This window comes from Cryptomeria japonica, chromosome 9, assembly GCF_030272615.1.
Source record: "Cryptomeria japonica chromosome 9, Sugi_1.0, whole genome shotgun sequence".
NCBI classification, from domain to species: Eukaryota; Viridiplantae; Streptophyta; class Pinopsida; order Cupressales; family Cupressaceae; genus Cryptomeria; species Cryptomeria japonica.
In genome coordinates this window covers 109,487,251-109,775,608 of record NC_081413.1, presented here as the reverse complement: position 1 = coordinate 109,775,608, position 288,358 = coordinate 109,487,251, and the positions used below count along the sequence as shown (strand labels likewise).

Sequence of the window (288,358 nt, the reverse complement as noted above, 5' to 3'; positions counted from 1 at the left end):
ATAAGTGTAAAGATAGTAGGTACTATGTAGAAGGTTTGAACCCCTCTGGTCCAGTTTTGTTAGGCTTTGGAATAGAGGATGGAATGCAAAATGTAGTCTTGTGGTGGTTTTTGGTAGGGGTTCATAGTATTACAGAAGTAAATCTATGGCTATGTTTTCAATCACTAGCATGGGGTATAACCTGCATTTAGACACCCCCTGATATGTAAGCAATCCTTCTATATTAATATATAGGTGTTGGCCTATCCAGCTATTTATCGATCAAGAAAAAATAATGATTATATAATTGTGATAGTTTTAAATATTAATTTTAATTTAATGACTACAAATCATTATACATGGATCTTTAATTCTAATCCGACACACTTTTGTACTTACTAAGTGTGAAAAATCTATTGCAGTTACTGATTATTAACCTCCTATATTTAATAGATTATTTGATCAACAAATATTGGAAAATAACACAACTACAACTTCACAAATAAAAATAGGCGGAAAGAAATATGTAACACAATGACACGATATTTCTGGACAATTGTCCCTAGAAAAACCCCGAAGGGAAAACTAGTACTGCAGATGAGGAATATATATTAACTACAGCAAATCAAGAGATACAAATACTGCTTGCCTGTTACTGGCAGAGCTTCGATGACCTCCCAATTTCTCCTATTGAGATTCCAGCCCACTACTATCCCAACGCTATCACTGTGCCCTTGCTAACACTGCAAGACTACTTGCTAACATTGCAAGTTCTTCACACAATTCATTCATTCATTGTTTTCCAAATGCCCCCTGACCCCCTTATATACTACTCTCGTTGGAAAACCAACGGCCGAGATTAATTCTCAATCAACGGCTGAGATTAAAAACAACTAAACAACTCTAACCAAATTGGTTGCTAGAAGTTTCTAAAAAGAGTCAAATAATTAATAAGAATTGTTTGAACTCTAACTACATTTGTTAGCAAATAATTATTTACTAATTATTTAGCAAATGGACAAACAGTTGTCCAAGCTAACAAACTAACACTCCCTCTTAGTGAGGAAGTTGTTCTGCATGACACCCAACTTCTCTCTAAAAAAGATGAATTTCGCCTTCCCCAATGCCTTTGTCAGAATGTCTGCTACCTGCTAATCTGTAGGTATAAACTGTAGTTGAACAACTCCACGTTGTACACAATCTCTGACGAAGTGATACCTAATGTCTATATGTTTCAACCTATCATGAAACATTGGATTCTCAGTCAACTTAATGCAACTCTGATTGTCGCAGTGTATCACTGTAGTCTCCACCTTCTAACCAAACAAGGCTACTAGCAACTTCCAAAGCCATATAGCTTCACATGTCGCCATGCTAGCTACTATGTATTCCAACTTTGCAGAACTCGGAGCCATAGACTTCTGCTTCCTATTGAACCAAGAGACAACTCCTGATCCCAGACTAAAACAACACCTTGAAGTGCTCCTCTTGTCTGTTGTACTGCCTGCCCAATCTGCGTCAATATAGCCCATCAACCTGATTCCTTCACCTCAAGCATATCTAATCCCATACTCGACTGTACCTCGCAAATAATGCAGCACATGCTTTGTCGTTGTCCAATGCACTCCCTTTGGTTCAACCATGAACTGACTAAGAGAGTTAACTGCAAAAGCTATATCTGACCTAGTGTTGACCAAATACATGAGAGAACCAATCAACTACCTGAATAATGTGGGATCTACATCCTTCTCCCTGGATGTATCTACCTTCCTCCAATTCGTGATCATAGGTGTAGACATGGCTTTGCAATCTTCCATCCTGAACCTTTTCAAGATTTCAATGCAATATTTCCCTTGTTCAAGGAAAATCTCTCCATCTGTCTGCCATACCTCCATGCCTAGAAAGTAGTGCATAAGTCCCAAATCCTTCATCTCGAACTCTGTTGCAAGGTCCCTCTTGCACTCTTCTATGAGCCCTAGTGAACCTGTTAGAAACAAGTCATCCACATATAGAACAAGAATGAGAATCTCACCCCCAACCACCAAGTAGTAGAGATTAGCATCCGCCTCACTCTTCACAAATCCCATTTCCTGCAAGTAACTATCAATGCGTTCATACCACGCTCTGGGAGCCTGCTTGAGTCCGTACAAAGCCCTCTTTAATCTACACACGTGGGTCTCTTTGTTGTGTGCTACAAAGCCTTCGGGTTGTTCTATGTATACCTCCTCTTTCAACTCACCATTGAGGAACATTGTCTTGACATCCATTTGATGGATCTACCATCCCATTTGTGCTGAAATTGAGATTACAGCTCGTATAGAAGTATACCTGGCAATTGGAGAAAACGTCTCCTCATAGTCTATTCCCTCCTTCTGAGAGAACCCTTTTGCCACAAACCTTGCCTTGTATTTCTCGATGCTACCATCTGCACTGTGCTTGATCTTATAGATCCAACGTGATCCAACCACAGCTCTATCCATTGGTCTAGGCACTACCTCCGAAAGATCATTCTATATAATTGAAGTATACTCCTCAACCATAGCATCTTGCCATACTTGATGTTGTGCAGCCTCCTGATAGCTAGAAGGTTCACTATCTACCAACTGACTAACTAATGCTACATAGTCATCATACCTGGCTGGTTGTTTCCATTGTCTACTACTCCTCCTAGGAGTACCCACTAACTCCTGAGTATTTTTCTGTGTCGGTTGAACCTCATGATTCCTACTGCCAACTGTAGAGGATGAAACATCAACCTCCATGTCTTCTTGATGCATCTCCTGCTGCACCAGTTGCTCCATACTCTGAGAACTCTCACTACCTGAGCCTATGCTTGTACTAGTAACTGTACTTGAGCTTTGCTACCCTTGACTCGATTGAGCTATCCTTGGAGCTTCTGTCAGTTGCTCACTCTGATCATCTGCTAGCAAATCTCTGGACCTTCTAAATGCCTTGTCCTCCATGAACTTGACACCACGCCTTACTATAATCCTCCTGGTCCCTGGAATAAATATCTGATATGCCTTTGAGGTTTCACTGTACCCCACAAAGTACCCCTTTTCTGTAGTCTGATTTAACTTGGTACGTGTATCCTTAGGAATGTGGCAATATGCCAAACTCCCAAAGATCTTGAAGTGACTGAGATCTGGCTTCTTCCCAGTGAATGCTTTCTCTGGTGTCATCTTCTTTAGCACCTTATGTGGAACTCTGTTTTGTATGTATACTGTCGTACTACATGCTTCTGCCCATAAGTAACGGGGCAAGTCCTGACCATGTAGCATAGCCCTTGTTGCCTCCGATATGGACCGATTATTCCTCTCAGCAACCCCATTCTGTTGCGGGTTGTAAGGAACTGTCCACTCTCTCTTGATTCCTTCCCTGGTACAAAACTCTCAGAATTCATTCCCTTTGTACTCAGCTCCATTGTCTGACCAAAGAACCTTTTATCTTCCTTCCTATTGAGTTCTCCATAAGAGCCTTGAACTCTTGGAAGCGATTGAAAACCTCATCCTTGGTCTTCAAGAAGTATATCCGGGTCTTCCTGGAGAAATCGTCAATAAAAGTACTAAAGTACTCATACCCTCTGAGAGATTTTGTCGACATTGGTCCACATACATCTGAATGTACTAGATCAAGAACACCCTTGGATCTAGTGTCACTCCTTGGAAAAGTTGCTTTCACAAACTTCCCCAACACACATCCCTTACATACATCATCATGCTCTGTGCTCACCTCTAGAACACCTGTCACAGTCTCATGAAGCAATTTAAGTGCTCCATGATGTATATGGCCCATCCTCCTATGCTATAGCTCTCCAAGATCTCTAGGATTACTGCTGCCTATGAGTGCCTTAGGAGTATCAAACTGCAACCTATAAAGTCAACCACTCCTAACTCCAATAGATATGGGTGATTTCCAATCCTTATGCTTAATCAATACATGTGCCCCTCTAAAGAGTACATTGTACCCTTTGTCCTAAAGGATAGATACAGAAATCAAATTCATCCCTAAGCCTGAAACATGCAACACATCATGAAGAGGAATCATCTTACCATTCTCCCTCTGAAATTGAACAGTCCCTTTCCCAACTAAGTTGAGTTTGGACATGTTTCCCATAGAGATCTAGATTTTGGTGCTCTCCTCCTTATAACTGGAGAAGTATTCTCTAACTCCTATCATAGGAAATGACGCCCCACTATCTATGTACCAAACACTCTGTGAGGTTGAGCTAACCATACACGCTATGAGTGCAAACTCATCTTCCATTCTATTCGAGAGCTCATCTGCACTTGTTGAAGCTGCAACTTGCTTCTTGCCTTTCTTGTCATTCTTCTTCCTTTCTGGGCAATCGCTGACATAGTGGCCAAACTCGTGACAACCGTAGCACTTGATCTTCAACAAGTCTTTCTTCTTCTTCTCACCTTGTGGATTTGATCCTTTGCTGGACCCCTTCTTTGCTTTTCCTTTACCCGCTAGGGCAACGTTCTCCTGTTCTGCCTCACTTTTATGACTCTTATTGTTGGCTCCATTGACAAGGCTTAGTCTAAGCTCCTCCTGAGTGAAGTCACTCCAAAGTCGATCCCAACTTGGTAAGGTGTCTCGTCCATTCACAACTTGAACAAAGACATCCCACTGCTTAGAAAACCCATTTAGGGCTATCCGTACTAGCTCATCATCACTTGGTTTATCTCCAACAGCCGCTAACTCATCCTTGACAAGTCTGAGTCTAGTGAGGTAACTCGTCACATCTTCTCCCTTATTCATTCGGGTATTCATCAACTTTTCTCTGAGAATCAGCTTTCGATTAGTGGTAGCATTCTGGTACAGATTCAGAATGGCATCCCACATCTTCTTTGCAGTATCTAACTTTGCAATATGTGGAACTATATGGTCCTTGACACCATTAAGGATTAGCCTCCTCGCCTTGGAATCATCCTTCTTGTATGTTGCAAGCTGTGTTGCATCTCTAGGTACAGTCACAACAGTGGTAACATATTCCTTGATACCATTCTCTTCTAGCAATAAAGAAATTATGGCTTTCCAGACACCAAAATTAGAGGCTCCATCCAATATGTCCTGATCTCTTGAACCAACTGAGGCCATCTCAAAGGTTAAAGCAAATAAAAATTCTAAAGAGGTTAAACTAGGTTTTATAAACCCTCAGTTTCCTTCGCCTAGGGTAAATCTCTTCTACCCTTAACTTAGCTCTGATACCATGTGAAAAATCTATTGCAGTTATTGATTATTAACCTCCTATCTTTAATAGATTATGTGATCAACAAATATTGGAAAATAACACAACTACAACTTCACAAATAAAAATAGGCGGAAAGAAATATGTAGCACAATGACACGATATTTCCGGACAATTGTCCCTGGAAAAACCCTAAAGGGAAAACCAGTACTGCAGATGAGGAATATATATTAACTACAGCAAATCAAGAGATACAAATATTGCTTGCCTGTTACTGGCAGAGCTTCGACGACCTCCCAATTTCTCCTACTGAGATTCCACCCCACTACTATCCCAACGCTATCACTGTGCCCTTCCTAACACTGCAAGACTACTTGCTAACATTGCAAGTTCTTCACACAATTCATTCATTCATTGTTTTCCAAATGCCCCTTGACCCCCTTATATACTACTCTCGTTGGAAAACTAACGGCCGAGATTAATTCTCAATCAACGGTTGAGATTAAAAACAACTAAACAACCCTAACCAAATTGGTTGCTAGAAGTTTCTAAAAAGAGTCAAATAATTAATAAGAATTGTTTAAACTCTAACTACATTTGTTAGCAAACAATTATTTACTAATTATTTAGCAAATGGACAAACAGTTGTCCAAGCTAACAAACTAACAAACTAACACTAAGGAAAGCCTTTTATGGTTTAACGATTAAATAAAGCTACTTCAAGGTTAAATTTTCCTCAATGGTACTTGTCAAAACACACACACATAAAAACTAGCATACCTATATTTTATAAATAAAATTTATGTAGACCCCGAACTTTACCTTTAGTATAGATTAATTAATTTTATATGGTTAATATTTATTAGAATTTAAACTTCTTTTAGAATATGAAATGATTTGCATGCAAAAAAAAAATAGAAGTTTCTTTTAAATCTAGATTTAAAAATATAATTTTTAGAGTATTATCTTAAAATAAGAAATGATTTGCATAAAAAAAAAGTTTATTTTCAATCTAGATTTGAAAAATAATTTTTTAAATTAGCAGTTTTTCTAAATCTAAATGTAAAAATACATATTTTTTTACATTTAATAATTAATAATAATAGAAAGTTGCTTTTTAATTTAGATTTTAAAAAAAAAAAATTGTATTTAATAAATAATAATATTAGAGAGTGGCTTTTTAATCTAGATGTTAGTCTTTAACTTAGTTTTTAACTATTTGTTGTCTAGTCATAATAAATAATAGAAAATAGAAAGTTACTTTTTAATTTAGATTTTAGTCTTTAATTTATTTTTAAATTATCCCCTATCTAATCATTAAAATTACATGGATAAAAAAGTTGTGTGGGTGCCATTGTAGTTTTACGTCTCTCGGTGTAAAAATTATTATTTTCAAGGCATTGTTTTCTTCTAAAATTCATGGTTTAGTTCATTTCACAAGATATAAGACTCGACATAAGAACTTTTTTTTGGATTTGATTTTTTTTCATTTTGTAGTTGCATTTTCTAATCATTTTACTCTCAAAATACATTATTCCAAAAAAAACATAAACCCGTATACCAATTAAATCATGTGGTTTATTTCATAAAAACTTGCAATTATCTCTTAATAAATAAACTCACTACGCATATGTGACATGGAAGGAAATCACAACATGACCTCATACATTGAGAATCTAATCATGTTTACTTTCATATAGTGTATTGTTAATCAACATCTTATCCTAGAAAAATATAATAAAATAAGTACAACTTATTATTTAGATCTATCAAAAATTTAATGTTATTACAAGAATTTACAAAAATTCGAATTTTAACACAAAAGCATTGTGGGAGGAACTTGACACAAATGTGTCTCTTGTTATAATTCTTATTAGTACTTGTCGTTAGGCTAGTACTATTGCAATCGATTGCTTTGTTTTTTGTTAACTCGTTATTATTCAATTGTTTCTCCACCAATTAGAACTATGTATTTTTTGTTTTGATCCATGTTTTTTAATTTTTATAAAGCTAAGATGCATGATTTTTAAGTTTCTAAATTATAAAAATTATTTTTCTCCTATCTAATTGGCTTGGAAAATTTACATCTTATTAGCGGATTTTCGGGATCCACTATCTGAATGAATTTTTTTAGGCAATTTTTTAGGTATGTTAAAATAATATTTAGCATGTTTATATTTTATTATCAAACTTATTTTACACATCCACCAAACAAATATTTAACAAATTCTAAATTTTTAAAAAATTATATTAAATTTAATTGATTTAAATTTAATCAAACTTTTTTCAAACTTTTTAAAAATCAATATATAATATACACAACATTAAAAAAATAAAACTTAGATTGGGGTAATCCTTATGTAATTTAGTAATATAGCTTTCTTAAACATAATGAATAATTTAATTAAATATTATATCATAATAATATAATACTAAAAAATATATTATAATAATTAAAATGCATAATATAATAATAGAACATTTAAGTGTAATTTTAATTGAGTTTTAACTTCTTATCTTTGTTTTCAATTGTAAATATCATGATAGTCTTAATGTTTATCCAAGAACATTGACATTAACCCTAACCTAACTTTAAATCTAACCCTATCTTTAATATAACCTTAACATAAGGCTAAATTGAAGATTTAAACAAAACCTAACCTAATGATAATTTTAAAAGTAATCATAACTTAACACTAATCCTAACTCTAATTGAATCATAAACTTAATTATCAATACATCATATTAATTTTGGGTATATTATTATTATATTAATTATATTTTATTAATATTATATTTCTATTATATTATAATGTATTATTATATTGCTGGCATATTAATATATAATTCTTATTTTAATTAGATATAATAACATGATGTAATATAAAATTATATATATGGACCCATTCATGGGTTTCCAAGGGTTAATCTTGTTTGTAAGAACTTTGGAAACGAGGAGGAGATTTGGTCAAAACCCGAACGAGGATGGGTTAAGATCAACTTTGACAAGGCTTCTAGGGGTAGCCCGAGTACTTCTGGAGCGGGATGTGTGGCTTGTGATGATGAAGGGAAGATTATTTTTAAAGGAGCAAAAAGGCTGCAAGATGGAACTAATAATGAGGCAGATGTGCAAGCGGCTTTGTTAGCAACTGATTTGGCAGTAAACATGAAGGTTTCAAAAGTCCATTTAGAGGGAGATTCTCAAGTTGTGGTTAACGCAATCATGAAAGGACTAACCCCGAGTTGGAGATTAAATAAGTTTGTCACAAATTAATCTGTTCAAAATTAAAATCTTTTCAAGATTTTTGCATCTCTCATGTAAGGAGAAGTGGAAATGTCAATGCTAACGGATTGTCCAATGTAGCATGTGATATAGCTAAGGGAGAGGTGAGGTGGTGGGATGGAAATGACAATACCATTCAATGGAGTTAAGATAATATGCTAAGTACAGTACCTTTTCATACTTGAAATGTGTGAAAAGTATTTCTTTTCTCTCTATTCATGTGCCTAGGCTGGCTCGAGTATTACGAGCAATTAATGCCAAATTCCTCTACATTGGCAGTGGGAGTTGGGAGAGCTTCATTTACTATTAGAATGGGAATTTTTGCTCATTCATTGTGGCAAACGAGCGATTTTGGTGGTGGTATTAGTGGTCCCTATGCAGAGTTATGCGGTTTTGTGGGGAGTGCAATATGGAAGCCAATTTCTCACTCAAAACAACTAAACTCGTGCCTTCTTTTTGGGGTTCGGTTCCTACAAAACGGCTACAAAACATGTTCATTCTGAAGGACCTCTGTTCTTGAGGGTTGTTCAACTGGTCCTTGGTGAGGACGTGGCTGTTATCGGACATAGATATAGAAAAAGGGTGGATATCTACACCTTAATTATGATGTGGGGACTCGAATTCGGTTATTCATGTGTGGAGGTGAGAAAAGTGATGACGGCGATAATGCCAAGAGATTATATGCTCAATGTGGAATCTTTGCTGGAGTGGGCGGTCTCGGGATGGGGGTCTAATGTTTCAGAAGGCATCTCATAGGAGCATGTTGAGCTTAGAGGCAAGCATTTGTGAATTCCTTTTCTAAGACGCTGCGAAGAAGTAAAAGCAAGATTTCGAGATGATGCGAGGAGAGGTTGGGAGGGCCTGATAATGTACATTCAAATCATGGAATTGGAGGAGATTATCAGGAAAGCAAAGGAGGAAGCTGGGGTGGTGGAGGAGGAACAAAGGGAGTGACCGATAACTAGGCGCCTATCTATGGAAATGGCCAAGCAGAATATGTCGCGGGCTAAAAGACCGACTAGTGAAGTGAACAAGGCTGGAGGTGTGGCAAGCTCATTGGATGCAAAGGTGGTGAAGATAGAGAGATAAAGATGTTGCAGGCTAGGGTACCTCTTGGTGCCATTTCTTTTTTCTGTTAAATTTTTGTTTTGAAAATTTGAACTTTCAGTTAGAACAGTTTGAATAGCTTATGCCAATTTTTGTCTAGCACTATCTATATGGCATTCTTGTACTATAGATGTGGGGTAGGGTTTGTGCATACTATTGGTTTATGGATGTTTTTTGATGGGTGGTTTGGAGTTTATTGTGGGGACTTTTTGGGTGGTTTGAGAAAATAATCCGGATGAAGATGTACAGTTTAATTTTATTCAATAAAATAAAAAAATATTACTGATCAAATATATATATATATATATATATATATATATTTTTAAAATATTAAAATAATATATATTTCTTAAAAATATTTATGAATATATATACTAATTGCCAATAATAATAATTTACGAATAAAACTTTTACTTGGGTACATTTTTTCAAGACGCGTTTCAATTTGCTTTCCACTATCTATGGGTTAATCCAAGAATGTGGCACAAACTTTTAACAATGTTGATGATTAATTCAGACTTTAATCCAAGAATGTGGCACAAACTTTTAACAATGTGGCACAAACTTTGTAGATGGTATGAATTAAATTTTAGTGCGAAGTACTCTAGGATTTTCATAACGTCACTTCACATGGGGCAAAACAGACTTAGGCCTCTCACACATCCTCTCGACTGCATTACGATCACAATTAATGCAAGAATCGCAAACATGATCCTAAAATCTGATCATTTATTGCACTTTGAGATGGTAATTTTTGTTTATAAATGGAACCAGGCTTTTTTATATACACAGTTCTCAGCCGAATTTTTGAAATCTTTTAAATTTTTGAAGTATCTCAGTGCTCTGCAATATGGAGAATGGCTCTTGCGTAGGGTGCAGGCAAATGCATTGGGAGTACATGCCATGGAACGACTGGGTTTCAGTACAAATTTCAGAACCTTCAGCAGCTTTTCATGGACACATCAATGACAGGGACCTCGACCAACTTTTTCTTCTGCACAATCCACAATTGAGAAGAGTTGTCAAAGACTTCATCGGTGAGGAGATTTTATCCCCTCAAGCCAAAAGGATTCTTTATCCCTATCAACTTCTCAATTCTTTTCTGTCAAATGCTCTGGATCTCTTGCAATCTATTCCTCTGCTTGAACTAGTGTTCTTTAAGTTGGTAAGATGAGATGTGCTTGCACCGGCCTCCTTCCATGAAGCCCTGGTAAAATATAATCTATGGCAAGGATCGGCTCTCCTTGGGGGCCTCTTTCCACATCACTTTATTCAATCCAGTCATGCTTCCATGGTACTTTATGACCGAATAAAATATGCCCTCAAACGGCAAAACTTCTGCCATGTGAAGAACGACCTGCATCAATTCGGTAGACAATTGGATGACCACATTGTGCACAGAGTCAAAATTAAAATTGGGGCTCTCATGGTGATCCTGGAAATAGAAAACATTGATCCCTGTTTGCCAATTTCGCAACCTGTGGAAAGGGGACGAGCTACAAATAGGGTGCCAGACCTCAATGCACAGGTGCAGGATGAAGCCATGGGATGGACTACCTCCTTTCGGCCCGCCTTCAATGCCCCTGTAATTCAGACCCAGGAGGACGTCATCATGGATGAGTAAAGTTATTTTGGCTTTGTTTTTTGCTACTTAGAATATGCTCCCTTTTTAGACGGGTGGAAAATCTGATGGCAACCGGTATGACCCAAAAAAATTTGTCTGCCTCTTGTTTACCAGTGTTGGTTTATGCATTTATTTCCATTGGTATATCAGAACTGGTAGCGGAGCCATCTTCTTGGCCTGTCGGCTAGCACCGGTAATGGAGGCTTTTCTTTTATGAACCGGTCACGAGGGCAACATATCGGTATCAAAGTTCCGGTACAACACAACCGGATACCGGTTGTGGCAGATTTTCAGTGTTCCGACAACCAAATTTCCACTTCCCAGTCTTCATTATAACCGGTTGTGGGGGTCGATTTTTTAAGGTTTCATCTAGTCTCATCTCGACCTGCTACTCTAAATTTGGCCTCCAAGAGGCTCTTTCTATGGGTAAGTCCTATCTATCTCTCTGGATCTTCGGGGGGCTTCTTCTCATAGCCTCTTCTCCTCTTTTTCATTGTATCTGAGCAAGGATATAGGGTTTTCTTCCTGATTCTTTCCCTATTGAGCTCTTGAATCAGTTTTCTTATTAATATATATATCAGTGGCTTGCCACTTTTGCCAAAAATAAATAAAAATGTTGATGATTAATTCGGATTAAAAATTTAATGGACCTTCGCAAACTTCTCAAGGAATAGATGCTTTATGCTTGAACACAAGAAAAAATGGTTTTGAATGTGGAAATCAAAGACTTCATTTTTCTCTTACCTGGTTAAATATTTTAATGGCTAAATGTTTGTGGATTTAATTTTTAAAATTATGATTAAAATTAAGTTGAAATATTTATAATTTTAATATATATAATTATATTATTATAATTTCATAATTATATAATTTTAAATTAGAACATAGTAATTATTATTTTAAAATTTAAAATAATTGTACAATATAAATTTTTGCAACAATTATGTTATAATTATGATGTTAATTAATAGTTATTTTAAATATCTAAATTAGATCATTATTAATTAAAATTAAGATTATAATTAGTAATTTTAAGGTTATAATTAAAATAAATGATTATAACTTAAGTTATAATTATTAATTATATTATAGCTCTAATATTAATTATTATAATTATAAAATCAATATAATTAAGGTCAGAGTTAGGCGTAGACTTAGATTAAGGACTTTGGATAGAAGTTAAATAAAATTAGAATTAGGGTTTTATTTAATGTTAAAATTAGGGGTTGTATTCAATGTTAGAATTAGGGGTTGTATTTAATGTTAAAATTAGGTTAAGAATTAGGGCTATAGTGAAAATTAATGTTAATGTTATAATTAGGGTTGTGGTTGCAACTAAAATTTGAACTAGGCTAGACATAAGATTAAAATTAATGTTAGGGTTAAACTTAGATCAAGGGTTAAGATTAGGGTAAGGATTAAAATTAGATCAAGAGTTAAGATTAGATTGATGGTTATTGTTAAGTTTATAATTAAACTTATAAATATTATTGTATTCTATAATTATATAATTTTAGAGTTGGAACATATTAATTGTTATTTTAAAAACTAGAATAATTATGCAATAACTATAAACGTTTAATCAATAAAACACCTTCAACTTTGAATTTCAATTTGTTCATTATATACTACAATTTTGGGTACTCTCTAATGCATAACTACAATACATATGCCTTGAAAGTATATTATCTCTAACTATTATTGAAACGTATGTCCAAATTGGTATTTTATAACTAATCTATTAACTAGACAATTTTTTCATTATTGCAATACTATAAAGACGACAAGTACTAGCCACTACGTGGCACTTGTTTAACAAGTAGGAATTATCAAGGCATAATTTTTCATAATGGTCTCTCAATTCTACTAAGAAGCATATGTAATTCATTGACTATGTTGTATTATGTCCTTTATTATTTTAGGTTCAAACTATTTTGTTTTGTTAGTGGAGACCTACCAAGTTCTTATTGCTTATTTTTTAATTAGTACGATGGAAGTGTCATGGTTAATGATTAGATTTTTTGACCACATAATAACACAATGCTAAAGATGATCATTTGGGCATAGTGATTCTAATGTGTGTTGAAATTTGAATAATATTGGTGGATGTTGACTTAGTTAATGGAACACTTGGTATTGTAAGGAATATAGTCTATCATCAAAGTTGTCATTAATTGTGGAATTCAATAATCATGTGGGTCTGACATATACCATCAATAAGTCAGGATTTGTCCCCATTCTATTTGTTAATAGGGATAATTATACTTAAACCCTGCGAGCATTAACCATACATAATTTACAAGAGAAAACACTAAAAAGGATTGCAAGAAGAGATTTGTGATGAAGCGAGGGTTGGTTAAATATTTGTTGCTATCAAATTGTCTTTGAGAATATGGACATCATTCTCATTTGAACAATACTCTATGATAAACACATGAAAAATGAAGAGCATTTGTTATGGTCTTTGTCTCTAAGTTAACCCTTAAGAAAAATATTTAATATATTTTTGTTTTGCTCATGATTGGTTACTATAAATCAACATGATGCTATTTTATAAGAATTTGTTAATCTTTGTACTTATGACAAAATATCTATTTTAATTCTCTACAAGTTTTTGCTATATTAAGCAACAAAACAAGGGTACTGACCCTATTATAACAGACAACCCATAAGTAACATAAACATGCTATTAACAAAAAATTAATAACACCCTAATATAGAACCCATATCAAAACATATAGTAATCTTATAGTGAATTGAGTTTAGAGTAGTATTAGAGTTTAAAAGACTACAATGAAACTGTATGCTGGAAAGTATGGAATCTGCAAAACAAGACACAAACAACACAAGCACACCAATGAAAAATTATGTTACAAATCAATGAAACATAAAACATAAGTAAATGAAACAAAAGCTCTAAGCATGTCTCATTGTTCTCTATCTCCAAGGATCCTTCAAATTAAGGTGGCTCTTAGCTTGGAAGAGCACTTGATTTCTAGGATGACTACCTAAAGAATGAGGGATATATCATAAAAGATCTAAATGCAAGTGCAACTAAGATCTTAGCATGATATGGATATGAAAAGCTATGATATGGTGCAAGATGATGAGATTAAAATGAAGATTATGCTAGTATGATATGCTATCCTAACATGATAATACTATGCTAATACTAAGTTATGATAAAGAAACTAACATGCTATGATAATGTTATTATACGATGCTAACATGATATGCTAACATGATAATTCTAATACTAGAATGCTCTTAAATGCTTAAGCTTGAAAAGAGAGTCAAATGAGACTCCTTTATAACCTGCACACAAGAAAATATCATAACCTGGATGGAAAAACCTAGGATCGTGATAATGAAGGAAATGAGATCTATTTATAGAAGAAATGGGGAGTTGGATGGTTAAGATTGAGTAATCTTAACAAGGGTTAGGATTGAATGATCTTCAATCCATGTGACACTTTCAACCCAAACCCATGTTGACAAGTGTCACCATGAGGAGGCTTGCGAGGAGAGATAAGGAGCATTAAATGCTTGAGGGGACATGATGGTTACCTAGAGGGTTGGGTTAGGGTTAGGTTAATGGATATTCCTTTTATCCAAGGGATAAATGAATGTGCAAGGGTTAAATGGTTACCTTAGTCAAAGAAATAAATTCTTTGAAGAGACCCATGAGTTAAAAGGATGGTTAAGCTAGAGGAAAGTCTCTAACCAAAGGTCAAAGGCGAGTTAACCATAAATGGTTATGTAAGAGCCTTTAATGGTTATTGAAGACTTTGGAGGTTTTTGAGAAGTGACTTCCTTTTATTTAGGAATTTGACAATGATTAGGATAGGATTAGGCTAAATTGGAAGTGATTAGAAGAATCTAGAAGGGGTTTAGGCATGCAAGTGGATTTTGTAGGAGAATGCAAGTGGGAGGAATTTTGGGATTTTCAATTAAAATAAAATCATTTATTTCAATTAAATTGTGCAATTTGCATTTGGATAGATATAAATATTAATTTATTTAAATTTGAATGTGAATTTTGGATTTTATTTAAATAAATCTTAATTTATTTAAATGAGAAAAAAGGGGGATAAAGCATTAAATGCTTGAAGACTTTGAGGGAAACCATTAAAGGCTTAAGAAGACTCTAAAAAGAAGTCATTAAAGGTTTGAAGACTTTAAGGGAAGCCATTAAGTTTGAAGACTTTAAGGGAAACCATTAAAGGCTTGAGAAGACTCTCAGAAGGAAGCCATTAAAGGATTGAGACTTTAAGGGAAGCCATTAAAGGTTTCAAGTGGGTGAGGATATATAGGATTTTAAATAAATAATTTATTTATTTAAAATAGTGGTGCAACTTGCATTTGTAGGAAAATGCAAGTGGATGGAGGATAAAAGTGATTTAGTTAATTTATTTAAATGTGAGAGATGGGATTTTGGGGGATTTAAATAAATATAAATCTGAGAGAAGATTTAATTAAACAAATATGATTTATTTAATTAATTCATGGTCTGAATTTGGTTAAGTGAATTAAATCAAATAAATTGAATAATTTATTTAATTAATAGGAGAAGAGGGTTGGGATGAATTAATTTAATTAATAGTTGAAAAGAGATGAAAGATTAATTAAATGTGAATTTAATTAATAGTTGAATGAATGGTAATTAAACAAATATAAAATTCATTTAATTAGGTGGACAGAAATAGGTGTGTACATTTTGCCCCTCTTTGAAATGATGTGTGTGCACACGTTGATTCAAAGAAAAATTGCCCAATATGTTGCCAAAATTTTTGATATGGTGTTGTTTGCCAAAAGTTTCGATATGATGCCCCGGATATTGATTTGGATATTGATATTGATTGTTGGATTTGATATGATAATGATGCGATGATGATGCCCCCTTGGGAGATGAATCGAGGAGTTATGAATTTTTGGGATTTGGACAATCGATTCATTTCTCGATTAAATACTTGATGCTGCTAATTAACTTGATATGATCTCCCAAGAAAATGTGAATTTCTTGAGTGCGTTGATACGTTCGCTTAGTTAGATGATTGATAAAATTGATTGGATTGAGTGGATTGAGTTCAAGTCTGGTTTCAGGAAGGATACATCCTATGTAAGTCAAAGATAGATGATTGCGTCTGGTTTCAGGAAAGATACATCCTATATAAGACAAAGATAGTTCAAAACGTCTTAACTCTAGGTTTTGAATTTTGTATGGCTTTGCCCCTAATAGGATAGTTTTGATGAACCTTCTAATTGATAAGAGTTATTGATTTAACTCCAAGTTTTATGATTGTATGGCTTTGCCCTTGATAGGATAGATGTGATAAGAATTTATGATCGAAACTCACGAATGATAGCGTGACTTATGTCACTGATAGGATAGGCTAAGATGATCCCTCCTAATTGATAAGAGTTTATGATTGAAACTCTCGAATGATAACATGACTTTTGTCACTAATAGGTGCTCAAAGAAATTGATTAAGATCTCATGTGAGCTGATAGGATAACTGATTGATTGATTTGATCGATTGATAGATAATTGACATTTTGTTGATATCACGTTGTAGGCATATTTAGATGTGTTGATTTTGGTACCTTTGGGGGAGCAACGGGGTGATTTGATGTGCTTATGTATGATGTTGTGTAACTAATATGCAATGTTGATGATGTGCATGTGCAGATGATATGTATAGTGAAATACATCTATGTATTGTTGATATGATGATGCTCTTTAACATGCTTTTGAATGCTTTAAATAATCTGATAATGCAACTTAATGCACTTTAAATGATATGATAATGCAACTAAATGCACTTTAAATGATATGATAATGCAACTAAATGCACTTTAAAATGATATGATAATGATATGAAGTGTACCTTCTAAGATGGTCATCCTTTTGATCAAATTTGTAGTGGTTCCTTTTTATCAGCATTGAGTCTTTGATAAGTTGGAAGTTAATACAAGCAGTGTGATATATTTGAGCCTTGATGACCTGAGTATAACTTACATGATTTTGATATTGCAAGATGACACAAGCGTCGAGGTATAATTGAACCAAGATGACCTGAGTGTTGCTCGCATAAAATAGACAAGAATTAACCTTAGTCCAATACAAATCCAAAATGTCTTCAGTGATATGTTACCTGATCACATTGCAAGACAAATTTGTATAGTAGAAGGCTTCACTCCCAAATAGTAGACAAAGAAAACATCACATTCCTCCCTTGCTTCTCTAGTCTTTGAGACATCCTTGAGTCGCTTAGGAGATATGATAAGCAAAAAGATCAACAACCATAACTAAATATGCATGCTATCTGAAATATATTCTTGTCAAAATAAAACATCTGGCAAATAAACCTTTTGTCCAGTTCAATTCCTTGATGTCTAGCCTCTTGCATTATTGTGGTCACTGCTGGTTGTTTTAATCTTTGTTGTCTTACTACGTGTTTGATCTAATGTCTAAAACCCTCAAGGCAAAATGCCCCTAGCGAGGTTAGGATTTTGCCCCTTGTTGTTGAAACTACTTCGATATGGATATTCACACTAATTACCAAGCCATGGTGGGATATGATCGAGATAACTGATTCTGATAATCAAGGGCAGTGACTATGCTAAGTATGTTCGGGATAATGTTGCATGTATAAGTGTTTTGCGGTGGCTATGGGCTTAGATCAGATTGAGCCAAAGATACGATACAAGTACTAATAGATACAGGAGCCGCTCTATCATAAATAGTGCCTGACGTCGAGTTTTCAATACTTGTTTTTATTGCACTTTTTAATTTGTTTTTCATTTTTTTTTTAACATTTTTCTCGATTTTTTTTTTTGTGTGTCACAAGGTGCTTGTTTGCCAGGTTTTTGCCCTAGTGACGATTTTTTATACTTTTTTTTTTTTTGCTTTTTTATTTGATTCGTGCATTGGACGACTCAAGTGTAGAATTTCTTTAGATGGATGTTGTTGGTTGGTTTGTCAAGCATGCCCCCTTCTGAAGTTGATAACTGATATGCTCTTGATCCATAGGTTGATATGATGACAAAGGGTCCTAACCAGTTAGGTTCAAATTTTCTTTTCTTTTCCCGATCTTGTTGATTTCGGGGATTTTCTTTTATGACTAGTGTAGACACCTAAAATTGTCATGTCTAATTAAATAAATATTTTTATTTATTTAATTATTTAAGCCTAATTCTTCTATTAATTAAATAAATCTTTATTTATTTAATTAATTCATTTATCCTCTTCTAGCCTTATTTCTCATTTAAATAAATACATTTATTTATTTAAATTATCCTTTTCCTAAATTAAATAAATATTTTATTTATTTAATTGAGTCCACTTCTTCTATTAATTAAATAAATCTTTATTTAATTAATTAATTCATTAACCTTTTCTACCTATGACACATGTCATTCATCTCTTAATTCCTACACCACCTACCCTCTCATTATTTTATTATTTTATTTACCTACCCTCTAATCCTAGCCGACCATTTATCTTTTACACCTCTCAATCTTATCCCTCCATTTCTTATAGTGTCTTCTATATAAGAGGATGTTTCTTTCATTATCAGACCCTAACTGGATAACTACTTGATGACTCAACTACACTACGCCTTTCATATGCGATCCTACTTGCAACCACATTTCCGTTCTTTGTTGAGCTCTTGTGCACATATAAAATCTGAGAGCAAATATATCAAGCAAGATCAATGGAGATAGGAAGAATGGAGATCCAAACCCTATTGGACATGTGATGGTATAATCTTTATGATTTCATTTGATTTGCATTGTTTTAGGTAATCTTCATATGTTATGGTGGATCTTTGTTGTTGTTAGGCTAGGGTTTTGTGGTTGAATTCATTTAGTCTTTCAACATTGTTATTGTTGTATCCATTTTCACCATATACATTTTGGCACACCCGGTGGGACTCTTGTCACTTTTGCATTTAACATCTTTTGTTGTAGATTTTGTTTTGAGGTTGCAGATCTGACATTTCTGACAACATTTTCATATTTCGCGTCTGCGCACTTTCGGATCGCGTTTTTGATTTTCTGTCGCGTCTGTGACATCTGGAACCGCGTCTGCGTATTCGACAATATTTTGTTTTTTTGCAGATTTCGGGAAACGTGTTTGTATTTCATAGTCGCATCTGTGTCAAATCTAGGCGCGTCTATGTGTTCTGGCAGCGTCTATGTCTGTGACAACTGCATTTGTGTTCGGTTGTTGCATTTTTTGTTTCATTGATTCAGTTTTTTATCATTTGGATTTCAGATCTGGTTTATTTTGAGCTAACATTTTCAGATCTAGCTAACAAAAGTGGTACAGCTTGTCTTGGAAGCAAAATCATTTTGTTGAAGGCCCCTATTTTCACAAAGTCTTTTGGATCTAAATTTTACCTAACTTGTGTGCTTGCAGGAAGGGGTGATTATTTCAAATTATCCAAACTATTAATAAATCTTTGTTGCAGGTCCTTGGTAAGGTTTTTTGGATTTTTATTGTGTGCCTTGTTTTCATAGACTAGCAAACACTTCAATTGGTGCACTAAAATTGAATCATCGTCTTTTGTGTCTTGAGCAATAGGCTCTTTTTGTTTAATCTTTAGAGGGTCTGTCTCCCCGTGTGGTCATTAGGACTACTAGTGAGGAGAGAACGACCCAAGTGATAGCAAAAGAAAAGCCATCTTCTTCCAAACCACTATAAATAACTGTATCCATGGTGAAAACTATGGATAACGTGTGCTGATTAGTTCATACCGACACTATGTCTCCCCATAAACCCGTTTGATCAAATTTATTTGATCATTTGTAGGGTGTAACCCCTACCAGCTGGGAGCCTTCTGTATTTATAGAGCTGAAAGTGTCGCTTGTATGGCCACACAAGCAGATGCCCTTACTAGCACCTTTTTGTTTTAGAAGCCAAAATCCTTCTAGTTGTTGGGGCAGGAGGTCAAACCTCTAGTAGCGGCCCACACACATACGGTTCTTAGTAGAGATACAAAGTTTGCCACAGGGAGTTTTCGTGGGGACTGATGTTTGGTTGCCCCAAGAAGTGAGTGCCGAGGGTGGAGCCAGTGGGGTCAAGCATCTAAGTATCCGCTCTGAATAGCGTAGCCTCGGGGGAAACTCTGTGTGGAATCAACAACTATTGTCCTGGCCAGCCATAAGAATTGTGTTTGACTTATTTTGAACATTCAAACATTCAAGACCAAACATCAAAACATTGTGTCTTTTGTGTCTTCAAGTGTATGCAAAACAATTTCACATCAAACAACACACTTGTCTTTGAGTCATTTTGGGAAGTCTAAACACTTGCAAACATTGAATCCTCATCAACACTGTGTCCTCTTTTCATGAAAAAACAGTCAAACATTCAGATTTGGTCACAATAAGCAACTTCACAGATTGGAAAAATTGCACAAATTTTGCAGAAACGGATCTGTGTCTGACAGAACCACGTCTATGTCATATAATCGCGTCTGTAAAGGGCAGAAACGCATATGTGTCTTTTGAGCAACATTGCAACATCTCAGAAACGCGTCTGTGTCTGATAGAACCACATCTGTGTCATTTAAGTGCATCTGTGTCTGACAGAATAGCGTCTGTGTCCTTTAAGTGCGTCTGTGTCTGACAGAATAGCGTTTGTGTCCTTTAAGCACGTCTGTGAAGTATATACGCACGTCTGTGTTCAGGATTGAAAACTTTCATAATTCAACAAACAAGAACAATCAGTTTCCGACTTATTGAGCTTCCTAGGTTATCTCTCTCAGGTTTTCATCTAGCATCTAACCTGTCCTTGGGTCTCACAAAGTCCATCATTGCTTTACATCTTACATTACATACACATTTGTCTAAACTTGAGTCAAAAGGTCACTTGCTTGTCCTCATCATACTTTGTCAACACACTACATACAACAACATTTTGCTAAGTGGTCCCTCATCAAGGTCTATCACCTTTGGGTCTCATTTGGTCTTACTTAGAGTCAAAGTCAACTTACCTCATCAAGAGAAACTATCATCTCTTTGGAAGCCACACCTACTCTACTACATACATACTTGGTCTTACACTTTGGACATTGCAAGTAAACCTCAAATTCATTTACATTCCATCCAACTCTTGGTCTTCCATACTTTTTCTATTTTTCATCTAGTCTCACACATCTTGGTCAATACCTAGTTCATGGTTGAAACCCGTTTACAAAAATCTAGGAGAGAAGCTAAAGAGGCTCAAGAGTCCGCAAACATGAGTTCTTATGAGTATGACAATGATATCTTTTTCAATTATGATCATACTACATTACCTAACATGGATGCCTATAGAAACATTCCAAATGTCGAGAACATGGACACTACAAACAACAATGATACACACAATGACAATATGGACAAATTCTCCATGCATTCAGCAGAAGTGGAAGACACCATTATGTATCCCCATTTCAATCGATTGGTTGAGGAAATAATGAGGAGAGATAGACAATATTTTTTACAAGTGATGGCACAAAGTGGAGCCAAGATCCCTCATGATTTTGACATGTCTCAAATAATGGAAAATTGACCTTTGCAACAACCTCACTCCAACATGGATCAAAGGAGGCCTAATAGTGGAGGCAATAGAGGACCACATATGGTGCCTGAATCACCATCATCTTTGTTTCAAAAACTAGAGGTCCCTTACACACATGGTCAAGCATATGATACTCACCTTCGCAGACCATTATGGAAGTCTAATGCAGAAAAATATGCTCAATCACATACCAATGCTAAGGATCAACCACCAAAGCAATTGGATATTCAAAGACATGCTCAAAATTTGGACACAAGGAAACCCCGCGTCAAATTTGGGGGCAACACACTAGAACAAACTCATAACATGCCTATAGAGTATGGTATACATGGACAAAGCAAATATTCCATTCCTCATCATGACTCTATACCAAGTGGTCCTTATATGCAGCATCATTATAGACCTCCTCCATATGAACATGTGTATGATCAATATCATCCATATATGCAACATGTTCCTCCTCCAATTGGTGCCTCAAGCATGGGGTATGGTCCAAGAAGTCGATCTCCACCTAAGAACAATTTGGAACAGAAAATTAAGAATTTACAAAAGAAAATGGAGGACATAAACACACCGAAGCCAACATACACAATGAGAGATAGATGTCCTTATCCATTTGACAAAAGCATTCCAATGCCTCCATTTCCTACACACTTTGTGATGCCTAAGTTTGATAAGTATAGAGGAAAAGGGGATCCTAAGGCACATATAAAATAGTTTTTCATAGCTTGCATTGAGGTAGCAGCAGAAGAGACATATTTGATGAGATTATTCCCACAAAGCTTAGGTGATCAAGCTATGGAATGGTTCTCCCAACTCCCACCTGGAATTAATTCATGGGGTGATCTAGCAGAGCCATTTATCCAACATTTCTCCTACAACATAGAGACAGACATATCAGTCACTACTTTGTGCAACACCAAGCAAAAAGATGGAGAATCTTTTTCATCATTTTTACAAAGATGGAGGAATCTAGCAGATGCTCTTGTGAAATTCCACAAAAACAAATGGTAGAAATGTTCACCCAGAATGTTAACAAAGACATTGGCTATGATCTAAGGAAAGCTTGTTTGTCCACCTTCAAGGACGTCATTGAAAAAGGCTTAGTGACAGAAAAGGTCCTAATTGAACAAGGAGTCATTAAGATATTCAAGGAAAATAAAGATGACTTTAAAGGAAAAGATAAGCCAAGATTTTGGAACAAAAACAAGAACACAGTCAATGATAGTTTTGTTGATGCCAATACAGTACGACCCAAAATCGGTTTTTCTGGATCAAGCTCTACAAACAATCAAGTGAATACTCAAACAACTTCCAGATCACAAAGGAAGTACACCCCATTGGGAGAACCACTTGAGTCAGTTTTTAAGAAGCTAGTGGCAAACAAAGTAATCACAGTTCTAGATTTTCATCCATATGAACCAAAGGTCAAACCAAATTGGTGGAATGATGATGAGTATTGTGAATTTCATAAGAGCAAAGGTCATAAGACAGGAAATTGTCATCAACTGAAGAACATTAGACAAGATCTCATTGATAGAGGTGACATTGAGATCGAGGGACACTCATCCAATCAAGAACATGAGATGTTTAAGGAACCATTCCCAAAGCAAGACAAGAGAAAAGATGCAGCCACAGATGACCAAACCAACTATACAAGAGCATCTTATAACTATGATTCAACTATCAATCACATTTCAATGGATAATTATGTCTCTACCATTATCATCAAGGACAAAACGCCTGAGAATTCTACCCAAAGACCCAAAATTATCCTAAAAGGCATTGGATCTTCTTCCGAACCTACCTCTGAATGTCATGTTACAACCTGTCGAGGTAAATTCACTTTGCAAAGTGCTCCAGCTAAAAACACCACTTCCGCATCAACCAAGCCTGAGTATGACCTTGTAGAATAGTTAGGGAAGACACCCGCACTTATCTCAATCCTTGAGCTCTTACACATATCCCCCGCACATAAAGCCATTCTTGACAAAATCTTGAGAGACACTTTCGTCCCTACTAATCTGAACGTGGACCAGTTTCAAGCCATGGTGGGATACCTTTCCATTCCACACTCCCTTACATTCACAGAAGCCAATGACGCCTCTGTAAGTCAGCCACATAATGCACCTTTACACATTGAAGCCTTCATACACAAACATCGAATAAAACGAGTCCTGATAGATGGAGGAGTAGGTCTGAACATTTGTACATTGAGCACTATTAAACAATTGGGATATTCTGATAAAGCTGTGAATTCTACAAACAAAATTACCATCAAGGCATATGATGATGAAGAGCGTTCATCCAAAGGCACAGTCACCTTGCCTCTCAGAGTTGGGCCAGTTACAAAGGATGTGGTTTGTCAAGTCCTAGACCTAGATCTCACATACAATATATTACTAGGACATCCTTGGATTCATGAAATGAGGGCAGTCCCATCTACATACCACCAATAAATTAAGTTTCCTCACAATGGAGTTGAAATAACAGTTAATGGTGATCCTAATCCATTCATATACTGCAATAACTTGAGACCAAAAACTGAGACCATCATTCCCAGTAATCGCGAAGCTGTTCCTTCTTCTGCATACATTTATCTTGAGTCATTAAAACCTTCGACCTCAAAACAAGGTGAGCTTAAAGGCAAATTCCAGGACAAGGGCATGGGTGAATACACTTTGAATCAAACCATGTACTTACGACAAGTCATGGGTTCACCAAAAGAATATGGAAGACCACATCTTAATAATCAGGTATCTATCATTATACTCAAATGGGACCCTACTATCTTTCAAAGGTGGGGTGAACTGGAAGAGGAAGACTTATACAAAATGCTTTACAAAGACCTTGAAAATGATACACAAGATCACATCAGTATACCATGTGAAAAGTATGGCAAAGGGTTCAAGATCCTACAAAAATTTGGGTATGATGGCAAAAGCCCTCTTGGCTTAAGAAAGGAAGGCATCATTGAACCTTTACAACCTGAATTGACAATCAAAAAGGAATGCTTGAAAGGACTTGGTTTCATGACTTACAAGGTAAACACTCAAAGAAAAAAGGAAGCATTACAAATAGAAGCTACCAAAATTCAACAAGAAAATCGCTATTCCACAGACTCCAATGAATGGGAATGGGGTTCAGACAAATCCGCCAGTGACTATGAACTCACCGAGACATTCAGAGAGCCAAATGAACCCAAAGAAGAAGAGGAATTTTATGAAAAATTCAAAGTTGGTCAAGAAACAACCCCGAAGGATCCCATACTGTCCTTGCATCTAAGTTCTAGGTCGAGATCACATAGAATGAGAACACCTATCCTAGAATGCGCTACTAGTGATGATAAATTGGAATCGTTCACGATCGAGACTGATGAGGAGAGTGCCAATGATGACCTTGATAACTACCTCGACATACCTGAATATAACTGCATCTTCACTCTTAGCCCTACTAACTTCAAAGACATCAAAGGCCTTCCCCTTGTTCACTGCCAACTTATTGACTGGGACCAGGAAGGACCTGCACAGTTTGATACATTCCAAAATGATGAAGCTTTTATTGACTATCTTGGCATATGAGATGATCTTCCCCCTGGGGACCATAAAGTGGGATACACTATAGAACTTAATAGCATGGCATATTTCGGTGAGGGTGTTGGGCCTTCTAGTCGCAAAAATATAAAAATAAAAACAAACCAAGGGTCTTATGGTGAAAACCACACTATGGCATTATCTGACTGCAAAAAAGTAAAAAGAAAGGACATATCTAAGGGCGAAAACCTCTCTGAGGCACCCGAAGATGGAAGTCTCAACATTCTCCCAGCATCATATGAGGAAAAGTCATCCATGTTAGTAGAGGAGACTATCAAAAAAAATATTGGTACAGAAGAAGTTCCACACAACATATTCCTGGTTCAATCTTTGACAGAGTCAGAAAGGTCAAAATTCATAAGTTTCTTCATGGAACGACAAATCAACTTTGCATGGTCATACGTTGATATGCATAGATTGGATCCGGATTTGGTAATGCACCATTTGACTATTAAACCGGGGGCAAAACCAGTGAAACAAAAATTAAGAAAGATGCATCCACAAGTGGCATTACTAGTCAAAGCAGAACTTGAGAAATTACCTTTTGGTTCCCTCATATGAAATCACTCCTACTAAGATGATATGTGTTGTTGGTCCTGAGTCCTAGTTATACGGTTCCATTTTTGCATACCTTCGTGACAATACCCTACCTCCTGATCTATCCAATAACCAATGTCGCACTTTCATTTGCCAATCTTCTCGATACGTCATTTTAGCCGATATCTTGTATCGTCGAGGTCTAGATGGCACTCTTCTTAGATGTTTAGAAAGCGACGAAGATTAGATTGTGTTACGTGAAGTACATGAAGGGATATGTGGTCCACATTCTAGTGGTCCTACCTTAGCCAAGAAACTCATCAGGACTGGATATTATTGGCCCAATATGGAAAAAGATTCATATCAGTTTGTCAAGAAATGTAAGCAGTGTCAACTTCATGGAGACCTCATCCATGCGCCAGCACAAGAACTTCAACCAATTGCGACTCCTTGGCCCTTTTATCAGTGGGGACTCGATCTCATAGGCAAGATTCACCCTCCATCTTCCAATAGTCATAAATTCATAATCACTGCCACAGAGTATTTCACAAAATGGATCGAAGTTATGCCTCTCACCCAAGTCATGGGAAAACAAATTGCTACCTTCATTCTCAACTATATCGTTTGTCGATACGGTATTCATGTTTCCATCATCACTGATAACGGGCGTCCCTTCAAAAATCAGGATGTTCGTGAACTCTGTGACCGCTTTCATATTACCCATCGTTTCTCCACACCATATTACCCCCAAGGTAACGGTCAAGCTGAGGCGTCTAATAAAACAATCCTTAAAATCTTGAAAAAGACAGTTGACGACGCTGGTCGTAATTGGCATATCCAACTTAATCCCGCACTTTGGGCTTACCGCACAAGCGTCCGTACACCTACAGGAGCTACACCCTATTCACTTGTCTACAACACTAAAGCTATCTTGTCTATTGAGGTTGAGTTACCCTCTTTACGAGTCTCTTTGCAAAACATTATCAGTGATGAAGACTACAGGGTCTCTCGCTTACAAGAACTTGAACTATTGGATGAACGAAGACAAACTACTTTTAATCATCTCAAGGCTTATCAACAACGAATGAGTCGTAGCTACAATCATAAAGTCAAGCCTTGCACATTTGAGGTAGGTGACCTGGTTCTCAGAGAAAATTCTAAAAATCAGCAAGACAGAGAGAAGAAGGGCAAGTTCGAACCAAACTGGCTTGGTCCTTACATCATCATAGCAGTATATGGATCTGGTGCATATCAACTCTCAACCACAGAGGGTGAATCCTTGAAGGATCCTATCAACAGCATGCACCTTCGCAGGTTTTACACATAGCTCTTTAGAGTATCTCAATTCAAAAATACAAAAAAATCATAAAACATAAAAATCGTTACTTGGTGAAAACCTAGCAAACAGGCGCCTTGTGACACAAAAAAAAAATTGAAAAAAAAAAATTGAAAAAAAAAAATAAAAAAATTTGTCCAACGGTGAAAACCACTTCGGTGGCGCCCTAGGCAAGTACCATGGTGAAAAATGGGCCACCAGCACCATGCATAGAGACACTACTCCTCCCTCCTTTAGGATTCCATTTCATCACTTCACTTCGCACACACTCACAGCCTATTCATCCACAATAAAACTTACACATTCCCATCATGGCCTGTTATTGATCTACCCAAGATTGGTTCGCCATTCATAATAAACCTTCATTTTCACTCCTTTCCATTCATAATAAATTAGGTCTTATCTGTGGCTAAGGCAAATCCTACGTCTCGTAATGGGTGTGGAACTGAGAGCATCACATGTTTCGAGGAGTACAGTTTCTTCCAACCTTCTTCAGTCTATCCGCACACAATCCGTAATAAAGCAACACTTGCATCGCCAATCCGCAATAAATTTTTGCTTTCTCCATAATAAAGTATCAGTTTCATGGATTCAGTCGGTTTCAGATGAGACACAGCAGCAACAACGGGCTTCAACAAATCAAGTCTTTCAACAAACTCAGATAGCACGAAACCATATGTTGTCTAAGTCTGTTGAAAGACTTGATTTTGTTGAAGTCCATTGTTGCTGCTGTCTCATCTGAAATTGACTAAATCCATGAAATTGATAATTTATTGCGGAGAAGATGAAACTTTATTGCGGATCTGTGATGCAAATGTTGCTTTACTGCGGATTGTGCGCAGATAGACTAAAGGAAGCTGGAAGAAACTGTACTCCTCGAAACATGTGATGTTCTCAGTTCCACACCCATCACCAGACGTAGGATTTGCCTTAGCCACAGATAGGATCTGATTTATTATGGATGGAAAGGGAGGTGAAAAGGGAGGTTTATTATGAATGGCTAACCAATCTTGGGTAGATCAATAACAAGCCATGATGGGAATGGGTAAGTTTATTATGAACGAATAGGTTGTGAGTGTGTGCAAAGTGAAAGGATGAAAGTGAATCCTGAAAGAGGGAGGAGCAATGTCTCTACGCATGGCGTTGGTGACCCAGTTTTCACCATGGTACGTGCCCAGGGCGCCACCGAAGTGGTTTTCACCATTGGACGAAATTATTTCTCTTTACTTTTTTTGATTTTTCAATGTTTTTTTTTTGTGTGTGTGTCACAAGGCGCCTATTTGTCAGGTTTTCACCAAGTAACGATTTTTTATGTTTTATGATTTTTTTTGTATTTTGAATTTTTATTTTTTTTTGTATTTTTTTGAATTAGGATACTCTGAAGAGATATGTGTAAAACCTGTGAAGGTGCATGTTGTTGATAGGATCCTCCAAAGGTTCACCCTCTATAGTTGAGAGCTGATATGCCCCAGATCCATATGCTGCTGTAATGATGTAAGGACCAAGCCAATTTGATTCGAACTTGCCCTTCTTCTCTCCATCTTGCTGATTTTTAAGATTTTCTTTGAGAACTAAGTCACCCACCTCAAATGTGTGAGGCTTAACCTTATGATTGTAATTGCAATGCTCCTTGACTGAATGATGTGTAGCTTCCTTGATTGTCTTCCTTGATAAAGGAACTGAGATAGAATTACTAGTGTGTGGACTACACAGGCCTGTATGCGTGTCACCTGAAGAAGTTTGGGCATCCCTGATAACAAAGTCCTTCAAGGAAGCTCCATTAAAGGTCCATGATGTATCGCCAGAAGAGAATGGATGTGTGGAACAAGTGGATGAGCTATGAAGGCTTATAATTGAGAAAAGAAGTGAAAGTAGGATAGCATGATGGAGACTTAGGATCAACAAGTGTTCTTTTTTACTTATAATTTTAGAACTTTTGCCCCCAGTTATTTTGATATTAGGGGAGATCATCTCTTTCTCTTTTTTCTTCATAGGATTTTTATCCTTGACTTTGATTTTTGTAGAGTCCAGTAGCTTTTTATTTTGATTTGGACTAAAGGACTTTTCTTTAGGTTTGATTTTTAGATTTTTCTTTTCAAAGCTTGATTATTCATCCCCAATGAGTAAGGGTTTTTGCAATTCTTGTTGATCCAAGTCTGGGAGAGAAGTGGAAATGGAATGAGTAGATGATATGGTAAATCTATGTGAGTTATCAAGAGGGCTAGCAATACGCTCAATAGATTCTTCGTTGGAACCACTCTTAGGATTATTGATATCAAGAGTTGCTTGCACCATTGGAGGAGATTTGCATTCAGACTTAGTAGCCACAACACTAGGTGGTTCACACCCAATTCCTTGCAAATTGTTTATAGATTGTTCATGTTGACTGAATACCTTAGGAGATAGTGGGAGTTGATCAACATGAAAGACATACTCACCACATCCCTGGTCTTTAACCTTGAATTTTTCTTTGAGCTCTGCTTGCTTTGACGTAGAAGCTTTCAAGGATTCTGGATCCACATATGTTGAAGAAGGAATAGCTTGTCGATTAAGTGGGATTGTTATTTCTGTTCTAGGTCATAGATTGTTACAATATATGAATGGATTTGGGTCAGCTTTGATAGTCACTTCGACTCCATTGTGAGGAAACTTGATACATCGATGATATGTAGATGGGACTGCGCCCATCTCATGAATCCATGGACATCCTAGCAAAATGTTGTATGTGAGCTCTAGATCAAGGACGTTACAAACCACATCTTTTGTAATTGGCCCAACTCTTAGAGGTAAGGTGACTATGCCTTTGGATGAACGCTCTTCATCATCATATGCTTTGATAGTAATTTTGTTTGTAGAATTCACAGCTTTGTCAGAATATCCCAATTGTTTAATAGTGCTCAATGTACAAATGTTTAGACCTGCTCCTCCATCTATCAGGACTCGTTTGATTCTATGTTTGTGTATGAAGGCTTCAATGTGTAACGGTGCATTATGTGGCTGACTTATGAAGGCGTCATCGGCTTCTGTGAATGTAAGGGAGTGTGGAATGGAAAGGTATCCCACCATGGCTTGAAACTGGTCCACGTTCAGATCAGTAGGAACGGTAGTTTCTCTCAAGATTTTGTTAAGAATGGCTTTATGTGTGGCGGATATGCATAAGAGCTCAAGGATTGAGATAAGCGTGGGTGTCTTCCCTAACTGTTCTACAAGGTCATACTCAGGTTTGGTTGATGCGAAAGTGGTGTTTTTAGCTGGAGCACCTTGCAAAGTGATTTTACCTCAACGGGTTGTAACATGACATTCAGAGGTAGGTTCGGAAGAAGATCCAACGCCTTTTAAGACAATCTTGGGTCTCTGGGTAGAATTTTCAGGGTTTTTGTCCTTGATGATAATGGTAGAGACGTAATTGTCCATCGAGATGTGATTGATAGTTGAATCATAGTTATAGGATGCTCTTGTATAGTTGGTTTGGTCATCTGTGGCTTTAGCTTTTCCTTTGTCATATTTTGGGAATGGTTCCTTAAACATCTCATGTTCTTGATTGGATGAGTGTCCTTCAATCTCAATGTCACCCCTATCAATGAGATCTTGTATGATGTTCTTCAGTCGATGGCAATTTCATGTCTTGTGGCCCTTGCTCTTATGAAATTCGCAATACTCATCATCATTCCACCAATTTGGTTTGACCTTTGGTTCATATGGAGGAAAATCTGGAACTATGATTACTTTGTTTGCCGCTAGCTTCTTGAAAACTGACTCAAGTGGTTCTCCCAATGGGGTGTACTTCCTTCGTGACTTTGAAGTAGTTTGAGTATTCACTTGATTGTTTGTAGAGCTTGATCTAGAAAAAATTATTTTGGGTCGCACCGTATTGGCATCAACAACACCATCATTGACTGTGTTCTTGTTTTTGTTCCAAAATCTTGGCTTATATTTTCTTTTATAGTCATCTTTGTTTTCCCTGAATATCTTAATGACTCCTTGTTCAATTAGGACCTTCTATGTTGCTAAGCCTTTTTCAATGACGTCCTTGAAGGTGGACAAACAAGCTTTCCTTAGATCATAGCCAATGTCTTTGTTAACATTTTGGGTGAACATCTCTACCATTTGTTTTTGTGGAATTTCACAAGAGCATCTGCTAGCTACATTCCTCCATCTTTGTAAAAATGATGAAAAAGACTCTCCATCTTTTTGCTTAGTGTTGCACAAAGTAGTGACAGATATGTCTGTCTCTATGTTGTAGGAGAAATGTTGAATAAATGTCTCTGCTAAGTCACCCCATGACTTAATACCAGGTGGAAGTTGAGAGAACCATCCCATAGCTTGATCACCTAGGCTTTGTGGGAATAATCTCATCAAATATGTCTCTTCTACTGCTACCTCAATGCAAGTTGTGAAAAACTGTCTTATGTGTGCCTTAGGATCCCCTTTTCCTCTATACTTATCAAATTTAGGTGTCAAAAAGTGTGTAGGAAAAGGAGGCATTGGAATGCTCTTGTCAAATGGATAAGGACATATGTCTCTCATTATGTATGTTGGCTTCGGTGTATTTATGTCCTCCATTTTCTTTTGTAAGTCCTTGATTTGTTGCTCCAAATTGCTCTTAGGTGGAGATCAACTTCTTAGACCATACCCCATTCTTGAGGCACCAATTGGAGGAGAAGCATGTTGCATATATGGATGATATTGATCATACACATGTTCATATGGAGGAGGTCTATAGTGATGCTGCATATATGGACCACTTGGTATAGATTCATGTTGAGGAACGAAATATCTATTTTGTCCATGTATACCATACTCTACAGGCATGTCATGTTCTAATGTGTTGCCTCCAAATTTGACATGGGGTTTCCTTGTGTCCAAATTTTGAGCATGCCTTTGAATATCTAATTGCTTTGGTGGTTGATCCTTAGCATTGATATGTGATTGAGCATATTTCTCTGCATAAGACTTCCATAATGGTCTACGAAGGTGAGTATCATATGCTTGACCATGTGTATGTGGGACCTCTGGTTTTTTAAACAAAGATGATGGTGATCCAGGCACAAGATGTGGTCTTCTATTGCCTCCACTATTAGGCCTCCTTTGATCCATGTTGGAGTGAGGTTGTTGCAAAGGTCGATTTTCCATTATTTGAGACATGTCAAAATCATGAGGTATCTTGGCTCCACTTTGTGCCATCATTTGTAAGAAGTATTGTCTATCCCTCCTCATTATTTCCTCAACCAATCGATTGAAACAGGGATCCATAATGGATTCTTCCACATCTGTTGAATGTACTGAAAAGTTGTCCATATCATCATTGAGTGTATCATTGTTGTTTGTAGTGTCCATGTTCTCAACATTTGGAATGTTTCTATAGGCATCCATGTCAGGTAATGTAGTATGATCAGAATTGAAAAAGATATCATTGTCATACTCATAAGAACTCATGTTTGCGGACTCTTGAGCCTTTTTAGTTTCTCTCCTAGATTTTTGGAAACGGGTTTCAACCATGAACTAGGTATTGACCAAGATGTGTGAGACTAGATGAAAAATGGAAAGAGTATGGAAGACCAAGGGTTGTATGGAATGTAAATGAATCTGAAGTGTACTTGCAATGTCCAAAGTGTAAGACCAAGTATGTATGTAGTAGAGTAGGTGTGACTTCCAAAGAGAGGATAGTTTCTCTCGATGAGGTAAGTTGACCTTGACTCTAAGTAACACCAAATGAGACCCAAAGGTGATAGACCTTGATGAGGGACCACTTAGCAAAATGTTGTTGTATGTAGTGTGTTGACAAAGTATGATGAGGACAAGCAAGTGACCTTTTGACTCAAGTCTAGACAAATGTAAATTTAATGCAAAATGTAAAGCAGTGATGGACTTTGTGAGACCCAAAGACAAGTTGAATGCTAGATGAAAACCTGGAGAAACAACCTAGGAAGCTCAAGAATTCTGAAACTGATTGCTCTTGTTTGCTGGACTGTAAAATTTTTCGAATTTGTGAAGTTGTTGGTTGTGACCAAATCTGAATGTTTGACTGTTTTTCGTGACAAGAGGACACAATGTTGATGAGGACTCAATGTTTGCAAGTGTTTAGACTCAAAATGACTCCAAGAAAAGTGTGTTGTTTGATGTAAAAAATGTTTTGCATACACTTGAAGACACAAAAGACACAATGTTTTGCTATTTGGTCTTGAATGTTTTGAATGTTTAAAATAAGTCAAGCAAAATTCTTATGGCTGGCCAAGACAATAGTTGTTGATCCCACATGAGGTTTTACCCCCGAGGCTACGCTATTCAGAGCAGATACTTAGATGTTTGACCTCACTAGCTCCACCCTTGGCACTCACTTCTCGAGTCAGCCAAGCATCAGTCCCCACGAAAACTCCCCGTGGCGAACTTTGTATATCTACTAAGAACTGTATGTGTGTGGGCCGCTACCAGAGGTCCAACCTCCTGCCTCAACAACTAGAAGGATTTTGGCTTCTAAAACAAAAAGGTGCTAGTAAGGGCATCTGCTTGTGTGGCCATACATGCGGCACTTTCAGCTCTGTAAATACAGAAGGCTCTCAGCCAGTAGGGGTTACGCCCTACAATTGATCAAATAAATTTGATCAAACGGGTTTATGGGGAGACATAGTGTCGGTATGAACTAATCAGCACACATTATCCATAGTTTTCACCATGAATACAGTTGTTTATAATGGTTCGGAAGAGGTGGGTTTTCCTCGCTACCACTTGGGTCATTCTCTTCTCACTAGTAGTCCTAATGACCACACGGGAAGACAGGCCCTCTAAAGATTAAACAAAAAGAGCCTATTGCTCAAGACACAAAAGACAATGATTCAATTTTAGTGCACCAATTGAATTGTTTGCCAGTCTATGAAAACAAGGCACACAATAAAAATCCAAAAACCCTTGCCAAGGACCTGCATTAAAGATTTATTAGTAGTTTGGATTGTTTGAAATAATCACCCCTTCCTACAAGCACACAAGTTAGGTAAATTTTAGATCGAAAAGACTTTGTGAAATAGGGGCCTTCAACAATGCATTTTGTTGACCAATTCAAAGATCTGATTCATCATAAAAAAAGACCACCTGTAAAATTTCAAGAGATTTTCAGAAATGTAAGAAAATCCAAAAAATTTGCTAATTTGCTCCAAAAATTAATTTTTTATGAAAAATCATAAAAAAATCATATAAAATGCAAAATCTATCCAAAAAATCTGAAGTTTTTACTGGAGAGTCTTGATGGTCTTCCAAACTTGCATAAAAAAAATTCTGCAACAAATCCAAGCAGTTTGTGAGATATGAGTAAAATAATGCAAAACCCTAATTTTCAAAGATCTGATTTTTGAGGAATGATTTTGCATCAAATTTAAAGTCGCAAAAAACAGATCCTGTGTATAATTCTAAGATATTTCTAAAAATGTAAGAAAATCTGAAAAAATCACTAATTTTCTCTCAAAATTAATTTTTTATGAAAAATCATAAAAAATTCATATAAATTGAATAAGTGATCCAAAAAATCTAAAATTTTTACTGAATCCTTTTGATACTTTTCCTAACTTGCACAAAAAAATTTATGCCAAAATTCAAAGCCATTTGTGAGATCTGATCAAAATAAGGAAAAAACCCTAATTTTTAAAGATCCAATTTTTAAGGAAATATTTTGCATCAAAATTAAAATCACAAAGAACAGATCCTGTGTATAATTCTGAGTGATTTCCAAAAATGTAACAAAATCTGAAAAATTCTCTCATTTGCTCTCAAAATTAATTTTTTATGAAAAATCATAAAAAATTCATAGAAAATGAAAATGTGCTCCAAAAATTCTGAATTTTGTATTGAGAGCTCCTGATACTTTCTTCAACCTGCAAAAAAAATTTGGTGCAAAATTTCCAAGCCGTTTGTGAGATATGATCAAATTGAGTTTGTGTCCAAAACCTTAGCTGCACAAGGTTATTCTCCAAATTGTTTTACAAAACAGTAATATAGGGTAAGAAAAATCTGCAAAAAACATAGATCTAACAAAAATCCATGTCTCACGGGGCGTGCCAAAATGTATATGGTGAAAATGGATAACAACAATATTGAAAGGCTAAATGAATTCAACCACAAAACCCTAGTCTAACAACAACAAAGATCCACCATAACATATGAAGATTACCTAAGACAATGCAAATCAAACGAAATCACAAAGATTATACCATCACATGTCCAATAGGGTTTAGATCTCCATTGATCTTTCTTGATATATTTTGTAATGCCCCGCCAGGAAACCCCGAAGGGATTAAGCCAAAACACAAGAATAGAATGCAATAATTTTTTTATTTTTTTTTTAAGTTACACCACAATAAGATACAACAAGATAACAAAGATTCAGATTACATAGCGGAAGACATCAACTAAAACCTAAAGAGTTTCCCAACGAGATTACTTAAATTTCACAATTCACTTAACACACACAATTAATCCAACAAGCTGAAATCTTAATAACGAGATAATTCTTAATCAGGATAATTTCTTTCACAAGATGGAAGCATTAATCACAAGCAAGATTCAACCATTAAGATCTATTCATAATCTTCATTCAAGCTTTTTATAAAAATACAAGCCATACCTCTAATATTCTAACACACTAGAATTGCATCATAAACATATGAGATCTTTTCAAGCGTACTTAATTTCCTTAACAACAACTGAATATATTATATTACTCTAAGTTACATTCTTTCATATTCCAATTTATTGCATTAGAAAAGATGATTGCATACATGCATCTACGATAAATCTCATCTAAACCACTTATGCATTCGATCAAAATGGCATTCAAGAAAGGACTGCATATAAGCATTTAAAGTTAATTCCATCTTATCCACTTATACATTCTAACATAAGTTATTCATACATGATAAAGTTGAATAAGGGAAACATAAGAGAATAACATCACATAACACCATAATGATCTCGGAGTTCACCCCTAAAGGGCTACATCTCCGGGTCTGCTCAACTGCAAGACCCCTCTGATAATTAATAAAGTTAAGAATACAAGAGGTTACACCATTACAATCCGGCCATCAAGGTGAAACATAATCAATATACAAACGACCACATCAGTCAATTAATACATAAACGATCCCTGAAAAGAACAGGATCCAGCTGAACATAATCAAAGCTAATACAAAGGTCCAGAAGAGCATCCACAAGACTGAGCCATCACCACCCAAGGTCTAACATGAAATCGATACTCACAAGGGCAGAGACAAAAAGATGACCCACAAAGGTACTCCTAACAGGACAAAACGACAACACACTAGCGAACGTAGGGACAAGTGTCATCACACAACCTGGTACGGTTACCATGGCAGGTCTTCATAGGTCCCGACCCCATACATTGGGTTACCCTAGCAACCTAATCCGAGCCTCCGGCCCATCCAAGCCTCATGTGGACCCACACATCCTCTCGTGAAGACAAGGGTGATGGTTTGCCATTTCAGGCCTTCTCACAGCATGTCAAGTCTATGTTAGCACTCGTCCCATGTGTGAGGCACATTTATCTTACTTAGAGATTACATCCTAATCTACTGTTAGGTTATCACTTATTAGACTCACTTTCGATGGGTTACCCACTAGCCACTTTGGGCACGACCCCCAATCGAAAGCCACTTTCCCATACGACACTAGACTATACTCAGACGAACTCAAAAACCAAGGAATACACATGGTCAGACGAACGGAGTTCAAGAAGGAGGAACAACCATCTGGTCAAACACGAATCATCATTCGACACCCACACAAAGGATATGACCAAATACGACACTACCACAAAACAACAGTCAACTCAGAACCGAGGACTGAAACAGGTACCCCAAGTCAATCCATACAACAGGGACCTATCAAACAAAACACGACTTGCCATTTCATAATCAAAAGCGAATACAGAAATTAAACTCGCAAAGGCAATAATCGGAAAAGACAATATTTTCTCATATTGATTTAAGCATTAACAGTTGATCCAATTTTCTGATTGATCTAAGTTTTCAAAATGCATTGACGGGAAATCACCGTTACCAGGTGAGTACAATACCACAATTAGCAATAGTACCATTGTCTATTTCTCAAACAAAGGAAAAATATAAATTAACCATTCTTTTTTACTACATGAGCATATTAGTAACTAAACAATTTCCCAAATGATACTAAATTAAATTCCCAAAAGCACATTGGTTAATTTCCTAATGTCCAATGGTTAAATATTCATTTCTAACATCTCCAGATGGCTTATAACATTAAAATCTCCAAACAATATATATTCGTGAATAAAGTATGTTTTAACTCAAAAAGATTCTCCAATATAACAATATTTCATCTTCCCAAAATATACACAATTAAAATTAAATCTTGCATAATAATCTAGCTAAAAATTCATCAGCATATATACATTTATGCCACATTACTCATAATTAAAAACTTAATTAAAAATTAACATTAAACAATATTAAAATATTGTATGTATTATTTTTTTTGAGTAAAAAAAAATACATTAAAAAAAAAACATTTATTAAAACTCATAACAAAAAAAAAGCAACGCTAAAAAGGGGGCGGCGAAGGTCGGGCCCACCTCCCAATGCGGGGGTTGGGTGGACCAAACCCCAGCCGCAGGATAACCCGCACGGGCGGCGCCACTACGGTGGACGCAAGTTCCGCGGCGCCCTGCGGCCACCACGGCCCCTGCGGCCACCGCAGTACGCCTGCAGCCACCGCGAACTGCGACCCGCGAGGAGGGAAGGAGAGGAGGAGGCGGGTAGAGCTCCGCTCCCCGCCCTCCAAACCCCAAGCACACATAATTTATATGCACGTTAAAAAAAAAAGAACATTTCGATATAAATTTCGAATTAACAAAATGAACGGTTGCAAATCCATAATTCGATCTAACAAAAGAAGGAATCGATTTTTCCTTTGATTAGAGATCTGGGTTTTTAATAATTCAATTATACACAGCAAAACCCTCCATTTTAAGGAACAGTCTCATATTGAGACTTACAAATCAATTTCCAATCCCAAACCATTACCAACAAAGACCCATATTGGGCCAAAAGGAGCCATTTAAACGAACGATTCAGCTATGCTAGCAAGAACACCAGGCATAGGCATAGATCTAAACCCACAAATCACAAAATTAAATCTAAAATCCATTTTAAAAGATTAGAAAAAAAAAAAAATTATTAAAACTAAATTGATACACAGATCCTACCTTATCTCGCATTCCTGGCAAGATCTACTGAAAAGTCCCAATCTCCAGCTCCAGGAATCTTTCCCCATCCAAAACCCCCAATTTTCATCCCCAAAAAATATTTTCCAACCACCATTTTTCCAAAAACATCCATCCTCCCAAATTCCCAAAAATTTAGGTTAAAAGGAAGAGTTGACCAAAATTCCCTTTTTTGGAATTAAAATTTTTATTTAAAATAATCTTCCCAAAAATAATTCTTTTCTAACTATAACAACAAATTGAATTGCTTTTCCCATTTAAAACTTGATTTTCTCATTTAATTCAATTTAGCCTTTCTAATTTAAAAAGCCAACAGAATGCAATTAAATCTATTGCACTTAAATACAAAACTTTCTTTTCAACAGCATATACAAAATGCATTTAATATTCAAAATCAACCATTAATTGAACTTACTCCCAATTTAAAATGAGCAATCCAATATCAACGAAAATCGCATAACGAAATCCCGATTAATCTAGTTCGTTAATCTTTAATGCACAAACACATATTTAATCAAATTAAATACTAAGGATTAATTAATCAATTTAACCAAGCACACCAAGCACGCAAACTGAGAAGGTCAACCAAACAGACGACTCGCAAACCCAAACAAAAAGGGATTACCGACGGCGACTGACGATGCTCACTTGACCACGACTAAGGTCAACTAGGGTCCTACGACCAACTAATCCAACTCTAAGGATTAAAGAGGTACACTCAAACCTGCACATCCAGGTGACGACAAACCTCGCGTTCATGCGGCGTTGTACCTGAAATCTCCTGCAACCAAGAGTCATACATGCATACATATATAAACTTAATGAAAGCGTTAGCCCGATATTAATACCACAAAATAGGAACACTAAACAACTTGCATACAACTAGTGTGAAAACCACATCAACAGCTATGCATTAAATCAAACATCTGACTATAACATTATATTAAGATAAACTAACCAAGATTAAACCCAGATTATAAATTGATTAGGGCAGGGGTATTACATATTTGCTCTCAGATTTTATGTGTGCACAAGAGCTCAACAAAGAACGAAAATGTGGTTGCAAGTAGGATCGCCTATATTCAAAAGCGTAGTGTAGTCAAGTAGTCAACGAGGGGTTTGATAATGAAGGAAGCATCTCCCTATATAGAAGACACTATATGAAATGGAGGGATAAGATTGAGAGGTGTAAAAGGAGGTCGGCTATGATTAGAGGGTAGGTAAAAGATATAATAAAATAATGAAAGGGGTAGGTAGTGTATGAATTAAGAGATGAATGACATGTGTCATGGGTAGAAAAGACTAATGAATTAATTAAATAAATAAAGATTCATTTAATTAATAGGAGTGAGATCAATTAAATAAATAAGATATTTATTTAATTTAGGAAAAAGATAATTTAAATAAATAAATGAATTTATTTAAATGAGAAATAAGGCTAGAAGAGGATAAATGAATTAATTAAATAAATAAAGATTTATTTAATTAATAGAAGAATTAAGCTTAGATAATTAAATAAATAAAATAATTAGACTGGACAATTTTGGGTGTCTACATTATCTATCCTAGTGGTACTCCCTATTCATCACAAAGTGGTACTCCCTGTTCATCACAAAGTACTACGTGTTTTTGCACTCCCTATTCATCACAAAGTGTTGCTCATATTTGCACTCCCTGTTCATCACAAAGTGTTGCTCATTTTGACACTCACTGTTCATCACAAAGTGTTTCTCATATTAGTACTCACTGTTCATCACAAAGTACTATGTCTTGGTACTCACTGTTCATCACAAAGTGTCTTGATCTATCCTAGTCTTCTCTAGAGGACCTGCTTAAGTGAATCCTCTTAGCAGCTTATCCAATCGACAGCGTATATTCATCACAAAACTGTCGATTTGACCTTGAAGACATAAACGCACTTACAGACTGCACAAACGCGCTTGCCTTACACATACCCGCCTAAAATACACAGACGTGCCTATGCTTTGCACAAACGTGTCTGTCCTGCACAGACGTACCCACATTTCACAAACGTGTCTACACAACACAAACGCGTTTGCATTTGGCATAGACATTGCTGAATTCATAGACGCGCCTGGCACAAATGCAGACGCGCCTAACCAACATAGACACGCCTGGCACCAACGCAAACGCACCTGCATGTTTTTGACATTTTTTGACATTATCCTAAAGCGCATTTATTGCACTACCTAGCATGCATTTATGACAACAATTAATGCGACAAAGTACGAGGAGGTTTTGCAGTACTCACCGGCTCTCTTGCGTCAGCTGGCCTTTGAAATCGGTGAACGCGATCGAATCTATGAACCAATGTCATCGCTGCTGACTACTGTTGCTCTATTTTCACTCTGCATTCTAATCTCTTGGATGTGTGGATGACAATGAGGATGTATTTCCCTCATGGTCTATTTTATAGACTGCCCGAGCCCTAGCCCTAGCCCTAGCCCTCATCTCCCGAGTCGGTCTTCATTTTCCAGTGACTCTGTCACTTTATCTTGTCATTCCTTTCTAGCCTTTCTTTCTTATCGAGAGATTGTCTGTGATCTTTTCACACATTTTCATCCAATCTCTCGAGGGGGCATATCATTCCCATCTTGGGGCAACTTTGTATCAATTCATATTGTTAGGGATCCCACAGATACTGAGAGGGGGGGGTGAATCAATATCTAACCGGTAATTAGTTTTTCTTGACTTAAAACATGCAGAACATAATATAACAGTGTACCGGTATGCAAGAAATAATGCAATAAACAGAATCAAGAACATCCACATGAAAAACACACCATAACACAAGATTTTAACGAGGAAACCCGGTGTGGGAAAAACCTCGGTGGGATTTGTGACCCACATTATTCACTCACTGGCCAATAAGAGAATATTACTTACAATAGGGGCCTGCACATGCAAGAAGGCCAACTGCCTAGAGCTCACTGCTCAATGGGAAGTCTCACTGACTTACAATAAGGATTATACTAATCCAATAACTTGTACTGCTTTACAATAGCATCTTCAATGCCAGATTCAATACCGGTTCCTGCTCTGTTCTTTACATATACCCCTTAACCTATATTTCGCACAATAGGTCTGCCTAATATTTTTCCTTAATGCTTCTACTCATTCATTACAAATGTCTACAATGATCTCTTTTATATATAAGAGTCATTTTACAATTTGCCAAGTCGGCTTACAATAATAAACAAAATATTATATAACAAAAATCTTGTCGGCCTCTGTGCCGGTATACTTCTTTTCTTCTGTGCCGATATACTTCTTTTTTTCTGTGCCGGTGCCGATGTCGGTGTCCTGAGTGCCGATGTATGTAAAGTGTGATCTGCTGATGCCGGTATAATGTCTTTGTCAATGCCATAGGATTGCAAGGTTGTCATCAATGACAAAACCTTCAATCACATACAATGTCTCATTGGAGTGTGCATATGCCAACACATATTACCTTCTTTGAAACAACACGACAAGCTACATTGTCTCAAAGAGGGGCAAAATGTAGACACCTAAAATTGTCATGTCTAATTAAATAAATATTTTTATTTATTTAACTATTTAAGCCTAATTCTTCTATTAATTAAATAAATCTTTATTTATTTAATTAATTCATTTATCCTCTTCTAGCCTTATTTCTCATTTAAATAAATACATTTATTTATTTAAATTATCCTTTTCCTAAATTAAATAAATATTTTATTTATTTAATTGATTCCACTTTTTCTATTAATTAAATAAATCTTTATTTATTTATTTAATTCATTAACCTTTTCTACCTATGACACATGTCATTCATCTCTTAATTCCTACACCACCTACCCTCTCATTATTTTATTATTTTCTTTACCTACCCTCTAATCCTAGCCGACCATTTATCTTTTACACCTCTCAATCTTATCCCTCCATTTCTTATAGTGTCTTCTATATAAGAGGATGCTTCCTTCATTATCAAACCCTAACTAGATAACTACTTGATGACTCAACTACACTACGCCTTTCATATGCGATCCTACTTGCAACCACATTTTCGTTCTTTGTTGAGCTCTTGTGCACATATAAAATCTGAGAGCAAATATATCAAGCAAGATCAATGGAGATAGGAAGAATGGAGATCCAAACCCTATTGGACATGTGATGGTATAATCTTTGTGATTTTATTTGATTTGCATTGTTTGAGGTAATCTTCATATGTTATGGTGGATCTTTGTTGTTGTTAGGCTAGGGTTTTGTGGTTGAATTCATTTAGTCTTTCAACATTGTTATTGTTGTATCCATTTTCACCATATACAACTAGATCACCAATTTTGAATGCCCTTAGTATGACCTTGTGATTGTAACTTCGACACATTCGTTGTTGATATGCCTTGAGATGGTTAGAGGAACTTTGTCAACGTTCATCTAGCAGCTCTAGCTCTTGCAGCTTGTTGACTTGATACTATTCATCTAGAATGAGGCCTTTCAATGATACCCTGAGTGATAAAATTTCTACCTCAATAGGTGGGATAGCTTCTGATCTATACACCAATGAATATGGTGTAGCTCATGTGGGTGTGCGGATACATGTTCTGTATGCCCAAAGTGCAGGGTTAAGTTGGACATGCCAATCTTTACCGACATCATTCACTGTCTTCTTGAGGATCTTCAGGATCGTTTTGTTTGAGCCCTTTGCTTGGTCATTCCCTTGTGGATAATATGATGTTGAAAAATGATGCTGGATATGGAATCTCTTAAAAATCTCTTGTACATCCTCATTCTTGAAAGGTCATCCATTATCTATGATAATAGAACTAGGGATGCCATACCGACAAATGAGGTAGTTCAAGATGAAGAACAACATCTGCTTGTCGGTAACTGTAGTCAATGGGACTACCTCAATCCACTTTGTGAAGTACTTGGTGAAGATGGTAAAATGGAATGAGAGGTCAAATGATCAAAATGACAATGAAATAAGCAAGAAAACCATAAAACATCAAAAGATCATTTATACCATTGCTATTTTACCTCTTCCTCGGATTGAACCTTCGCTGAAGTTGAATAGCGCCTCTCTTCAACTTGATTGGATGGGCTCCTTCTCGATGGATGTGGAATGCTCTCCAAATGCTCAACAAGGTAAGTGGATTGTTGGATTGGATTTGGATTGAAAGATTAAGGATGGATGGATTTGATAGAGGATTATGAAGAGAGAGGAGAAAAGAGCAGCATGACAATGCATAAGAAGTGGATGATTTGTGAGGAGAATAGGCTCCGATTTATAGATTGGAGAAAGCCAATGGAGGGTCAAGATTGATTTGATCATGGAGGGTTGAGATTAATTTTAGATAGAAGGCATGGATCAAGGATGCCTTGGGAAAATAAACAAGAATATAAAATTCCTTAGGAAAAGGGGGGAGAAATTTGAATTTCAAATATGAGGAATTAAAAATTTCAAAATAAGGATGCATTGAGGGATTCAAAGAAATTTGAATTTCTTTGAGAGACTCAATGTTGATGTGACATGAGTGGGAATTAAAAATTGAGCGATAATGATAAGCATGATTATGAGAGATTCAAGAAGGATTAATTAGGTTGAGTGGGAGATTAGGAAAAGTGATTTGTAGGAATCGCATGACTAGGTTAATTAATTAAAATTAATTAACTCGGTGGGTTTAGAAGAAATAATTATTGGAGGGGACTTTAGAAGAATAGGGGAATAATCAATTTATTTGATAAATTAATTATTGGACAATGGTGACATGAATAATTAAATTAGATTTAATTGATTCTAAGAGGAATAAGGATAACACAATTAAATTAATTAATTATGTTGATAGACTTAAATTAATTAAATATTAATTTTAGATGTCTACATTTTGCCCCTCTTTGATATAGTGTCGTGAAATGATGTTATATCAAAGAAGAATAAAACATAGTGGAAGAAAAGGATAAGGACTAGTAGCATGATGCCCCAGTCATGAGATGAGGAAGAATGAGGAGGAGGAAGGATGATGAGGAAGCAGTGGTATGCCCCCTCGAGAGGACATGTGAGTTTGAAGAACACGGGTGTGCTCTCGAAAGGAACTAGAAGAATAAGTGATGAAAGGATGAAGATAATGAAAGAGGGAAGTAGGATGAGTTGGAGTGTTGTGAATGAAATGAGACAAAGAAATGATAAATGGATTGGATTTCTTGTTGAGCAAGTATAGAGAGAAAACCTAGATTTGATATTGCCATGGATAGTCTACACCACTAATTATATGAATCGGGATGATATGAAGATCTGAGGCGTGGACTAACGCTCAATCAAACAAGAATGCCTTACACACAATCATGCAAATATTGATAAACACTAATGTAGGGTTGTCGGTTCATACAAAGAAGAGCTTCAAACACACCATGCCATGAAAACTATGCCCCATTATACACCAGCCAAGACATACCAAGATATAGGATGATCAAGGAAGTCCTGAACAAGTATACTCTTGGGACACAAGATCAAAATTAAAGAGAAAATCTCAAGCATGCAAGTAACATGCACATAACCAACTTACATCTCTTGCCAAGAGTAGGATACGAATTTGGATAAACTGCCAAACTAGGGAAGGATACATCCCAATGGGTAGGTGATGGATTGATTAATGGATGACAAAAGACAAGTTGGATGTGCAAGATCTACAGATGAGAGGATTGGCACTTGGATTTGATTAGCAAAGTCAGTGCGAGCTCAGGTAGATGGGGAAAGCTCAGTTTGATGGATTGGATGGGATTGGAAGAAGGATAAATGATTAGATAGGATGAAAAGGGGGATGGATGATTGAATAGGATTGGATTGGGGATGGGATTATTGATTAAATTGGAAGAGGTGGAGAATATGATTGGATGAGATAGGATTGGATTAGAAATTGGATAGGATGGGTTGGATTGGTGGATAGGATTTGATTGAATGGAACCAATGACAAGGGAGAACCAATGGGTTGGTAAGAGGATGGATGAAAGGAAGGAGGGAGACAAATGGATGGAGTGGATGGATATGTATAGGATATGGAGGACTGGAGGGTAGGGTGATGGAGACCCAAGGACTAGCTGCAAAGGAGTGCAATGCCCCACACTAGAGGTAGTGGAATTAAGGATGCAAGGATGGTGGATAAAGATGTATGAGGTGGAATGATAATGTGTAATGGATATGGATGGTAGAGGATTAAGGCTTGTGTTTTCCAAAGCATGCATGCATATACATTATTTTGCCTCTATATGATCATGAAGAAAGATAATAATGGAGAATTCATTTTAATAGGATGAGGGATGTGAGATGGAGGATATGGATAGGATAGTCAAGATCAAAGATAGGAAAGGAGAATGGACTTATATAGGATGCAGATGGATGGGAGGATTGCATGGATGAAGCTTGCCCCCAATTGTAGAGTGCCAGGGGATGAGGGGATTACACATGATTCTTGTTTGCCAAGTTTTCATCGTGGTACTTACCCAAGGCGCCACAAGAAGTGGTTTTCACCATTGGATGAAATGATTTTTCTTTACTTTTTTCTGATTTTTTTTTTGAATTTTTAGAATAGTTTGGATGGATAAAGATGAGGATGAGTGGATATGGAAGATAGTGGATGCGTGAAGGAGGAAGGGAGGACTCAAGCATCTAGTTCCATAGATGGTATCCCTTAGTATTTCTTTAAACTGGAGGTATGCTCATAGACGTTGGTAACAATAATTGGGGAGATGAAATAGATAGGGGATGGAAGATAAGGATTTGGAAAGAATTGGACTAATGGAATGGGATTGTGAAAAGTGGATGGTAGATAATGGATGGGGTTTTGAAGAATTTGTGGAAGATCAAAATTGGCACACACCTTGAAGGGTGGTGGAGTAGTGGAGGAGAGTGTTTTGAATTGGATGGGGGATAAAGTGTGGATTTTGGGAAATGACAACCAAAAATAGAAGAAGGAGTTGGGATGGTAGATTTCGGGACATAAGGACCCAAAATGGATTTTGAAGATGAAGGAGTGTTAGATGGGGGATTGGAGGACTTATGAATGGATGGAGCTTTAGCTTAGCAAGTTTGGATGCCAATTTTGATTTTACTTTGGGATGCATTGCTTCTTTGGGAATCCACATAGTTTTTGATTTTTTCTTTTGGGGCCTTTGTGGCCTTTTTAATTTTTCTTCTTTCAGATCATATTTTTGTTTTGAGCATGTTGTTTTGAGGGGACATGTTGATCCTTTGATTTTTGTGGATTTTGAGCTTTATGCTTTTTAGATTGGGCATCCAAATTGCTTCCAATAGCAATGGGATGGGTGCATGAGGATGAAGGATTGATGGATTTTATGGATGGGATGGTGGAAAGAGAATGTTGGGAGGCATCCAAGGATGTGTGCCTTTGTTGATCTTTCTTAGGGATTATTTGAGGTGATGGAGTGGTGGATGGAGGGATGTAAGGACCCAATATGGATGAAAGGGATGGAGGATTGAGCATCAGAACATAGGGGCCCAAAATGGATGCAAGGAATGAAGGGTTTAACTTTGGAACATAGGGTCCCAAAATGGATGCGGAAGATGAGGGATAATAGGATTTTGATTTGTATGAGGGAAATTTGGATTTAGGAGGAATAGAGGATGTACCAACATCTTGAGCATTATCTTGAGGACCCTTATTATTTCATAAACAAGATGCGAGTCCATTTTGAGGGGAATGAGATGTGAAAGGAAGATTAGGATCTTTAGATGGATTGGGATCATGACATGGAGATGAAGGAATACTTTAATCTTGACTAGGGAGGGTATCATGAGATGGAGTGGGAGGGGTGATAGGATCATGAGATGGAAGAGGATCATGTGATGATAGAGGAATCATATGATCATGAGAGGAAGTGGAGGGGATGGGATCATTAGATGGAGTGGAGGGAGATGCATCATGAGATGGAGAGGTTTCTATTCTAGCATGCTTTGGAACAAGCGTTTGGCATGTTTGGAGTTGTGGGGATTGTGTGATGGAGGAAGGTATGGAAGATTTGATGTGAGTAGATGGGGAAATGGGGGTATCATGAAGTGTGGGGGATTGGGATTTGTTTTGAGGTGGAGGTGATTGGGGTTGATGGAGGACTTGAGGAGACTTGGCCACTTTTCTTTGAGGTGAGGATTTTGTCTCCTTTGCTAGCATGTCTTGGATAAGATTATGGATGATGGATTTGGAGGACGTGGACAATATGGATTTTGGAGGATTAGGATTAGATGGAGAATTGGGATTAGATGGAGGATTGGGATTGGATGGAGGATTAGGATAATGGATTCGGGAATTAGGATTAATGATTAGAGGACTATGGAGTAAAGGATTTGGATGGGTTGTAGAGGTAATGAATGCATTGTAGAAGGATGGGGATTGGGATGTAGATGGGGGGAGATGGAGGTATACATATTGGATTAAAGGAGTATGTGGATGGGGAATAAGATGGAGATGTGGATGGGGAATAAGATGGATTTCCCTTGTCAAAGGTAGAGGAAGGATAAGAGATATGATATAGATTGGGATTGGGTGTAATGTGTTGAGATGGGATGGATGAAGGTATGATAGGCAAGTGGGAGATTATGGGATTAACTTGGTAGGCAGATTCGTGAACTTCCATGAGTATCTTCTCATACCAAGCTTTGAAATTTTGGGTAGTCATGTTGAGAGTGAAGGATTAGATTGGAATTGGATGAATATGTTTTGGAGGGGAAAGATTATGAAGATGATGTTAAATGAAGATGAGGATTAGGACTTGGCTTGGAATGATGATGGATTAGATTTGATTAGGTTTGGATTGGATTTTATTTGGATTGGAATTGGTTCGATTGGATTGGTCCTTGGATTAGGACTTGGCTTGATTGGATTGGACCTTAGATTAGGACTTGATTTGATTGGATTGGTTGATTGATTGAATGGATTGGATTGGATTGGATTGGATTGGATTGGATTGGATTGGATTGAATTGGATTGGATTTAATTTGATTTGATTTGATTGGATTTGATTGGATTGGATTGGATTGGATTGGATTGGATTAGTCCTTGGATTAGGACTTGGTTTGATTGGATTGGATTGGTCCTTGGATTAGGACTTGATTGGATTTGGATTAGATTATATTTGATTGGATTGGATTGGATTTGGATTAGATTAGATTGGATTGGATTGGATTGGATTGGATTAGTCCTTCGATTAGGACTTGGTTTGATTGGATTTGGATTGGTCCTTGGATTAGGACTTGATTAGATTGGATTAGATTGGATTGTATTTGATTGGTCCTTGAATTAGGACTTGATTGGATTTGATGATGAATTGGATTTGGTTGGATTAAAGGATTGGATGATTGCTTGATGGAAGATTGGCTAACCGAATTAGGAAGATGGATAGATTTGATTGATTGGAATTTTGGAGATTTTATTGATTGAAATTTTGGAGATTTGATTGGATTAGAGGGATAATGATTATGAAAGAATGGATAGATAATAGGAAACTTAAAGGGGGAGGCTACCCAAACTCAGATGAATGATTTGGACAAAAATATTGGTTGAGGAAGGATGATTGTTTGAATGGATGAAAGTGGATTAGGGATAGGATAAATTCTTGGATAGATAGAAATGGATTAAATATTTGATGATGACAAGATGTACTTTGGATAGAGGGAGGATTGATTAGTTGTGGGGGATGGTGATAAAGTTCACCTAGCCTACTCAACACTTCACTAAGTTGATGTTGCTCAATTTCACCAACTCACCAGGCCTAGTTGCTTTCTAGACCTACAAGTCCTTCTCAATCTCTTCTAGGGCTTTCTCTTACTCACTCCAAGGTGTTTTCTTCAAGTGTCCTTGCTATGAACCCTACCAATTTGTTATGTTTCCCATATGCTCAATGATGGCTTCTTGGCTCAAATTCATCAAACTGCCCTTCAATGGTCTTGAGATGTTGCAGAGGTGTAGAGGGTTCTTCTCTCATTTTTTTATATGGTCTCAAGGTCCATTTGTGGTTTTCAATCCAAAGGTTTCTTACTGATTTCAAAAATTGGTCTAGAAAAGGCTACAAGGGAAAGAGCCCCAATTAGGCCTCCTAGAACCGGTTTTTTAGGTCTTGGGCTAAAAGGATCCAAAGGACCCCAAAACTAAAATGGATTTTCTTCAAATATTCACTCAACCCCAAAGGATTTCAATGGTTTTAAGCTTCCAACCCTTCTTTGCATACACAAACCCCAAAATGAGCATTTCAAGGGCTTCTAGGCACTTGACTGGCAGCAACAAGTAAATATTGTCTTTGGACCTTCAAATGGAACTCTTGAGGCTTCCTCCTGCACAAGAAAACCTTTAATATCCTATTACAACTTCCCAAAAGCTTGGGACTTTCATTTACATTCACCTCTGCAATTTGTGCTAACTTTTCATCTTACCAACTCTAGCCAAGTTGCTCTTGGGCTCGCCTAGGGCAAGATGCTAAAAATATCAAATGACACTTTCAGACCTTATCCTTTCATATGTACACTTTAAAATGGGTTTCCTACCATGTCCCAAAAGGCCGTGATGAACACATGGTGGGATTTTATGGGGCACCCATTTTAGCAAAAACTGTTAATTACAAGCCAAAACTGGCTACTTGTGAATCAAATCACCTAAACAGTATTAAATATTAAATAAAAAGATTTAAAATAAAAATACTAACCTGAAACACACTAATAAACCTCAATCCATCATTGGATTCATGGATTCAATCCATTAAACCTTCAAAGAATGCAAAAATTGACAAAAACAATGAAAAGTGCAGTCCAAAATCTTGTATTTTGATTATTGCTTTCAAAATCCAAGTACACCAACCTTGGTAAACATGCAAGAGAGGGTTTATATAACATTCCTATGTGTGGAGTCCTTCCATGGTATTGAGAAAGCCCTAGCTTCAACGTTGAACCAATTTCAGGACAAAAATTGTCATGACAACAAAAGTTGTCATGACAACTTTTTGCAACTTTTTGTTTTTTACATTTTCAATCTCTCCAACCTAAGAAACCTATTCCCAGTCATCACATATGACATTTAAAACATTCCTAAGACCTATTTGACCCTCTCTAAGTCTTTTTCCAGCATTTGACACTTTTGGCCAACAAAAAGGCCAAAAAAATCTACTCAAACACACTATTTACAAAAAAATGCAAACCTAGGTAAAATGAACTCCACCTAGACCTACATTGACAAATTACAAACTCTTGGACCCTCCTAGATTCCTTATTCACTACTGACTTGGCTAGGGTTAGTACAAGCCAAAAATTGTAAAAACAAGAAAAATAGGACCTAGGTGCTCTTGCACCATTCTCCCTAACAAGAAGAGATCATGTCACCTCTTGAGGAATCAATGTTGGATCAATTCGAAGATTCTGGAACTCTGAATCCATCACCCATGTAGCCTCAGCATCATCCATACCCTGCCATTTAATGAGGTGCTCCCAATAGGCTTGATGCCTAGTCTTCTTGGCAATTCTTGAACTTAACACCTTCTCGGCCTTAGGATTAGGCTTGGCTGGTAACTGAAGGTTATGCACATCATCTGAAACCTTTGAGTGGCTTCATTCTGCACCTTGGACTGGCCCCTTGCATGCAACCAAGTCTGCTATGTTAAAAACCGGTGACAAACCAATGTCACTAGGTAGATCCACCTTGTATGCATTTTCACCATACTTAGCTAGAATGGCACATGGACCTAGCCTCCTCATCTACAACTTGTTTGGAACTCCTTGCTATAGCCTTGCTTTGTTCAAGTGCACCATTACAAGATCTCCCACTTGAAATTGTAGATTTCTCCTCTTTTCATCAACTTTTTGTTTGATTTTGCTTGTGTTCTCCTTCAAAGCTTGCCTAACTGATTCATGGACCTCCTTCATGGACTGAGCAAAGTCCTCTGCATATCCACTTCTGATTGTTGCACTTCCTAAATCCCTCAACTCAAAAATGCCTCTTGGGTGCACACCATAGACTACTTCAAAAGGGCTTTTACCGGTAGTCCTATTTATAGTGTCATTGTATGCATATTCAGATTGAGAAAGTATTTGATCCCATGTCTTCCCATACTCCTTGGTAAGGCACCTCAATAAGTTTCCCAAACTTCTATTCACCACCTCGGTTTGCCCATCTATTTGAGGATGGTAGGTTGATCCAAAAGAGAGGTTTGTGCCAAGCTTTTGCCATAATGTTTTCCAAAAATTACTCATAAATTTGGAGTCCCTATCTGAAACTATAATTAATGGTAAACCATGTATCCTTACTATTTCCTTAAAGAAAAACTGAGTTATGTGGCATGCATCATGAGTGGTCTTACAAGGCACAAAGTGAGTCATTTTGCTAAATCTGTCTAGAATGACATAAATGTTGTCATATCCTTGCTTTGTCTTTGGCAAACCTACCACAAAGTACATGCTAATGCATTCCCAAGGTCTACTTGGTATGGGAAGTGGTTGATACAAACCGACATTTGTTGAAGTACCCTTGGCTTTTTGACAAACTATGCAAGTCTCCACATACCTCTTCACATCTTGATTCATCCTTGGCCAATAATAGAATCTCTGAACCAACTCTTGAGTCTTATTGACCCCAAAATGACCACTAAGGTTGTCATTGTGTTTCTCGTGTATAATATTTTCCCTCATTGAGCCTTTAGGCACACAAATTTGTCCACCTTTGAACAACAGCCCACTTTGCAAAGTAAAATCTGAGTACTCACTATGGAAATGATTTTGATACTCCTTGCACACTTGGTAGGCACTTGAGAAGTCTTCATCCTCTACATACAAGTCTTTAAAACTGTCCACACCTATGCTTCTCATCTGAATTTCTTGGACTGTCAAGAGCCTCCTACTTAGTGCATCAGCTACCCGGTTTTGTTGCCCTTTCTTGTGCTTAATGGTGAATGTATAGGCCTGCATATACTCCACCCATTTCATGTGTTTGTGACTGAGTTTGTCTTGGGAATTCAGAAAACTCAATGCTTGGTTATCCGTGTACACCACAAATTCTTTGGGTAAGAGATAGTGTCTCCATTTTCTCAATGCTTGCACTAAAGCATACAACTCAAGGTCATAAGAGGAGTATTTCCTCTTGGCATCACTTATCTTCTCACTATGGAAGGCTACTAGTCTTCCTTCTTGGCTTAGGACAACACCTACTGCAACATTGCTTGCATCACACTCTACAATAAAAAGTTTCTCAAAACTAGGCAACACTAGTACCGGTTGGGTAGCTATCTTCTCCTTCAAGGTTTCAAAACCTTTGTTTGTTGCTTCACCCCACTGAAACTTTGCCTTTACTCCACCTCTAATGGTGTCTAACATGGGTGCACACATAGCACTAAATTGCCTAATGAACTTCCTGTAGTACTGAGCTAGTCCATGGAAGCTTCTCACCTCTATTGTTGTCTTAGGAGTAGGCCAATTTACAATGGCTTCCACCTTGCTTGGGTCCATCTTGAGGTTTCCTTGAGACAACACAAACCCAAGATAAACCAACTCCTGCTTGACAAACTCACACTTATCCAAATTCATGGTTAGCTTTTCATCATACAATCTTTGTAATACATCTTGCAAATGACTAATATGTGTTGCTCTATCCTTACTGAAAATGAGAATATCATCAAGATATACTACCACAAATTTACCTATGAAGTCCTTCATCACCTCATTCATGAGTCTCATGAAGGTGCTTGGAGCATTGGATAAGCCAAATGGCATTACAAGCCACTCATAAAGACCTTCAGTAGTCTTAAATGCGGTCTTCCATTCATCACCCTCCTTAATTCTAATTTGATGATAGCCACTCTTAAGGTCAATCTTGGTAAAGTACTTGGCTTCCCCCAAACAATCCATTAGGTCTTCTATTCTAGGAATAGGGAACCTATATCTGATGGTGATACTATTTATGGCTCTAGAATCAATACACAATCTCCAAGTACCACCTTTTTTTGGTGCCAACACAGTAGGGACAGCACAAGGGCTACTACTCTTCCTAATTAGGCCTTGGTCTAAGAGCTCTTGGATTTGCTTGGCAATTTCAACATTTTGTTGAGGAGTCATTTCATAGGCTACTTTATTAGGCAAGGATGCTCCAGGAATGAAGTCTATTTGATGGCTTATGGTTCTTTTAGGAGGTAAGGTGGCTGGTTGTCCTTCACTTACTATACCCTTGAATTTCTTCAACAATTCTTGCATACTAATGGTAAATCTTGTTGCTCTTTCTTGTCTTCTTCTTTGGGCTTCATCACAAGTGCAAACCCTATACCTTCACCTTCCTCAAGTGTCTTTAAGAACTATTTTTCACTCACCAAAAGAACATTAGGACCTGCAGCCCTTTTTTCACCTTCCTCAAAGATAGACTGAATCTTGAATGTGACTCCATCTTTCTTGAATGAGTATGCATTCTTGGCTCCATCATGGATAGCTTGTCTATCAAATTGCCATGGTCTTCCTAATAGAAGATGGCATGCATCCATGGGTAGGATATCACATGGTACCTTGTCCTTATACCTTCCAATGGTAAAATCCACCCATGCTTGCTCATTAACAAGAACATGTTGTCCTTTGTTCAACCAAGTGACTCTATAAGGGTTGTTGTGAGGTATTCTTTGCAATTTGAGCTTGCTCACTACCTCTTCTGACACAATGTTGTCTATAGACCCTGAATCAATGATCACTTTGCATACTTTATCCAAAATCTTGCATTTGATCCTAAACAAGGACCTTCTTTGGCTAGGCTCTTCTCTGACCGGTTCTTTGATCAAAGTTCTTCTTATCATTAAGTTGTCACCTACTTCTAACTCTAAGGAAACTTCTGAAGTCTTGTTGCTTGAAGACTCTTCTTGAAGATAGCTCACTCTTCTTTCACCACCATGTGATGATGATCCCTTATCTGGACACCTATATGTTGGGTGACCAAGTTGGTTACAATGATAACACTTCATTGTTGCAAAGTATGAGGAACCTCTACCTTGGCTGCTAGATCTTCCTCTAGAACCACTATTTGATCCCCTTCCTCTATTGAATCCTCCTCTACTGCTGCCACTATCTTGCTGCTCAGCGAGTTTAGACTCTCCTAATGTTCTTTGTTCAAAAATTCTTCCACCAAAGCCTCCTCTATGGCCTCTATTGTCTTTTCCTCTACCTCTACCTCTATTGTTGCTTGAGTCGTGTCTTCTTTTCAGTTTTTCCTCCACCTTAAGGGCAAGTCGAAAGGTTTGATGGACTGTTTTTGGGCTCATTAGACTGATTTCTTCTTGGATGTTCCACCGTAGACCATTAAGGTACCTAGCAACCTTGAGACTCTCCTCTTCTACCACATGAGATCTAAGGCTAAGTTTGTGAAACTCCTCCGTCTAGCTACTGACATCAAGATCTTTTTGCCTTAATTTTTGCCTCTTCCTATGAATTTGCACTTCATAGTCATCAGGGAGATAGACTTCTTTGATTTTGACTAACATCCCTTTCCAAGAAGAGATGGGTGCTTTGCCCATTTTCTTCCTCTCATCTTGTACAAATTGAAACCATGTGAGAGAAGCTCCTCTCATCCTGGACTTGGCTACCTTGACTCTCTGGCCTTCAGTTATGCCTTCATACTCAAATTGGTTCTCCATACCTTCTATCCATTCTAAGACCACTTTCGCTTCCATCTTGCCAATGAACAATGACAATCATTCCAGTGATTTGCCACTCAAGGCCTTCAATGCCTTCAAGAAAGGTTCTTTCTCTAGGACAGGGTTAGGTTCAGGTATCTTTTCTATCTCTGCCACTTCTTTACCCTTCCCTTCTGCTCCTTCCACCTTTACCAACACTTCATCAGCCTTGGTTTCAATTGCACCAAGCTTACTCTCCAAATCAATCAATTTCTCTTTCAGGAGTCTATTCTCTTCCTCCTGATCATCCACTTTCCTTGCTAATTCAGCATTGGTCACCATGTTGTCTCCAACTGACTCTCCTGACACGAAGGACATCAACTTTACCAGCCCAAATCTTGTTGGCTCTGATACCAATTTGATAGAGTTCACCTAGCCTGCTCAACAATTCACTAAGTTGATGTTGCTCAATTTCACCAACTCACCAGGCCTAGTTGCTTTCTAGACTTACAAGTCCTTCTCAATCTCTTCTAGGGCTTGCTCTTACTCACTCCAAGATGTTTGCTTCAAGTGTCCTTGCTAGGAACGCTACCAATTTGTTATGTTTCCCATATGTTCAATAATGGCTTCTTGGCTCAAATTCATCAAACTGCCCTCCAATGGTCTTGAGATGTTGCAGAGGTGTAGAGGGTTCTTCTCTCATGTTTTTAGATGGTTTCAAGGTCCATTTGTGGTTTGCAATCCAAAGGTTTCTTACCGATTTCAAAAATTGGTCTAGAAAAGGCTACAAGGGAAAGAGCCCCAATTAGGCCTCCTAGAACCGGTTTTTGAGGTCTTGGGCTAAAATGATCCAAAGGATCCCCAAACTAAAATGGATTTTATTCAAATATTCACTCAACCCCAAAGGATTTTAGTGGTTTTAAGTTTCCAACCCTTCTTTGCATACACAAACCCCAAAATGAGAATTTCAGGGCTTCTAGGCACTTGACTAGCAGCAACAAGTAAATCTTGTCTTTGGACCTTCAAATGGAACTCTTGAGGCTTCCTCCTACACAAGAAAACCTATACTATCCTATTACAACTTCCCAAAATCTTGGGACTTTCATTTACATTCACCTCTGCAATTTGTGCTAACTTTTCATCTTGCCAACTCTAGTCGAGTTACTCTTGGGCTTGCCTAGGGCAAGATGCTAAAAATATCAAATGACCCTTTCAGACCTTCTCCTTTCATATGTACACTATACAATGGGTTTCTTACCATGTCCCAAAAGGTTGTGATGAACACACGATGGGATTTTATGGGGCACCCATTTTAGCAAAAATTGCTAATTACAAGCCAAAATTGGCTACTTGTGAATGAAATCACCTAAATAGTAGTAAATGCTAAATACAAAGATTGAAAATGAAAATCCTACCTGCAACACACTACTAAACCTCAATCCATCATTGGATTCATGGATTCAATCCATTAAACCTTCAAAGAATGCAAAAATTGACAAAAACAATGAAAAGTGCAGTCTAAAATCTTGTATTTTGATTATTGCTTCTAGAATCCAAGTACACCAACCTTGGTAAATGTGAAAGAGAGGGTTTATATAACCTTCCCACATGTGGAGTCCTTCCATGGTGTTGAGAAAGCCCTAGCTTCAACGTTAAACCAATTTCAGGACAAAAATTGTCATGACAACAAAAGTTGTCATGACAACTTTTTGCAACTTTTTGTTTTTTACATTTTTTATCTCTCCAACCTAAGAGACTTATTCCCAGTCATCACATATGACATTTCAAACATGCCTAAAACCTATTTGACCCTCTCTAAGGCTTTTTCCAGCATTTGACACTTTTGACCAACAAAAAGGCCAAAAAAATCTACTCAAACACACTATTTCAACAAAAATGCAAACCTAGGTAATATGAACTCCACCTAGGCCTACATTGACAAATTACACACTCTTGGACCCTCTTGGAGTCCTTATTCACTACTAACTTGGCTAGGGTCAGTACAAGCCAAAATTTGTAAAAACAAGAAAACTAGAACCTAGGTGCTCCTGCACCAGATGGACTTGGCAAGAGATGTCAAGTAAAGAAAACACAATGGTAAAAAGAAGTTAGACTCAAAAGACACTCATGCTCCTTCACAACATATCATATGGGGAGTAAAGACAATATTCAATAGATCCCATTTGGTTTTCCAGCTACACTTACCCAGAGCCGGACACTTAGATGCTTGACCCCACTGGCTCCCCTCCACGACACTCACTTCTCCGGGGCAGCCAAGCATCAATTCCCATGAAAATTCCTCACGGCAAACTTTGTGTCTCTACTAAGGGCCGTAAAAATATGGGCGGCTTCGAAGGTCATGTTGTTCTCAAAATCTGATTCCCTTTAAAATCCTTATAGTGATATGATAAACTCTGTATGTAGAAGAGATATTAAAGAGAAGGAAACTTTCAAGACAACATATGACAAGGTTTTATTAACCTTCCACACTTCGAACGTATCCAAAGTTCAGGCAGGTATACCTTTGTGAACTGAATTCACACTTTTAAAAGATAAATCCACAGCAAACCAGTCCGAAAACCAGTGGATCTTATCACCTTAAAACCAACTGAAACAAAGAAATCAAACTTGTATTCATGTTCAGTATTGACCTACAAGATATGTAATAGACAACCTTGATCTTCACCAGTGCCTTATCCAAGGTCACAGAGTCATCTAAGTTCGAACAATACTTCCACAATCAAATATCTCCACACATCCTATCAGTTTGGCTTTTGTGGATCCCTATACATGCCTGACACACATAAGAATTTATTCATACCAAACTAAATTGTGTTCATCAAAATTCAAAGTATCCCACAAAGAATTTATTGGTAGAAATGATTCCTGCGTATTTAATTCCCCTCCTGAAGAGAAAAGCTAAAAAGCATATCTACTGAAAGTTGCCTTACAACCCATATTCAAAAGAAGTAACCCTAGATTACTCAGAATGAAACAGTAAACATTTGCAAACATACTTGAAGACAACACAAAGTTTAAACTCAAAACCAATGGTCTGTGTATTGATATTTCTTCTGAAAGTATTACAAAAACATTTGAATATTCTCCATCAAAACTCGAAAAAGGCTCAGATAAATTTCTGCAGCGTTTTCTTACAATTCCTTGCGATCCTTTTTTTACTAGTCCTGGTATCCATTTATAATAATATGGATGCATACAAAGCTTCAGACTTTCCTATAAGAGTTTGTTACAATCATTACTTCTTAAGAAGAAGTTACAAAACCTTTTCCAAATGCGGTTACAAGTCTCTTTCAACATCTGCGGCTTCTTCCACTTGTTGTTCAGTTGCAACATTTTCTAACTGCTCCACATTAAGCACTGCATATTTTCTTGTCCATTCCTGATACACCTCATCAGCAGGCCATGAGAAGTTAATTAGTTTTGCTTTTGTCTTGGCTAATCTTTTCTAAGAATTCCTCATTTTATTGACCTTTGAATTCAGAAAACCATAATAATATTTGATTTTCTCAATCTCCTCAATTGTTTTGATAAATATGGAGGCATCCTCTGAATTAACAATTCCTTTTATTCTAAGTGACAATTTGGCTTCCAATTCCTTAAGCCATATTTGTTTGTCCTTTAATTGGGTTGGGCTAACAAAACCTTCTGGGAGTAATTCAAAAACTTGATCAGTGTACTCTTTCTTGTACAAGTTGATCTTTCTATCTGCATTATCCACTCCTTCTGCCAACTTTACTAAATCCTTTGTCATATCATTGGTAGAATTAATAATGGGGTCATCCCCTGCCTCATCATAAGACACACAAATAAGTTCTATATCCTGCTCTTTGGGTCTCCATTTATCAAAAATAGGCATTAAAACAGCCTTGTCCCCATTTAACTCATTCCACATTTCCAAAATCTTACTCATGTTGTTATACATTAGTGAAGACCCTATAGTGTCAGCAAAACTTAAAATTGTAGCCCTTACTCTCTCTTCATATTTCTTTGCATATAGGGCATGAGCTTGTTTTAAATTCTCGAACTCATGGGGAGTGATCTCAATCAATTGAGAACTAGAAGGTGCTAGAGATGGTGGGAATTCAATAATGGGGTTGGTAGGTGGAGGTCTTGCAGGAGAAGAGGAGATCATCAATGTTGAGGACTCACCTTGATGGTATTGTCCTGCCAACTGGCTTTGTAGCTTGGTGATGATGCTATCTTTACCCCTTACCTCTTCCTTGGCACTATTGTAAGCTTTTAAAATTGTCTCCAACTTAACTTGGAGATCTGGCTTTTCCTTAGCCTCTCTTTCTGCTACTGCAACACTAAACTTTGCATTCTCTAGCACAGTGCTAGTAGCTTCCACTACCCCAGTGCTCTGCACTCTTTTCACTATCATTCCTCCAAGGTAACTTGACCCTGGGGTGTCCTTATTCGTTTTATTTTCATCTCTTTTAAGAGACCACATGACCAGTGCAACATTATCCTTGCTAAAAGTGACTCCCTCCATAGGTTTGGTCTCCTTTCTTACTGCCTCTAAAACCAAGGCATCTGCTATGTCCCATTTAGGGAGAATGAGTACCCCAGCCTGTGCTACCATGTCTCTTCCTTGCTCGAGAGTGATGGTCTTAAACTCATCAACCATTTCTTGCTTTATCTCTTCCTCCACCACAGCTGGATCCTTGTGGGGCAGCTCACCTTTCCTCTTTTCACACCTAGCATTAAATTTATCAATATTTTGCTTCCACACAAATTGCATGAAAGCTCTTGATGTGACAAAGTTATTATCAGCCAAGAAATCCTCACTAGCTTGCTTAATCTTAGGATCCCACTCCTGGCCTTTGAACTCATTAGTAGTAATGTTCATCTTAGCAGCAAGGGGCTCTTCTGGCATTCCCTCTTCCACTTCATCATATGTGTAGGCTATCTCTCCAAGACTGCCTAATTGTAATGGTTGCTCAGCTGCTACTTGTTCATCTCCTCTATGAATAGGGGATTGAGATGGGGAATACAAGGGTTCATCAGATTGTACTTCCTTTCCCACTCTTTGTTTCTTTGGGCTATCCTGAATGTCAATGACATCCTGTATCTTCCTCTTCCCTTTTGAGGTAGAAGGCTCCCCTGTTGTTGGCAACAACACATTGTAGTTGGACTTCTTATGTAACATGTAATCACTGGGAGGGATTGCTCTGGCAGATGTAGACCTATTTAGAACTAGTCTTGCTTTCTCAGGGTTGTTCTTAATTACAACCTCCCTCTATTCTTTCAATGTCTGCATCACGTCCTCAAAACAAAGAATTAAGAATTTTATCTTCTCTTCAAAGGGGTGAAAGCTAGACAAAGGGTCATAGACAGTGTCAAATTGGTGCACAAAGTCTAAAGCCTTCTTGTAGTCCACCCACTTTTCTTTCCTCAGCTCTTGCTCATCTAAATCAAACTCATTCCTAATGAGGTCTTCAGGAAACTGGAACTAGTGGGGTCTACCTCTGCATATTGCCCTCTTTCTGAACATGTCGTTGAAGAAATCTTCAGGGTCAGCACACCGGGATACTACAGTTGATAAATGTTACGGTTGAAGGAAATCTTCAAAATACTTCCAACCTCTTTTAATTATTACAAATTGATGTGCTATGGTAACTGTAGGGAAAATGGTCCCTTTACCTCTGCCTGTTAGCTCTGCCTCTTGCACACTACCAATCTGCCTGAGGATTTATACAATTCCCACTTTAAGAGGGACCTGATAGGGCAACAAAAATGGAGTGCCTTTGAAACCATATACTCTGAAAACTGTGGAGACAGGGTATAAGTAGATATCACCCCAATTGTGGACAATTTTAATATTCTCAGCAAACTCTTTTGGCCTAAAGAATTCCAAAAGAACCTTAGGGACTCTTGGATTCTCTGAACAGATAAGAGTCCTAATCCTAGATGCAAAACACTTATCAAACTTTAAGTAGCTAGCATCTTCTCTGTCCCATGACAGCATTGTACTCCATAACTGCACTGACATCTTCTCTCCATCTTTCTCTTTCACAATATCCATTCCGCTTGCAAAATAGTCACCACCCTTGAATAAAAATAAATGCACGAGGAGGGAGTACCATCCAAAAGGCCTATCCACTTTCCCATTTTTTATTCCTATCAAGCCTTCATGGATGGCATCAGTGATATAGGAAGCATAATCAAAGGTCACTGCCAAAGAAGGATTCAAAATTTGAGCAATCATTAACATGTAATGAGTTGGCATATTTGCCTTAGCATCTTCTCCTAAAATTTGGCAGAGTGACCAGTATAATCCTTTGGCCCTAAGGGTGAACAAATTTAAAGAGAAAGGCTCCTTAGTGTTGGGTCCTACAACTGTTAATCCGCCTATCTTCACAAAGAATTCTTTAAGAGGCCCATTTCTAAGGTGGTTCCTCTACACACTGTAAACCTGAGCTAGTGATTTAAAATTAATAGGCTCTAAAAAATTGGTAAATTCACTAAGCCCAAAAGCATTTATGAACTCCTCATTATTTATTTCAATGAGTGTTTTCCCACTTATATCCTTAACACACCTTGTGATTGGGTCATAGTTGTGTGCAATTTGAGTTAGAAGATCCACATCCATGAATACTCCAGGGACCACCAATTTGCCTACGTCCAACTCCTAGATACTGTTCATTGGGGCTGGGGATTTTCTCATACCAAATCCATCCTTAAATAATCCCAACCCAGACAACCCAATTTGAGGGTCTCTTAGCCAATTGCCCTTGTCATACAATCCTTCTCCTATTTTTAGGCGAGGAGCTCTTGGCACTAATTCCTTTACCTTTGCTGCCACATTAGTTGACATTGTCAACTGTTCTAGGAAATCATCACAGATAGCCCTCTCCTGGTAATTAACCTTTCCTGAGAATTCTCTTTTAGGTGCCATCTTAAAAAACTATGCAAGCAATTTAATTACTAGCCCCAACTGTTTTGTAACAAATCAAAACCCCAATTAAAACACACTGTCAAGTAATTGCCAAGCAAGAGTACAAGAGAACCTGTTTTTGGCTTGAAGAAATCCACTCTGCAACTGAAGAAATTTGATCTGCAACCGCTTCTTTGCAATAATTTTTCAAAATGATGCCTTCATTCAATTGATGCGAGATCATATACGGTAGTCGGGTTCTTAACTATGACATTGATACCGCATGCTTTGGCCATCCTTTCAGAATTGAATTCATAGAAGAATTCAAAAATTTCGCTCCAACGGGTCATAACATGCTTGTATATTTTCTTTTCGCTCTTTCACCATTTCACAGAGCATAACATCCTAGCAGTTTCGCCTAACGAAATCGCACCAACCGTCTGATCAGATGAGACTTGATCGGTCTTTACACTGTTTTAACCTCTTTGCCTTTGCATCAGGCCTTGCCTCGTTTTCGCCATTTCACAAGCTTTATCCCCCGAGCATTTTCCTTTCGCGAAGCTACGCCAAGCGTTAGATGAAACTCTAACCACCCCACCTTTAACTCCTACCGGGACCGTCAACCTTTTCACTAACCGCGCCTCATCTTGACGGCTAACAGTTTTTCGCTATTTCGCAGGGGTTAATCTGCTTCCATCTTCGGGCCACGAAACAACGAGAAGCGTTGGATCAATCTTGAGATGAACATCTTTTAAGTGAGACCTTTATCCAGACATTACTTACCCCACTTATTCACCAATTAACAAATGCCATGCGACATTCAACCATTAGCCCTGAAAAACTCTTCGGGTTTAGTTTAAAGTCAGCCACATGTCTTACTTCCCATATAACCATCGGTTACACCTTGGCGGGCCCTTAATCACCTTTTGAAACTACGTGTCAATCGACACATCACCATCAAGCTTTACAAGAAGTAGCAGTTGTCATTCCACGTCATACTGGACAAAACCTCTCTTTCCCTTTCACCATTTCACGGGCCTTAATCCTCGGTTGATTTGCAGCCACGAAGCAACGAGAACCCTTGGATCAAAACATAGTTGATCATCTTTTACCTTTATGCCTTGTCTGTTCTTCGGGCCCACTAGCTCTTTTGCCATTTCGCAGACCTTAAAACACTAGCATCTTACCTTCGTGAACTCACACAAACCGTTAGATCATATCAAACTTGCTTGATGCTTAACAACCTACTTGAATCTGGCAGACGTGGGTCTTCTGACTCAGCTTTATCCACTTGGTATCTAGTCATTCCTGAACTGACATGTCAACTTTTTATTCGCTGAAAGAAATCAGCGGGATCCACCTCATCCTTGCCACCTGTATCTGCCAAGTCACTTCTTATCCCGCAGGATGACCCATCTTCTTGGACCCACCCATTAGTCCTTACATCCAATTCGTTGACCACTTTGATTTTCGGCCACATGTCATTGTCTTACTTGCCATCTCAACCAGTTGGACTGCTTGCTTGGAAAGCCATGTCATTTCGTTGTTTCGCAAAAGCTATCTTTCAAGCATCTTTCTCCTGCAAAATTGCGCTAGCCGTTAGATCTTGAGGACCTGCGCATCTGTTATGCTTCTTATGAACCTCTTTTGCCCAGGCCCAAAACCTTTCGCTATTTCGCAGAGCATAACATGTGAGCATCTCTCAGTCGTGAAACAACGCGGGTCGTCGATTTCTTTTAAACTTGATCGCCTTTTAGCCGTGGAAAAGTCTTCACCGCTGGGTCCCGCCAAACCTTTTGACCATTTCGCGAAAGTTAATTTACTCGCTCATTTCGGCTGCGAATCAACGCCAATCGTTAGATTCAAAGCAAGATGGAGTCTCGTTAAACTAGATCCAATGCACACAGTCTAACATGCTTTTTCCTTTCGCTATTTCGCAGAGCATAACACACCCGCATCTTCGCCTAACGAAATAGCGAAAGTCGTAGATTCATCTGAAAGTTGCGCGACACTTACTGGACCTGACAATATTAGAAGGAAAAGGCATAAGGCGTAGATTTTTATAATTATTTAACGACCGCCTAGGCAAATAACAAGGGGGGGACATTTCACATGACCGCAAGACCCATCACCTAAGTGAATAAAGTAACGTAGGAATAGAAGCCAGAGGGTTTTGATCAGACATTTGAGCGATTAAAAACTAAAAACCCTTAACCCTAAAGACCTAAAATAGTTTTGAAGCAATTAATAGCATACCTGACTCAAAATTTCAAAAACTTAGCCTATCATGGGAAAAGAAAACCCATTTCTTAAATAGTGATAACAAGTCTGACCTCCTGCACCAATGAATAGAAGGTTTTTTGCCACTATAAACAAGGTGTTTAGTATGGCTTCCTGTTAGGAGCTACCCTTCGCAGTTGTGCAAGTGCAATTGAGGCCTATAGCCCAACGAAGCACCAAGAACTTAGTAGTCACGCAAGCATGATTGAGATCTCTAGGATCCTACTAAGCACCCATGTGAGAGTGAATTCTCATACAGCCCCAACCATTGACCCTTTCGTCATCAATGGCCTATTTATTACAGTGAGTTGGGAACCCTAGGTCCGGGTGTACTCACTTGGATCGTTCCCCTCTTACCTTCTCAAAGAGCGAGTTGGGAGGGCATGCCGGCTAAGGGTAAGCATGCAACAAACATAAAAAACTTGGAGGGTCTAGATTTCTGATCATCTAGCTAGACGAGAGCATACTCTCCTACCTTTACGCTTTTCACAAAACACAAAAGACTGGTTTATTTACCCTCTAATTAGATCTAGGTGCCTAGTTAAGAAAAAAGACACAATATTTGGTTGGAACTCCTAGGCAACCTGCAAAACAGTTGGATTAGTAGTTTGAAAATGAAGTCTTCGACAAGCGTCTTGCAAAAGACGAGAATGACAAAAAAAAAAAAAAAAAAATTTTTGGGAATGAATAGAAAAACAAGAATAAAAACTTTTCTACTAAAGACAAATGTGGATTTGGAGGAAACTTTGATGGGTAATTGGGGTTTGACTAGGTTTTTGACACTTTCTAAGTGATAGACAAGCATAAAATGGGGATTTTAAAGGCGAGGTGAAGATATGGAAAAATTTGTCCAAGAGACAAAGAAGAAAAAATTGGAGATAAACAATATGGAAAAAAATGGAGGTGATTGGATAAAAGTGGAAGAAGTTATGGCAAACCCTAAAAATAGAGAAATGCGGGATTTCAGGCTTCAAAAAGTGGAATTTGGGATAAGGTCCTCAGGGAAGGAAATGTACAAAATAAAATTGCAGGGGATATAGTGAAGTTTGGAGGAAAACAGAGCGAAGATAAAGAAGATATGGCAAAAAACAGAATAAATTTTACCTTTTTTTTCATTTTTTTATTTATTCCCGCGACCGCGCTGATTAGCAGACAATCGCGCTAATGCGCGAGCGGTCGTGCTAACAGACAGAATATTAATATTAAACAAAGCAGATAATAGAAGCCAAATAAAATTACAGTCGTGCTGATTAGCAGGTGCTCGCACTATAGCGCGGGCGCTCGTGTCAAAACAACTAGAGTTAGCGCCTGAAAATTTAAATTCAAAATTTTAACAAAACACTCACACTAATCATAGAGTAGTTGCACTGAAGCAACAACTGAAAAGAGATGTAAGTGAGAAGAACTGAAAGAATGAAGAGGAGATAGATGAATTTTTGGGGCAGTCGCGTCGAAGCATAGTGAGGCGCCAATTTTTTTTTTGAAATTTCATGCGGTCGCGCCGAAGCCGAGACGGTCGCACTGATCAATGGCTATGATGATAAACTTGTGTCCATTTGATGAGGAAGGATGAATCTTTCCTACTAGGTCGAGTCCCCATTGACAGAAAGGCCATGACATGGTGAATGGTTGCAACTCCTATGCTGGTGCATGTATGAGATTGCCATGAAATTGACACTTAGGGCATTTCCTAGCAAATTGATAGGACTCTTTCTCCATTGTCGGCCAATAATATCCCATCCTTAGAAGTTTCTTGGCAAGAGCAGGACCACTTGAATGTGTGCTACAAATACCTTCGTGAAGCTCATGTAAGGTAGAATCAGATTCGTTACGATCGAGGCATCGAAGAAGAGTACCACCAAGACCTTGGCAATAAAGTGTGTCAGCAGTTAAGGTATAGCGGGCGGCTTGTCGTATAAAGCTTCATTTTTTGTTATGAGATAGGTCTGGTGGGAGGTTATTGTCTTTGAGATAGGCACAGATCTTCTCATACAAGGGGGAATCAAAACCGTTCAGGGCACAGATGACTTGGGATCTTGAATTATGATAGGCCGAGAAAAATAATTGCTCCACCAGGAATTCATAACGATTCTATTTATCTAGAATTTGCAGGAGCGAGGCAATAGTGTTCATTGCATCAGAACCTCTATTGTCCAACCTTGGAATCTGCTCAAATGTAATGTGTACAGAGTACTTTTTAAAATCATCCACCATGTGTTTGTAAGGCATCAACTTATCATCTTTCGTCTAGTAGTCATCATTGATCTAATTGATAACTAATTGAGAGTCCCCATAGACTTTCAACTTTGTGACTCTCCATTCCACGACTACTTTGATACATGTCACTAGAGCTTCATACTCAGCAATGTTATTGATGCATGGGAACATCAACCTATAGGATCTCAGAATTGTGTGTCCTTCTGGATTAACAAATAGGATGCCGACACCTGATCCATGTTGTGTATAGGATCCATCAAAGTATAGGGTCCATTGCTTGGGTGTGATAGTGAGCACATCTGTATCTAGAAATTCCACCTGTAGTGGGTGTTGGTTTGGGAGTGGTGCTTTTGCCAGTTGATCTGCAATTGCTTGTCCTTTGATGGCCCTCCATTCTGTGTATTGAATGTCAAACTCACTTATGATCATAACCCATTTAACTAACCTCAATGTGAGAGAAGCTTTGTTGAGTAGATATTTGAGTGGGTCGATCTTTGCTACCAATTTGATCGTGTGGGCTATCATGTAGTAGCGAAACTTTTTAGAAGCAAACACTACTACTAAACAAGAATTTTAAATGAATGTATAGTTGAGTTCATATCCATTCAAAGTCTTGTTGATGTAATAGATAGCCCTTTCTTTGCTTGTTGGATCTTCTTGTGCTAGCAGTGCCCCCAATGACACTTCAGTTGCTAATATATAAAGGATGAGTGGATTTCCTGCTATTGGTGGTACCAAAACTGGTGGATTCATCAGATATTGTTTGAGTTGGTAGAATGATTATGCACATTTATCTTCCCATCTAAAAGGTACATTCTTATGAAGCAGATGGTTGAATGGGAGACATTTATTGGCTAATTGAGCAATGAATCGTCTGATGGATTGTAGCCTGCCTTGAATAGATCATAGTTGGCTAATGTTTTTAGGAGGTGGAATCTCCATGATAGCTTGAACTTTTGTGGGATCCACGTTGATGCCTTTTCTGAGACTATGTATCCCAAAAAAATTATGGATGTTACCCCGAAGACACACTTCTTAGGGTTTAATCTGACATTGAATTGTTCCAGTCTTTGAAAGATTTTATCCAGGATGTCTAGGTGTTCCGCTCTTGTGAATGATTTAGCTAGCAAATCATCCACATAATCTTCTATAAAAGTGTGCATCATGTCGTGGAAGATTGTTGTCATGACCCTCTGATAAGTTGCACTAGCATTTTTCATGCCAAAAGGCATGACGTTCTAGCAGTATGTACCCCACGGACATGTGAATGCAATTTTATCTTGATCTTCAGGAGCTATCTTAATTTTGTTGTAGCCGAAAAAACCATATATGAGGGATAACATAGCATGTCTTGTAGTTAGATCAACAATGGTGTCGATGCTTGGCAAAGGAAAGTCATCCTTCAGACAAGCTTTGTTGAGATCTCTAAAGTCTGTACAAATCATGATGCTTTTATCCGGTTTAGAAACTGGCACAATGTTAGAGATCCATTCCGCATAATCAATGGGTCGGATGAATCCTACATCAAGTAACTTCTTTAGCTCTTCTTTTACCAAGATGGCCACATGTGGGTTCATCTTCCTTAATTTATGTTTGATAGGTTTAGCTCCAGGAGCGATGGAAAAGTGATGCATGATGAGATTTCGATCTACCCCCGACATGTCTTCATAAGACCAAGCAAAGTTGATTTGCTTCTCCTTGAAGAATTTGCCAAAGTCTAGTTTTTCCTTTTTTGTTAGTGATTCTGCCAGATGTATGTTTCTTGTTGCTACTTCAGTGCCGATATTTATTGATTGAGTTGGCTCAATCAAGATTGGTGATCTCCCCAGGTAATGTTCAGGAAGAGTGTCAAGTCTCCCATCTTTAGGTGCCTCAAAGAGGTTTTCACCATTAGAAGCTTCCTTTCTTTTTATTTTTTTGCAATCTAATACTGCCATTAAATGGTTTTCACCATTAGATCGATTTTCGATTTTGTTCTTTTTGCGACTAAGAGACTGGGCACTCCCCTGATCACAGATATTGCTATGTCGTTCACTGGTGGAGTATGTTTCCAGGTTAACAAAGCAGAGGTATTGAACAATGGCCTCATCATTTTGGAATATTGGTATATTGTGCTTTGATTCTTCCCAATCTATGAGGTCATGATATATAAGCAATAGGGAGTCATTTGGTGAGTTAAGGTCTTCCACTGTGAGGGTCATGATATAGATATTGTCATAGTTGTATGTAGCATGGGTGAGGTCTATAACAGTCTCAAGGTTTTCGATGGCACTCTCGTCAATATTGCCTCTTTCATATTAACATTGCTCATTCTCACTAGCCTCATAGATATGTTGTGGTCCAAATTCAAATGATCTAGAGCTCGAGACTTGTCCCTCATAAGGAATGGGTGTGTATGCATGGATTGTATCCACCTCAATATCCTCAGTAATATCAGAACAAGTGTCCCATTCATACTCATTGGAATCTGTTTCAGAATCATTATCCCAAGTGACTCCGCTGAATCTCACACATATGTTATAGGGCAAGAAAAGGTCACTGATAATTGACACAAGTTTGGTAGCTTGTTCTGATTCAGGATCAATGTTTTCTTGTACTCTTTGGATTTGTTCATACACAGTCTCCCCTCTTTGAGTAGTAATCTCCTCAGGTTGTGGCTCACATTCGGTTTGATCAAGTGCTTGTACATGATGTACTTTTTTATAAGAAGCCCCCTCCCTTTGGATAGCGAGTTTTTCTTGTTCTCTCTCATTTTCTTCATGCTCTTGTTCTTTCTTTGTCTTTTCTATTGCATGGTGTAGCACCTCTTGCCAGGAGTCTTCGTTATGTGTCACCTTTTCTTTCCATTGGGATTTTTTATGGTGTTCTTTCTTTTGCACAGGTTGAATATTTTGGCCATATCCAAGTCTTGTTTTGTCTTTTGCCAGTTGTGAATGGGGTTGTATGGGTTCTAGGATGCCTTCTTGAAGCTTTCCAATAGGTCGTTTTCCTTTGTATCCTATGTGTTGCATGATTCTGAACCCATTGCCATACTGTTATGTGGGAACGACCACTTCAAGGGTAGCAACCCTGATTTTTTCCTCATCCTTGTTTAGCCAACTAAGAATGTCTTTGTCGTCTGATTCTTCTGCTGGTGTGCCCATTTGGATAAATTTACCATCAAACCTCTTGATGGGTTGTGTTGCCTGATGTCTTGATGTGGAAGGTTGTCCATGAGACCTTGGTGAAGTTGGTAACTTAGATAGACACATGGGTTAAAAAGAGTACTCCCCCATGCCTTGGTCCTTTATCTTCATCTTTTTCTCAAAGTTTATGGATAGGGACTTGAGTTTTTCTTGATGGTTGGATGATGAGGAAGCTTGGTGCTCCCTGTTATGTTGAACCAGGACATTTTGTGTTGCCCCCATAGCATTGTAGTACTGAAAGGGGTTAGTATTCGCTTATATTGAAATTTATTGTCTGTTGTAGGGGAACTTGAGACATTGATGGTATGTGGAAGGTATCGCTTGCATTTCATGGATCAAAGGACGACCCAAGAGTATGTTGTATGTCAAGTCTATATCTAAGACTTGGCACAATGTGTCTCTTTGTACATGTCCTACCTAAATGGGTAGTATCATTGTTCCTTCAAATGACCTTTCTTCATCATCATAGGCTTTGATAGTGATCTTGTTTTTAGGGTCAATAGCTTGCTTGGAGAAGCCCAATGCATGGATAAGCTTTAAGGTACATATATTGAGACCAACTCCTCCATCTATGAGTACTCTTTTCACCCGATGCTTATAGACTGGGACTTTGATATGGAGCGGGGTGTTGTGCAGATGACTCAAAGAGACATCATCATGTCCTGAGAAGGATAAGTTATGTGGCACTGTCATATGTGCCATCATGACTTGGAACAGATTGACATCCAGATTGTTTGGAACAATTGTTTCGACAAGAGCTTGCTCTAAGATATCCTTATGCTTTGGTGAAATTTTGAGCAACTCGAGTATTGATATCTGAGCGGGTGTCCTTTGTAGTTGATCAAACAAGTTATAATGAGTCTTGGGGATAGTTGTTGCTTTAGAAGTGCTCCCCTTCAAGACACATTTCTGAGCCCTTGTTGTATGGTGAAAAGTGGATAATGGAAACAACAATATTGAAAGACTAAATGAATTCAACCACAAAACCCTAGCATAACAACAACAAAGATCCACCATAACATATGAAGATTACTCTAGACAATGCAAATCAACAAAATAAAAAAGATTATACCATCACATGTCCACTAGGGTTTGAATCTTCATTCTTCCTATCTCCATTGTTCTTGCTTGATATATTTGCTCTCAAATTTTATGTGTGCACAAGAGCTCAACAAAGAACGGAAATATGGTTGATAGCTTGATCGCAAAAAGGCTTGATTGCATAAGATTGATTAGAATGCTCATTAGCTGAATAGAGATGATTAGAAAATTAGGGTTGATAACAAAGGAGAGTATCCTCTTATATAGAAGACACTGTAAGAAATGGAGGGATAAGATTAAGAGGTGTAAAGATAAATGGTCGGTTAGGATTAAAGGGTAGGTCGAAGAAATAATTAAATGATGAGAGGGTAGCTAAGAGAAGAATTAAGAGATGAATGACATGGGTAGAAAAGGATAATGAATTAATTAAATAAATAAATATTTATTTAATTAATAGAAGAAGTGAGATCAATTAAATAAATAAAATATTTATTTAATTAAGGAAAAGGATAATTTAAATAAATAAAAGTATTTATTTAAATGAGGAAAGGCTTAGAAGAGGATTAATGAATTAATTAAATAAATAAGAATTTATTTAATTAATAAAAAAATTAAGATAAAATAATTAAATAAATAATTTTTTTTATTTAATTAGACATGACAATTTTAGGTGTCTACATTTTGCCCCTCTTTGAGACAATGCAACTCGTCGCGTTGCCTCAAAGAAGATAAGATAAACTGATACATAGTTGCCCCATGATGGGAATGATATGCCCCCTCGAGAGATTGGATGAAAATGTTTGAAAATATTGCAGACAATCTCTCGATAAGAAAGAAAGGCTAGAAAGGACTGACCAGATAGGGTGACAAGGTCACGCAGGAAAAAGGTTGACTTGAGAGGAATCAACAAAATCATGTTTATGTCTTAAAAGACCAAAAATTGATAGTTTTGTGATGAACATACGCTATCAATTGGATAAGCTGCTGAGAGGATTCACTCAAATAGGTGCCCTATGGAAGACAAACTAAAAACAAGGCTAGAATTGACAATTTTGTGATAAACATACGTTGCCAATTAAATAAGTTGCTGAGAGGATTCACTCAATAGGCTCCCTAAAATAGGTAGGTTTACTAAGTTGAGTATAGGATAAGCCATCGAATTGATAAAATTCAGCGAGTGCTCTAGCAATATAGGATATAGTGCAATGTGATAAACATATACACTAGCATGTGGCGCCATGTGATAGACATAAACACTAGGATAGAGCCTGATGAGCAGCACCATGTGATAGACATAGGTACCACTAAGATATGATAGGATAAGATAAGCAACACTATGTGATAAACATGAGTACCACTAGGATTGACACGATTGATTTGATTGGATGCAGGAGTACTTACCCAGATTGAGTCTAGAGAGAGATTCCCCATGACACGACAATTACGAACAGATTTGACTTTCGAGGACCACGTCGAGATCAAGGTGATGGGATTGAGATACATTATGTATATGCCTGAGATTTGGGCAAAAACAAGACTATTAACTGCTTTCGTGAAAAGATGGTCCCAAAGGGTTTGCAAGAGGGGATAGACGAGATAATCCAGGTCGTATCAGTTTTTGTATGATGATGTAGACACCTTTGGGTGATTTTGTAGCCATATGATTTTGACATCCTTGTATCATGACACTTTATTATTATTTTGATATATGAGATGATTCATTCTTTACGGAAGCTATATGCATGTTTTCCTATGTGTTGCTTCTATATGTTGATGATGATTTTATCATGCTTATGATATGGATGCAAATATGTACATGATAAAATGTAATATGTTTTTGTTCTTTTATGTTTTTATATGTTTTATATGAGAATGCAAATACTAACCAATGATATATGCAATATGTGATGTAATTGTGATATCTATATGTATGTATGAAATGTGATATGCTAAAATGTGATGATGCAAGTGGAAACTACATGAAATGCATATATTTTTGGTGTGTCATTATACTTAGTCATGTGATAGCAGGCTACATGGACTCAAGGAAGGACGATGGAGGTCAATCAAGAAAGGGGGATGGAAGATACAAGATATGTAAGTGAAAGAGCTTCTTGTGCTATTATCATCAATGTGCTTTATTATGGCAAATAGGTTATGACAATTGAGGTATATGTTTGATCCAAAAAGTCATTGTACCCATTTACATGGAGATCAGACAATCGTAAACAAGGAATGCCCTAGTTCACACTAGACTCACAATGTCCTCATATCCTTGGACAAGTCATAGCATTAATAAGAGACAATCCACAAACAACAAAACAATAGGTGAACAAATCCCATCCTCGCCTTTCTAGTCAAAGACATCCTGGAGATAGAATCTCTAGTCAAAGACATCCCAGAAAAGCTAAAAGACATGTCACCAAAAATGTGAAATCAAAAGAAAACAAAGACTTGACACCAACACACAATGAAATCCACAAGTTATTTATGTCTCTTGTCACTTGTATAAGTCTATTTGATTGTGGTCACAATGTTTACTTTTAGAAAAAGGATAGATAGCACTGAACCATAATGTTCTCTGAGTCTATCGAAAGAGTTGATTTGTTGAAGACCATTGTTGTTGTTTAGATCTCATCTGAAATTGATTGAATCCATGATACTTTATTGTGACGAAGATGAAACTTTATTGCAGATCCGTGAGGTAAGTGTTGCTTTATTGTGGATTGTGCGCAAATAGACTAAAGAAAACTGGAAGAAATTGTACTCCTCGGAACGTGTGATGCTCTTAGTTCCACACCCATCACTAAATTTAGGATTTGCCTTAGCTGCATATAGGAGTCGATTTATTATGGATGGAGAGGGGTGAAAAGGGAGGATTATTATGAATGTCTAACCAATCTTAGGTAGATCAATAACAAGCCATGATGGGAACGAGTAACTTTATTATGGATGGATAGGTTGTGAGTGTGTGCAAGGTGAAAGCATGAGATTTAATATAAAAGGAGGGAGGAGCAATGTCTCTACACATGGCGCCAGTAACCCATTTTTCACCATGGTACTTGCCCAGGGCGCCACTGAAGTGGTTTTCACCGTTGGACGAATTTATTTCTCTTTACTTTTTTTTGATTTTTCAATTTTTTTGTGTCACAAGGCGCCTGTTTGCCAAGTTTTCATTAAGTAATGATTTTTAATATTTTTATGATTTTTTTGCATTTTTGATATATATATATATATATATATATATATATATATATATATATATATATATATATATATTTTGTATTTTTGAATTAGGATATTCTGAAGAGCTATGTGTAAAACTTGCGAAGGTACATGCTATTGATAGGGTCTTCCAAAGGTTCCCCATCTGGTGTCAAAAGTTGATATGCACCTAATCTGTAGACTGTTGTGATGACATAAGGACCAAGCCAATTTGGTTCGAACTTGCCCTTCTTCTCTCTATCTTGCCGATTTTTAGGATTTTCTTTAAGAACTAAGTCACCCACCTCAAATGTGCGAGGCTTTACCTTATGATTGTAGTTGCATTGTTCCTTGATTGAATGATGTGTAGCTCGAGTGACTGTCTTCATTGATAAAGGAACTGAAATAGAATTACTAGCGTGTGGACTACATAAGCCCATATGCGTGTCACCTAAAGAAGTTTGGGCACCTCTGATAACAAAGTCCTTCAAGGAAGTTCCATTAAAGGTCCATTGATGTGATGTATCGCCAAAAGGGAATGGATGTGTGGAACAAGTGGATGAGTTATGAAGGCTTGTGATTGCGAAAAGAAGTGAAAGTAGGATAGCATGATGGAGACTTAGAATCAACAAGTATTATTTTTGACTTGAAATTTTAGAAATTTTGCCCCCGGTTATTTTGATATTAGGGGAGATCATCTCTTGCTCTTTTTCTTTCGTAAGATTTTTATCCTTGACCTTAATTTTTGCAGAGTCCAGTAGCTTTTGATTTTGATTTGTACTAAAGGACTTTTCTTTATTTTTGACTTTTAGATTTTTCTTTTCAAATCTTGATTTTTGATCCCCAATTAGTAAGGGATTTTGTAATTCTTATTGATCCAAGTTTGGGAGAGGAGTGGAAATGGAATGAGCGGATGAAATGGTAAAGCTATGTGAGTTCTCAAGAGGGTTGGCGATACACACAATAGATTCTTTGTTGGAACCACTCTTAGGACTATTGATATCAAGAGCTGCTTGCACCACTGGAGGAGATTTGCATTCAGACTTAGTAGCCACAACACTAGGTGGTTCATACCCAATTCCTTGGCATTGTAGTTTGTTTGTAGGTTGTTCCTGTCAACTAAATGTCTTAGGAGATATACTCACCACATCCCATGTCTTTAATCTTGAATTTTTCTTTGAGCTCTACTTTCTTTGATGTAGAACCTTTCAAGGATTCTGGATCCACCTATGCTGAAGATGGAATAGCTTCTCGATTGACTGGGATTGTTATTTATAATCTACATCACATTTTATTGCAATATATGAACAGATTCGGATCGCCTTTGACGGTCACTTCAACTCTATTGTGTGGAAACTCAATACATTGATGATATGTTGAGGAAACAACTTTCATTCTGTGAATCCATGGACGTCCCAAGAGTATATTGCATGTGAGCTCTAAATCAAGGATTTGACAAACCACATCCTTCGTAACTGGCCCAACTCTGAGAGGTAAGGTGACTGTGCCCTTGGATGAGCTCTCTTCGTCATCATACGCTTTAATGGTGATTGTATGTGTAGAATCCACAACCTTTTCAGAATATCCCAATTGTTTGACAATGCTCAATGTATAAATGTTCAGACCTGCTCCTCCATCTATCAAGGCTCATTTGATGTGGTTTTTATAGATAAAGGCTTCAATATGTAGAGGTGCATTATGAGGTTGGGTTACGAAGGCATCATCAACTTCTGTAAATGTGAGGGTATGCAGAATAGAAAGGTATCCCACCATGGCTTGAAACTGGTCCACGTTCAAATCAATGGGTACAAAAGTTTCTCTCAAAGTCTTATCAAGGATGGCCTTATGTGTGGGGGATATGCGTAAAATCTCAAGGATGGAGATGAGGACAAATGTCTTCCCTAGCTTATCTACAAGGTCATACTCATTCTTTATGGATGAAGAGGCTATGGGCTTGGATGGAATGCCTTGCAAGGTGACTTTACCTCGACGGGTTGTGACATTACATTTAGAGGTTTCATTTTTAGAAGATGAGGAAGATGGTCCAATGCCTTTTAAAACAACTTTACTCCTTTGGGCAGGACCTTCGGGAGTTTTATCGTTGATGATGATGGTTGAAACATGGTTGTCCATTGAAATGTGATTAATGTTATAATCATAGTCATAGGGTATCTTGGTATAATTGGCTTGATTATCGGTGGTTTTTTCTTTTCCCTTGTCATGTTTAGGAAATGGCTCCTTAAACATCACATGCTCTTCATTGGAGGTATGTCCATCAACTTCTATGTCACCTCTGTCAATGCGATCCTGTATGATATTCTTCAATCTATGACAATTGCTAGTAAGATGTCCTTTGCTCTTATGATATTCACAATATTCATCATCATTCCACCAATTTGGTTTCACTTTTGGCTCGTATGGTGGATTATCTGGTAGTGTTATGAGCTTGTTTGCCACTAACTTCTTGAATGTTGTTTCAATTGGGTTTCCCAACGGGGTGTATTTTCTTCAAGGTTTTGATGACCTTTGATTGTTCACTTGATTATTTGAGTTATAAGAACTTGCACCGGGGAAAGTTATCTTAGGTTTCACAATATTTGCATCTACTACCTCGTCATTGACTGTATTCTTATTCTTGTTCCAAAAGTGGGGTTTGTCTTTCCCATTTGATTCCTCTTTGTTTTCTTTATATATCTTGATGATACCTTGTTCAATAAGGATTTTTTCTATCGCCATTCCTTTCTCAATGGCTTCTTTGAAGGTAGACAAACATGCTTTTCTTAGCTCATATCCGATATCCTCGTTGACGTTTTGTGTGAAAATTTTTACCATTTGTTTTTGTGGTATATCACAAGAGCATCAACTAGCAAGACCTCTCCATCGTTGTAAAAATGAAGAGAATGATTCCCCATGTTTCTGCTTAGTATTGCATAAGGTAGCTACTGACACATCTGTTTCAATGTTGTATGAAAGCCTCTGCTAGATCACCCCATGACTTAATTCCAGGTGGAAGTTGGGAGAACCATTCCATAGTTTGTTCACCTAAGCTTTGTGGAAACAATCTCATCAAGTATGTTTCTTTTGTTGCTACCTCAATGCAAGCTGTGAAAAATTGTATGTGTGCCTTAGGATCCCCTTTGCCTTTGTATTTATCAAACTTTGGTGTTACAAAATGTGGAGGGAATGGAGGCATTATAATGCTTCTATCAAATTGATAGGGACATATATCTCTCATTGTGTAAGCTGGTTTTGGTGTATTGATGTCCTCCATCTTCTTTTGTAAGTCCTTTATCTGCTGTTGTAAGTCATTCTTGGGTGGTGTCTTTTCTCTTTGAGCTAGTCCCATGCCTAAGCCACCAAACAAAGGATGAGGGATATAATGCATATATGGATGGTATTGATCATATATGTGTTCATATGGAGGAGGGACATAGTTATAGCTTGCATATGGACCACTTGGTATGGTATTATAATGAGGATCACCAGGTATAGGTTGATACATGTCATGACCATGGGGATAGGAGGTGTCATAAGGAGCAAACAATTTCTCTTTTAACCCATCTCTCTTTTAACCAAAGGAGCAAACAATTTCTTTTAGTCCCACCAAAAGATCATGATAATCTTTAATTTTCGCTTGCAATCAAAAGTGACATAACAAGTTCAATAATGACATTCATGTATTTTTCATGTTTGTACAATAAATATATTGTTTGCGATTGACTGGCATTTCCATATCATATATTTATATTAATTACAACAAATTATAATTTTGTATAATAACAAATTGTGATATTGAACATTTAAATAGACATACATGTTTCTATAAATCTCAAATATCTTTAATTGATCATCAATATTAACAAATATAATTTACTTAACTAAAAAAATATAAATATATACAATACTTAACTGTAAAATTCAAAATATTTATAAACAATAACAATAACCATTTAATAGGGGAAGAGCACCAATTACCATTCATGTTCCAATAAACATCCACTCCTTGCACACCCAAGCCTCAATTTCTAATTAAAAAAATAACAAAAAACAAAAAAACAAAAAGCCCATTAATAAATTTCACATGTACTAATAGTCACTAGTTTTTAGCATTTTTGGACCATAATTGACCCATTTGTGCACCTTTATTGGTACACATAGCACACGACTACAAGGGCATTTGTGCATAAGTATTGACAATTTTAAGTGCACGGTTATTGGGGCATCTTTATGCAAGTATCACACGACAGTTTGAAATGTGTACTTTTTGACCCTTGTGTGCATAACAGATCCCACAACGTGCATTGTTAGTGTCCAAAAGCCAAAACAATAACTATAAATAGTTAAGTCACATGCAAAAACAAAAAAAGATCATTAAAATTCAATATACAATTTAAAATCTGTAGATGAACTAAATTAGCTATAATGACTACTACAATACTTCCCCTAATACTTTTAATTACTATTACTAAATGATGCTCTGCAAAAAGGATTAGAAAATCTGTTTGATGGCAACACACACAAGAGCACAAGAAACAAACGTTAGTGTTAGCAACAAAAGATTATCCTAAACAGGCATATCAAGAGAGATATTAAGCATGAAATAGAAAGCATATAAACATAAAATGAAATAGCTAATCAAGATGCTCATAGTTGCTCCTCCCTTGTTCCTCTCCTCTCCAAGTCCCAAATGAGTGTAGCTCTCAGCTTTTAGCACTAGCCATGGATGCCATATGGAGATTCAAGATGGTTGAATATGATAAGCAAATACTATGCAAGAGTAGATAGTGATGCTATGAAAAAGCTCTATGCTAATGCCAGTATAACAACAATACTCTAAATGCTTCCCTTTTGCTTGAGGAGAAGGGTTCTATTTATAGAAGAAATAGGGAAATGAAGGGTTAAGATTGAGCAATCTTAACAAGGGTTAGGATTGAAAGTTGGGGATCCATGTGCACAATTGGCACCAATAAAATGGTGATAAGTTTCAACATAGGATTGGGTTGAGAGAAGAGGTTGGAGGCATTAAAGGCCTGAGAAGACCTCATGGTTATCTAGAAGGTAAGGGTCAAGTCTAAATTAAGATTACCCACTGGATTAAGAGTTAATCCAAGGATAAACCTTTGTGCAAATGTTTAAGAGATAATCATTGTCAAAGCATTAATGGCCTGATGAGACCTTTGGGTTGGGTAGAGGTTGAGTCAAAACAAATGTTTTAACCATGTGGGAGGGTTGAATTAACCATTAATGGTTATTGGAGACTTTGGGGATTAAGTGGTTGAAGGTTGGAAGCCTTCAATGGTTATCAAAGACTTTGAGCCATTTAGTTGTTGAAGGTTGAAAGCCTTTAATGGTTATCAAAGACTTTGAGCCATTTAGTGGTTGAAGGTTGAAAGCCTTCAATGGTTATCAAAGACTTTGAGGGTTAATTTGTTGAACACACAAAGCATTAATTGCTTTTCAAAGACTTTGGAGTCTTTGAGAAGTGACTCCAATTTGCTTAGGAATGTGACAATATTTAGGGGATGGATTAGGCTAATTAGGAAGGGTTTAGAAGAATCTAGAAGGGGTTTAGGCATACAAGTGGATTTTGTAGGAAAATGCAAGTGGGAGAAATTTTGGTATTTTCAATTAAAATAAAATCATTTATTTCAATTAAATGGTGTAAGTTGAATTTGGATAAATATTTAAATAAATATTAATTTATTTAAATGAGAAAATGAAGATAAAGCATTAAAATGCTTGAAGACTTTGAGGGAAACCATTAAAGGCTTGAAGACTTTAAGGAAAACCATTAAAGTCTTAAGAAGACTATAGAAGGAAGCCATCAAGTTTGAAGACTTTAAAGCCATCAAGTTTGAATACTTTAAGGGAAACCATTAAAGGTTTCAAGTGGGTGAGGATAAATAGGATTTTAAATAAATAATTTATTTAAAATAGTTGTGCAACTTGCTTTTGTAGGAAAATACAAGTGGGTGGAGGATAAAGGTGATTTAAATAAATTATTTATTTAAAATAATTGTGCAACTTGCATTTGTAGGAAAATGCAAGTGGGTGGAGGATAAAGGTGATTTAAATAAATGTTAATTTATTTAAATGTGAGAGGTGGGATTTTGGGGGATTTAAATAAATATTAATTTATTTAAATGTGAGAGAATATTTAATTAAATAAATATGATTTATTTATTTAATTAATGGTCTGAATTTGGTTAAGTGAATTAAATCAAATAAATTGAATAATTTATTTAATTAATAGGAGAAGAGGGTTAAGATGAATTAATTAAATATTAATTTAATTAATTATTAATTGATGGTTAAATAATCAAATAAATACTAAATATTCATTTAATTAAGTGGACAGATTTATGTGACTACATTTGCCCCTCTTTGAGACGGTGCAGTTTATCGCATCGTTTCAAAGAAAGAAAAATAGGTGTGAAGAAATGCCCCATAAAATGTAAATTTAATGGGTGGTATGCCCCCTCGAGAGATGGGCCGAATTTTGTTTTGAAAAATCGGGCGATCTCTCGAAAAAGAATGCAAAGTGGAGGGGAGGTAGAATAGAAGAAATTAGAACTAATGATGAAAGAATGGGAGAAAATGGAGTGAATATGAAGAAACAACAAGCCAACGAATACCCTGAGGTCATGCAAGAGATACATAGCAGATGTAGTGTGGGGTTTGGATTGATGCTATACAATTGATCAAAATTGGTTGGACAATCTGGTGCAATCGGTTTAATTGCCCCGGTCAAGTCAAAGCGTGACAGTTGATGTCAGTTGGTCGCTTGGACATGATAAAGTCTGAGTAAGTGAATCAAAGTGACCTGATGTGACTTAGACAATTGATGTAATTGCCCGATGAAGTCAAGGTATATGAAGCAAAATACTCGTTGAGACGTAGACAATTGATGTAATTGTCCGTTGGATTGTGTTTGATTGGTTGATCAATTGATAGTGTGTGCGTGTGATGGATGGTTGTGGGGAATCATGGCAGCCCCGTTGAGACTAGGTCATTATGATAAATGCCTGATGTAGTCTAGGATTACCATAATTGATTACCTGTTGAGACCCGAAGATACTTGATCAGAGTATCTGTTGATAGTCTAGGTGGGTGGGAGTCGATGTATCTGTGTAGATAGAGTAACTTTCTTGACTTATTGGATGACTTAGGATAGGAAACACAATCCCTCCTATTTAGAGATGGATGGTGATGAATGTGGCTTGATTAGGTTGATTGGGACATGATGTAGGGTATGTGATGGTGATTATCGAGATGGGGAGGGTGGGGGGGGGTTCAATGTTAGATAGAAGAAATGGAGGACCTATTACATTCCTATGGAAGAAGAGGAAAAATAGAGTATCCATTGTCATTACTATGTATGAATGATATGCAGCTATTTATGAATGTATGGATGGATGGAATGCAATGGAATGCAATATATACAAATGAGATGGAATGATGATCCATGGTGCATTATTTTTCATCATTGAGCTTTAAAATGTTGTAAGAAAATACAAGCAACTTGACATAAAGATTCAAGATGACCAGAGTCTTTCTTACATGGATTTTGATATAGCAAGTTAATACAAGCAACTTGATATAATGGATCAAGTTGACCTGAGTATTGCTTGCGGAACAGATAAGGATTATCTCCTTTCATGCATGACTTGGATCGTCCTCCTTGATCTTAGGCTGATCATATCCTGAGACAAGTGCATACCGTACTAAGAAATAAAAACCTTTATCCAAATTGGATGAGGAGGAACCAAAGAATGAGCATTGTACCTGTAAACAAACAATATATACATAAAGAATAAAGAATATGGATCCTTGGTAATGGTTCATGCTCATATGGTCGAGATATACGCTGTAGTCAGCAAGCCGTAGTGATCTATGACTGCATTTGGCATAAGATCACGTAGCTTGGTGAACTTCCCACGTAGACACCATTAGTACATGCCCCAGAACTTCATCGGAAGTAATGCGCAAATGATACAAAACAATGCTGCAAGATCCTGATACAGATAAACAAACGATTGTACTCACAAATCAACCAAGTATTTGATAGCTTAACATAATTTTCTTTGTCAAAGAAAATGTCACTTTTGTCTTTGTTTTGGTAAGGAATGATGCATCCTTGTTGAAGACAGTTTGATTGTTGATGTTGAGTGTGTATATCACATCCTTACCTGCCACGGCGGGATTCATAAGGTATGTAGTACCAAAGTCGAAGAAATATCAAGATGTGGGCTAAATTTATCACAACTGGCCACTTGACCTTAGGGATAAAAAGTGTTTGAAGTGTGTTCGTTTTACAGACCTAGTGCAAATTGAGCCGACTTCAGGCTTTGGAAATACACCTTAAAATAAATCTAAAGGAAGGGTCAAAAACAAGTCCAAGGATTGGGTTGATCTAGACCCATACTCATTTGTGCCTTTGAGGCTACAATTTTGTGTTTGTGTGCTTGCTTTGTTTTCTTGTCAAAGAAAAATCAGAAAATCAATCCCAAAAACAAAGTATTCATCCAACATTTCTCAAAAACAACCAAAAGTACCAAAAACAAAGTGCAAAACAACAAAGAGACAAATTTTATGACCATTCTTCACATCTTGCGAAAGAAGAAGTGTCATCAGAATATCACCTTGAAAAGGAGACCACTAAGCTCAAAGGCTTTGATCAAAAGGAGGAAATTCTTCTATCTCAATAGACAAATTTTTGTCTCACATAGAGTCTTTCTACATCGCATGCGTCTATACCTTCAAGAAAAAAAAAAAAAACGAGTTTGATTCAGAATCATTGAACCGCAGAGCTTTTATGCAATATAGGGCTCTGAGTTATCACAAAAATCAAGGAGGAAAGATTAATCCCAACTTCTTCCCAAAACGTCTGTATCACCTACAACACAGCTCGAGAAGTGCCACCAACGCCTGAAAGGGAAGAGGTAGAGTTTGTTCCATTTGTAACACAAAGTTTTTATTGAAGTTGAAAAACAAAACATCCATCATCTCATTCATACATCATTATTCCATCATCAATTCATCCCAAAACTCTCAAAACATTAAGAGGTTCTTGTCCCAAGTTCTCTTTTAGATATTGCTTGAAATCAAACACATCACATCACTTTTAGATTGTTTCTACATCTAGGATAAGCTCATCCTAAGAGACACATCTACGCAGGTTAAAACTAGTTCATGAGTGAATCCTCTCATTGCTAGGTAGTCAAAATCTGTAACACATCTCAGATTTCTCTACACCTTATCACATCCAAACTCCTCAAAACAAACAAGCAATTCAAAGAAGGAATTTTGGTTACATCTACCTTAAAGTGCTAGAGATCCCCATACAATACAAATCACCAATCATCAATCTTTCATCAATAACTCATCATCATCTTCAATCAACTTCAACACAAACTTACAAACAAAATGGCTCAAACCCGATCGCGATCAAGGCAACGAGAAATAGAAATTGAGGAAGAAGAAGACAACCTCAATGAATTTCAAGAAGCACTTGGAGGAACTGTAACTGGTGAAAACCCAAGTACTCCCACTCCTTCAACAATCGAAAGGGCTCAGCATAACCCTCACTTCAACAAATTATTTGATGAAATATTAAGGAGCAATGCGGATGCTCACTTCTTAAAACTCGCTCAAGAAGGAGCCAAACTCCCCTCGGACTTTGATCTTGCCCAATTAAGACAAGCATCAGAAAGACAAAGTCACCATGAGGAGGAAAGGGGTAGAAATCACATTAGATATAACATTCCTCGAGGTAACCCACCACCTCCTCCTCCAAATGAAATAGAGATGTTGCGGCAACAAGTCGAGAATCTCGCCCAACAACTTCATAGTGGTGTTAAGACCAATCAATTCTCACTTAACGACATTTGTCCCTATCCTTTTGATAGGAATCTTTATATGCCACCCTTTCCACGCGGGTTCGAAACACCCAAATTTGAAAAATATAGAGGAAAGGGGGATCCCCGTGATCATGTCCGAGAATTTCATTCCGCTTGTCTTGAAGTGGCTTATGAGGACACATACCTAATGCGCCTTTTTCCCCAAAGCTTGGGAGGAACCACCACATCATGGTTTTCCCGATTACCAGGTGGCATTAGAACATTTGAGGAACTCATCCAGAAGTTCCTATCTCATTACTCTCATAACATTGAACGCGACATCACCATGGCTGATCTATGCAACACCAAACAAAAACCAGGTGAATTATTCTCAGTATTCCTGCAACGATGGCGCCAAATGTCTAGCAGACGTTCTCTTCAGTTACCTGAACAAGAACTAGTGGAAATTTTCATTTCCAACTTAAACGAAGAAATGGAATTTCACCTGGATGTCAAAGACACAGACTCCTTTAACGATATGATCACCAAGGGTATAAAATGTGAAAGGGCACTCATCAAGAAAGGACTCATCAAAATCTTTAATGAACCAAAAGATGGTCCTCGCTCGCGCTTCAATAGTGATAAACCGAACTTCTGGAACAAGAATAAGAATATCGTCAACGATGGAGTTGTGGATGCTCGAACTATCCAAAATGCACAACCTGTGGTTCGATTTGCAGGACAAAATCCTCCACCTCAAAATAACACAAATGTTCCTCTTAATCAAGGTCGCATCACATCTCATGATGAACCAAGACCTCGTCCACAAAAACAAAAACGCACATACACTCCCTTAGGGGAACCCATTGAAACAGTGATGCGACAACTCATTTCTCAGAATTTGATCACTTTACCTAAGTTATCAAATTATGAGCCTCAAGTCAAACCGGCATGGTGGAGAGATACTGAACATTGTGAGTTCCATCAAGGAAGAGGACATAAGACAAGTAATTGTCATCGATTGAAAGATCTCATTCAGGATCTTATTGACCGAGAAGAAATTGAAATTGAAGGACATGACCCAAAAACAACCAATAATGATCATCAGATGTTCAAGAATCCACTTCCATCACAAGATCAAAGGGGTCCTTCCACTTCCAGACGAGGTCCTGATACCACTGATTATACGCAGGCTGCGTATAATTACACTGTCAATCACCTGTATGATGCCAGTGAACAAATTGCAACTATCACCTTCAAAAATCCCACCTCAAATTGCAATGTTGTTACGCGTCGCGGCAAAGTTACCATCAAGGCAGCTCCACAAGGCACCACCTCCATCCCAAAGCAGTACAATCTTGTGGAACAATTAGACAAAACCCCTGCGCTCATATCCATTTTAGAACTATTGCGCCTATCACCATCTCATAAAACTATCTTGGATCACGCACTCCAAGAGGCGTCAGTCCCTGCAAACCTAAACACGGACCAATTTCAAGCCATGGTTGGAACTCTAAAGTCATCACCTTGTCTCACTTTTTCTGAAAGTGACAACTCTTCGTTCCAACAACCTCATAACGCCTCACTCCACATTGAAGGCTTTGTCAACCAACACAGGATCAAGCGAGTCTTGATAGATAATGGAGCAGGCCTAAACATCTGTACACTACAGTTGGTCACAACATTGGGATATGCAATAGAATCAGTGGATCCTCGCAAGAAGATCACCATCAAGGCCTATGATGATGCAGAGCGTTCATCCAAAGGAGCTGTGGTACTACCCATCCGAGTGGGCCCTGTGGTAAAACACATAATTTGTCAGGTTCTGGACCTTCCTCTGCCATATAATCTATTATTAGGGAGACCTTGGATACATGCCATGCAAGCCGTTCCATCTACCTACCATCAATGTATCAAGTTCCCACATAACGGTGCAGAGATCACAATCCTGGGCGACGCAAATCCCTTTGCATTTTGCCATAATATCAGCCATCAACCAGAGATTACTGTTCCTAATAATAGGGAAGCCATTTCCTCCACATCATATGTAAATCCCGCCTCTCTTGCCAGTTCAAACACTCCTATACCCAAGCAAGAAAAGCTTAAGATGAAAGTCGCAGAGGAAGGTCCTGGAGAATACAACTTGAGTCAGCTCTTTTGTGTGGGACAAATGCCTACTTCTCCTAGAACACATGGTAAACCACAGCAGTTACTCCAGCAACCACTAAACATGCCTGCATGTGCCTTAACGCCTTTCATCCTTGGAAAGAGTCAAGAGGAAGAGACACAAGATAAGGACCTAGCGGAATGGATCTATAAAGATCCCATCACCACTGACAAACCGCGAGTTACACTTCCTACAGAACAGTATGGCAAAGGCCTCCTCATTATGCAAAGAATGGGATATGATGGTCAGAGTGCTTTGGGATACTGCAAACAAGGACGACATGAACCGCTGCTGCCAGAGTTCAAGCCCAAAGGTAATACAGGCCTAGGCTTTGAAAAAGAGATCCTTCCTAAACTCAGATTTAAAGGAAAACCTAGCAAACCATTTTGCCCACCTACTGTAAAGAGGACACCTTTCATAATCAAAGCACCATCAAGCAATATTGTCACTGCCCCATCGAGGCTCACAAACCCACCGCAACCATCATCAATATCACTCATCCCACCAATCGAACTAGTAATCCCATCCACAGCAGTCATCACATCAATAAAACCATTCATAGCAGCAACTATATTGGAACCCGTAGTAGCATCTATGGCACCAGCCGTTCCAATAGAAACCACTAAATCAACACTGCCGATACTTCCAGTGACAAATCCTTTAATCCCCATCACGGTTCCTGCAGCACCGATCACCACAAAGGTACATAAACCAATCACGCCTGCAGTATTCAACTCCAGCGACATCCCAGTATGGTATAGCAATCGGATGCTCGAAAGTGATTCAGAGACTGACTCACATGAGTGGGAATTTGATTCTGTACAGCTTAACACTTCAGATGAGGAAGACACGTCACCACCTCCGCCACGCAAAGACATTCCTGTTTACGGAGAAGCACAGATAAAGACCACTTGGGTACCTGAGCTGGAAACATCTTCCACAGACCCTACGTCTCATCCTACGTCGGATTCTGACAGGGAGAGTACCATCAACGACCTTCACCACACTGTCTTAACCCTCACTGATACATCTCCCGCACTTAACTTAATCGATGAGGTAATGCCCATTATCCACCCTGAACTCATCGAATGGAATCAACCAAATCCCCCATGTCTTGACCTCTTCCAAAACGATGAGGCTATCATTGACTTTTTGGAATTAAGGGATAATCTACCAAGCGGGGATCACAAAGCTGGATTCGCCATTGAACTTAATAGCGCAGCATACTTCGGGGCGGATGCCAAACCCTTCAGCTACAAAAATATAACATTAAAACATGGATCTTCCAGTGAAAACCACACTGTGGCACTGTTTGATCCAACAAAAGTAAAAAGAAAGAGCGTATCCAACGGTGAAAACCTCTCTGAGGCACTTGAGGATGAAGGGTTTGACATTCTCCCTGCTAGTACACAACAGGAACGATCGACGATTCTCATTGAGGAGACTAAAGAATACAATGTGGGGACTCTTGAAAACCCTCATATCATACATCTGGCATCTCTTCTCACTCCAGAGGAACAGCCTCAATTTATAGAGTTCTTCCAACAGCGTCAGATCAACTTTGCATGGTCATATGCAGACATGCCTGGGCTTGATCCTGATTTAGTCATGCATCATCTCACAGTAGCAAAAGGAGCCAAACCTGTCAAGCAGAAGCTTCGTAAGATGCATCCTCAGATTGCCGTGCTAGTCAAAACAGAACTCAAGAAACTCCTGGATGTTGGTTTCATTAGACCAATTGATTATGCAGAATGGATCTCCAACATTGTACCAGTTGGCAAACCAAAAGGGGGCATCCGCATTTGTACAGACTTCAGAGATCTGAATAAGGCATGTCCTAAGGATGACTTCCCTCTACCAAATATCGACATCATAGTAGATTTGACAGCAGGACATGCCATGCTTTCACTCATGGATGGCTTTTCAGGATACAATCAAATAAAGATCGCACCAGAGGACCAACATAAGACAGCCTTCACATGTCCATGGGGCACATACTGCTGGAATGTAATGCCTTTTGGTCTAAAGAATGCAGGAGCGACCTATCAAAGAGCAATGACCACCATCTTCCATGACATGATGCATACTATAATGGAAGATTATGTGGATGATTTACTAGCAAAATCACTTACTAGAGAAGGACATCTTCACATCTTAGATAAAATCTTTGATAGACTGGAACAATACCATGTTCGACTCAACCCAAAGAAATGTGTCTTCGGAGTGACCTCCGGGAAGCTTCTAGGATACATTGTCTCAAGCAAAGGCATTGAGGTCGATCCAGCAAAGGTTAAAGCAATCATGGACATGCCACCTCCAAAGAATATCAGTCAGCTAAGAACACTACAAGGACGACTTCAATCTATCCGCAGATTCATTGCACAATTGGCTGATAAGTGTCACCCATTCACACACCTGCTACACAAGAACATCCGCTTTCAGTGGGATGACAGATGCCAGCAAGCATTTCAGGCGCTTAAAGACTATCTCATAAATCCACCATTGCTGATGCCACCAGATCCAAGTAGACCGTTGTTACTTTATATCTCAGCGACAAGTACAACATTAGGTGTATTACTGGCACAACATAATGCAGAAGGAAAAGAGTGTGCTATTTACTACATCTCTCGCACACTGGTGGGCTGTGAACTCAATTACACACCTATTGAGCGAGCTTGCCTAGCAGTAATATTGGCAGCCACTAAACTGAGGCACTATCTGTTAACACACAAGGTGCAACTCATTGCAAAGATTGATCCACTCAAGTATTTACTCAGCAAAGCAGCATTGACAGGCCGCTTGGCCAAATGGGTGATGATTCTAAGTGAATTTGACATTGAGTATGTGGACCGTAAAGCTATCAAAGGTCAAGTTATTGCAGATCAGTTGGCCGATGCACCACTCATAGGCGATCATCCCCTCATTTCCAATTTTCCAGATGAAGAGATATTCATGCTCACAGAAGTACAACCATGGAAGCTATATTTTGATGGTTCATACACTAGGCACGGCTCGGGGGCAGGCATTCTGTTTATCACACCTCAAGGTGATAGCATCCCGAAGTCTTACAGGCTCACATTTCCATGCACAAACAACATAGCAGAGTATGAGGCCTTGATCACAAGACTCAGGTTAGCCGTACAATGGAAATTAAAAGAATTGCAAGTATATGGCGATTCCCAACTAGTCATTCGACAAGCAACCGATGAATATCAGACCAAGGATGATAAACTCATGCCATACAAGCAAATGGTGGACAATCTAAAGACATCATTTACTACTATCACTTTTGAGCAGATACCAAGAGATCAGAATCGAGCTGCTGACGCTATGGCTACCATCGCATCTCTACTAGATCTTCCACAGAATTCAACACGCTACGAGTTCTTGGTAGAACAGCTTTGGATTCCCGCTTATGATATCCCCGAATCCGAAATGATATGTCGCCTTGTCGATTCTGAATCCCCATGGTATGGTGAGTTCTACACTTATCTCCGTGATCACACCCTTCCTCCCAACCAATCAAATAATCAACGTAAAACCTTCATTCGCCAAACTGCTCGATATACCATTATTGCTGAAACCCTATACCGACGTAGTCTTGATGGTACTCTCCTTCGATGTCTGGAACAAGATGAGATAACAAAGGCTTTGGAAGAGGTACATGAAGGAATTTGCGGGACTCATTCAAGTGGTCCATCACTAGCCAAGAAGATCATGCGAGCTGGATACTATTGGCCATCTATGGAAAAGGATTCCTACTACTTTGTCAGGAAATGCAAGAAATGTCAAGTTCATGGCGACCTGATACATGCACCAGCACAGGAACTACAACCAATCACAACACCATGGCCTTTTTGTCAATGGGGCCTCGACCTTGTGGGTAAGATTCATCCATCTTCATCCAATGGCCATAAATTCATTATTACCGCCACCGAATATTTCACCAAGTGGATCGAAGCTGTTCCACTTACCCAAGTCACCGGCAAGCAGATCGCCTCATTCATCCTCAACTACATCATCTGTCGGTATGGTGTACCCATGTCCATTGTCACAGATAACGGTCTCCCTTTTAAAAATCAAGATGTCCGTGAACTTTGTGAGAAATTTCATATCCAACACCGCTTTTCCACTCCCTATTACCCACAAGGCAATGGTCAGGCCGAAGCATCCAATAAAAATATATTAAGAATCCTCAAAAAGACAGTCAATGATGCCGGTCGTGATTGGCATGTTCAATTAAATCCAGCGCTATGGGCATATCGAACTAGCATTCGAACCCCTACAGGTGCAACTCCTTATTCATTGGTCTATGGTGCTGAAGCTATCTTACCTATTGAGGTCGAGATACCATCCTTACGAGTTTCATTGCACAATCTCATCGATGATGAAGCATACAGAGTATCTCGTCTTCAGGACTTAGAGTTACTAGATGAGAAGCGACAAGCTGCATACAATCACCTCAAAGCCTATCAGCAGCGCATGAGTAGAAGTTACAATCACCGAGTTAGATCTCGTACATTTGAGGTAGGTGATCTTGTTCTTCGAGAAAATCCTCGCAACCAACCAAATAGAGAACATCAAGGCAAGTTTGAATCAAACTAGCTGGGCCCATATGTTGTCACTGCTGTATTCGGGTCCGGGGCATATCAGTTGGCTACTTCAGAAGGAGAACCGCTTGCAGATCCAATCAATAGCATGCACCTCAAAAGATTTTATACCTAAGGTGTACAGAGCATCAGGCTCCCCTACATATCAGAAAAATACCAAAAACATTCAGAAAATGTCTCGCAAAATACAAAAACATTCAAAAATGTCTCGCAAAATACAAAAACATTCAAAAATGTCTCGCAAAATCCAAAAACATTCAAAAATGACTCACAAAATCCAAAAACATTCAAAAACTATTACACAAAATCCAAAAACATCGAAAAACCCATCGAAAATCACACCAAAACATGGCAACACCTTGTACATATTCATTCAAGCAGATGCAAAACCAACATTAACACAGTACTCACACAATGACCATTTATCAATCGACCACACAATCCACATCCAACAAATCAGAAACTGTCTTTAAAAACAAGGATGCATCCTTCCTTACCAAAACAAAGACAAAAGTGACGTTTTCTTTGACAAGAAAATTATGTTAAGCTATCAAATGCTTGGTTGATTCATGAGTAATTCATTTGTTTATCTGTATCGGGATCTTTCAGCATTGTTTTGTATCGTTTGCGCATTATTTCCGATGAAGTTCTGGGACATGTACTAATGGTGTCTACGTGGGAAGTTCACCAAGCTACGTGATCTTATGCAAAATGCAGTCATAGATCACTACGGCTTGCTGACTACAGCGTATACCTCGACCATATGAGCATGAACCATTACCAAGGATCCATATTCTTTATTCTTTATGTATATATTGTTTGTTTGCAGGTACAATTCTCTTTCTTTGGTTCCTCCTACCTCATCCAAACTGGATAAAGGTTTTATCTCTTATTACGGTATGCACTTGTCTCAGGATATGATCAGCCTAAGATCAAGGAGGACGATCCAAGTCATGCATGAACGGTGATAATCCTTGTCTGTTCCGCAAGCAATACTCAGGTCAACTTGATCCATTATATCAAGTTGCTTGTATTAACTTGCTATATAAAAATCCATGTAAGAAATACTCTGGTCATCTTGAATCTTTATGTCAAGTTGCTTGTATTTTCTTACAACATTTTAAAGCTCAATGATGAAAAATAAAGCACCATGGATCGTCATTCCATCTCATTTGTATATATTGCATTTCGTTGCATTCCACCCATCCATACATTCATAATAGCTGCATATCATGCATACGTAGTCATAATAATGCATACTCTATTTTACTCATCTTCTTCCATAGGACTCGATCCTAGTCCTCCATATCTTCTATCTAACATCAAATCCCCCCTCACCCTCCCTATCTTGATCATCAACATCATCCTAATCCCTTCATCGCTTCCCATCCTCATTCATCCACACAATCCAGCAAGTTGCTCTGTCTACACAGATACATCGACTCCCACACACCTAGACTATCAACAGATACTCTGATCAAGTATCTTCGGGTCTCAACAGGTAATCGATTATGGTAATCCTAGACTACATCAGGCATTTATCATAATGACCTAGTCTCAACGGGACTGCCATGATTCCCCACAGCCATCCATCACATGCACACACTATCAATTGATCAACCAATCAAACACAATCCAACGGACAATTACATCAATTGTCTACGTCTCAACGAGTATTTTGCTTCATATACCTTGACTTCATCGGACAATTACATCAATTGTCTAAGTCACATCAGGTCACTTTGATTCACTTACTCAGACTTTATCATGTCCAAGCGACCAACTGACATCAACTGTCACGCTTTGACTTGACCGGGGCAATTAGTCACATAAATCTGTCCACTTAATTAAATGAATACTAAGTATTCATTTAATTAAGTGGACAGATTTATGTGACTACACTAATTTAAAAAACCAGTCCCCTCCTAAAGGTTAAAGTTATAGGTTAGGATATATCCCTCGATAACGACCCACCCTATTCCTTGTGGGGACAAAACCGGGTGGGCGGTTTGAAAAAATAAATTATTCGAACCATTTAACTTAAAAAAAAAAAGAAAAAAAGAGAAAAGAAAATAGAAGAGCAGATCTCTTGGCGCTATTTCTAAAGAAAGCATAAAGATCCCAAAAAACCCTCGCGTCAAGGAAGCGAGGTGATTGAATTAGAAATGGACATGCCGCGTATGTAAAGGTAAACGAATAACAGCGACCCGTGAGCGCCTAGTGCCTTCAATAATTTCCTCCAGTACAGGTTAGATTAGAATTTGGCAGGCCAGATTTTTGTACAAACATTCCGCTATTTTACAGCCGGAATTCTCCATTGTTTTGGAGCTTTCCAACCGTTCTAACAACTGCGCCTGCTGTCGAGACCTCGCCAACGCAATGTTTCAACCCTTCTGGTTCGATTTCTTAACTTTATTTTTACTTCAAATTTAGCAGAATATGTTCGAATGCAACGTGGATGGCTCGGATGAGTCGCGTTTGTATATTTTTCAGGCATTTTTTTGGTTCTTTGCTTAAGGATTGTAAATTTGGCTCCAACGACTTCGTTAGGGTTAATTACCTGCTTTTTAAAGGTTTTTGTTGTTTTGTGTATTGGAAAAACACATAATTCTGCAGATTTTAAGAGTCTTAGGTGACTGGACCACGAGAGTTAGTATACTATGGGAGCGGTATAGACTTGAGTAGCTTGAGGGGTTGTTGGAAGAACAGGTTTCACTTCAAATTATAGTTACAACGCTCGTGGGACTTGTGGGGCTTTTTTGGAAGAGCAAATTACACTCTAGTTTTAACTTAAGGCCGGAAAGAGACTAGTAATTCAGTTGTAGAGGATCAGGGAAGAATTGGAAGAACGATTTACACGTGTAGTTTTAATTTCAGGCCTTAAAGAGACTAGTAATTTAGTTGTAGAGGATCATGGAAGAATTGGAAGAACAATGAATGCTCCAGGCTGTATAGGCACTTATATTTTTTAGTAGTATACTAATTGCTCTCCAGGTCAATAAAAGAACTAGTAGCTCAGTTTTAGAGCATCTTGGAGGGCTTGGAAGATCAGTCTATGCTCTCTTCTGTTATGGCATGCAGCTTAATTTTAGAACACCCTGGACTTGGAGGAATTGAAAGAACAATGTATACTCCAGGCTACAGGGCATGTCGGAGGGATTAGAGGTACAATCTACACTCGGGGCTTTATAGGCACCGGTATCTTAATGGCAGAGTAATCTGCTCTCCTGGGGGTAAAGGAAATAACAGCTTAGTTGTAGAGAGCAACATCGGAGCAATTGAAACAACAATCTACACGCTGTGCTGTAGAACACCTAGTGGAATTAGAAGAACAATCTATATTCTGGGCAACAAACGTACCTGTATCTTAGTGGAAGAGCAATCTACACACCAGGACAGCAAAAAATGAGTAGATTAGTTGTCGATCACTCCAGAAATCTACATTCTGGGCCGTAAAAGGAAAAATAGCTTAGTGGAAGAGCATCCTAGCAGCAAACGGGGCGTTCTATGTTTTGGTCCTAGCTGTTAGACTGAAATTAATGCTGCCTTTTTTTTTCAACTTGTACATTTTATCTTTTAAGATGTTGCAGGGATCATGCTACTTGTCTCAAATTAAATTTCTTGCGTCACTGCTAAAGTTTGGTTTAAACTGCATGATTAGGGTTTTGTACCCTTTCATGTTGTTATTGCCGCCCTTCAAAGTGCTTGATTTTATAAATAAATATTGAAGGGGTCACTGTTTGAAGAATTATTTTTTAGTTTTACTAGGTATCTTAGAGTAACCCAATTTTTGTGTATTTTGTAGTAATCTGACCTCAAATATAGTTAAACTTTTGCTTGTTCAATGATATGTGGACATAATTTTCGCATGCTGATTTGTGTTCATTGTTTGGAAATATATTTTTTCCATTTGTCACAATCTGATCAAATTGCAGTATAATTGATGTAGACACACCTCTGCTCCTGCAGACTTTAACACCATAGCTAGTTCCCCTGATATCTGCAACTCATATTTGCAGATTGAAAACTAATTCTTACAGAATAGAACAAAGGTATCATTACTCAGAATTAAAGAAATTACATGCAATCTAATAGCTACCCGATAACTTAGTATTTAATTAGGAAAAGATCTATAGAAAATATGTTTACAATCAAACATACAGCTCTGAATATTAAGAATTGAAAACCAGCACCCAATTTCCAGCCAAGGTTGTTTCTATAAGAAAGGAAAATATGTACCAGTCGGCAAAATTCCCTTGGTTCTCTTGATATAGCAGGTAACAAGCTGCTCCCTTGGTTTCTTTGTAGATTTTTTTTTATAGCTGATTGATACAAGTGATGAAGTTGACGTTTTGCATGACTCTTTTACTTTCCATGGTTAGAAGAAATGTTTCATTCCTTTGTGTTGTATCTCATAAGTATTCTCTCTACCATGATGGATTACATTCCGGTCATATTGGTAGGGTTTACCTAATAGCAAATGATATGCATCCATTGACACCATGTCAATGACACTTCATCCACATAAGGGCCAATTTTGGAAGCAACAAGGCACTATTTTTTAGTATAGTATAATCTTTTGTCAACCAAAAGATCTTGTAAGGTTTAGACTTTTGAATGCGAGCAAGCTACAATTTGCTCACCATTTTTATACTCACTAGATTTTTCGTAGATCCATCATCAATGATCACTTGGCACATGTTGTTTCTACCTTGCATTTTGTTTTGAAGGTGCTCTTCCTCCTCCAATCACCTTTAGGGGTTTTGTTGTCCCCAAAATATCAAGGTTTTTCCTAGCATTAGCGTTTTTCTTGTCTCTATTTCAACTTGTTGTGTCAAGGGTTCTTCTTCTTTTGGGCCACTATCACTTTTGGGGTATAAAACATCTCAAGGGATTCCAATCTTTAGAAGATTGTTGTCTTTGCCCCTTACCTTTTAAGCCTCCCCTTTTTGGAAAGTTTGGCTTCACATTACCTAATAATTCTTCTTCTTTGGTAGGTTTGGAGAAAATTTCTCTTCTCGTGCTCTGGTTGCCATCACCCTTTTTACGTACCATTTTACTTTTTTTGGTTTGGTTTCTCATTTGATTTTTAAGAATATATATATGCTTTGCCCACATTAGGCACGTTCACCAAGGAAGCTAATTTTGAAGTTGAAACTCAAGACCATTGACATATCGAGTTGTAGGTTGCCTTTACCTTTCGTAGATAGGCCCTAGGGAAAGGCTAGATTAAATTTGGACGAGTCTAAAGAGGAATAAAAGAACTTGAGAAATGCTGCTAGGTTAGCAGGCCCTAGGGAAAGGCTTGTTGAAGTTATGATGTGGCAAGGCTCCAAAGTATAAAAGTTGATATATCAAACATTAAAGGCGAACACAAGCCACATTTAATTCTTGCTTGGGTTTAGGAGTTGGAGGAGTATTTCAAGATGGAAGACATTGATGAGGATAATCCTAAAAGAGTGAAGTTTTCAACCTTTAAATTGAAGTTGCATGCAGCTCGATGGTGGGAGAATGGGCAACTTTTGATAAGAAGACAAGTAAAGGAAAAAATTAGCCCATGGCCTAAGATGTTGAAACATCTGAGAGTTTGATTCTTGCCAAGTTTGATTACCAACATAAGTAATTTTATTTTTCTTAGAACTTAAAACAAAGAGATCAGCCAATGTAGGCATATGCAAGGCCAAGCTACAATCCAATATGCCAATGGCTTTAAGTTTCAACTTAAGGATGTGTTCGTCTTTGTGAAGGTGCATGTTATGGTTGAAGCATAGCTCCAAGACTCGCCAGGACTCTCTGAGTCCTGGCGAGTCTCTAGCCAAGTGGCCCTAGCCGAGTCTCAGGGGTTCGGGACTCTCCAAGAACTCCCTCTAGGCGAGACTCACTAGAAACTAGTTTTTTGTCGAGTCATGCCGGTTTTTTGCCGAGTCCCGAGTTGAGTCAGCCGTGCCGAGTCCGAGTCTCGTTTCTATGGGTTGAAGCATATGAATATATTTTAAATATAGAAGAGAAATTGAATTGAAAAAATAAAGATGCGAGTAAAAGGGGTGAAGGCAACTAGAATAGTGGAAGAGGAAACTTCTTCAAACCTGCCAAAGGAGAAGAACCAAAGGGTAATGTAAAGATGCACTTTCAAGGAATGGGAGGCTTTAGTCTTAGGGGACAAGGATGACCATATTTTTGGAGATAGAGATTGGATGCCCTTAAATTTTTTTATTTGTAATAAAGCCCATAAGGCTATAGATTGTTCTCAAAATTCCAAAAGGTGTTGGTGGCCCAAGAAGGAGAACACTTGACAAAAGGAGTTGAAATAGAGATGGGAGAGAATTTGATGCTAATAAGAAATGGAAACCTTGAAGTTAATTGGAGGAGGGAGAGTGTCTTTTGAATGAAATGCAAGTGCAAAGTCAAAGTGTGCTAGGTGATCATTGATGGTGGATCTACCTACAATTTGGTGAGTACAAAAATGGAGAGTAAATTGTAGTTTGCTTGCACTCCAAAATCTAACCATTGGTTGAAGAAGGATCAAAGTGTACCTGTAGATAAATCTTGTCTTGTTGCTTTCAAAATTGGTCCTTATGTGGATGGGTGTGTTGTGATGTGGTGCCGATGGAGGCATGTCATTTGCTATTAGGTAGACCTTGGCAATATGATTGGAATGTAATGCATCATGGTAGAGAATACTTTGAGGTACAAGATGAAGGAATGGAGTATCTCTTGAACCATGGAAATTAGAAGAAACATCCAAAATGTCAGCCTTGTCACTTGTATCAATGAACTATAAAAAGTTTTGTAAAGAAACCTAGGGAGCAGCTTGTTACCTGCTACGCCCACCCAAGAGAAATAAGAGAATTTTAGTGATTGCTAGGTATTTCCCTGTCTAATAGAAACCTAGTTTTGGTTGGATATTGGCTGCTATTTTTGAGTCTTAATATTCAAAACTTCACATTCTATTATAGACATATTTTCTCTTCATCTTTTTCTGATTCAATTCTGAGTTATCCAATGGTTATGAGGCTGTATCGAATCTTCTTTGTTTTGAAAAAAAAAGATTCTGAATAATGATCTTTTGTTCTAGTTTTCAATCTGAAAATATGAGTTGCAGGATCAGAGGACCCAGATAATGGTGTTAAAATCTGCAGAAACAGAGGTTCATATCCATTAATAATTTTCATTGACAAAGCAAACAGACTGGATTAAATTGCCTCAAATTCAATAAGGTTGACTCAGGTCCTATAAGACCTAGAGGTTTATGCAAAAGAACATCAGTATATCAAAATTTATATTCACTAAAACCATCCTTCAACTTAAGACTGAACACATGAATCATGTAGGCCATGGTGGGCTGGTATTTTGTTTGCCATTTATAGAATTTAGAAAATCTATTAACACACTATTTTTTCCCCTTTTCCTAAAATTTAAGCTGAAATTTTAGGTGTTTCAAGTGCATTCTTATGTCTATCCCATATGTCATATTGTTTTGTCGTCTAATATTTTTTCTGTTCACAGCAAAAGCTCAAGTATTTTGATTTCTTATATGTATGAATTAATAGATTCAGTCATTGCCTTACATTTTCTAGGTCATCTTGACGCTGATAGGTGTAACTCTAGTGGCAACGGGGGGGCAACCGGCTGATGTTGTGACCATGAAAGAAAAACTATTTAGAGCCAAAATCATTTTTTAAATATAAAAGCATCAAAATTTTAAAATACATATTAATGCCTACAAATGAAACTATTAAAAAGTAACATGGTACATAGTATTTACTACACTTTTCAAAGTAAAAACAAAACAAAAAAATTACTGAAATTATGAATAGTGGTTTTTTCAAAAATTAAATTAAAAGTTACATACAAAAGTAAAACAAGCGTGTTACCAAAGATTAACTTTTTAAATAAAAAATAAAGCAAAGAATGTAGGTAAAATAGAATAATTCTTCAATAAAAAGTAAATTTATGTGTCCATGTATGTATGTAGTAAATAAATAGCTTGAGATTAATATCGGCATTTTTTAGATAGATATACTAGTTTATTTATCTTTTATAGCTGTTTCTTGAATTGCAATTGAATTTTATGTCCTTGCATGCTCATTTTGATTTGTGTTTATTGAAAGTGTTTTTTGCAAGCAACAGTTTTCATTCTTTTTTTGAAGTTTAAATTTCTGGTAGGTTAGGAGGGACTTTGTTTTGGTTATGGAATGATACCGTTGGACAAAATTGTTATACAATTCTGTACAAACTATTGGAAGCTATTCTCAGAATCATCTTATTCCTTTTTGCAGCCTGATTTTAATATATTCAGGCTTTCCATTGACTTTATACTAAAGTGTATAGTTTGTTTTTGAACTAGTAATCATAAATTTCTGTTTTGAAACATGGATGTTGTTCACTGTATAGTTTGGATACATGATCTGCTTTGGCAATTCTATTTTTTCATTATTAAAGAGAATCAACATCTATTGTAAATTCGTGTTAATGTTGTGGAAAGATGGAAAGATTTCTCTATCATTGAATGATCTGAACTATATTAAGTGGCATTGTGTTTCAAACATGATTCTGTTGTAATTTTAGAAAGAAGGGAATGAAAAGCTATTTGTGAATAGATATTGTGGGAGACTTGGAATTGGTTATTGACATGAACATATGTTGAAATTCCTAAACCATATGCGAAATGATTTCAAGCGATTTTTCAACAGTTTGTATCTCCCAATAATTGTAGGTAGCCGAATTATACAACTAGAAATTCTGGGTAATAAATAGTGAAAATATGCGGAAATGCCACATGTATGCAATATCTATAAACACATCAGACTTAAGAGAAGTGCAGTCTGATCAGGTTGCTTGTTTGACTTGTGGGAAAAATTTACAGAGTCCGGGGCCAACTCAACTTTCAACTCATACACCAAATCATAGAATTCTCACCAAACATGAACTTGTATGACAAAGTATTTTGCTTCAAATGCCTTCTACAACACTGACCAAAAAAAGAGCTCGTTCAGACTAGTGAAAAACCAAAGAAAGCAATATTATCAAATGCACAGAAACTGCACTATTGTACCGGATACAACTTGCTTAATTTCACTAGGGGCAACATCTGTACCTTTGTGCCAAATAGAAACACCCACATTAAAAATGATAATACAACTAATTAACATCAAAATACATCATTATATTGTCTATGTGCATCCAAGATATATCTTGACTTTTAGTAATTATGTCATTGCTATGGTAATGAATTGTTGTACCAACTCTCAAGAATAATGCTTGTTAGCTGAACTAATGTGCCTCAAGGTGTGGCAATAAATTATGATTATGCTATTTGTGTTTTAGCAGAGTTGGATGGAAACAAATTGCTATTTGATATAGGTATGGAGTTAGATATGGATAAAGCGGAATTTCAAGATCCCCTGATAGAGAACACTTATAAAAATATATGTATATTCAATTATTTATACTTCTAAAGGCATATAACATAAGAATAATATTTATTGTTATCACATCAAGGTATAACTACATTGGCAGCTTGGGGGTTGTAATGGTGTGGGTGTGCTCACAAAAACCTCTTTGCTGCTGACATATCGAAATTTGAATATACATTGGGTGGCTAACAAAACTTATAAGTCAAAGCTTAAAAAAAATGATATCATAAATAGCTAATTATTCTTTGAAAATTATATTGTTAATAATTTATATATAATTATAGTACTCTGTAAGGTATTAAAATTTTACACGGCATAATAAAAAAGATATAATTCAAATATTTAAGTACTCTATATTTTTTTTTAAATGCTATAACTAGCATCGATATTCTAACTACATCTATCTAAAACATGCCAAGGCCTATATATAGAGTTTGACAAGTAGGTTAGATAGGCACGTCAAGATTGATATCTCTCAGGTGTCTTTTAGATAGATATATTTAAGATATTTATGCTAGCATATGATATTAATAATGTTACATGAAATTTTGGAACATTTTTGCCTCTGTGGTTTTGTTTGGAACAATTTGATGTTGATTTTATAAAGGATATATAGAATTGTAAGAAGGGTTACAATGTTGTTTTGACTCATGATTGAAACTATCCTCTTTCAGTAAGGAGTGGGCCATTGTATAAATCTGGAACATGAGACTGCACCCACATGATTATCTTACGAAGATATGCATATTTGCTACACTGTTAATCTTAATCTTGTGACAAGGATGGATTGGGATCTTTGTGAATCTGTTCATTGCAGGCAGTTATCAGATACTTCTCTTCCCCCTCCTAGATATATGTATCCTGTATCTGATACATATCTGGATTAGATAGTGACCTGAACAATGTTCAGACAGTATCCACATAGTGGTACAGGCTTGGAATGTTTGATGTATTGGATATGGTCTGTATAAGTTACTCTTTATATCCATGGAAAATTATAGAGCAGCCAAAAAAGTGGAAGTAAAACAGATGCCTATTACAAAGAGGAGAAAGCTTGAAAGCAACACTGTTTTTGATACCTACTATGCATCTGGATTTCATAGTTAGGTTTTTGTTTCTGCTTTGTGCTGCAGCACATTTTTGGTCACATTTCAAATGTGTTTAGGGCTGATTAATGACTAGAAATTATGTTTATTTATATTAAGTATTTCATGGAAACTTATGTAGTATCATATATGAATATGACAAATTGTCAAAACCTCTATATTGTTACTGCTGGGATATATAAAAACATTTATTTGTTTTTGAGTGACTGTTTCCTGTGTGCGAGTCTTCTGAATATGACATTGATAGAAACACACATATATTTGTTTCTGAGTAACTTTGTGGCATGCTACTGTGTGTGAATCTTATGGAATCAACACATATATACTTTATACACCAAAAAGTATAGAACATCAGTCCTTGTTTATATATATAAACCAAGGAAACAATAATCGTTTGGGGAATTAATCGGCAAAACAAAAGTACAAGATTTTTTCAAAAAATCGGGAAAAAATCGGGAAAAAATCGGATATACAAAAAAACGTAAAAAATTGCAGAAAAACAATCAAAAACTACTTTTTTTATATATTTTAGGGTATTTCCATAGCATAGAGATATTGTAGGCAAATAAAATAGACACTTGAAAACATGAATTGCAGGAAATAGATTTTTGTTGTTTATATTCATATCACTGATTACGTTCCACAAAATATACTACACCATAAATAATATCTAGATGGTGATAGATGTCAAAATGTCAATTACAATATAGTTTGTGACTTTGAATAAAGTCAACCTGTAAACTAAGTACAAAATTCCAAAATCTCAAATGTAGGCAATGACATGCTAGAGAGCAGGAGGCCCTGATGATGAAGCTCCTGGGTAAGAGCCTGTCCTAATTCCTTCAACCCATTCAGGACGAAAGTTGGCTTGCCTCATGATATCAAAATCTTCAGACACAAGCGGACGATCAGCAACAACATAATCATCATCAACATCATCATCATCATCATCATCATCATCAGCAGCAATCAACTCGCACTCTGGATATATCTCATCGAGGTCAATTGGCAAGCATTCCTCAATAGTTCCTGATTTTGCCCATGTAGAAATTAGTGTTTCCCTTACAAATGAAAAACCAATGAATAGTGAATAAAAGTCAAAAAACTGCAACTATATATTAATATTCTCACCTTGAGCTTTCCTTATCTTCAAGCGGAGGTTGTGATGAACAAATACCAAGTCATTTAGTCGTTGTTGTGATAGGCGGTTGCGTTTCTTAGAATGTATGTGTTCAAACACACTCCAATTACGCTCACAAGCTGATGAGCTACATGGTTGGCTCAAAATACGCACCGCCATCCACCTTAAATTTGGTATTTCATCTCCAAAAGAAGCCCACCATGCAGCTGAAAAACACATTATATGGAGATGATATTGTAAGACTAAGAGTATGTTATAATCTTAACAAACTTAATGGTTGGCAAAATAAAGAGATTGTCAAAAGTTTATAGAGTCTACCTGGTTGAATTGTCTTTCTGCTTTGTATAGCAGCCCTAGAAGAGAGAAAGCCCTTAGCATGCTTGTACATTTCCAGCTCTATCGTAGCCGCATCAAATTTTTCCAAGTCAGGAAACATTTTTTCCATGCACTTGAAGAAGCCTTGTTTGATCTCAGCATCAATTTCCAGGAAGTCAGTCTTATAGAATAACAGAGGATTGAGAAAATATCCTGCAGCATGGAGAGGAGTGTGCATTTGTCCATCCCATCTCCTATCAATTATGTCCCACAACGGCATATACTTATCTCTGTTATTTTCCATCTTACTCCTTATCACCTCCTTGGCCCTATCCATAGCCTCATACACATATCCCATGGGGGGTTTATCTCCATCCACTAGTCTCAAGACTTTTACTAAAGGCTCTGAAAATTCTACAATTTGTTCAATAGATTCCCAAAATGTGGTAGAATACATATACTCTGCCACTGCTATGCCATTTGCTTGACTTGTGAAACCAGACTCCATCCACTCAGCTGAAACAAACATTCGCCTCAAATTACCTTTTTGTTCACATAATGTTTGTAATGCAAGGAAATATGTTGCAAATCTTGTCACTCCTGGTCGAACTAGCTCCTTGCCTCCTGTGAAAGAGCGCATTATAGCCAAAACCCTTGTGTGATTATAAACAAATTTGGTAACCTTGTGAGTTTTCTGAAATGCAACCTTAACCCATTCAATTTTGCCAATGTCCTCTAGGGTTAGATCAAGGCAATGTGCTGCACATGGTGTAAAAAACATGGAAGGATATTTATCTGTCAGAAGTCTCCCTGCAGCAACACAAGCAGCAGCATTGTCTGTGATAAATTGAACCACATTTTGTGGCCCTACATCCGTAACTACCACGTCATACATCTCAAACAATGCATTTGTGGATTTCATCATATTAGATGCATCCACAGATTTCAAAAAAACAGTGCCAATCTCACAAGAGACAAGGAAGTTAATGAGAGTTCGGTTCCTTCTATCTGTCCAACCATCTGACATGATGCTGCAACCGGTTCTAGCCCACTGCAATCGATGTTGTTTAACAACATCTTGAACATCCTCTACTGCATCTTTCAGCATACCAACCCTCAATGATTCACAAGATGGGGCTTGAAACCCAGGACCTACAGCTGCAATAGCATCTACCATGGGTTGCCAATATGGATTTCTGGAAGCATGGAATGCTGTGTGAGAGGAGTACCAATAATTAGCAATTGCCTTCTTTGCTTGTTCAGTGACAGTTTTCCTCCATCCTGTACTCTCCAAAGTGGTTTGTGATCCTGGTGTGGTACGAGGTTGGAAGAAAGCATTAGTGTTTCCTCCACCTGTGTTTGGTCCACGTGCTATAGAATTATGTGTCGACCCAGATTCCCTGAAACTCCCATCTTCACCATCCTCACCCAAATCATGCATCCTAGGATTTGTAGAAGAAGAACCTAGTTCAACCCCAATTCTTGCCTTTTTGGCCTTATTCTCAGCAATCCCTTCAAGAGATTGCTTTGCCTGATACGAGACATCTGCAGGGCATTTTTTGCATATCTCGGTGTTATTTCCTCGTTCTTTTGACAAATGCCATTTGAAACGATAAATTCCACCACCGATCTCATCTTGACACCAATTGCACTTGACCTTCGTGCTACCAGGAATTGCTGTGCAATGTGTCCATGCAAAGTCTTTTTGGCGTGGCATGGTGATCAAGAATTAGTTCTGCAAAAACATTACACTCAGTTTTTAAATTTTTTGAAGCAGTATGCAAAAGACATTTTAATTCCAAGACCAGTGATACAAATAGGATCTAGTGAAGTTACAGACCATCATCATTGTAATGCTTTTCCTTATCATCTCAAATTAAAATAACAAATCTTGCAATCATATGGTGCTTGATGTCACTTGCTCCCTTGCTTGTTGGGAGACTGGCCCTTACCAAACTGGCCTTGCATTTGTCACTGTTTTGGCTGGCGATGTCATTGTATATGTGATTGCTCTCTTTATTGAAGATTGAGTCATGTAGAGTGAAGAGTGATGTGTTTGTTATAATTAAAAAAATTCCTGTCATGCTACTTAATGAATGAAATCAGTTGGCTAGAATTAAAAGGCAGCAATCAATAAAAATTGCTTCTATAAATGTAAAGTGAAATGCCAATTGGAAACCAAAAAGAAATTGGAGGTAACTTAAGCCATAATTAAAATGGTGAGAGATTTTGAAGGTCTAACATGCAGGAATCCTGCAGGTGAATGCTTTGCAAGGATTGTATTGGGGTCTCAACAGACTTTGGAAGCGCCTGGATAAGATATTGGGCAGCCTCTTAAAATGGAATATGTACATCTGTGGTAGAGGAAGGTCTTAGGACTTGAAGTAAATTTTTACCAAAAGAGATTCCATGAGTATTCAAATTCAGTTTGATAGTTGATATTCTTCTGTGTTCCCTTGTTTATTAGAATATTGATTGAGTAGGATGCAATATTTTGTCTGAGGGAATATTAAAAAATAAGTAGTTTTCAATCCAGGATTCACTGTCACCAAAGGACTAGCGTGAGTTGGAGAGGTTGGTGATACTATCTTGGAGATATTATGTTACCCTCAGCAAGATAATATTGGAACATGATTGAACATTCTAGAACCATGAAATATTGCCCCATATTCAGGTCATGCTTGGTACCATCGAGAATGCTAAAAAATCTGTTGTGCAGTATCAAACAGTTAACTCAATGAAGTCCCAAAACTGTAACTCAACTAAAGGGTCCCCAATTAACTGAGGCCAATATTCTCAGCATCTTGTGATTTTTGAATAAATGAATGTAGGATCAACTTATCTTTTTGGGGTTCCTTGAGTACTTGATTCAGAAACTTAAAATTTGTATTTCATTTTATAGTTTTTCTGAGTTAAACTGTGGATGCATATATTTGCTTATGTGCACCTATGCCTTTGTTTGTAGATTTGTCTAGTCATATTTGTAATTTCAATTTCTATATGTTTACTTCCTTGTTGTATTTATCTTTTTCCTTTATCTTCTCTCATCCACAACAGTTGCTTTTTTCTTATTTTTTACTCTTTGTGGTCTCCTGGTTTCTGCATCACCTCCCTTTCCCTCTACTTAGTTTGCGGGGGTCTGTAATTTACTATTGTTCATTCTCTTCTTGTGCTCGTTCTCAAAATCTTGATGATGGATAATGGAGTTTAATCTGAAATGTTTTTCTGATAAGAAAAATAATTACAGTTTAACCCAGAACAACTATCTACAATATCACAGAATGTATGTTGACCGTAAATACCTGGAAGTGTTGCAACACCAGCGAGGTGAAGAATGGCGGTGGGGAGAGGTAGCCCAGTTCGGTGAAGGAGCCGGAAAGAACTGGAGCGAACTAGCGTAGCAACACCAGCGAGGAGTTATCGCACTCTCAGCGTGCAAACCGTAAACCGCACTCTCAGCCTGCAAGTTATCGGGCGAGATATGGAAAACCCGAAGCGCGAAACTGTTATAAAGAAAAAAAGCAGACGGTTTTCGCGCGGTTTAGGGTTATTTTTTACGTGGCATTTTATTGGCGATTTTCGACGATTTTCGGCGCAATTTTTGCGCGATTTAATCGGTAAAAAATCGTTAAAAAATCGTTGAAAAAAGTCAACGATTTTTTTGCGCGATTTTGGGGTATTCATCGGCATTCCATCCGATCCGCGATTAATCGGGAAAAAACGCGTTTTTTTCCCGACTGTGGTTTCTATGATATAAACTATTGTTTGTATTTTTATTTTATAACAATTTTTTTGTTTGTTTAGTTTTTTTAGCTTTATATGTATTTTGTTTGCAACAAAATTACTCCTTTTTAATGTTTTATTTGTTTGACATAATTTGAATGGTTTCTTATAGTCCTAAACCAGATACAGACAGCTTGGTCCCGTAACAGGACATAGTGTATATGGCCCAGATGGGAGCTTATATTTAGACAAGTAGATAGCTGTGCCACATCATATTCAAATCCATATCTGATATGCACCTGTGTGTATCTGGGCAGGTTGGGGGGGATGAAGTGGTTATATTTAAATCAATGGTATTTAAATGTTTTACACTTGTAGTATTTTTTCATATGTTGTATACCAGCTGTATTGTATCTGGGGTTTTCTAAAAGATTGCTCTATCTATGTTCAATGTCCTACTCACATCTATGCCCATATCTGTACCCATGTAACATAGATATCAGGGGATTGAATAAGATGGCTGTATTGTATAACTATAAATATACCTTTTTACCCTGGTGCTTAATTTGCTTTGATTACTTGAAGGCTCTTGATGCATAGGAGGATGTCTATCTCATGAAGTTAAAGGTGTTTAAAGACAAGGCCATCCAGACTTGCCAATGTCAAGTCACCAATCATGATGTGATTGTCACTAGTCACATGCATGATTCTCTATGGTTTTTCTAGGAATATGTCTAATATTGCGTTCAAGTTCATTTTTGTTTTATCTAGTCATCTTTGCAGTTCTAAGTCTTAATTTGGCTTCTCTTCATTTTTATTAAACACAAATAAATTCTATCATAATGCTTTTGTAGTGTAAGAAGCATTTTTACTGTCAGATCCGGAATTCTTTTTGTCCCCCTTAAGCAACCTGAACTTTCATTTTTCTTTATCTTTAGGTTTTGACTATGTTTGTGTTTGTGATTTTCAGGGGAGCACAACACCCAACAGAACCAACTTTTCCAAACATCTCAGCTCAGTCATGGTATCAACCTTCTGTGTTATCTTCGTTGACAGAAACGTGTTACCCTCCATTACCAAATAATTTAATTCCAGCTGGGCCCAATTCATTCCAGAGAGCAGGTGATTGCACAAATACATGTCCTGCACCCCGACCTCAATCTCCATTTTATTCTGATCTATCTCCAGAAACAAGAGGACTCGTATTTTCTCTTCTGGCAGAAAAAAGGTGAGCTAAAAAAGCTAATTAAACATATTGAAGGGAATCATGAATGTACCACAGTGTTGTGGTCTGTGATAAGTTGGTCATGGCTGCTGCGTATTTTCGGTTTTCATTTTATTATTGTTTACTTTATAGTTAATACATAACAAATCTATCCATAATTGGCCTGGAATGTGTGTGATCTGGAATTTGCAAATAGCCTAAACTCTAAACAAGTCCAAACATTTTCTTTGTTTTCTCAGTTGTTTTATTGTTGTAAATTTGTAATGTTTAAAAATTAAGATGACGTCCTCTGCATGGCAGATCAGCACCACCATAAAGTAACTAGGGGCAGTGGGACTCTTCATTCCCTTTTAGAGTTATGCTTGTGATTTGGGCTGTCACTAAGAACATAGCGTGAGGAAAGGCATGGTGGTGCTGAAAGTGAATAGGATTAGAAATGCCGTGCAGAATGAAGGTGGTACGACTTGGAATCCCTATGAAAATTATCAACAAATATAGCTGCAGTGTATAGTCTAATTAAATTTTGTGGCCTTTTATATGTTATAATATCTCACTCCTTAGGAGTCAAAGCTCCCAACCTCAATACACTTTTACCTTAGTGAACCTTTGTTTTGAAATGCTTAGTTTCTCAACCATTGTCTCCTTCTGTTTAAATAAATTTTCTTACCTAATGACTATGCTATATATCAGCTAGTTGGAGGATTAACTGGGGTCTTTGCAAAATCTCTGGTGGAAACTATCTATAGGTAGATTCGGGATTCCCTTTTCCTAAGAGAAGACCATGCAACAATAAGAGTATTACAGGAAAACTAAAAAAGCTTAAAGAACCTAGCGTTCAAAGGCAAGAGCTAAAAAAATAATTTTAGATTTCTATTTTATTTGAGACTGGGAACCAAATTCTGTTTTACATCTAAGTTACCAGTTTTTGTACGGATCCTGGTTTGGGTTTGTGGATCCAGCTTGGTATTGTCTCACCACTGGATATAGAGTAGTTTAGTGTAAAAAAGTGTCCTTCAGACAAGTAAACTTCCATTAGATAATAATATTTCTCCTTTGATGCATTGAATAATGTGTTTGTAACATGATCTGCAAAGTGGATTGAGCATTGCAATTTCAAAAAGATCCAATTTGAATGGGTTTTCTTATTTTGATTCAATTATTTTCCAAGGTTTGCTGGTTTTTATTGTTGAAGAGGAAGTTGATCCAGATCATATGGTCCATTATTCATCTGTTGAAGAAAATAAGCTTTCCCTTTTTCCTTTTTTGATACAAGTGAAATTAGTTGTTGATTATAAACGATTGCATGTAGCAAAAATTTATATTAAAGAGGGAATCTGCACTTTACAGGGGAGGAACCCAAAAAGATGGTCGAAACAGAGTTACATATGAGTAATGATATTGTAATTAAGAAGCTACAATTATCTTTCAATGCTTTCTTTTCAGCGTATAAAGTCAATTAACATCGCCAACAACAGCATAAAAACAGCAATAAACAGAAGAGCATCCAAAAACAATATTAGGTGTAGTGATGAGCTAGCATGTTGTAGGCTGTATTGCCTCTCATCTGATTTATTGATTGGCAAAGGTTTCCATATGGTGGGTATCCCAACTGGATTACTTTGTATGAATTTTGAGTGGAATCGGCACTAAATTGCATTGCTTCTTACTGGCATTAAATAGGAATGACCAGTTGCCTTTTGAAGCTTCACTTCCTTGCTTAGATTTTTTGCTGTGTTACATCAGCAAGGCACTTTTTGGCCTTTAGAGATAAACTGTTCGATTGCTTTGCTTCTGTTTTTGAAGATAAAGATAATTTTGTCTTAACAAGTTTATGCAATCCAATTTGATGCTTGAGACAATTTTGATGGGTAACCTGGTTTTCATTCTGTTACTGGATGTGAGAGAGGAGTAACAGACACTTTTGAAATGGTGCCATACCAACTCTCATTTCGTCACCTTCTGAATTAGCCTTTGGATGGTACCATTGATGTTTGCAAGGGATATTTCATTGAGGAGTCAAAGCAGGCCAAGGAGATATTTAAGGGATTGGATTTGGAAATATGGAGGGCTGGACATTAACCAGTGCAGGAGGGCTGATCATATTGGTGCAAGGAAGAGAAGTAGGGGAAAAAAACTCAACAGGGTTGGTGATAGGACACCTCCATTTCTGTCCCCTATCTTCTATGGAAAAACTAGTCACAGGTTTTACCCAAACTCAAACAATATCATTTAGGGGCATGCAAGGGGTGTGCCTTAGGGAAAAACACAAAAGGGTCTTTCCAAAGTAGTTCTAGTAAAACAAATGATGTATTAGAATTAGTTTACTTAGATTTATGTGGACCTGTTGTGACCATTTCACACATCGCCCCATTAAAATGGGGACCCCCTCTTTTTTGCTTTTGTTTTGCCTGTTCTTCTCTCTGCTTTTAGGGTTTTGAGTAAGTGAGTGAGTCGTCTGGACTAGGGTTAAGCCTTAGGAGTTTCCTTTTGATATTTTCAAGCCGAATTCCAGTCAAATTTTGAAAGATTATTAAGCCTCCTCACGGAGATCGCAATTTAGAAATAAGGATGAGCCTGCTAGGAAGTTAGGAATGTCTCGGGATGGGTCCAGTCAGGATTTTGAGGGCAAATTCAAGTTAGGTCTAAGTGTTAGCATTTTAATGATTAAATTATACATTTTGTCTGGGCAAACTTTAACCAAATTTTTGGAAGCAAGGTAACCAATTCCTGGCCTTGAAGACGACCTAACCCTGCATGATGGAGTGCTCTGAAGACCTAAATTTTTGATATTTTGGCTTATAAGGGCAAAATCGCTCCTGTCCCTCTCTCAGGGACCAGGGCGAAAATGATATTTGGTGCATCTTGGTTATTGACTTGTTTTAATTGTTTTGTGCAGGGCCGCCAAGGGATGCAATTGGACGTAAATTGAAGATTTTGAAGATTTTGAAGACTCGAAAATGACAAGTTTTTGAAGTTTAAGACCAAATCGCTCCTGTCCTTCACTGAAGGACCAAGGCGAAATGGCTCACTTAGATCGTTTTGGGCCTCATTTGATCGAACTGAAGCATCAAGGACGCAATGAAGGATGAAATGAGCATAAAGGAGTATCCAGACTTAGTCGTTGGCAATGAAAGGTTGAACTCTTGGCTTAGCAAGACAAAATCGCTCCTGTCCCTCACCCAGGGACCAGAGCGATTTTCTTCAAACACACTTTCCTGGACATTTTTTGGATTTGGGCTCTTGTTCATAGCTTGCAAAATGATGGTATCTTCCCCAGCAAAGGAAATTCGAGATGAAAATTGTAAAGATTTGACCTTGAGGACAAAAGGCGCTCCTGTCCCTCACTGATGGACCGGAGCTTGATTTTCAAATTTGCACTGTCCTTGCAGGATCAAGACAATTTTATGATTGGAAGAGATCAAGGAGGGCATGTTTTGTCCATTGAATATAATTTGAGAGGTCGACAAGCAAGGAAATATACCAAGTTGCAAAAGGGCGCTCCTATCCCTTGCTGAAGGTCCAAAGCGATTTTCTAAAAGGTGCAATTTTCTTACAAGGACGAAGCAAGTTTTGTGATTGAAACGAATGAAAGAAGGCATTTTTAGCCCGTTGAAGATAGTTCGGAAGCCTAACAAAGGACAGATAAGCTTGGATTTACAAAGGGCGCTCCTGTCCCTCACTGAAGGACCGGAGCTTGAATTCTGAATTTGCATTATCCTCGCAAGATTTAAGTGATTTCGCGATTTGAAGAGGACAAGGAAAGTATGTTTTGCTCGTTGAATATAACTTGAATAGACCACAATGAAGAAAATCAACCTAAGTAACTAAAGCGCTCCTGTCCCTCTCCAAGGGACCAGAGCGATTTTTAAAGGAAGCTCCTGTCCCTCACCCAGGGACCAGAGCGATTTTCTTAAGAGACAAGTTTTGGCAAAGGAAAAGCAAGTTTTACGTTTGAGATGAGTAAAGGAAGGCATAATCGCTCCATTGAAGATAATTTTGAAAGATTGCAAAACACAAGTGGAGCCTATAATGGCTAAGGCGCTCCTGTCCCTCACCCAGGGACCAAGGCGAAAAATGCATTATCAAGTCTTCCCTTCCAAATGTGGTCGAATCCAGGCCAAGGCACATGACGGCGATGATATTTGGAATACTTCAAAGAAGAACGAAGTTGCAAAAAACCACAAAACTTGATGAAATTGGCTTAAGGCGCTCCTGTCCCTCACCAAGGGACCAGAGCGAAATCTTCAAATTTGCCTGATTGCCTAACATTTTGGAGTGCTACTTTTGTTTGCAAGACTCAAGATGGAATAAGGAACAATGTTTTACGCCTTGAAGATAATTGGATATTGATATGATTAAGGATTTGTGCCATGGACTAAAGATCGCTCCTGTCCTTCACTGGGGGACCAGGGCGATTTCTATAGAATCAATCATTCCTTTCCATAACCACGTCAAGGCGAGATTATGCAAAGTGAGAAATGTCTTTAGGAAGATAGTGAACAAGGAATTAATCTCAAGAATCGACAATTTTAAGCTCAAAAGCAAAAAATCGCTCGTGTCCTTCACTGAAGGACCAGGGCAAATATCCTTGGAAGAGCTCATTTTGTCTTGGAGAAACGAGTTAGGCGTGCATAGAACAAACAAGGAAGGTCATTGATTGCCTTGCAAAATGAATTGACGATTGGAAAAGACAAGGAGCAAGGACAAAAGGTGGGATTGCTCCTGTCCCTCACCAAGGACTAGGGCGAAAATGTTTTAAGATACACTCCTTCCAAAGATGGAATAAATCAAACTCAAGATTCCAAGCGAAAAGGCCATTTTGGACGTCCAAGATAAAACTTTGAACATGAAAAGCAAGAAATGCAAGGCCAAAGATAAAAGGGCGCTCCTGTCCCTCTCCCAGGGACCAGAGCGATGTTATTCATGTCCACTATATTCCCATGCTTGAGCACGTACTTGGAAAAACTCATATTAAATGCCAAATTCGCTAAAAAGCTTAAAATATTTTAATTAAATTGGCATTTAATAAGTTCGCATGGGCATTTAATAATTAATTTAAGCCTTTAAAAAATCGAAGTTTTTAATTGCAAAGGCATTTAAATTAATTATTATTAAATTAAATAAAAAGAGAGTGCTTGGGGTATTATTTTAATTTTTTTTGCAAAGTCGGCCTCTTCTCTTATTTAATTTTTATTTATTTTTGCCTATTTTCTAAGTCGGCCTATGGGCAATTGCAATAGTGAGTGCCTATATAAGGGAGGTATTTTGAAGCATTTTAAATCCATCATTCAATCATTTATTTAAGTGCGAATTTTGATCCAAGAAGAGGAGTGAAATCTCATCCAAGAAGGAGTGCGAATTTTGATCCAAGAAGGAGTGCGAATTTTGATCCAAGAAGGAGTGCGAACTTTGTTGGAGGTTAGAGGTGGAGCGAGTTTTCCTCAAGGCGTTGAAGACCCAAAGGGTGGTGAAGTTGATGAAGGAGGCGCATTTGCTAGAAGACTTCGATCCACATTTTGCCTAGCGAACTTGCTTCATTTTGCATTATTTCTTAGATTTAGTTCTCAAGTGGAGGTATGGCGAGACTTCCTTGGTTAATGTTCAAATTTTGAAATTTTGAATTTCCAATTGCGTAATTATATTTAGGAAATGATAATTCAAAGATTTATCATGAAGTTTCCTAAATTTAAAACTTAAATCCAGTCTATATTTCTACGTTCCAAGGTATATTGCTTATTATGAAATGTTGTGTAGGTATCAAGATGGCGACCCCGAAGACAAGAGCATCCACTAGTCGTCCAGCTCTCATGAAGGAAGATCAAAGGAATGAAGAATTGGAGACCAAGATCGTGTCAAAATGGAGCAACATTGGAGATACCAACTTGGGAAACTTCAGTGTGAAGAAGTTTCGAGAGGTCCCTTATATTGGAAAGCCATCACCTGTTGCAAGGAGAATAATTGAAAGTGGCATTATCAAGGCGGCCGGCTTCCCTCCAGCAATGCAGTGCCATGAGCTGATGATCGAGTGTGCCTGCCATTACGACCCACAGTCAAGATCGATCGTGTCCAAGGAAGGAAACACTTTGGCTTATCTTTCAGAGGAGGCTATCAGTGAAGCTCTTCATCTACCAGGACATAAAGATATGATTTACAAAAGCTTGGAAGGAGCTAGATCCATGTACGAAGATGATCCAGACACTTGCTTGAGCATCATCAACAAGAATTGGCTACTCAAAAGTCGTCCTCGCCTGAGCAAGATTCCCAACACACCACATAGGATCGACTTCCAGGAGGAGTACAGAGATTTGATAACCTTACTCAATCGAGTTATAGGGGCTTCTCAAGCCTTCTATTTTGAGAAGTGGATATTCTATTTCATCCAAGTAATAGTTCAAGGAAAAGGAACAATTCATTGGGCTAGAATTATTAGCCATTGCTTGGACGTGCAGTTGAGAAAACTGAAGGCTACTAAATCCTTCCACATGAGCTCGTACATCATGTATGCCTTGATCAGGAGTTTTGAATATGCAGGACTACCTCACAGAGGAGTGATTGGAAGAGGACCTGGGGAAGTCAGAGTTTGTGAATCTTATGTTCATTTGCATCATCCACCTGGAAGTAATTACAAGTTAGTCAATGATACCTTCACGATGAACATCACCAGGACATTGCAAGGTGGGATTCACAATCGGATATCTCAAGATGCACAAGAGCTTGTAAAGAGGTATGGTGCTTGGTTTATCCAATTCCAGAAGTTTACATATATTAGAGTTCATGGGTGTTCTTCACCTCCATATATGTTGCCAAGATATCCGACAGACAGAATAGTGTTACTTGAGGTGACTAGGCAGTTGGCAGCTTATGCGAAGGCATTCAGACATAGGCAAGGAAATGGAATTCCTGTACCTATCATACTAGGAAATTCAGTAGAGGTATGTCCTAATGCTCCAGCTTTAGATGATGCAGAAAGAGAGTTGGCCTTATATTCATTTTCATTCTTTTCATTGAGGGAGAATTTTGATCCTTATGGGTATATAGAAGAGACAGTTGGTAGAAAATACAAGCATGAATGTCAGGTAGAGGACTTTTGGATGAATCTCTCAGATGATTTAGAAGTGAAAAGAAAGATGCATTCCAGATTGCCTTTGGATTTCATCAGGAAATGCAAAGTTTACAGAGTGGCCGATCAAGCTTAGGACAGTGGCAGGCACCTCCAGTCATCCTATGATAGAGAGGACAAGGCAGTAAAGATAGATTGGAATGAACCTGAGGTTGTGGACTTAAAAGCTTTGATGGCCCCAGTTTTGTCCTGTACTCGCAGATGGGTTGATGTGCAACATCAAAAGTTAAGAGAGCAGAATATATCAATGACTTTTACTTTGGAGGAAAGGTCGGCAGAAGGAGGAACAAGCGCAAGTGAAGGTCATACTCATCCTAGAAGCACAAGCGAAGGCAATCCTCACCCCAGAAGCGTAAGTGAAGGCAATCCTCATCCTAGAGGTGCGAAGAGGAAGGAAAGACCTGAGAAAAGAGAATCTTCCAAAAAGAAGCAAGAGGCCAATCGAGATCGCTCATCCGGCACATCTTCTCGACAAGAGAAAAGGACACTTGAAGTGGAGGAATCTATGGAATCAATGGTTCAGAATGATAAACATGAAGAAGGACAGGCATCTCAATGTTCATCAAGTCAATCTCCCCAGGTCAATGAGCTACATGAAGACAAGAATGATGATGAAGCGACATCTCCTCTCCGGAAAGAAGAGCCATTACCTAAAGAAATACAAGTTAGAGAGACAAGGTCCGCCATTCCAGATTGGTTGAAGGAGAGACTAACAAGGGTGATTGTGATCGAAGACGAAGATAATGTGATTGATTTAGATAGCCTTGTTGGAAATTCTCAGGGAGTAACAGAAAAGAAGAAGGCCACCAAAATGTCCAAGATGATCAGAGATGAGACAGGGTCCAGGAAGTTGCAAATAGCTACACCAGTAGTGGACAAGTACGAAGGGGAAATCCTTGCAGAAGAATATGATGTAGAAACCGTTGAGCTTGGTCCACTCACCACCGAGCAGGCAATGGATGAGGCAACTGATTCATTTGAAGCACTTAAAGATAAACTTAAGGAAAAAATGGAAAAGAATAGAAAACTTGAGAGAGAGGTCGGTGCTTGGAGAGGCTACTTTAGCCACCTCAGTCAGCCTTTGGGACGTCAGGATCCAGCAGTATCTCCTGTGCAAGCACTTCCCCTAGAATCAGTTGGTGAGGCAGAGAGAGTTAAGAGCTTGGTCCAACTTATGAGCTCTTGGATTGACAAATCCCATACAGTTGCCGTTGAGTTTGCAACAAGAATGATGCAGACCATCCATCGAGCTATCCAGGTCCTTGAGATCATCCATAACCTAATGATAACAGTGGCTGCCTTTGCTCATACTAAAGATGTTATCATTCTTGTTCTTCAAGTAATCAGGCAAACGCCAAGGAAGATCTTAGCACAAGAAAAGGTAATGGATGGAGGAGCTCATAATTTACTCCAGTGGTCAACCTTACTCCAGATGAAGGAAGTACTTTTCGAGGACACCAGCACCAAATGCAATCAAGTTGAGGAGGTCATCCACCCAATCCAGGACAAGGTGTTTGGGGTTTTATGTACTATTCTTGGCAGAAGAATCGAAGTTGAGACAGATGTGGATCTTCAAGAGTTGGAAGAAAGGGTCAAGGTCATCTTTTGCAAAGATGAGAATGTTATTACAGATGAGCAAAGAGATCAAATGTTTGCTACTATGCTCCTGATTGAGAAAATCAAGGAACTCGAACCTGAATGGGACGCAGCTCTTCTCAAGGCCTTTGATCAGATTATTCACTTGGAGGAACGAATGAGGAATCTTCCCGAGATTCTTATTGCTGAGATTGAAGGAATTGTGTCCAGATTCATTGCATATGCTAAAAAGGAGCATTGGAAAGGGAATAAGATTCTAGAAGAGAGGTTGTTATAGATGACATGGCACCTTAATTATCATTGGTCTATGTTTCCTAGATTTTTGTGCCAAATTAAATATTTGGCTATGCATTTAATATTGTTCAGTAAAAGGGGAACTTTTGTAATAAAACCCTAATTAGGGTTTAGGTGTCAGAATCTCAGCCGTTGATCTTCTTTTGATCTGGGCCGTTCATTGTAATTGAGGATGCTATATATACCCTCACTCATTTTCATTTTGTCATTAGAATAGTTAGCAATAAGAAATAGTTAGAAGATTAGAGCTTTTGGAGAGAAAAAAGTTATTTTGTAGCAAGATTGAGTTTTGAAGAAAGAATTTCAAGCAATTGTTGTCTATTTTAGCTTTGGGATCAATAAAATATTGAAGTTATGGTGTTTTATTGCAATTCTTGTGGCTATCTTCATGGTTGTTTGTTTTCTTGAATCATTCTCAGTCGAAGTAGTATTTAAGTTTGAAGGACTAAGTGTTGGGCTTGATCTTTGGTGAGATTCACATTCCAAACCACTAGCTTCTTACTGATTGTAGGAACGCCTTGTGTGGTCAACTGGAGAGACTTGAATTACTTAAACCTTCAATCGTCATTGAGCTTTGGATATGTGCCTTTGTGGTAGTGTTTATGATCCTTGATGAATTGAAAAATCATTTGTTACCTTAGAAGATCGCATCAATTTCAGTTGGGTTGTTATTTCATGGCAATATTGAAATTGGTAGAATCTTACCAAGTCTAGCCTACATTGGGTCATTCTTAGGATTAGATTAGAATTTATCCCTTGCAAACCCTACCTTTTGATTTTTTTGGAGAACTTATTAGTTTAGGGAAATCTTGTTCCTACAGCTCGGAAGACGTAAGGCCCCTTGATGAAACAACATTCACAACGACCACTGGTGCTTATCCACACGTAGAGACCCTACATAAAAGAACATTGGAGTCACCCTGATTGATCCTTTTTTGCGACATCTTCAGCAATCAGAGGCTTTATTCAAGAGAGGATAAGGTACCCTTGGGTATTTTATTCTGTGTATGATTGTGTACAATATACACGTCAACAGGACCCATGTCTGTACCTTCTTTAGGGGGTTTCCTATATTATGTAATTTTTGTTGATGACTTCTCTAGAAAGACCTGGATCTATTTTTGCCGTAAGGAGAGTAATGTTATAATACCAAGAGACTGATAAGCCACCATATCCATGCACAAGTAAAGCCCATGTAGAAATAAGAACATAACATTACTGTTTATAAAGATTAAGCTCAAAGACCAACCTCTAAAGCTTCAAAGACATACGGGCCAAAACAACATAAAATGCACAAAACCCTGACACCTGTTGGTTATGGTTACTAAAACAATAAAGATCAAGAGTTTGTTTTAATTAAACATCAAAACAATTCCAAAATCGAAAATATCAACATTAAGGCATAAAGTAGCTTTGGCCAAATAACTTCTCAAAAAACTCTGATACAAAAACCAGCATTACACTCAACCACCTTCATTCCCTTCTCAGGTACCACTTATGGGAAATGACGAATGCTGACATAAAAACAAACATCATAACTATAGCATCTTCACAAAAATTAATACAAGTTTATTTTCATTAAAGCCATAAACTTGATTTAATAAAACATTTGAAACACAAAAAGCACGTGCATTCCATTTAAAAACATTATTCCAATATAACCCACAAACATATAATTTTGACCAAAATACCCATTAACCCATTACTAGAAAATTTCCATCATATAAATCACAAAAGTTCACATAACCATTTTATACCAAACATTTACATACAAAAATATCTTTTATATATATAAATAAATATATATATATTTGTACGTATATGTTTGGTATAAATGTTCATTTGAATTTCTGAGAATTAATATGATGGAAATTTTCAAGTATTGAGTTATTGAATATTTTTTGGTCAAAATTATCTGTTTGGAGGATTGTACTGGAATAATGTTTTTAAATGGGAATGTGCGTGCTATATGTGTTTTAAATGTGTTTATTAGGATAAGTTTATGGCTTCAATGAAAATAAACTGGTGTTAAATTTTATGAGGATGCTATAGTTATGGTGTTTGTTTTTATATCGGCACTCGTCATTTCCCATCCATAGTTACAGCTGCGGCGTGGCATACCTCCAAAATCTTCCCAAGTGCAATTGGGAGAGTTATCCCCGTTCTATGCTTTTCCTTTTGGATGAAATCAAATTCCAAAAGTTGTCTCACTACCTCAAGTATGATCATCCTGTTTATCAGATACCTAGGAAGTTTGTATGGTTGGATCTAAATCCTTGAATCCGTAGGTATGTGAAGGTAGGAAATTGGATATACCAAGATCCATATCTCTCAATAAGCCTTGTTGGCTCCTCAGACAACCTTTTGTGGATCCCACCTTGCAGTAGCCTTGTGATGTACATGGTGAAAGCATCGTTCACCCTTCTATAGTGTTCAATCTTGTGCAGATGGAGCTGTGGATAACATTAATAAACTTTGTCTTGTCTTGGCCCATTCCTGACTTCACCTTTGTATATTAGTCCTTTGTATACAACAAATCTAGCAAGCAAGTACACGAGGTAGGAAGTCATGCCGAATGTCCTTGTCTTTTCCACATTCCTCAACTGGAATTCAAGGTTGTCACTTATAATCTTGGCCCAATTAATCACTGTTCCTCTTGATATGTCCTAAATAAGATAGAATATCCAATTCTCAAACAAAGCCCCTTGAGGTGTTCCCATCACTCTATTGAGTATGAATACCATATCACTGTATTCATCTTTGAAGTCCGATGATAGAAGCCTCTTGGGTAACTTAGAGTGGTGACGCCTAGGTTCAATGATCCACTCTTTGTTGATAACTGTCATGCATGCATCCGCCTTCTTCAAAAATTTAGCTTCATATTCATCCTTAGTTTTCTCTTTCATGTCCACACTCCTGGGGATTCCAAACACTTCAACGATTGCATCCTCGGCTAAGTATGCAAGCACTGTCCCTTTGGGTGACTAGATCATTCTAGTTATTGGATGATAGTGTTTTGCACACTCAATTATAAGCTCATTGCATTGTACGGATGGTGGAAAGCCAGCCACCTGATATATTCCACTCTTCATGATGTTGGCGGAAAGGGTGGAGGGAAGATGATTCTTCAATCCAAACATCGTTTGCCGCATTTGCTCCATGTCCAAGAATTCCATGTTTGTGTCCGTGATCTTCCATCGGGACAATAGCAATGATTCCGGATAGAAACCCTCTTGTACTATCTTCAATTGTTCCTTTCTTGCAGCGATTCCCGCCTTAGACATGGTACCTGTATGAAGCACAAAGTCAAATTTATGGAAAAATAACTTAAATGACTTGTTTTCAGAATTTATTAAGTTCTGATTTTTTATAATTTTATCAAAATTAGGGGTCCTAAAATCAGAAATTTCACTAATTTAAAACTTAAATTCTTAGAACATAATAACATTTGATCAAATTGGGGTCTAAAGCCCTTCTAAAACCTCAAATTTCAGACTTATGTAAGGTCTGATCATTAAAAATAAATCTGAAGACATGCATGTATACTCAGAAAATAATGATTTTGAAGTTCAAAAAGTATACCGCAAGTCAGAATTCACAAGAAAATGAGGTGTATAAGTCTGATTTTCTGATTTGAAAGTCTGAATACACCTCCCAAAATCTGAAAATGGCCTCCAAAAGTCTGGATACACCCTGGAAATGATGGAAATCAGTGGCTGAAAGTGGTCACAGCCATGCCACATGCTTGCATTTGAATTATCTCACCCTTCCAAGCTCAAAAATGGCCAAGCTTGGGCATAACTATGTGGCTGGAAATGAAGTTTCAGTCTGAAGATAACTCTGAAAATGAAGCTTCAAACCTGCACGAGCAATGATGTCCACACAAAATGCCCCCAGACTCCTCAAAAGTGATGTCCAAACAAAATCGCTTTTCACCCACAATGGATGGAAATGTAATTTCAGATCTGAGAATGAAAGTTCCAGGCAATGACCAGCAATGGTGTCCAAAATGGTTTCACAAATATTTCAAGCTATGGCGCCAAACTCAGATTTTCCTCATACACCAGCAATGGCGCCTCATAATGCTTCAAAAATGCCCAACCACATACAAAATTGTGGCCTCTCCAACAATGGCGCGAAGAACAAAATCGCCCAAAAATGTGGCCCAATTAGCCACAAAAATCGCTGCAACTCCTCCTTTGATGGTGGTGCCTAAGTCTGATTGGGCAAAATTGCCCTCTCCAATCTACAAATCTCCAATAATAATGGTGTCAAAATGACACTTGGGCGGAAATTGCCCAGCTGTAGTCTTCAGTTTGCCTTCAATCAGCCACCCAACTATCACAGCAGCAACTTATAATATTATTTTGGCTGGGGCATACTTTATCATGTTTTCACCTTGAGATTTCACCACACAAGCAATGTGGGATAAAACTTGCCCTTTATACAGCCTGGGGAAAAATTGATTTGCCTTGGGATCACATATTTATCATTAAATAATTATTGCTGGGCATTAAATAATTCGTAATAAGGCCAAAACAATTAAATATGGGCACACTTGGCATTAAATCCTTTCACTTTCATTAAATTTGAGCCAATTGGGGAAAATCGATTCATATTGGGACAACACTTTGCATTAAATTTCATCACAACTCATCACAAATGGCCCTTGGGGAAAAACGACTTCCATCTGGACACATTAAATTGCCTTATTTCATTCACCTTGTCCCAAAATTCCACTTTGGGGAAAATTGACCCTCATGAGGACAAATTAAAATTCGTCATTTTACTTGCATTGTCTGAAAAAGATCATCTTGGGGAAAAACGTGGGTCATCTGGACACTTAAAACTCGTTCATTTATTCATTTTGTCCACACATCTGGCCTTTGGGGAAAAATGACCCCTATCTGGCCAATTAAAATCCGTGCATCTCTTCATTTTGTCCACACATTTATCCTTGGGGAAAAACGACCCCCATCTAGACATATCAATTTTGTCCATGCACATCTTCTTTGTTGCTTGTTTTTCTTGAGAGATACTTTCTCCTCAATTCTTTCACAAAATTGGCTGTTGCTTATGTGGATTTCAATATGAATGATATTCATGGATATCATGAGGTTTACTAATGATTAGTATGATATATGATTTTATGGCTTATGATTTAATGTCAATTTCTAGTGACTAACATTGTGTGCAAGACTTAGATCAGAATTTTCCTTATGGAAGGCATTTCAAATAGGTAAAGTTGTATTCTTAACTGTACAATAATTCTTATTTTAATTGAAATTGCGATTGTAGGGCAAAATACAATACTATCTTAAGAAGGGACATTACACAAGTGTTGTGTTGGTTCTTTACCCTTAGTCCATTTTTTGTGTTCTGATATATTGGAAATCCTATTTAATTCATTGGTAGGCGCACTTCTTTGTGTCTTTAGAGATTAAGAATTGCCATTTACTTGTGGCTTGGAACATTTCCTGTTTTGACCTGAAGCCTGTTGCTAGATGTAAAGAATTGGTCTGATTCATTTTCTTTCAGGATGACAAAGAGCGGAACAAAAGATAATGTAATCTGCAAATGATAACCTATGTTTGAGTTCCTCCATTTACAGCTGGCTGCCCATATATTTTTCTTTCCTGTTTACGAAAGTCTAGACTTCTTAGAAATGTTTTTCTTAATATAATAAGTAGTTAGGAATTGAGAGAACCTCGTTGTTGTTGTCGTGTGACTTTGTTTAGAGTGAAAGAAGAAATGATTTGAGATCCTTTTTTTGAGGAGATAAACACTGTCTTACTATTAAAAAAGAGTAGGTATCTCTTGAAAAATAGTTGTTTGGGTTTGGATTGTCTTGATGGAGTTGTTATTAACTTCTTAGTAATCAAGATTGTTGGAAAATAGTTTCTTGCATGATATTTTATGTGTTGAGCATTTGTGAGAATTTGACCATCATTAAGATTTAGTTTGGAGTGGACATTGGTGTGTTGCAAGTGTGGGATAGACTTATAAAAATATGCTGTATTTGCCTTTCCTTTGAGAACCTAATCGTCTTTTGCTCTTCGCTTTAAATAGGTACTTTTTCCTTTCTTGTGCTAAAGTGAGGTCTATTATGATTGACTGTTCTTGGGCTGCCAAGCGTTTTATCAACCCTTGATTCAGGATTTGGTTTTGAATTACTGATGGTTTTTCTTGAGCATTTCTTATTTGCTAAAAACAATGAAATTAATTCTTTATTGGTTTGATCATTCTGTTTAATTCCTAATTTTGTGATGCAGATGCTTTAAGTTTTTTATGAATCTATAAATTGCATGCGCTGTATTATGTGGTGCCAATTTCCACCATTGGACAAAGTTTCTCAAAAGTTTCTTGTGGGTTAACCACATTCTTTCACATCTAAACAATGTTTTACTGAGTTTCAAAGACAGGGACGACAGGGGATGACAGGACGTGGTTCTGGTACAGGGGTACTTATGGGCCATTTTTTAGGGGATGGCAGGGACGGCTGCTAAAAGAATAGGGAACTTTTAAAAAATATAGAGAAATTTCAAATATGCATATCATAACATTGATAAAGCTTTCATCATAGACATTGTAGAAGTTTAATATAGCATTAGACTTGAATTGAGATTTCACATGAGAATCAACAAACAAATTAACAAAATTTAAATGCTTTCATTGTCAATGTGCATACATATTATATTAGAATTATAACAAAAATGCCCAAATGCTCCAAGTTTCAACTATGAAATGGCATAAACAGTAAAACTAAACAATAAACATAGAACTAAGAAAATACAAGGCTGTCCATAATCAGCACATGGTATGTCAAAGAGTTTAAATCAAAATGAGAGCTCGAGTTTGGGTCACTGCAAGTATAAGGGGCTGCCTCAACCAATGGAACCCCAACCAATCCCTCAGGTGTCTACTTACTTGCATAGCATCTTTGGGATTGACATCCCAACGTAAGGCTACAGTTTGACGATATGCAGGGTATGGCGATCCTATAGCTGCAAAGCTCTGTGTACAACCACCAACTTCTTCGATCATCTAGAGGTATGGTGGTTCCTCTCGACTGATTGGATGAAGCTATATGTGGACCAATTTGTCTTTGCAGCAGAGGGACTGGCAACTTAAGAAGACGAATGACAAGTACTCTCAGCTTTGGTGCATCCCTGCCATGTTGTGTCTACCATCCAATAGGGTCAATTTGAGCTGATGTAGCTCTATCCGACCTCACCTCTGGCTTGCTGAAGGTTAGACCCCAAAGATTGGTAAATGCAAGCTACTGTGTGCGAAGTAGAGTAGTGTTGTGACGTTTTCACACATCGCCCCATTGCAAATGGGGACCCCTGCTTTTTTGCTTTTTAGGGTTTGTTTTCTAGGTCTTTTAGGGTTTTGTCCGTTAGCCTTTGCATTTTGAGTGTCGCCCAAGGGATCACATGGATAGCAAGTCCGGCTTGAGTGATGTCTTGATCCTGAAATTTTGGCTAAGTCTGAAAGTCCTGATCCTGAAAATTGGCTAAGTCTGGAATGTCCTGATCCTGAAATTTGACTAAGTCTGGAAACTGAAAAACCTCCAAAACTAGATTTTGCAATGTAACTCTTGGAGGTCTGAAACCACTCTCAAACATCCTGAAAGTATATATGGAATATAACTTAAAGTATAAGAAAGAAGAAACATAGAAGAAAATGTCACTTATACTTTTATATGCCATAAAAATTATCCTGATAGAGAGTTCAAAAAGTCAAATTTCGCTCCTGTCCTTCACTGAGGATCCAGAGCGAATTTCGCTCCTGTCCCTCACTCAGGGACCAGGGCGAAAATGTTATTTAATGCATATTTGTCACTGACTTTTCTATTTTGTTTTGTACAGGGTCTCCAGGAGAGATGAGTGGACGTAGTTATGATGCTTTTGAAGGTTTGAAGGCATGAAAATGATGGATTTTGAAGGTTGAAGAGAAAGGCGCTCCTGTCCCTCACCAAGGGTCTAGGGTGAAAAAGCTTATTTGAGTCATTCCTGACCTTGTTTGGTCAAATTGAGACATCAAAGGCATGGTGGAGGACGAAATGAACGTGATAGAGCATCCAGACTTGATCAAAGACGATGAAATGATGGAGTTTTTGTCTAGAAAGGTAAAAGCGCTCCTGTCCCTCTCTGAAGGACCAGAGCGATTTTCTTTATATACACATTTTTAAACCTTTCTTGGGCTTGAACTCTTATTCATGGCGTATAACAAGATGATATCTTCCTTAGCCAAGAATTTCGAGATGAAGGATGAAGCACTTTGGCCTAGAAGACAAAAAGCGCTCCTGTCCCTCACTGAAGGACCATGGCGTTTTTACAAGATTCTCCTCTTTGTTTGAGATTTTGAGGCAAAGCCTGACTTGGATAGGAGGGAGAAATGATGTTTTATACCTTAGAGGCAATTGAGGGTTTTAAAGAACAAAGAAGTATGCCAAGATGTAAAAAGGCGCTCCTGTCCCTCTCCAAGGGACCAGGGCGAAAAACATGTTATCTAGCCTTTCTCGCCAATTTTGGACAAATCTAGGCCAAGGCACAAGTTTGAAAGGATGTTTAAAAGCTTCGAGTAGGAATTGAGATGCAAGAGTTGCAAATTTTGATGACAATTGGCAAAAGCGCCCCTGTCCCTCACTGAAGGACCAGGGCGATTTTTACAAAACCAATAACTTCCCTCCAAAATTATGCTAGGGCAAATTTGAGCAAGATTGGAAAGGTCTTCTAAATCATGATGAACAAAGGTTTGACTCCAAAAACTTGATGATCCTAGGCCAAATGCAAAAGTCGCTCCTGTCCTTCACTAGAGGACCAGGGCGAAAATCTTGGGAGAGCCTATTTTGCCTTGTAGTAACAAGTTAAGCATGCATAGAATGAACGAAGGGGATCATCGCTTACCCCACAACGAGAATTGGCATTTAAAAGATGAAGGATTGAGGACAAAAGTGAAAAGGCGCTCCTGTCCCTCTCCAAGGGTCCAGGGCGAAAATGTCCTAATGCACTTCCCTCCTAGAGATCAAATGAAATCAAACTCAAAACTTCAATTAAAAATGCCATTTAAATGTCTAGATGAAGTTTTGGGCGAAAAAAAGGAGGTATGCAAGGTCTAGACTGAAAAGTCGCCCCTGACCTTCACCAAGGGTCCAGGGCGAAATTGGTGATATCCTTCATTTTGACATTGTTTGAGCGTTGATATTCTTAAAATTCGCCAAATTTGCTCACTTCGAAGCCTTTGGAAGATTAAATCAAATTCACATTAAATTAAAGACATTTCAATTTAATAAATTAATTTTGTACCTTGAAATAATCAAAATAAACATCTTAGAGGTATTAAAATTAATTTAAATAATTAAAAGATTAAAGATTGAGCGCACAAGGCATTATTTTGTCTTTATTTATCAAGTCGGCCTTCTTCTTGGTGGTTTTTTTAAATTTTATTTTTAGGCCTATTTTGACAGGTCGGCCTCAACAAGAATCAAGGTAAAGCGCTCTATATATTGGAGGTGTGTTTTTTTCATCATTCAAATCATTCAATCATCCTTTCAAGTGCGAATTTGGAGAGCTAATTGAAGGTGCGAAATCTAGCTGGAGTGGAGTGAATTTCTACTAAGTGTGGAGACTAAGGAGGGGGAAATTCATTTTGAAGGCTATTGGAGAGGCGATTTTCTTGCTAGATTGGAGGATAATTTCCAGATTTTTGAAGAGGCTAGTGGAGTTTATTCTTTTCCAAGCTAGAGGAGGCGCAATTTGTTCAAGAGAAGGCTTTGATCTACACTTTGCCTAGCGAAATCTATTTTTTACATCATTTCTTAGAGTTTAAAACTCAAAAGAGGAGGTATGAAGAATCATTTTTGAAGTTCTTACTCAAGACTTATTGTGATCCCATTGCAATTTTGAAGATCCAAATTCCTTCATGATTAATTTGAAAATGTATAATTCTTGATTTATCATGACTTTTTTCAAGTTAATATCTTAAGTTTTACCTTTGAAAGGTCTTAAATTTCATGCTTTGAGGTTTGATGCTCAAAAGACTAACTTTAATATTTTGTGTAGGTATCAAATGGAGATCCCGGAAGTTGGAAAATCAAGCCAGATCAAGGACGGTCTCCTCCAAGAAGATCAAGCAAGGATAAGGGCGACTCCCTCCAGTCTAGCATCGACCAGGACGACCTTCTTCGATCTAGCATCATCAGGATAAGGGTGACCTCTTCCAGTCCAGTATTCCAAGGCGAGGTACATCATCATCCTGCAAATCAAGGACACAAGAACTCAGAGCAAAGGGTTCGTTGAAGAAGCAGATAGTTCCAGAAGAATTAATTAAGGCTAACTTCTCAACGTTACCAAATTGAGTATCAACCAAGTGTCAAATGAGGTGGCATCCCAGTCATCACTCCTCTAGTCAGTGTGGTCCACCTCAGCATGTCCAGATTCAATGTACCTAACTCATGGAAGGTGGCACAAACTTCGATGTACCTACCCCAGCTATCCATTGGTTGAATTTTCCGGAGAAGACATGTGTCCTTAAAATGTAATTTTTTCATTGGTCGAGCATTAAATGTTATGTAATGGTTGTAACAAACCCTAATTAGGGTTTTCGTTATTGAATCTTGGCCATTGATCTCAAATTGATCTAAGCCATCAAATTGTATTATGGGCACTATATAAGCCCCGACTCTTCATTTTGTAAAGGCAGTTAGAAGCAATTAGAAAGAAGTTAGCGATTAGAGAGTAGTTAGAAGGTGATTAGCTAGTTGATAGAATAGCAATTAGAGTAGAGTAGAGAGAGAAGGCAAAGATTGTTGCCAAGATGTTGTTGTAAAAGACTTGTAAAACTTCATTGAAGAAATGGTGAAATTTATGGGTCGATTCAACAATTTGCATGGTCTCTATACTTCTCATATTTGATTTCATGTTATTAGATGAGTGGAAGAAATGTGCTTGATTGATGGTGAAATTCGTATATCCATACTACTAGCAGTTTGTTGATTGCAGACTTGCCTTGTGTAGTCAACTGGAATCATTCAGCTTAAGCTTAACTTCAATTGTCGCTTCTTCATTGATATGCATCAGACTGATGGTGTCTATGCCTGCAGTGATGATTTGAACATCATAAAGCTTTCCTTCGAAGATCGCACTAACCTTGTGGAGATGGTCCTGGGACGTCAAGACAAGACTTAGTTAGAATTTCATCAAAGATCATTCATTGCTCTTACATTCTTAGTGTTAGGATTAGATCCTTTCCTCGCCCTCATCTTTTTTCCCTTTTTTTTTCAAATCTAAGTCAGTGAAATCCTGTGTTCCAGCAATATTCAAAGCAAATCAGAAGTTCAGTCATCAAGTGTAAGTCCCCTTGTGATTCCAGCAAAATCACATCATACCACAGAGAGCTTATCCACACGTAGAGATCCTACAACAAAGAACCTTGAAGTCACCCTGATTGATCCTTTTCGCGATATCTTCAGCATTCAGAGGCTTTACTCAAGAGAGGATAAGGTACCCTTGGGTATTTTATTCTGTGTTTGATAGTGTACAAAATACACGTCAACAAGTAGTATCCTCTTCAGTATGCATTTTTGCAAGGGTCCTAAAGAAGCCTTCTTTCACTTCTTCATCACTAGATAGAGGCACTCTCCCATGTCTCCATGCATACAATTTGTGATTGAGAGCATAGGCCGCCATATGAAGCAGGGTGTTCATAATGTTCTATCGGTGGGGCGTAAGATGCTTCTCATAAAATCCCAATGTAGGGTCCCTGCTGTGAATTGCTTGCTTGATCTGTCCAGGCATGCTATCAAAGGTCTCATAAATCTCACCAAGGTCAATATATCTAATGACTTGCACAATAGGCTCAATGAAGGAGCAAACATATCTGCAAGTGCAAACAAGTTACAAAAATTGAAATCATAAAAAAGAATGGACATGTTTCACAAGTTAGAAACATATATGAAATTCAAATTACTAAATTAAATTAACATTTTAAATATTAAATAATAATTTCAGCAATGCCAATTTTCTTACCTCATTGTGGACCACCAGTTTTCATTAAGGATTTTTTATTTCAATTTTCTTCTCTCAGATGTGCTTGCCTAATGACATCTACCCCTCTCTGCATTGACCACCATTGATTGTAGAGCCTCTTGGACCTCAAGCATCCTCTCTATAAAATGAAGTAGCTGACATTTCTAGTCTCCATAGGCTGAATTCCTTCCTTGAAAATGTCCTATACAAAGCAAGTGAAGTGTGATGGTACAACGTTAGATGAATCACATGATTAGAAAGCAGTAATACTGGAAGAACGATCAGTTTCAGGGCCCCATTCTTTCATACACCATTCATATCCATACATTCGCATGATCATAAGGAAGTGAATCAGAAACAGTGATCAGATCATTACTAGGATCGGGTCCTCTATATTTCTCACATATCTAGCAAAATCTACAAACATTTCATTGTATAATTACCCTTCAGATCAGATCTCAGACGTATTCATATAAGGCATTTATACATTGCTACAATAATCCTTAGGAGCTTATGCTTGATTAATAGTACATAAGAAGTTGTTCACACATTCAAGAAGAATCATTGCTAAACTGAAGTTTAATGAATTATTCTTACTCCTATTGTTCCAATCAAGGTCCTGGTATAATAGCTACAATCGCCTCTTGATAGCATTACTTAACCAATCATTGACAAAAATTATTAGGAAGCCCACAAGGGACATTACACCATGCATTCTACAACTCTAAGAAAATAAGAGCCTGTTGTACTAGTGACAATAAGATTGATGAGTGGCTGATGTTTGATATCGGTCCACCCATCCGTGATTACGGAGCATCCATCCCTTATCCATGTTTGTATCATAACTTCCATCAAAACACTCACCTTGGAGTACTCTCTATCAAGAAGGGTGGTGCATAGCTTAGTTTCTCCAGGTGGAACAAATGAGAGACCAGCAGCTCGAATATCTTTGAACATTTGTTTAAAATATGGTTAACGTGAGACATGAAAGGGGGTATGGCATGAGCATAAAAAAACTTAGCAATATTCACCACATCTTTGGTTTGTACATTAAACAAATCTGCAACATTAGCTCTTCTCTTCTTTCCCCTAGTAGAAATTGTCGAACTCTCTGCCCCATGAGAAGCAACATCCATGGATTTTGTAGGCATTGACACACTAGGTTGCACACTCTCCAATGGTTTCCCTTTACTTGATGCATCCCTCTCCATATGCAATCTACTTGAGTTATTTTTTTGCATAAAACTTAGCAATATTCACCACATCTTTGGTTTGTACATTAAACAAATCTGCAACATTAGCTCTTCTCTTCTTTCCCCTAGTAGAAATTGTCGAACTCTCTGCCCCATGAGAAGCAACATCCATGGATTTTGTAGGCATTGACACACACTAGGTTGCACACTCTCCAATGGTTTCCCTTTACTTGATGCATCCCTCTCCATATGCAATCTACTTGAGTTATTTTTTTGCATAAAACTCTAGTATAGCTTCCCCTATATTGTTTGTGGCACAAATGACACTTCCATACTCTACTACCCCCCGAATTTATTTTCATAGCTTTGTCAACTCTTGTTGCAAATTGTAATAGAGGTTTTTTGGGGTTGAATGGGCCTTTTGCATAGGTTTTGAGGACTTGGGAAGGACAATCAAATGTATTTGAACTTGCTGGGTTTGAACTTGAAGACCCCCCAATGGCTGCCATACTACTAGGTCTATTTATTTCTTGCATTTAGACTTCAACATCCTCAGTATCACTACTCCCACTTCTGCTCATGATTTTGTTTTGGTAATAATTGCAAAAAGAGCTGCAAGTTTAAATTAAAAAAAACTCACTAGGCCCTCTCTATGTGTTGTAAACTTGAAAAAGAATTGAAAAAATGTAAAACAAATGCCAAAAACAAATGAAAGATGAATTACTTACCTCTAGTGTAGAATATTTGATTCCCTAGACCTCTCTTTTAACTACTGTTCAGTATTTCACCACCTGCTGCTCCTCTCTTGCTGCACTTCACTTTGTTTGCAAATGATAGAATGAATGAGTTTTTTGTCTTTTTGGTTGATATGAACGAAAGATTAGGTTTAGGTTTACTTTAGAGGAGCCCATCCCTTTTTGTGTTTTTTTAAAATGTGTTCAAATTTGGCATGGGCCATAGGGGATGGCTAGCTGCCCCCTACCTCCCTTGCAAAATTTCCAGCTGTATTGGGGATGTTTCTGAATTTTGATGGCGAAAGGGACTGGAAGGGGACATTTCCTACCCGTCCCAAAGTCCTTGAAATATTTTGGGGACAGGGATGGGGGTAAAAGCATAGGGGACATGTCCTTGTGGAACATAGAATCTAAATTGTGGCCACTGAATCCGGCTGTTTGGTATTATGGAGAGCATAACAGGTCTGTGATTTTAAAGAGTGGTGTCCAAACCTAGTGCTGAGCACAACTATTTGAATCAATCCATTTTTCGTAAATCAGTACTTTGTGTAATTTATCAGCAAAGCGTTAGCTATTTTTCCTTGTATTTGTCCATTTTTACAGCTCATCATTGTACTCCATATCTATCATGCATTCTTGAAAAGATCTATTAGGGCATCTGTTATTCAGAGGTTAAAACCCTTGTATACTTTTCCTCTCCAGGGTATTTTATAGGGTTGAATTTATCCATCAGAATTAGATGTTTTCTACAGAGAGATTCTCTCTAGTCCTTTAGACTTTCTAAGTAATTACTCCTCAAATTTTCTATTGGGGAGGGAGGAAGGGAGATTGATGTCCTGTTTTGTGGAACATAAAAAAGAATCTGAACCCCTTTTAAATTTTGAGTGCTTCCACTGCTTTTTCTTTTAATAGAAGTAGGTTTGCTTGCCTCTGTACTATGTATATGATCCTTAATAAATTTTTGAGCTTTTGTTATTTTCTGGAGGTGTATCAAATCAATCCTCTTTGAATGTTTTGTGTTTTAGAGCAGTTGTATGTTGGGGGCATCAATTCCACCAACATTCCAAGAGAAAAGATGAATGCATTGGCTTTAATAGGGTGTTCATCCTCTGCATAGATTTCCACTGATACGAACTTAAGGTAGATCTATTTTATTCTCTTGATGGTTTTGTCATCATGCATTGTAACTTATATCCAAAAATCGATTACCTTTTGTGGTTGGTTTTCTTTTTTCTACTGGGTTGTTTTGAATTATTTGAGTTCTCTGGTATGAATAATATTAGGAAGCCAAGGTCTTCACAAGCTTTGATAAATGATCCCTTGAGCCCTGGTGCAATTTGCAGTAGATTGTAGGCTTGAAAGGGTTGCTTGGATATGATGATTTTGAGGATGGATTTATAGGTTCATTTCAGGATGTACATATCCAAGTGTGAGTCTTCAATGGTTCTAGGCTTCTAGCAATGCACAGTATTACATTTACAAGTAGCACGTTTTTGTTAAAGAGAGCCAAAACCTGGTTGATATATGTTATTTTGCTAACGGGTGGAAAACAATGAGTTAGTTAGAGGGGGAGAAGGAATATTGGTTGACAGATAGTGTTGTTTATATGCTTGTACTGGATCAAATGCTATTCTTGTAGACTTGTGAAGTTAATATTTCTGAACCAAGTTTGGTTCTTCAGTATTAATTGACTGCATGAAGCATGTAATGTATGAAACAATGAGTTTAATTTTTGTTTATTGTTTGTGTGAAATTTTAATGAACGTGTGTTTGTACTGCTGAATTTGTCAATGCTGTTTCTTTGTTATTTTCTGTATTGAAGTCTCCGAGATAAGTATTTCCATGTTACTGACTGAATCACAGGCTAGATGTTCTCGTATCTGGAAATACCTAGTTCTTGGATTACCAAGTTCCCTTTTTGCATGCAGCAGAGATTTTTTGGCAATTTTCATTTTAAGTTACATGCAGCTTGTTTAGAATTGTTGATGACAATACAGCCTCAAAAGTTATGTCTGCAGTTGAGTAACAAGTTTGATTTCTTCTATGCATAGACAAAAACTTACCCCCATCTTAGCCTTATTCTTTTCCTAACCTAATCAGGGAGTTTGGGTTTTAAGGTGCAACGCTTACAGTGAGCATGTTGGATGGCTTTGAGATCCATGCTGACATGATAAAATTGTTGACTTTTCACTTATCTGATAACCAAAAGGAAATTTTCATTTAGAGTCTGGATTTATTTTCATCAAGATTATCTTGGCTTTTAATAGAAAAATATGCATTAAATAACAAAGTATTGAGTATGGCTTTATTCTTTAGAACATTTTCTAATATTTTTTTCTGTGTTATTCAGTGAGGATGAGTTAAGGACATATTTGACAGACAAAGATGCTTACAACAAAATTCTACACTCTATAGGCGAAGTGAAGCATATGGGCCATGTAATTTTTCTCAACCATATTTCTGTGATGTATTTAGAGATGTTCTATGCATAATGTATCGTGATCTGCATCTATATGTGGGGATGTATTGGGAATAATTGAAAACATATTTCCCACCTGTCAAGTTTTGTCAAGGAAAAATGATCGATTAATTCAACTGCAGTGCAAAAATGTAAACAACAATGTTTCAATAGGTATTGGGATTGCCCAATTCAAACAATGCATATAACATGCAATAATTTTTGTAATAGAGAAGTTTGATATGTGTGCTTTCTGCACAGATACTTGAATCTGCATACTGGCACAAGTACTCGCACAATATGACATGAATACCATGTAGGAGTGTATAGGTGTACTAGCCTGTATCAGTTACACCCAGATACAACTACTTGGTCGTCCAGAGATATATCTAGCCCAAAAAACTAAAAACAAAAATGAATTTTAAAGCAAAGAACTGGAACAGAGTGGATAAAACATGTAATATGTGTGCCCCCTCTTGCAACTCATTTACAGACATAAGAGTAGACTGAGAATTTGGATGTAAGAGAGAGTTAAGATGCTGGGTGTCCGATGGATGTGAAAGGAGTGGAGTGACCATTTGCAAGAGAATTTGTTGGATGTAAAGGAGTAGGATGCCATTTATATGAGTTTGTTGATAGGTGTTACACAATGAGAGGTATGGAGAGAACTTTTCTTGTTTTAGAACTCTAGGAGTCCAATGCATGAGTTGCTCAGCTATCCTCCCAGGTTTTAGTTAGATCACGTAGAAACTTAAATAAAAACCAAAAGGTAAGAACACTACAAAAATTTAAATTTAAATTAAAACCTGCTTATATTCAAGCTTTATATATTTTCATTTCTTATTACTGAAAATAAAATTATAAGAAAAGAAATGAGTGTTAAAGTATAAACTCAATTTATAATGAAGACTCCTTTGAAATTTCAGAAATCAATTCCTTAACTATGGTAACAATACTTTCTGGACTCACTGTTACTTATTTTATAACAAATAACAATTGCTTATCTATTTCCAAACAAGTAACAACACAAAAAAACAACTAATTCTAGAATTCTGAACAAATGGACAGCACAATTTCTAAGTTACCCAAAACAACTGAGAAACCAAAAGCATATCATGTTCCAAAGCTAAAATATCTCCAGCAATTGACTGAGTCTGGCATTAATTTCATACTATTAATGGGGAATGAAAAATTTAAATTAAATATAAAACTTTCCAGCCGGTTACAAGTATAACAACCATTTAATCTAACGGATTTCAGAAAATAACACTTCTACCTGCTTTGTAATCCTTACGAGTTGCAACTAGTCATTACATAACTGATCCCTGTGATCTTTGCGCCATTAACATTTGGCACTTTTCTATGTATAAATGAAAATCTATAGGCCAGATCAATTATGGAATGTCAATCCATCTTCTTGTCTACCATCTTCAGATCGGTCATTATGTCTTATATCTCCATATCAGCAAGCTTGGCTTTCATGCTAATTTTCTCAACCTGTTGTGCAGAGATCATTATCAACTCTTGTGCCATTTCTAAGTATTTATGCTATATCTCTCTTAGATGTATTATAAAAGACAGCATGAAGCACACAGTCAAGTTATAAAATCCTTTTGTGAAATTAACTTCCATTGCATGGTGGTGACTTGAGCAAATTCCACTGTAAAGTTAAATGCATCAACTTTATTATTGATTTCTGAAGTGCCCATAAGTGTTTATCCATCAAAACTTGTGTTTGTTCAATCTCAGCATTCACTAGTCATCTGTTTGGTTGTTAAGTTTACTACCTAGATTCTTACATCAGAGAGCACCAGAAAAGCCACTTTCACTGAAGCTTTGGTTCTGGCTATAATCTGTATTTCATTGTGTAATGTGTTTTCCCTCTGGAGAAGAACACATAACTGACCGTTTATAATGATGCCTTTTCTGAATACCATCAACTAAGGAACTTGAGAAGTTATCCTTTACTGCTGGGCCAGTGGCAGCTCTCCAACTACTTGTCAACTGCTACCTGGGCACAGGAACAGACAAATTATGAGTTTCATCACTACTGTGGGAGTTACATAGGCCTTGGATGTTAGGAGAGATTCTAAAGGGTGTGCCTTGCTTCCTCTTTGCATTGACATGCCTAGCCTCCCAACCTTCGGCACTCACCAATGAGCATAACTATATTGTGTATCAGTCCTTTCATAATGATCAATGATGGCACCAATGGTTCGTCCCTTCCAGTGGCTGACCGAGATATTTGATGAAACTTTAATCCCTTCTATTCATACAGTTTTCATCAGCCCTTGCTCTTTGTGGATATTGTACCCTTCCACATGGCTATTTTGTATTGGTCTCTCAACTACTTGTGTTGTTGCACTCTTTCATTCTGTTTTTAGCACTTTCATTTCTTTATTTTGTTTTATTAGGATGCTCTGTTCCTGGGTCTTTCTACCATGCACTTATGTTTTCTTGAGTCTCATTTATCAACTTTTTGTCACTCATGGACAAGAATATAGTAATATACTTATTTGACTCAAGGTTTTGAATTTCGTTGTTTATTCCTGCAATTTTTTTCTTCTGATTATTAAAGGTTTCCTTGGTGTACTTGCTCATGGAGTTTGGGACTGATCCAGGGTCCATTCATTGCCTCTTTCTTCTCTGTGATTCATCCAGAATATCTTCTTCAGTAGTTGTGATGAAAGGCTGGCCTCTCTTAACCCTCCTAGTATTCACTCGTTTCCATCTCTTATTTTTATTTATCCAGGGCTCTTCTATCGTTACCAGGAACTTGGGTATCCTTTGTCTGGGCAATTTCACACCTTCAAAGAATTGCTTAATAAAGTTCCAAGAAAATTCCTCTGGCAGATAAAATGCAGTTCTCAATCTCAACCATTGTAGTAGACAAATCTTCAGTGTGGTTGGTGACCTGAGGTGCAGGTAGAGATGGAATAGAGGAACCACCTTACTTGTCGTAGGAACTTGATAAATTCCCATTTTTCTTATGAAATTCACCCCTTATACTTCTTCTGCCCCAGATGATTGGTCTGCCAATACTTGTGCCTGCTTTACAGTTTCTTTTGGCACTTGTGAATAACCTCTTTCTTTCATTTTGCTTATAATTCCATGTTATACTCAGTATTCACATTACACACATACATGTCCTTAGGCATATGCATGTAGACCATACTATTCTGGGCATCCTGGGATTGTAGGTATCTACGAATATTCAATATTGCCATGTGGTTAACAGGACCTATAATCTTACTCTCTTAATTGTAAAGTTAAAATACTGTGAGCTCTGATCTTTATGGCTGGGTACCCGTTGAATTTATGCTGCCCTAGAATGATGGGTAATTTTGGATATATGCCCAGATATTTTGCCTCTAAAATCCCAGCTATTTCTTGGGCATACTGGTAATCGATTTCCATGATTATCAAATGCTTAGTAACATAGTAAGGATGATGATGGGGCTCAGTCAATGCCCCTTCCACCCAAACCAATGTAAAAGTTCCCCACAGAAACTGGCTCCCAACCCAATGTTGTTACTTAATGTCATAAGAATTCTAGGCATCTCAGTATCTGTAATGGCTCTATGTACCAAGGGCAGAAACTGGTTGCATATGAGGGTGTAATAGGGGGTGATACTAGTGGCTATAAACAAGTGCCATAAACTACATGCATGCCATCAATATCAGGTTTTCAGTAGAGTAAGAATTTTGTATAAAGATTCAGAAGAGTACTGCATAAAGCATCTATTAGGTAAGAGTACCTTTAAAACATCTTCCTCCTTGCAACAACATTGAATTGTTTTTCCAAGTTAAAAGCAGTAATTTCACTCCAGTTAGAAATTTCAAATTACATTTCCATTCAGCAAAATGTCTAGTAATGATACCCACTTGCTATAGACATGCTCTGTATTAGAGGCTTCATACAATTCATTTAGTAAAGTCACGGCTCTCTAGTTGTTGGGACAAAAGATCTAACTGGATAAGAGAAATCTGCTTTTCTCTTGAAGCTATCTGGATTCTCTGCCCATCCCCACAATACGTCTAAAATGACCGAGTCATCATCCTCAAGATGTTCTACCACCTTTTCAACGCTCTGTCGGTTGGAACAAAGTGTCGGGTCTGGCGATTTCAGCATCTAACCGAATGTGAAAACTGGAAATGTCTGCTACTGGCTTTCCCAAATTTGAAACTGAAACACCATTCTCTTTTCAACCTGTTAAACACTCATTCTAATGGTATCCATGCATGGGAAGTCATTTGGTTTTGCAGGCACATGATGCAAATATGACTTTCTGATACTCTCAGCATATTTGGCTTCCTCTTGAACTGATTGAGAGAGTCTAGAGGCAGCAAGTTGTATTCTTGAATTTGTGAAAGAGGGCATTGTAGCTTGCAGCCGTGGATATAGTGGTAGAAAATGTAGTATCTTGATGTTCTGGTGGAACTGAATTAACTTGCTAAGTAATTTGCTTCCGTTTTGGTGCCATTATTAATAGGTTTTGTAATGTAGTTGCCAATCTCAACAAGTACTTCTCTTCTCCTGTTGATTTCTGACTTTCTTAACACTTAGCTGATACTGCTTAGATTTCTCAGAGAAAACATCTTCCTCCTTGCAACAACATTGAATTGTTTTTCCAAGTTAAAAGCAGTAATTTTACACTCGTTATAAATTTCAAATTACATTTCCATTCAGCTTTCTTAACATTTATTCCTTTCGTTCTTTTTGAGAATGGCATTGGAGAATGATATTGTATAAAATGAAACTTAGATTAAATCTGCTTGCATCCCTGGATTTTTCAAATCTACTTTTGGCAGTGCTGGAAGCTAGCTTCAATAGCCTCATCATGCTTACCAATTTCTTACAATCTTGACAGCTGTCTTGCTGATTCAGACTAGTTTACAAACTTATTGCATTACTTTCACATATCAAGTCTTAAATGCAGGCATTGTCATCAGTACTCATTAAAGTCACTTTTCTGTGATGATATGAGATGTTAATAAGTGTCAGACATTCATTCACTTGGAGAATCACCACATTGTGCCCTGTCCTACTTAGATTCATTTCATCAAACATATCACCAATAGCCTGAGTAAAAGGAAACTAACCACATATTTCACAAGTGTCAAATTCACAATGGAAGTTTTTCAAGTGCTGGGGAATTAAAAAAGTGCAATCGTGTCTTGGTAATTTTCAATGAAACTGCAATTTTTTTGTGAGAACATCTTTTACCAGCTCAAAGGTTCTGAAACAAATTATTATTTAGTTCAATTTTTTGCTTTTTTGCCATTTGAGAAGATTAGAAATCAGATTTTAATATCGGGACTACAATGATATCAGATCAATTTTCTTACCAGCTTGTTGGAGTTCAATTTGATTAATGTTTCCCAGTGAAAAAGAAATCATATTTCTAAGGCTGGAGAAAAAGAAATCTTTAGTGGTAACCTCCAATTTAGAAGAGGAAATCATGTTTGAAGAAGGGGAAAACAAAAGGCAACAGATGAGGAAGAAAGAGACATTGTTTTTTTTTGCAATTGTAAATAAATTGGCAATTATTGTGGAGCAGATGTGGTTACAACAGAATAAAAAGAGTACAAAAGACAATGGAGTAGAAGGGAGCACCTCTGGAGGAAAGAAATCAGTACTCAACTCAAAGACAACCAAGGCAATTTTCCTACCTGATAATAAAGAAGAAGAAGCTGCCCCTATTATCTCAACTGAAAGATTTCCAGTTGCGGTAGCTGCAAAGTGGTATGAGGATTATGTTAAACAATATGATGCATTTACAGAAGTTTTTCCATTCAAAAAATTTATAGAGATTCATGAAAAGGATCAAATGAGAAGAGAACAAGATCAGAGTGGAAGAGAGCTCAAGAGCAAACTCAATAAAATTTTGCACCTACATTTGATGGAAGCAAAAAGATTTCACCTAGAGCATGGTTGCAGAAATTGCAAACTTATTTCACTCTCAATCTGATGAAGGAAAAAGATGCTATTCAGTTTGCAAGTCTACATCTTGAGGGCAATGCTTATGAATGGTGGTATCATGACACAATTATACAAGTCCTTGATTAGGTAAGTACTTTCGAAGATTTTAGTCAAAGGGTTCTTGAGAGATTTGAGCTTAGAGACGAGGAAGAGTATTTTAGGGGATCGTCCAAGATCAAGCAGAAAGTTACAATCAATGGTTCCAGAAGATTACCATTATGGTTCTTGACATATTAGAAAAGAGAATCATTTATCTTTTCCTTGAGGGGCTTGAGGAAACCTTAAAGGGTTTTGTCAAAGCTTTTGCACCATCCACTTTACTAGAGGCCATTAGAAGAAGTTTGCAGCTTGAATCCTCCATCCCCAAGAAAACTTTTGCACATCAACCCAAGGTTACTACTCCTTGGCAGCAAAAAGGTGGTTTCCAGAAGAAGACTTTCCATACTCTTGTATAAAAGAGTACATCACCGGTAGCAACTAATAGGCTGGATGATGAAGCAAAGAATGAGCTTAGAAGGAAAAAGCTCTATTTTATTTGCAAAGAGCCATGGGTTCCTGGCCGTAGGTGTCTTTGTAAGGGACAAGTTCACTTTATTGATGTTGTTTTAGAGTCTGATTCCAATGGGAACGAAGAATTTTATGATACACAAGATCCTATCCACGAGGAAGAAGAAAAATAAATCAGCAAAGAGAGTACTTTGGCAGCCTTGTTTGGGGTTCTTGGATACCACCCTTTCAGGGTTCGTGATGTCTTAGCTGGACAAAGGATGACTGTGCTAATTGATAGTGGGTCAACTCACAATTTTATTGATGAGGGGTTGGTGATGAAGAGAGGCTTGAAGATAGAAGAGTTTGAAGGATTTGATGTCACAGTTGCAGATGGATTCACTATGCTTTGCACTAAAGTGGTGCAACAACTCAATATTACTCTGGGTGAGTACAAGGTATGTGATGATTTTTATATGACTGGTATTGAAGAAACTGATGTGGTGTTGGGTGTTCAATGGCTGCATTCTATTGGAGGACACTACCAAAATTACTAGACTACGAAATTTAAGTTTCAATTGAGTGGAAAAAGAAGTTGTTCTGAGAGGTCTTTCAAATGGAGCTCCAAGAGTGGTGACAACAAAGAGAATGGAGAGGATTTTCCAGAGAGGACAAGTAGTTTGGTCAGAGTTTCTTATTTCATTTGGAAATTCAACTTTGATTGGATAAGCATAGTGTAGTTTTGAATGATTTGCCCCTAGGATTACCTCCAGGTAGAGGATTTCAACATGTGATTGAGTTAGAACAGGATGCCAAACCTGTTATAACTACTCCTTATAGACGTCCAAGAGGTTATAAGGAAGATATAGGACTTGTGACGTTTTCACACATTGCCCAATTGCAAATGGGGACCCCCTACTTTTTTGGCCCTCCCGGTCTTTTGGCTTGCATTTTTGGGGTCTTTTCGCAGCAGTCTCGTCAGTCTCTCTGCTTTGCAAGTGTTTGGGGGTCATATTGATCAAGTATGCCTTTCGTTTAAGCAAATTCGGCTAAGCCTAGGGCTTGTTTTGTCTCGTTTTTGGGTTTATGCCTTTTATCCTAGATTTTAGGGGTTTCTGTTAGGGTTTTGGGAAAACTGAACATACGACTGGAATCAGGACCCTTCAAGGGACCTCCCAGTAAAATTTGAGCCCAAACGGAGCAACTTTCTATTTTTAGAAAGTCCCTATGTTTAGATTTTTCCGAGTCCCGGAATGTCGCCATTTTGCCAAAAATCAAACTTACTATTTTTAGTAATTTCTATTTTTAGTAAGTTTCTATTTATAGTGAGTCATTCCCGCGTCCTGTTTTAGGCTCTAACTCTGACATTTTGGAAAGTTTCTATTTCGGAAAGTCTATTTGTGGCAGGATCAGGCTAGTAGATAGCGAAGAATCAACATGCACAATCACTTCTAAATCTGGAAAGTTGAAAGCAGACAGGCAGGGGTCTAAAATGGCTAAGTATGAAAATCATCCCTGAAGAGGAAGGCACAAAATTGTTCAGCATAGACAGTGGTCAAAATTTGGCTAAGTTTGGATCTCCTATTCCAGAAGAGGAAAGCAAGCATGATCATCCAAGTCCAGAAATTCACATCAATCCACCAATGTCATCCTGATCCGAAAACGGCCTGAAATTTGACCAAGTCTGGAAATTTGGAAGATCTTCCAAAATCCAGAATTTGCATTATGATTCCTATGGACCTGAAACCACTCTCAAACATCTTGACAATATATATGAAATATAACTTAAAACTTAAATGTTATATTTCATATATATATCTTGACGAAGAGCCTGAAATGATGGAAAAATCCATGAATCCATGAACGTGGTGAAAATGCACCCAAGACTGAGCTGGGGCGTTGAATTGAAGATGCCATTCACAAGTGCAATAATCCACCTCTCCATGGATAGAGCCAAAATGCGCCCAAGTCAAGGCTGGGGCGCTAAAACCAAGAATGAATTCACAAGTACAATAATCCACCTCTCCATGGACAGAGCCAAAATGCGCCCAAGTCAGGGCTGGGGCGCTAAAACCAAGAATGAATTCACAAGTGCAATAATCCACCTTTCCATGGACAGAGCCAAAATGCGCCCAGGTCTGGGTTGGGGCGTGTTGACGTGTATTTTGTACACAATCATACACAGAATAAAATACCCAAAGGCATCTTATCCTCTCTTGAATAAAGCCTCTGATTGCTGAAGATATCGCGAAAAAGGATCAATCAGGATGACTCCAAGGTTCTTTGATGTAGGGTCTCTACGTGTGGATAAGCTCCAGTGGTATGATGTGATTTGCTGGAATCACAAGGGGACTTACATTTGATGATTGAACTTCTGATCTGCTTTGCTGGAACACAGGCTCTTACTAGCTTAGATTTGAAAAAATGGAAAAAGGATGAGGGCGAAGAGAGGATCTAATCCTAATACTAAGAATGTAGGAGCAATGATTGATCTTTGATGAAACTCTAACTAGGTCTTGTTTTGACATCGCAGGACCATCTCCACAAGGCTAGTGCGATCTTCGAAGGGAAGCTTTATGATGTTCAAATCATCACTGCAGGCATAGACACCATCAGGTTGATGCATATCAATGAAGAAGCGACAATTGAAGTTAAGCTTAAGCTGAATGATTCCAGTTGACTACACAAGGCAAGTCTGCAATCAACAAACTGCTAGTAGTATGGATATGCGAATTTCACCATCAATCAAGCATATTTCTTCCACTCATCTAATAACATGAAATCAAATATGAGAAGTATAAAGACCATGCAAATTGTCGAATCGACCCATAAATTTCACCATTTCTTCAATGAAGTTACAAGTCTTTTACAACAACATCTTGGCAACAATCTTTGCCTTCTCTCTCTACTCTACTCTAATTGCTATTCTATCAACTATATTCTAACTCTTCCAACTAACCTCTTCTCTCTAATTCCGAATGCCCTTACAAAATGAAATGCCAGGGCTTATATAGTGCCCTCAATACAATTCGATGGCTTAGATCAATTCGAGATCAATGGCCAAGATTCAACAATGAAAACCCTAATTAGGGTTTGTTACAACCATTACATAACATTTAATGCTTGAACAATGATAAAATTGTATTGCTTGGACACATGTCCTCTCTAGAAAAATCGACCAATGGATAGCCGGGGTAGGTACATCGGAGTTTGTGCCACCTTCCATGAGTTAGGTACATTGAATCTGGACATGCTGAGGTGGACCACACTGACTGGAGAAGTGATGACTAGGATGCCACCTCGTCTGACACTTGTAACTTGGTAAATATTCAACATGATGTTGTTGAGAAGCTAGCTTTAATTAATTCTTCTGGAACTATCTGCTTCTTCAACGAACCCTTTGCTTTGACTTCTTGTGTCCTTGATTTGCAGGATGATGATGTACCTCGCCTTGAAACGCTGGATTGGAGGAGGCCGCCCTTGTCCTCGCTTGATCGTCCTTGAGGAGACCGTCCTTGATCTGGCTTGATTTTCCTTGAGGAGAACCTCCCGACTTGCAGATCCTTCGAGCTTGGAGTCGCCATCTTGATACCTACACAACATTTCAAAATTAGTAATATATTTTGCAACGTGGAAATATAGACTAGAAAGAGGATTTAAGTTTTAAATTAGGAAACCTCATGATAAATCTTTGAATTATCATTTCCTAAATTTACTAAGCCACTTGAGATTGAAAATTGAAAATTCAAAATTGAGACTAGGAGAATCTCGCCATACCTCCACTTGGGAATTAACTCTAAGAAAAGATGCAAAATTAAGCAAGTTTGCTAGGCAAAATGTGGATCAAAGTCTTCAAAATGTGCTTCTTCTATCAACTTCACCACTTCTAGCCTTCAACGTCTTGAGGAAAATTCGCTCCACCTCTAGCCTTCAACTCGCACTCCTTCTTGGACCAGATTTCGCACTCCTTTATTGCTCCTTCAAAATCGCACTTGGACAAATGATTGAAAGATGGATTAACATGCTCAACACACCCCTCTTATATAGGCGCTCATCTTGATAATTGCCCCTAGGCCGACTTGGAAAATAGGCCTAAAAAACAAATAAAATTTAATAAAAGAGGGAGCCGACCTTGCAAAATAATACCTCAAGTGCTCCCTTTTTTAAAATTTAATTTAATAATAATTAATTAAATGTCTTTGTAATTAAAAACCTCGATTTTTTAAAGGCTTTAAATTAATTATTGAATGTCCATGCGCTATTTTTAAATACCAATTTAATTAAATCTTTCACATTTTTATCGAATTTGGCATTTTAATGTAATTCGAAAATATTGGCGCCTAAGCATGGGAGGAATAAGGGACACTAACCATATCGCTCTGGTCCCTGGGAGAGGGACAGGAGCGCTCCTTCATTTTGGCCTTGTTTTTCTTGTTTTTCACGTTCAGAGTCGTCTTAGACGTCCAAAATAGCATTTTAATTGGGAATCTTGAGCTTAATTCGTCCCTTTTGTGGAAGGAGTGCGCTTTAAAGTACTTTCGCCCTGGTCCCTTGGTGAGGGACAGGAGCGAACCTTTGTTCCTTGTGCTCATCCTTGTTTATATCAACTTGCAACTGTCTTCACGGTGTAAAATGATGTTCCTTACTCCCTTTTGAACACTTGAAATGTGAGTGGCAACTTAAACTTGGACACACTTGAACATTTCGCTCTGGTCCCTTGGTGAGGGACAGGAGCGAATTTGGGCATTTCCATCACCTTTGCGGTCTTTGATACTTTACTTTCTCTCCGAGGCGTTCCAAACATCATTGCCCCTTTGTGTCTTAGCTTGGAGTGATTTAAGCTTGGAGGGAATATTAAATAACCTTGAGTTCGCCCTGGTCCCTGGCTGAGGGACAGGAGCGAACTTTCACTTGTAGGCTCAATCATGCTTTGCTCACTTTTAAAACCATCTTCAATGGATCCGCTATGCTTCCCTTCACTCATCCTTGACATGTAATTTGCTTCATCTTGGCGAGAGATTTGTCTAAGGAAGAAATCGCTCTGGTCCCTGGGAGAGGGACAGGAGCGCCTAGGACAATATGGGCTTCACTTGGCGTTTTTGCAATCTTCAAATTATCTTCAACGGACTCGTTACGCCTCCTTTGCTTGCCTCAAACTTAACACTTACTTGATCTTCGCCCAAAACCTGTCTTATAGGGAAAATCGCTTTGGTCCCTGAGAGAGGGACGGGAGCTATCACTTAAATTCGCCCTGGTCCCTGGCAGAGGGATAGGAGCGATTTTGCTTCTAGGGTCAATTTTCCTCATGATTGCGCTTTCAAGTTACATTCAACTGATAAAATGTATCTCCTTTGATCTTCTCAATTCGCGAAATTGTTCAAACCTTTCAAGGACAAGGCAATTTTGGATTTCAAGCTCCGGTCCTTCAGTGAGGGACAGGAGCGATTTTTGTCCTCCAGGCCCAAATGCTTCACTTTTCACCATGAAATGTCTTTGCTAGGGAAGATATCATCTTGCCTCATGCTATGAATAAAAGTTAATGTCCAAAAAAAGGTCTAAAATTGTGCATATAAAGAAAATCGCTCTGGTCCTTCAGTGAGGGACAGGAGCGAATTTGACCTTCTAGGCAAAAACTTCATCATTTCATTGCTTTTGATCAAGTCTGGATGCTCCATCATGCTCATTTTGCCCTTCACCATGCCTTTGATGTCTCAATTCGTCCAAACAAGGTCAGGAATGGCTCAAATAAGTATTATCGCCCTAGTCCCTTGGTGAGGGACAGGAGCGCTTCGCCTTGGTCCTCCGGGGAGGGACAGGAGCGAAATTCGCTCTGGATCCTCAGTGAAGGACAGGAGCGAAATTTGACTTTTCGAACTCTCTATCAGGATAACTTTTATGGAATATAACATTTAAGTATAAGGACTTATACTTTAAGTTATATTCCATATATACTTTCAGGATGTTTGAGAGTGGTTTCAGACCTCCAGGAGTTATATTCCAAAATCTAGCTTTTTGAGGTTTTTCAGTTTCCAGACTTAGTCAAATTTCAGGATCAGGACATTCCAGACTTAGCCAAATTTCAGGACTAGGGCATCACTTAAGTAGGACTTGCTACCCTATTGATCTCCCCGACAGCACTCAAAATGCAAAGGCTAACTAACAAAACCCTAAAAAACCTAAAGAACAAACCCTAAAAAGCAAAAAAAGCAAGGGTCCCCATTTGCAATGGGGCGATGTGTGAAAACGTCACAACAGGGCGCTGAATCCAAGAAGTCATTCATAGAGAGAAAATTCATGAATCCTTGGCATGGTAAAAAATTTCGTCCAAGCAAAGAATTTAAAATTTTGCCTAAGACACGAAATCCAAGGAGTAAAGGAGGAATAAAAAGAAGAATTCCCCTCGGGCGAATTTTCAATTATGCTATTTTTAGACATCAAATCCCGGCCAAATATGGAAATTTTTATAGATTCAGAATCGGGGTGAAATTCTTCATCTAATGAACCTGTCTCCTAAATTTTAGGAGGATCCCTAAAAATAGTGATGTTGAAAAGGAGACATGGACAACTCACAAAACAATGAATTCCTTCCTTCAGGATAGAATTCGAAGAAAGGTGAAAAATTGGCTAAGTAATGGAAATTCCTTCCTTCAGGACATAATTCCAGGAAAGGTGAAAAATTGACTAAGTGTTGGAAATTCCTTCCTTAATGACAGAGTTCCTGAAAAAGGTGAAAATTTGGCTAAGTGTTGGAAATTCCTTCCTTCACAACAAAATTCCAAGAAAGATGAAAATTTGGCTAAGTATTGGAAATTCCTTCCTTCGGGACAAAATTCCAAGCAAGGAAGAAATACACCCAAGGATGAATTGAACATAAAATTTCTAAGGCAAGGAAGGAATCAGGGATGAACTGAACAAGAAATTTCCCCTCCAGGGAAAAATTTGAAAAATCCATTCTCGGGCATCAAATCACATCCAAATTTCAAAAGTTTTACAGATTTGGATTCGTAGGAGAATTTTCTCTCTCCTGGACTGTGGAACCCTAATTTGGAAATTTTCCTAAAAAATAGGAAATGTGCAGAATTGATGAAAAACCTTCTTCAAGCAAGGAAAGTTGAGGAGACTTCAAGAAAATTCTTCCTGAATCGAATTTTCCCTCTCCAACAATTCCAGATGTGCAGGAGCGGATATACGACGGTAGAGTCCATTTGCATGGCGAAGATCTATTGAACGCATGGTAGTATGGTGGCGCATTCATTGCCCGAATATTTGACCAAATGGCAACCTGGTCATTGCATGTTGAATTTATGGCAGATTCCTTTTGCATGCAGCGGCCGCATGTGGAAATGATGGAGCATTTATGACATAATGGGGTGATTTTTGCATGGATGAATATTCAACGCATGTTGGGCGAATTTGAAGGAGGTGGTGCATTTAATGCGCAATGGATGCTATTTTGGGTACTTTTGAATTAATTGTATATGGGCATGATGGGTTATTAATTGGAGATTCCCACCTTTTGCATCTTGAGTGGAGAATCTTTTAGGGAAACCCTAATTAGGGTTTGCATGTAATCATGGCCTGAGGCCTATATAAAGGGATGACCCCCCTCATTTGTAAGGAGGAGGGAGCTTTGTATGAAATTGTTGCGATAAGTTTTTGAGAAAATAATAGTGAAACATTGTTCTCTGATGGTGTCCACTTGAGTTATTTTTTCAAAACTTGCATGGTTTCACCTTCCTCACTTACAGTAGAAGTAGTGTAGTGCTTTGATTTCAATGGAGAATGTAATGGTGTTTTGATGAATTTCCATGGTTCATACTTTTTGCATCTTGCTGATTGTAAGTTGCAGTGTAAAGTTACCTTGAACCCCCTAAATTGTGCTGAGTTTGATTGTGGACAGTCGTTTGGATTGCGCCGTTTTGGGTATTCAAATTTACTTTCTCGATTTGAAAATCCTCTAGCATCCCCAGAAGATTGCACCGGTTCTTGTGGAGTTGTAGTTGATCTTGGCGAAGCAGAGCTTGGTTTGTTTGGAATTTGTCCACCAAAGCATTAATCGTTGATATCATGGCCCTTAGGAATAGATTTAGATCCTTCTGAACCTTTTCCCTTTTACTTTCAGTTCATTTTAGTCCATTCGAAGCAATAGCATCGCAGAATTGTCATATCTGATGATGGAGTTCCAGCCACAGCAAAGAAGTGAAAGAAGGATGCACACGTAAGGCCCCTTGGATTACCAGCAATCACATCAGCCAACTGAGTCACATCCATGCATTGAAGGAACCTTGGAGTCGATTGTTTGAACTTCTTGCAATCTTAGCATACAATCGCACTTTGATCAAGAGAGAGTGAAGTGACCGTTAGGCAATTTTATTCTGTGTTAGACGCTGTCATAAAAAACACGTCAACAAGACTATCTGAGAGGGTTCGGACATGGGTTTCATTAGACCGAGCTCTAGCCTGTTTGCATCATATGTAGTACTTGTGAAGAAGAAGGATGGTACTTTGAGAATGTGTATAGATTATAGGGCACTAAACAAGAAAACTATAAAGAACATATATCCTATTCCTAGGATAGTTGAACTCATTGATAAGTTGCATGGAGCTGTGTACTCCAACGTTGATTTGATATCTAGATATTGCTGGATTCATATGAGGGAGAAGGATATTGAGAGGACATCTTTCCGGTGCCACCATTGACATTTTGAATTCTTGGTCATGCCCTTTGGCCTCACTAATGCTCCAGCAACGTTACAATCACACACAAACAAGGTATTCAGTAGAGAACTCAAAAAATTTGTCTTGGTCTAATTTATTGCAAAACTAAGAAGGAACATTTGGAGCATTTAAATATAGTTTTGGGAATTTTGGAGCAACAATTTTTTTATGCTAAATTGTCCAAACGTGAGTTTGGGTTGACTGAAATTTTGTACTTGGGCCATGTCATAAGTTCCAAGGTGGTTTAGGTTGATCAACAAAATATACAGGCAATTATAGATTGGCCACAACCAACCAGTCTAACATAGCTGAAAGGATTCTTTGGGCTATGTTGTTATTACAGTAGGTTTGCAAAAGGATTTTCTCAGCTTGCTATTCCATTAACTGATTTAAGGAGCCTTTGTATGGTTTGAGGAAGCTTAAAAAACTCTTGACGAGTTAAAGGTAGTGCTTGCAATCCCTGATTTTTCTCTACCTTTTGTAGTTGAGTGTGATGCATTAGGAGAAGGTGTGGTGGCTGTCCTAACTCAAAAAGGACATCCAATAGCTTTTGAGAGGAGGAAATTAAGCAAATTATAAAGAGGTTATTCAATTTATTATAAAGAGATGTTGGTGATTGTGCATGCTCTGGAAAAGTTTATGCAATATGTGAAGATTGATCACAATAGTTTGAAGTTCTTTATGAATCAATTGAATTTGAATGACCCCCATCAAAAGTGGGTAAGCAAGCTGTAAGCATATGATTTTGAAACTGAACACATGAAGGGTAAGAAAAATGTAATCGCTGATGCACTTTCTAGGAAGCCTACTTTACATTCTTTGCCCATTATTTCAGCTGATTGGAAGAACTCTATTATATTTGAGTATGCTAAGAACTCAATTGCTGCAAACATTCTAGGTGAGTTGAGGGAAGATGATAGTTACACAGTGATTGATGGGCTGATATATTATAGGAACATGATCTTTTTAGTGCCAAAATAAAAATCTAAGGAGAAGATATTGTCAGCTTTTCATGATACACCCTGGGCTGGTCACCAAGGGCTCAATAAGACTTACAGAAAGATATGAGAAAGATTTACATGGAAGGGGCTGAAAGAGGATGTGCTTAGACATATTAAGGAGTGCATTACTTGCCAACAAAACAAAGTTGAGAAAATATTTTCTGTTGGATTACTCCAACCACTACTAATACCTCAATTGATTTGGGAGAGCATCTTTATAGACTTCATGATATGATCACCCAAGGTTCAAGGTAAAATTTTTATTTATGTTGTGGTGGATAGATTCAAATTTTTATATCTTTTTCCTATCACATCTGAATTTAAGGCACTAGTAGAGTTATTTTTCGAGGAAGTTTTCAAATTGCATGGTCTACCTAGAAGTATTATTAGTGATAGGGATGTGTTGTGACCATTTCACACATCACCCCATTAGAATGGGGACCCCCTCTTTTTTTGCTTTGTTTTTTGCTTCTCTCTGCTTGTTCTTCTCTCTATTTTTAGGGTTTTGAGTGAGTGAGTTGTCTGTCTGGACTAGGGCTAAACCTTGGGGGTTCTTTTGGATGTCATTCAGGCTAAGTCTAGTCAAATTTTGGAGAATTGTTAAGTGTCCTCTCGAAGAATTGAGATGATTGAAATTAGGTAAATCTTTCAGGAGAGTCAAATAGGTCTCAGGTTAGGTCTAATAAGGGTTTTTTAGGGTAAAATCCGATTTTGACTAAGTGTTAGCATTTTTGAAGGTGAAATTGTGTGTTCTTGCCTAGGTGAGTTTTGATCAATTTTTTTGAAGCAAGATGATGCCTGAAACAAACAAATCGCTCCTGACCCTCAGAGAGGGCCCAGGGCGAAATTTATCCTGAGTGCAATTTCTTGTTTTTGATGGACTTACTAACTGGTTCCTGACCTTGAAAATGCCCTGACTTTGCCTTGTGAAGCAGTTTGAGACTTAAATTTGAAGCAGTTTGGCCAAAAAGGGTAAAATCGCTCCTGACCCTCAGAGAGGGCCTAGGGCGAAAATGTTTAAGTCATATTTGTCACTGACTTTTCTAAATTGCTTTGTGCAAGGTCTCCTGGAAGGATGATTGAACGTGACTTGATGCTTTGGACGGTTTGGAGACGTGAAAGATGGTGAATTTTGGAAACTAAGAGAAAAATCGCTCCTAACCCTTAGAGAGGGCCCACAGCGAGAAATCTTATAAGGGTCATTGCTAGCCTTATTTGGTCAATTTAAGATGTCAAAAGCATGGTGAAGGATAGAATGAGCATAATGAAGTATCCAGACTTGATCAAAGATGATAAGTTGAAGGAGTTTTGCCCAGGAAAGGTAAAATCGCTCCTGATCCTTAGAGAGGGTTTAGAGTGATTTTCTTTGTGTGCACATTTTTGGACCTTTCTTGGACATGAATTTTTATTCATAGCAAAGAACAAGATGACATCTTCCTTGGCAAAGTGATTTTTAGATGAAAAGTGAAGCATTTTGGTCCAGGTAGCAAAAATCGCTCCTGACCCTCAGTGAAGGTCCAGAGCGAGATTTTCAAAAATGCATTATTCTTGCAAGATCAAAGTATGTTTTATGATTGGAAGGGATGAAGGAAAGCATGTTCTATCCGTTGAATATAATTTGGAGGATCAACACAAGATGAAATCAACCCAAAATCAAAAAATCGCTCCTGACCCTCAAAGAGGGCCCATAGCGAGAAACCTAATATGGGAACTTTTCATCCAAGTTTGAGGAAAGTTAAGGTTAGGCATGGGTTTGAAACGATGTTTGAAAAGCCTTGAAGTGAAAAGAAATCGTTGAGAATCAAAATTTTGAAGGCAATTACAAAAATCGCTCCGGACCCTCAGAGAGGGCCCATAGCGATTTTCTAGGATTCTCTCCTTGGTTTGAAGAATTGAGATAAAATCTTGCTTGGATAGGAGGAGAACATGATGTGTTATGCCTTGGAGGTGATTTGAAGATTAAAAGATAAAGGAATTTGCCTAAAACCAAAAAGTCGCTCCTGACCCTCACTGAAGGTCTAGAGCGAGATTTTCAAAAAATGCATGTTTCCTTCAAAATGGTGCTAAGGCAAGGTTAGGATAAGGCGAAGAGACCTCCAAAAACATGATGAATATTGTTTTGCCTTTGAAACTTGATGATTTTGGTCAGAAAATGAAAAATCGCTCCTGACCCTCAGAGAGGGCCCACAACGAAAAATTGCTCCTGACCCTCAGAGAGGGCCCAGAGCGAAATTATTGAAAATCATCATTTTACCTTGCAACAACAAAGCAAGTTTGGATGAGATGGATGAAGGAAGAACATTGCCAAGTGATGAATGAAGTTTCAATGAAAAATGGTGGATAATCAACCTCAAAATCGAAAAATCGCTCTTGACCCTCAGGGAGGGCCCAGAGCGAAAAACACCAAAAACACACCTTTTCCCCAAAATTTGACAGAGTTAAGTTTGCAAGTCAGTGAGGAGGCCTAGTTGAAATGTCTTGAAGAGATTTTGGAGGTTGAAAAATGCTAAATTTGAGCAAAAAATGAAAAATCGCTCCCGACCCTCAGAGAGGGCCCACAGCAAGATTTTGATTTCCTTCACTTTGCAATGAAAAGAGACCAAGTTTTGATCATAAATGGAAAATAAAGGATTTTCTCCACCCACCTAAAGAGGTTTTGACTAGAAATGATGAAGGACTTTGTTGAAAACAGAAAAATCGCTCTTGACCATCAGAGAGGGTCCAGAGCGAAATTGCCTTCAAGGACATTATTTCCTTCAAAATTATTGATGAATTAACTTTATGGTGCAAGGAAATGGATTTTGGAAGTGACATTGTGAGTTTAACAAACAAGTTTAGGTGGATTCCAGCTAGAAAATGAAAAATCGCTCCTGACCCTTGCTGAGGGTCTAGGGCGAAATTTACATTTTCACCTATTGTTCCTCATAAAAAATGTCAGATTGGAAGTGCAACACGTTAACTAGATATCAATTTACCCTCCAGGAGATTTTCAAGTCAAAATGTGAAATATTCAAGGCTAAAATTCAAAAATCGCTCCTGACCCTCAGAGAGGGTCCAGGCCGAAATCCTCATGAAATCTCATTGAGCCTTGTTTTAAAAATTCATATTCTCCAAATTGCACTTGATCGCCAACACTGCTAATTTTGAGGCGTTTTGGAAAATTAAGATTAAATTGACATTAAATTAAAAACATTTTGGCATTTAATAAATTAATTTTAAGCCTTAAAAAAATCGAACTTCTATCTTGGAGGCATTTAAAATTAATTTTTATTAAATTAAAATTAAATATAAAGCGCTCAAGGCCTTATTTTGATTTATTTTGCCAAGTCGGCCCCCTTTCTTTTGGAATTTTATTTATTTTTTAACCTCTTTTTGCCAAGTCGGCCTAGAGGGAGCAAAAGGGTGAGCGCTCTATATATTGGAGGAGTTTTTTCACATTTCAAATCATTCAATCATTGCCTTAAGTGCGAATTTGGGAAGCTAGAAGGAGGTGCGAAATCTGGTGTGCTTGGAGCGAATTTCTTTCAAGTGTTGAAGACTAGAAGGGGTGGAGTTTTATCTTTTCAAAAGGTAGAGGAGGCGCAATTCATTCAAGAGAAGGCTTTGATCTACATTTTGCCTAGCGAAATTTATCTATTTTTGCATCATTTCTTAGAGTTTAATACTCAAGAGGAGGTATGGCGAAATCATCTTGACACCCTTATTGAAGATTTGATTTTTGAGCATTTGTTTTGGAAAAATCTAAGTATCGCATGGTTAATTAGGAAATGATAACTCAAGATTTATCATGAAGTTTCCTAATTAAAATCTTATATCTTCCTTTTAAGCTTAATTTCTACACTTCAAGATTTATTGCTAATTGTGAAATGTTGTGTAGGTGTCAAGATGGCGACTCCAAAGGCAGGAGCATCCACTAGTCATCCAGCTCTCATCAAAGAAGATCAGAAGAACGACGAATTGGAGACCAGGATCGTATCCAAATGGAGCAATATCGGAGATACCAACTTGGGAAACTTCAGTGTGAAGAAGTTTCGAGAGGTCCCCTACATTGGCAAGCCATCACCCGTCGCGAAGAAGATAATTGAAAGTGGCATCATCAAGGCGGCAGGTTTCCCTCCAGCAGTCTAGTGTCATGAGCTGATGATCGAGTGTGCTCGCCATTATGACTCACAATCAAGATCGATCGTATCCAAGGAAGGGAACACCTTAGCTTATCTTTCAGAAGAGGCTATAAGTGAGGCTCTCCATCTTCCAGAGCATAAAGATATGATTTACAAAAGTTTAGAAGGAGCCAAGTCAATGTATGAAGATGATCCTGACACGTGTTTGAACCTCATCAACAAGAATTGGTTGCTCAAAAGTCGTCCTCGTCTGAACAAGATTCCTAACACACCACATAGGATTGATTTCCAGGAGGAGTACAGAGATTTGATAACTTTGCTCAATCGAGTTACAGGGGCTACTCAAGCCTTCTACTTCGAAAAGTGGATGTTCTTCTTCATTCAAGTGATAGTCCAAGGAAAAGGAACGCTTCATTGGGCCAGAATTATTAGCAATAGCCTGGACGTGCAGTTGAGAAGACTAAGGCCTACCAAGTCATTCCACATGAGTTCATATGTCATATATGCCTTAATCAGGAGTTTCGAGTATGCAGGGCTACCTCACAGAGGAGTGATCGGAAGAGGACTCGGAGAAGTGAGAGTTTGTGACTCTTATGTTCATCTGCATCATCCACCTGGAAGTGACTACAAGTTAGTCAATGATACCTTCACGATGAACATCACTAGGATATTGCAAGGCGGGATTCACAATTGACTATCTCTGGATGCACAAGAGCTTGTGAAGAGGTATGGTGCATGGTTCATCCAGTTTCAAAAGTTTACATCCATTAGAGTTCAGGGATGTCCTTCACCTCCCTACATGTTGCTGAGATATCCGACAGACAGAATAGTGTTACTAGAGGTAACCAGACAATTGGTAGCTTATGCAAAGGTATCCAGACACAAGCATGGAAATGGAGTTCCCATACCTATCATATTGGGGAATTCAGTTGAGGTATGTCCTAATACTCAAGCTTCGGAGGATGCAGAGAAGGAATTAGCCTTGTATTCATTCACCTCCTTTGCCCCACGGGAGAATTTTGATCCTTATGGTTATATGGAGGAGACAGTTGCTAGGAAGTACGGACATGAGTTTCAGGTGGAAGACTTTTGGATGAATCTCTCAAATGATTTAGAAGTTAAAAGGAAGATGCATTCTAGATTGCCTTTAGATTTCATCAGAAAATGCAAGGTTTACAGAGTAGCCGATCAAGCCCAGGACAACGGCAGATACCTCCAGTCATCCTATGACAAAGAGGATAAGAGAGTGAAGATAGATTGGAACGAGCCTGAGATTTTGGACTTGAGAGCTTTGATGGCTCCAGTTTTATCATGTACTCGCAGATGGGTGGATGTACAACATCAGAAGTTAAGAGAGCAGAACATACCAATGACTTTTACTTTGGAGGAAAGACCAGAAGGAGGAGGAGCAAGCGTAAGTGAAGACACTTCTCATCCTAGAGGCGCAAAGAGGAAAGAGAGACCTAAGAAAAGAGAATCCTCCAAGAAGAAGCAAGAGGCCAATCGAGATCGCCCATCAGGCACATCTTCTCGACATGGAAAGAAGGCAAGTCAAGCTGAAGGTCAAGAGAAGATGGTACCTGAGATTGATGAATCTATGGAATCCATGGTACAGAATGATAAGCCAGAGAAGGGACAAACACCTCAACATTCATCAAGTCAACCTCTACAAATTGATGAGCTACAGGAAGATCAGGGAAATGATGATGAAGCGACATCTCCTCTCCGAGAAGATGAACCCTTGCTTAAAGAAATACAAGTTAGAGAGACAAGATCCACCATCCCAAATTGGCTGAAGGAGAGACTGACAAGGGTGATCGTGATTGAGGAGGAAGAGAATGTGATTGATTTGGAGAGCCTTATAGGAAATTCTCAAGAAGTAACGGAAAAGAAGAAGGCCACCATGATGTCCAAAGTGATCAGAGATGAGGCAGGATCCAGGAAATTGCAAATAGCTACACCAGTAGTGGACAAGTATGAAGACGAAATTCTTGCAGATGAGTATGATGTGGAAACATTTGAGCTTGGTCCACTCACTATTGAACAGGCAATGGATGAGGCAACCGATTCATTTGAGGCACTTAAGGACAAACTCACGGAAGAAGTGGAAAAGAATAAGAGGCTTGAGAGAGAGGTCGGTGCTTGGAGAGGCTACTTTAGTCATCTCAATCAGCCCTTGAGATGTTAGGATCCAGCAGTATCTCCTGTGCAAGCACTTCCTCTTGAATCAGTTGGAGAAGCAGAAAGGGTCAAAAGCTTGGTTCAGCTTATGAGTTCTTGGATTGATAAATCCCACATGGTAGTCGTCGAGTTTGTGACAAGGATGATGAAGACAAGCCACCGAGCTATCCAGGTCCTTGAGATTATTCATAATTTATTGATTACTGTAGCCACTTTTGCTCATACTAGAGATGTTATCATTCCTGTCCTGCAAGTAATAAGGCAAACACCAAGACGGATCCTGGCGCAGGAAAAGATAATGGATGGAGGATCTCATAACCTATTGCAGTGGTCAACTTTGCTCCAAATAAAAGAGGTCCTTTTTGAAGACATCAGCTCAAAATGCAGTCAAGTTGAAGGTGTCATCCATCCAATTCAGGATAAAGTGTTTGAAGTATTGTGTACCATCCTTGGCCGACGAATCGAGATTGAGACAGATGTGGACATTCAAGAGTTGGAGGATAGAATCAAGATCATCTTTTGCAAAGAGGAAAATGTCATCACAGATGAGCAACGGGACCTTATGTTCACTACCATGCTCCTGATTGAGAAGATCAAAGAACTCGAACCTAGATGGGAAGCAGCTCTCCTCACTGCCTTCGATCAGGTTATTCACCTGGAGGAACAAATGAAGAATCTTCCTGAGATTCCCATTGTTGAGATTGAAGGAATTGTGTCCAAATTCGTTGGATATGCTAAAGAAAGAGCACAGGAAAGGGAACAAGGTTCTAGAAGAAAGGTTGTTATAGGATGATGTGGCATCTTAATTATCATTGGTCTATGTTTCCTCGACTTTTGTGCCAATTAAATATTTGGCTATGCATTTAATAATGTTCATCTAAAAGGGGAACTTTTTGTAATAAACCCTAATTAGGGTTTAGGTGTCAGGATCTTAGCCATTGATCTTCTTTTGATTTGGGCCGTTCATTGTAATTGAGGATGCTATATATACCCTCACTCATTTTCATTTTATCATTAGAAATTAATTAGATGAGATTAGAGATTAGAAGAGCTTAGAGAGAAAGTTATTGTGTAGCAAGATTGAGTAGTGAAGAAAGAATTTTGAACAATTGTTGTCCATTTGGCTTTGAGATCAATAAAATATTGAAGTTATGGTGTTTTATTGCAATACTTGTGGCTATCTTCATGGTTGTTTATCTTTTTGAATCATTCTCTGTCGAAGTAGTATTTAAGTTTGAAGGACTAAGTGTTGTGCTTGATCTTTGGTGAGATCCATGTCCAAACCACTAGCCTCTTACTGATTGTAAGGACGCCTTGTGTGGTCAACTGGAAATATTGAGATTGCTTGAACATTCAATCATTATTGGAATATTGATATGTATCTTTATGATAGTATCTATAGTCTTTGATGATTTGAAAACCACTAATCACCTTAGAAGATCGCATCAATTTCAGTAGAGTTGTAATTCCTTGGCAATACTGAAATTGGTAGAATCTTACCAAGTCTAGCCTACATTGAGTCATTCTTAGGATTAGAGTAGAATTCATCTCTTGAAAACCCTATCTTTTGATCTTTTTTGAGAATTTGTTAGTATTAGGAAAAATCCTGTTCCTGCAGCCGAGTGAGAGCAACACGGACCAGCTTTCAAAGTGCGTAAGACCCCTTGAAGAAACAACATTCACAACGACCACTGGTGCTTATCCACACGTAGAGATCCTACAGCGAAGAACCTTGAAGTCACCCTGATTGATCCTTTTTTGCGATATCTTCAGCATTCAGAGGCTTTACTCAAGAGAGGATAAGGTACCCTTGGGTATTTTATTCTGTGTTTGATAGTGTACAAAATACACGTCAATAGGATGGTACATTCTGTTGTGACGTTTTCACACATCGCCCCATCGCAAATGGGGACCCCCTCTTTTTGCTCGTTTTCGCTTTGCTTTTTAGGGTTTTGGTTTGAATCCGGTCGGTTTTGGGAGCTTTTTGAATTTCCTTTTCTAGAATGCAAATTTTGAATGCAATGAATTCGCCAGAATGGTCTATTTTCAATTGGAATTTTGAACGCAGAGTCTAAATTTGTCTAAGTGTTGATGATGAAACATGAATTTTGTCCAATTGAGTAATTTTGACCAAATTTTGACTTTTTTGATATTTGATCCTGGGCATTGGAAATGATTTGTTTTTGCCTTGTGAAGTGATAAAATGTGTAAAATCATGATATTTTGGCCTGTATGAGCAAAATCGCTCCTGTCCCTCAGTGAAGGACGGGAGCTCGTTTTCAAATATTTTACTATTCCTGCAGGGTCAAGATGAATTACGAATTGGAAGTGATGGAGAAAGGCGAGATCTTTCCATTGAATATAAATTGAAGATTTTCATGAGCACAGAAATGCCTCCAGGGGAAAAATCGCCCCTGTCCCTCAGTGAAGGACCGGAGCTACAAATCCAATTTTGCTTTGTCCTTGCAAGATTTTAACGTCTTGACGATGTGAAAAGGTCCAAAGAGGTGCATTTTATCAAATGAATATAACTTGAAGCGCTGTCGGGGAGATCAATAGGGTGGCAAGTCCGGCTTGAGTGAGGTCCTGATCCTGAAATTTGGCTAAGTCTGGAATGTCCTGACCCTGAAATTTGACTAAGTCTGGAAACTGAAAAAACCTCCAAAAACTAGATTTTGCAATATAACTCCTGGAGGTCTGAAACCACTCTCAAACATCCTGAAAGTATATATGGAATATAACTTAAAGTATAAGAAAGAAGAAACATAGAAGGAAATGTCACTTATACTTAAATGTTATATTCCATTAAAATTGACCTGATCGAGAGTGCGAAAAGTCAAATTTCGCTCGTGTCCTTCTCCAAGGGTCCAGAGCGAAAAAGCGCTCCTGTCCCTCTCCAAGGGACCAAGGCGAATCGCTCGTGTCCCTCACCAAGGGACCAGAGCGAAAATGATTAGTTGAGCCATTCCTGACCTCGTTCGGACGAATCGAGACATCAAAGGCATGGTGAAGGACGAAATGAGCATGATAGAGCATCCAGACTTGATCAAAACAATAAAATGCTTAAGTTCGCTCCTGTCCCTCAGGAAGGGACCAGAGCGATTTTTGTTATAGATGATTTTCTCGCCAAGTTACGACCGATTCCAAGGCATGGATGAATGGAAGGACGCATTACGAACCCGTTGAATATAAATTTGGAAGCTAGCAAAGTGAAGTGAAGCATACAAAGCCAAGATCGCTCCTGTCCCTCTCCAAGGGACCAGGGCGATATGATGATTATATTGCCGTCCCTCCAAGATCAGGACACTCCAAGGCGAAGAACAAGGTACCAAGGACGTTTCGAAGCATCTCCATCAAGCACAAAGTTACAAGGATCGCCACATTGAGGGATTTGCTCTAAAATATCCTAATTCGCTCCTGTCCCTCAGGAAGGGACCAGAGCGAAATTTCCACAAAGACCAAGATTTTGAAAGTTTAACAAGTATCAAGCCACCAAGAGGAATCAAGGGACGTCATTTCACGCATTGAAGGTAATGGCAAGTTGAAGAACGCAAGGACAAGCTTAAAAACTTGAAGTTCGCTCCTGTCCCTCAGGAAGGGACCAGAGCGATATTGATTATATTGGCCAAGTCTCTCAAAATTTACGTCAAGCCAAGGTTTTGCAAGATGGTAAAAGGTCTAAGGCGTCTTTTGAAGGTGATATACCAAAGTGTTGAACGTTAAAATGCTACCAATTTGCACAAAGAGCCTATATCGCTCCTGTCCTTTGGACAAGGACCAAAGCGATTTTTTACTAAAACACTCATGTTCCGTCAAAACCAAGACAAGGCAAAGATAGGCATGGTCAAGGACGTCCTTTGGAAGACAATGAATGAAGAACAAAGATCAAAAGTTTGCAAATTTGAGCCAGGACACTAGGATCGCTCCTGTCCCTCAGGAAGGGACCAGGGCGATATTACATCCAAAGGCACTCATTCACACATGCAAGTCAATCTAACTCAAAGGACCCAGCTAAAATGGCGATTTGGACGTAAGGATGAAGACCTTGGACGTAAAAATTGCAAGAATCATGACCAAATTGATGGATCGCTCCTGTCCCTCAGTCAGGGACCAGGGCGATGAGGTACGTATCTTCTCACTTTTTCATTTTGGCGCTTAAAACACATTTTTTAAATTTATTTAAATGCTAAAAAAAAAATCGATATTTAATTAAAAGCATTTAAATAGCGCATGGTATGTATTTATTAATTATTTTTTGCCTTTGTAAAAAATCGAAATTTATTAATTAAAAATAAAGGCATTTAATAATTAATTATTAATTTAGTAAAAATCAAAAGGGAGCGCTTGGGTTTATTTTGTCAAGGTCGGCCTTTATTATTTATTTAAAAATCGTTTTAATTGCTATATTTTGCAAAAAGTCGGCCTAAGGTCAATATGAAGGTGAGCGCCTATAAAGGAAGGTGTTTATTTCATTTTCACATCATCATTTATCATCTCTCATATGCAACTTGGAGAAGGCAAAAGAGGAGCGAAATTATCATTCAAGAAGAGGAGCGAATTCAATCAAAGGTGGTGCGAAACTACTATCCAAAGGAGAGGCGAACTTGAAGTTTCAAGTTAGGCGAACTTGCCAAGACTTGAAGGGTGGCGAAGTTGATAAGAGGAACGTTCTTTTGAAGATCACATCAAGACTATCGAATTTCAAATTTTGCCTAGGCGAATTCCTTTATTTTGCATTTTAGAGTTAAGCTCTTAAGAGAGGTATGGCGATATGAATTTATTGTTTTGATTTTGAACGTTGATCGTCATAGCTTAAATTTTGAAATTTTGAAATTTTGTTTTTCCTTGGCTCAATCGTTTTTTTTTTAGGAAATGATTAATAAAGGACTTATCATTAAGTTTCCTAAAATTTTGCTCTCTAATTTATGTTATGTATTGCAAAATCATGGTACTAATTTTGAAATGTTGTGTAGGCATCAAATGGAGGTCTCTTCAAGGAAAATCAAGCCGGATCCAGGACGGTCTTCGCCGGGACGGTCTTAGCCAGGATAAGGGCGAACTCTTTCAATCCAGTGTTCCAAGGCGAGGTACATCATCTTCCTGCACATCAAGGACGCAAGGAGTTAGAACAAGGGCTCGTTGAAGAAGCAAAATAGTTCCAGATGAATTAATTAAAGCAAGCTTCTCAACAACATCAAGTTGAATATCTACCAAGTTCCAAGTGTCAAATGAGGTGGCGTCCTAGTCATCATTTCTCCAATCAGTGAAGTCCATCTCAGCATGTCCAGATTCAATGTACTTAACTCATGGAAGGTGGCACAAACTCCGATGTACCTACCCCGGCTATCCATTGGTCGATTTTTCTAAAAGGGACATGTGTCCAAGCAATACAATTTTATCATTGGTCAAACATTAAATGTTATGTAATGGTTGTAACAAACCCTAATTAGGGTTTTTCATTGTTGAATCTTGGCCATTGATCTTGAATTGATCTAAGCCATCAAATTGTATTGTGGGCACTATATAAGCCCAGACATTTCATTTTGTAAGATAATTGGAAATAAATTAGGGAGATAGGATAGAAATAGTTGAAAGTAGTTAGTAGATAGATAGTAGAATAGGAGGACAAGGCAAGAAATTGTTGCCATTGATTGTAAACAAACTCCATTTTCATTGAAGTAATGGTGAAATATGTCGTTTTCTTGCAATTTGCATGGTTTCTTGTTGAGTCTTCAATCTTAGATGGTAGATGATTAGATGAATGGAGGAAATGTGATTGATTAATGGTGGAATTCGTATATCCATACTACTAGCAGTTTGTTGATTGCAGACTTGCCTTGTGTAGTCCACTGGAATCGTTCAGCTCAAGCTCAATTTCAATTTGTCGCCTCTTCATTGATATGCATCAACTTGGATGGTATCTATGCCTGCGGTGATGATTTGGACATCATAAAGCTTCCCATAGAAGATCGCACTAGCCTTGTGTAGATGTTCCATTGATGTCAAAACAAGATCTAGTTAGAGTTTCATCAAAAATCAAGTCATTGCTCCTACATTCTTAGTATTAGGATTAGATCCTCTCTTCGCCCTTATCCTTTTTCCATTTCTTCAAATCTAAGTTAGTCAGAGCCTGTGTCCAGCAAAGCAGATCGGAAGTTCAATGTAAGTCCCCTTGTGATTCCAGCAAATCACATCATACCACTGGAGCTTGTCCACACGTAGAGACCCTACATCAAAGAACCTTGGAGTCTACCTAACTGATCCTTTACGCGAATCTTCAGCAGTTAGAGACTATTTTCTCAAGAGAGGATAAGATGCCTATTGGTATTTTATTCTGTGTATGATTGTGTATAAAATACACGTCAACACATTCCTTAGCTCTTTTTGTAAGGAGTTTTTACAAACAGGTATAGAGCTCACACCAAGCACCGACTACCATCCCCAAATAGATGGTTAGACAACTATGTTCCATCGAGTGATGGGGGCGATAGGACGTGTTTCCGGTATAGGGGTACTTTTGGGCCAGTTTTTAGCGATGACTGTTAAAAAAATAGGGGAATTTGTAAAAATATAGAGAAGTTTCAAATATCCTTATCATATCATTGATAAAGCATTCATCATAGACATTGTAGAAGATTAATACATAGCATTAGAGTTGAATTGAGATTTCACATGAGAATCGACAAACAGATTAACAAAATTCAAATGCTTGCATTGTCAATATGCATACAATTATATTAGAATTATAACAAAAATGCCCAAAGGCTCCATGTATCAACTATGAAATTGCACAAGTTGTAAACAATAAACATAGATGTTCATAATCAGCTGCCCATAATAATGAAATATATGTCTGTCCATAATCAGCACACTGTAGGTTTAAGAGTCTAAATCAAAATTAGAACTCGAGTTTGAGTTGCTGCTCCTCTTGCTATTCTTCCCCTTTGCAAATCTGAAAATGAATGTCTTTTTCTTCTTTTTGGTTATTTTATGCTTAGATTAGGTTTTGGTATTGTTTAATGTGGTTTGGGGGTCCTTGTGGGCCTAGCCAGCCCTTTTTCAAATTAAAAAATATGGTTTTTCTAATCTAGCCATCCAAAAGTGGCCTTGGATGTAGGGGATGGCCAGTGGACTTCCAAAAGTCCCTTGGCCGTCTCAGGGACTTCTGACCGCTACCTACGTCCCCGATCACTCCCAGAGGCGTCCCAAAAATGTTTTCGAAACTTTGCTCGGTTTGGGGACGGGTAGGGTACTTCTAAAAGCCATCCTTTGTGTCCTCTTACCGTCTCTAGTATGGGAACAGGGTACCAACACGGGGTACGTGTCCCCATGGAACATGGTGAGACAGAGATAGTTAACATGTGGATAGAGAGATTTTTGAGAAATTATGTTTCGAATCAGCAAAATACTTGGGTGAAATGGTTGCATCTAAGAGAGTATTGTTACAATAGCTCTCACCACATGTCTATTGGTATGTCTCCCTTTCGAGATCTCTATGCCTATGGTGCACTTAATTTTGCTCATTTATTGTTTTCGGATAGTATAGTTTCTGCTGCAATTGATCTTATCAATTAGAGTCAAGAAATCTTGAGTTCACTTAAGGATAACTTACAACATGCACGTAGACAATAGAAGGTATATGCTGATAAGAAAAGAACAAAGAGGAAATTTGAGGTGGGGGACTTGGTCTTTGTTAGATTTCAGCCATATAGACAGAGTACCTTGAGAAGAATGGAGCTTAAAAGTTCAAATCCAAGTATTATGGACCTTACATAGTGATCTAGAAGATTGGTTAAGTAGCCTATGCTTTGGAGCTTTCCTAGGGCAATAGAATTCGTAATATCTTTCATGTCTCATGTTTGAAGAAGGTTCTTGGACAGCAAGTTGTTTTATAGCAGATTTACCACCTCTAGATGATGAAGGGAAACTGATTTTGATTCCAGAAGAAGACTTAGACATCAGGGAAAAGAGATTGAGAAACATGAGAATTACAAAGTACTTGATCAAGTGGAAAAACTTACCGGTTGAGGATGCCACTTGGGAGGGGCCTGAAATACTTGAACACTCAAATATTCATTGTTTTACGACAAGTAATCTTGAGGAGGGGACTTGTCATGTCCCCTTTTCAAAAATAGCAAATTGTATTGATTAATTAACCCATTCTTGTTTCCCATGGGTTAATTGTGAACTTCAAGGGAAAATATGCAAATTTAATATTTCTTAATGTCTTTCTAATTTTTTATTTTATAGGACAATTAAATATCAAATATTCTTATTCTACTTGGGGCATTGGAATCTTCTGAAATTACCTGGCAGTTACTTGGCAATTTCGGGAGCAATTTCAGGTAGTGCTTTAATTACCCAATTTGGTGGTCGGTTACAAGGCAGGATTCATTGCACTTTTTAAATTTGTTTTCCCTCCCAAATTTGGGTGTCCGTGTGGGAATCATGGAGGCCCAATTTTGGTCATGGTTTATATAAAATGCAAAAAATCTTCATTTGGATTCATTCTGGCTTGTATAAATTTCATCTATAGAGCATTGGTGTTCTTCATACCTTTTGTGGACGGAAACCTGCTGGAGGTTGTAGTCAGTGGACAAAAAGAAAAACCCATTGATTGTTTGGATCAGAGGACAAAACCCCTTTGGTCTTGTAGGCATTCTCATATAGAGGTTGCAATTGGGTATAAAGAAATAATATTTGATAGGTTATGTTATTGGCATTTTGCAGGTTGTAGGAGAAGTGTTTGATGAAATGACTGCGAAGTGGATTTGGAGTTTGGACTTTGGAGTGTAATTTGCTGTGTGTTTTCTTTTTGGGATCTTTTCCAGTGAGTGTCCAATACCATTTTGGTGTTTCCCAGTGTGGGTGTCAATAGTTTGTAGATTGGGTTGTTTGTAGTGAAGTTTTCCTTCACTTTTTGGTGTGTTGGGTTGAAAGGAAATTCCCAGAATTTGTAGCTATTGTTTCTGTTATACACCGCTGCTGTAGCAGCTCATTTTATGCAATGACAACAGAAAAAATTCATAATGGAAGTGTTTCAAGTGTTGGATATTAAAATGGTGCAATCAGGTGTTTGCAATTTGCTTGTTAAAACATCTTTTCTCAGCTCAATGGTTCTGAAATAAATAATTATTTAGTTCACTTTGTTGATTTTTTGCTATGTGAAAATATCAGGAATCGGATTTTAATAACGGGAATATCACTGTAACTTAGAGATGCTTGCACACTTTGTGGGTCTCCATACTTTATGATTATTACCAATGTAAATGTTGTTCTTAAAATTACAAGTTTGTTCCCAAAAGAGTAACTTATCCAATCAGTTGAGGATTTTATTTTTCTGTAGTAGCTAACTATAAACTTGTACTCTTTGTAGTAAATTGGACTCAAGTGCATTGACATTTGCAATCATAAATTAGTACGTGAAACCTTAAGACATTAAAAAGATGTGTGGAGACAGTTATTTGTTTACTCGTGTGTTTGTTGGCAGTTATTTGATTTTCAAGCCTTATTTGCATTAATTCATTAGGTGCCAGCTGCAGTTTGCATAATAATCGGTAGTTGTTTAATTTTTTAATCTTTTTGACATTAATTTAATATGGGTGTGTTTCAGCTACGGGATGACCTTTGCATGAAGACAACACAATTAGCAAGTAAACTTTTTGAACTTTTCCCTTCTCAATTTTGATGCCCAGTAGAAAACTAGAGCTTAAAAGAAAGTACTGGATGGTTAAGCAAGTGGTAAGATGGTGACATGAAAGGGTGGTAGAAAGGTGTATGAGGGGAATATTAGAGACAAAATAACTATTACTTTGTTGCTAAGATCAATTTATGATATAGGGAGATGAAATGCAATCAACCATGCTTTTATCAAATGCTTGAGTTTGAATTGTCGTCCTCTGTATTTTATTCTAATTTGGAAGCTGTTTTTGCTCAAATTTCAGGAAAAAATATAGAAAATGCCACCCAAATTGCGGAGCTCAAAAATCAGGTTAGTTTTGACGACTGCAGAACTTTGTTTTGCATCACATGGCACCGGAAAAATCTTCTGTTCTTAAATGTAGGCTCGATATATATTAGGCAAAATAAGATACTTCATAAGATTACTGAACAGTTTCATCAACAGCTGTTTTTTTAGATGTGTCAGTTAATATAATTTTTTGTTCTTTTCTTTTCTCTTATCTTCATTTTTAAAATGCAGGAATCCTACTGTCAGCTTCATAGTTTAAAGTCTCGGAACACCTAAAATTTGACTTAGACTACGGAAAAACTTTTCTGAAACAAAAAATACACAAATCTTTAATATAAACATTAAAAAACAGACAAATTTGTAATTAATCTTTAGATACATGTATAAACCTGAATTTAAAGAAGTCATAAATAGTTCTTCTTCAATTTATAGACAAAAAAACCTGTTCAATGCACAACAAAGTAGAAATTACAAATCCACAGTAGTATATTTACAAGTTAAGGCCTTCAAGACCACATATGCATTCGGATTTGTGAGGTTTTGATTTTTTTGCCAATGTGTTAAAGGAGTGAGAGCTGAAGGAAGAAATTGTGAAAAATGACTTGCCGTTTTCCAACTATGAGCAAGTTTTTCCATGAATTTGCGAGTTTTGGTTGAGTAGCTTGCTGACAAGTTACTCCCTCGGGGGTTCACCTCACAATTACTTGTGAGTTGACAAGTTTTTGATCTGTGGTCAACATAATATAATTATTAAACGAAGTATATTTTCCTAAATATATTATAATTTGTTTTGTTTCCTTATTTTCATTGCGCTGCTGTTGCATCCTTGTCAATTGAATAGATTTCAGATTAAATTAAATAATAATAAATAACTTTTTTTGTATTATTAGCTTAGATTTGAACTCTTAAATGGGAATCTGTCATGCATGCCATGTTAATTTTGTCTTACATGATTATGCATTGAATTACTTTCTCCTAGCATTTTACTTCTCTCATCTATAGCTGGTGTTTCTCTTCGTACTTTTGTGCTTCTTGGGTGTCTGAAAAGAAGTATTATGGCCTTTGTTTCCTTATTGGCCTGGGAAGGGGATTCATGGTTGGTCTTCTATACATCCTTATACTTATTTTGTGAGGCAGCCCGTTTTCATTTTGTTAAATTCTATTGTGTTCGCACTATTTATTCTCATAGTCTGTCTGCATCAAGACACTAATTTCAAGTTTTTATTGCGTTTTTCTACCCTTCCTAATTTCTGTCATCAATCATCTGTTTCTGCATTGGCTTGCTTCCAAATGCTGATAGAAGACATTCAAGTGTCAATTGGTAGGAGAGGTCATTACTCAAGGGTGGCTTATACCAGTTATTTTGATTGGAAAGTTTGAGGATAAGAGAGTTGAACAGCATTTAATCATTCTATGCTAGACAATGAGGGTACATGAAATATGGAGACATTGGAATACCTATTTTTTTGGTCATGCAACTATCAATCACCTTGTCAACATTCAATTAAGATGAAAACAGAGGTGACGTTATGTTTTCATGTATCAATTTTGGAAAGAACATCCATCTGAAATAGAGGGAAAAAAAGAGAGAATTCTTTCTGGGCAAATGTTCTAAAGCATCGAGAATTAATTTCATATATAATTTTTGTTTCTGGATTAAGCTAAGGTAAAAAATGGAGGGTCAACATTGATCAACTCTATCTAAAAGGTTAAAATCTAGCCTTTAATATGCATAACCTAAGACAGAGAAACTGTGATTTCTTTTCAATTTGAAGATGTTTTTGTACCGTAGTATATATAGCGAGCTATATGCAAATACGTTTTTTGTGCTGAAACCTCCTCATTCTTTTTGCTTTATTATGTCACCCATTTCTAATTGTTGGCAACTAAACCTTGCACATCCCATTGATAATGCGGCTCTTTGCATTTGGAACACATGAATTTACTTTCATATTTAGTTCTCTAAAATAAACAATCATTCTTGGAGGCATCTTGGTGCATATTCTCAATCAAGTTCTAATATTATCATGCAGGTTTCCATCAGTGAAGATGGCAAAGCATTTTCTTCAGTCAATATTTGAATTTTTTATTATGATGTTCATCGATAACAATGTATTCATGTTAGATGTACAACCCCTTCATACAACTCGGCGAGCCATCTAGCAGTTTTTTTGGCAGTCCACTCTTTCTAGCAGCTTTATCAAATTTGGCCCTAAAACTGCTAAAGAATTTAGCAGAAGTTGCTACATTTGTTAGAATTTTTAGTGGTTCCCCTAATATGGTGGTCATCTAAATTTATCTGTCAGTCTGCTAACCTTGGCAATGTTTTTGGTGGAGCTGCTAAGTCTGGTAGAATTTTGCTAAATTTGTCCGAGTTTCTAAATTTAGTGAAATTGCTAAAATTGGCTTGTGGAGCAGGCTGATACGTTGGGCTTCAACGCTTCGCACCTGATTTTCAAATGGGGTTATCTGGAACATAGGAGACTTTTCCAATGCAATTTTTAAATGAAGGATGCGAAAAGGACTAGATAATTACTACAAATCGGCTCTAGAATTTGAGTAGATCTTCACGGTTTGCCCTTGTCAAGCTTCTTTGCAGGTGTCATAAAAGTGAACGAAGGCAACCATGTAACCATGCCTAGTTGTCTAAGCTGATGTAAGTAGTGGTAGTTCAAATGCCCAAATTGCTCATGACAGTTTACCTGATTGGAATGAGTGAGAAGTGCAGTTGAAGGAGACTTGGGAACAAAGTCAGAAGAAACATATAGTTGAGAGCGGTGATCTAATCTCCCAATTGTCATTGTTGAACTACTATGCATCTCTTGAATAAAAACCTATACTAACAGCCCCCTTAAGCACAATTTAGGCAGGTGAAAAGATGAGATCTGGCAAATGAAGCTTTATAAGGTATTGTTGTGACGTTTTCACACATCGCCCCATTGCAAATGGGGACCCATGTTTTTTGCTCGTTTTCGCTTTGCTTTTTAGGGTTTTGGTTTGAATCCAGTCGGTTTTGGGAGCTTTTTGAATTTCCTTTTCTAGAATGCAAATTTTGAATGAAATGAATTCGCCAGAATGGTCTAATTTTCAATTGGAATGTTGATGCAGAGCTTAAATTTGTCTAAGTGTTGAAGATGAAATGCGAATTTTTGTCCAATTGAATATTTTGATCAAATTTTGACATTTTTGATTTTTGATCCTAGGCATCTCAAATGATTTGTTTTCGCCTTGTGAAGTGTTAAAATGTCTAAAATCATGTTATTTTGGCCTGTAGGAGCAAAATCGCTCCTGTCCCTCAATGAAGGACCGGAGCTACAAATCCAATTTTGCTTTGTCCTTGCAAGATTTTAACGTCTTGACGATGTGAAAAGGTCCAAAGAGGTGCATTTTATCAAATGAATATAATTTGAAGCGCTGTCGGGGAGATCAACAGGGTGGCAAGTCCGGCTTTATATTCCATAAAAATTATCCTGATAGAGAGTGCGAAAAGTCAAATTTCGCTCGTGTCCTTCTCCAAGGGTCCAGAGCGAAAAGCGCTCCTGTCCCTCTCCAAGGGACCAAGGCGAGTCGCTCGTGTCCCTCACCAAGGGACCAGAGCGAAAATGCTTAGTTGAGCCATTCCTGACCTTGTTTGGACGAATCGAGACATCAAAGGCAAGGAAAGAGGCGAAATGAACGCATTTAAGACAAATTGAAGATTATGCAACGCCAACAAGGGACCAAAATGTCCTAGTTCGCTCCTGTCCCTCAGGAAGGGACCAGAGCGATTTTTGTTTTAGATGATTTTCTTGCCCAGTTTGGATGGATCCCATGGCATAGATGAATGGAATGGAACATTGCGAATCCGTTGAATATAATTTTCGAAGGTGATGAAGTGAAATGAGGCCCACAAGAGCAAAATCGCTCCTGTCCCTCTCCAAGGGACCAGGGCGATGATCTTCTAAACATCAAAGCGCCTTGTAAAATTCAAGTGAAATGAGAAAGGAATGAAGGAATAACGTTGTTTGTCCCCATAATGAAGATTGAAGTTCAAAGATGCAAGATCAAGGAGAAACAATGGAGATCGCTCCTGTCCCTCTCCAAGGGACCAGGGCGATATCATATCTAAAGGATATTCATTTGCAAGAACAAGTCAATTAAGCTCAAAGGACCTAGCGAAAATGGCAATTCCAACGTGGAAATAAGGACCTTGGACGTAAAAATTGCAAGAATCATGACCAAATTGATGGATCGCTCCTGTCCCTCAGTCAGGGACCAGGGCGATGAGGTACGTATCTTCTCACTTTTTCATTTTGGCGCTTAAAACACATTTTTTTTAATTTATTTAAATGCTAACAAAATCGATATTTTATTAAAAATAGCATTTAAATATTGCGCTTAATGTTAATTAATTATTTTGCCTTGTAAAAATCGAATTTGTCAATTTAAATGATAAAGGCATTTAATTAATTATTTATTAATTAATAAAAATCAAGAGGAGCGCTTGGTATTTTAGAGGTCGGCCTTTGTTATTTGTTTTAAAAATCATTTAAATTGCCTTATTTTTACACAAGTCGGCCTATATGGTGGTAAGAGGTATGAACGCTATAAAGGGAGGGTGAAAATCTTCATTTTCACATCATCATTTTCATCTCTTACATGCGATTTGAGGAAGACAAAGGAGAAATGCGATTTGGAGTATACAAAGGAAGTGCGAAATTATCTTCAAGGTGCGAGTCTTGTCAAGGAAGGCGCAAACATCATCAAGGGAGTGCGAGTGTGTTTGAAGGAGCGAATTTCATTTCAAAACAAAAGAAGGCACTAGTTTTATCCAAGGCGAAACATCTATCCAAAGGTGGTGCGAACTTAATCTCACTTGAGCGAACTTGCCAAGGACATATCAAAGGTGGCGAAGTTGATATTTTGAAGAAGGAGATCACGTTGAAGCCATCTAATTTTGATTTTGCCTAGGCAAATTCCTTCTTTTGCATTTTAGAGTTAGGCTCTCAAGAGAGGTATGGCGATTTGATTTTATTGCTTTTATTCATTCATCGTCATAGCTTAAATTTTGAATTTTGAAATTTTGTTTTTCCTTAGCTCAATCTTTTTTAGGAAATGATTAATAAAGGACTTATCATTAGGTTTCCTAAATTTTTCTCTCTAATTTATGTTATGTATTGCAAAATCATATTGCTAATTTTGAAATGTTGTGTAGGTATCAAATGAAGATCTCATCAAGAAAAATCAAGCCGGATCAAGGACGGTCTTCGCCAGGACGATCAAGCCAAGACATGGGCGACCTCTTTCAATCCAGTGTTCCAAGGCGAGGTACATCATCTTCCTGCACATCAAGGACACGTGGAGTTAGAACAAGGGCTCGTTGAAGAAGCAAAATAGTTCCAGATGAATTCATTAAAGCAAGCTTCTCAACAACATCAAGTTGAATATCTACCAAGTTACAGGTGTCAAGTGAGGTGGCGTCCTAGTCATCATTTCTCCAATCAGTGGAGTCCATCTCAGCATGTCCAGATTCAATGTATTTAACTTATGGAAGGTGGCACAAACTCCGATGTACCTACCCCGACTATCCATTGGTCGATTTTTCTAGAGGGGACATGTGTCCAAGCAATACAATTTTATCATTGGTCAAGCATTAAATGTTATGTAATGGTTGTAACAAACCCTAATTAGGGTTTTTATTGTTGAATCTTGGCCATTGATCTCGAATTGATCTAAGCCATCAAATTGTATTGTGGGCACTATATAAGCCCAGGCATTTCATTTGTAAAGGGCTAATTAGCAATTGTTGGAGATAGTATGTAAATAGTTGGAATAGTTAGAAGATAGAAATAGAATAGCAATTAGAGTAGAATAGGAGGACAAGGCAAGAAATTGTTGCCATTGATTGTAAACAAACTCTATTTTCATTGAAGTAATGGTGAAATATGTCGTTTTCTTGCAATTTGCATGGTTTCTTGTTGAGTCTTCAATCTTAGATGGTAGATGATTAGATGAATGGAGGAAATGTGATTGATTGATGGTGGAATTCGTATATCCATACTACTAGCAGTTTGTTGATTGCAGACTTGCCTTGTGTAGTCAACTGGAATCGTTCAGCTTAAGCTCAATTTCAATTTGTTGCCTCTTCATTGATATGCATCAACTTGGATGGTATCTATGCCTGCGGTGATGATTTGAACATCATAAAGCTCCCTTAGAAGATCGCACTAGCCTTGTGTAGATGTTCCATTGATGTCAAAACAAGACCTAGTTAGAGTTTCATCAAAAATCAAATCATTGCTCCTACATTCTTAGTATTAGGATTAGATCCTCTCTTCACCCCCATCCTTTTCCCTTTTTTTAATCTAAGTTAGTAAGAGCCGGTGTCCAGCAAAGCAGATCGGAAGTTCAATCACCAAATGTAAGTTCCCCTTGTGATTCCAGCAAATCACATCATACCACTGGAGCTTGTCCACACGTAGAGACCCTACATCAAAGAACCTTGGAGTCTACCTAACTGATCCTTTACGCGAATCTTCAGCAGTTAGAGACTATTTTCTCAAGAGAGGATAAGATGCCTTTAGGTATTTTATTCTGTGTATGATGGTGTACAAAATACACGTCAACAGGTATCCATGCACATAGAAAATCTTATCCATGGAGAAAAATACCAACCCCTTGATAGTGGACTAAGTTTCATGAAATCTGAATTGCACTCTATTTGTCCTAGGATATGACAGATGACCATTTGAATTGGATGCTAATCTTAGTGAGAATATGTTCAAGTGAAATGGTATCAATGGCAACATTTACAGTGGCTTGATACTTGACCTCAATGGAATCTAAAGTGATAACATGTTGCTTCTTGTTGGACCAACACACAAGACCTGAACCAGTTGAGAAGTTATAGCTTAAAGTTATAGCCAATGAATATATGAAATGTCGGTCCATGTGAGTCAAATATATGAGGCTGCCAACAATCTATCAATTCAAAATACCATCAACCAATAGTGAAGAGTAGTGTACCTTGAGATTGACCTCAATACCAACCCCTTGATAGTGGACTGAGTTTCATGAAATCTGAATTGCACTCTATTTGTCCTAGGATATGATAGATGACCATTTGAATTGGATGCTAATCTTAGTGAGAATATGTTCAAGTGAAACGGTATCAATGGCAACATTTACAGCGCCTTGATACTTGACCTCAATGGAATCTAAAGTAATAACATGTTGCTTCTTGTTGGACCAACACACAAGACCTGAACCAGTTGAGAAGTTATAGCTTAAAGTTATAGCCAATGAATATACGAAATGTTGGTCCATGTGAATCAAATATATGAGGCTGCCAACAATCTATTAATTCAAAATACCATCAACCAATAGTGAAGAGTAGTGTGCCTTGAGATTAACCCCAAAAAGAGACAGTTGGAACATGCTTGTAGTCGACTGTGAGAGCAAGTCAAGTGTATACTCAGATTGTACAATACTCATCGGATGTAGATTGAGATATCTCAATCCCAAGAAAATAATGCAACAAACCTAAGTTGGTCATAGAAAACTTGTCATGAAGGGTAGTTTTCACTACCACAATAGAGGATGAAGAGCTCCCTATGGATGGTAAGTTATCAACATACAAAACTAAAAGTAGGAGATAATTGCATTGCTGCAATTTGTAAATGTGTGGATCATAATGGCATTTGGAGATCACAAGTGTAAGAAGGAAGGAGTCCATATTGGTGTACCAAGCTTTAGGGGGCCTGTTTGAAGCCATAGATGGATTTCCTAAGTTTGCAAACCTTACAAGAATCTTGTAGAAAACTTTGTGGTTGCTCCATGCATATCTTGTTCTCAAGATTTTTATGACTTTTCATATCCTTTTGATAAACCCCCTACCAATGTGCTACAACAATAGCAAGTGTGAGTTAGAGAAAGTTTATCTTTGAACTAGTGCAAAGATCTAAGTAAAGTCAATAATAGGAACTTGTGAAAACCCCTTCATCACCAGCCATGCATTGACCCATACATTGCAAATGTTGTTTGATATATTCACTTACATCGGACAAGCTTTCTTTCCATAGGAAGTGGGACCAAATCCCAAGTATGGTTCTAATCAAGGAACTGTATTCATCCTACATAGTTGTATCCCACTTTGGAATGACATATGCCTTTTGAAGAGACAATAGATGGGAAGTAGAGGCAATGAAAAGATGTTGGATATCCTTGGAATTGTGATTTCATTCATCTAGTAGTTTGCATAGGGTGGAAAAAACACTTATGTGTTTGTCCCAAATGTATGTAGGAAAACCCAACACATATTTGGAAGGATATTTTTTGAGTGTTCCCTATGCCTGGTGTTGTATTGCATCTAGTGCTTGGTTCGCCTTAAATGGATCCATCATTCCTGGCCATCTTGCTTTGTTTGGTGTAGTTAGTTTGGCCCTCATTTTGTTTGGTTTATCATACAATCTCACACATGAAGAAATCCTTTTATGCCCTTCTGTAGCTTTCATATTTTGATACTGCTATGTAATGTTAATTAATAACATAAAATAATATTAACTTCACATAAAAAATACTAGGATATATATATGTATACACAAAAACACATATTATATTGCTTATTTTAGGCTGCAAATATGTACATATTTATCATGCCCTTCTCATGCTTTCATATTTTAATACTGAGTAATATAAATTAATAGTATAAAATAATATTAACTTCACATAAAAAATAGTAGGATATATATTGCTTTTTTTAGGCTGCAAATATGTACATATTTATCATGCCTTTCTCTTGCTTTCATATCTTAATACTGATGTAATGCTAATTAATTTACAAAATCTTAACATAAAAATTACTAGGAAATATATGTTTGTGTGGGGTGTGTATACAATATAATGCGCACACACACATGCACACATATTAAAATAATATTATATCTATTCTATAATGGTCATCTTAGTCATCTTTTTAGCTTGTTTAGTGTAACTACTACTTTTATTAAAAGGCGTAGTTAGCTTTTTAGTTTTAAGCGTTTTAGCTTTTTAGCTTCATGTTGAAGCTTCAGTTTATGCAATCATTCGATTATTGATTCAATTATTTTTCATGGTATTAGAGTGGGTTGATGGGATTTTTTAGGATTTGGAAAATTTTTTGGAAATAATTTCTAGAATTTTTTTTTTAAAGTTTTTTTTAATGTAATTTTTTATGCTGGTTTACTAGAGGGCAGTTTGTCGGTCAATGCTTGACTTAAATCGCGTTTTTGCAGATTGAAAACGCAGTTTGTAGGAAAAAAAAAACGAAAGGCCGTAAAATCGTGTGAAAATTGCGCCCTTTTTTTGCGACACTTTTGCAAATTGTGGCATGTGTTGTTGTTTTTGGAGCCACGACTGGTATTTTTTGTTGTGTCTGCGACCCGCGCCTTTATCTTATTGCGACCTCTCTGCCTACAATTTTTTTTGGATTCTGCGAGGGTTCTACACATTTGGTCACGACGGGTCAGTTGTTAGCAGTGAAAGCAACCACTAGTTTATTCTTGCATGACTGTTTTTCTTGCAACTTGTTCTTTTTTGCGTGACGTGGTTCTAGGTCGTCATTTTCGCGTTTTTTCGGCTCTGTGTTTTTTGCAACCCACAGATTTGGTGCTGTTTTTTCCCGAGCCTGCGTTTCATGACCTCGGTTTTTTTTGCGTCCTATGTTTGGCTTATTCACAGTTTGTTCTAGACCTGACATAGGGTTTCTTGCGAATTCACTGTGTTTTTTTTGGCGGCCAAACTTTCGTCGAAGGGTTTTTTTATAATTTTTTTTCACCTAAAAAAATTATTTCGGGTTTTTATGACTTTTCTCTAAAAAAAAATTATTTATGGGTTTTGATTTTTTTCCTAAAAATTAGTTATGGGTTTTTAATAATTTTTGTCCTTAAAAAATTATTCCATGTTTTTTTTATAATTTTTCAGCTCAAAAAAATTATTTCTTGGTTTTTTTTTTCCACAAATTATTTGTGTTTTTTCTGATTTTTCTCCACAAAAAATCATGGGAGGGTTTTGCTTGATTTTTTCCTCAAAAATCAAGGTTTTGCCACGTGATGTTTGGTGTTTTGTTGCGTGATGTTTACAAATTATCAACTGTAATTTGCGAAGTTTGCATGGGATTTTTTGGTTATTTGGGCTTTATCTTTTTTTTCCACTCAAACGATGATTTGTATCCTCAGATTTATTGGTATTTCAATTTTCACCTCAAAAATCGTGAATTCTCTTTTGGAGGGTTCCTGTTTTTATTAGAATAATATTCTTTATTATTTATTAATGGTCAGTTATGTAATATTATGTAAACATTGTAATTTTAGTTTCTTTCTATTAATGATTGTTTCTTATTTAGAAATATCGTTCTCTTGTAAATTATTTAATGATCGTTTTGATCATTTGTAAATATAAATTAAGTTTTTACCAATTACTTCTCAGTAATATGGTCTCAGAGCCGAAATAAAAATTTTAAAATTTTTAAAAGTTTTTTTCAAAGATTTTTTGGGTCTGTTCAAAATCCTTCTGCAAGTGCCATTTATTCTTTAGACCAAGGGCTAGGGTTTTTGATTTGATGTGATTTAAAAATTGCGACCATTTATTGTGCGCCCCGTGCGATCTTTGTTTTGAGATCGAAGTTTATTTTTTGGCGGTCTTTGAGATTTCTTCTACGACACAATTTTTTATGCTTTGTTTTGCGTTCTTTTGCCCTTCTTGCCCGACGGATTTTGTAGCTCGCGGATTTTTTCCGTCCTCTCTCTCTGCGATTGTGTCGTTTTATTTTTCGATGGGATTTTTGTGACGGGCCTTCAACCTACGGTTTTTTGCCCTCGGCCCTGCGCGACTATGTGCATTTAATTGTCGCGTCGTGATCACTTTGCAACGCGTGATGTGGTTTTTCTTCATCATACCCGTGAATTTTCACAACTTCTGTGACCTGCAATCAGTTAAGTTGCACTATGTTCCAATTGCAGATTAGACTGTAGACATTCTCACCAAGTCTCTCAGCCCATATAAGTTTGCTAAATTCCGGGGGCAGCTTGGTGTTGTTGACAGATTGACCATTAAGGGAGGGTATTAGAATAATATTCTTTATTATTTATTAATCATCAATTATGTAATATTATGTAAATATTGTAATTTTAGTTTCTTTCTATTAACGATTGTTTCTTATTTAGAAACATCGTTCTCTTGTAAATTATTTAATGATCGTTTTGATCATTTGTAAATATCAGTTAAGTTTTTACCAATTACTTCTCAGTAATAGTTTTAGGGTTTGACGGTTTTTTCCACAAAAATCGTGGTTTGTTGCAGCTTGTTTTTGGTCGCACCTGGTGTTGCTGGGGCAAACAAGTGTGGTATCTTGCAGTCTGTTTTGGAGTTGTTGAAGCAAACAATGCTTAGTACTCTTCTCCAAAAGTTTTTGTGGTTTTTGCTAAAATTGTGTTTGTTGCTCATTGGAGGGTTTGCCGATTTTTCCTCAAAATCGTGGTTTCAAGCTCAGTAATTCGAGTGTGACAGTTCTACAATTCACGTGCAAGGATTACATTAGGTTGGATGGCTTTCTGCTCTTGGTCATTAACACTTTGCAAATTCTGGGAGGGTTTCTGTAACAACGACGTGTTCTTTGCATTGCATTTGTAATCAAAAGACTTGTAGTGTCTTCTGCAGGGTATTGAGTACGATGACCATTAGGGAGGGTATTAAAATAATATTATATCTATTCTGTAATGGTCATCTTAGTTGTCGACTTAGTTGTCTTTTTAGTTCATTTAGTGAAACTACCGCTTCTTTTATTAGAAGGTGTAGTTAGCTTTTTAGTTTTTAACTTTTTTGCTTTTTTAAGTGTTTTAGCTTTTTAGCTTTGTGTTGAAGCTTCAGTTTAATGGTTCATTTTTTTTAGAACACCGTTCTCTTTATATACATTGTATGTTCGTGAATATAATCATTCAATTATTGATTCAATTATTCTTCAACACACGCACACACACCACTCAAATTTTACATTAAATCCAATACATGGTTGTACTTGTCAAGTTGGTCATTGCAAAGTTAATTTCCCCAACCTTTCCTCGGACCTTATCTATTGTTGATAATGCTATGGTGGATATGCTTGTAGATGTGAAAGCATAAACAAAGAGCATAAATTGTTTGATAGAATACCTCAATAGAGATATAGCATGTGAATAATTTTAGGCATACAAATGTCCATTGAAATATTAACAAAAGGAATTTTCGTCAGGCATCGCAGTTGCTATTGCCGTGATTAAAACACACACAAAATGTGATGGAATAGTGAAGGCACATGAACTGACAAAATGTCGTGAGAGATCTCATTTCATGGATGCCACAATTATAGGTTATGCACAAAATGAATTGTAGAAAAGGTTCAAAAGCTTTCAAACAAAGAAACTTATGATGCATGTATAATGTTTGACAAAATATGTCAAGGTTTGTGCCACATTTAAGAGCACTGGAATAGGGTATGGTCATCCATCAAATCATCAAGAGTAGAGGAATTTTACCTAATGTTATTGTTGCAAGTGCTCTTGTAGACAAGTGAGTGTGGAAGCTTGAACTTAGCATGTGGACTATTTTGCATAAGGTCTCGAAGTGATGTAGTCACACAAGGCATCATGATTTCAAGGCATATACAAAATTGTTTTATTGAATAGGCTTTAGAAGCTCTCAAACAAATGCAAAGTCTCAAGTGTAAATATGAATCCCACAACCTCTGCCAACCGTCTCCCTACTGTGCCCAAACGGAGGCTTTGTAAATAGGGTAAGGATATGCATCAAGTAATAATGGATTGTTGGAAATTCAAGCTGTGGAAATCAGTCAAAGCATATAAAACTGCGATTTGTAATCACTGCCGAAATGTGAAGGTATTAACAAAGACACTAATATGTTTGACAAAATGCCTCGATGAACCGTGGCACACACAAAATGTAGTTGGCAAGGGGGACTAGAAAAGACATTTGAATTGTTTGAGATAATGCCTTGATGAGAAGTTATCTTAGGTGATGAAATGTTCATGCACAACATGAATTTGTTGAAAAAGCTTTAGAAACCGTCAATCAAATGTGATTGACAGTGATATATGGTTGGAAATTCTCATGGAGACATGCACACAAAATGTATAATCATAAATTGTTTGTCAATATGCCTCAAAGGGATGTCATCTTAGGAAATGTCGTGCCTGTAAGATATGTTCAAAACAACTTTGTCAAAAAGGCTTCAAAAATGCTCAAGCAACAGTATTAATGTTTACTAGAATTAAAGGCTCGTAATAGGGAATGGACGTCCATCAAAGCATAAAAGGAATATTTTTGTGACACATTATAGTTGGAGTTGATTTAGTTGGTGTGCATGCATAATGTGGAAGCATAATTAAGGCATCGTACTGTTTGGAAAAATGCTTCAAATAAAAGCTATTTCATTATGTAGTGTCCTAAATTGTGGCTAGTGCATTTATGACACTTATGCATGGCGCCTGGTGCATTAATGACAAATTCATGATCAAAATCCCATCATTATGACATCATGGGCCTTCGAAGACAAAATGCCCCTATTTGCCTCGAAACCCCATTTGGGCCTATCTTTGGTAGGCTGGCAACACAACGCGCAAACGTCTGCGCACCGCGCTAATGTCTCGATAGAATCTCACATTTTGCAGTTAGTTAGGCGCCTTTTGACGCGTGTCCCTTGGCTTGCTTTCGGCTGTAATGGCTCTCCGCACCTCTTCCCAGCTTTAAAAGCTCTTCTTTGCTCATTTGAAAGGGTTCTTCTTCTTCTTGGCTACTTCTTGGCTCGCTCTTATCTTTCTTATCTCTCTGGATCTCATTGTGCTCTCTTGAACACTCTACAAGTGGTGTCAAGCTATCTCTATCCATAGTGCTCTTGCAATCATCTTGCAACAACAAGCACGTATCTTGAGCTTCATCATGCTCGTATCTAAAAAGGGGGGTTTGGCTACACGCCTTGTCTTCTCTTATCATTTATCTATCTTTTATCATTGCATTCAATTTATCTATCATATCTGTAAGTGTATCTATCATCTAGGTGCATCTAGCTTATCAATATATCATTTTTATCTATTTGCAATAGGGGTTTGCTTCCATTAAGTGGAGTATAGTTCCTATTTGCATTCTATCTTTTATCTTTTATCCAATCTATCTATCTAGCTGTCCGTGGAGGTGGGAACACCAAAGCAGGGGTCTGACTAATGCAGGCCCCTATACAGCCTCAACATTTTTCCCCGTCTCCATGTGTGTAGGTGATGAACAGGTTCTGCACAGTCTAGGAGTGTCGCTATTAGCTTTCTGTGGAATTCTGTGCTCTCTAGTTATATAGACGATAGCGTGTCGTGCAGACGTCCGTGCATCGTGCTGGCGTCCAAAACCCGAGACCTACCCAGTTCTCTGGTATAATCTACTCTTAATTCTGTACCGTGCTATTAGCTTAGATTTTTATATTTCATCATTTCTGTGCTTTAATCATTCAATTATTTGTTTATTAGTGTGACTATTTTGTTGTTATCCCCTGGCTCACCCTTAGCACCAGTATAAGTGAGGTAGTGGCAGATAGATTTATTCTCTAAGATTTGTCATCTCAGAGGTAACAAATCACCTCCTCTACAGATTCATGGCCTTAGCAACTTCAAAGCAAAGGCAATTGTCAATATGAAGTTGAACCCTATCAAGTGAAATCTTGTTTATAAGTTGTGAGAATTATGACAATTGTTATTTCACTTGAGAAGAATGTGCATGGTGATAAAAAGATATCAAGAGTAGATTATTCTTAGTGAAATATAAGTCTTTTTCAACTTTTAATGATGACACGATACAAATTGTATTCAAGACAATGTACTTCATGAAGATCATCACCAAAGATGCATGCATAGTGAATTATAAGTTCATGAGAGGAAATGATGTCTAGTAGGGTTGTTGGAATCCATATCTTCAAAAGCCACTTTGTTTATTAATAGGTGATAGATAGTTTGGAAGAAGACAAAGCAGGCACACATGGCAATGAAGGATTTGCCATAGAAGATGGATGAAACTAGAACATAGCAATGATAGAACACAACTTAGCAAAGCAAAATGGATGGACACAATCACTATCATCGTCGAGAAGAGTTTTCAATGCACCATGTTTTAAGAATGCCATGGAATTTCACAAAGATGGAGTTGGAGTAAGTTTCCTCAAAGACAAAGTTGTTCATGGATGCAAGAAAATACATTGCCACTTCGACAAAGCCGATATCTTATTCTCTTTTTGATGCTATGGGTTTCAAATTCTTTTTGTAAAAGTGACTTATGTCACTTGTTGTAACTTAAAGTTAGAATTTGGACTTGATTTTTGTAAAAGTTAGGTTGTGATGTCCCCATCTAAACAATCAAAACACGATGATAACCGCTTTAAAATAGAATTTAATAATAAATAATAATACAATTATATATATATATATATATATATATATATATATATATATATATATATAACCAAATAAATGAATAGAATGAACTAAATAAAATCTTAATGATAGTAACAAGATTTAATATATAATTTATATTTATTAAATATTATTATTAATTTAATATTTATCAAATAATAATATAAATTTTACAATATTATATTATTGACAAAATAACAAAGTAATTAGAAAACAAATATAATAATAAATAAATTTAGAAAAACCACTATTCAATAAAAAAACAATGTATAATAGAATAGTAATCATCCTAAACAATAAATAAAGTTAATTATTAAATTAAATATTAGTAAACTGCTGGTGTCAGAGATTGTCCCCTCACAATAGACAGCAATATATGGAAATATAAGTAATATTAGGAGTAACGTATTGTATGCTTAATATCAGCCACCATATAGAATTCATAATTTGTACCAGTATCACACAAATAAAGCAGCACCGAAGAATATTAAGTAATGACTACGATAGTCATCCATTAATCAATATCTTATGTGGAACTACGACATCAACTAAACAATAATTACGAGCCATGAATATGAATACCAGCGATTATCCTAATCAGATGAGCAATAATTATAAGAAAAGATGTAGCAGCGATTATGTCAACAACGATAAAGGAATCTATGTAAAGCTATCGTAATTAGCAAACAGAATATTTTAAGTATTCCAGCGATTATAAGACCAATTGTTATTCCTTAAGATAACAACGATTAAGAAGAGATTATGTTAAGGAAACTAATCAGGAGCCTTTGGATAACAAACCAATTGTTATAGAGAGACGTTGGGAGAGGATATGTGTTTCATCACTCATGAAGAGTTGCGAACCATTCAAGCTGCAAGATATATAAAGGCATGAACACAGAGAATCAATGTGGGGAGGAATAGAATCATCACAAGAAGATCATACAAAGAAGAAGATTATCTTATGCAGTTGGTATGAAAAGTAGTAAGATGCAGATTTGAATGAGAACTGCATCGGGTATGATTCCAAAGGCAGCCATTATGAGATCGTTCTTTGCACTGTAGCCTTATTAGTATAACATCAGAATGCTGCCAGATTATAATTCTCCATCTGAAATAGCAACCATATCTCTTTAAGCGATATTACCGTATTAGACATTGCACGTACTAAATTATAATATCTGAAACATCAATACTGTAGTGAGTGATGACAGTGTCATACCTTACATTTGATATATTAACTATTAAGGGATTGAATCAGAAATAACACTTCAGTCATAGCAAACCTAAATAAGTGTGTGGCATATTCCCCATTGTCTAATTCAAGATAAGTTCTATATCCCGAGCTATTCCTAGATTTATTTTTAGTTAAATATTATAATAGAATGTATTCAGTTTTTGATAAAATTATATTTATGAATATATTACAATTTTCATATTAAGTTGGAATGATTGTCTCAGGACTGAATACATCAAATCCCTAAAGGGGACATTACATAGGTAAATCCTAACTTGTTCCTAAAAAGGTAGTTTCTAGAAGTAGTAACTTAGGTAGTTATCCTAAGTGGGTACTATTGTAGTTATCCTAAGTGGGTACCTAAGGTGGTTATTCAAAGTGGTTATGGGTTGGTTATCAAGGTGAGCCTATAAATACAAGGCTTTTGCATTGTAAAAAGTGAGACTTTTGGCAAAGGGGAAAACTCTGGAGAATTCCTAGAGAGACTTTGAAGAACTATGTTCACACTATGTATAGAAAGGATTTTTGGAATTGTGTTATTTTGAAAGATAATGAGGAATGCATTCTAGTTCGTATGTTCTAAATGTGCTTCTACGTTATCATTTCCAATTTCTCATACGTTAAATTGGTAGCCTTTTTATGAATGTGTAAAACATTGATAATTTGTGCAACTGATGTAATGATACACAAGCAGGCTTTTGTATCTTAGTTTGAATGTGTTGAAGTAGCTGATCTCTTAGTATGTTGAGATTCATCATCCTTTGTTCATTGTCATTGTGCATCTAAACATATGTGCTCATAACCCCTTTGTAATTGTTATCAGTTATGGAAGCCTATTTGGTCTTCATATGTCTTCCAGTAGGGTTTTTGTTGTTAATCTTCCTTTAGTTTTGTCTTGCTTCCTTTTTGTACTTTCAGGTGAAAAGTACACAAAAACTACAAATACCCCCATCATACGAGGGAGCTGCCCCTCTCAAATGCAGAGGAAGATTGTGGCTTTATCCCAATCTCTCCAACTGTTGGCATGGTTGTCACTGCTCTTTGGGCAAACAGGGTCAGTTTTAGAGAAACAATCACAGTGACAAATCTGTTTACCAACGTATATGTATATATCTATCTATCTATCTATCTATCTACACACACACATATAGAGGAGATGAAATAGTTTGGTGTGCCTTTAAATATACGCGCACACACACGTGCACACACATACACACACACATATAGAGGAGATGAAATAGTTTGGTCTGCCTTTAAATATATGCACGCACACACACGTACACACACACATGCATGAATGTGGGTATGTTTGTATGTTTTCTACATATTTTTTGTATGGACGGCTGGGACTGGACAGTCTGCACCAATTGGTGCATAAATATAAAAAATGGTTAAAATCCCTAAATGGATTGAAGGTGGAGGATTGTCATTTCAAATTCAACACATCATATTTACCTTTCAATTTTTTTAACTTCTTTTAGTTTGTTTATATGTAATTTTAATAGCCATCCTCTTGCCTCCCCAATATTTAGGAAATTGTTTTCTGTTCCTGAAACTGTGTGCCTGCATCCTGCTGTCCCAGAAACTTGGAGAAACACATGCTAAAATATAATTATATCAATGGAACTTGTACCACGAAAAATAATAGTTTGCAATTGAAAATGGATAGCATATCAATAGTGTTCATGACCTAAACTATTTATATCAATAGCTTCAAAAAATAAAATAACATTTTTCTGTTCCCACATCTAAGAAATCCCTTGTGTGGACTAGCCATCTCTCTTTCTTTCCTTGTAAGGATAGCCCTATGGTAGTTATAGTTAGTTAACACCTCTTCCTCAGCATGCATCTCTAGTAACATCCAGCATAATGTAGTGATCAGGCATTGTCTTGTTTTTCTTGCCATTCACTATCTTGAGAAGTGGCAATTTCATTGCATAACCTATACAATATATATGTGAGCATTCCATATATAAAAGGTTGATCATCTGCTTAGACAATCTCACTTCATTTTGCATCTCCTCCACTTTCCTATCATAGGTGGCCTAATTGTGCACTAGTACACATTGCATAATTTGAAATGCTATATTTAAATTATACGATCCCTGTCCAGTTTGCATAGGGTTATACTAGTTCATAGCATGGAAGCAAAATATATGGTGCAGCTTTTGTGCAAAAGCAAATGGTGTGATGTTTTGAAGCTTGGCACTCAATTCAAAAGAAAATAAATTTCCCTCGCTTGACAGTTTTATAGGAAAGGAACACGAACAGATCCATACTTGCAATCTTGTTCTAATCACCACATGGGACAGAAAACAATTGTTTTGAAGATCTGAGTGCCCAGGCTTTCAAAATTTTATCGAGTAACACTTGGAACAATAAAACAGAACTTGACAATCCTTTTAACAAGACTAGTTATAAGTGTGGGTATAAAGCAAGGTCATTTTGGCTGGGCTAGCAGTGGATATAGGTGCATCAATGAATATCTGTGGATTGTAGAGCCTTAAGTTTTCCCTTCCATACATAAATTTTAAAGTGTGACAAAATAATAAGATCAGATTCTTTCTGGAAAGTAAGCTCAACAAAGTTCTCAAGGCTTTATGGGATCATTGGGAGATTGGGAAAGTATCTGTATGATATGAATAGATTTTAGGGTTTAAGTTTAAGTAACTCAAGGACCCCTATTGTCAACTTTTAATGGTCTGTTTGTAATTATTAATCTGATATTTAATATTTTCTTTGGCAAGGAGTCGATGATATCTTGTATTTGTATTGGAGTTCTTTATATAATGAACTCTTTTCTGCAATCCAATCACATCTTTCATCCAAGGAAGAAAGGTATCGAACGCTGATTGTACAGGATTTTATGCAAAGTTTATGTAACTTAATAAGAATGAATCTTGAATCTCAAAAGCTTGAAAGCTCAAAAGTTGTCACAGTATGTGGTAGCATGGCAAGGAATATTAAAGACCCTGTAGGAAAGGTATAAATTGGTGAACGAGAAGTGGCATGTTATGTAACTGCATAAGGATATGAAGAAACATGGAGGAGTGGTCTAAAACCAAAAGAAGAGTTTGACATAGACAAGCAGATCAAGATATGAAATATGGTGAAGTAGGTAAGGAAGGAGAAAACTAGTACATTACAATATAATGTTAGGCTCTAGGGGAACATGCAGCTACCAAAGAGTACCCAATTTCATCAAATTCAAGATGAATTACTCTAGTCTCCGTCCAACCACTAGCCATGAGTTCAAGGACTCTTATCAACATGGTCAACATTTCATCAGTGTAAGCATTATAACAGACAATGAAAGATTGTTGGCATTTCAATAAGGATATTGAGAAGGTTGTTGATGATTATGGATATAACTGATTAAGGATGTTTACTATCTTAATATTAATATTTTGTCATTGATGTCAAGAAATTGATTTTCTGATTCAATATGATGTTGCCATATCTTGAGAAGTATGATTTGAAGAATATAAAGTTGTCGGTAAAAGACACAGGAAAGAATATAATGAATAAGGGGATGAATAAGGTATTCAATGGGCAACTATTACCGAGTCAGACAATGATGAGATCATGATGGTTAGATTGTTTTAACATTATACATATGTTGTAAATTGTAAGGTTAATGCTATACTATGTTACCAAGCAAGGAACCTAGTCGGTAAATCCTAAGGAACCTAGTCGATAAACCCTAAGGTTATCGCTATTGGTTAATGAAGGCGGAATGTTTACCGAGTGAAGTTTAGTATTTACCGAGTTGTTATCGAGTTGTAACCGAACTATAACAGAATGCATTAAATGTTTACATACGTTATTTAATGAAGGAAGCTGATCAGCTGGAACTGATTAAGTGATTGGTGAGCCGTAAATATAGTTTGTTAATGAATCTATGGCAAAGGAAAGTCGGCATGAAGATCTACAGCTCAGATTGAACCGCAATACCCTAGCACAAGTTCCAAGAAATGTATGCAAGTTCCTAGGCGGGGTAAAACGTTTTCAGATCGAAAGATACATTGAACCTGGACAAGATTGAATATCTGATGGCTATGATTGATCATGGGAAATGTGATCAAGGAGATTAAGCGGTTAGCTAATTGTTTATAAATAGGAAACTGTTGATAAGCAATGTATGCGGGTAAGTGTATGCACAGGGATGCTACATAGTGATTATCGAGCACAGAAGCTTGAAGACCTAGTTTGAATAACAGAGTATAGAAGCCCAGCAGATGGACAAGATTAGTTCTATGTCTAGATTGTATTGAACAAATAGGAATCTGCTTTAGCATTTTAGATGTGAAGTTTCAGATAGATTTTTATTACTATTATTTTGTGAAAGTGACAGAAAATCTCTTAACCGAGTGGACTTAATAGTCTTATTTGTAAAACCCTCTAGCAAGGTGACATTCTGATTGAGTGTTTGAAATCCTTTAACAAGGTCACTTCTAACAAGCTGAAGATCCTAACAGATCTGAGGGAAATCCTTTAACCGGGTCACATCTAGCAATGTGTTTGTAATCTTTAACAAGATTTGCTTTTAATCGAGCATACTCTAGAAGAGTATATTTCTTAGTGGGTCCGAAATCCCACAATGGTTTTTCCCTATTTGGGTTTCCACGTTAAATCTGGTGTTATTAGGTTTATGATGTTTATATGCTTTTGAGTTTGCATGTTTAACAGTTTTGGTTATATTATTGAAGTATATGTTACCGAGGTTGAATCTAATGTTTTTACTGAGGATTAAGTTTGTATGATTCACCCCCCCCTCTCATCTTGTTGGCTATTGGATCTGCACTTACATTAAGTATCAGAACTATCATGTGGTAGCATGGCAAGGAATATTAAAGACCCTGTAGGAAAGGTATAATTGGTGAACGAGAAGTGGCATGTTATGTAACTGCATAAGGATATCAAGAAACATGGAGGAGTGGTCTAAAACCAAAAGAAGAGTTTGACATAGACAAGCAGACCAAGATATGAAATATGGTGAAGTAGGCAAGGAAGGAGAAAACTAGTACATTACAATATAATGTTAGGCTCTAGAGGAACATGCAGCTACCAAAGAGTACCCAATTTCATCAAATTCAAGATGAATTACTCTAGTCTCTGTCCAACCACTAGCCATGAGTTCAAGGACTCTTATCAACATAGTCAACATTTCATCAGTGTAATTGCTTTTTGAAGATCAGTTTGATTCAGTAATTGGCTACAGTTTTTGAATGCACAACAATCTCTTTCCCTAGTGGCACTAATTGAGATTCTACATACGCAAAAACTAGGGAACCTGGAAATGTTTAGAATTATGTTGAATGCCTTATTGTTTATGAAGGGTAGATATAGGAGGATGATTGAATAATTTTTCCAAGAACTACAATGGTAGAGAGGGAGTTGTAATGGCATTAGCATGTTCACAAAAAGCTCTTTGGCGGCTGACATGATTATTAAATCAAAATATTGTTAATATATCCTTAGTGTGTCCCAAAAAACTAATGTGTATTTTATATGGAAAGAGTGTGCATGGATGGAAGACAAAGTATTATCTTTAGAGGTACTTAAGATAATTTACATTTGATGGCATGATCTTCTTTTCAAAGTTCTATTAAGAGGTAATGTGTGGTTATTTGAATTGGGGCTTAGTTACTAATTAGTGGGTATTGTAAAAGTGTAAATCTTTATTTCTTTACATCATTAGTATTTGTAAAGGTAGGTTAGTATAGTAATTTAGCTACTTAAAATTTGAATTAATACGAATAATGAGGCAGTCAAAATCATTCTTAAAAATTTTCACAACACTTACAACAATTTTTTATAAATTAATTTTTTTCAGACACGAGTTCTTTAAAATTGTGTATTTTGTATAAATTTAAATAATATAAATTTGTTGTATAATAAATGTAATTATTTATTTTAACAAGCTACTTTATAAATCTAATATTTAGTTTTATTAAAAAATATTATTAATTTATATACTACAACAAAATTTATATTTGTTACTTTATATAAAAATGATTCATATTTGTTTGATTTAAGTTAATATTTTTAGTTTTCTATGGTAACATATTTAGCATATTATCGGTGGATTTTTTTATTTTTCGCAAGCATTGAAATTGAATATAATATATTGTTATAAGTTATAACATTAGTGAGTAATACCCCCATTTATAGGGTAAAAGTTTTAATAGTGTAAGGAAAAATATTCTTTGGAAATTGCCTTCTGTTGGCTTTTTAAAAAATAATTTTGATGGAATGTCTAGGGGAAACCTTGGTTTGGATGGGGGAATAGTACTTTGAGACTCCAAAGCTAAGTTGTCGGATTGTTTAGGTCTGAGCCATGGTGCTATTGAGTGCTCCGATGGCTGACAGTTGTAGATTTAAATAATAAATACAAAAACAATTTTTAAGTAATTTGCAACATTAGAACATGAAAAAACCCCTAAAAAGTGCCTCGAACCTATTTCACAAAAACCCATTCTTGTTTTTCTATTTTTGCATTTTGGAAGATGACCTATATTTTTCAAAGGAGAACAATTACAAACTGCTAGGGGGTGGAATCTAACTTCCACAAAGGGCAAAGTTAAATTTTTTCAAGATTAAGAAAAAAATCTCTTTTTGAAAAGAAAAACAAGTTTTAGGATTTTTCAATTTTTTTTTTCGATGTTTGTTTTGAACTTTTATTAATTTATACATATTGTAAGGTTGCATTTTTTCTCAAATTCAAAATTTTATAATTTCATATAATATTATAATAACAATCTATTTGGAATGGGGGTGTTGACCTTGCGAGTGCAAGTGTTGATATGGTTGCCTTGGTTCTAATCCTCAGGCTAGTTGCTTGGTGAAGACGGTTGATTGAAGACGAATGTTGACAAAGGGTGGACAACATGATGGAGGAAGCTGCAAGCCACATGATTGGGAGAAGTCGGTTAGCGTGGCAGGGAGGACTAGACAAATCGAAGGAGACAGATGTTGGAGGATGATGTTCGGAGAACAGGTGATGAACATTAGGTTAAAATGCATGTAGGAAGAGGTGTTAAGACCTCAGAACCTCAAGGTGGAGAAATGACGTGGCAAGTTGCGTGGAAGGGGATTCGCAACAAGTGAGAAGGTGAGGGGTGTGAAGGACGTGGAAGAAGTAACAAAAAACAAGAGAAAGAAGTGGAGAAGAGAAGGATGGAGAGAACGGGTGAAGGAGATGAGTGGAAAAATGGAGAGGAGGATGGAGAGTGGTGGATAGAGAGGAGGACGAAGGAGTGGAGGATAGAGAGAAGGACAAAGGAGTGGAGGACGAAGAGAACAGAGAGGAAGACAGAGGAGCGGAGGACGGAGAGGAAGATAGAGGATTGGAGGATAGAGAGGATTATAAAAAGATGATGGAGAGGTGTTAATGCCTCAAAAGATATGATGTACTCAGGGATGGGGCTCCTCGTTGTGGTCTCACTGGTTCATAGCTCCAGTCAAAAGCATTCACTGATAAAAAACAATCTATTTGGAATGGCTATTAGTTCAAGTTGAGTGGCCTTGCAACTAATAAACAATCTAAATATGATCAATCATCTGCTCTATGGAAATATGATACAATGCTTGAACAAATTCCAGAAATTGGGGCTTTTATTTGGAATTGTAATCGTTGTGGGATCCAATAGAAGAGTCCATATAGCCAAGTGAAAACTCACTTATGTGCTATGAGTGGATGTGAAATTAGAATATGTGAAGGGTGAAACAAAAAGGGGTTTGCAAAAGGACAAAATATGTCTTTCATTAGAGAACAAGAATCTAATGCTATGAGAGAAAAATTAAAGTTTCATCCTTTAGCAAAGAAAACATCATTGAAGACACTTACAATTCTTCTTTAATAATGGCTTCCCAACATCTTTTCTTGGAGACATTGTTTGTCCAAGAAGAAGATCCTTTTCCTTTTTGCAAAAGAGGCCCATTGGTTGAGGCATTTTAGAATGAAGCGAGAGACATCATACTCCTCCATCCGCACACTCTTTCATCCACACAGTAAAGTACAATCGACTAAACTAAAAAATATCATAGTGAAGGAATTGGAGCACATACTCCTTCATCCACATAGTAAAGTACAATTGACTAAACCTAAAAAGGGCAAAGGACCTGGTGTATGTGCATTCGAACTTGCAGCTCTTTACACACAAAGTAGCTACAAAAAGGGGGCACAAAGAAGTGGGATATCGAGCCAGAGCATATTGACTTGATTTCTTCCACTTCCCACTTTGCTGCAGTTGATGTTGACGATGACTATGAGCCAATTGGCGAGCATGAGAGTGCTAGTGCTAGTGCCAATGCCATTGCTTTTGTCATTATTTGTGGTTTTTCCAATTTAATACTATCTACATCATTAGTATGGATGGCAATGATGATATTTTTGAAGACCCATATGTTTTTTGATCGACGATGGTTGATTGTTATGCTTAACATTATTGTTTTTTAACTTCAATACATATTATTTTATTCAAGTTTGACTAATAATATGGTGGTTTTGTTTATTATATAATATAAGATGTTATGTGTGGTGTATTTCAAACTTAATTTATGCTGCAAATATGTATATATTTATGATTTTTTATATGTTTTTGTATGGACAAACCCAAAATGACCCAACCCCAAATTCGTTTTGACTGAACCTATGAATCAAACTCTTGAACCTGAACCCAAACCAATACCAAGATTGGTAACTTCAATTAATCCCCATCATTGTTCCATTTGGGTTGTGTTGGTGTTTTCTTTTTATGCAGGGGATTTTTATAGTTTGTCCTTTTGCATGTGTTGGCGAAAGAATTCCTGGCAGAATTATAGAAGTTTATGAAATTTTATACGTGGAGGTGCTTCTATATTCCACATTTTTCATTCAATAACTATTACATATTTATAGGGTTCTCATGTCCTATTTTATATGATACCTCCAATAATAACAATCTTTACATAGACAAGTTGTTCTAACTTCTATAAACACTCATGTAAACCTACACATTATACTCTACAATAATATTAATTTATTTTTCAACAACTTGATAGCTAACCCAAGCACCCATATGAGGGCCAACATAGTTTTTTAACACACCCCCTTGATGCGAACATGGGGAGAAAGTACATCACATGAACTGGAAACATAATTGTATGCCTATGCATACTTTTAGGGCTGCATACTGCTACTTGGGATCCTGCTTCACATGATCACCTACATACGGGAACTCATCTCGCTTCACTTCCAGTGAACTTATCACTGACCAGTCACACTTCCAAGAAGTCTAGTGGTTAGAGGATCTCTATAGCCATCTTCTCTCCTATACAATTGTTTACAACATCAATGATGTGCTTATTCTCCTTTTTTTCAAACTTTCAAAGTAGCCACTGTTGTTGACCATTGCCACTCGATCTCTAACAACATAGGGAATTGCGACTACCATTTGAAGTTACCCTTTACTTTAGTTGATTTGGTACAAATTATTTTGTCGCTAATATCATTTTTCAACCCCATCATTAGTGACTAGCAAGATATCGTTGAATGCCCTCAAACCTTCTATGCCTCCAACTTCCTATTGATTTGCTACATACTCAGAAAATTTGGATTTAAAGCTCAGTTATAGAATGTCCCCCTTCAATGTGAATTTCTTACGATGATTGAGGAGTGTTGGGTACTGTTGACGTGTATTTTGTACACTATCAAACACAGAATAAAATACCCAAGGGTACCTTATCCTCTCTTGAGTAAAGCCTCTGATTGCTGAAGATATCGCAAAAAGGATCAATCAGGATGACTTCAAGGTTCTTCGTTGTAGGGTCTCTACGTGTGGATAAGCACCAGTGGTCGTTGTGAATGCTGTTTCTTCAAGGGGCCTTACGTTTTCGATCTGCAGGAACAGGATTTTCCTAAAGCTAACAAGTTCTCAAAAAAGATCAAAAGATAGGGTTTGCAAGAGATGAATTCTAATCTAATCCTAAGAATGACTCAATGTAGGCTAGACTTGGTAAGATTCTACCAATTTCAGTATTGCCAAGGAATTACAACTCTATTGGAATTGATGCGATCTTCTAAGGTGATTAGTGATTTTTCAAATCATCAAGAATTATAGATACTACCATAAAGATACATATCAATAGTTCAATAATGACCGAAGGTTCAAGCAATCTAAATATCTCCAGTTGACCACGCAAGGCGTCCTCACAATCAGTAAGAAGCTAGTGGTTTGGAACGTGGATCTCACCAAAGATCAAGCACAACACTTAGTCCTTCAAACTTAAATACTACTTCGACTGAGAATGATTCAAGAAAATAAACAACCATGAAGATAGCCACAAGAATTGCAATAAAACACCATAACTTCAATATTTTATTGATCTCAAAGCTAAAATAGACAACAATTGTTTGAAATTCTTTCTTCAATACTCAATCTTGCAACAAAATAACTTTCTTCTCTCCAAAAGCTCTAACTATCTATCTCCTTAATATCTGATCTCTAATCTTCTAATTTCTAATTGACAAAATGAAAATGAGTGAGGGTATATATAGCATCCTCAATTACAATGAACGACCCAGATCAAAAGAAGATCAACGGCTGAGATTTTGACACCTAAACCCTAATTAGGGTTTGTTACACAAAGCCCCCTTTTAGTTGAACATTATTAAATGCATAGCCAAATATTTAATTGGCACAAAAATCGAGGGAACATAAACCAATGAAAATTAAGATGCCACATCATTTTATAACAACCTCTCTTCTAGAACCTTATTCCCCTTCCAATGTTCTTTCTTAGCATATGCAACGAATCTGGACACAATTCCTTCAATCTCAGCAATAGGAATCTCAGGAAGATTCCTCATTCGCTCCTCCAAGTGGATAACCTGATCAAAGGCCTTGAGAAGAGTAGCTTCCCATCCAGGTTCGAGCTCTTTGATCTTCTCAATCGGGAGCATAGTAGTGAACATTAGATCCCGTTGCTCATCTGTGATGACATTCTCATCTTTGCAAAAGATGACCTTGACTCTTTCTTCCAACTCTTGAAGGTCCACATCTGTCTCATCTTCGATCCTCCTGCCAAGAATGGTACACAACACTTCAAACACCTTATCCTGAATTGGATGGATGACACCCTCAACTTGATTGCATTTGGTGCTGATGTCCTCGAAAAGAACCTCTTTCATCTGGAGTAGAGTTGACCACTGAAGTAAATTATGAGCTCCTCCATCCATTATCTTTTCTTGTGCTAGGATCTTTCTTGGTGTTTGCCTGATTACTTGCAGAACATGAATGATAACATCTCTAGTGTGAGCGAAAGCGGCTACAGTTATCATTAGGTTGTGGACGATCTTAAGGACCTGGATAGCTCGATGGATTGTCTGCATCATTCTTGTTGTAAATTCAACGGCTACCGTGTGGGATTTGTCAATCCAAGAGCTCATAAGCTGAACCAAGCTCTTGACTCTTTCTGCCTCGCCAACTGATTCAAGGGGAAGTTCTTGCACATAAGACACTGCTGGATCCCGACGTCCCAGGGGCTGATTGAGATGGCTAAAGTAACCTCTCCAAGCACCAACTTCTCTCTCAAGCTTTCTATTCTTTTTCATTTCTTCCTTAAGCTTGTCTTTAAGTGTTTCAAATGAATCGGTTGCCTCATCCAGTGCCTGTTCAGCAGTGAGTGGACCAAGCTCAAATGTTTCTACATCATACTCTTCTGCAAGAATTTCACCTTCATACTTGTCCACTACTAGTGTAGCTATCTGCAACTTCCTAGATCCTGCCTCATCTGTGATCATCTTGGACATCTTGGTGGCCTTCTTCTTCTCCGTTACTTGAGAATTTCCTATAAGGCTCTCTAAGTCAATCACATCCTCTTCATCCTCAATTACGATCACCCTTGTTAATCTCTCTTTTAAGCAATCCGGAATGGCGGATCTTGTCTCTCTAACTTGTATTTCTTTAAGCAATGGTTCGTCTTCTCGGAGAGGAGATGTTACTTAATCATCATTCTTCTCTTCATGTAGCTCATCGACTTGGGGAGATTGACTTGATGAATGCTGAGGTGCCTGCCCCTTTTCAGGTTTATCATTCTGTACCATCGACTCCATAGATTCATCAACCTCAGGCATCGTCTTCTCTTGTCCTTCAACTTGGCTTGTCCTTTTTTCATGTCGAGAAGATGTGCCTGATGAGCGATCTCGATTGGCCTCTTGCTTCTTCTTGGAGGGTTCTCTTTTCTCAGGTCTTTCTTTCCTCTTCGCGCCTCTAGGATGAGAATTGCCTTCACTTGCGCTTGCTCCTCCTTCTTCTGGTCTTTCCTCCAAAGTAAAAGTCATTGGTATGTTCTGTTCTCTTAACTTTTGATGTTGCACATCCACCCATCTGCGAGTACATGACAAAACTGGAGCCATCAAAGCTCTCAAGTCCGAAATCTCAGGCTCGTTTCAATCTATCTTCACTGCTTTGTCTTCTCTGTCATAGGATGACTGGAGATGTCTGCCACTGTCCTGAGCTTGATCGGCTACTCTGTAAACTTTGCATTTCCTGATGAAATCTAAAGGTAATCTGGATTGCATCTTTCTTTTCACTTCTAAATCACTTGAGAGATTCATCCAAAAGTCCTCTACCTGAAATTCGTGCTTGTACTTCCTACCAGCTGTCTCTTCCATATAACCATGAGGATCAAAATTCTCCCTCGAGGCAAAGAACGTAAATGAATATAAAGCCAATTCCTTCTCTGCATCATCCAAGGTTTGAGTATTAGGACATACCTCAACTGAATTCCCCAATATGATGGGCACGGGAATTCCATTTCCATGCCTGTGTCTGAATGCCTTTGCATAAGCTGCCAACTGTCTAGTCACCTCAAGTAGCACTATCCTGTCTGTCGGATACCTTGGCAACATGTAGGGAGGTGAAGGACACCCATGAACTCTGATATATGTAAACTTTTGAAACTGGATGAACCAAGCACCATACCTCTTCACAAGCTCTTGTGCATCCAGAGATAGTCGATTGTGAATCCCACCTTGCAATATCCTAGTGACGTTTATTGTGAAGGTGTCATTGACCAACTTGTAGTCACCTCTAGGAGGATGATGCAAATGAAGATAAGAGTCACAAACTCTCACTTCCTCGGGTCCTCTTCCGATCACTCCTCTGTGAGGTAGCCCTGCATATTCGAAACTCCTGATCAAGGCATATATGACGTATGAGCTCATGTGGAATGATTTGGTAGGCTTTAGTCTTCTCAACTGCACATCCAGGCAATGGCTAATAATCCTAGCCCAATGAATTGTTCCTTTTCCTTGGACTATCACTTGGATGAAGTAGAACATCCACTTTTCGAAGTGGAAGGCCTGAGGAGCACCTGTAACTCGATTAAGCAAAGTTATCAAATCTCTGTACTCCTCCTAGAAGTCGATACTATGTGGTGTGTTGGGAATCTTGCTTAGGCGAGGACGACTTTTGAGTAACCAATTCTTATTGATGATATTCAAGCAAGTGTCGAGATCATCTTCATACATTGACCTGGCTCCTTCTAGGCTTTTGTAAATCATATCTTTATGCTCTGGAAGATGGAGAGCCTCACTTATAGCCTCCTTTGAAAGGTAAGCCAAAGTGTTCCCTTCCTTGGATACGATCGATCTCGATTGTGAGTCATAATGGCGGGCACACTCGATCACCAGCTCATGACACTGGACTGCTGGAGGGAAACCGGCCGCCTTGATGATGCCACTTTCAATTATTCTCTTTGCGATAGGTGATGGCTTGCCAATGTAAGGGACCTCGCGAAATTTCTTCACACTGAAGTTTCCCAAGTTGGTATCTCCAATATTGCTCCACTTGGACACGATCCTAGTCTCCAATTCTTCATTCCTCTGATCTTTCTTCATGAGAGCTGGACGACTAGTAGATGCTCCTGCCTTTGGAGTCGCCATCTTGACACCTACACAACATTTCATAATGAGTAATATATTTTGAAATGTAGAAAGGAAGATAAAAGATATTAATTAGGAAACTTCATGATAAATCTTGAGTTATCATTTCCTAATTAACAACGTCAAACTTAGAATTTTCAAAACAAAGCTCGAAATTCGAATCCTCAACCATGGTGCTAAGGTGATTACGCCATACCTCCACTTGAGTACTAACTCTAAGAAATGATGCAAAAATAGGTGAATTCTGCTAGGCAAAATGTAGATCAAAGCTCTCCCTTGAATAGAATGCGCCTCCTTTAGCCTTCACAAGAATCAACTCCACCACCTTCTAGCCTCCAACACTTGAGATAAATTCGCTCCAAATAGACCGGATTTCGCACCTTCTTCTTGCTCTCCAAATTCGCACTTGAAGTAGTGAGTGAATGATTTGGATAATGAAAAACACCTCCAATATATAGAGCGCTCACCACCTTGCTCCCCCTAGGCTGACTTGTCAAAATAGGCCTAAAAAATAAATAAAATTGCAAAAAGGAGAGGCCGACTTGATAAAATAATAAAAATAAGCCCTCAAGTGCTCCATTTTTAATTTTAATTTCACAAAAATTAATTTTAAACGCCTTTATAATAAAAATTCGATTTTTTTGAGGCTCAAAATTAATTTATTAAATGTCAATGTGTCTTTTATTAAATGCCAATTTAATTTAATTTTTTCAAATATTTCGAAGTTAGCAATTTAGCATCTAATGCAATTTTGGAGGATATCAACGCTCAAATATGGTAAAAATAAAAAATGCTACCAACTTCGCCCTGGACCCTTGGAGAGGGTCAGGAGCGAACTTTCAATTTAGGCCTTGCATTCCTCATTTTTCTTGCTCAAAATTTCATCTAGGCATTAAAATGGCACCTTTAATTGGAGTCTTGAGTTTAATTTCACTTGATCTCTAGGAGGGAAGTGCAGTAGGACCCTTTTCGCCTTGGACCCTTGGAGAGGGACAGGAGCGCCTTTTCACTTTTGCTCTCAATCCTTCATCCTTTAATTGCCAACTCTCAATGTGGGGTAAGTGATGATCTCTTTCATCCATTCCATACATGCTCAATTTGCTTTCGCAAGGCAAAATAGGTGTTCTAAAGATTTTCGCCTTGGGCCTCTAGTGAAGGACAAGAGCGATTTTAGCAATTTAGGCTATGATTATCAAATTTTGAAGTCGAATCTTTGTTCATCACGTTTTGGAGGACCTTTCTAACTTAGCACAACCTTGCCTTAGCGCGATCTTGAAGGGGAAGTTGTTGATTTTGAAAAAATCGCCCTGGACCTTCAGTAAGGGACAGGAGCGCTTTTGAGTCCTTTGTACAAATTCTTGATCACTTCAATCTCAAATTACCCTCAAGGCATAGAACATCATTCTCCACTCCCTTTTGAGTCTTGGAAACAAAAATATCATCTCGAAATGCCAGGAAAATGGGCACTCTTGGAAACTTCGCCCTGGACCCTTGGTGAGGGACAGGAGCGAATTTGCAAATTGTCATCAAAATTTGTAATCCTAGTATCTCAATTCCGCCTCAAGGCATTTTAAACATCATTTCAAACTTGCGCCTTGGCTTAGATTTGTCCAAACTTGGAGAGAAGGGCTGGATGTTAGGTTTTTTGCCCTGGGCCTTCAGTGAGGGACAGGAGCGATTTTGTAATTTCAAGCTTATCCATCCTTCGTTAGCTCTCCAAATTATCTTCAACGGGCAAAACACACCTTCCATTCATTTCAATCACAAAACTTGTTTTGTCCTTGTCAGAAAATTGCACTTTTAGAATCTAGCTCCGGGCCTTCAGTGAGGGTCAGGAGCGCCTTTTGTTTTTTGGGTTGATTTCCTCCTTTGTTGACCACTCAAATTATATTCAACGGATAGAACATGCTTTTCTTGATCTCTTCCAATCATAAAATCACCTTGATCCTGCAAGAACAATGCAAATTTGAAAATCAAGCTCCGGACCTTCAGTGAGGGTCAGGAGCGAACTCTGCCTTCTAGGCCAAAATGCTTCACCTTTCATCATGAAATGTCTTGGCTAGGGAAGATTTCATCTTGCTTCACGTTATGAATAAAAGTAATGTGTATATAAAGAATTTCGCTCTGGACCCTTGGTGAGGGACAGGAGCGAAATTACCCTTCTTGGGCAAAACTCCATCATTTCATTATCTTCAATCAAGTCTGGATGCTTTATCATGCTCATTTTGTCCTCCACCACGCCTTTGATATCTCAATTTGACCAAACAAGGTCAGGAATGTCTCAAATAAGTTTTTTCGCCTTGGATCCTTAGTGAGGGACAGGAGCGAATTTGATGATTCCAATAAGATTCTTCATCATCCCAAGCTAAAACACCTTCAGGCGGGTGGAGAAAGTCACTTGTTTTCCATTCATGCTCAACACTTGGCCTATTTTCACTGCAAGATGAGGGAAATCAAAATTTCGCCCTGGGCCCTCAGCAAGGGACAGGAGTGATTTTTCCTTTAACCTTCAAAATTCATCATTTCATGCCTTCAAATCTTCAAAAGCATCAAAAACCACGTCCAATCATCTCTCCTAGAGACCCTGCACAAAACAAATTAGAAAAGTCAGTGACAAATATGCCTTAAATAACATTTTCGCCCTGGAACCTCAGCAAGGGACAGGAGCGATTTTATCCTTTCTGGCTAATCCATCCAAAATTTAAATCTCCAATCACTTCACAAGGCAGAGTTAGGTCATTTTCAAGGCCAGGAACCAGTTAGCAAGCCTATCAAAAACAAGGAATTGCACTTAGAATGAATTTCGCCCTGGGCCCTCAGCAAGGGACAGGAGCGATTTCTCTGTTTCAGGCATCATCTTACCTCCAAAAATTTGATCAAAATTTACCTAGGCAAGAACACACAATTTCACCTTCAAAATGCTAACACTTAGACAAAATTTGGATTTTACCCCAAAAACCCTGAATCTAGACTTAACCAGAGACCTATTTGACTCTCCTGACAGGCTTACCTCACTTCAATCGTCTCAACTCTAGGAAGGACGCTTAACAACTTTCAAAATTTGACTGGACTCAGCTTGAAAAACACCCAGAAGAAACACCTAAGGTTTAGCCCTAGCCCAGACAGACCACTCACTCACTCAAAACCCTAAAAGCAGAGAGAAGAACAGGCAAAACAAAAGTGAAAAAGAGGGGGTCCCCATTCTAATGGGGCGATGTGTGAAATGGTCACAACAGGTACCACCAACCATGCACTACAATATTAATATGACATGAAAATACACATTAAAGACGCAACACTGTCTTTCATGCCTCCATATCTACTTTGCAACAAAATTTGATTATGAACACTGGTCTATAGTAATGCAATTCCATAATGGTGCAGCTACAACAATTCTCAAGCCCTGAAATGAAGCTGCCTTTGCAAACAATCAGCTATCTGCAAACTCACCTCCCTCATTTTCCATGCAAAATAGCTCTTTCAATTTGCAAAACATATTCAAAACATTCTTGGGTTTTATTCTCCTCTCCTTAAGCTTTCCAAAACGTTTTAAATTTTTGTTAAGTATTGAGAGAGAAATTACAATTTTACTGAACTGATAGTAAAAGGAATTTTTGGAGGCCCAACTCTGCTCTGATACTATGAAAGAATTTCTGGCAGAATAATATAAGTTTATAAGATTTTATAAATGGAAGTGCTTCTATATTCCATACACCTTTCATTCAATGAGCTATTACATATTTATAAGCTATCACATTTTATAAGATTCTCATATCCTATTTTATTGGAAACCTCCTATAATAACTCTCTTTTCATAGATGAGTTGTTCCAACTTCCAACAACTCAAATCCCTATGAACAGTTGTATATTAACCTACACATCATATTCTAACAATAATATTAAGTTGTTTTTGAACAACTTGATAGGTAACCTAAATAGCCATGTGAGGACTAACATAACTGATAATTTCCTAACAATTGGCACATGTTCTCCTGCTTCTTTCTATCATGGCAACACTTGCTTGTTTTGTGGTTCTCTGTTGGTTCTTCATGTCATCTTGTTGTCCTCTGAACTTTGGCTAAGGCTAGGTGGCATTTGTGTGTATGTACTTTTCTTTCTTATGCCAATTAGATGTTATTTTGGGGCTTCAAGGAACCCATCTTGGTGTGGGAAAGTTTCTGATCACCTATGAACCTCTATTTTTTTCTGCCCTAATTTCTTGTGGTTGACATGGAAGCTTCATTTCATAACTTTAATTTTGGCAGATTTTAAGTCAGAGTTAGAGGTTGTGGTGATATTAAAGTTGAAAAGGTGGGATTTCTAGTCTGGTGTTCCATTGGCCATCCTATGGATTTGGGTGCTTCTCAGTCTATTGTGGTTGGCTCTGGTGGATCCTAGTGGAGAGCGTCAAGGAGTTTCTGTTGGTGAATGAAGGTATGCCTAGTCTATGATCTGCTAAGGGTTCCCAAGCCTCATTGTTGGAGGTACAAGTTTAAGCTCTTCAGAATGAAATGCAGGCCAAGAATCAGGAGCTCCAGGTTCTTTCCTCCTTCTGTTATGGTCTATGAATTGTTGTGAAAATGTTGTTGGTGTCTCATAGAAACAGAACCCTGGGTGGCAGTTGCTTTTATACTGCTTTTTATATCCAGTGATGTGCTGGTTTATGGCAGGAAAAGACAGGGGGTCATCCATAGTGTATGCTTTGAATTCTACGCTAATTTTGGTGGTGGTGGTAATCCAGCTCCTAAACAAGTGGCAATGGTTGCACAAGGGTGGAATGTGATGTTCGGTGTATTGGCAGTTTTGGTGGATGTTGGTGGCGGGAGGCCAGGGGCTTCCCAAGTTTTAGCTTCTATGAATTGTTTGAAGATATAATTTTTTTTGTTTATGCTTTTCTGGTTGTCCTCTCCTGTATTGTTCAGGGTTTTTTATGCTTTACTTCTGCTGTTTCGGCCTACTGTATGCATTTTGTAGTTATGCTTGTCCTCTTCAGACTATTGTTTGAAGTAATTTGATATTTAAAAATTAGGGCCCTAATAGATCACTCTCTATTAGTATCAGAAAACATTTATTAATAAGTATTTATACTATATAACTAACACTGGCATAGATATTTATCAATAACTATAAATATTATATAATTTACACTGGCATGGATATTTTAAATACTTCGATATAAAAGATTTCAAGACATATCAATCTTGAGGCACATATATTGAATTCATTCACATAGTTTAGATGGGCATCTTCAGATTGATGTCTCTCTGCATCCTGTAGATATATGCATTTAAGATAACAATGCTAGTATAGTTGGAAAAGGTTTTTATATTTTGAATATCATGTTCAAGGTTATAATTTTCATGCTTCAAAGAGTTTCTATGTATGCAGCTCTTGATAATCTATACATATTCTTTATACAATTTAATCAAAATTTAGTGAGTCTCCATAAAACATTTGGCATTTGTTATACATGCTAACTGGAACTAGACTACATCTAGATAATTGTCACAAAGTGTAAATGCTATAGAATATTCTACTCACCAACTGGAAGTCAAAGAGGCACACCAAACAATTACATTAATTTTGTGGAATACTGCTGTGAATGCAGTGTGCGATTATAAGGACCACTGAGTTGGCAGTTGCCGAGGAAAAGTTCTCTGAGCTTGAGAAGCAAGGACAGGAGCTTGCTAGCCTTTCGCCTGTGGTTCTTCTAGAAAAGCTTGGAGGCAAGTTCTGATATAACCTTTTTAATCTTTTAGGTGGGATAACGTTATCACTGTCTTAGGACTGAAGTAAAAATTGTAGTCTCTGGCTTGCATTCTGACTTTAAAAATATTACTTTTGCAGATGCTGCTAATATAATTGATGAAGAATCAGAAAATCTTCAGCATCTCATCATGTCTGGTGAAATTGAATTATCTGATTTTATTCAGAACTACAAAAAGATGCGCAGAGTCTATCACACACGGACGTTACTTCGTTTAGCAGCTATGGCATCTATTTCTGCTTGATTAAGCTGTCACTGAACTGCAAAATGGCATAATGCTGATCCAGAAGTTGAGGGTGTATCCTTCCGCATATTATTGAAAGCATTTCCAGAGGAATTTCCTTTAACAATGCAAGCTGGAAGGATTGGTGTGCCCTGGTGCAGAAAATTCTTTCATATTTGAGTGGGTAAGGCTTATTTGTAAAAAAAATTGTGGTTATAATTTCTGAAGCAAGCATTGAAGTGGAGCTCTGGACTTGAATTGTTGCTCCAGGTGTTGTTCGCCATTATTCTGTATTCTGTACAATATGTTTAATTGATACAAATCTATCCTTCCTGCTGTACAGACTGCAGTTGCACATGAACATTTACAAATTTCAAGGCATTTTCTGTGATACAAATTGCAAGGCCTGAGTGGTTTTGGGGATATCTAACCTGACATAAGTTTTAAATGATGGTGATAGTTGTTGGCAAGCTTGTGTACATAATTGAATTTGTTTTCATAAAGGTTGGACACCGTTGCCAATTTAGAAGATGACTAACCAGTTCCAGTTTTCCTGGATCTGTGATTCGTCTCCTTTGCCCCTTTTGAGTAATGAACGTGTGAATTTAGCAGTCTGCTTTACTTATTCGCTAAGCAATGTTTGTCATGAAGTGTTGAGTATTGCATATTGAATGATTAAGAGTCATGGTGATTTTTCTACCAGTGGTGTTAACTGATTACAAGAAATTCAAATAAAAATGTCTCTAGGATATTTTGTTGAAATACACTTTTCAGTACATCATGTACATTGACTAGCTACATCCTTTCTTATTTTACACAATTTTCTGTCATTGTTGATCTCATTAGATTTTGTCTGCCAATAAATTCAGTGCTTGTGTAGGCTCCCTCGTAGAAGGATTTGAGGATTGGAGTAAAATGCTAATATGTAGCATGAATTTGATCACAGGGATGCTCCTGGTCAGCAAATAAAAGAGATCGAAAAGTTGGTTAGTTTTGTAAGTATAAATTAGTTATTGAAAATTTGTTTACCATGGATGCTGTAATGGTACTTTCCCCCTATGATTAATTAAGTATTTGCAGCGGATTAAATAAATCAAATATTAAGTTAAACCTAATGTAATTAACCTTTTACCTAATATACATAATTTAAAAGAAAGGTGTTTAATTTATTATTTACTATGAAGTGTTTACACAATATTTTAATAAAGTTTCATAAGTAATTATTCAAGGTAATGATAAACTAATCACTCAAAACATTTATAGAATAATTATACTACAGATGAACCTTTATAAACATGAATGTACATCAATAATCAGTAATAAAACATTGTGATAATAATTTGCAGCAGTGAAACATTAGGGCAATGATTATATGAAATTGATTAATACATATCTGTAAATCACGGAGACGATGCTTTTCTGCAGGCAAAGGATTAGTTATAGGTATAGGGTTTCTAGGCAAGGGAGCACTCCAAGAGGACAGGGTTCTTACACAGAACCCCACATGCCTTCACGACATGATATAAACATGGTTCTTACACAGAACCTCACATGCCTTCACGACATGAAATAAACATGGTTCTTACACAGAACCCCACATGCCTTCACGACATGAAATAAACACAACCCTGGCCAAGACACTCCCGGATGTACGCTGTACCTCGAGTTGGACACACACTGTATGCCCCTTTTCCAATGCCCAATGCCCAACCACCAGACCCTTAACTATCATCTCTCTTGTGCTCCTTTAAATTAATCCTTCTCTGTATTATTCTTCCTATATCCCCTCCATACCTCCAATCTCTATTAATTTAAATAATACCAATGGTGGTTACAAAAGTCACACCCTTTCATTATAATAATATTTTTTAATTACTTTGATTTATATATTCCTTTATTAAAAATTCTTTCACGGGAAAAAGTCTCATAACATTTTCTCCCCCTATAACTTAGCTATTGTCCTCAATAGCAAGAGATGCATCTGCATCACAACTCAAAGAAAAACACATAATTAATAATTGAAGAAATAGATATTGAACATATTTTTTTTTCATAATATTTCTAGTTTTTTCTTTTTAACTTCATCTATATATATTTTTCCTTCTTTAAATCCATAGATATTCTTCTATTCTAGCTAAATTAACAAGTAATTACAAGGGGGTCACTTTGCCAATCAAAATTATGACAATAACACACATATATCTCTTCTATCAAAATTTTATAGTTCAATGAATTGCTTTTATTCCATTTGTTTAAGGTCATATATTTCAACTTCATCAATTTTCTCTCATATGACTCATTCTTTTAACATATACATTTTAATAAATTTGTATGTAACATAGAATTTATAAACTTTAATGTCTTAACATAACATTTAACTAGTGAATGGCATGTGCATCCTATACTGTGTAATGGCTCATCATTGAATAACATATAATCTATATATTCAAAATGTAGTCAAAGTTGATAATCATGCATTCCGGTCTACATGAGTATCCTCTTTTACTATAAATCTAGTATAAATGTAAACTTTTCAAGTAATTCTCTTATAAAATACAGGACATGCACAATGTTATTGGGTTGATCAAGTCCAATAACATGGTACAATAGATAAAGATAGTATTAAATATATTACTAACATTTTAAAAGAAAACCCATGATACATTATGAACACTCGAATTTTGAACCCCACTTCACATTAAAATAAAAGAAAAACAAATTAATTTAAAGGCCATCTCTCTCCCTGTAAGGTAACATGTCCACATGTTTAAGGCTAAGAGGAACATTTTAGTTCCAAATCTTTTAAGTCATTGTATTATTTAAGTAACATATTCTAGTAGCTTAGTAATTTACCAATTTTAAAAATGATCTCAGGACCTATGGGTTATAGGCCCACAATGTAACATTATTTATACCTTATCTAAAATAAGAGGGTTCAATTCTCAATATATGGAGCATCTATTAAGAAAATGCAATTTCTAATTTCAAAGTGGCTAGGATGAATACTTACTTAGCTATTTATACTTTCATAACTTTTACCATGTGTGCTTTATCCATGTCTCCAAGTTCTTAAACACTTTATATACAAGAAAATTAGGGGGGGATATATATGCCATGAATATTCCTTTGATGGGTTATACTTTTGGAATGGTAGATTCCTATTCACTATTATACAAAAGGAAGTTAAATCAACTTTTTTGAATTGTAAGATCTTTTCATTGGCTGGACTCTCATTTCACATTTTCACTTAGTCAATTTTTTATCATCTATCTCTTTTACAAGTTTCGAATTAAACATTGTTGTTTTTATTTGTATTCTTAAATATTTTCCATATTCATAGGTATATCAATATGAAAGAAAAATATTACTGATAAAATTCTCACTTTGTTACAAGGGTTTTAGGGATTTTTGGAAGCTCCACGAATTACATTGTTCCAGTAAAGGTGGACGAGAATTTTGGAGTGACGTGATTAGTGTATCTTATAAATTTATGAATAAAATCCATTGTGTATTTTATTCAATCTTTCACATGCTTAATTCGCCAAGTTTCATAAAATTCAACACAACATGGTCAAGTAAGAAGTCAATTTCATTTATGTGATAATGATCTTTCTTCTCTATATAACTGATGTAAATACTTATATAGCAACAAATGATGATGCAATAATATTGGAGAAGATGGATTTAGAGAATCAAATTGGTAAACTGATGCTAGAGTTATCTTGTAACCATGATTATGAAATTGGCGATGCAAAAACTCGTGACTCATTCACAAATTCGTACAAGACTGATTCCATATAGTTTTTCCTACTTAGAACCTGACCGCTAGTACATGGTTGTTATCAGTAAGCACTAGATTATTTATTGTAACTATGACTGGTTGCAAAAAAAATAAAAAGTTATTGGGGTTGCTCCAAACCAGTAGTTGATGCACTATATCCCATGAATTTGTTATGGAAAACTTAGGATTGATCAGCATCATTTTAACGCTTTCTCACAATTTGACTACCAGCTATATATTTCATGACTTCTACATGCCAAACAAGAAAATTCCAAGCAACAGTAATATAGAAGTTGGTCTGAAATTCACCACCTATCAAATATCAATTTAGTGGATAGTTTAGTATTGAGTAATTGGTTATGTCAAATACTTATTATAGGATTTAGAGTAATAACCCTAATGTTGAAGTAAATTTATCCCTGATATAAAGTAGAAATTAAGCGATTGACTATTGTTTATACTAGGGATTTAAATTAGTCACAACAACGATTTCTTGCAAAATTAAATGTGCAAGGTCATATATTTTCTAAATCATTTGATTTATAAAGGCTTAGAAATCCTCTTATGAGAATTTAGGTAATGTAATCGTCAAATTGTTGTAAATTTATCACCAAGGTAATTATTTGATGTTCTCCTTAAATTTATAACAAAAGCGGAGAGTCAATTTACCATCCTAATAAAACCCTTCGAGATTCTAAATTTATTAGATGGTTATATAGGTAATTTTTTTGTTAAAGATATATTAACTCTATTATTTATGTTCTTACTTCCCTTTAGATTGATTTCCCCTATGATTAATTAAGTATTTGCAGCGGATTAAATAAATCAAATATTAAGTTAAACCTAATGTAATTAATCTTTTACCTAATATACATAATTTAAAAGAAAGGTGTTTAATTTATTATTTACTATGAAGTGTTTACACAATATTTTAATAAAGTTTCAGAAGTAATTATTCAAGGTAATGATAAACTAATCACTTATAAATATTATATTATTTTATATTAAATGAACCTTCAAAACATTTATAGAATAATTATACTAAAGATGAACCTTTATAAACATGAATGTACATCAATAATCAGTAATAAAACATTGTGATAATAATTTGCAGCAGTGAAACATTAGGGCAATGATTATATGAAATTGATTATTATGTATCTGTAAATCACGGAGACGATGTTTTCTTGCAGGCAAAGGATTAGTTATAGGTATAGGGTTTCTAGGCAAGGGAGCACTCCAGGAGGACACGGTTTTTACAAATAACCCCACATGCCTTCATGACATGAAATAAACACGGTTTTTACACAAAACCCCACATGCCTTCATGACATGAAATAAACACAGCCCTGGCCAGGACACTCCCGGGTGTACTCTGTACCCCGAGTTGGACACACACTGTATGCCCCTTCTCCAATGCCCAATGCCCAACCACCAGACCCTTAACTATCCTCTCTCTTGTGCTCCTTTAAATTAATCCTTCTCTGTATTATTCTTCCTGTATCCCCTCCATACCTCCAATCTCTATTAATTTAAATAATACCAACGATGGTTACAAAAGTCACACCCTTTCATTATAATAATATTTTTTAATTACTTTGATTTATATATTCCTTTATTAAAAATTCTTTCATGGAAAAAAGTCTCATAACAGATGCAAGAGGTGGAGGTTTATCCAAATAGTAACTTGCAGCAACAAATGATTAGTAGTTGATAATTACAACTAAACTTCAAGGCATTAATGTTCACTTGGTGCAGTTGTATTGGAGAATGGGAGTAATATGTTCAAATTATACACAGTAAATTCAAGTTGTCATTGACTGTTGGATTTGTATGTTCTAAATGCATTTGAATGTTAATATAAGAGAACAAAAATGATTGACATGGAATAATTACCAGTGAAATGCTTTAAAGATGAATTATTTATTATACTATAAGATCACTAAGGTTTGTTGTATTAACGTGCCAAAGCTTTATGGCTTTCACATGTTTTATAATATTCAGATATAATCATAGAAACGAGACTCGGACTCGGCGAAAAAAACTTGGCTCAGACTTGGTTGGACTCGGCAAAGTGAAAAACTCAAGAAATTTAGAGATTTTTAAAGATTTAAAACTTGTTTCATGCACCTTTATTAAATACACTTTAAAAACAATAACATCATCAAATAGAAGCTAATTTGATTACATACACAACTATACATCAATCACATAAGCATAAACGCAAATCGTAGCTGAAGGAAAAAATAACATAGATATATAAATATTGTCAAATTTATACAATATTATAAAACTCATGGAATAAAAAATCCATGTCATCATATGATCAAATGTTCCATACAAATATGTAAAGTAAAAACAACTACAAGCCTATGGCTCAGAGGAGCTGTATCCTTCTTACGAAGGTATCTAAGGTAGGTCTTGGATGATTCGGCAACCATAGCCTCTCCCTGTGACACCATGCCACCCTCACCAACATCAAGTGTATGAATATCTGTGTCATTGTTTGCCTCTGGTTCTGCTGTCTCTGCTCGTGCTCTCTACTCCTCTGCCATGGCTATAGCCTCAGCGTCTGTATCTACCCGGTCGACCCAATCAATGTCGTCATCACTAAAGATAGGTTTTGTAGCCTCAATGGTCCACTCGGCTTCAAGATCAACCTCCTCTAGAATGATAAGGGAGATGTCATTATGTGCACTCCATTTCTGTTTGAGGTGGAGGTTGTAGTGAACAAAGACAAGATCATTCATCTTCCACAGATAATTATTGTGTCTCTTAGAGTGTATATGCTCAAACATACTCCAATTGCACTGCATGGTTGGCTCAAAATGCAAATGGCCAACTTTTGAATATTTGGTGTTTCTGGGCAAAAAAAGTTCCAACAATAATCTAAATTTGAAATGAGAAAAATAAAAAAAACTAGTCTCACTCTCGATTCTCATTTAATAATATATAACAAAATTAAAATTATGCCTTAGAGTGTATTTTTACTTGGCATCATAGTTGTCCTACTTTCTTTGTAGATAGGATGAGAGAAGTTCTCCCCTTGAGCACTAGAAAACAACTGTATCTCTCGCATAATTTCGGTAGTAGTACAACCAACAGGTGCCATCCGCTCTATGATTGAGTAGAACCCACTAAGAACCTCCTCATCTGCCTTGAAATTAGGGCTGAAATGGAATGCTAGATTAAAATAATATCTTGCTGCATGTATGGACTCGTGAAGCTGGTTATGCCATCTCTTATCAATGATATCTCAAATGGGATGATACCTACTCTCATCTCTTCCATACACGAATTTGATGGCCTCCTTGGCCCTATCGATGCCCTCATATATGTAGCTCATTACAGGTTTCTTCCCATCCGCAACTCGTAGGAGAACCACCAAGGGCTTAACAAATTGCAAAATTGCAAATATTGTGTAATTTATAAAAATGAGCAAATAAGAGAAAATGATAAAAAAATTATAAAACAGAAACTTAAATTGTAAAATTTATAAAAAAATTACCTTCACAATCTCAACAGAAGGGGTCCGAAAGCCTCTCTCATAAAAAATGCAATTTACCATATCTATCCCTGCAACGGTATCGGTATAGGATGAGGAAGCCCACTCCTCACTTACAATCATATGTCCCAAAGCTACCTTACACCGAAGCATGGATTGTAATGTAATGAAGTTAGTGGCAAATCTGGTGATTCTAGGATGAGCTAACTCCCTCTGCTTCGTGTATTGCCTCATAAGAGCTAACACCCATGAATGGTTATATAGAAATTTCCAAACATTTCTTGCCCTTTCTACACATCTCCTAATCCATGGGAGTTTCCCAATATCCTCTAACATGAGGTCAATGCAATGGGTGACAGATGGAGTCCAAAATATAGATGGGTGCCTCTCCATCAAAAGTCTACATGTAGCAACATAATTTGCTACATTATCAATGACTACCTGCACCACAATCTCCCGACCCACGTCATGTATCACCTCTATTTTCTCGCATAGGAATGTGACATTTTTTTAGTGTGTGGAGGCATCAATGGACTTGATGAAAACAGTGCCGCCTGAAATTAAAAATAAAACAAGATCAATGATCATTCAATGAATCATTAAATAAAAAAAATACAAAAAATGACTAAAATAAATTAAAATTAATCAATCACCTACGAAAGAAACAAGAAAATTAACAAGAGTTCTATTTCTCCTATCTGTCCAACCATCAGTCATGATGATGCAACCTGTCCTACTCCATATCTGGTGTTGATCCTATAATTCACCCTTCACGTCACGCACTAAATCTGACAAAATTGGTCCCCTTAAATTAGATTCAGAAGGGGCTTTGAACCTTGCCCCACATATGGTAATGACATCAACCATTTCCTGCCAATAACGAGACATGTCACAAATAAACTAAATGAGATAAGTTATGTACTGCTACTATGGACAACAAAAAATCAAACAAAGAATCAAACTATACATATTAAAACAATCAAACAAAAAATATTCACCTGGCTGCCAATAACGAGACATGTCACAAATAAACTAAATGAGATAAGTTATGTACTGCTACTATGGACAACAAAAAATCAAACAAAGAATCAAACTATACATATTAAAACAATCAAACAAAAAATATTCACCTGGCTGCAAAGAATGGATCAGTGCAGTAGACCCAAAACCTGTCGACTGCCATTCTAGCGTCGTCATGGCCCTCCTTGTTCCAACCCATGCTCTCAAGCGACGATTGGGAGCCAGGACTAGTGCGAGGCTCAAAGTTGGAATCCAACCTAGATTTATGAATTCTAGGACCAATGCTAATACTCCCACTACCACTAGCAGTGCCAAGACCATGAGTGCTAGTAGAAGCAAAAGCACTAGCACTAAGACGATATGGAGGCATGGAAGAAGGCCCTCCAACACAACGAATGCCCACCAAATCCTCCCTTTGCTTCTTCTCCATTTCCTTCTTTTCTTCAGGTGCTTCAACTGTCACATAGCACTCACGTGTAGCCTCAACAATTGCTAATGTGCATGGTTCGGCATCATGACGATGTATGCCGACAAGATGGTATTTTAATCTATATATTCCTCCATGGAATATTGTTTTGCAATATTTACACTTTGTTTGTCCTTTTTTTTACTCGAAAAAATCTTCATGATATTTCCAAGCAGGGTCCTTTCTAACTGGGAGTTTAGAAGTAGACATTGTATGATTGTAATGTGAAAATTGAGGCAAATAAAGAAGTCAAGGTTGCTGCAATAAGACATTATTACAAATACAAAAAAAATTAATATTTGAAAATTTGTGCATTGTCATAAATTAATATTAAAAAAATTGTACATTTTTTTTCAAAAAACTAATGTAGGTACTAAGGTAGGGTTTGTAAATTAAAAAAAAAGAAATGTAGGGTTTGATCAGAATTTCAAACCCTACTTTTTTTTAAAAAGAAATTTACAAATCCTATTGCTTACCTACATTAGATTTTGGAAGAAAATGTATAACTTTCAAATGAAATGAATAGAAAATTAATCAAACAAATTACAATGAAATTTTTGCTTACAAGAAACCAAAAAAAACTCAAAAAATCAATCTTACCTCTTACAACAAGCTTGAAATGAGATTCAAACTCCTCCTTTTCAACTCTTGATGCACCAAATGAAAGTATAATGCAGCCCCAATGTGATTTATGGACGAAATCTTGAGCTTCCTCCTTGTTGTTTTTCCTTCAATGAACCCTTGTTTCTCCTCACAACTCACCTTTCTCCTCCTATTTTGCCAAATGAATGAAATGAAGTTTACTTTTAGGCTAAAAGCATAATATAAACAAAAAAAATCAATTGAAAACATATTGTAATTTGTTTTTTTTAAAAACTTAAAATGCACTGCCACCACCGAGTTTGGGAGTCGGGACTTGCCAGACTTGGCGATTTTGGGTGAGTCCGAGTCCAGATGATTTTGGACCCCAGACTCATTCGGGTTCGAATTCGAGCCCCTTGGACTCCCCAAGACTCACTCGGCTCGAGACTCACCGAGTCTAGACGATTTTGGGCGATTCCCATTTCTTTGGATATAATGCTCAGAAAGCTATATGGTATCACAAACATGCAAATTATGTACATTAATTGATACACTAGTACTAATTAGTTGTATGCCCAATTCATCAACCCTAATTTTAATATGCATTAATTTTGGTATAATTCTTTTCAATTGTTGTCACTTTGGATACTTTGCTTAAAAAAATTTATAAATTGTGATGTTCTAAGAGCTAAAAATTGGTTTATATTGATTGATATTTGTCATTTGAGATTTGAGACTTGATCATGGATTAGATCTAAAATGGTTGGAACATCAGAATTTGAGTGTTTGAAGAATAATCAAACCATCAATCTTGTCTTCTTAGTCGTGTGATCTTGTTGATATTTGTGATCTTCTCCTATGTAGAAATGGGTTTTTATAATTGTAAGTTCTATTCACCCATTGATATCTAAAATAACGGAAACTTTGAAGGTGCTAAAGAGCATTGTGGGGCTTGTTGTGCAAGAGTTAGAAGTTAAGGATTTTCTTCACCTAAGTCAGGGCTCAGGACTGAATTAGTAGTAAATGTAAGAGAGAGAATGTTGTGTCAATAAAAATCAATTTATGGATAACATTGAATGTCATTGAGTTCATTGTTGATGCAACTCAAACTGTGATTATGCTAGAGTTTACTTCCAATATGCTTTGACAATGTTTTTTTATTAAAAAAATGCAGGGTAAACATTTTAATGTGACCAATGATGCTGGCATGACATGTTCTTCGGTACCACATGAAACACTTTTGACTCAGAGCTATGAACATGTGAGGTCACAAATGGGGGACATCATCCCCTTTTAACATAGCTAAGGCTCAAACCCGCGAGCACATTGGAGCTTGCGATCACAATGACCCAACCAGAGTTGAACCTTGGTGGTCGCAACACCACTACCACCACTACCTAACCAAACAATGAATGCTGTTGATTGTTGAATGATTTTGATTGTTAGTATTCATGCTTGATAGAGGCAATGATTGGTGTACCTAAGGAGAGAATCTTTGACGCCTTTATAAATGTTATTTAGTGATGTGTTATGATAGGATGATGCTTTTAAATGCATGACCTTAGATTTTTTAATTTGAACTTTTGATACATATCTCAATGGGTAGCAATCAGACTTTTGGAATCTTAGCCTTGTAATGTGAGAATTTGAGCTTTGCAACTGATGGAAGTGATCATGCCAGCAATGATATGATTGCAATTACAACCTTGTCTAATGTGAGTATACTCCTAGGAACTAGTTTAGAATGTTTTTGAACAGGGCAATATGACATATTTGGTTGATGGATAAGGTCTCAAGTGATGGATCAGGTATTGGACTAGTGAGTGCACCGATATGATCAACGTATACTCTATAATCACTCAACCAAGAATTGGATCTAAAGTGACATAAAACTAGAGTGGAGTAGTGGAATACTTATGGGCTATGGTTTTTTTCTGCCCTCATTTTGTTGTGTGTGCAAATACATGTGTGTATAAATGACATGGTAAATACATAGATGAAGTAATAAGCCAATAATTAAAAAGGATATTGATATTTCTTAATTCTAGTGAATTTGAACCAATCATGTGCTTCCACCCTATGAAATTTAGGCATAGACTAATTACATAAAAAATAGGTAATAAATTATATGCCCTTTGGTTTGTTTGTAGCATGAAGGGATGGACATAGATTGAGGAGAGTAAATTTGTGACTAAAAATTAAGCATGAATATTTAAATAATGAAAGGTAGGGTCTAGAATAAAATGCTTGCTTGAAGTGTAATTAACTACATGTTGGAAAGATGTCCCACTTTTGCCCCAAAAAGAGCAAGTACGAGAAAATTATAAATGTAGTAGTGATAATCATCTAAAAATAAGTAACAATGTTAGCTCAATTTGCATCAATACTCATGAGGTAAAAAGAGGTATATAAGAAAACATGCCCCCCGCCCCTCATGTGAGACCCGAAGATGTATAGCTGCACATGTGGGGAGGTTGGCAAATCATGATCATGAATTGTTACTTTGTGAACAAAAATCTTGTGTTTCATTAGAACATTTCAATAGATTTTTTATTATTGTGGTATAAATCATGAACTAGTGACTTATTTTGTAAAACTTTTGTTTCATGATTTCTTTTACACGTTAAAATAATTTGCATTTGAGCACTCAAGTCACAACCCTCCTATACCACCATATTATACTATTTATGCTCCAATGTATACATACCTTTCTTCCTTTATTGTCATGTTTTATGATGTTTTTAATTAGATGTCTTGTTATGACATGAATCATTAGCTAAAGATGTATTTTCTAAAACTTTTTGTCTTATGTTATTTTTGTTTCTAATAGTTTTTAAAATAATTTAAAAGCATTGGAGCATTAAGGTCATAGCCACCAAATATAGGGTATTCACTTAGTGAACCTGGGTTATAGCATGTGCGTTCATGGCATACTAAAGAATCCCCCTATTTTCAAAAAATATTGTCCTAAAATCTTTTTTTGTCACCCTCTCCCAATATACTGCCCGAATTAAAATCCCCATATTTTTACCAAATATTACATTTTTTTATAGCTCGAATTAAAAAACCCCCTATTTTCATCAAATAGGCAATATATTGAGCTCATTATTTGGGATATTAAACACCCCCCCCCAAAATGAATGTATGTGATATAATATTGCCCAGACAGTGAAGCACCCATGCCACCAAACCACCACATTTGTGTCCTATATATGCCCATTTGTATATAAAACCTTCATTGTCATGTTGTACGATGTGTTCATATGATTCACTAGATTTGTGATGTTTCTCATGGCTAGGATTGGAATGGTCCTCCTTATCATATTAATGAATTATAAGTGTATTTCATTTTTATCAATGTTCTCAACTTGTATCAAATGTATCCTTGTATCTACCGATAATAATAAAAGTATTAAGCATTAAAGTATTTTGGGATTTGTTTGGAATTGCCAATTTGGTTGATGAGGCATAAAGTGAATATTTTGTTCCTTTAACACTCTTTGAGAAGGATTGATCCTCCACTCTAGTAAAATTTCTAAATGCTTTTGATTTTTTTTGCCATATCCTCTTTTTCAAAACTATAAGAATTAATAGCAATCACTATCATATTAATGCATTATAAGTGTATTTCATTTTTATCAATGTTCTCAACTTGTATCAAATGTATCCTTGTATCTACCAATAATAATAAAAGTATTAAGCATTAAAGTATTTTGGGATTTGTTTGGAATTGCCAATTTGGTTGACGAGGCATAAAGTGAATATTTTGTTCCTTTAACACTCTTTGAGAAGGATTGATCCCCCACTCTAGTAAAATTTCTAAATGCTTTTGATTTTTTTTGCCATATCCTCTTTTTCAAAACTATAAGAATTAATAGCAACCACTCTATCTTTAAATGAACAACTTTAATATTATCATAGGTCTTATGTAATGTTTCAACAACTGTTTTTTAAACATGTTATTGAAATTTTAAACAAAAAGAGACCTTTGCATGCAATTTAAAAGAACTTTTAAATAGTTGGAGGAAAATATAAATTGAATAAAAAAAGAGGGCATAAAGTAGGAGAACATAAAAGAGAGGTTAAGGTTCACATTAAACAATCTAATTTTGTCATTTCGTTATTTCTTCTATTTTGAAGATCGAAGCATTTAGGATGAGAATCCATGGTGTTGGAGATTTAGAGGATAGAATACCTTATATTTTTTCCTAATTGTATTCAAGGACAACATTCTCATGTCTTTTAAAACGATTATATTCAAGGGTTACATTTCGGCTTATTAATTGTAATTATTCATTCATATTTGCAAGCAAGTCATACCACATCATCCAATTATTTAAGATTTCAGCTTGTGGAGGTTTGGATTGATTAATGTATAGTTAGCTTCTCTAATATAACTATCAAATATTTTCTTAGCAAGCATGGAGTCTTGTGATGTACCCATGTTTTTATATGACACATTATAGTTAGATTATCTTAATAAGTCTTTTAGTGAACATCATGCATCAACTTTTAGGGATCATACAAATCATGTTTATCATTTTATTCCCTTTACTTATTCCCAAGCTCACATAAAAATGAAAATCATAGTCATGATGTCATTACATATAATTAGAAATTTATCAATGAAAATGTATTGTCCTAGATTAGACAACTCTTGGGTGATTTATCGAATGTGTTAGTGATAATGCAATTTTTTAAACCCCCATGATATTGGCGCGCGCGCGCACGCGCACACACACACACACACGAGAAAGGGAAAGTGAGTTGAAGAAAGAGAATGATCATAGAGTATGATTTAAATCAATAATATATAATCATTTTGACAAAATATTTACAATGATAATTTGGGATATTCAATACATGTCACAATTTTGACAATATTTCTTCACACAAAAACCATAAATAAACCGCTAACCCAAGTATTCTATATATGAGCATGAGAGAAACACAAAATCAACAATAATTTATTAGATGCATGAAGGCAAGGGACATGGTTCCATCCAAGCATTCCATATGAATCTTCACATTTTTAATGAGTGTTTGCAAATTCAAAGGTTTGCTAATGTGACGTCTCTTTGTCATATTCAATCCAATTTTCCAAGATGACTCTTAACCTTCTTTGAAATTTTCATTTTATTTGTCCTTTTATGAACTCCTTACATTTACAATGTTACCTAGGAAAAATTGATCTAGTTTGATGTGTCCCATCTCACAAAGGTGTAAAACATATCTTTCCCAATATTTTACCACTTGTATACATTACATAAGGGGTTAAACATAAACAAAAAAACTAGGTATTAAGGGAAAAATGCAAATAGCTCTTTTGCACCATGAAACCTTATTTGTGCTCTCAGGCTTGGTTAAACAATCACAACATTCTCTAAGGTGTCAAATTTTCTATCATAGTCTCCTATCATTAACCATGCCACAAAAAATTGGAACCAAACTTCTAAGTGATTTGTCCTAGCATGAAAAGTGAGATTCTTAGCTAAATACATAATATTATGAATATCACAATGTATACTCCTAATCTCTTGTAAGAAACCAACATCAAAACATAACCTCTAAAATTGTTAAAGGAGGAACATCTACTTATCTTTTTCTCATCCAACAAGTAGCTCTACCAAATAAAGAGAAAATACAATCACTATGGGACCTCTTACTATCCGCATGATGCCCCCAATTTACATAAAAAATTATATCCACTACCTTGTCCATATCATTTTCTTCTCTATAAAATATAGAGAAGTTTGAAATGCCTTGCAAATACTTAATGCCTATCTTCACGAAACTTTAGTGTTCTTTATCAAGAGTAGACATAAGCTTGCACAAATCTTCCATTGCTTGGGCAATATATGGTCTTATGCAAACTTAGCATACATCATATTTTGATATCATTCTAAGATTTTAGACTCTATTCAAAAGAATACGAGTAACAACATGATTATGAACATTAATCAATTTACAATCTTTTATACTAAATCTCTACAAAATAAAGTCCATATACCTTATTTGACTTAATCGAAGTTCTTGTTTGTCATGTATTTCCTTATTTCCATGCAAAAAAAAGGTTCAACACCTAAATATGTTTGATCAAATTGCAATGAAAGTTGAGTTTTTAATTCTTTTACTATGTCCTTACTATTTCCAATAAGCAACATATCATCAATATAAAAAATAACAATAACAAATTGATCACCAACTTGCTTATAAGAGAAAAAAGATTAGCTTTAGTTTAAACAAATATAAGTTTTAATACAAGTGTCAAACTATTGATATCACATCTTAGGTGACTATTTTAGGCGATGAAGAGACTTGTTCAATTCACAAATTAAATTATTTATTTATTTCATAAAATACATTTAATTTTGTAGATCCTTATTTAAAACATATTGTTTTGACATCTATTTTCTCTAACTCGTGATCAAAACCATAAGCAATATATAATAAGAATCTAATGGAAGCCAATTGAGCAACAAAAGAAAATATATCACCATCAATTCTTTCAACTTCGAGAATTTTTTTCCACTAATCTTGCTATTTATTTTTTCCACTTTCCCTATAAAATGTACTCTCTTTTGAACACCCATTTGCAACCATTGAGTTTTGTTTAGGTAATTTAAACAAAAACCAACTCATTTTTTTCCATGATCACTCTCTTATAGCCTTTTCTTCACAACTTCATTTTTTGTTTATTTATGAAAGAGCATCTTTCATAGTTCTAGGATCATCTACAATAAACAATACAAAAATACAACAAAAATATAAGGCTATATCTTTCAAGGTCCTTTCTTGACCTTGTTTACCTTATTAAAGGTGGAGTATGGCTTCATCTTTTGAACCTTATTTTGAATTCCCTCCATCTTCTTCTTCACCAACATCTCTAGATTCTTCTTTAGATATAATTTACCTTTTTTCTTTTTTCTCAAATTGTATCTTTTCTTTTTTGTCTTCCTTTGGTTGTCAATGTTTGGAAGAATATTTGGTTTCCTAAAAATTGTATTCATATTATACACTATTTTATATGTCATAGGATTCCAAAGTTTGTACTCTTTCACACTACCATATAGTTCTATTATCCTTAGGAACATGCACATATGCATCACAATCATAGTTTCTAAAATAACCAAGATATGGTTTCTTACCACTCCAAACCTCCCATGGAGCCTTGTTAACAAGAATTGATGTAGGTGGGAGATCTATTAATTAGATAACAAGTAATACTTATCATTTCAACTCAAAATTTTCAACTAAAATAACACCACTAAGCATGCACCTATCCCTCCCCATCAACGTACAATTCATTCACTTGACAACTCTATTTCTCTAGTTGTGTATGGAGCTGGTTTTCATCTATCTAAAGAACTCAAAATGCTCCCTCCAAGTCTTTAATTCATATTTAATATTATTCTAGTTTAGAGGTTTTGTTTTTTCTATATACTAGTCAATTCTAACTAGAATATGAAATAATTGATAAATAATAAAATCATATATGTAATGGTGAAAAAGGGTGAATGATGGAGAGATCAAGAGGAAATATTTTCTTCCCTCCGAGGAGAGATGGAATTTTCACTGCGGATTTCCCTTCAAACACCTTATTCACATTAAATTTAAAGGAGGGGGAATTCACTAGATCCAATATCTTAGGGCAGAGATTGCATACTAAATGAATTGATAATGGGATAGAAATGATAAGATAGCCCCTCTTTTAGAATGGAAAATGATTGAATTATGTTAAGTGTAAAAGTAGAAAAGAACTGATTATAACTCGAGATAGAAGATGAGATGAAGCTGTGCACCTGGATCTGGCTATAATATGTCGAGACGAAGTTGCCTTGCGAATTTGAGGAAAAGTTGTCGGGACCGTGCTGAAAGTGTCCATGGTCCTCCAAACAATCTGCGAAACGAAAGGGTTTTTACACCTCTACAAATGGACTCCAAATCTGCTAACATAGCTGCGCACCTACAACCTACACACAAAAAAGAGAGGAAAAGGGGTTGGGATTGGGGGTTTGCCTTCAAGTCAAACCCCAGTTTTAGAATTAACCAAATGATGAAAGAAAGTACTTGCAAGTAAATGTAAATGAAAGACTGAAATGTAAGTCACCTCAAGGGAGGTTGTAGATAGAATGTAGGTAGATTTGCTTGTATTGAATTGAATGTTGAAAGGGATCTCCTCTTCAATGGTTGAATCCTTGACATGAATGGAACACCTAGCCTTGAAGGGAGACTTGAGAATGCTCAATGCTGGAAAGGAATGCTTGAATGCTTGAATGCTCTTGAATGCTTGAATGCGTGATCTCATGTATATGTCTTCTGCCAAATGGGAGGGAAAATGCGACTTATTTACTCATCAATTAAAGTTAATTGACTAATTTTTCTTCACAAGCTGACACAGGAAAAGTTTTCCTGCTTTATGCAATGTCCAATGCAAAGATAGGACATAGGGGGCCCCAAAATAGGGCAATCACAAGGGCGCCACACCCCTATCCTAGGAGGACAGGGGTGCCACGCCCCTATCCTAGGGGGACAGGGGTGCCACACCCTTGTCCTACCCTTGTCTTAGGACATGAAGAAGGTTCAGGCAATGCGAAGGGCAGAACAAGGCAATTTACGGGGGTTGAGCAAGTCTTGGGTCTCCGATCAGGCTTAGGGATTCGAATCGCCAACGTGAAGACCCTAATGTGGTCGCCAATTGCAAGGGTCACAATTTCATGACACTACAATAAAAAAAATTTATTTAGATTAAAATAAACTATTATGGAGCTTTGGCAAATAAAATTGGAAATGAACTATTAGAAAGATAGAGGATACATCCCTAGATGTATTATTTTCTATTAGAGGTTGAAAGATAAATGATTCATACCATTGGAGGAACATACTTGGAAATTAGTATCGTTATGAGAGATTCTTGAGATAAATTACTACTAGTTGGTGGATAGACAAGAAATGGGGGCCAAGCTTTAGGGATGGAGAATACACTAATGGTAGTGCAAGACACTAAAAACCACAATAGATTGGTATACAACGTAGAAGTGTCAAAAGTGAGCACATGTGTAGACACAAATATCAAGGTTGGGTGGTAGGTTCCTGTTGGGTATTGCTGTTGCTAGGATATGTTGTTGTCATTGATGTTAACATATTCCTATGTTCCGGTCATGCAGAGAGTTGTTTGGTGTTTCAGTGATTGCATTGAGCTGATATGGATGTTTTATCTATTTGGGGTGCTGGAATACTTTATTCCTTATTGGTTTTGGTGATCCAGGAGACTGCTTGATCATATTATTTGATCCGATTTGTAGTTTAGTCTTTCTGTGCAGTGGTTGGAAGAGTTTGGTATTTTCTCCGATGAGCTTCAGTATGATCATATATTTGGTTACGATTTTGGGAGAATGTTTTTGATGTTCATATGTTTCCTTAGTTTAGATGGTTCATGATTTGGTGCTCCGCAAGTTATCTTTCTAGTCTGAATTGCTGCTGTTAAGTGCTCTTGTGAGTTAGTGTGTTGATCGATGAAGATTTGCATAAGTGGTGGTGGTGTAGCTATTGTAGATGTTTCTAATGTTCTTGTTGGTGTTTCTTGATCATCCTCTATTTGTCTTGGTGGTCCACATTGATTCTTGTGCACGTTCTTAGTGATTTTGCCGATCTAGTGATATTCTTCGTGTTATGCAGTATTCTTGGTGGTATAGCATGTTGCGGTTGATCTTGGCGAGATTTCCAGCAATGATGCATGTTTGGAGATTTGTTTTAGGTACATGTTATGTCATGTATATCATTATATTGGTCGGGTGGTTCACATATGTATCGTGTGATGTAATTTTGTAATTGAGGTTTGAGGGTTTGGTCGACCTTGTAGTCAAGGTTGACAAATTGTATAAATAGGTGGTATAATCATGTAATTTAGGTATCGGTATTGTGTCTACATTATCAGAGAGTGGTGTATGTGGTGCATGAGTGAATTTATCATTTAGTGTGGTGTTTTGATCAAATATTATTGTAGGGTAGACAAATGTGCTTAACCGTAACTGTCATTAGGCATAAGGAGATGCTATATTTGCAGCTCATGTAATCCAGATTGTAGTCTGAATCTTATTGTAAGGTAGTGAGCCTTCCCTTTGAGCATTGAGCTCTAGGTAGTGTTCTTGAATGCATGTTCATTCCCCATTGTAATATTTACACATACTACTACAAAGTATCATCTTATTGTGGGTAGGTTCCCACCGTGGTTTTTCCCTTAACCGGGTTTTCCACGTCAAAATCTTGGCGTTATGTGTTGTGGTATCATTGTTCTTATCTTTATTCTTGCTACAGTTGGTTAGATCTAAGATTGTGCTTAAATTGTTTAATCCGGTGAAAACTGATTCACCCCCCCCTCTCAGTTTTCCTTCTTGGTTGCTGCTAATAGTTCCTTGGAACAATTGTTGAACAGTTTAAGTACTAGACTAGGATGCTTGTGAATACATAAAATAATTTAAATTCTTAGGTAGAAACTTCTATAATAGGGCACTAGGGCCATCGTTGCTCAATAATATTATTTTTTTCAAAGTTGATGCTTTGTCTATATATGTCCTAGAAATTTTCTTGAAACTCCAATAGTTGCCAATGTTTTGCAATGCTCGAATACCCATTAAATGGTATATTTCAACCTCAACTAATTCACTAGATAGAAATATTAGGTGTGTGAAAAACCTAGGTGAAATATGTGTTGTTGTGTGTAGATAATATGTTAAAGGAAAAACCCTAAAGGGTTTTACTACAATGTGTTGTGTGAAAATGTATACAAACAAGTGGATAGTAAGAAATTTGGAGTGATTTTTGTTAGGCGAAAGGTAAATCTAGAAATGTGGGTTATGCCGGAGGATATGCATATTAAAAAATTCATAGTTGTTGAGAGCTATGGAAATAAAGCTTGAAGCTATACAAGATATAGAAAGAAATGAGGTAAAATACTAGGAAGAAATGCTACCAAGGGATGAGAGAAGTATTATGGGGTTAGAATATACTAAATATGCTTCAATACTAGCCTCTAATATATAATAACTTGATATAGGTAGCTGGAGAGAGAAAGACTTAATACAATAAGTGTAATAATAGATTTTGAATTAAAATTAAATATTTTGGCTTATATGTTGAGAGATAATTTAAATGATGTTTTGAAGCAATATCAAAGCTACAATCATTAGGGTCTTTAGGATTTGAAAGATGAAATAAGTTTTAGTTGATTTAGACTTTAGTATATGGATGAATTTTGTCCTTTTAGCCTAGTATTTTCTTGTAATGTATTCCTTCATTGTTAATGAAAAGACACAATGCAAAAGATTTGTAGAGTTTTTAATCATTTGGTTAGCCAAATAGGCACATATACATCTAGAAATGAAGACAATGCCTATGGAGACACTAAACAAAGGTTGATTCCACACATTAAAATCATTCTTCTTACAGTGTCAAAACTTATATCCTCATACAATTCACACTCATTTGGGGCTCACTTTGGTGTCTTTCACTTCATGCCCCCGAACCTAACTATTTCTATTCAAGTCAGTGCCAAATCTGGAAGCACAAAACCTTCGTAGGCTCCCTAACCTTGTTTTCAACCTAGAAGTTCAAGCCTAATGCGCTTAGCATACTAGTCCTCAAGGACTGTGAATCCTAGCACCCTAGTCCTCTTAGAGCTCCTAACATCCTAGTCCCCCTGGACTATAGTGCCTAGTGCCATGGTCTAGCCAAGAGGGGCCCAAGTTTGGTAGGGACTTTGCAATAGTGATAGTGTGATTATATGGTGAAAGTTTTTGTTAGACGGTGAGGGATTATTTTGATCATGATTAGGAAGATGATTTTGATACTCTCATAATTAATCATTAGGAAAGGAAAGTGGATGAGACAACACTTGATAAGATCTTGAATTTAGTTCCTAGTTTCATGAAGTTCAATGTGGTATGGAATTTAATGCAATGACATTCATAATATTCACTTTCATTATGCCATGAAAGAGTGGATTAATTTTAATCAAAAGGTCTTGTCATTAGAAATTTTACCATCATATTTCTTGGATAAGTTTTTGAAATAAAACCTCCATGGATTCTTCCAAGGGACTCAATTCAAATTTTGGATTAGAGAGAGGTTTGATTTGTCTTTCTAGAATTGAAACATTAATTTACTTTGGGATATATTGCATGTTTATGGTTTCTTGTGATTGTGATGATTGATTGGTTTGGACCTACTTGTAATCACTCACGCCATCACTTACTATAGTGGTTGAAATAGAGTTCACTAGTCTATGCATGCAAACAAAGAATTAAACCTATTTACAATAATCACATTTAAGGGGAATGGTGAATTCAATTGGTTCAATCTTAAATATGATTGAGAACAAGGTGAATTCAGTATTTCCTAATTGAGTTAAAAATGAGCCATGAAAAATATGTGAATTGAATGCAAGATCTAGGGCTAATGATGTAAAATTGACAATAATAAGCATGCACAAACAATGCCATATTACATATGTAGATATAAAGTACAAATCTAAAAATGGGAAGCATAGAGAAACTCATGTCTAAAATCTAGACTTAGAAATGCAAGACAATGGTGTTTGGGCACTACTGTCTGATAGGTGGATTTTTGAGCACTAAACTTAGAGATTTGAGACCTTGAGACCATGTGCATGTTTCTTACCAAATTTTAGCCAAAACTAGAGGGACACGGGTGTTTGGGTGCACTTGTCTAGTAAAAAATGTCCTTGTCCACATGATTCTTAATGAAATTTAGAGAGGTCCTCTATCTCCAGGTCTTGAACACTTTCTTGTCTTTGGTCTCTATCAGAAGCCTATAGCTGAACTTGAATTTTCACAAAGAGTTGAAAATGGTGTTTGCGGTTGTATAAGGGTTTGCCTTAGTCAAACCCTAGGTTGGGAATCAACCCTAGAGTGATGATGAATTAGAAATGAGAATCTAAATTGAACTGCTTGAATGCAAATGCTTAATTGAGATTATTATATCTTTAATTGATGATGCAATGTTCTTAGGACAAGTCTTCAATGTGTTGATGCAATAACATGATAAATCATCATAAAAAATAATTGAAGATGCTTTGATGTAGCTTGTGGCTCTTTAGATGCAAATACGCTCTTGAAGAATAATTTCTCTTAGAAGGAAAAAATGAGATGATAATGTGATGAGGAAATGAATTAGGAGTGATTAGTTATATAAGAATTTCATAGTAAAACCAACTTTTGGTTGACTTAGAATTATCATACTTTTGAATTGGAGATAGTTTTGGAAATGACAAGAGTCACATATTATCCTCCTAAAGTTTTATTCAAAGTGGACTTATATAAAGAACAAGGATACAAACTAATTGAGGGGAGAAGAGCCCATGATCCAACACTAGCAAAATTTATTATGCTATGGGTTCATGAGAGAGAGAGAGAGAGAGAGAGAGAGAGAGAGAGAGAGAGAGAGAGAGAGAGAGAGAGAGAGAGAGAGAGAGAGAGAGAGAGAGAGAGAGAGAGAGAGAGCATGGATTCCATAGGCTAGCAATTTGTATCATGCTAGGTTATCCACAAAGGAACATACATTCTACGCGACAAAAAAGTGTGTTATGTTGTGTGATATGTGTGAAAAGGAAAGGAGAGTCAAAAGGTCTAGAAATTTGTGTATTCTAGTCAACTCATCCTCGAATAGGGTGCAAGGAGAGTCAAAATGTCTAGCAAGTTGTGTTATGCTAGTCAAATCATCTTAAAAAAGGGAGACTTTTACCAAGTAAAGCTCTCTTTTTACAAGGCAAATATCAATACAAATTAAACAAGGATAACCAAATGAAACATTGTCTATAGGGAAATATTCAAAATTAAACAAGGATAACCAAACAAAGCATTGTTTTTTAGGAAATCCACAAAATTGAACAAGGATAACCAAACAAAGCAGTATCTGTAAGGAAACCTACAAAATGTAACTAAAAAATGAGCAACACAGAGGTCTGATATATGCCCCTCCTTAAGATGTCAACATAGCCCTATGTTTATCTCTTAAGGTTGAAAGAAAACACAACATGGGGAAAACATCTTTACCACCAAGGAGATATCCTTTGTCATAACCCTCTTTTTGGAACTTGATATGACTTCCTATTATTATTATTATTATTTATTATTATTATTATTATTATTATTATTTTTTTGTGAAAAAAGGGGGTAAATTTTTTATTGAAAATCAGACACAAGAATTACATAGAGACCCAAGGCCCTAAGGCCCTAGAAAAGAACCACAAGCCCAAACCAAAATCATCCAATCTCATACCCATCCCAGTCCTCAGCTAGAATCTTCTGCAGGTCCTGGCAATAATCCAGGGAAAGATGATCCCACCCTTCAACTTTCCAGTCACTACCATGTTCCGAGGCCCACTTGGCCAAACAATCTGCAGCTCTATTCCACTCACGAGGAATATAGATGAAAGATACTTGCTCCATAGTTGAGCTAATATGAATAATCTAATGAACAATCTCTGCCAACTTCCAATGCACTCCACTCACCTTCTGCTCTGTCAACAAGTTCACCACAACTTGAGAGTCTGATTCATAGATAACCTTTCTGCAACCCAACTCCCAAGCACACTCCAAGGCATAGAGAATAGCAAAGCCCTCCATAAAATTATTAGAATGCCACCCTTTATGAACTGAAAATAAGAGGACCACCTTCCCCATACTATTCCTACCCACACCACCAATCCCAGCAGGGCCTGGGTTACCCCTAGAGGAACCATCGGTATTAATTTTGATAATCTCGTCCTGAGGAGGAATCCATCTTCCGATCCTTTGAACCTTCTTCAAAGAACGTCTACCTCTCTTGACACAAGTCGAGGCAGGGGACAAAACTTGTAGTCCCAACCTTCTCACAATATCCACCTCATCTTTATTCAAAGGAAAATGCATCTCACATTTCACTTCCACCATCTTCCTGATCATAACCATGATTCTATTCCACACCTGCTGAACCATCAGTTTGACCTCTTGAAAGATCCTCCTATTCCTTTCAATCCAGATCTGCCACAAAATGAAGATGGGCCCAATGAACCAGATAGTCTGGAGGAAGGAGGAGAAGATAGGAGGTCTGCCCAAGCTACTCCAAAACTCCACCAGTGAGTCCACGTGAACACAAGGATGCTTCCACACCCCCCACCAATAGTGCCAGATAAGCATAGAGAAGGGGCATCTGAAAAACAGGTGTGAGGAGTCTTCCTCCCCATTACCGCACAAGGTACAAATGGAAGGTCCCAAAAATCCTCGCTTGTGGATATTGTCCCAGGTTAGGCATCTGCTCAAGGCCAAAATCTAGGTGAAGCAATTACACTTTGGCCAAGAAAGACCATTCCACACCTGTTTCCACCAAGGCACCTCTCTTCCCTCAAGTCTCCGGTTCAACAGAACCCGGTATCCACTGGCAACAGTAAAGATGCCTTAGGATTAGGGAGCCAAGCAAGCCCGTCCCTACCCTTGAGAGAGCTACAATGTCTATTCGCCAAAATGCCATACAACTCCGTACACTCTTCCTCCATCCTAGCAATCGGCCACTCATTAGGGGTCTTCCACTGCTCCATCTCTAGCTGCACACACCTATACACAACCTTGAAGTCACTCACCCTAGACCACCCCGCCTCCAAAAACCTCTAGCAAAGAGTCCCAAGGTTGGGAAACTGATCCAGGATGAGGGGTAACCATCCCAAGAGTCGTTCTAGAATAGGACCTCTTCCCCCCTCCCGCAAATCCAAAAGAGACCTTCCTTAATAAGGGAGGCCCCTTTCTTAAGAATAATCCAAATTGTTGAGCCTTTACCCTCCAGCGAATATCTTGGAATTTCCTCTATCAGGATCCTGTGCATATATTTGTAGGCCAAAATCCTAGCCCAGCCACGATCCTGCTCCACTCACCACCTCCAGTACAATTTAGCTGCCAGAGCCTCCCCAAATAAGATAGACTGCCTTAACCCAAGCCCCCCCGACTTCTTCGGCCTACACACCAACTCCCAATTGACAAGACTCCATTTGGAGGAGGAGAGGCTACCTGCCCATAAGAATTGCCTAGCTAGAGAGTCCAATCCCTTCAAGAACCACTTAGGCACCACTTGAAGCATACATCGAAAAGTCAGAAGAGCCTGAACCACCGACTGGATCAGTTGAACCCTCCCAGCAAAGGATAACCATATATTAGTCCAGTGATCAACCTTCGTGTGAAATTTATCCAAGATGCCCTGCTAGGAGTCCTTAGGAGGGTTACCGGGACAAATAGAAATACCCAAAAAAGTCAAGGGCAAAGAGCCAACTTGGAATATCAGGATAAGAACAATCCTCCTTTGAATAAGACCCAGAGTATTGAAAAAGAGGATAGAATATTTATCCTCATTAATCATTTGGCCTGAAGTTGCAAGATAAACATCCAAAACCTTTCTCAGATTAGTGGCCTCTCTAATCCAAGAAAGACCCATCAGGGTCGTGTCATCCACAAACTGCAAGTGAGACTGTGGTTGCAAGTCATTACCCCAGCTCCATCCCTAAATAATTCCCCGGCCAACATTATGTTTAATCAACCTCCCCAGGCCCTCAACCAGAAGAATGAATAGGTATGGCGATAGGGGGTCCCCTTGGCGAAGACCCCTAGATGCACCAAACAAATTAGTATGGTCGCCATTGATAAGCATCGAGAAAGATGTAGACGCCACACAACTCATTACCCATTGGATCCATTCGTCAGCAAAGCCAAACACCCTGAGAATCTTCTGAAGGAAGGACCAATGAACTCTATCGTAAGCCTTAGCCATATCCAACTTAATGAACATAGCTTTTTCGTTGGAGTTTTCCATAGAGTGAATAGTCTCCGTAGCAATAACCACCCTGTCCAAAATTTTGCGCCCTTCCACAAACCCACTCTGCTCTTCAGAGATAACATCCCCCAGACACTTTTTCATCCTATCCGCTATCAGCTTAGAGATAATCTTGTAAATCACATTGCAGAGGGAGATGGGTTGGAATTGACCTAACCTGTCAGCCCCATCGCACTTGGGGATGAGAGCGATGAAGGTTGCATTCAATGCCTGAAGCATCTGCTTATTCCTCTGGGACTCCTGAACAACTTCCCATAAGTCCAATTTGATAATATCCCAGAACTCTTGAAAGAATTCTACCATGAACCCATCCAAACCAGGGGCCTTTCCCTTTCTCATGTGAAAAAAATCCTCTCAAGTTCCTCCAAGGAAATGGGGCCCATAAGCTTCTCATTCATCTCCCTAGTAATTAGAGAGGGGATGCAATCAAGAACTTGATTCTCCTCCATCGGTTCCCCCTGAACCTCCTCCCTGAAGAGGGCCTGGAAATAAATTAATGACTCCTTATAAATCTCCTGAAGAGATAAAAGCTGCTCACCTCTATCATTAACTAGAACCGGAATGGCATTTCCACATCTTCTAGCTTTCACCGAGTTGAAGAAGAGAGTCATGTTCTTATCACCCTCTTGTAGCCAGTCAATACGAGCTCTCTGTTTCTAGAAAATTTCCTCCCTAAGCTCCCATTCCTCTAGAGCCTTGACAACCCTGTCTTCCTCCCTAAGCAGAGCTTCCGACAAACCATGCTCTCTGATGTCATTGGTGATTGCATTTAACTCAATCTGAGAAACTTTCTTAGCATGGAAAATATTTCTGAAACCCCGAAGGTTCCACTTTTTAAGCTAAAACTTAACAAATTGCAATTGCTTGGAAAAAGTATACATAGCAGTGTCGAAGGCCGGCCTCCCTTGTCTCCACCAATCTACAACAAGAGTCTACAAAGCAGGATCCCGAACCCACATAAGTTGGAATTTGAAGGAAGGAGAGTGAGCAGCCCAAGTAGAAGAAGAAACCAACTTAATGGGCCAGTGATCGGATCCTCTCCAATCAAGAATCTCCGAGCTAGTAGACCACTCCCCACCAATCCAAAAACTAGAAACCAGAAAATGATCCAACCTTTCCACAATCCAATACTCCCCTAGCCTCCTATTGTTCCAGGTGAACAAACCATTACCAAGCTTAATGTCAACAAGATGCAACGAAGCTATATTATCTCAAAAAAGGAGAGACAAAGGTTCTAACCACATAACACCCCCTTCTTCTCACTCAACTCAAGGATGGCATTGAAATCGCCCACCATAATCCAAGGATGTAAAGGGGCCAACCTCCGCATACCTGTGATATGGGCCCATAAATTTTGCTTTCCCTGAAGATCAGTGGGGGCATAGATGTTAGTAACCAAGATATATTCCCCAGTCTCAAGACTAGAGACAACCCCGGATAACGAAGATCTGGAGGCCACCCACCAGTCAGGACGAATCCTTAGAGGGTTCTAGAGATAGGCCACCCCTCCCAAGGAGCCCACAACACCAATACACTGACACTGACTTCTCCCCCAAATCTTTGGCACCAGATCCATCATACTTTCCACATAAAGTTTTGTCTCCTGCAAGAAAAGGATATCAGGAGCTTGGCTCCTTATCAACTCCCGAACAACTTTTTGTCTAGGGCCACTATTCAAGCCCCTTACATTCCATGATAAAAAAATCATTTAGGGGGATTGGAAAAGTGCGAATCCAGAGTCTTTACTAACCTTGACTCAACCAAATTCTCCCCCATCAATTTGATCTTCTCTAAGTCCTTTTTTCTTCCAGCCTTAGAACTCTTCTTCGATGATCCTTTCTTAATGTCCTTCTAGTGGAGACTCAAGTGTACACCCATCTTGTTACTTTTGGCCCCAACAGGTTCCATTTTTTGAGCAGAAGGAGAAACCTCCCCCCCAACCAACTCCACTACAACACTAGGTATGGATCCCAATTGGGCTACACTTGGCTGATCCATCTCCATTTGCTGGCTCCCCACAATTTGCAAAGCCTGGGTTGAGTCCCTAAATACACTATCATCTACCAACCCTAGAGCACCCTAATCCAATGGAGTCAACCAAGGGTTTACCTCCTGCTGGGTGAGGTCGTCCAGGGCTTCAAACCTGTTGAAAGTATCCTCCTCCTATCTCACCTGTAGGGTCCTCTTTTGTCCTCGATTCCTATTCTTTGTCTTAACTAGGATAAAACCATTAGTGCCCACAGCTTCCCCAGTCATATCAGCCTTTCCTTTATCAACCCTATCTGTGTTATAGTTCAGCTATTGAGATTGTTGCACCATCGGTTTATACCTAGAGCACTTGAGCTGTAAGTGACTGTACTCATGACATAGTCGACACCGGAAAGATAAAGTCTCATAATCCAGTTGCTGCACCCAAGAATAATAACCCGCACACATATCAATAGCATCTGGCAAAGGCTTACTAAGATCAATCTCAACACAAATGCGAGCGAAGGTCATTACCCTTCTCCCTAGGGTTTGCAAGGATGCTCCAACTGACCTCCCAAGCATTGAAGCGAGCATCTGAAGCACATCCTCCCAACAACATTCCACCAGAAGTTGTGGTAAGAGTACCCACACTGGGACCCTATTCGGGAGTTCCTCCGAAGGGTTGAACCCTGCATGCCAGGGTTTGATAAACAATCCCACCTGATTGTAAAAATACGACCCTCCTTCAAAAACCCTACTCCGATCCTCCATGCAATTGAAGGTAACCATGAAATAATTGTTCACCAGTAACATGATCTCCATCTCCCCTTCCAGAGCCCAAGTTCTCTAGGCCCAGTTTTCCAAAAACTGCAGAGAGACCCTCATCCCCAAAAACTTGCAGTATAACGAATGTTTGGAAAAATACTCCACATCTTTCGCTTTCATCTCCGGAGGAATACTCACCCTGGGTCTCTCGCTACACTTCTCCACGCAGCCATTAATCTTCAAAATCTGCGAACCTCCAACGTTTCCAATCCCAGACTCTGAGGCAAAAAGGTTATTATCATAGGTTTTTAAATTATGGGATGGGGGTTTCAAACCCCCTGCAGCCTGAACCCCCAAAACATGAGGCGCCTTTGAGGCCTCACCACCAGATCTAAGCATCTCACCGCTCGGAGAGCCCACCCTCTGAAGGGAGCTAGTCAAAGTCTCCAATCCCTGCATGTAGCACACACCCTCACCCCCCCATGAAGCTTGAGCCTCCCCCAACTCAATCCCACACATAGGCTGCAGATTCGCAGGGACTCCGAGCCCTTGCCCCCCGCAACACCTATCTCCCTCTCCCCGCAGCCACCACTCCACCTTCCCCCACAGCCCCGACGCTAACCTTCCCACAATAGCACCTCTGTCTGCACTCTCCACCCACATGCCGCCGCACCAGCCAGCAAGTCTGCCTACGAGCTAGGGTTGTGATTCCCTAGCCCTTGCTCGGCCTCCATCGCACGCAGCGCCGCCATCATCCATTATTATTATTATTACTATTATAATATTAATTTAATGAGTAATGTTAGAAAGAGAAGATAAATTGAAATGAGGTTGAAGTTTTTAAATAAAAAGAAGAATTAAATAGTGGTGACAAACTCATGAGGTCATAATTTACTTGGAAATTATTTATTTCCTCAATATTCTAATTGAGCAGATGGTGTAGGAGAAATAAGAAGATTCTAGAAAAGCAATTTTCAAATTCCAAATATCAAGGAATAAATATTATATTTAGCAAATATATGACATGGGAGCTATACATTATTCTATGACAAGAATAATTCTATTCATAGTTCTTTTTATGACAAAGGAGTTACAAAATTTATTTTTGATAAAATGGAGAACTTAAATTTGAATTTTAAATGCATGGTCAAATGTAACCCCCACTATGACAACAATCACTTTTGCAATAAATTAATTTAAAAATTATTTATTTTCTCAATATGTTATTTAGCACATGTTGTAGGAGAAATTAAAAGCTTCTAGAGGAATCATAATTTCCTTAATTTCCTTGGATGTAACTCCTCCCACTAAGATATTAATCAATTTTGCATGGATCCAATATTGGAAAAGAATCATTTCTTTCAATTAATTCTCTTGATAGTGGAATTGAGGGATCTTTTCTATATAATGTATGCAAGTTTTTGAAAAGAGGGGGTTGGTTATTTTGAAGAAAGAATTTTTCTCAAGTTATTGAAAGTAGTAGGTTTCTCTTTGAGTCACATTTCATTGTAGTATTGTTAAGTAGTTGTTTTCAAGAAATTTCACAAAGTTGCTAGGAAGGATCAAGGGCGGCTAGCTTGAAGAATTTGGAGGGGATTCTACATTGAGCTTCGAGTATCCAGGTTCTCCTCTCTTCGCATTCTTTTAATTGACATACGTGAACTTTGTATTTTGCAAGAAATAGTTTATTTTCTCTCTTAGAATTTATTTCATATAAAATATCTACCATCTTAGTTAATTAGAAAAATTAATAAAGGAATTCTATTAATTCAAAAAAAGAATATATATATGTATTTGTTTTTTCAAAAAAAAAAGAAGAAAAAAAAAAGTAAACCTTTTCTCCTTAAAAAGGCATGTAAGGATATATATTTATTTAATTAATTTTCTTTAGGGAAAAAGAAGGAAAGAGATCTTGCTTTTGCTTTCTTTTCTATTTAAGTCTAGATTTGTGCAAAAATCCTATTTTTCCTATTTAGTTATTTTTTTTCCAAGAATTAATTCTTCTCTCTTTGAATAGAGATTAATTACCTATGCATGAAACTTGTTTTCTTGTTTTATTCTTTTCTTTCCAGTGAATAAAAAAATTAACTTCCTGTGTATGAATCTTGCTTCTTATTTTAATTCTTTTTCTTTCCTGTGATTTAATCTTTCACTCACCCGTGGGTTTGATCAATCAAATGAAAATCTTATTCCTTAATAGTGAATTTTTCTTTCTACCTCTATGTGATTATAAAGTTGTGCACCAGAAGCTTATTTCTCTTTGAATGAGGGTTTTATCAATTGTGTGTATTTCTTTTGTTCCTTATTTTCCCTCTGCGAGTAGTCTACTTCTCTGTGATAGTAGGAAAGGAAATTTTCAATTGTATTTGATATTCTTTGTAAGAATAAAATAAAACTACTCTCTCAAAAATCTATTCAACAAATTATTGGTGCCTTGTGTAAAGTATTTTCTTTGAAATTTTCCTTTTTGAGAAATCTGTTTCTTAAATTATTGTTTTATATCAATGTTTCCAGAAAATCGTTCTCTTAAATAAACCCTTTCTTAAATTATTGTTTTATATCAATGTCTCTGGAAAATCATTCTCTGTAAATAAACCTTTTCAAAAAAGAAAATACATCTTAGGAATGTGTTGTAAGGCCCATACCCTAGTCGGACTTGTAAAACCCGTTTGACCTTGGTTGACTTCCTATGTGGCATTCTTGAATGGTAGGTTAACCGTGATGCAATGTGTAGTTTAGATAATATAAATAATCGTGCATGCCTACTATTGTGCTCTTGCATCGATTCTTGTGTAAATGTAATTGTTCCTAACTCTTGTGATAAATCTCGAGCTAACGCCTTCATTGAATATGTATATGTATATGTATGCTTGCATGAATTCATGGGTGCAGGAGATTTCAGGTACAACACCGCCTAGGGCGAGGTTCATCTTCTTTGGGATTTGCAGGGTTGAGTATACCTCCTTCATCCTTAGAATTCGGATTTGGTGGTCTTAAAACTCTCATCTTGCCTTAGCCATGGTCAGGAGAGCGTCGTGTGTGGTTCGTGGGGCTTTCTTTTCATTGGGTTGCGTGTCGTGTGATTTGGTGGACTTCCTCAATTTACGTGCCTTGTGTGGGGTAAGTGGAGTTTGTTATCCTAAATATTCAATTCAATTTAATGAGTAGATGTACGCATTAGTAATTTAGAAATTTAAATAGGTAGCTTTTTTTATATGATTAATCGTTAATTTAAAAAGAGATCGCTTTAATTATAATTGTAGCAAGCTTAAAGCATTTAAATTGAAATAATGTGTTCATTTATGCATTAAAAGTTGAGGAATTAAAATAAATAGATTTCTTTCATAAGATTAGTCATTTATTAAAAAAAGGTCGTTTTATTATGTGATAGCGAGTAAATTTAATAGCTAATTTTAAAATAACGAATTTAATGAGTTATGCATTTTAGAAAGGAAAGATTTAAAGTCATTTGGGAAATAGAAATAAATTCATCATTTTCGCATTTTGGAAAGAAAGGATAAATTTTATTATTTAAAAGAAAATTATTATTCTTTTTACTTGCAAAATTGATATAGTATAAAGGATTGATTTTTGAAATTTAAATTAATTTAAATACCTCACCCTTGTTAACAGTTCAAAATATAAATGTAGGCCTAAATTGATATTTAGAGAGATGAAAATTAGAATTAAATAAGAAATAGAAGCATGTAAATTTTAATTAGAATAAAACAAGTTAGATTTGTTGAGTAGTGGAAAATAATGATTTCCACTTTCATGTTCCTTTTATTTTCAAAAAAAATAAAAAAACAAATGCTTAAATTCGAAATTGAAAATTAGGGCAAAAATAGGGTTTCTCATTTTAACCTAGTTTGGAATGTTTTGGGGGTTCTTTTCTGGAGAGTTTTTTTTGAGTGAAAAATAAAAGGGGAGATGGGAAAAAGATTTTTGGAAGCATGGATTGTTCTACAGGTGGGCTCTTCTTCAGATTCTTGCCAGGAATGCAAATGGGAGGTAGGTTTCTTGTTTATCTTTTATTTTATTTTAAATCAAAAGAAATGTGTTTGATTCTTCCTAAAAAAAAAATAAAAAAATCTGAGTTCTAGTTTGAAATAATGGTGGGCATTTGGATCAAGATTGTTGTTACTGCCTTATGATTTAGTAAATCTTACCTATCTGAAAGCTATTGTTACTTTGTTTTTTTTTACATGTTGGGGGAAAATCATGAGCTTTTATTTGGAAATCTTTCCCCATTCTGATATTTTAGTCATTCTGGAAAAAGAAAAAAAAAAGGGAGAAATGGCTGTGACTGTGTATGTTTTTTTCTCTTTTAGTATCCTCATGCAAAAAAAAAAAATATTGTTTTAATTTTAACTGTGAATCTTCCAATAATAAAGAACACAAAAAAAAATATATAAAAAAAAAGAGAAATCCAAAAAAAAATTACACATTGTTGGGTTAGGGTTTGGCGGGCGGAGGAGCCGAAGCTCGGCTCCCGCCGCCGCCCCCTCCCCCATTTTTTTTTCCCCTACTCCCGTGGCCGCAGGGAATCCCCTATGTCCACAGTGGCCGTAGGGAATCCCTACGTCCATTGTGGCCGCAGGGTACAACCTGCGACCATAGTGTCCGCAGGGAAAACCCTGCGGACACGGCGGCCCGCAAGGGAAATCCCTGTGCAGCAAGGCAGCGAGGGAGACGCTGGGGGTTCCGCCTCTTCTGGGTTGGAAGGTGGGCCCCGCAGTGCTTTCCCTTTCTTTTTTTTTAGTTTAGTTTTTTTTGGGGGGGTTTTAATTGTTTAAATTAGTTTTTTTTAAAACAAAAAAAAAAACAAAATGAAACATAATAATATTATAAAATAGAAAAAAAAAAAAAATGATTTTTATGACAATGTTTTTATTTTAAATATAGCTTTTAGTTAATAGATTATTTGTTTTGATGTGAAGGTTCATAATAGCGAAAATTGGAATTGAACGTTATTAAACAATTTTTTTTAATATATATGAATTTTAAGGAAATTTTATATCAATATATATCGAATAGTAATTAATAATTGGGGATCTTTAATTTAATACCGTATTCAGAAAACACATAGTGATTTTATCTGAGCATTCTGAGAACTTAGAAATAGGAATCGAAATGTTAAAGTATTTTAAGTTCATCATGGGAATTTTGAAAACTCAACTGCTATGCTAACAAGATCATCATAAACTTAATATTGTGTCGATAGGAAGTTCGGAAGAAGGTGATACCTCCTTTAGTAAAACAAAAAGTTTAGTTATTTCTTCCCCGATGATGTGAAATAGATAATGGAAAAGATGGCAAGTTTATTTATGTTTTCGCTTGTGTTAAGTAATGGCAAGACTTTGCTAGGTTTGTTTGGACTCTGTCATATGTGTACTTGTGTTGGTCATGGCCGGTTACGTCCCTAGATAGAGTAGCGTCCATCATTTGAACTTGTAATGGCTTTGAAGTGTTCAGTTGGATCCGCTTCTAAAGGGATCATTATGTAAATTTCGATCGAGGTGTCTGTTGTATATTGATTGTATTCGCCTAAGTGGCAAAGATGTAAAAGTCATGTGATCATGTATTCCTAACGATATAATACCAAAGGGGTCTTGCAGTTGAGCAGACCCGGAGATGTAGCCCTTTAGGGGTGAACTCCGAGATCATATCTGTGTTATGCGATGTTTTAGCTTCCTTTGTTTCATGCTTTAAGTTATCATGTATGGCGGATATCTTGTATAAGTGTATGGTGTGAATTTAATGAATTTAAATCAAAGTGCATAAAATTATTCATCTTGACAAATGTAGTAATCAGGTTCATAAAAGATTGAAATTAAGAATATGGAAAAGTATTTTGATAATGTTAATTAAAAGTAGTAATAGTGGAAAGAATCTTGCTAGGTTACATCATTGGATTAACTTGTTATTAAGCATGTAAATTGAGCAAATGAGTAAGGGAAACAAAGTTAGAATTAATGTTATAATTTCTAAGTTGAAATCTAAAGGATGAACGTCATATAGCTATTTACTTTTATCTTCTTAAATGAGTAACGCCATGTTAATTATGTTCCACTACATTGGATGAATTTGTTTAGTTATTTCACGTTTTAATCTTAACAATAATCCTTACCAAAATTAACTTGGAAATTGGGTTAACTCAACTATTTATCCATAATTGTAACCTTAATAAAAGAATCTCTTATGATTGCTAAATTTGAACTAAAAAGGGAAGTAATTGTATAGTTGTTTAAATCTTAATCCTAGTGAATGTATAATTCATATTAACCTCATTTAACTAAAAGGAGTGACATGCAATAAGATAGTTATATTCTAATCCTAATGGAAGTACGTCACTATGAACTTGTATTTTAATCCTATAGTGTTGAATATCATCTTGCTAACTATATTTTAATTTAAAGGAATAACTCATGTGTTCCTAATACATTCCCACCTTAATGAATTTAGTCCATCTATTTGCATTATTAAAACTTCAATGAATGAACTCTATGGCTACTTGCATTCTATCCTCCATAAAGAAACTATGAATCTTTAGTTTGGTTATGCTCAAACCTTAATGAGGGAACCACACTCTATTAATGGGAGTTTAAACCTTAATGAATGAATTCTTCTTATTAACCATACTTTTAATATTCAAGAAAGATATCAATGTGGGTGATTATCTTAAAACCAAATGAATGAACTTCGTTATTTAAATCGCATTAAACCTTAAGGGAGGCCTCTTAAATTAATTAGGTGTTAATGTGCATTGAGTAAATAACCTCTCAATGACCTCCTAACCACCCAAAGTAAATGAACGCTTCCTAAAATTATAAGATGTCAAATCATTGAACATATGTATAATCATGTCTTATGCATTATCTCACAATTAGGATATCCAGATTATGGATCATTTGACGCAAGATGAGTTAGGTGCTAGGATATGTAATCGCGTTGGGAAACTCCTTAGGATCGTTTAGTCGTCCACTGTGCTATCTATGTTTCAGATAACTCCAAATTATCTTAATGTTGTAACTTTTCATTAACGCTCTTAATTATTATTTAAAAAAAAAAATATTTACACTCTATTCGAGTGTTTTTAACTTAAACCCTTTAGGGGTTTCCTGGCGGGGCATTACATGTGTGAAATCTACTGATGCCTCCCAAAAATCATTCTTTGTAAATAAAATTTTTCAAAAAAAATGCATCTCAGGAATATGTGAAATCTGTTGATGCCTCCCGAAAATCACTCTGTAAATAAAGATTTAAAAAAAAAAATGCATTTCAGGAATATGTGAAATCTGTTGATGCCTCCAGAAAATCATTCTCTGTAACTCTGTAATTTCATCATACAACTATTATCTATATTTTTATTTTATTTAACCATTAATAAATAAAGCAGTAGTTATTATTTCCATGAATAAAACTTAATCAAAGTAAGATTAGGTATTAATAGCTTTTAAATAAAATAAAAATATAATAATTTATTAATAATACTAATATAGTAAGATTATGTTAACACTAATTTTAATAATTTGTTGTAATTATTAAATTTTAATAATATGAAAATGCATACATAGAAAAGGATTGTTAATTTATCAAATTTTATTGTATCACTATTTGTAAATTCTAAAGGGGATTAAAATTGGAAATAGGTCCCAACAATTGAATCTAGATTAGACAAATGGGAAATCATTTGTCAAGTGATTGGAAAACTTAGATAGGAATGAACAATTTAAATTCTTCACAATGAATTTTAACTAAGTAGATTTATTTAATTGGATGATTCATTTATTTCATGAATTTAGATTGATATTTCCTTTCTTACCTAAGTATCAATATTATTTTTAAAGGTGGTAAAATTAGAAAAAGACAAATTTAATGTCATGCAAGTTACATATTTATTGTCATCATACCAAATACATATTTATGATTATCGTGCAAGTTGTATAATTGAAGTTACCATAGTCCTCATTTTGAATATAAATCTCTTAGGAGTAGTAGGTTGAATATTGGATTGCTCTTTATTAGATTCCAAGATGCAAAATAAATAAGGTATTTAGTATAGTCCACCTAATAATGGTCAAATTTATTTTCTAACCTTAAGAAAACTTAAGATTAGTAAAAGGGGTAAATTCTATTTAATGTAGGGGTGAACCTCATAATAAAGCTTCATACAATCTGCTTGGTATAATCTATATTGTTATATCATTTATATTATCAAATCTGAAATCATTCTACCATGAGACTTGTCTTAGTTTGCGAACCTCAATCAGGTTTTCGTCTTTCGTTGTAAATGTCTAATGAAACTTAGCTTTGAAGATGAATGAGTTATGATTTGTTATTGTTGGATTCTTGCCTTAATATGGGTTTTGAGAATCCCTTTCCATGATCACTTAGAAGATTAAACAACAATTTTAATTGAGGAAGATCTAGGAGGGAACCTTAGCTCTCATCTAAGAATTTGAGATTGATAAAGTTATTAAATAACCAAGGGTTAAATTTCTTCAAGTGGGAGGGTTAGTTAGTTACCTCCTTATAATGTTGCGAAGGTTTTGGCATTGGCTCAAAAGCAACTAGACAAAGATTATAACTATTTAGGAACTTTTTGTATTTTGGTTAATTGGAATTATTTAGGAACTTTTTGTATATTGGTTAATTGGAATATTGATTAATTGGAATTACTTAGGAACTTTTTGTATATTGGTTAATTAAAATGGATTGATTGGAATTATTTTCATTGGCTAATTAAAAGTGAATTGATTGGGATTATTTGACAATCGTGTTCATATTGGCTAACTAAAAAAAATGATATTCATAACGGTTGATTAAAGGTAGATCGATTGGTATTAATTAGGAGCCTTATTCTTATTGGTTAATTAGCAAGAAATTTGTCTCTCTCCTAACCTCATATTTCAAACAACGGTAATGTGGTTATCAAGATCTATTCCCTTCAAGCAAGTAGGCACTAAATTGGTTGGTAACCTTCTTGAAAGCAATTCAATATCTTTCATGTATTAAGTGCTTATTAAAAGTGTAACAGTTAGTGATTCAAATCATTTTGTAAGCTATTTCCTACAAGTATCCTAGCTTTCAAGAAATTGGAATTTTCATGTATTTAGTTCAAGAATTAGAATTTTATCATAGTTGTTTTCCCGAGAATGTTACTCCAAGGTAGTTGATTTATTTATTTTTCATCCTTGTCAAATGTTCCTTTCGATTATATCTTATTTTCAATGTCAAGCAATAATTTATTTTCCATGTAATAGTTTCGTAATTGTTAAGTAAAATTTTATTCAAGCTTTCGTGAACTTATGGTTCATTCCTAGTTGGATAACTAAATAAGTGGAGTTGAAACCAAAACCTTAGCAGCGTTCGGTATCTATGGTGCCTCTGGGTCACACTTATGGGAAAAGCCGTCATGTTGAACTACTGCACTAAGCTGCATCAACGATGTCTGTGGCATCGTCCCTATAAATCGCCGGGGAGTAATAAGGGACAGTTGGAAGTTAAAATCCAAGGGGCGGGTAATCCCCCTTGGATCGATAATCTAATAAGATAATATTTGAATGAATTTACACCTGCTAGTTAAACCTTAGTAAACCCCTTTAGGGTTGATTGAGTGAAATTCTTTTATAAACTTGGCTTAATCTCAAATAATTATTGACAATTGAAAATTGGGTCAAGGGTGACACTTATGATAGGCGTTAGGACCTAGATATTTTAGGCCACAAGCAATAGGCCACCTTGAACCTTTGCTTAAAGCTACCATCATGGGTAGCAACCGTAGAGAAACTGTCTAGGACATTGACCCTAGAAAGGGTTGCATACCCACCAAAATAGTTTACATTAAACCATAGATTAGAAAACAAAACTACATACTTTACGCCTTGATCCCATGCTGAAACGGGTATGTAGGCAGTCTAGGGGACGAGCTTGTCCCTAGTACACAGGTGTTCGGGATGGGGTCTAGGATTTGGTATAATAGATGGATTACAAATCCTCCTAATTGAAAGATAAGGAAAATAAAGGAAAAATTAATTCAATGCATACTCGGAAGGAATCCCGTATGGATTCGCTTGACTTCCCGAGGCTTAAGCCAAATTCTGAGGCATAATTCAAGCTTGCATTATGTTATTTTGATTTCTCCTAAGGACGACGACCTCAGTGCACTCCTATTAGAGGAGTCTAGTACTTAGTGAGTGACTCAGGACCCGAATGGTCCCGATGAGTCTAAGTCTCTGGCCAGAGTACCTCCTATCCCAAGTTGGATAGATGCCTACCCCATATGGGTAGATGCCTATCCCATATTGGATAGATGAAACCTCTTGTCCCGTATGGATAGATGCCTAACCCGTATGGTTAGATGCTCATCTCAGATGGATGAATGCCTAATCCAAATGGATAGATGCCCAGAGTATGCAATTGAATCAAACACAAATGACTAAATAAGTAAATAAATAAAAAAAATAGTCAAAAATTCTTGGGTTATGTAGAGTGGGTTATTACATCCTTTTGGAAATAATGCATGCATTCTAATATAGAAAGAAAGTTCCTTGTACATGCTTCATTTCTTTAAGCAAGGAAGAGATAATCGTTAAATAGATATTTGGTAACAAGTGTAAAGGGATTCTTTTGAGGGATGCATGATTAAAGAAGGAATAGATATTTTCCTAAAGATATCTACCTTTGAAACGAGAGGAGATCTTTAATAAAGATGTTGTCTTTGAAAGGGGAAGGAGATTAAGAATGTACACCTTCCCTATTGCTATGAAAAGAGGATTCTTAGTGGAGGATTGCACACTTTCTATCACCAAGGAGAGATTATTTATAAAAGACATATTGTTTAGGAAAGATGTCCTAATAAAAAAACACACATGTACATACATAAAGGACAATTCTAAAGAATAGCAAGCTATAAATGACACAACTTAACAAAGGAAAAGTGAATCCTTAGAAATAATGAATGATTGAAAACTATTCTTTCCCCCCAAACATAGAGACAAGAATAAATAGACTATTATGTTGCTCACTTAGTATGATTGTACCTAAAATTATACCATCATGAATGACAATTTGCCACCAAAAGGTAACCTTCCAATGTCACATAGTGAGGAGCAACATAATAGGTCATAATTGTTATTTAGAATGGTGATGAAAAATATGCCACTCATTGTCACCTGTTACTTGAATGATACCATATTCAATGAATTGTTGAATTTTATATGCAAAGCTTAACATTTATTATTAGAATGGACATGGAGTTGATGATACATACAAAAAGAAAAATTATTAAGATCTTGTCTATGTTTTCTCCTTTGTTCAAGGGACAAAAAGGGGAAATGAAATTAGATTTAAGAAGGTAAAACAAAATACTATCTTGTTGCAATGAAAATTGGAAGAAGAATAAATGGATGCACTAGACAATTAGGGAGGGGACATCGACAAAGGAGGAGGTTGGAAACCTAAACCTTCCTTAGAAAAGTGTGATGTATATTTCTCACGAGTCTCAATGATTTGTTGCACAAATTTTAAACCATGTCCATTGTATCCATGTTTAGAAATTTTTTTGAAACCAACTCCATAATTTTTTCCAAATCAAGTGTAGGAGTTTTAGTAGGTTTTGAAATGTCAGGGGGAGAGGGTTCACTCTTAAGTTTGAATTGTATTGAATTTTAAAGAGTCCCAATCAACATAAAGTCATGCATTATAAAAGGAATTTGGATTATATTTAGAAGAAGCTTGAATAATAATGCAATAGGCTCCTTTGAAGCTTGAGTCTCAAGATTGGGAATTTTGTACTCTCCAATAAAGGAGGGTGTAAAATCTAATCGCCCCCAATCATCCTCCAAGGGTAACTCTTTAGGTGAAGGAGTATCTTTAGTAGGTTATGGTGTATTTGTTTGTTTTTGGAGAAAGAATTGAAGAAATTGAAGAAGATTGAGATTGAGTGTTCATGCACAAATAGCTTTGTAAGTTCTTATCAACTTACAAAGTATACTTCTCATTTTCATATATAAAATTATTTTTGTGATGAAGAGTAGAAGGGGCCATTTGCATAACATGAATCTAAGGTCTATTGGATATTGTTGCTGCTAGGATATGTTGTTGTCATTGATGTCAACATATTCCTGTGTTGTGATGTTGCAGAGAGTTGTTTGGTGATCCAGTGTTTGTAGCGAGTTGATCTGGTTGGTTTATCTGTTTGCTATGCTGAATCAACTAGAGATGCTTTATTCTTTATTGATTCCATGATGCTATGTGATGATTTGATAGAGTTTAGGATTCAATATGAAGATTGGTTTTTAGTGTTTCAGTATTCTGGTGTTTGATCCATTGTGCTTTTGTATGATTATATCTTTGGTTGCAGATTTGGGAGAGTGTTTGGAATGTTCATGTGTACTTTCATTTTAGATGGTTCATGATTTGATGCTGCACAAGTTATCTTTCTCATCCGAGTTGCTGCTAATATGTGTTCTTGAGTGTTAGCATGTCGATCGATGAAGATTTGATTAAGTGGTGTTGGTATAGCTATTGTAGATGGTTCTAATGTGCTTGTTGGTGTTTTCTAATCATGTCCTATTTATTTTGGTGGTACGCATTGATCATTGTGTGCATCGTTGAAGATCTTATGGGTCTGGTGATATTATTCATGTTATGCGGTATTTACAGTGGTCTAACGTGTTGCGATTGGTCTTGGAGAGATTTTTGGTGGTGTTGCGTGTTTGAGGAGTTGATTTGGGTTCATGCTATGTTGTTTATGGCATCGTATTGGTCCGATGGTTGATTTATGTATCATGTGATGCAATTTTGTAATTAGGTGTTGAGGGTTTGACTGACCTTGTAGTCAAGGTTGATGATTTGTATAAATAGGTGTTATATTCAAGTAGTTTGGGTATGGGCGTTGAGTTTGCATTATCAGAGAGTGGTGTATGTGTGAATAAAGAAAATTTATCTTTTGGTGTGGTGTATTGAGTAGAGAGTGTTATAGGGCAAACAAATGAGCTTATCTAGAACTGTCATCAGGCATTATCATATGCTATCTTTGCAGTTCATGTAATCCGGATTGTAGTCCGAACATTATTATAAGGTAGTGAACCTTCCCTAAGGGTTGTAGCTTTATGGGTCATTGTATTCTGAGCAATGAGATCTAGACAATATACCTAAATTCATGTGCATTCCCCATTGTAATATTTTCACATACTACTGCAAAGTATCATTTTACTAAGGGTAGGTTCCCACCATGGTTTTTCCCTTGACCGGGTTTTCCACGTCAAAAATCTTGGTGTTATTGTGTTGTTGTTATTGTGTTTATCTTTATTCTTGCTGTAGTTGTTTAGGTCTGAGATTGTGCTTAAATTTTTTAATCTAGTGAAAACCGATTCACCCCCCTCTCAGTTTTCCTTCACTATTGTTGCCAACAAGTGTTGGAAATTTGGAGGAACTGATTATGTGTTGCATTGATGTCAACACTAGCTTATTTGGTTGTCTACCAGATTTTGGTAGAGTGGTTAGACTTTGATGATGATTAGGAGATTTGTCTCTGGTATATTCCGATTGGTGGAATTGGTTTGGTTCGGTCATTCATGTGGTTTAGATGCTTGTCGCATTCAGTTGGTTCAAGATATGGTGATCTAGAAGCTATCATATGTTCTAGTAAGCCTTTTGGTTACCGGTAAGGGTTCTACTAATAGAGCTTTGTTGAAGATCTTTTGATGAATTCGATAAGTGGTGTTGGTGTGACTTCTAGAAAGTTATCATTATGTTGATGGTTATCGTGTTCGTGTTCTAGTTTATTAGTGGTATTTCATTTGGCTTATGGAGACATATTTTGGGTCCGATCTTATTTTGCTAGGTTATGGACTGGTCTATGTATCATGTTGGTGGATGCTCCCAATGCGTTATTGGCTGGATTTATTGTTTGGATAATGTTGTTTCGGTCTTAGGCCAACTTGGTTTATCATTGGTTTGCGGGTTTATGTAATGGATTTATTGTATCATCTTTTAGGTGTCCGACCTAATTGTTTAGGTCTCGGATTGGTATAAATATCATGTAAGATCTCTTTGTAGATCATGACATGTGGTATGGGATAAAGGATTATCTGTGTGAGAATAAAGTTGTAATCATATGCAGAAGGTTTGGTTGATCATAGGTGATCGAATTGGGTTTGTATAAGAGGTTTAAGACCTTTGATATTGAGCTTAACCATAACTATACTCAGGCATAGGAGATACTATTCTTGTAGTTCATTCTTATTTCTGGATTGTGGTCTGGATTTATTTTGTAGTCAGTGAGGCTCCTTTGTGATGAGTAGTGTGCTCTAGGCTATTGGCCTTTCTGCACATGCATGCCCCTTATTGTAATCACATACTTATTGCAGAAGTATTATCTGACTATGGGTAGGCTTCCCACTAGGGTTTTTCCCTTTACAGTGTTTTCCACATACAAATTTTGGTGTTATGTGTTGTGGATGCATGTGTTGGCATTTGCATGAAGATTGCATGAATGATATGTTATGTTGTCATTGATGTCAATTAACCGGTAATGATATTGTTGATAGTGTTGTATTATTGTTTTGTAACCGGTAGGATGAACAAGTAAAGGAAACTGTAACCGGTAGGAAGAATTTGATAGTTGAACTGGTAACCAGTAAACCCTACCTGTTGTTTTTGATAAACCCTAACTGATTAAGTTTGGTGAATTGGTTATATTGGTTTATGATCTGATGATGAGCGGAAATTATTATGACACGTATGATTATTGTATGAAGATAATTTCAAGTGATTTTGGTGAGTTGTAATAGTTTTTGTCTAGGGAATGAGCAAATGTATTGCATATAATGCAAAGCGCGTGATGAGTTACTAAGTTCGATGAAGCGGTGATCAAGGAGCGATCAATGTTTTCTTGATTGATGTGCAGAGATTGCTATGTAATCCAACGGTCATACTTGAACCAATTTATTTGTAAGCTCTATGAGAATTAGGTTTTTGTTGTGTTACTGACCTAATTGATTTGTTTATAAGGTCAATGAAGTTGTTTAGTTCAAGGAGTTGGCAAAGAGTTAGCAAAGATTAGTTGAGTGTGTGGTTATCGAACTGAATGATGTATCTGCAGTTTGAGTAAAGGCAGATAGGAGCATGAAATGGATGTGATCAAGCAAGTGTAGTGCTATTCAGATAGATCAACAAACTCATGTTGTTTTCTAACAATTACAACAAAATTGAAATCCCATAACCAGATAAGCTCTAACAAGCTTGGTGTTATTCAAATCCTCTAACAAGGTGATCCATTAGCTTGGATTTTCAAATCCTCTACCAAGGTTACTCCTTATAGGGTATTGATTCTAACAAGGCATTATAGTCAATCCCTTAAACAGGTGATTCTTAACATGATCAGTTCTTAATAGGACTTTTGTAAAGCTTTAATAGGCTAGGCTCCTAATAGGGCGAACTTCAGAAGAGTTCAAATAGTTATCTTGTGAGTCTCATCTCACCATGGTTTTTACCTATTTGGGTTTCCACATCAAAAATATTTGTGTCAAGTGGTGAATGTTTTTGTGGTTATGTTCTTATGGTTGATTTACTTAACTACTTAACTACTTTGATAAGTCATGATAACCAGAAGCATTGAGAAATGAAGTCTGCTGACATATGAAAAAGTATTTGGATGTTTATGAGTTTGAAGTTGTTTACTGTTAATTTGTTGTAATAGTCAACCGATTTATCTTATGAGTTTTTATCTTGAAAGTGGTATTACATTGATAGTTCTAAGTTTACTTTGAGAGATTGATTTTTCAGATTGGTGAAGTTTGTATCAATTTTTCTATCTACAGATTCACCCCCCTCTCACTAGTTGACCGGATACGTATTTTTTCATCATACCATCAATTGGTATCAGAGCTTATCAGGTCCTCTAAGGTCTAAGCCTAACAACTTGAGGTAAAGATCTTGTAGATCATGATGAAGAAGAAAGGTCCGAAGTTTAATAAAGAGAAATATAGGATATGGATTGACATAATGAAAATTTATATCAAGAGTCTGGGAAGCCATTATTGGGAACATGTCGATACTAAATATGTTGCACCTACTGGGGTGTTGATTGATGATCAGAAGAAAGAGAAACAAGAAAATCATCAAGCATTAGAGGTCATTATTAGTTCTTTGTCTGATGAAGAGTATGTAGATGTTCAAGGTCTAGAGACTGCATATGAGGTATGGAAAAAACTTGAAGAGATTTATAGTGGTGATGAACATGTTAAGATTGCTAAAGAAGAGAGTCCAAGAGGAAAGTTTAATGACATGTAGATGGATGAAGGTGATAATATCCAATAGTATGGTCAAAGGATAAAGGATATAGTCGATGAAATTAAGAGTGCAGGAGGTAAAGTGGAAGATTCCACAGTGATCAGTAAGGTATTGAGAACCCTGCTACCGGTCTACACTATTCAAGTTGCAGCTATTCAGGAGATAAAGTCCATTAACAAAACTAAGGTAACTCTTGACTCCATCATTGGCAAGCTTACTTCTTTTGAATTAAATGGTTATGATGGTAGTGTACATAAATATGAGTCTACATTTAGAGATTTTGTTTCTAACCCATCTATGAGGAAAAGTAGAGATGCGAGTCACAATTATGAATCCAGATCCAACAAAGAAGTTGATGATGAAGACAATTTAGTTGAGCTTGAGGCAATGTTGGCCAAGCGGTTGCCTAGAGGTACAGGTAAATATAGAGGTAAGTTACTTTTGAAATGTTTTGCATGCAACAAGATTGGACACATAGCTGCTAGCTGTCCTAATGGTGATAATGAGCACAAACGAGAGAAATTCAAGAAGTGTAAGGGTAAAGGCAAAAGAGATTGTCTTATTGCTGTTGATGGTGGTATCATTGATGAAGAATCTGATGGTGATGCTAATGAAGAAATTGTGTTTGTAGCCATTAAAGAAGAGATATTAGACTAGAAGGCATTAGTATACAGGATGGATAACTCTGATGATTGGATCATTGATAGTGGTTGTTCACATCACATGACCGATGATCAGAGCAAATTTCTTTGTTTGAAGGAATTTGATGGTGGAGTTGTAACATTTGGTAACGAATCACCCTGCATGGTTAAAGATAAGGGAATTATTTGTTGGCATATGCACACTCCAATGAGACATTGTATGTGATTGAAGGTTTTGTCATTGATGGCAACCTTGCAATCCTATGGCACCGACAAAGGCATTATACCGACATCAACAGATCACACTCTACACCGACACTCATGACACCAACACCGACACTGACACAGAAGAAAGGAAGTATACCGACACAGAGGCCGACATGATTTTTGTTATATTATATTTTGTTTATTATTGTAAAACTTTGTAAGCCGACTTGGCAAATTGTAAAATGACTCTTATATATAAAAGAGATTATTGTAGACATTTGATATAGGAGAAATAAGCGTCAAGGAAAATATTAGGCAGAACTATTATGCAAAATATAGGTTAAAGGGTATATGTAAAGACAGAGCAGGAATCGGTACTAAATCTGGCATTGAAGATGCTATTGTAAAGCAGTACAAGATATTGGATTTATATAATCCTTATTGTAAGTCAGTGAGACTTCCCATTCAGCAGTGAGCTCTAGGCAGTTGGCCTTCTTACATGTGCAGGCCCCTATTGTAAGTAATATTCTCTTATTGGCCACTGAGTGAATATTGTGGGTCACAAATCCCACCGAGGGTTTTCCCACACCGGGTTTCCTCATTAAAATCTTGTGTTATGGTGTGCTTTTCATGTGGATGTTCTTGATTCTGTTTATTGCATTATTTCTTGCATACTGATACATTGTTATATTATGTTTTGCATGTTTTAAGGTAAGAAATTCCATTCACCGGTCAGATACTGATTCACCCCCCCCTCTCAGTATCTATAGGATTCCTAACAATTGGTATTAGAGCTTGGTCCTCTATTTTTAGAAGCCTAACAAATTGAGGAAGATCTTGACACCGGTAAAGATGGAAAATCTGATGAAGCAACTAGAAGGAGCTCTTACAGACTATGATGCAGAGAAATTAAAAAATATCAAACTAGAAGATGATTTAAGGGCGGCTCAGGATATCATTCAGGCATTTCAAGAAAATTTTACTCTTGCAAGAAATAAGAGGAGAACTTTGTGAAAAATTGCAAAATGAGAATGATGAAAAGGAATCACTTAATGATATGATAAGCAAGTTGAAATAAGAGAACATGACAACAAAGAATGAGATCTAGGATATGACTATGAGATTTTGTAAAGAGATTGAGGATAGGAAGAAGAATGAAGAAGAATTGACCAGAAGACAAAGTGATGCAGTAAATGAGAACACAAGACTTAGCTATGAAAATGACATGTTGAAGACAGATTTGATGCATACTCAGAATGACTCAAATGAACTGATGAGACAAAAAGAAGTCTTAGAAAGAGAACTAGAAACTGCAAATCAACATAAAGAAAAATTCAAGAAAAGCTCAGAGGAACTTGGCACCTTGTTGAAGAATCAAAAACCTAAAGGTGACACTTCTAGAATTGGCTTTGAAGTTGGTGAAAACTCCGGTACTACAAATACTCAGGATTACAACAAATCGGTAAGACAACCTAATGCTTATAAATTCAATGGAAAATGCTTTAACTGTAATAAGTATGGTCATAGAGCAAATGAATGTAGATCTAGAAATTATTAGAATATCAACACACCCACCAGTCAATGTTCTAAATGCAACAAAGTAGGTCAAAACTCTGAAAACTATAGAATGAATGTGAGATGTTATGTTTGTGGAAGATTTGGACATTTATCTAATCAATGCAGAACAAAAACCGGCATAGGTTATGGAAAAGCTATTCAGAAAAATAATGTAACTTGTTATGCATGTAACAAGATTGGGCATATTGCTAAATTCTGTAGAAGTAAAGGAACATCTATGGACAACAAAAGTTCTAGCTTGAAAGGTAAATAAAAATTTGAAGAGGTTAAGCAATAATTCTCAAAACAATGGATTAGAAAAGCTGATCTAAATATTGGGAATACTCCTCCACCGGTAGAACAAACCAATGCTTCACTGGCTGGACAAAGTGATGCTTCACCAGAAGGATAGAGCAGTGCTCCACCGACAGGAAGTTCTTCATCTAATTGAAGAAAATTTCCTTGAGGGTTTGGCAATCTATTGACACATGTGCTATTATTCCCTCAGTTAGAGATTAGAAGTTGGAAATTACTTATTACTGACAAACAATGTTAAGTGAAAACTTAACCGACATGCAATTAATGTGGTAGATGGTGAAAAGACACTATAAAATCAAGGTTTTGGCTCCATTTCATTTCACCAAGATTTCAAACTTACGAAGAGCGCAAAGATTCCGAGCTAAGGCATTTCGAGCAAGAAGCAAGAACACTCCTAGCAATCATCCATCCTAAAGGCAGTAAGAGGTATTTAATCATGGCATCCACCTTTGCAATTGAATATATAGCAAACCCTACTATTGTTGAAGTGATAAAAAGACCTAGGCTTGTATTTTAGTTAGTTCTAAGGTAGCTAAGAAAGATGATACCTTAGGTGCTTTTTCTCAAATTCCTAAGGGAGTTGTTTATGCTGAAGACCCCAGGATGTACATCCATTGCAACATTAAAGAACTAGGAGATGAAATTAAAACCATGTTTAAAACTATGATATGTGATAAAATCGACAATGTAAAAGATGAACACAAAATCATTGAGACCCTAGGATTTACAGAGATCCTTAGCATTCCTAAATTTCCCAAGGATGTGATTAGGATAGTCTTAAGCAGGGTACATGGTGAGTTTTTCTGGTTAGATGCAGTCCACAAAATCACCAAGGAAGCTGTGAAAGATGTCACAGGGTTACCGACCACCAGTAAAAGACCAGATAAAACCAAGAAGGTGTCTAATGACCTAGTTACAAGACTAACTAGTGCAACATTCGACAAGAGGTCCCTAAGAGTTAATGATGTAACAGACATTAATGTGAGATTTATCAGCATGATATTAGGGTATAAAGCTACTCATGCAAATATACTCAATTGAGTTTCAAGTTTATGCATTAAGAGTGCTTATGATATGGTCACAGATAATGCAAAAATTGATGTATGTGAGTGGTTAAAAGATGAATTAATTAACAACCTTGGAAAGATCAAGAAGGACAAGAAAGGAACTTTCAGGTTTGGAAATCTTTAAGTATGTCTGATGCTACATATAACAAAATAGGTTTCCGGTATAGGTTACAAAGAACTTGGATATGATATATCGGTAGGCAAACAATTAACATAGCTATTCAATAACATGGGAGAAGACAAGGAAAACAATATTCATGACTTCTTTCAAGCATTAAAAGCCAAAATGAAGAAAAGAATAAGGTTATCACAAAAGATTGTCGACAAATACAAAGATGAAATATGTTCTGTCATCAAGAAAGATGAAATCTGTATGGAAGCAGTCATCCCTAGGACAGTTTGGGTAACTGAGATGGGCTATGAAATAGATGATCACTTAGTTGAAACATATGCTAAAGCACTTCTGGAAGCCCCCAGAGAACCTAAGGAAGAAGTATTTGGTAGTGCAAAAACCATTGAAAGCCAAATACAATAAAAAAAAGGAGTGAAAAAGGTTGAGGCAATTATAAGGAAAGGTTCCAGACAAGTAAAAGCCATCAAAGAAGATGTGTTGAAGAAAATTGGTATAACAGAGGATGAGTTAGCAGCTCCACAACTTGAAACTCACCTATCACTGGTAGGTACTTCTTCAGGGAGTGACATGCCTGCAACTTTCAAAAGAGTTGTAAGGAAAAGAGATCCCTCACCGGCAACCACACCCTCACCCAGGAGGACAAGACAGAAGCAACAAGCAATGAGATCTCTGGTAAGAAAGGCCACACCAAAGAAGAAAGTGACACCCAAGAAGAAGAAGAGGACAAACAAAGACTTGGCCCCTCTTGATATACTGCTGAATGAAATCACAAAGGAAGGTAAATTGAAGAACATAGAGAAAATATATGACACCTTAACAGCTGATGAAAAAGAGCAAGTTGAAAATAGTGTTATATTGCATGTGGATATGTATAAGAAGTTTTTGATGGAAGTGGTCAATGAAATTCCAGATGAATTATTTAAAAGACTAGAAGCAAGAAGACAAGCAATAATAGAGCTAGATAAGAAAATAAAAATTGAAAAGCTACTTGCTATATATCTGGTAAACTCTCGCAAAGAAATTGATGAACTAATTGCTCAAGCTAACCAGAGAATATTTTCTACTACATACCGCCACATTGCTTTAATGGTTGGAAGAATCAATGAGGTGACTGAGGAGACAAAAAATGGATGGGATATATTCCTAGTTGAGAAAGAAAAACAAGAAGAGTACAGGAACCCCAAACCCATAAAAGTTTATTAGAAAGATAGAGACAAGGGTAAAGGAAAAGTTGGTGGACCACCTAGTATCAAGGTTAGAGACAACTTACCCCCACCTCCTTTGATTACTCCATCGGTAAAAATAACAGTTACTGATGATCAACCGACAACTGAGAGTATGGATTTAGAGGATGATAATCCTAATCCTGAAGTCTTATATACTGTGGATGTTGATACTCAAAAGATCAACATAGTGGTAGACAAAGATACAACAGATACGACTGAAATGGCTAGTGAGCCTCCGGTAGCTGAGGAAACTGATAACACACAGGAGAAACTAATAGAAGATAAAGAGCAAAAAGTAGAGACTCAGACACAGACTAAGACAATGCAACATATAGAGAAACAAACAGAGCAAAAGGCTCCAGAATAGGAACAACAACAACCGGAATAGGTACATAAGGAAACAGTGCCACCGACAAGTAGTGAAGTAGGAAAACCATTGCTTAAAGAAATGCAGACACAAACAGACCTACCAGAGGTCGATACAAGCTTGGTTACTTCCACCGGTACTCAGATTGTTGATTCATCATCAGGCTACAAATCAAGTAATGTAACCGAGGTACTATTAGACTCAATCAAGAAAATAACCGACTGCAGCTCACAAGCTTACAAAGCAATTGATGATACCATACCAATTTTGAAGGTAATTGCTCCTAGCTCTAATATAGACAACAAAGATTGTTTAGGACAAATTGATACACTGTGTAAATATATCACTGAAAACATTGAGAAAATAAAGGAAGAGACATTAAAGGATAAAGTAGAAGTTGAAAAACATAAATTCTTTGATGAGCAAATAAAGAAGTGTAACAGAGATTTTTACACACTTCTACTGGAATTATGTAATTTATTGAAAGAGTACAAAAATTTGTACAAAGATATCTATAAAACAAACTTTTTGACTGTAGATATAGACAAGAAAATGAGCAAGGTACAGGATGAGATCAATAAACTTGCAGATAGCTTTGTCAACTCACTTGATACACTATTAGTTTTTGAGGAAAAGATAACAAATTTTGAAGAAGAATTACTTAAATTGGAAAGAGAGAAAGAAAGAATAGTGAATAAGGAAAAGCATTTGAGATCAAAACTAAGTCCAAGATTTGACTATCTAGCATCACTACGGAAGGAAGTATCTGAGGCACTAATACAGGGAAAGAAAACACCGGCAGAGCATTTGCAGCATCTCACTGGTACAGTGAAGAGAACAGAGACAACAATAAAGGATAGCAAGAAGTTTATGGATAGTATAAACTTGATATTGGGAGATCTTTTTCAAATTGTAACCACCCAGTTACAAGGTTGAAACTACAAACTCTACTGACATCTTGACAACCTTTGTCATTGATGCCAAAGGGGGAGTAGTAGGACGAGAAAATTCAAATCACAGGAATCATATGCTCAGGGGGAACTCACACATTTTTGGTAACATTTTTGGACTTCACATTTTTTTTTGGATCATTTTTGAAATTTCTCACGAGTGTTGCCATCAATGCCAAAGGGGGAGATTGTTGGCATATGCACACTCCAATGAGATATTGTATGTGATTGAAGGTTTTGTCATGGATGGCAACCTTGCAATCCTATGGCACCGACAAAGGCATTATACTAGCATCAGCAGATCACACTTTACACCAGCACTCAGGACACTGACACCGACACCGACACAGAAGAAAGGAAGTATACTGGCACAGAGGCCGACAGGATTTTTGTTATATTATATTTTGTTTATTATTGTAAAACTTTGTAAGCCGACTTGGCAATTTGGAAAATGACTCTTCTATATAAAAGAGATTATTGTAGACATTTGATATAGGAGAAATAAGCATTAAGGAAAATATTAGGTAGACCTATTATGCGAAATATATGTTAAAGGGTATATGTAAAGAACAGAGCAGGAACCAGTACTAAATCTGGCATTGAAGATGCTATTGTAAAGTAGTACAAGATATTGGATTTGTATAATCCTTATTGTAAGTCAGTGAGACTTCCCATTGAGCAGTGAGCTCTAGGCAGTTGGCCTTCCTGCATGTGTAGGCCCCTATTGTAAGTAATATTCTTTTATTGGCCAGTGAGTGAATATAGTGGGTCACAAATCCCACTGAGGTTTTTCCCACACCTGGTTTCCTCGTTAAAATCTTGTGTTATGGTGTGCTTTTCATGTGGATGTTCTTGATTCTGTTTATTGCATTATTTCTTGCATACCGGTACACTGTTATATTATGTTTTGCATGTTTTAAGTTAAGAAATTCCATTCACCGGTCATATATTGATTCAATCCCCCCTCTCAGTATTTGTGGGATTCCTAACAATTGGTGGAAAGAGCAATGCAGATGATGTCTACTGGGTTGAAGGTTTAAAACACAATCTTTTAAGTGTGGCACAACTCAATGACAAAGGATACCCATTGGAGTTTAAGAATGGTATGTGCAAAATCTATGGTAGCAAAGGTGAACTGATTGCAACTGAGAAGAAAACCAAAGGTAACTTGTTTTACCTTAATCGTAGAGTCAACAACTATTTAATTGTGAAGATAGATGATAGTTGGCTTTGGCATAAGAGATTTTGTCATATAAACTTTGATAACAATGTTAAACTGAGTAAGTTCAAGACAGTAAGAGGATTGCCTCAAATGGACAAACCGGTTAATGCTCTATGTAAATAATGTCAGTTAGGAAATATGACATCGTCAACTTTCAAGAGAAAATCTTTTCCAGCGGAACATTTGTTAGATTTGGTCCATACAGATCTTTGTGGACCAATAAGGACAAAAATTATTCAAGGTGACATATATTTTATGATCTTCACTAATGATTGCTCAAGGATGATGTGGGTCACATTCTTGAAGGATAAGACTGAAACTTTTGGAAATTTCAACACATTTAGGGCCTTAGCTGAGAAGGAGAGTGGTAAGAAGATAAAATGTTTGAGGACAGATCAAGGTGGTGAATTTACTTCTGAGGAATTCACTAGGTATTGTGAAGAAAATGGTATCAAATGGCAGATTTCTACACCAAGGACACCATAACAGAATGGTATTGCAAAGAGAAACAACCGATCAGTTGTTGAAGCTACTAGGATGATGTTGATACAAGGAGGTGTAGCAAAAACTCTCTGGAGAGAAGCTGTCAGCACAATTGATTACACTATGAACTAGATTCTGGTAAAAAGAGGTGAGGTCAAGACTCCTTATGAATATTGGTATGGAAGATCACCCATTGTTAGTTATTTCAAGATATTTGGAAGCAAATTTTTTATTAAGAAAGGTGGTTATATTATCAAATTTGAAGCTAAAAGCGATGAAGGTATAATTTTTGGCTATTCCACCAAGAGTAAGGCCTACAAGTGTTTTAACAACCGAACACAAAGGATTATTGAGAGTGCTGATGCTCGAGTGGATGAATATCTTGAAGTCTCAAAGGAAACCAGTTCTGAGAAAAAGGATGAAGATCCTTGAATTTTGATTTTGGAACCAGAAATTGTGAAGTCTGAAACCAACAAAGCAAATACTGATGTACGAGTTCAACCGAAACAGATAAATTCAGAAGAAGATGATGATAATGAAGATGCTAAACCTGAAGATAATGATCATGTTATTCCAAGATATGTGAGGTTGAATCACAATCCTGAATAATTTATTGGGGAGAAGAATGTTGGAGTACTAACCAGAAGAACAACACATGGACCCTAGTACCTCGACCAGTAAATAAAAATGTGATAGGTACTAAGTGGGTTGTTATGGGACTTTATCCCGTGAAAGAATTTGTAATAAAAGAATATATAAATTTCAAAGTAATTAAGAAACATTAAATTATAATGAAAGGGTGTGACTTTTGTAACCACCCATGGGGTATTATTAAAAACTCGTAAATTAATAGCGAATGGGGGAGGAGGCATAGGAGAAGAATACAAAGAAGGATAAATTGAAAGGAACACAATAGAAGGGATAGTTAAGGTCTGGTGGTTGGACATTGGGCATTGGAGAAGGGGCATACAGTATGTGTCCAACTCGGGGTACAATGTACACTCGAGAGTGTCCTGGCCAGGGCCGTGTTTATTTCATGTTGTGAAGGCATGTAGGGTTCTTTGTAAGAATCGTGTCCTCCTTGAGTGCTTCCTTGCCTAAAATCCCTAGGCCTGTAACTAATCCTTTGCATGCCATAAAGAAGCCTCTCCTTGATTTACATATATGTATTTATCAATTTTGTTTATAGTCATTGCCCTAATGTTTCACTGTTGCATATTATTATTATTAATGTTTTACTATTTGATTATTGATGTACATTAATGTTTATAAAAGTTCCTTCTTGAATATATTTTCTGCATATATATATTGTTATGTTTTTAATGTTTATTTAATATAATTTGTGAGTAACTTATCTATTATTACATTAGGTAAATTACATTTTCTAAATGTATTAAATATTGCACAAAAACCTTATAATAAATTATTAATAAATTACCTTACTTTTAAAACTATTTGCATTGGGTGAAAATATGAATTACATGGGTATTCAAGAATAAGGTGAATGAAGATGGTGTTGTAGTTCACAACAAAGCTAGGCTAGTTTGCAAAGGTTATGTACAAGAGGAAGGAGAAGATTATGGTGAGAATTTTGCACTAGTAGCAAGATTGGAAGGTGTCATAACTTTACTTGCATTTGCAACACACAAGAAATTCAAGGTATACCAGATGGATGTTAAGTCAACATTTTTGAATGGGATACTAGAAGAAGAAGTATACATTGAGCAACCAGATGGTTATTCTTTGACTGATGAGAAAGACATGGTATGCTGATTGCATAAGGCTTTATATGGATTAAAACAGGCACTGAGAGAATGGTATGAAATGATTCATACACATCTGATGAAGATAGGCTTTCTGAGAACCAGTGATGATAGTAACATATATCTCAAATTTGAAGGAGATAAAATACTAGTCAGCGAAGTATTTGTTGATGATATCATATTTGGAGGTAATGATGACATGAGCAATAGTTTTGCAAATGAAATGAAAAATGAGTTTGAAATGTCTTTAGTGGGAGAAATAAAATTTTTCATAGGCTTGCAAATACAACAAATGAAGAATGGTATTTTCATCACACTGTCTAAGTATGTGAAAGAGGTCTTGAAGATATTTGGCATGAGTGACTATAAACCAGTTGGGACACCAATGGTTACAGGTTGTAAGTTGTCTAAGGAAAATGAATCCAAATCTGTTGATGAGAAGGAATATAGGTCAATGATTGTAAAATTGCACTATTTTTTTCACAACAGATTGAACATAGCTTATGCAGTTGGCATAGTTGCTAGTTCCAGAAGAATCCTAAGGAAACACATCTGATAGCAACCAAGCGGATTTTTAGATATTTGAAAGGTACTGTTGACTATGGATTATGGTATCCATATGGAGGAAATTTTGACTTGAAGGTGTACATAGATGCAGATTGGGCAGGAAATGTTGATGAGTGGAAAAGCACAACCGATGGAGCATTTTTTCTTGGAGGAAGACTTGTTTCATGGAGTAGTAAGAAGCAGAGTTGTACTTCACAATCTACTACTAAAGATGAGTATGTTGTAGCTTACATGAATTGTACTCAAGCTATTTGGATGAGGCACATTTTGGAAGGTTTTAAGTTGAAGATTTCAGAACCTATAAAGATTTTATGTGATAATACAAGTGACATAAATATTTCCAAGAACCCTGTTTTGCATGCACGAACCAAGCATATTGAATTGAAGTATCATTTCTTAAGGGAAAAAGTACAGAGTAAAGATGTGATCTTAGAGCATGTTTCTATCAAGGAGCAGCTTGCAGATATTTTTACTAAACATCTGCCTAAGACTACTTTTGAGTATCTTAGAAATTAGCTAGGGGTTGTCCCTCTTCATGAGGTTAGTTAAGCATGATGTAGACTACATCAATCCCAAAGCTACTTGCATAATTTTACAGAAGGATTGGTGTAGGAGTGGAGTTATTCCATAGGGGGAGCATCAAGTTGCAGATTGTTGATGTCGCACAGTGAAATTTGACATTTCATGTTTTACTTTCAATTTGGCATTGTTGTCAAAGGGGGAGAAGAATTATGTGATTATGGGAAGAAGAACCAGCGACAATATGAAGACATGTTGAGCATGGTGAATACTTGGTAATGTAAACTAGGATTCCTATTCACAATCACGCCGGAATCAATGGTATTGATATTTGTATTGCCATCAATGCCAAAGGGTGAGATTGTTAGCATTTGCATGAAGATTGCATTAATGATATGTTATGTTGTCATGATGTCAATTAACTGGTAATGATATTGTTGATATTGTTGTATTATTGTTTTGTAATCAGTAGGATGAACAAGTGAAGGAAACTATAACCGGTAGGAAGAATTTGAGAGTTGAACTAGTAACCGATAAACCCTACTTCTTGTTTTTGATAAACCCTAACCGATTAAGTTTGGTGAATTGGTTATATTGGTTTATGATCTAATGATGAGCAGCAATGATTATGACACGTATGATTATTGTATGAAGACAATTTCAAGTGATTTTGGCAAGTTGTTGTAATGGTTTTTGTCTAAGGGATTGAACAAATGTATTACATATAATGCAAAGTGTGTGATGAGTTACTAAGTTCAATGAAGCGGTGATCAAGGAGAGATCAAGGTTTTCTTGATTGATGTGCAGAGATTTGCTATGTAATCCAATGGTCATACTTGAACTGATTTGTTTGTAATCTCTATGAGAATTAGGTTTTTGTTGTGTTACCGACCTAATTGATTTGTTTATAAGGTCAATGAAGTTGTTTAGTTTAAGGAGTTGGCAAAGAGTTAGCAAAGATCAGTTGAGTATGTGGTTGCCAAACCGGATGATGTATCTGCAGTTTGAGTAAAGGCAAATAGGAGCATGAAATGGATCTGATCAAGCAAGTGTAGTGCTATTCAGACAGATCAGCAAACTCCTGTTGTTTTTTAACAATTACAACATAATTGTGTTGGATATTGTTGGCATATGATGAACTGACATGTTGATATGATGGTAATGTATGTTGTCATTGATGTCAATAAGTACAAGTAAACCGGTATGCAGATTAAAAGAAGTTGGTGAACCGGTATGAAGAGGTATGAAGAGATGTTGTGAATCAATGTCGGGGTTTCACTAAGCGTGACTATTGGTTGGTAGTCTCAGCTCTAGGTTTTTCGGTTTGGCAATCCAGCTTGTACGATGCAACCGATGATACTCTGTGATGAGTTAGCTAAGAGATGAGAATGAGATCGAGGTGCCACATCAGTTTTGTGTGCATGAAGGATTTCCTTGAGGATCTTGCATGTGAAGATCAATTGCATTAAATGTCTACCTTGGGAATGAACATTCTTCTTAGCGGTATGAGAAGAAAGCGTGATGGGTTACTGATTCCCATATGTGGTGAAGAATGAATGCAGATTGTCTCGTGATCTATTTAAGATTGTATTGCTCTATGCAAAGTGTTTGGACGGTCAGGATTGGACCGCTTGTATTATAAACCTAAGATGCTTAGGGTTTAGGGTTTATGCTACCGACCTAATTGTTGTCTAGAAGGTTGATGATGTTTGTTGTTGTAAGTTGTTGGCAAATGTTGCATGTGTGTATCCGATTGATGAGATACTTTCCAGACCAGTGAGAGAAAAATTGCAGAGTGTGATTGCAGAGTAGAGGAAATGAAAAGGATCTGCCTTGGCATGTAGTGCTATTATCAGATCAAAGTTTTACCTGTTGTCTTCTAACCATTTCAATAGTTGGAAAATCCCTTTACTGAGTAGCTTTAACAGGCTTATTGTAAATCCTTTAACCAAGTGACTCAAGATCATTGAGTTCTTCAAATCCTCTAGCGAGGTAACCTCTAATACGGTTTCAACCTTTAACAGGGTATATAACCATCCCTTAACCAGGTGATCTTTAATAGGATCGGTTCCTAGCAGAACCTTATTGTAAAAATATTTAACCGGACTAGGCTCCTAACAGAGCGAGATTCAAAAGAGTTCAAAACAAGCTTGTGGGTATTCATCCCCACCGTGGTTTTTCCTATTTGGGTTTCCACGTGAAAAATCTGTGTCATGAGTTGTGCATTTTTTATGTGATGATTAAGTATTATGTGTTTTAGTAATTATGCATGCAGAGCTATTAGGTTATGGTATTACTGGTATACCACATGCGTATGTTTATGGGTGAAGTTTTTATCAAGTATTGAATGTATTTGAAGTGTTCAGACTTATCAGTTTATGTTGTCTGAAGTCTTATTGTGTTTAACCGGTATTGCCATGGTTAAGTTCAATAATGAAGACAACCGGTTGATATTGCTTTAACTTGATAAGTTGCTGAGAAAGTTTTTGTCTGTACTGATTCACCCCCCCTCTTAGTACTGATTAGGGTATTTACTGTTCATCATTATTCATCAAATTTAAGTCCCCTAGTCAGGTAAGCTCTAACAAGGTGATCCATTAGCTTGGATTTTCAAATCTTCTACCAAGGTTACTCCTTATAGGGTATTGCTTCTAAGAAGGTATTATAGTCAATACCTTAACCAGGTGATTCCTAATAGGATTAGTTCTTAACAGGACTTTTGTAAAGCTTTAACAGGATAGGCTCCTAACAGAGTGAACTTTAGAAGAGTTCAGATAGTTATCTTGTGAGTCTCATCTCATTGTGGTTTTTACCTATTTGGGTTTCCACATCAAATATATTTGTGTCAAGTGGTGAATGTTTTTGTGGTTATGTTCTTATGGTTGATTTACTTAACTACTTAACTACATTGATAGGTCATGATAACCAGAAGCATTGAGAAAGGAAGTCCGTTGACATATGAAAAAGAATTTGGATGTTTATGAGTTTGAAGTTGTTTACTGTTAATTTGTTGTAACAGTCAACCGGTTCATCTTATGAGTTTTTATCTTGACAATGGTATTACATTGATAGTTCTAAGTTTACTTTGAGAGATTGAATTTTCAGATTGGTGAAGTTTGTATCAATTTTTCTATCTACTGATTCACCCCTTCTCTCAGTAGTTGATCAGATACTTATTCTTTCATCATACCATCAACATGATAATTGGTTTATGATTTATGTTTGTGCTTAATTGATACATTTGCTATTCCATTATTTGGTTTATGCATTCCAATAAAAGGTTTTGTGTGCTTAAAGTTTCATAATTTGTTAACAACTGATTCACCCCCCCTCTCAGTTATTCACCAGTTATCCTAACAAGGTCTACCTAGAAGAAGGTTATATGTGAGAGTATCCGACATGCCATGGATAGTTGTAGGTAAAATAACGAGACTTGCCTTAATGGGCAAGGCAATTTTATGCAATGTCTCCTTACCAACATTATCAAATCCATGAATAGAAAGAGAATCGGGTTGAATAAGAGAAGTATACACATTAAGACCTTAACCATTATCAACTAGAGTACGTCTCATGGCATTACCATTGATGAGGACAATGATTATGAGAGGGTGATATTGGTTTTGAACTTGTACAAGAGGCAACTCATATTGAGAAAACATAATTTTAGCTTTATTTGCATGCATATGTTATGACAAAGACATCATTAGGTCTTGCAGAATTTTGAGTATCTATCTACTTTAGAGCTTCTTGTAGCATTTCATGATATGTAGGTGAGGTTTGAATCAAGTCCCAAAGGGGGATCTTAGTTGGGGTGGCATAAATATACTCAACTAGATCATACTCATTACAAACTTCTTGTGAAATATGAAAACATAGAGGAAGAAAAGGTTTCAAGAAGCGGGCAGAATATCAGAATCTTATTTGTTGTTTTGAGTGTTGTAAGTGTGGGATATTGCATGGTAATCGGATTGATTATTCACTCCACCCTTAACAAAAATAATTGGTTTGTTTTGAGGTTGAGGGACATCTTGACAAAGGTGGACAACAATTTTAGGCTTCTCATAACCAACAAAATGAATACTATTGGTTTTATCTTGGTTAGGTTCTTTATCCACTAAAGGTTTCTCTTTATGAGAGATAATTAGAAACATTGTCATGAACGGAATTCTTAATGGTATAATCCTCTTGCTCCAAGGTATCCTCACGAGTAAGATAAAATTTAGGAGAGGGAGAAACATAACTCATTAATGATTCATCTCTAGAGGGAAGGTCATTGAAATGAAAATGTAAGGTGTTGTGTTGTGTGTAGATAATATGTTAAAGGAAAAACCTCGAAGAGTTTTACTACAATGCGTTGTGTGAAAATGTATACAAACAAGTGGATAGTAGAAAATTTGGAGTGATTTGGGTGAAAGGTGAAAGGAAAATATTGAAATGTAGGTATGAAGGATATGCATATTAAAAAAATGCTAGTTGTTGAGAACTATGGAAATAAATTTTGAAGCTATACAAGATATAGAAAGACACGAGGCAAAATATTGGGAATAAATGCTACCAAGGGATGAGAGAAGTATTATGGGGTTAGAATATACTAAATATGCTTCAATGCTAGCATCTAACATGTAATAAATTGATATAGGTAGTTAGAGAGAGAGACTTAATATTGAGAGAAAATTTAAAATACTGTTTTGATGCAACATTAGAGCTACAATCATTAGGGTTCTGAGAACTTGAAATATGGAATAATTTTGAGTTGATTTAGACCTTAGTATCTGGATGAATTTTATCCATTGACCCTATCATTTTATCATAATTTTTTCCTTCATTTTTAATGAAAAGACACCATGGAAAAGCTTTGTAGAGTTTTTAATCATTTGGTTAGACATATAGGCACACACACATTTAGAAATGAACACAATGTCTATGGAGACACTAGAAAAAGGTTTGATTCCACACATTAAAATCATTATTATTATGGTGTAAAAAAATATGTCCTCATTCAATTCACACTCATTTGGGTCTTATTTTGGTGTCTTTCCCTTCATGCCCCCAAACTTGATTGATTCTTCTTAGGTTAGTGTCAAATCTGGAAGAAAAACACCTTTCTAGGCCACCTAACCTTGTTTTTAGCCTAGAATGTCAAGACTAAGGTGTCTAGGACCCTAGTCCTCATAGAATATAGCTCCTAGCACCCTAGTTGCCTTAGACTATGGCACCCAGTGCCATGAAGTAGCCAAAAGGGGCCCAAATTTGGTAAGAACTTTGCAATATTGATAGTGTGATTATATAGTTAAAGTTTTGGTTAGATGGCGAGGGATTATTTTGATCATGATTAGGAAGAGAATTTTGATACTCTCATAATTGGTCATTACAAAGGGAAGGTGGTAGACCCAACGATTGATAAGAACTTGGATATAGTTCCTAGTTTAATGCATTTCAATGTGGTATGGGATTTAGTGTAATGACATTCACCATATTTAGTTTCATAGTTCCATGAAAGCTTGGGTTGATTTTAATCAGAAGGTCTTGTCGTTATAAATTTTACCATCATATCTGCTTGGATAAGTTTTTGAAATAAAACCTCCATGGATTCTTCCAAGGGACTATATTCACATTTTGGATAAGAGGGAGGTCTGAGTTGTCTTTTGGATTTGAAACATTTATTTACTTTGGTATATCTTCGATGTTTGTGGTGATTGATTGGTTTGGAACTTCTTGCAATCACACACCACATCACTTACTATAATGGTGGAAATAGGGTTCACTAGTCTATGCATGCAAAAAATGAATCAAACCTATTTTCAATAATTAAATTTAAGGAGAAGGGTGAATTCACTTGGTTCAATTGCAAATTTGATTGAAAGGGACCAAGCACAAGGTGAATTCAATACTCCTTGATTGAGTCGAAAATGAGCTATGAAAAAGATGGGTATTTAATGCAGGATCTAGGTTTAATGATGTAAAATTGAAAATTACTGACATGTATAGATAGATTCATATTAGATATGCAGATATAAAGTACATATCTAAAAAATGGGAGGCAAAGATAAATCTATGTCAAAAATATGGACTCAAAAATGCGGGAAAATGGTGCTTAGGTGCCACTCTCTGACAAATGAATTTTTGAGCACCGAACTCGATCTAAAACCTTGAGACCATGTGTGTCATTCCTACCAAATTTCAGCCAGAAATGGTGTTTGGGGCTATATAGGGATTTTCCTTAGTCAAACCTCAGGTTGGGACTTAACTCTATAGTGATGATGAATTGGAATTGAGAATTTGAATTGAAATGATTGAATGTAAATTCTTAATTGAGATGATTATACCTTCAATTGATGATACAATGTTCTTAGGGTAAGTCCTCCATGTGTTGATGCAATAGCATGATAAATCATCATAAAATCCATCATGGAATCATAATTGAAAACATAATTGAAGATGCTTTTACGTAGCTTGTAACTCCTAAGACGCATACATGCTCTTGAAGAATAATTGCTCTTAGAAAGAAAGAATGAGATGATAATGTGATGAGGAAATGAATTAGGAGAGATAAATTATATAGGGATTTTATAGTAAAACCACATTTTGGCTAACTTAGAATTATTATATTTTTGCACTGGAGAAGTTCTAGAAATGATAAGACCAACATATGATCTTTCTAAAATTTTAGCTAAAAAGCATTAGACAATGGTGTTCAAGTGACGTTGTCACAACAAATTAGGTTTGAATTTTTAGGATTGTGAGATGATAGGACCTTGATGATAGAAATATGATTTATATGAAAATTTATAATCTTTAAGTGCAGGAAAATGTGCATTGAACTTTGAAATGACGTAGGACCCATATAAGGTTAAAATGAAATAAGATAAAGGACACACTTAAAATAACGGCCTAGATAATAAAGTGTTGATGTTTTAAAGTGAAATAGGACTCATAATAATGAATTAAATATTAACTTAATGTAATAAAGGTCCTATAATGCATAGAGGAATGGGAAATACTAAAATGATTGCTAGGAGAGTGTGAAATTGGATTCCATAATTAAAAGAGTATAATTTACGATGCTACATTAAGCCCCCATTTTAGCGAAGTATGGCCCTATGGTTATACTCATGGTACAATGGAAATGAAGAGATAGAACATCTAAAAATAAAAGTTAGGTATATAATAATAGTGAGGGATGATCAAGACCCAAGCATAGGATCCTATCAATCCATGTAAGTAATCTTCAAATATACACAAATCAAACAACATTAGCACTAAAAAGGTTCCAAGTCAGCTAGTTGAAGAGAACTCAATGTCAAAATGTTTCAACCACTAATATCATTGTCGATATGTTATTGCAAGAGCACAAGTGGAATTATATAAAGAACAAGAACATCTATGCATTCCTACATGAAACCATCAACCTTTTCATGAAGACTTCAAAGCAAGATTTGTGAAGGTATAGCATTTCCAATTCAACATTTCCATTTCAGATCTAGCCTTTGTCCTTTCAAGGCATCCTTTCCATTTAAATTTCAATTCAATTATAGGGTTTATTCTTAACCTGAGGTTCTACTTAGGCAACCCCTATCAAACAAACAACAATTTTCCCTTTTCTATATGCATGTGGCAGATTCAAGAGAAAAGAAGCATATATTCAAAAGAGGAGATAAGGGCTCATAGTACCAACTTTTGCAAAGGCAAACATTCGAGGATGAGGTCGCCCAAGCGCCATTGTTTGACACTTTTCTGGTGAAACTTCACAGAAAGACTGAGAACAACATCTTGATCCCACTGATATGGGATGATAAGTATAAAAGACAATTCCCAACCCTTCAAAGTTTCCTCAATGCTGAAGATATCCTGATTGGTTCTAACATTTGGAAAAATGTCACAAGAACTAGAGATCTAATTGCTAAAGGTATGAAATGGAAGGTGGGGAAAGGTAATGTCATTAAATTCTAGGAAGACTCTTGGTTGTTTGACTCCCCGTTGAGTGATAGTCCTGATTGGGGCAAGTTTCATGATCAGTGTAAGGAAAAATATGGTACTATGGTGGGTGACTACTGGAATGTTGGATAGTGGAAGGAATTATCCCCAGTTGATCCCTCCCTTGGTAATCTGAACAAAATTATGAATTCCATGGTGGTGGTTGATGATGATGACCAACTAATCTGGAAACTTACTGCAAATGATAAATTTTCTGTCGCCTCTCTCTATAATCAAAAGTTTTTTAATCTGGAGAGTCCTTGTTGGACTAAGGCTTGGGTGAAAGGCCTAATTCCCAAAATTAATATTTTTTTCTGGACTGTCCTTCAAAATAAAATTTTGACTACTGATAATCTCAAAACTAGAGGATTCTGTATGCCTAGTGTTTGTCTTCTTTGTATGCAGAATGAGGAAACCATTAATCACTTGTTCTTCCACTATCCCTTCTTTGCTGACATCTGGGCTAGATGTCTGGATTACTTCAATATTAGTTGGGTCTTTCCGGAATCTGTCCAAGATGTTTTTAATTCATGGCATCACCCCTCAAGGAATAAGTCTATAATTCTGTTATGGAGATTGGCTTTACCTCGTATTTGCTAGGGAATCAGAGATAAGGCATCTAAAGCTCAAATAATTTTTGAGAAAATCAAATGAAATATGGTGGAGAATATCAACATCATGGGTGGAATAGCCAACCCCAAAGATCAGGATGATCATATCATTTTCAAGAATTGGAGATTAAAAGGAAGTGACATCTTTCAGGCTAATCCTAGAGAAGATGTGAAATGGGAAAGCCCTCCTCATGGATGGATGAAAATAAAACTTTGATGGTGCTTCAAAGGGCAACCCTAGCAATGCGGGGTGTGGTGTGGTTTTAAGGGATGAATGGGGAAAATGCAAAACCATTAAATGTATTCCTATTGGTAGTAAAACTAATTATGTTGCTAAGGCCATTGCTTCTTATCATGGGATGGTTCTACCTAAGGAAGCCAATTGTACCAGAGTATGGTGTGAAGGTGACTCTTTGAATATTATAAACTGTTTGAATAAGGTGTTCCTGCCCTCTTGGTCTATAAACAATGCAATCAAAGCTGCGCAGGAAATTAGTGAAACCTTTGATATGTGTGTTTTTACACGTTTACAGTGAAGCTAACACGTGTGATGATTGGGCTGCCAACTTGGCCTACCGTTATGAGAAAATCATTACCATTTATGGTGAGAGTAATCTTGCATGTGAGGAGAAATCCTTGTTTGAACTAGACCGTATCTAGATGAAGCAACGTGGCATCATTAATCATAATTCTTAATGCCTTTTCCCCTTTTTTCGATGACTAATCACATCGGCGGTGTTGATTATTTATTAAATAATCATATCATATTAACAGGGCACGAATTCTGGGTTGTTTTTCAGAGCAATAATAGAAACCAGAGAGGAAATATTAGAGCCAAGATTAGGAATTCCAGTGATTCCGAGGGAAATATGGGAGGGAACAAAAAGAGGTTTGAACCAACTTCTTGCTCGGATTGGAAGAAGAACAAAGAGGTTTGGGAGATTCTTCAAGAGGGTGGTTTAAGTGTTTTCATGGAGAGGCTATGTGGCAAAGACCCTACAGTTACAAAGCATTTCATAAAGAATTGGAAGAATGACAAGGTTCTGGTTGACACCCAGATGATGATGGTGGATGAAGATATCATTGCAGAAGTTGCGAGGATGGTGAAAGATGGTATTAAGTTTTATAGAGATCTAAGTGTTTCTGATAAGGCGACAGATATATTTCCTATCACAGATGAAAAAAAAAGAAATTGGTGAAGGTGGATAACTCCTACCACTCCCCCAAGCATATCTATAGGCCATGGAGGTTTGTGCTGTTTGCTACCATAACCTACATTACTCTGGATGATAGATTCACAAGGGCTTATGGGCACCATTTTGTGTTGCTCAACCACTTTTGCCATGGTGAAAAGGTAAGCCTGCCCTATTATTTAGCTTGTTCTATGGATCATACCATTAAAGAAATGCAGAAAGACCCTCCGAGTGACCATGCTCTTCATCAGGGTCTTATGGTTTTAGTTTACAAAATTTTGAAAGGGAAATCCATTAAGAAACCAATTAGAGGTAAAATACCAGGGATGACGACACGAAAAGTGAGTATAGTGGTTTCAACTTTGACTCTGAAACTGAAGGCGAGTCTAAGGATCTCAACAAAAAGGGGAGGACTAAGGGGAAAAGAAAGAGGATTGTTGTTGATTCTGACCTCTCGGACTTCGAGGATGAGTCCTTTGATGAGAAATTCATCAAAAAGAAAGAAAGGAAAGGGAATGGGAAAAAAAACCTAGAGAAACAAGAATACCCGTAGGGGGACTAACAAGGTAAAAAGGCAGATATTGATTGCTTCTGATGAGGATGCAAAGGAGGAAAAAAATGACAATATGAAGGGTAAGGAGGAGGATGAGATTTTGGATGTGGATCGTGGTGAGGACATGAGTACTCAAGGATTGCAGAATGAGGGGCAAGAGAATAAAATGAGAAATCCTAGCGTCTGTCATGGGGATAATGATAGTATTAAGGGATTTTGTGAAACTATCAGCAAAATTGTGAAAGATATCAACAACCTAAAGAATGATATTAATGTTATAAAAAATGCTACGATAGGTGAGAAGCCTCTTTTTGAAAATGTTAAAGAATTAGTGGTTCCTATCAATAATGCTGAAGCTATTGAGGCCATGGTCGGTAAAATTATTGAAACATAAAAGAAGGTTAAGGAAATGGAAGGGAATAGAGAGGCGAATGGGCTGGAAACTACCATGAACAACCTAGTCAATAGAGTTGACAAGATGGAATTAACTATGAAGAGGATTGCTGAACATAATTTCCAGATTCTTAAGGCCTTTGTGGATAATATGAATATTCTGATTAACAGATTTGATAACATTAAAGACAAAGAGGGTGACAAGGACCGGATGGAGAAAAAGGGTCATGAGAAGAGAACTAGGGCCGACACCAGGAATCAGGGTGATATCAGAGGACAAGAGCTGGATGAATTGAAGAACTCTGCAGACAACATGAAGTAGATGGCGGTTCATGCATAAGATATTATAAAAAATATTTAGCTGTCTTTGTCTTTGTCTTTATGCTGTCCTTTTGCTATCCTTTAGCTATCTTTGTGCGGCTTTCTGTGTTTTGAGTTCCCTTTTTGTTTTGGTTGGGAACTATTTTTGTTTGGGTGACCAGGCATGGTTTTCTTTCTCTTTAATGCTTTATCTTTCTCTTGATATGTATTAAGGTTCAGGTTCCTTTCAAAAACCTATTTTTACTTAATCAAAACATTTTGATCCCACCAATATCTCTCTTTTTTGAATTTGAGATCCTAGATAAGGACACCCAAGCACCATTGTCTTTCTCTTTTGAGTCCAAATTTCATACATAGGTTCCGTTCTGCTTCCTTTTTCTAGATCTATACTTTATCTCTACACATATGATCTGAGACTTTTTGTGCACGCTGTTTTTTGTTAATTTTATGTCTTTTATCCTAGATATTGCATTCAATTTACATAATTTCCATAGCTCAGTTTCAACTCATTCAACAAGATCTGAATTCAGCTTGTTCTTAGCCCCTTTCTCATTAAATTGGAGGTTAATCCAATTGAATTCATCCTTCTCCAGGTAATGTTATTGTAGGAAATAGGTTTAATTCCTAGTTTGCACACATAAACTTGTGAATCCTATTTCCACCACTAATTTTTTTGGTGAACCAAACATAGTGCATTACATACATTCTAATTTTATAGTTTTAGATCTAATTATTATTGCATATTAATTTTATATTTTAAATTATTTATTGTTCAAATATATAATTACTATTGTTCATTTTTCTTAATCAATTGGTTAATCAATCATTTTATTGGGAATTTGCATTTTTTATTCACTTCTTTTGGTTGCATGAGAGGCATTGTGATTACAAATCTATTTCATTAACTTTTCCCTTTTTGTATGAATTTCATTACCCTTTGTCCTACATCCAACATCTTGGTGAGAAGAAGTTATAGAAATACAGATTCCCAAAAGGGTATTGAGCTTGGGTTGACTAACCTATTCCATGGGAATTTGGGTGAGTCCTCTATTACTACATAAGACATACCTAACATTGTGGAGAACTATTCCCATCATAATTCTCATGATGAGGTTGACTCTTCAATGCAAATAACTAATGAACAATTGGCAAAGCTCAAAAATGAGTTGGATAGGCTTAAAAAATGTATAAGTCAAGAACACTTGGGTGGAGAGGAAGTCCCCTTGATTGAAGGTTTGAGGAGATTGATTCAAAGTGATGAACAAGGTGTGAATGTGTTGTGTGGCATTGCTCATATTGTTGACTCTAATGTTATGCCAATAAAAATTTGTGCTGAAGCTCTTGTTTTTTCAAATCCTACAAATCTAGATGAGTATTCTATTCCTACATATTTTCCTAATGTGCCTACATATATATCTTCAATCATGGCTAACTCTATACAATATGTTAATTCTACACATGTTAGTCATGGGGAAATCCTATCAATTAATACTCCTACATACCTCCATCTGTTAGCCTTCCATTTGTTTCCCAACCATCTCCTATACTCACACATCATAATCTTCCACCTTCCTATTCTCAAGATCAAACTACCTATCATAATGTCACACCTCCATCACAATCCAAAATGTCCAATTCCAACTCATCCACTAAAGCCACCATAAACAAATTATCTCAAAGTGTCTCATCCTTACAACAACAATTGGCTTCTTTAAGCCAATGTGAATTCAACGTTCCTACTTGTGATATGGCTATCCCACTTTCCAATGACATTTTCCATACTCTTGTCCCATAAAAATACAATAGAAAAGGTGACCCCAAAATCATGTGAAAACATTTCAAACATTGTGTAGTGTCTTTTCTCATGACAAAACTATTACCCATGTACATTAAGCGATAGATATTTTCAATGGTATTATTCCTTTCTTGCTCAATCAATTAATTCTTTTCATCAATTGTCTAATGAATTTGTGCAACATTTTCAAAATCATATTGGTCCTAAAATTACATTATCTGATTTAATGCATTGTAAACAAAGGAGATAAAGAAAAAGTGATTGACTTAATTGGTAGATATAAACATTTGCATCCACAAATTACTTATCCCATGCTTGATGGTGATGTTCAAATAATTTTAATTAATACTTTACAAACGGATATTAGAGAAAAGATTTTGTTTTCTAATTTTACATCTTTTACACATTTATGGATAATGCTTCATAATTATTAGCTTGAAGTGAGTCAATTTGAATCCTCTTCTTCAAGGGATATAGTTTATAAGAATGAAGAGAATCAACATCAATCCTTTTAAAATTTTCAAAAATAAAACAAGAATTTCATCAAGATCAATAGCGATTCTTCCAATCATATTGATACACAAGTGACAAATACAACATCAGGTGTGGCCCCTTTATCATTGTTGGTGTAATTAAGGTATTTTACATTGGTTATTTCTCACTTGGGTCCTAATTACATGCCACTTAACCTTACTTAGGGAAATGCATAGGATTTTTTTGAGCATTTCCACTTTAGGTGGACTTATCATGTTATCTCTTTACCATATCCACTTATGATGGTTGCACTTTTCCACCTTTGGTGGATGATCCGCATTTTGTGGTGTTATCACACTATCACCTATCCACTTTAGGTGGGGTGATTGGTTTTCATTTAGGTTATCATGTCATGAGATAACAACACTTTTCTTTATCTCATTCGCTCCTTTGTACTCACCTTAGCTATATAACCAAAGGATCTACTACACACAATTATCTAGTTCTTTGCATCAATGATGAGAATACAATATGTTATTGTCACATTTGTTCTCTAATTTTATTGTGCTACTAATTAGGCCTCTATATCTTGGGTGGATACATTCATATCCAATTCACACATGGTATCAGAGCCATTAAGGTGGCATTGGTTTTTTATTTTTTTTCAGAATTTTGTTGGAATCTTAGGTTTTGTATTTTGTGGCTTTCTACTGTAGGTAAAAATCAAAGATTGTTGGGTCATTTATAAGGCCACCATTGGTTTCAAGAGGTTTTAGAAAGTCAATATTGCCTTCTATTTCATCCAAATCTGACTTTAGAGGCCAAATCTAGAGCCGATTGAAGTTTTGAGGTGGTTGCTAGATTTGGGAGGTACTTGCAATTTTGGAACACTTTGGGCCAAATATGACCCTTCCATTGTGCTCAAAAGGCCCCAAAACCCTAAGATTGCTCATCAAATTTCCCAAATTAGAGAAGTTGACATGGTGGCATCAAAAATAATTTTTGCCCTCCTTGGCCATACAAACATCATTATTCTAGGTGGTAAATTTTTTTTTTTTTTTTTGCAAAAAAATTCCCTATTCTTTATTTTGTGAATATATATATATATATATATATATTCGCAACTTTTGTGAGAAGTTTGTATTAAACAAAAACATATATATAAATGTTTTTGGTGCAAAAAAACTTTTTATGGCAGGGTCGTGCTCTGCACAGTCATTAGACCATAATGGTACACCCTTCTTTGTCTCTGACCAAACCTGGTGGCTTTTTTGACTTTTTCCATTCAAAATCCAATCTGTTCCCACCAATTTTTGATGACTTTTCTTCATTATTTGGCCACATTAGCACTCCTACCTCCTACAGTCCATATCACTTGAGACTTCTTCTCCAATTGTGATGTGGTGTTGAATAGCTATTTCAACAGTCCTAGTCACCTAGTTTCATACATAGAGAATATTTTAGCTATTTGGAATTATTCTTCAACATCAAAAAAGTCCTAGTGACAGGTCAGGACTACATCAGATTAGTTCTCTAACTTGTGTCACAATCATATTAGTCAGTGACATATAGGCAACACAAGACATACCCAAGTCGCTAACCACTTGTGTGGGCTAGATCCACCAAGTGGTGCTCAAAGATCATTGCACATGACATGTGGATCTAAATAAACTGCCACACAACACACATTTGGAGAATCCACCACCATCTTGCATGTTAATCCACACAGACTAGGAAACCACGCTACAACACACCTCCACATGACATGTGGCTATAGATTGCCATGTCATCATTGTGGATCACCACATCAGTTATCACACCTATGTGCCACATCACCTAGAACATATGGGCACCACATCACCTATCTAATTAGCAGATCAATCAAAATACAAGTTAGTTTGAGCACCTGCATGGAACCCTCCAATGAATTTACATTATAAGAATCTATCTTTGAGTATATAAACAACTAAAAGCTTCCCCACATAGTGAATGTGGGATAAATGTTTTTTGGCCCCCCTCATGGTTGGCAACTTGTGTTTCTTTGTCAATTTTCAAATGTCCTTATCTCACTCATTTTAATTCCTCTTTGAGTGCAATTTTTATTTATTTGGGATAGAATTTTGTGCTCCATGCTATGGTGTAGGTGGTTTTTCATGCCAGTACTTGTTTTTTTCCAAAAAAAAGAAGATATTTTTAGGTGTTTCTTAGCAATCCTCATTTTTTGAACTTTTGAGGGTTCTGTTTAGGCTCATATGATCACTTTTTTAGGTGTAGTTTTTTTGAAAATGCATATTTTTTATCTGCTTTACCATGATGTTGTCAGTTTGTATAACACCTTGCCCAAGAACTAAAAAAATTAACAAATAATGCAAGTTACATGGCAAATACTTTAAAAAAAAAAAAATTAAAATTAAAATTTCTAACTTCATAAATAATTATCTTTTCTAGGTTCATTTTAAAACACCAAAAGAAATATTCCTATGATAAACATATATTAATAGTACATAAACTATAAATATGGAAGACATCTATTGATAGACATAAATTTTACATTTTTTTCCTTTTGAAATAACACCAACAACTCTTGAGAACAAATACAATTATGCAAATTATATGTCTCTTAGAACATTTTGGAAGATACATGACAAATTACATCATAAAGGTAGACCATCTCATAACCAAGATGTGAAGACTCTGAAATTGTAGCGTCCTAAAATTGCGACACTTGCAATTTCGACTGCATTTCGGTCTTCACGATGGCGACGCAACACGCAACCTGAATGGAGACCCCAAAACTTGCTCACGACACTGAAAACTGCATTTTTCATGCACCCTGGCCTGAACCTCCTTTGCACCCTGCTGTCCCGGAGGTGGGACCAGAGCGCCTAGCGCCCTGGTCCCTCAGGACCAAGGCGCCCAGCGCCCTGGTCCCTGGGTCCTATTTTGGGCCCGGTTTCCTAAGTGATATCGGGTCTTTTTGATTGCAATTTGGAAATATACTTCCTTGGTCGGCCTAAGGTCGGGAAAATCAGTCTATCAGCCCTAAATGACAAGTATATAAACTACATTTTCCTCTCTCATTCGACATGATGGAAAAGGCGTGGAAACTATACTCAAGCATTCAATCATTCAAGCAATTGATCATTTCAAGTCTCCATTCAAGGCTAAGTGTTGCATTCAAGTCAAGGATTCAACCATTGAAGAGGAGATCACTTATTACATGCTACATACTACAACATACAACATCTAAACCTTCGCACATAAGGATACCAATATCCTTAGAACAAGGTATTAGTACTTGTTTTATATTACAGTCATTTACATTTACAGCTCTTGCTCATTTCTTGGTTAATTCCAAAACCGGGGTTTGACCTAAAGGCAAACCCCTAATCCCTAACCCCCCATCATCTTCGCTTTTCTATGTGTAGGTTGCAGGTACGCGGCTGAGATTGAAGATCTGGAATCCTTGTGCAGAGACGAACCGATCCCCCTTCGTTTCGCGGATTTTTCGGAGGACTGTGGCGCCGGGCGCCATCGTCCTGACAACTTTTTCTCAAATTTGCAGGACAGCGCCGTATCGACATTTTACTGCTAATTCCAGGTCCGCAGCTTCATCCTATAACCTAAACTCAGTTTATAAGCGAATCTTTATGACTTTCTATGCATCCTTAGCTTAATTTCCTTAATCAACATTCTTTACAAAAGAGGGTAGCTTTGCTTTCCGAACCCTTGAAATTCATCTAGCATCCAATCTTACCTTGTGTGGGATTGGATCTTATGAGTTTCAACCCCTCTTTTGAATGTAAAGTCTTCCCCCTAAGTGAAAACCCATCGAATCCTAGCGAACCTCCCTTCTCTCTCCTCGGAGTTAGAAGAGGGGAGACCAACTAGGGTTCGACAGTGATTTTCCGCTTTACAGAAACATAAGTAATAGGTCGACTTAATCACTCACACGCAAGTCCTCTGAAGTATTCCCAATGGATGGAAAAAGCATCACCACCCAACCATGCGAAACCTGTAGACCCACCCTTCATGCTAGGAGATAGACACAAGGCCCCAAACACAAAGAAAAAAGCTAGGGAAAACAAACACAACATGCATACTTTTGAAGATACGATCACATAAGAAATAATAGTATAGGTAATACACAACACCATTAGAGGCCGTCTACAAAAATTCCTAGAGGGTTTCATGTAAGATTGACACAATAGGCAACTAGGACACACAAAGTGAAGAGTGTCATCACATAGCCTTGACATGGGTTACCCTATTAGTTTCTCTAGACCTTGACCCCCATTCAACAACTCATCTGGAGCCGTACATTCCTTTCGTGAAGACAAGGCAATGCACGATCTTGCCAGCTCAACATCTCAATAGATGGACAAGCCTTCCCAATCTCACCCTCTTCCTATACGAGTACACGAGGGATGAGTGGGGCACATAATTATCTTTTTAGTGTGTAACCCAACCTAAAATTTATTAATATTATCACTTATTACTAAAATCACCTATGGGTTATCCTGGAAGCCACTTCCAGGCTCCGACCCCCATACTGAACCACTCCCCCTAAGTGTACCTAGCTAATCACCTAAGGTTCAATTAAATTTTTTATCCAAAATAAAAGAACCAACATAGACACAAATTAGGCTTAGTTTACAAAATTAAATTATGACTACATGCAAACCCAAATCTTACAAATAACAAATAGAATACAATCACAGATGATAAATATAATTCAAACAAACCCCAATTCCCCCTAATAATCATTTAAAATAAAATTAAATAAATCAAGAGTAAAACAAATACCTACTTGAAAACCTGTGAAAGAAAAAGAGAGAGAAGAGAATGTTGATGATGAATTCTGAACACAAAATCTTCTCAAACCAAGAACTAAGTCTTCAAACAATTAAGCTCAAGAAATTCCAATCACGCTTCAAAGAAAATTTGAAACTGCAAATTCCTGTGCTCAAATATTCTCCCAAAACTTCGAAAGCAAGATAACCATAATAATGATAATAACATTCTAATCAATCCCCATAAATAAAACATAATTTCCTAAATAAAGCACAAAAAAGCAAAAAACCTAAACCTAAAAATATTAAATAAATAATTGAACAGTTAAATAATATTAACAAATAATAAATCATCAATTACAATTCTTCTCTAAAAAGTTAAATCAAAAAATAAAAATAAAAAAGTAAATAAACAATTAAAATATAATTTTTCATAAAATAAGACAACTAGTTCCACCTCAAAGCAAAATAAATAAATAATAAAATATCCACTTGATTAATAATCAATAAACAATAGACAATAAATAAAATAACAATAAATAATATACAATAGATATTAAACAAAAAATAATGAATAATAAATAATAAAAAATAAATTATTATTAAATGATAAATAAATTAAACAATAAACAATAAACAATAAACAATAAATAATAAACAATAAATAGTAAACAATAGATAATAATAATAAACAATAAACAATAAACAATAAACAATAAACAATAAACAATAAACAATAAACAATAAACAATAAACAATAAACAATAAACAATAAATCATAAATCATAAATCATTTATTAAATATTATCCAACAATAAATCAAAATTATATTTGTAGTCACATAAATCTGTCCACTTAATTAAATGAATATTTAATATTTATTTGATTATTTAACCATCAATTAATAATTAATTAAATTAATATTTAATTAATTCATCTTAACCCTCTTCTCCTATTAATTAAATAAATTATTCAATTTATTTGATTTAATTCACTTAACCAAATTCATACCATTAATTAAATAAATAAATCATATTTGTTTAATTAAATCCCCTCTCACATTTAAATAAATTAATATTTATTTAAATCCCCCAAAATCCCACCTCTCACATTTAAATAAATAAATCATTTATTTAAATCACCTTTATCCTCCACCCACTTGTATTTTCCTACAAAAGCAAGTTGCACAATTATTTTAAATAAATCATTTATTTAAATCACCTTTATCCTCCACCCACTTGTATTTTCCTACAAAAGCAAGTTGCACAACTATTTTAAATAAATTATTTATTTAAAAATCCTATTTATCCTCACCCACTTGAAACCTTTAATGGTTTCCCTTAAAGTATTCAAACTTGATGGCTTTAAAGTCTTCAAACTTGATGGCTTCCTTCTATAGTCTTCTTAAGACTTTAATGGTTTTCCTTAAAGTCTTCAAGCCTTTAATGGTTTCCCTCAAAGTCTTCAAGCATTTTAAATGCTTTATCTTCTTTTTCTCATTTAAATAAATTAATATTTATTTAAATATTTATCCAAATTCAACTTACACCATTTAATTGAAATAAATGATTTTATTTTAATTGAAAATACCAAAATTTCTCCCACTTGCATTTTCCTACAAAATCCACTTGTATGCCTAAACCCCTTCTAGATTCTTCTAAACCCTTCCTAATTAGCCTAATCCATCCCCTAAATATTGTCACATTCCTAAGCAAATTGGAGTCACTTCTCAAAGACTCCAAAGTCTTTGAAAAGCAATTAATGCTTTGTGTGTTCAACAAATTAACCCTCAAAGTCTTGGATAACCTTTGAAAGCTTCCAACCTTCAACCACTAAATGGCTCAAAGTCTTGGATAACCTTTGAAAGCTTTCAACCTTCAACCACTTAATCCCCAAAATCTCCAATAACCATTAATGGTTAATTCAACCCTCCCACATGGTTAAAACATTTGTTTTGACTCAACCTCTACCCAACCCAAAGGTCTCATCAGGCCATTAATGCTTTGACCATGATTATCTCTTAAACATTTGCACAAAGGTTTATCCTTGGATTAACTCTTAATCCAATGGGTAATCTTAATTTAGACTTGACCCTTACCTTCTAGATAACCATGAGGTCTTCTCAGGCCTTTAATGCCTCCAACCTCTTCTCTCAACCCAATCCTATGTTGAAACTTGTCACCATTTTATTGGTGCCAATTGTGCACATGGATCCCCAACTTTCAATCCTAACCCTTGTTAAGATTGCTCAATCTTAACCCTTCATTTCCCTATTTCTTCTATAAATAGAACCCTTCTCCTCAAGCAAAGAGAGAAGCATTTTAGAGTATTGTTGTTATACTGGCATTAGCATAGAGCTTTTTCATAGCATCACTATCTACTCTAGCATAGTATTTAGCTTTTCATTTCATATTTGAAGCTTAGTATTAAATCTCAATCCTCCATAAGCATCCATAGTGCAAAAAGCTGCTGAGAGCTACACTCATTTGGGACTTGGAGAGGAGAGGAACAAGGGAGGAGCAACTATGAGCATCTTGATTAGCTATTTCATTCTATGTTTATATGCTTTCTATTTCATGCTTAATATCTCTCTTGATATGCCTGTTTAGGATAATCTTTTGTTGCTAACACTAACGTTTGTTTCTTGTGCTCTTGTGTGTGTTGCCATCAAACAGGTTTTCTAATCCTTTTTGCAGAGCATCAATATTTAAAGCCACGTTAATCATAAATTAATTACTAATCTAAATTTACAATGCACAGGCTTAAAACACATCACACTCAAATAAATTATAAAATAGTGCCATCTAAACAAGACTCTTGACTAACAATTGGTAATCAAATATTGTCCACATGACAAATTTGATGGGATAAAAATATAAAGATTAGATAATTGTCTCTAAGTTAGGACAATGGCTAGGGTTAGGTATATTTTGGGCCTTGCACTATCTCCTTTTACCACCATTGGGAATTACAAAGACATGCTCAGACCTGTGGCACTAGGTGGAGTTGATGTCTAGTACCTACAAACCTACCCCAAAATATCTTGTATACAAACATACATATATACATATAAATCTCTAATCCCAACTAGCGATAGGAAATCGCGATGTCATATGGAGCTCACGGATGAGTAATACGAAATCATTCCTATCACCCTAAACCCTAAGCAAACCATGCATAGAATCTCACATCAACAATAATCAAATGATATCATCAAAACATAGATTAACATCATATAATGCATCATAATAAATCATCAAAATATAATCTATGTCATAAGTATCTCAATCTAACATCAATATCCAATTCAATGAAATATAACAATAATCATGTCCTGAAATACATAAGTAACATAACATAGTCTAACAACAAGGATCACATGAATGTAATCATCCACATAGATCCTAAAATGAACTGCACAAAATAACTCGAACATAGTCTAATAAATCCAAGTAGCATGCATTTGAAGTGAAACATGGAGAGGCACTACAGTTAGTAGTGATTATTATGAAAAAAAATTCTTTTAGAACCTGGTATTTTTTGGCCTATTTTGGCAACATTAATGCTTAGATATTAGTTTGGTCTTGTGTATCAACAATTTGAGTCTGCTATAGCTTGATTGAGGCATTGGTAAATATTACAATTAGAAATCCACTTTGCCTTGGTTGGAAGTGGCCATTGTAAATACACTAAGTATAAAGTGCCAAACCATCATTTTGGGGGGTTCTTTGATTGAGTGAATTGGTGAGGTGTCTTGTGTGCTTGTGGCTCTCTCTATCTTTGGTGCTCTTTTTATTTTCAGTCATGGGTTCTCATAAATTTCCACTTTTAACTCCACATATTTATGAAACTTGGAAAGTTTATGCATGGACTAAAATAATGGAAAAAAAAGGTTTAAATCCTTATGCTAATGGCACAATTTCAAAACTCTCAAATCCTAAAGCTCCGCTAACCTAAAAATGGAATGGATCATAAAAATTTCTATGGCTCTTGGAATGTTGAGAAATTATATCTCTTGATCTTATCTTTCATATTGAAAAATGCAAGGCAATCAAGGAAGCTTGGGATAAACTTGGTCAATTGTCTGGTCAAGTTGATGAGATTAGAGGATACACACTTGAAAGTGATCTCCTGATTTTGGATCCTAAGAATTTTGATATAATCCAGGATTATGTCACTAGAGAAAATGAGCTAAGAGAACAACTCAAATATTGTGGCATTGAGAAGAAGGATACACAATTGGTCTTTAATTTGTTGGTCAAGTTTCCTTCTAAGTGTGCAACTTTTGTTTCTAGCTTCTAAACCCATCAATTGACTATGGACATAGTGCATGTAGTACACCATTATTTGATTCATTCATAGAAATGTTGATACTTGAGAAAACAAAGTTGATCACCATGGTGATTCTAAATACATCCAAGTCAAAAAATTTGGTGGCTAATCAAGGAAAAGGTTCCAACAAGAAGCAGAAGCAAGCAAAGCCAAAGCCACAAAGGGATAGAGCAAAACCTTCCTCTCCTCAACAAAGAGATTCTACATCCTCTCTTAAAGGGGAATAATCTAAGAAGGGGAATCCTACATGCGCATATTGTAAGAAGTTTGAACATGATGAACACCATTGTTACATGAAGCATATTCATTAATTGAAACATTCTTTGAGAAGAATAGATTCAGTTTTCCTTCTAGAATGTCTACCTCAACTTCTTCCAAAGAAAAAGAATTTGATAAGGGAAAGAGTCACACTTTTGGGACAAGTAAAGAACAATCTCTTTGTGCTACTACAAGTCATGATTTAGGGAGATGCATTATAGATTTAGGAGCTTCTCATCACATGGCATCTTCACAATCTATGTACTCTTCATTTGAGCCTTGCAGTATGTGACCGATTTTGATGAGAAATCATACATATATGATTGTATTTGGGAAGGATCTATTCATATTGGGGACAACACCTTCAATTATGTGTTGTGTGTACTTTACTTGACAACCAATATTCTTTCCATCTATCGAATCACTCATGGTACAACAAGTAAGATTGTGGAGTTCACTCTTGATTCAGTTATCATTAGAGACTTGGAGATTATAGCTATTATTGCTACTGGGGTGGTGGATCATGCATCTTGCTTGTACTCCTTTTCAAAATTTGTTCCTATTGATGAATTTTATTCTTTTGATGATGATCATACTTCTAGTGTGGATTCTAATATTGAAGAGAACTTTGGTTACTTGAACTTGGGTGTTCTCACATATGACCCAGTTCTTAAAACTTTCCTTCCATCCACTCTTATTGATATCAAATCTACTTTTGTTTCTAATGATTCATATGTTGCTACAATTTTGGCTTCTTGTGATTCAATGTAGTATGATATACATTGTTTTCAATCTACAATTTCTTGGGATGATTACTTGACAGACATTATTGGTTTATTTTTGGAGTCCTACATTTCATATCTGGGAGACACTAGCAATGGTATTAATCTTTTGTTTGATGGAGATGATCCTTCTTTGGTTGTTGTGAGGGAGCACTCTGATCCTCTTGTTCATTCTCTACATGATCATTCTTTTGAGTTTGACATGATTGTGGATACTTATCTACAAAATTTGGAGGAGGTCTCTTTATCTTTAGAAGAGACATTTGAGTCTTTGGATTTCATTCTACATTCATCTTCACTAGATCATGGATTGTGTTTTTTAGTACCGTGGTTTAGTACACTTGATTTGGAAGGGGCAAATTTTAGTATTGACATGGGGACACTTGAGTATCTTTTAGAGACTCCATACATTTTGAGATTTATTCTTACATATTCCTTTTAGGATTGAGGAGACTTCATTCATGCACTTTTGGTTTTATTTCTTCCTAAGGGGAGGAATGTTGTTCAATGCTTTTGGAGCAGCTCCTCCATCCTGTTTAGAGTATCTACCATTGGTGCACATTCTACATTGAGGGGGGGATACTTGGTCTCTCTTCTTCTCTCGTATGGGGGGAATTTTTCCTCACATGGGGTTTTGTACTCATCCTTATTTAAGAGTTCTTTTTTATTTTCATTTCCCTTTTGGGGGGAGGATTTTTCCCAATGGGTTTTCTCCTTTTATCCATTTGTAAGTGTTAGTGAATGGATTTTGCCTTTCTTCAAATTAATTAATTTCAAACTCTTTCGCCTTCTTTTAAAGACAAAAGTTTAACTAAACAGTTGGGTAAGTGTAACATATACTACTTCCCTCTGATTTTTTGATAGGTACAACTCCCTCCATTAGTTATTCAGGGAATAATCTAATCAAATTTTAATGGGTATGCTTTTAATCTGAAAGCACGTAAGGTTACCTACTTCATTCTTAGATGAGAGGCTAATGATTCACACACATTTCAGAGAAAAAATATTCTTCTAAATACTTCAACACGAGAAATAGAAGTGCCCGAAACAAAGTTTAGAACACCATTTTAACAGTTCATAAAAATAGATAAGAGAAACAAAATCTCTTTTCAAGCACAAAATCTTTCAAAATCTCATAGGAAGGAGTCCTAGAATAATAATAATATTCTGCATTGGAAAGGCGATCACTATCGTTTGATTAGCTCACTATATGCAAAGATATATCACTACACAGATTCAAAACTCAAAGGTTTTCCTTCTCCCAAAAATAGTATGATCCTTTATATATATATATCTTATGTGACAAAGACACAACAATACATGTATAAAACCCTTTTCAATTCCAGATTTTTAAAGTCTGATGACTTCCTTCAACAAAACAGAACTTCTAATACCAAAAAGAAACTAATTAAAAACTAACAAAATTCTAACCAAAATCTAACCCCTATTCCCTCCATCTTAATCTAATTTATAGTCTTTAGAGAAGAGGAGGTCGCCCTGAAAACTCGACCTCCTCCGAATCAGTTATGAAAACCAACAAAGTATTTTTGGGATAGATGTCCCAAAGTCATTTGCATAAGCATGAAAAATACATAAAAATAGAGCCTTAATCAACGCGTTATGTTGCTTTCCCATCATCATCTTCTTCTTCGCTTTCCTGGGTGTCATGGGCAATTGCAGGTTCGTGGATTATTGATTGGTTCAGATTTTTCATAGCATTGAGTTTGGCCTTTGCAATCTCTTTGTTCCATCTGTGCTTTACCATCTTTTCGGCTACTTCGGTAACTGATCGTTACCGATAAATGTCATGGACTCGATCCAGGCGACCTGCGTTATATCTTCAAGGGTGAAATTGCCTTCAGCTTTACTTTTCTCCATGTATAGCCTGAAAACCTTTATCGCATCCTGCGTGTTCAGCCCACAAATCCCCAACTGCCAATCGTGGTCAGGATTAACCACTTTGTTGTCATTAACTAAACTGCATTGGAGGTCCTAGAGTTCATACATAGAAGTCTTGGCATCAGAAATCATAGATTTGAAGGTGAGCACCCGCCACTTTATGATCTTCTTCAACACGAAGAGTTGGCATTCATCTGTTACCAACTTGATTGAATTCTCTGTCAGGAATCTAGTAGCTCCATACTCTTCTATTTTAGTGAACATAGGGAAGACATTTTCCCATTTATGTTCCTCTTTCTCCCATGGCAAAATCTGGTTTTGAATTTCTACAATGAGGCTCTGTATCTCATCACATAACTTCTGGGAGTTTGTGATATACTTTTCTTCATCTTTAATTACGGCTTCAATCCATCTCTCCATAGCCTCTGCAATGCTTTTAGCTCGTTGAACTTGACCCATTAGCTTTTTATTCTCTGGTGAAGTAGGATCAAATCTCTCTATAGCATGGGATATAGGAAGTGCCCCGAAGCAACCGATGCTATCAATGAATTGAGTGAGAATGTTTATATGTCGCTTTAGCTCTCTTTTTTCCAGCCCGTCTTTCTCTGACCTAGTGAGCATTTTCTTTGCCGAAACCTGGAAGAAATGATTATCTGAATCCCTACTCATGTTTCTGAGTTCCACCTTAGTGATCTCAAAATCTTCTGCACTAACTTCCTTGTCTTCCTCCTTGGGCTTGTATGAGGCAATCTTGGCAACCCACTTTTCGGTTCCTTTATCATTATCCAGTCGAGCAGTTGTTTTGAACCTTTTTAGCTTGGGGCCCTTCTTTGTGTACTTAACTACCATGTCCTGAATTGGAATGGTCACGAGAATGAAACTCCATTTTTTATTTACCCAAATGGTTAGCCACTTAGGGGTTGCACTGAAACTAATTGCTCCTTCAATCACTTTGGAGGGTGGTGTCATGGCTATAGTAACTGCATGGGAATCTATGGTATTGATAATGTCACTGTCAAGATCTTGAACTTCAAATATCCGAGCATCAAGAATCTTATCCTTCACCTCTGCATCTTTGATTTGGTCCATTCTTCTTTGAGCAACACTTCCTGATCTGGTATGTCGAGGAGTAGAGAAGTCCAAAGCCAAATTAGACTTGTGCCTAATGTGAGATGGCTTTTTATCCTTACCTGCATGAACAAGCATAGAAGTATGATTAGAAAAACAATTTGGTGAACGTAGAGTAACCTCACTATTTCTTGCAGAGTTAGACTTGGTGCCTAATTTCACTGCTTTCTTCCTTTCAATCCATTCTGCGGTTCTCTCCAAAACCCTTTTTGTTTTTAGTTATATATCATCCTCTTCTTCCCCATCCCGGTTGATATGAGACACTTCGATTTCAGCTTGGACTAAGTATCCAGGTTCAAACAGTTCTAGATAGTCTTCTTCAATCCCATTTATGTCAAGCTTTACCTGCAGTGAAATGACTTGCTTCAATACCATTCTCATGTTTGCCCTTTTGAACACCTTGAGTTCATCACTGCAATTCTCCCAGAAGTCCTCTAATTATGGAATTGGGAGATACGACATTAGACCAAGACTTCGGGAGAAACCCTTATTGTCATAGCCTTTCCTTTCATGGTACAGTGAGAAATTGATGTTTTTCCAGTCCGCTCCAATTCTCAAAGCATCTGAAATTGAACTGCAAGATAAAATCCGTAGCTGCATAGGGAAATGATCCTCCCATTTATCCCTGGGTTGAGCCTTTTTAATCATGGTAGCTAGCTACCTATAAATCTCTGCTAAAACAAAACAATCTGAACAAAAATGAGGAAGCTTGAAGGGCTCTTCTTCAAAACTGCCTACTCTTATTTACCAAAAGTGAGGGAACTGGATAAAGAAGCTACCAAATCTCTTCACCAATGCCTATGCATCCTCAGACATCCTGTTGGCTTTCGTGTTCTTTAATTCATAGCACAAATCTCCTAGGAAGGCATTATGTACCCTCCTAAAGTCTTGCAAGGCATTATCCTTTTGTAACATAGGGTAAAATTCATATACAAAGACTTCTCCCTCAGTGAGCTGCCTAAGTATTCCCACTATCTCCTTAACACATGCCAAACAATATATATGATATGAGGACATGAAGAAATTTTTCTTAAACTATTTGGCCATACTCAGTTGCTCCCTCTTGGAATCGGCAATGAGTTCTACCCAATCGAGGTATTGCTTTCCTTCTAATACCAACTGCACATAGAAATAAATCCAGTCATCGAAACTATAGGCTTCCACTGAACCTCTGACTCAGTGCAATAGTAACATGACATCATGAATATGAGGATGCATATGGTTCTTGTTGGGATTCTTGGGCAATCTGGAACCACCCCTTTGGGGAACCTTCAACTAGTATTTTGCTACATTATTTCGGTGCTCGGTTCGATCTGTGTTGAACTCAGTGATTGACTGGGTGGGGGAAAAGTTTGAGAACTGGTAATCAAGTAGTTTGAAAACATAGGAAATTACCTCATGGTTAATGGCAAGGAGGGTTTCACCATTGTCTCTCCTGATGGTTTCGAAAACTGGATCGTATCTAGCAATACATTCTCTAACCAGTTTTGGGAAAGGGATAGTTGGGGGGAAGGCTGCCGCCTCTATGAGACCACTACTTAGAATTTCCATACCAAAGTAACCATCAATTCCCTTTAATACCCTTTCCTTTAAAACTTCAAGATTTTCCCCTTTTAGGTCTGTATCAGTGACTATGGGCTCTGTACATGCAAGACTAAAAACGTTTCCAAAAAGGTGTAATGCAGTCTTCATAATTCATAGGAGACAAGCCTTATTTCCTCAAAAAATCTTACTATGAGAGAAGAAAAGCAGGTAAAAATCACTGGAGAGGATAGGAAATGAACTCACCTTGACAGTTGAGAGCAATCAGACGACTACCAGCAAACAAACCTTCTATCCAAGAAAAATAACTCCGCAGCAACGAGGAACAAATTTTCAGAGAATTAACCCTTTCATACCTTATAGTGAAAGCAATGATACAGACTTATTAAGTGCAATAATTCCAATCATTAGTTTAAATGTGATGAGCTTGTGGATTGGACATCGCACCTATGCATTGAATGCATTGCAATGTTTTTGAAGTAACCGCCAGTTCTCGAAATGATTACTTGCTCTGAAAACTTAAACAGTTGACGTCACCCGAGATATGGCTCACCCTTCCTCATACTTGGCAATAAGTGCACCATCAAATCTTTTAGCTCATGGGACCCACCAAATTTGAATACGCATGAACATTCTGAACAAACTTCATTGGGGTTCAAGTAGTTCAACGCGTACACCGCGCCCAGGAAAACTCTCTTCTGAAAGGATTAACTATGTTAAGTACTGTTGACCCTTTGAACCGTGTTGAACATGTTGAACACACCTAAACCATTTGAACCAGGTTCAAGGAGTTCAACAACTGGAGAGAGATGATATAACACATTACCAAACACGACCAGTAAAAGAACCACTATAAAACACTTTAAGTGAATGTTAGTATGAAAACCTCTTAGACACCTAAGAACCTATGGAACCTAAATTAACCTTATGAACCTACTTCAAAATATTTCAATGAGTTCATGAAGTTCAAATCAATCATTAAAACTTGGCTTGTCAGATTTAAAGATAATCTACAAACGGATTAAGGATTTGAACCGAGGAATTCCAAGAAAGACAAGGACTTCGAATAAAATTTTATAGGGTGATTTAATTTTGTTATGAAGGATAAATGATGTAGTAACATTGGCTCTGACTGGGGATTGTATTTTGTGAAGGAAAATGCAAAGAACTCTAAATCTCTGGTTTTGCATAGCCAAAAATAGATAGGGGAACAAAAGAAGACTCACACCTAAACAGACACAAAACAAAATACCTAAACTACTATATACAGGAATTCTTAATCATAGGTTTCACAGTTTGTAGAGGTTGAGATCTTGCCCATTGTAGGTATAGGGCACAACCATTCCATCAGAATAGTTGAGTCTAAAAGCAATTTGTCCCACCACTTCACAGATCTTGAATGGGCCTTTCCACAATGAGTCAAATTTACTGTGGGCACCCTTTGGTTCTTTCCTTTTATCCCATAACAATACTTCATGTCATTTAAGGAAATCTCTTGGCCGAGCTCTCATGTCAAAGATATTCTTCACTCTATTCTAATGCTCCATAATTCTATCCACCAAAATTTCTCTTTCTTCTTCCAACTTCATTAGATACATAACCCTCTTCTCTTGAGCATTCTGGAAAAAGGAATCTTCGATTACTATTTGAAGTTTGGTTGCCAACAATTCCAGGGGTAAAGAAAGTTTCGTACCAATGCCATACACAAGCTCAAAAGGTGTCATTCTGATGGCTCTTTCAAGCGTAATTTTGTCCGCCCATAAGGCTTCATACACCTTCTTATGCCAATTTCGAGCATTTTCATCAACCAGCTTCTTCAAAATAGCTATCAGGTTCTTGTTGCTTGATTCTGCCAATCCATTACCTTGTGGAAAGTAATCAGAGGATTGTGAGAGAGTAATATGATGTTCATAGAAAAACATAGTTAGTTCTTCAGAGGAGAAATACGATGCGTTATCTGCAACAATCTTTTGAGGAACCCCAAAATGGACCAGAATGCAATCCTTGAGAAAGTTACACACGACCTCTGAATTCACCTTTTTAGTGGGAATAGC

General features: G+C 36.8%; 2 protein-coding genes across 4 annotated transcripts; one reads left to right on the top strand and one right to left on the bottom strand.

The window, feature by feature from the left end:
- The first annotated feature begins 92,628 nt into the window (after positions 1-92,628).
- On the top strand, positions 92,629-205,588 carry LOC131062800 (vacuolar protein-sorting-associated protein 37 homolog 1). 3 transcript variants are annotated; one of them, XM_057996540.2, is made up of 7 exons: positions 92,636-92,940; positions 107,216-107,473; positions 132,790-132,877; positions 165,001-165,040; positions 165,332-165,378; positions 201,591-201,708; positions 201,830-202,605. In XM_057996540.2, exons 1-7 carry the CDS (start codon positions 92,924-92,926, stop codon positions 201,991-201,993), a joined length of 732 nt encoding a protein of 243 aa, XP_057852523.2. In that variant the 5' UTR covers positions 92,636-92,923; the 3' UTR covers positions 201,994-202,605. The 3 variants fall into 3 exon arrangements, with proteins under 3 accessions (XP_059066949.1, XP_057852524.2, XP_057852523.2); XM_059210966.1 differs by lacking the exons at positions 201,591-201,708; positions 201,830-202,605 and adding an exon at positions 205,367-205,588 and having other exon boundaries at positions 92,629-92,940; XM_057996541.2 differs by lacking the exon at positions 107,216-107,473 and having other exon boundaries at positions 92,630-92,940.
- LOC131065122 (uncharacterized) lies at positions 101,535-104,357 on the bottom strand. The gene is made up of 3 exons (XM_059210965.1): positions 102,526-104,357; positions 102,198-102,413; positions 101,535-102,095 (listed from the first exon to the last, which is right to left on the bottom strand). The coding sequence occupies exons 1-3, from the start codon at positions 104,237-104,239 to the stop codon at positions 101,851-101,853; spliced, it is 2,175 nt and encodes a 724-aa protein (XP_059066948.1). The 5' UTR covers positions 104,240-104,357; the 3' UTR covers positions 101,535-101,850.
- Positions 205,589-288,358: the final 82,770 nt, after the last annotated feature.

Excerpts from the sequence above, each read along its gene's own strand:
- LOC131065122 (XM_059210965.1), bottom strand. The coding sequence starts at position 104,239 with ATGCCACGCCAAAAAGACTTTGCATGGACACATTGCACAGCAATTCCT. Across the intron at positions 102,414-102,525 it reads CAGAAAGACAATTCAACCAG|CTGCATGGTGGGCTTCTTTT; the intron begins GTAGACTCTATA and ends TGTGTTTTTCAG. Across the intron at positions 102,096-102,197 it reads GAAGATAAGGAAAGCTCAAG|GAACTATTGAGGAATGCTTG; the intron begins GTGAGAATATTA and ends GGGCAAAATCAG.
- LOC131062800 (XM_057996540.2), top strand. Across the intron at positions 165,041-165,331 it reads GAAGACAACACAATTAGCAA|GAAAAAATATAGAAAATGCC; the intron begins GTAAACTTTTTG and ends CTCAAATTTCAG. Across the intron at positions 201,709-201,829 it reads TCTTCTAGAAAAGCTTGGAG|ATGCTGCTAATATAATTGAT; the intron begins GCAAGTTCTGAT and ends TTACTTTTGCAG.